Raw genomic sequence first — 278,136 nt, forward strand, 5'->3', positions numbered from 1 at the left:
AGTGGCGTTTCACTTCCATCCTGAGAGCCGCGCAACCCAGAATGGTCGATTATTTTGTTTTGCGTATTTACGACCGCCTCACTTACGCAACCGTTGAAGTTACTGCCCCGTTTGAACGCCAAGGGAAAAATATCAACAACGAAAAACAAAACGCCAACTAGAGCGACAAAAACTTCCACCCATTTGCCGGTTTCGCCGTCCCTGATCTCTCCCATTTCCGTTACGACCTTCAGAAACTCTAGCAAGGACACGCGTATGAGTGTTGGGAGGAGGTTGCTACTGCTGCTCTCTTCCACCAACATGTCCTTCCATCGGGGATGTTCCCGTGCCTGTGGTTCACACAGCTACCGTACTGTATCAATACCATCCCCATACCCTCGGTAGCTTCCGGTGTGTTTCTGCCGACCTCGACACAGTTGCGAAAAAAAGGGACACAGGATGAAGAAATTTCTTCAAGCCCACTACAAGAATTCAGTTTATTAAATTCTTGTTAAAAACGCTCCAAAACAAAACAACAGCAAACCGAAGAGAAAAAAAAGCGATGGAACCCCGTTCTCGTTCCATCGTTCGCGGGTTTTCCTGAGGTTCTCGTCGGCGAAACTGGCGAAATGAGGGCGAAACAACAAAACAAACCTGGGCAAGGAGACCGACACTGGAGGGTACCGGAGACCCACAGCAAGACGAGTGGAATGTTTGCGTTTTTAACTAGGGATCGTTGATCTTTCTGGCGAAAGAATTAAGAGCCGAGAGAGAGAGAGAGAAAACGAGAGCGAGAGATTACATCCACTACTGGCAACAAAATGGGAAAAGATAGACCCATCCCGTCAAGGATATAGCAGGCTGGTAATGGATGGTTAAACAAACGAGAAAAAAGAAGAAGAAGCGGCTTTCGTCGGGTGAAGAACATGGCAGCTAAACTACACATTCTTTGGTTGTGTTAGACGTGCTAACACATAAATGTACCCAGTGGGGTACGATTTTAGGTGATTAGCACCGGGGATTGCATCAGCGGTTCAAGCTCAGGGGAAATTTTCATTCGAATTGCAAGACACAAATTGTATTCTTTACGTTGCATTAGAAATTGCATACAAACCAGAAAGAAAGAGAGAAAAAAACAAATAAATGAGTAACAGTTTGTCTGATTTGCTTATGGATTGCATACCTTCAGGCGCTCATAAGCGCTTTTCCATGAACTAATTTTATTGCACAGTAGGCACAGTGTGAACATTTTTTTCGCTGATTTCTAGGCTTATTGTAACACTAATATACCATGATAAAATATTATCGGGATGACCGATTTTTAAACCAAATTATTCATGATGGAGGCGGCTGGTATATTATGATCAATCGTTAATACAGAAAAATTACCATTATTTTATTAATGATGCCTGATAATACCACCAAATAAAAACGCAAAATAGCGAGTTGATATATGTAATCAGTGTTTTACAGTGCGTAAAGGTAGAGAACGATGAGGGAACAATTCAGCCACCATAAAAAATTGTCCTGCTTAATTAAATCAACTGCCAAGGTACCACAATGTATGATTTTCTCCATACGAAAATTATTTTCCCATCAATTGTTTCCAATTTATTCGCATTATAATATGTGTATTATAAAGGCAAGTTTAATTCACATAAGAAATCCTCGATGGAGACGCCTGGTCTCTTACGCACCTTTTTTTATTATTCGGTTAGAACGGTATTCTTTATTTACGATATCGAGCCATAACATTCAAAAATAAATAGGAACAGCCCAGCCATATTCACATTGCTACCGTAAACCTGTAATTAAGCATCCTGATTCTCAAAATGGCCAAAAGAACATAAAATCGATCAAACAAAATTAGTTGTTTGTCCAGTCGTTTTTACTAGCTAGAGAGAAATGAGGAGAAATGAGAAAGAAACGAGAGAAAAATGAGCGAAAATCGAGAAAGAATCGCGAGAGAATCCATGGAGAAATGAGAGCGAAATAAGAAATTCTCTACCGAAATAAGAGATTCTCCCTCGTTTCTCTCTCGCTTCTCTCTCGATTTTCTCTCTCATTTCTCTCTCGATTCTCTCCCGATTCTCTCTCATATCACTCTGATTTCTCTCTTTATTTTCTGCCAATTCTTTCTCATTCCTCTCTCATGTATGTCTCGATTCTCTCTTGATTTTCCCTTAGTTTTCTCTTATTTCGATCTCGATTTTCTTTCTCGATTCTGTGTCATTTTCCTCTCGATAATCTTTGATTTTTTTAATTCTTTCTCATTTCTCTATAATTTCTCTATTATTTCTCTCTCAATTATCTCGATTATCTTACGATATTCTCTGGATTTGCTCTTATTTTTCTCTTGATTCTCCCTTGATTTTCTCTCATTTCTCTCTCATTTATTTCACGATTTACTCCCATTTCCCCTCATTTCTCTCTAGCTAGCAAAAATAACTGGCAAAAAAACTAATTTTGTTTGACCGATTCAATCTTCGTTAAGCCATTTTGATAATCAGGATGCCAAATTACACGTTTACGGTGGCGATGTGAAATATGGAGGAACCATGCTGGCGCCTTGAGATGACTGTTTGACAGTGTAAACCCTGGGTTACCATATCAAAACAAAGATAGAGAGATTCTACAAAATGTTCAACTCAAGATAGTTAGCAACGAATGAAATTAGCAAACGAAATTATTTTCCACGTTATAGCATGAAATGTATCGGTAGAGTTACTGCTGTTTTCTTTCCGAAACTATTTTATTAATTTATTCCAAAATTAATGAGGTTGAAAATTCTTTCCAGAACAATAACATATTGTTATAATATAAAATGTAAAAAAAGTTTTCTAGCAAGAAAACTAACTCTTAAAGCCACAAGCAATCTTCAGTAGTTGCGTTAGTTAGCATTTTCGCCCGACAATTGAATTCACCATCCCATAAGCGCCCTCTTCTATAGAATTCAGTTTTAAGCAAATTGACCGAACGAATATGTTATTTGCAATTTTTACTATTTACCTTTTGTCTGAATAAAATCTTTTAAATAAGCCCAAATTCAACGGGAATATTCTGACTTTTCTCCAGGCAAATGTCCACAGTGCATTTGAGGTATAACTTAAGGCACTCCTTCCAGATGTAATGAGGTTTACAAATACCCTAACCTACAACCTTTCTTAAAACTGTTTCCCTAAATGTATGTATGTATTTGTAGATTACCCAGCAAAGCACACCAGTTTTTAAACAAAGAACAGTTTAACTAACCTCTTTTCTTGTACTAGCGCACAAACCATCATTCATTCCAGATGCAAGCTCCAAATGCAGCACGCAATCGCACTGAATCGTAACGTCGCTTTAGCACTCAACCCCTCACGTTGCTGAGCTAGTAGAGCCAAAAATTTTCCGGATAGAAACCGGATTCTATGCACTTAATCCGTCGGAAATGTTTCAACTAGCGTCCGTTCGCGTGCCCGTCCGCTACAAATCGCACGTAAAAGTGCTTCCGATGGTAGGATCCCGTGAACCCGTGTTCACTTTTAACCTGCCTTGACCGGAAGCTTGGCTTAGAATCAGTGGCCCTTTTTTTTTGTTGTGCGATCCTGATTTACTTTGCCCGAGCTCGCAAGGAAACGGTGTCATTTAAAGACTAGCGCAAGCACGCGTAAATGTAGTGCAGAAACAATACATAAAAGCTCTCCATGCTAGTAGTAGTAAGCTAGGATGGAATGCTGGGTAATGGGCAGTAAAAACTACAATAGTAAAACCAACAAAAAAAACTTAAAAACGAAGAAGTTAATGACAGAAAATAAAATGGCGCTTCCATACACAGCTCGGCCGAGAAGTGGAGTATACTTTCAGGCGCAATAGCTGCGTCATGAAATGGTGAAAACAAGCGGCCAATTGTTCCCATCTGGACACGTGCCCATACATCCAATCACACACATGCTCACGCGCAAGGCAGTTTGGTCGCTTTTTTCTATCATAACGTGTCACATCAGAGCACACACGCGCTCACACGCCAGATACAATAAAGAAGATGAGGAAAAACAATTTTCACCCAGTGGAGATGAAAACATAAAAACCAATTCAAACGAACGAGGCCCCGAACGTGGGTGGTGTGTGCCCACTGCTAGTGTGTGTGTCGGTAAAAGGGGTAAAGGAACAATTTATCACCTCACACCTTAACCCCCTTGGCATCCTCGGCCCCCTTCCCATTCAAAAACTCATCGCCGAAATTAGTGTGCGTTTCGGGAAAGCAGCAACAAAAAAAACAACGACGAAGGGCGACAATAGTGGCCAACAGGCACCGGGTTTTTGCAGACATCCGGTCCGGAGGAAAATTCGGGGTAAACCACCACGGGACACACACACGCACGGTGAACCGGAAGCGGAATGGAATGCTGGCGAAACGTACACACCCACACACACAAAACAATACTATGTAACAATCGTGGCACACCAACGACGGCCGGCACAGCGGATGGACAGGCGCTTTTCATCGCATCGACACCCGCGTGAGGTTCGTAGGAAGCATAAATGGAAATTAATTACCGCTCAGCCGTGAAGCGCCGATATAAATGTGTGTTTGAAGGGACGGCAGGAGAGACAGAGAGAGAGAGAGAGAGAGAGAGAGAGAGAGAGATAGCAGGAGGCCTGAAGTCCATGAGGGAGTACAATCGGTTTTGATGGCTTTATTTGTTTTCGGGTGGCCTGTGTTTCTGTTTTTGCTGTCGAGGCTTTTGTGTCTTTCTCCCCTACGGGTTTGGCGTTGAAACAGTCAACCTAACACACTTCGGTTTAATGCTTGCCGATGCTACCAGGGAAAGGATGGCGTATGAACCCGGTATCACACTTGTGATGTGTTTCGAAAAATTTATTTTCCATACCTATTGAAGTTCAAGATATGATGTCCAACTGCGTTGGATGCTTCCCAACTTCAAGACACAGATCATCTGGCAACTACAAGTCAGGCAAAGTCTCTGGATCTCTACAACACAAAACCCAGGCCGTTGAGTTTATCCGGCACTGCATCACGGCAAGGGGCTTCAACCAGGACACCTAGAGAGGATCCTTCGCAACATAACAATAATCTCTTAATCCACCCATCCCATCCAAGACACACCAAAACCAAATACACACTCCGAACGTTCAACAAGCTACCACTCAGCACAGCGGCTCATGCAAAAGGCTTCGCAGAACTCTTGATCGTGGCTCTTGCACTCATTATTATTCCAATCTCCACCCCAAGGCTCACCACCGCTCCAAGACACCACCGGAGCGAATCGAGTGTCGGCTGGGCCGATGAGTGGCTGTTCACCGTTCACTAAACGAAGCACTTGAACGTTTGCCTCCGAGGGGTGACGTCCTCCGGAACAACACTGCACTCCAGCAAACGAGGAAAGCTGATAAGTAATGCCCCTTGACGCTACTTACCGGCGCGCGAGTGCAAAAGCTTCCATCTTCAATCCTTTAAAGCCTGTGCTCGAACGCCCCATCGTGACGATTGGGAACCGAGATCCTTCCTTACGGCAGGTAGTGGAAGATTATGAAATTTGCTCCAGCCCGGGTTGAAATCTTCCGTGGGTAGGTTTGAATTATACGTCTGCACCCCGGTAACTGTTGCGTTTCTTGGCAGGTTGTGTTTTTGTTTGTCCTCCCTAGCCGAACAGGTAGAGATAACGGTTGTCACGCTTCCACTCTTAGTGTGGGTGAAGATCAACCAACAACAACGCAGTATCTTCAAGTTGTTTAACATCTACCTACTGCTGTACAATTTACTTAGTGACACACTAAGACATTAAGAATATTGGGTTTGATATTGAAATGAGGATCTTACTAGGATTCTTTCCAAAGTTTTGGTGTTTAGTAGAATCGTAACGCCTGTATGTATGCAATTTATCTGAAGATGTTTTTTTTTTGACTCCACAAGCTCAAGAGGGCTCAGCCTGCCATTTTTGACTTATCTTTATTCGTAGCTGGATCGTCCAACCTGTGAAGACAGCAGCTACAATCGGACCACCTCCTTTTTGGACATTTATTCTTGCAGAAATTTTACATACTTTGACGCATTTAGTAGCCTATCAATACCGAATAAAGAAGGTTTTGCAATCATATAATGGAATTTTGCTTTCAGTCAGGGGAAATGTTTCAACTCAGCTATAAAACTTTGCTATCAGCTGTGTAAATTTCCTTAAAATGTTTGATCTAACCTTCTCAAGCGGTAAAATTTGCTAAATGTCATGTCAGATTACACCACACTCTATCGCAGCAACATTCGAAAATGTTTTTGTTGCATGGAAATTTGATGGAAATGTTGCTTTAAATACCACTTCCTTTATCCACTGTTCATTGCAAAGCTCCAAAATCTTTCCTCTGCCTGAATGCAACATTCCATTGTTTGATTGTAACTTTCCATTGTAAAAATGCCACTTTACCCTCACAATACAGCCATTACAGGGGTTTTCATATGATAGAATTGAGTTATTCTGTCATATGAAAAACCCTGTATTTACTATACAGCACAAACATTCCATCTGGTGTTTCAAAACTTCCATTATAAGATTAGAAAACCCTGTACGATACTGCTGTTCGTTAAACGCTTCCGGATGAGTTTATCTGCTTTCGCCGAACTGTATGATTGTTCAAAAGTTTAACCGTAGTGGTTTTATTTCCTTTTATTTTCTTCTTTTGAATTCCTAGAAAAATTCTTTTGAAAAGTCCTAGATAAAATTTGATAAACTAGCTTCATCGTGCCAATTCCTAAAATATTAAACACTTTAAAATCAATCGAAATGTGGTACGGAGGAATTCATGTAAAAGTTTGAATTACAGTTCGTATTTTTCTTAAACCAATTTGAGCATTTACTCAAATGGTAATAAATATGAACGCAAAAGTTTGGTCACTGATCCACCCACAAAGTAAAGCTATTTATTTGTATTGATAAATGGATTAATAAAAGTGGAACAAATGTTACATCTATAATGTCAAAATGAATTAAATTAAATGAAAAATATTGTAAAAAAAACTTATTTTTCTTCCCTCTCTCTCTCTCTCTCTCTTTCTTTCTCTCTCTCTCTTCTTGGTCTAACGACCAATCCTGGCTTACTAGACTTAACGGTAATCACGTAGTTGGATAGTAAGTCCACATTACGGGAACGCTTCGGATGAGATTTGAACCCCGGTCCTGCCATATATAGTCGCCTCCACCATCTGCCCCCTTGAACTATTTCACTTACTTTTTCTTACTTACTTACTTACTTATCAGGCGCTACAACCGCTTTGCGGTCTTGGCCTGCTGCAACAATCCTCGATACCGCTCACGGTTCAGCGCCGTCGTCTGCCAATCCGTTATCCCGGCCGTTCTGGCGGACGCATCAACGCCATCACTCCATCTCAATTTGGGCCTTCCACGCCTCCTCTGTCCTTGTGGACGGCCTAAAAGGACTTTACGGGCTGGGTCGTCCGGTGTCATTCTCATGACGTGACCAGCCCACCGGAGCCTGGCGAGTCTAATGCGCTGTACGATAGTGAGATCATCATACAGCTCGTAGAGCTCGTCGTTGTAGCGGCTCCTCCATTGTCCTTCCACACATACGGGGCCAAAAATCCTTCTGAGCATCTTCCTCTCGAACGCGGCTAAGAGGGCTTCGTCAGTTTTGGACAGAGTCCATGTCTCAGAGGCGTATGTGAGTACTGGGACTATAAAAGTTCTGTACAGTCCCAGCTTCGTCCGTCGCGACAGGTATTTAGAGTGGAGAAGTTTCCTCAGGCTGTAGTATGACCGGTTGGCAGCCAGCACCCTTGCGCGTAATTCAACATCAATCTTGTTGTCAGTGCTGACTTTTGACCCCAGATAGGTGAAGTTTTGGACGACTTCGAAGGTGCGGTCACCTATCTGTACATCACCCCTGCGTAAATCAGTGTTTGTTAGCAGGGCCGCTGGTGGTGCCACCATCATTTTGGTTTTCGACTCGTTAATCTCCAACCCGAGGTTCTGTGCCGCATGCTCGATCCTTTGATAAGCTTCTGCTACATAGGAGAGCCTCAAACCAATGATGTCTATGTCATCAGCGTATGCCAGGATCTGGATTGACTTATAGAAGATGGTCCCCGAAGTTTCCACCTCTGAGTCACGGATGGCTCTCTCTAGCGCCAGGTTGAAGAGGAGACAGGCGAGCCCATCTCCCTGGCGCAGGCCCTTGGTGGTAGCAAAGGGCCCTGAGAGTTTTCCATCCACTTTCACCTGGCATGTGATGTTGGCCATTGTCATTCGTACAAGCCTGGTAAGCTTGGCCGGGATTCCAAAAGAGCTCATTGCGTCGTACAGTTTTACCCTGGCTATGCTGTCATAGGCGGCTTTGAAATCAATGAAGAGATGGTAGGAGTGGAACTGTTGCTCCGCCATCTTCTCCAAGATTAGCCGCATCGTGAAGATCTGGTCAGTGGTTGATTTTCCGTTTCGGAATCCTCTCTGATAGTTTCCGACTATCTCTTCAACGAATGGGACAAGTCGATCTTGTAAGATTAGGGAGAAGATCTTGTAGGCGGTATTCAACACCGTAATACCCCTGTAGTTGCTGCACTCTAGCCTATCTCCCTTCTTGTATATAGGATAGATGATGCCAAGATTCCAATCACAAGGCATCGATTCGCTATCCCATACCTCAGTAATAATTTGATGAATTTCCTGTTCGAGTGCTGCACCACCGTTTTTGATCAGTTCGGCTACTATTCCGTCGGTGCCTGGTGCCTTGTTGTTCTTGAGCCGACGGATGGCCATTCGTGTTTCATCTATGCTAGGTGGCAGTAGCATGATATCATCTGCTAGTGGAGCAATTCATCAAAGTACTGAGCCCATCGCGAGAGGACCTCTGGCTGGTAACTGACCAGATCCCCATCCTTATTCCGACAGCAGGTCACCTTAGGTCTAAAGTTATTTCGGCGACCTGCTATCTCCTGGTAAAACTTTCTTCCTGGTCCGTAACGCACTCTGATTTCTTGAAGTTCCCGCACCCGCTGCTCTTCCCAAAGTTGTTTTTTGGTGCGGTGAACTCTTTTCTCTTCTCTCCTGAGCCGTGAGTATTCCTCTGCGCATGCCCGCGTTCTATGCCGCTGCTGCATTACTCGGTATGCGCAGTTTTTACGTTCTGTCACATGTCTACAATCTTCGTCGAACCAGCCAGATCTGGTGTTGCCCCGACGTGGTGGGAGTGTGGAATTGGCACAGCTTATTATTTTTGTTTTTAGAGCGTTCCACCGTTCGCTCGTAGTTTCATATTCATTTTCTGGTAGTAGAGCCTCACCTAAAGCGGATTTGAATGCCTGTTGGACGTGACTGTCCTTTAGGGAGTCCGTGTTGTGCCGAGCCTGCGTGTTAACTTCGCCCCCATTGACGCGGGGACGGGCGATTCTGCAGCGAATCACTAAGCCAACCAAATAGTGATCGGAATCGATGTTGGCCCCTCGATACGTTCTGACGTTCAACAAGCTCGACTGTCTTCGGCGGCTAATCAACACGTGGTCTATCTGATTGGAAGTGGCTCCATCCGGAGACATCCACGTAGCTTTGTGAATGTCTCGGCGCGCAAACTTGGTACTTCCCACAACCAGATTGTTTGCAGCTGCAAACTGGACCAATCTACTACCATTGTCGTTACTGTGCTCATGTAGACTGTGACTTCCAATGTATTGGCGGTACATTGGCTCCCTACCGACTTTTGCATTGAAGTCCCCCAGGATGATTTTAACATCGTGCCTGGGACACTGGTCAATGATTTTTGTGAGGCGGCCATAGAACAGGTCCTTCTCCTCTTCATCCTTGTCTTCGGTAGGGGCGTGAACGTTGATGAGGCTGATGTTGAAGAATCTGCCTCGCATGCGCAGGGTGCATAGCCTATCATTGATAGCCTTGAAGCCGATGATTTCGGATTTCAGCCGCGGACCGACGGCGAAACCCGTTCCGAGCATATGGTGGCGGTCGTGGCAGCTGAAGTATATATCGTAGCGGCTACTGCCACGCCTGTTATGCACACCATTCCCTAACCAACGGATCTCTTGTAGCGCTACGAGGTCCATGTTCAGTATGGCTAGGGCGTCATCAAGTTGCTTCAAGGCTCCGGCTCTGTAGAGAGTGCGTACGTTCCATGAGCCCATAAGAATATTGTTTTTTGGACGGTGCGGGGGTCTGATATCGTATAATCCGGGTATCGCATAATTATTTAAGCTTTCCGTAGTCGCAGTGTTACTTGGGGCAGGGGGACTGGCCCTGCGCCCAAGCCCCCAGGTACCTCTGGAGGGCCTCGTGGCAGTTTGGTTTAACGTCTGGTTACCCCCCCGACGTACAGACAGACCAGTTGCCTGGTCTGCCCACCCCCCTCCTGTTTAGCCTTTCTCCACCATCCGCCCAAGGGGTTGGGACAGGCCCGTGTACCCAAGCTTGGACTTGGGTACTTATAATTACTCTTATAATTACTTTTTCTAATTATAAGAATTCATAAAGATTAGTTTAAGATAAACCGGCATCAATCCATAATAATTAAACAAATAGTTTTAACCAACTGTGGGCACATAGTGCAATGCTGCGTTGCGCTAGTGTTCGTTGAGCGAGATGCGGCAGTCCAAAGATCGGGTTCGAGCGAGATCAGATCGGTGGTAGAACAAGTGCAGGTAGAAGACTCGAGAAGCCCACCCCCCTTTCCCCCTAGAATCTTTTGTGTGCAGCACTGTGGCATGTCATTTTTATTGCACAGTGGGATTTTTGTATGGTCATAACTCGTTTCATATAAACATTGTGCATTGTTCCTTAATACTGTTACTGGACAGCGAGTAGAGCATGATAATATACATTGTAAGAAGTGATTTAAAATGTTATTATTCTTATTTTTCCTCCTTTTCTGACTATGACGTTAACAAGTATCCATCGAACCAATGTTCCGTTACAGTCCGGGAACATCGTGTATGTTATAAGCCTGATTGGTCACTCCTAGCGTGACCAAAAGTGAGTTCGTAGCTCCTGTTAGCCAAAATAAATGGTCAGGATAGTGGGAGGGGGATTTAATCGAATAATAATCAATGTTTAATTCGACTTTATTCAACCATATTTGACCACACTGAAAGCACACTGTGAAGCTTTCGCAACGTGTACTGCGAATTGCATACATTTAGGCGTAAATTCTACAGTACATTACAAATTTTTTCAGGGGGGGGGGGCTTCAGGAGTCTTTTACCCTAGATTTTTTTTCAAGAATGCTCTTGCGATGGACAGTGTTACGATTTGAAGGTATTAAATAGTTATTTAGCAACTATGTCCCATAATGATTTCTTGTCAAGTATTTGAAATCTTCTATAAATCTCCAAAATGGGCCGAAAAACCCTGTACTTTATCTATGTTTTGGTTAGGAGACGATCCGAAGTCCAACAATGTATACTTCCAGGCGCTCAACTCGCGAGCATTTGAGCGATCGTACAAATTCAAAATTCATTTCTAGTCATTTATTTCAAAGAAAATTATTAAATACTACACTTTCGCGAAAGAATGACTAATAACCAAGTAAACCACTCAGTAGCCATTTTATTGGAAGAATCTTCAACCAACCGTGACACAACGTCAAACATGACAAATAGCTCAAAATTAATAACGATACTTTAATTGTTTGCCATTAAATGCCCGTGCCCCGACAGCGTCTCAAATGAAGCTCTTTGCTCCCTGGCGCGCTAACCCTCAACCACCGACCGACCGGTTTTTTTTCTTCAATTCATTAGGTGTTAACAACTTCATAGCCACTGCACAAACAATTATCCCGGTGTGCAAATTGAAAGCCAACCCTTTCCACACTCGCTACGTCCCTAAAACCCACGGAAGTAATTTATTAATGCCATCATCGCTGCCAATGCTCATTATGATCACATTTATATCATTAGATATTTGATTCTTTCCATCCATGCACGCACGCATCACGATCGTTAAACATCAGCGCTTTCAGCCCCGTCCGAACCTGGCGAGGAAAAATCCCACGTTGTGGGCAGTTTGCACGTACCCCCAACCGGCAGCAATGCAAACCCCAAACTCCACTGTCACACTTGGGGGAAAAGTAAAAACCAAACAACACAAAAAACAAATCCCTCCCCCCCCCCCCTCCCCACTGAACACCACCGCATACCCTCTACCGTTTTACTGTTACACCACCGGCGGCTAATGGGAGGGCTAAATATTTGCATACCGGCGCACAATACGAACAAAAAACCCCCTCCCTCATGCAATGGCGAGCAAAGAGAAATACAAAAAAAACCTCATAACCTCACAAAACCCCCCGGCGGGCAACGTAAGGTGGCAAATGGGCAAACCGAAACCCCAAACCACCGGTCACCCACTCCGGTGCCGTGCTGGTCCTCCTGCACGGGACCACCCGATCAGCACCAGGCCGGGCAGCACCGGTACGCAATTATTACTGAAGCATCCCGTGGAGGATTATATGGCGAGGTTTTAAAATTTGAATTTTTATGAAAATCTTTCAAATTAAATTTTATTTTATGCTCGCGAATCCGCGCCCGCGATTGTGTGGTGGTAAGTGCAGTGACGATTGGGTAAACCGGTGCACGATGTGTGTGATGTGGGAATGGACGCTGTTGTACGATGCCCGAACCATGCAGGGCTAATTTTTGACCATTGTTTTTCTCTTCTTGTTGCTCTTTTTCCTACTCGATTTTGTGTTTTTGCTTTTGCATTTGTAATTCTCTCTTATTGTACTGTTTTCGTTTAGGTAATGTTTATTGGATTACCTACATGATATTTGCTCTTCCTTTTCATTGTGATTTACTGCAGAGTTGTTAAGTGTTAGGTAGTCGTGATTTTAGCACATCATTTAAAGATAGCGCCTAAATGTAGGCAATATAGTTATCAAGTTTGATACAATTTATTTAACAGAGGAAAACATAAGCTCGGACACAACAACAACAATGAAGTCAAGGCAGGGGCCCGTATGTGGAAGCACAATGGGAAAAACAACTACTCCAATGACGAACTCTACTAGCTCTATGTGAGCGAATTAGACTTGTAAGATACATATGTCATGAAAACGAAACAAAGCCTTGAAGTCTTTTTAGAGCGGAAATAGTTTTGCCCCACTGTCCTTACTATGAAGCTATATCCTCACTGAAGAATCCATTTCCTCGATATAAAGCTTTGCCCTAAATTGATTGCTCTGACCTCACTGGGTATCGCTGCTGTTCTTAGTAATTCTGTCCTCAGTTGGAGAACTCTGCCCCTACTTGATGGCCCACACAAAAAAAATTAAATAGTGTGTTATAAGCCCACACAAAAAAATTAAAAGAAATAGAAGCAGGTTGAAAGAGAATCTAAAGAGAAATGGGAGAGAAATAAGAGAATAGTGAGAGAATCTTTATAGAAAATTCAGAGAATATTGAGTGAGAATCGAAAGAGAAATGAGGAAGCATCGAGAGAGAGAGGTGAGAGAAAAATGGAAAAGATATGAGAGAGAGTTGGAAAACAAATCAGAGAGAATTGAAAGAGAAATGAAGGATAATAAGGAGTATCGAAAGATAATTGAGAGAGCATCTAACAAGAAATGAGAAAGAATCGAGAGAAAATCGCGGGAGAAATGAGAAGGACACGTGAGAGAATCGAGAAATAATTGAGAGAAAAATAGAAGAGAATCGAGAGATAAATCCTAGAGAAATGAGAAAGAATCGAAAGAGAAATGAAACAAAATCGAGAGAGAAAAGAAAAACGAGAAAATCAGGAGAGAGAGAGAGAAAGAGAGAAAGAGAGAGAATTAATAGGTTCTGAGACGGATTTAAGAGAGAGAGGAGAGATAATCGAGAGAAAAAAGACAGAGAAATGAGACAGAAATAAGAGAAAATCAAGAGAGTTATGAGAGAGAATCGAAAGAGAATTGAGTAAGAAATGAGAGAGAAAATTGAGAGAGAATCAAGAGCGAAATGTGAGAGGAAATTCTCTCTCGATTCTCTCTCAATTTTAGCACTTCTCGCTCGGTTCTCTGTCATTCTTCTCGTCATTCTCGCTCATTTTTGAATCTTTTTTCTCTTGTTTCGCTTTCGATTTCTCTCGATGCTCTGTCTTTCGGTAAAAGACTCGAGAAGGCCCCCCCTAGAATCTTTTGTGTGCAGCACTGTAGCCTGTCATTTTTGTTGTACGGTGGGATTTCTGTATGGTCAAAACCCATTTGATGTAAACATTGTGCATTGTTCCTTAATGCTGTTAATAGACAGCGAATAGAACTTGATAAAATACATTGTAACAAGTGGTTTGAGATTATTATATTATTATGTTTCCTCCTTTGCTGAATATCAATGCAAGGTAACAAGTATTCATGGAATTACTGTTCCGTTACCGACCGAGAACGCCGTGCATGTTTTAGGCCCGATTGTTCACTCCTAGTGTGACCGAAAATTAGTACGAAGCCCCTGTAAGCTAAAATGAATGGTAGGGTTAGCGGAGAGGGGGTTTTAATCAAATAATAACAATATTTTTTTCGACTTTCTTCAACCAATTTTGACCACACTGAAAGCACACTGAAAGCTCACTGTGAAGCTCTCGCAACGTGTACTGCGGATTGCATATCTTTAGGCGTAAAACCTACAGCGCCTAACAAATTTTGTCAGGGGGGGGCCTTCTCGAGTCTTTTACCGAGAAATGAAATTGAGATGAGAGAGTATCGTGAGAAAATTGAGAGAAACCCGAGATAAGAAAGACAGGTAAAAGACTCGAGAAGGCCCCCCCCTGACAAAATTTGTTAGGCGCTGTAGGTTTTACGCCTAAAGATATGCAATCCGCAGTACACGTTGCGAGAGCTTCACAGTGAGCTTTCAGTGTGCTTTCAGTGTGGTCAAAATTGGTTGAAGAAAGTCGAAAAAAATATTGTTATTATTTGATTAAAACCCCCTCTCCGCTAACCCTACCATTCATTTTAGCTTACAGGGGCTTCGTACTAATTTTCGGTCACACTAGGAGTGAACAATCGGGCCTAAAACATGCACGGCGTTCTCGGTCGGTAACGGAACAGTAATTCCATGAATACTTGTTACCTTGCATTGATATTCAGCAAAGGAGGAAACATAATAATATAATAATCTCAAACCACTTGTTACAATGTATTTTATCAAGTTCTATTCGCTGTCTATTAACAGCATTAAGGAACAATGCACAATGTTTACATCAAATGGGTTTTGACCATACAGAAATCCCACCGTACAACAAAAATGACAGGCTACAGTGCTGCACACAAAAGATTCTAGGGGGGGCCTTCTCGAGTCTTTTACCCATTTCTCTCTTATATCTCTTCGAATCACTCTCATCTATCGGATGATTCTATTTTTTTTCTCTCTCATTTATCTCTCGATTCTTTCTCGATTGTCTATCGATTATCCCTATTTTTTCTCTCATTTTTTCTCTATTCTCTGTTATTATTGTCTTGATTCTCTCTCGTTTCTCGTTCGATCCTCTATCAATTATTTCTTAATTTTCTCCCTTTTATCTCTCATTTCTCTCCCAATGTTATTTCACTGCTCTCTCGGTACTCTCTCATTTTTCTCTCGATTCTTTCTTATTTCTCTCCCGGTTTTCTCTCGAATCCCTCTCATTTCTCTCACAGTTCTCTCTGATTTCTCTTTCAATTCTTTCTCGTTTCCCTATCACTGCTCTCTCATTGCTCTCTTGATTCTCTCTAGAACTTCTCTCCCATCTCTCTCTCGTTTTGCTCTTGCTTATCGCTAATTACTCCCTTATTTCTCTCTCAATTTACGGGGACAATGTAAAAGTTAATGAAAACATTCAGGCACTTTACAACAACTGACTGTATACTTTTAGGCATTTATATTGTTCCTGGAAAGCAACTAAGTATTACTGGCTTTACAATTTTGCTTTCTCAAAGCATTTTGGATATTGGAAATTTAGAAAAGAAAAGGTGTTTATATAACACTATTATTATTACAAAAAAGCTCCCAAAAAATGTAACTAACTCATCCAAAATAAAATAAAAACCTCGAATCCCTTTTCTTCGGAGGCTACAGATTTCGAACGTTCCCACGCTCGGTCTCAAGGATTGTTCAGTCCTTTCATCCCTTCCCACACCCTGTCTCGTTATCTTCCCCAGCCACCGAACAGGCAAGAAAAACCGCTGTCAAAATGTCACCAACCAGCGCTCCGGGAAGCAGAAAAGCGGGAATATTTGCCGAGTCGTCGAAGCAAAATTTATCAGCTTGACTGCACAGCGCACCGCACCAGGTACCGATTATGCCGATTGCTACTTACAGTAGAGCTGCCACCCACCAGCATTGGCCAGCATGAAATTGAAAATGATCCATCTTCGAATGGAGACAACAACAACCAACGAGAAAGGAATGGCCCCGCCAGCCAGTGAGCGCAACAGAGCGATGCCTGTGGGACATGTACGTATCATCAAAGAAGAAAGTGCCACCGTGACGTTTGTGTTTTTCTGTGCATTCTGTTCCCTCCCACCCCCCTCCTCCACCACTGTAGAATAACAAAAAAACGTCACCACCGACCTGGCAAATGTTCACTTTCCCATCCTGCCCGGAAAAGGTGAATCCTGCGGAGGTCCGCTAGCCGGCTGGTGGAAGTATGGGAATGTTTCGGTTTTTCGGCCATGGTTGCGATTTCAGTAAAGTGCAGAAAGCGTATAATTTATGATCATGGAATTACGACAGTTTTTCCCTTTGGCTTGGGTTTTTTGTGTGTGTAGTTAAGCTCGCTCTCACTCTCTCTCTCTCTCTCTCTTGCTTTCCCCCAGTGCCGTTTGTACTGTTGGTTGACTCACTCGCTACCACTATTCAATATAGCTTTCACCATTCGCCCAAAAGCTTCTTCGCCCTTTTTTTTTGCTTCATTTTACTTTGCTCTCTCGTCTTGTTTCATTCTTTTGGTCTGACTTTTTCCGGTGTCGGTGTTGTTAGGTGGCTCGTTAGCTTTTTTGGCAAAGATACTACAGCCACCGCTACCTACCGAGTTCATTTTGACTTGCCCGATGTCCCCCTCCCTTTCGCTGGACCACCGGAATGACATCGCTTTCGCAGCGTTATGCACCGTTCTTCCGTGGCCATACTCGTTACGGATCTTTTATTTGCGGTAAGTATCTCCCACCGTTCAGCCGGAACACCGGAAGCATTCAACAGCAGCCAGCAAACATGTGTACGGAGAGTTCGCCCCTGTCCTTTGCGGAGTCGCAATTTAAGTGCTTAGATTTTGCATCTAGGAACGGTGTAGCGGGGAGCAAGTGTGTGTAGGCGGGGCAAGTGGTAGAAGGGATTCGGGTGGAACATATGTACTTCGCCGAGGAGCTTACTTGATCATGAAAGCACCATTTACGTTTGCTCCGTATTAATGCGGGTGCATTACCTTTATGGTGATGGGTTTTGAAAAGTACATTTATCATACTTTAAACAAGCATTTACTGGTACTTCCTGTTTATATTTCATTGCTATGTTTTGTTTTTTGCTCTTCGACAGCGATCCAAACTACATCACAGTAACCTTACTGTTGATGGTGCACACTTAAGAAGATGATAAAACAGGGCGTGTATATAAAGCTAATACAGTGCTGCAGATTGCATAGCTTTGGGCGCTATGGATGAATCTTGTTTTCTATTTGTTTTTCGGCAATGTTCCTTTGGAGGACGTAATGGTAGTTAGGCCTGCAAAAAATCTTTGTGGGAAATTATTGTTTAAACCGATCTTCTGCAAACAAACCCTCGATCTGAGCAGGAGCAAGATCTCGCATGTTTGAAGTCGTACATAACATCACCTACATGGGGTCTTGAAGCGGCTCGGTGATGAATGCGAGTGCGGCACCGGTTTTCACACGGCAGGACCGGAGCTAAAAACCCATCTGGGCTGTTCCCCCATAGCGAGGACTGACTACCCAACTATGCGTTATCAATATGTCTAGTAAGCCAGAAATGGCAGGCATGACCTAAGAGAGGTCGTAAGGCCAAGAAAGAAGAAGAAGAAGATTTGAGGTCTATCGGGGTCAGCACTGACAACAAGATAGATGTTGATCTACCAAGGTATCTCGCAAGGATCATGCGGCTCCCAGCTAAGAGCTCCTCGAAGTTCCAATGGCATATTTTTAGCCCCAGCATTAACATACGCCTCTGAGACATAGATTCCTTGGACCAAAACATAATCAAAAGGATAATGGAGGCTCCTTGGCGCTACAATGACAAGCTCTACCAGATATCCATGGTAATCTCACCTTCGTGGAGCGAATTAGGCTAATGAATATGCTTTGAGAATAGCACCGGCAGACCCAGGCTACTAGAGTCTTTTAAGGAGGGTTCAGGTTGGTAGGCTCAACCTTAGATGAATTTATGGCATTATTGCGTTTGCCACCTAGGTCAGAATATTGGATTTCCAGACGAAGCTTAAAGAGGCAATCGAAGACCAGTTCATAGTGATCTCACTATTGATTCACCAACAGTTCTAGTGCTCTGTTCTGCAGCGAATTGGACTCATAAGAATGTCATGAGAATGGCACCAGACGACTCAAGTCATCTACAAAGATAGAAGAGGCGTTGACAGGTACAAAAATAAAAAGAAGTGATGGCGTTGATGTTGCCACCAGAAACGCCGACGATCAACGACGAGAGCAAACAATTGTACACTGTGATCTCACCATCCAGCAGCGAATTAAACTCACCAGAATGTCATGAGAATGGCACCGGACGAACCAGTCTGCTAGACTCGTTTTAGGTTGTTCTCTTGGAGAGAGAGGGCGTTGATAGGTCTATGTATTGGATTGGCGGACAGCGACGCTAGACTGTGAGCAGTATATAACATTTTTGGAATAAGCCAAGTCCGCGAAACCAAAGACTTCAATGGTGTCAACTGTCTCTAATGTTTTTATCATTGTCTGGAACATTCGCGTACTGTCAGGAACCACGTCTCCATATCCTGCATATCTAGATCCGAAGAAAATCAACGCTTCAGTTAAACGCAACACGCAATCAGATGTATTTAGGAGCATTCCAGAGTTACTCCTCCATGCTAGGTCGATCGATATCGCCGGATGAGGGCCAACTGCTCCAAAGATCGATGCCTTTGATACTGTGAGTTATGTCACTCGTCAAATAGGACCCAACGAAAAGTGAAGGAAAACATGAAGTATTCGCCCACAGATTTCTGAAGGCCCCCTGGAGCAGAGTGGACCTCAACCCGTTGAACTCTACAGTTTGAACGTCTGTTGAAGCAAAATTCGGCAATCCATTTTACCCTTAGGTGAAGACCCTTGTTGGGATAACTGCGCCTTCGAGTTGGCAATTAGGAAGCATGTATTGCCATGAATTAGAAACATCGTTTATAGCAGCTATTGAGTATAAATATTGGTGAATTAGTCGTAAAGTAAAACCCGATCTGAGTAGTCTACTTAAAGTATGAAGAGCGATTATCTGAGCTACGAAACAGCCCTATTAACACACCCTCTGAAGGCCCAGGGACTATTTAGACTATGTATAGTCCCAAAAATGATCCGGTGGTAGAGACAACAATGGTGCCGATCATCATACGGCAGAGCCTGGGTTCAAATCCCATTCGGAACGTTCCCTCCCAGTGGAGACTGACTATCCGACTAGGTGGTCATTATTAAGTCTAGTAAGCCAAAAATGGCAGGCATGACTCGAGAGGCGCTATCCTCTCGGCCACCGAGCCGCTCCCGAGCCCTATATTATCCTGCCTTTTGAACCTTTTCTTCATAATAAATTATCCCAATTAAAAAAAAGATTTAATCAATCCTATACAAAAAAAACTCCTAAAAGTATGCAATCCACACAACAAAATATTATTTTATACATTAAACAAAATCTTCAAAAGCTGCTTCTTTCGCCGTTTTTGCTCACCAGAATCGAACAACGCAACAACAGCCAATATCAACGACAGAAACTAGTTCCCTGTCGCTCACCTCAAACTTTGCACCCCCAACCCCCAGCGCCGACAAAAACAAAGCGAAACCATACCTATTGGCAATAAATTACTCAACGCTCGATTTCACCAGACCCGAGCTGTCAGAAGATTGTTTTACAAGCGACATCAACAACTTGAGCAATAAACATTTTACAGCACCACACCGTTAGTACGTAGTTCTGCCCAGCACACGTTTTGCAGTAGCCGAGTGTCCTGCCCAGAACCGAGCAAGGTTCGAGATGCAATGGGTGGGTATTTGGGTTTTCCTTCCTTTTTTTTCGCTATAATCTATTACCTTTTTTGATTTGGTTTTGGTTATATTTTTGTTTTATTGATCGAAAACCGCCGCTGTAGGAACTACGCTATCGTAAAACGTTTGTCAACGGTACAGAGAATTCTGGTGCGGTTTAGAGAAGCCGGGTTTTATGTTTCTAGCCATTGTTTGTCAACTGATCTATGACTGATGTTCAGATACTTAGCTTTTTTTCAGACAGCAGATTCGTTTTATTTTACCCAGAACAGCTTTCTGTTTTTTTTTTAATTTTAAAAGAAGGGCGCCTAAAAGTATGCAGAGGGTGTGTTTTTCGCTTGAAAATGGAGTAATGATCGTTTTTAAGCAAACAATTGCATACCTTCAGGCGTGAACTCTTAAGGCTCAATCAAACGACAAACAGTTGATCGTAATCTACTCTCCTGACTTCAACCAACACTAATCCACAGCTTTCACACAACTTTGCATCTTGTTTCATCAACCAAAAACTCCCAACACTGTTGCCGCTTCAGTGTCACAAATTTTCGTCCTTTTTTCCTTCCTTACTTTTTTTGTTCCATTCTCTTCGCGGAGATGCTACAGGTCACCGTTTGCCGATCGGTACCGGCATATTCCAGCGAGCGAGTTTGGACTGCTTCCTCCAACGACGCCATCGCAATAAAAAAGCGGCATCATTACGAAGTGATTTATCGGTCCCGAATGAGTTATTAATGAGGAAAATTGATTTATGGCTAGACTGTGTTACGAGACATCCGCGCGCGCAACCCGCGATATCAACTTTTTTGGGCTCGCACACACACACACACAACAAAAACACATCATTGCACTCCCAAAATGCCCGACAAAACGAGCTCACCCACAGCAGTAGTAGTCAGGGGAAGGAGATCACAAAGCGGGTGGATAGGAGTGGGGTGCAGTAAATTTATTGTCAATCACAAAGTGCCATCAAAAGCAGAACCGGCAAGCATGAATACAAAACTAATAATAAAAACAAAATAATCCCCCGTCTGATTTGATGGAATACCAGAAGAAAAAACCGTTCCCGAACGAAGCGAACGCCTAAATGTATGCAACCGTACAAGCGCTACTAACCGTTCGCACTGGGTTGGGCGGTTACCGGGCTCTGCTGGATGTGTTGACCAAAATAAGGTTAGGGTTAGGGAGGATGAGAATGGATTTAAATAATTCGCACCCATCCCAGATCCCGCTGGGGCATACCGAGCGGGCATCATGACGGGCGAACTTGCTATGCACGCCTTCCCCCACAGAAACTGTCAACAGCGCGAACTTATGGACAAATAATCACCCACTCGAGTTGTTGAGTGATACGGAGGGGTGTGGAGAGGCGAGGAGGCAGCGGTGGGAGAAGGAGTAGCTGAAAAAAAAAATCTGCTTACCGTTCAACACCATTCTCCTGTCATCAGAGCAGCGAGGCGGCCAATCCAATCGCCGATCGCTGCCAATAAAATATGGGACATCAGCACCCACATTAAAACGCCATCGGCCTGGCGTGTACAATCGATGCTGTCTTTGGACCGTGTTATCAGCACACACGGCTGACATACTTGCCCTCGCGGTAGGGCGTCATCCAACGATATCAGACACTTCGGTACAATCATCTTCATTTCACTCGCTGTCGCCACTTTTGACTGCCATTCATGACCCAAAATAAGTACGTGTTTACCTATTCATCTTCAGAAGATGACCAGACGAATTTATCTATCTTGAAGTAGTAGTACTCGTATTTGTAAGGTTATTATTAGCTGATAAGAGTTCCATCCATCAACCTGTTTATTGCGTGGTTTTTTTACTCTCAATTATTTGTTTACGGTTATCACAGCCAACTGATAACTGATCGAACCCCCAGCGAAGAACAACTGATCATTTCTTCAACTACTTCTCTGGATTTCTGGACATGTGACTAAACCGTTTCTTCATCAAACTTAATCCTATACTATACTTTCGGTTCTTGACTCACTTCATCGCCTTTGACTTTGACAACCGCTAGCGATGTTGATCTGGCATCGCTAACTTCCTTGACTCGATATTCTCGAAGCTGAATAGTAAGCCCTGCATACGAGTAAGTAGCCCAGATGGGACTAGATCATCCGGCTTTGGCTACCATCAGAATATCTGCATCAGATTATCACCGCCAAGTCCAGGACTGAAGTTCATTAGGAACTTCCGGACGTATCAGTATGCGATATCCAGCCTTGCTAGAGTCTTCTTGATCGTATGATTTTTTAAGCTTAAGTTCCCAGAACACTGCTTGTCCAGAAATCCTTCATCATCATCAAGTTGGCTTACTCTTTTAAAGAGTACGTCGTCGTGACATGGCCCGGTCAACAATAGATTCCCCCCCCCCCCCCCTCTCGATCAACGAACTCGCTGTGCTCCCCGACGCCTCGTGCCGAACTGAGGGTCGCTGACGAATACTTTCTTGGCGGGGCATGAGTCCGGCATCCTCATTACATGCCTCAGCCATCGTATCCTGCCGGTCTTCGTCACCGTCAGAATGTCCGGTTTGCCATGTATCTCAGCAAGCTCGTGGTTCATCCTTCTCCTCCCCACTCCATGCTCGAACACACCGCCAAAGATGGTCCGGAGGATGCGTAGCTCGAACAAGACTCGTGGCCATATAGGACCACCGGGCGAATCAGTGTGCGATAGATCTCACATTTCGTGCGGTCGCGAAGTCTTCTGGATCTCAGCAGACGGTGAAGGCCGTAGTAGGCACGATTCCTCAGCACAATGCGTCTCCGGATTTCGCTGCTGACATCGTCATCCGAAGTAACGACAGTTCCAAGATAGCAGAACTCCTCTACCACCTCGAGGTTGTCGCCGTCGACAACACGCTGCTTCCCGCTCGGGCTCTATCACGATCAGAACCTCCGGTAAGCAGGTATTCCGTTTTCGACGCATTGATCATCAGTCCAATTCTTGCTGCTTCACGTTTGCGTCGGGTGTACGCCTCACACACCTTCGCTGTCGTCTTGCCAATGTCGTCCGCGAAGCCAAGAAATTGGAGAGAATCGTGGCACGGATATCGTTGTCTAGCCCTGCGCCTCGTATGACACCTTCCAAGGCTATATTGAACCCAGAAATCCTTATCGATATTATTATCCGGAGCTTTGAAATTAGTGTTGGGTCCAGTAGCTCTTTTTAAAGCGGAGAGGGCAACTGCTCACTTACATGTGGATGGTGAGGCCTCCCGGTAGCTCCGCACTCACTGAAGAATGCGAAGAGCCCCCTTGTGAGGTCGAAGAGGGCGACCTTTTTGAAATCGAAGAGCGCGCTCACAATCATCATTTTATTGAGATGAGGCCTCCCGGTAGCTTGAGATCTTCATGCCAATAGAATCTCTACTTCCGAGTCAGACTCTATCACGGATAGGGTAATCCAATTCTTCAGGGCTTTCGCCTCTCGGTCGGCAAAGTCAAGCTATTGAAGAGATCGGGAACACGGACACCTTTCATAAGCAATATTTTAACATCAGATAGGAGAAACGGTCTCCATGATTCGAAAACTCATATGGTGCCCAACAGAAATGCCCTTTGTTTAATGCAAACACCTTCAATAAAAAATTTGACTTTGAAAAGCATCTAATTGTTTTATTCTCTTATTGTAGAAACATTTGAAAGAATAAGAAAAGTTTTAAAGTTTGGAAAGTGGTGGTTTTATTCAAAATTCTAAACCTTTAATTTCCATACAATGTGAGCCCCTTCTATCTCTCTTGGTCTCGCTCTTTTTCTCTCTGTTCCCATAGGGATACACCGTACGCGATAATTTTGATCACGCCCGAAAGGTAGTGGTGCGCTTCCACCAAACAACTTCTAGCTCCGGGAGGTTACTCCAAGTTACATCAACTGCTACTATTATTTTTTTAACGCTTAAGAGCTCTTGACCTGCCAATTTCTGCTTCTCTTGACTTCATTTTACCCAGTAGTCAATCCTACGTACGGGGAGACACGGTCCCCGGGATGGGTTCCGATGCCGTCGTGTAAAGACGGACACCACTATCACCTCACCTATCGGACCGGTCCCTTCTACTACAACTGCTACTACGTCTAATATATGTGTAATTCTTCGCCCCACAGTTACTTAAAAATCAAGCTTAATCGACCAAGCGTCAAGCATGGAGACGCCCGGTTTGCGCACAGTCACAACGTCTCCCGCCCGTTCCAGCTCCAACCGGCCGGTAGCTGCCCCGGATGCATCCGTGTAGAGGGTGGCCGCCGTTGGCGTCTTTCCCAGTCCGACGATAATCACACGCTCGAGCCACGTATCCGTTTGGTAGGTTGCAGTGGTGTCAATTTTCCTGCAATTAGATACAAAGCAATTAAAGCAATCTTGCTGGAAACGACCATTACGAGATGCGCTTCTTACCTGCTGCTCAGCACACCATCACGGAACTCAAACTCCAGATACAGATACTGACCCCGCCGGTACTCGTAGCTTTGTTCGTCGTCGATGTACAGCGTACCCTTCGCACGTCCCTCCCGATCCAGTGCCACCGTCAGCGTGTACGGATCGTGACGCATCAGCGTCGAGGCACGCCGGATCCGTTCCTTGGTCGGCAGAATCGTACCACCGCGCTGGAACACCGGCACCTTGTAGCTATCGACCGGGATCGCTTCCACGCCCGTACCGGTATGCTTCCGGTGCGTGTCCCAATCGTACCACCAGTCACCCTGCCCATCACCCCGCACCGGGAAGTAAACCTCACGGCTGCGTTGCTGCTTCTGATCCAAAACCGGCGCTACCAGCAGCTGATCGCCGAGCAGAAACTGATGGTCGATCGCAAACGCGTTCACATCCGTCGGGTAGTGTGCCAGCAGTGGGCGCATAATCGGCAACCCGCTGCGCTCATGCTCGTAGAACATCGTGTACCAGAACGGCAGCAACCGGTACCGCTTCCGGATCGCGTCCCGTATCACCAGCTTCACGTCCTCCGGGAACAGCCACGGTTCGCGTCGCTTCGTATCGATGTGGGCGTGCGAACGGAAGAACGGTTGGAACGCACCGGTTTGATACCAGCGCGAAAACAGCTCGCCATCCGGATTGCCGAAGAATCCGCCGACATCCGCACCGCAGAAGCTAATACCGGCGACCGACAGCGACAGGCACATCTTGATCGATGCTTGCAAATGTCCCCATTCCGCCATATTGTCGCCGGTCCAGACGGCCGCATACCGCTGGCTGCCGGCAAAGTGCGAACGGGTCAGGATGAACGGACGCAGCCGTCCCTGGCCACGCCGCAACAAACCATCGAACGTGGCAACCAGCTGCATGTGTCCGTAAAGGTTATGCACATCCCGATGTTCCAACCCACCGTGGTGCAGGTTGTCCTTCAGCATCGTCACTTCCGGCCCATTAAACACGGACGGTTCGTTCATATCGTTCCAGATGCCAACCGTTTCCGACTGCTCGCGGAAATTTTCCAGCAGATACTGGTCCGCGTAATGACGCCGTGCGTCCGGATTGAAGAAATCGACGTAGCTCGCTGCACCCGGCCAACACCAACCCTCGTAATCGCCACCATCTTTGTTCTTCACGTACAGTCCCCGGTCGGTACATTCGTTGTGGAAGAAGTAACCGCCGTCCCGCTTGATGTGCGGATCGATGATGATCGTTAGATGGCGGCCCAGGTCGGTTAGGTTGCGGATCATCTCGACCGGATGGGGGAACTTGTGATGGTCCCAGGTGAAGTAGCGTTTTCCGTCCGTGTACTCAATATCCAGCCACATCGTGTCCATCGGGATGTCGTGCTCGTCGAACTTGGCCGACACACTCTCCACGTCCCGCTCGTCGTTGTAGTTCCAGCGGCACTGGTGGTAAGCAATCGCGTACAGCTGTGGCAGCGGTGCTTTCCCGGTCAGGTCGGTAAACTGTCGGAATGCATCGGTCGGACCGGGTCCCAGCAGTACGAACACGTCCATAATGCCGCTCTCCGAGATGAAGTTCACGGCCGGTGGTTCCGTCTGGCTGTTCCACGAGACCAGATTCACCAGCGACGACACAACGTCCGTATCGCGGTTCGTGCTAAACACATCCACCCACGTTTCGGCCGCATTCAACCAAAACACACCGGTCGTGGACGTTTCTCCGTGGCCGTACACCACCGGCACCGAACCGTACAGTGCCATACCATTGTTTAGCTCGTACTCAAACACGTCCAGATTGTATAGCCGGTACGGGTCGGTCCCTTTCGTAGCGGTGTGGCGCAACGCGAACGTGTCCGCATGTTCCGGCACTCCGAACAGTACCTTCGCCTGCGGGAAGGTAAAGTCGAGTGCCAATCCTTCCGGACCCTTCGGTTTGGAGTCGTGGTGTGATTTGAAGTTCTCTTCCCACGCACCCGGATCATCGGCCGGTGGTTCATCGGCCTGGGCCGCTTCCTGCTCACCATCACCACCTTCCTTCTGTTCCGCGTTCGGATCCGGCTTCGGTTCCGGTTTGTGGCGCAGATGCTCGAACCGCATCATACCCTTGCCGTTCGCCGTCACCACCAGCTTGCCCTGCTGGAAGAAGTCCACCTTGAACGGAGCGACCTGGATGGCAGCCTTCACACCATCCCCTTCCCCGCACGCCACCATGATCAGTGTGCCGGATGTGCTTTCAACCTTCGTCGGTCCGTACTGTGGTTCCTGGACGAGTGCATCCTGCACGCGGTACCGCACACTCAACGGTTGCTTCTCGTCCACCTGCATGTGGAACGAACCGGCACCTTTGACGCATGCCAGCTTCAGCGTATACTCATGCTTGGTCCGTTGGTGAGCGAGCGTCAGCGTAATGTACTGCTTGAACTGCTGCAGCGACTGTGGCAACACCTCGAACTCGCTCGTTTGTGGTTCCAGCGAACGCAACCGGCTGAAACACAAAAGGAAAAATTAGGAACCGGTGGTCGATTGAAGCCGACGGCCGCAAAACTTTCTACTTACCGACAGAAGCTGCTCTGTTCGCACGTTTTGAAATTGTTCCGATCGACACTTGCTACCGTAGCGAGCAGGCAGCAAAGCGCAATCGGAAGCATCCACTTTCCGGCAGCCATCCTATCCGGCGCTGCTGAATCAAACTTTCTGCTGATGCGTCAAATTAATCTTCTCGTGTTTCGTTTCGGAGCCAACGAGCAAAAACAAGGCCCACCGCACGCCTCGATGCTGCTCCAGCAAATGGAGTCACGTAGCTTCGTCACGGTAGTTATGCCAGAAAGATACCTTTACCTTTTCCCCGTGGAATTACGACTCCATCCGTCCAGCTTCGGACTTTCGGGGGGACCAGCGATTGCGGTTTTGTGAAAAGCTCCCACCCCGTGCAACGCCGCTTCAATGTCGACTCGATTTTTTCCAACGATACGCGATACACGTCAGATTGGGCGAGCGTTGCGTCAAATTGACAGTTCGGGTACGGTTTTACACCAACGTTTACATCGACTCTTACAGGCTTATTTTCCTCCAAAACTCGGTCAATTATAGCTAGACAGCCCATTTTCCAGTTTAATTCTATTTTTATTACAAATGAGGCCATGATTTGGTGATATGATTAACAAAAGCACCAATCGATCCTATGTGCATAGCACACAACACGGTTCATCGACCCACCGCGGTCGACATTCGAGTGCTCTCTCGCTCACTCGATTACAATGGATGCTCGCTTGACGTTAAACAGCTGACGTGATGCTTTCTGGCACCGCCGTTGTGTTTGGTGGGGGTGTCAAACACAATAACAGCTGATGGAAGCTTTCTGTGGGGAAAATGCAGTTTTCTTTCATGAGAAACGGAATTACTTGAAAAAACTTAATGCTCAGTGGCAAACTCATAATCCTCTGCTTTGGGCACAGAAAGATTGGGAAAAGATTCCTCCAAATGAGGATTCGCCGCAATAGTTCATCGGTCACTCTTGAAAGATGTTACCTGAAGCTAGAACGATGACCAGCAGGGCGAAATATTAAACCGAATCACTAATGGCCAGTGGGGTCCAATCGTGGCAATCCGATGGGCGCAGCGATTACAGTGCCGGTCTTAACCCGGCAGGACGGGAATCAGCTCCGGAGCCGATACCGCTCAAGCGACTCCAGAGCCGGTACAGCTTCTACGGCTCCGGAACCAGCACCGCTCCCACGGCTATTTTTGTCTCATATTTTTCTACGGAATTTGTTGAAGATGGCATCAACTATCTGCAGCCAACTGTTCGAAGCTGGAGCGACTGTTGGTCGGTTCAGTACTGTAAATTCAACAATTCCGTTTGGCCTACAATATCAGAGTCTCATATATACAAAGATACAATGTTATTAGCATCATTTTTTTAATCAAGAAAACCTAAACTTTATGCTGTTTACTCTTTTCTTTAAAAAAATGTTAATTCTTCCTTTGCATACAGCCAGTCTTTTCCATAAACAAATTCCATGCTAACGAAGCTTTATGTCAAACGCGCGCTCCCGATTATCCGGGGCATGTTTGCATAATTCGGGCTGAAGTATTCTGCTGTATGTTGTTGGATGACGTTTTTGCCACATAAATAACCCGTATCACCCGTATCCGTCGTTGCCGCTGCTAGGAACACAAACGCCAGCAAAACACTTGTCCGCCCCTCAAAGGTGCCCGTGGACGCGTGAGAAAAACACAGTCAGCTTTGGCCAGGGTAAAGGATGAAAGAACCGGACGCGGATGGGAGTGGCCCAACGGAGCGGCCCCAGGAAGCGGCAATGGCAACACGGGAGGTGCAAACGCAGCAAACCGAGATAGCGGCTTCGATCGTAAGCGTCATCAGCGCTCGGTGGACCAGCCGAACGAACGAAGTAAAAAGAACCCCTTACCCTTACTTTATCGTTGTTTGTGTGTGTGTGTTTGTGTATGCTTTTAGGTTCGGTCCAGTCTGGCGGAGATTGAAACGCAAGCGTCCGCTTTGCTGAACCATCTCGAGTACGTACGGGGCGGACAGAAGCAACCACCATCCCAGCAACCGAGCCGAGATTCGTCCGAAGAATCACCGACCGCATCGTACGGGCTCGAACCGCTGAAGAAACCACACACGGAGGTGCTTGCATCGCTCGAACAGTTGCTCACGAGCCTGCTGGCCGAGGACGATGCAGGGCAGGACCAGCAAGAGTTTGTGCTGCCCCCGCTGGACGAAGCGTCGCATCTGGCGATTCTGCAACACTCGACCGCTGCGTATCTGAGTGCGCTGGAACGGCACCAGCTGGCCCGGGTGGTGTCGCGGCTCGCGACCGATACGGTCCGGTGGCTCGGTGGGTTGTTTAAGTTCACCGAAAGCAACGCAAACTACTGTCGGGATGATGCGGAATGTACGCTGCAAGCGATCCGGCTCGCGCTTGTCCACCAGCAGGGTGAAGCACGTGCCGAAGCACGCCCGCCACCGTCCTCCCATACGATTTATTTGGCCGAGCTGAGCCAACTGTTTACGGTGCAGCATGCCTGCCGATATTTGGGGCTGCCACTGTCTTGCATTCGTGTCGTTCCATGCCAGCGGCCGGAAGATGCACCGGATGGATGCGGTGGACGGATGGATCTGCAGCAGCTTAACAATATGCTCACGATGGACGAGGCGGCCGGACGGCAACCGTTGCTGCTGATTGCTACGATCGGCAGTCCGCTGACTGGCGTGTCGGATGATTTGCTGGTGCTCAGCTCAATCTGTACCTCACAGCGCATGTGGCTACACTGCCAGGGGCTTGGGTTGGCCGGGCTTGCCGTTGCTGTTACGTGGCTGGGCAAGGTTAGTCCCGTGATGGCCACTGCCTCCACGCTGTAAACACACCTAATTGTCTTTCAATTACTTATTTTTTAGTCGAAACGGGTGCCCAACTCAATGACGCTCAGCCTTAACAGCTGGCTCGGCCTGACCGGTGTTCCGTCCGTGCTGGTGCATAAAGCGAGAACGCCCACTGCCAAACCGAGCACCGTGTTCGACAGCGATCCGATCCTGTCGAACCGTGTGGCGTGCTTGAGCGTTTGGTCGGTGCTGCAGGCGCTCGGTGCAGACACTGTGATAGAACGCATCTTCACCGCATTCGACTCCTGCCAGGCGCTAGGCAAGATTCTGCTCCAGTTCGAAGGGATCAATGTACTGGTACGTGTGCAGTGATTCGGGATCCATATCAGAATACAACTATAACGTCCTTTTTCTCTATTTCCCCGCAGAGCAAGATAGCGGTTCACGATTCAAGCGAACATTACCGACAATATCTTGAAAGTTCTTCTAATTACGATGTAAGTCTTGCTTTTATCTATAGTATCTATGTCTAACCCGAACCTAATTAAAACACTTTCTATCTCTTGAAGGTACTTTTCGATCAAAGTATACCGGTGCTACTGTTCCAGTTTGATGGACACACGGACAAGCGAAACCGAACGGAACCGGATTCCGAACAGCACACTGCAACAGCAAAAGCAACCACAACGACATCAACGTCTCCAACACCACCACCAACCGACGCCGAACCGAAACCCGAAACGCAGAACGTGGAGAAAAACGCATCCAACGCGCAGTACTACGATCGCCTGAACAGCTGGCTCGGACAGATACTGTTGCGGGACTGTGGTCAGCTAAGTTTGGAAATGATCGAACACGAGCAGCACGGTATCTGCATCCGGTACTGCCCGTTCGTGCCCGGGTACGGTGAGCAGATGCCACGGCTAACGCCCGACATTCTGGCGGCGTTCGCCGGTTGCATCGAAACGCAGATCGAAATACTGCACTCGACCATCCGGCATCGGGCCCGGTTCCAGCAGCTGGTGTCGGAGAGCGGTGTGTTGCGGTTGATCGAGCTGCACGATTGGGCCGGTCTCGGCGGGGTGTACTATGTGCCGGAAGGGTGGGAAACGCTGCTGACCGATCAGGCGAAGGGGGAGCTGAACAAGCTTAATACGGCCCTGGTGGAAGCGCTGCAAGCGACCGATAGTGCATTTTCCCACGCCGAAAGCAGTGATGGGTTGATTTGTGTTAGGTAAGTTCTGTAGTTCATTTTATTCTTTACAATGATTGGTAAAATGGCAATGGTAAAATCAAGTCAAGGGAGGTAGAATTAGCAGGCCATGATCTCCTGATGTCTTAAGCGGGCCAGGGATCGAGGCAATAGCGGCGCCGGTTCTCGCACGGCAGGACCTAGGCTTAAACTCCTTTCGGGGTACTCTACACGGCAGAACCGGGGTCCAAATCCCATCGGGAAGGCCTCTTTGTAGTGAGGACTGATGATCCAACTACGTGGTATCAATAAGTCTAGTAAACCAGACATGGCCGGTCTTTACACGGCAGGACCGGGATTCAAATCCCATTGGGGCCATTCCCCCATAGTGAGGACTAACTATCCAACTACGTGGTATCATTGAGTCTAGTAAGCCAGAAATGGCAGCCATAACCTTGAAGGTCGTTAAGCCAAAGAAGAAGATTCTCTTGGCCCTTGAATTACAGTTCTATGTTGCTCCTGGAGCTGATTTAATGAAATTGATTCAGGTCGACTACACGGTTCCTCTACTATTCTTCAACATAAACGGACCTGACTCTTCTGAACATCTTCCTGGTGATAGCAGGAATGGATCATCTCCACCTGATGGAGAACCTTAAACCATTTACTTATAGAAAATCGAAGTGTCAACCTATAAATCTCGGTTAGTTTGCTCTAACGCTAAGATAAAAAGAATATCCTTCTCGCTGGTGATTTCTAACTTGCTTTTCCACGATTGAGACAGGTCGGACTTGCAGTATAAGAGAGAAGCCCTTGTGAACAATACCGCTGCACCTCCAGGACACTGTCTAGTCTCACCAATCTCTCTCTCTCAATCGCAGATAATCAAATGATTTCAATCTCAAGACATGATTTATACTTAGCTTGCTGTTTCACAAACTTTCAATTAACCTGTTTAAAGTTCACCTGCTTAACTGTTTCAACGTATCAAAGCATACTAAGATCTGTACGCTCGCTTGTTTCACATTCCCAACCAGATTCGGCATGGTAACGAGCGAAACGGACGTGGAGGAGCTACTCGATCTGGTGGTCCACACGGCACGCGTAGTGCAGGAAAATTCTAAAATCCTTGACACCATGTCCGAAATCCTGAAGAAAGGCATCGAGGCGGCCACGATCGATCTGCAACGCGAGGCGGAGGAAAAACTATGGCAGGAAGGCATACTGCGACAGGTGCCGCTCGTTGGCCGGGTGGTTAATTGGTGGTCACCACCGGCGAAGGAAACCGGCATGAAGGGTCGCAGCCTTAACCTTACGCAGGGTGTCGTCGAGAGTACGGAAAACATTTACAAGTAAGTTGTAGTAAATGGTAGCTCATGGCTGAATAGATACTAATCACATTCTATCTCCCCGCGCCACCCTCGAAAACAGGTACCACATGCAGATGACACCGAAAACGTCTCATCAGCTGCCGGGCAACAAGGGTCCACCGGCACCACTCGTACAGAAAGCAATCAATGCCGATCCGGACGAACGGTCGGTGCAGCATTCGCGCAACGCTAGCTCGAGCAGCGAACTGTCCGGTACCGGGTCGGCCGCTCGCACCACCATTCCCGTGCTGGCGAAAACACCCCACTCGCCAACGCAACCACCCGCATCGTCTCCCACTCCTTCTTCTGCTGCACCGACAGCAACGAAGCCTTCAACACCGCCGGCGAATGCTGCTAGCATTCAGCCGGTCGCTGAACCTCCGCTTACATCGACCCCAGACGGTAGTGGTGATGCTACAAACGAACCGTAAAACTGTCAAACACAGCACACACCCACACTTATGTAACCAAACGCGGATGAAACACTCCTACAATAACAGCATATTACCCGCCACCCTCGTGCAGCTAATCGAGTTCGCGTGTCTACCAAAGCTTTTCGTTGTTAGAAGATTTTTAATTTTTATTTTTCCGTCCCTCCTTTATCCCCTTGTTGGACCTCTCCCTCCCCCTCCCCGAATTGGAGCATCATTCCATTAGAAATTCTAATTCGGAATCAAGAAAAAAAAATTATAGGCCAGCTATGGCGTCGACAGGTCCAAGTTGCGCGACCGTAAGGAATCAAACAAAGCTCCCCGATCGTGCTCATCCGGGTCATTTGTTTTCCTTCCCCGTCTTATTTTCCCTTACGTTTTTGTTATCTTATTCTACACAATATTCATTGTGCTTACTAGTATTATTAATATTGTGAATGTGTGTGTGTGGTTTGTGGCACAGTCCACCACAGGACAGCATTTGTGGGCTGGATCGTCTCGCACACTTACGTGTACGTAGTATTGTTGAACTATTTGTTTAATTTGATTGCATTTTAGTTTTAATTTACAAAAAAGAAAAAAAAGCAGAGCATTGGCCGCACTTTATATGCTAAACCGTGTTAGCACACATACAAATACACATGAAACGCGGTATAGTAATAAGGCACCGGGTAGAATAGGACTACAGCGAAGGAGGACTAACACAATAGGAAAAGATAGCTCTAGGCAGCAGTCCACTGTAGGAAAAGATGTGTTGTTCCACCTTTTGTTAGCATTTCCCTACCATTTTCACCCGAGTTACACAATATGTTTTTTTTTCCCGCAGCGAACGAACCGCTATACCGCGGATACAAAAGCAGCAATCAAAATCAACCGCATTGCACTACAGTAGCAGAAGGTAGTGATGCGTCGACGCACACATACAAATAATACAATCCTGTAGCAATAATACACCTACACACCAGTAACATGGGCGCGAATACGATTGTGTTATCAAAAGAAGAAAAATAACAAGCAAAGCAATATACAATGATAAAGAACGTTACACACACACAGATATACGAATGCATTTAGAAGGTTCTTTTTTGTTAACTTTATGATGAAAAAAAAGTATCACTGAGTACGGCTCATTCATTTGGCATGATTAATTATTTTCGAAGTAGTAAGCGATTAAATAATTTGTTGTCTAGGACTTTCTTTTGAGCAGGCACAGAGACCTTAGGAGGCATGCCATCTTTGGATTCCTTCATAAGATTTGCTTCTTTGGTTCTATGATCTCAAACTTCTGGAGCTCCTTCACTTTGATGTTTGACACCGTTAGGGCTAACTAAGCCAACCACATGGTATCGATAAGTCTTCTTCTTCTTCTTCTTTGGCCTAACGACCTCGTAGGTCATGCTTGTGGTCTTAGATCATTTCTGGCTAGACTAGACTTAATGATAACACGTAGTTGGATAGTCAGTCCTCAATAAAGGGGAACAGTCGGGATGAGATTTGATCCCCCATTGGCGCCATTGTCGTATCTCTCCACCGGGCCCCTCCCTCTGTATCGATAACTTAGCAGGACCGGGGCTTAGCTGACTTTACAAGTCGTTAAGCCAATAAGCGAGAGAATCCTGGACTTGATTTATCATAAGCTGGATAGTTAGTCCAGCGTCCAGCTGCACACGAAGCTGACGTGTAATGGTCGATGTCATCTTCTCTACTGGACGCCATCTTCTTTTCGTATCCAAAAATCCGTACGGAATTTAATACTTTGGAAATAGTTAATGCTAAATTTAGCATCTTAAGGACTCGAGAGTCTAGTCTAGCCTGCAGCCGTTGGAGATTACTCCAACGTACGCAGGACCAACTATTTTCTTCTCATACTTTAGCTACACAACCTCAAAAGGTCTTGGGCAGCCATTACTGGCTTCTTTGGCTAGATCTTGATGTCAGTTGCACGACTGAATTGGCGGTAAACATCCCTGCTAGACTGTCTCATTATACGAAGGACTAAATACCTTCATTTGCTGCTTTGTTTCTAGAACCTCAAGAGGTTTTGGCATGCCATTAATGACTTCCTTGACTTGATCTTCTCGCCAGTTGCTGATTAAATAATCTTGTAGTAAAATCCCATCTACATAGCACCACCGTACGGTTAGAATCGACTACCTTCTTCTTTGGTTCTAGAATTTCAAGAGGTCTTTGCCTGATGTCGTTAGAATGTAGGATGAGCTATACCAGGTGAAGAGATACCAATACCAGGTGAATTAAGGCCAGGACTTCTCGAGTTTGTATTAACAAAGAAGGATATGAAGAAGATTTACATATTTCCAGTTTACTACAATCAGACCTTTAAACTTTTATTTCTCAAATATCTTCACTTTTAGCTGTGTGACAACATGAGTGACAAATAACCCACTTTCGTACTACAACAGGAACGTTTATAAGCCGTGCTCAGTGCCCCAAAAAGATAGTAGTTGTTACTAATGCCGGAACCGTTGGTTTTCTCCGTTCTCTCTATCACTCTCTCTCTCTATCTAGATCTCAAACGGGTTGTTTCTTTTCTTGCTCCTGCCAGAACACACCCGTGTGTGGTCTACTAGGCTCCGCATACCAGTAACTAATATAGAGCATCTAGTGCAAAACAGTTATCGACTACTACTATTTTCTCTCTCTCTCTTCCTCTCTCTCTTTTTCTCTCTTTTTCTCCTTTTCGCATATCCCAAGTTTTTCGTTTTCCAACAAGCAGTTGTTTGTTATGAAGTAATTTGTAAATAAGTGAATAAAAACACAGAAAAAAACAAAACGTGACAAATCTTTTGCGGCGAAAACTCAACTTTGATTTCATACTATGGGTTTGGGATGCAATTTGTTTCAGGCGATAAAAGAAATGTATTCATGATTTAAACAAGTTTGATGATTGTGACATATTAACAATAAGACGCAGATTATTGCGGCGGTCCGGTGGTCGAGGCGACAGCGGCGCCGGTCTTCACTCGATCAGGACTGGGGTACAAATCCTTTCAGAGACCGCCTCCCTGTACGCAGGGCTGACTACCTTGCTACGGGTAAAATCAAGTCACAGAGAGCCAGAAATGGCTGGCCGCGACCTCTCGAGGTTGTTGTAGCGCCAAGCAAGAAGAAGAAGCTGTTACCTAATAATGACCATATTACACTATCATGTAATATGTGAGTCTTCCGGGTTATTCCGCCTTTAGACCGAAGAGCTCCAATAATGTGTAGAGTTACCTAGCGAGCGCGAAGACCTCGACAAGCTCAGAGAGCTAAATTGTCAGACAGCGCAGACCTACTTCGTGATAGAGAAAAGTTCGAAGAGTGCGCAGAGTTTCCTCATGAGACCGAGGAGGAGTACGAGGATTGTGAAGAAATGCCTCGTAAGAGTCTCAAGAGACTTTTCGTGAGGGCGAAAAAAGCGACGAGAGCTCAGAGTTGCCTCTTGAGGGTGAACAGCTCAAAGAATCCGGAAAGCTATTTCGTCAGGGCATAGAGTTCGAAGAGTCTACCTGGTGAGGGCGAAGAGGTCGAAGAGTGTGCAGAACTACCTCGTGAGGGCGAAAAGCTCGAAGAATCTGAAGAGCTAGATCTCGTGAGGGTGAAGATCTCGAAAAACTCACCGAGCTCAGTCGCCAGATTGCGCAGACCTAGCTCGTGAGGCCGAAGAGTTCGCAGATTGTGAAGAGCTGCTTGTTAAGACCGAAGATTTCGAAGCGTCCCAAGAGCTATTTCGTGAGGGCAAAGAAATCGACGAGAGCACAGAGTTATCTCTTGAGGGTTAACAGCTCCAAGAATCCGAAAAGCTATTTTGTGAGGGTCAAGAGCCCGAAGAGTTCGAAGAGTTATATCCTAGGCGCGAAGAGTTCGAAGAATACGCAGAACAACTTCTTCTGGACGAGTCCTTCGTGAAGGCAAAATGCTGGAAACATATGCAGACCAGCCTTAAAAGACTGTGCAGAGCTAACTCACGCAGATGAAGTTCTCGCTATAAAAAACTACTCTGAGCCACTCTGGGATAATCTAGAGCTCGAAAAGTGTGAAAAGGGTCCGCAGAGTTACCTTCTGAAGGTGAAAAGTTCGACAAATGAGTTCGAAAAATGCGAAGATCTACCTCTTGGGTGAAAGACTCCAAGTGTACGATGAACTTCTTCCCGAAAGGAGCTCCCGAAGAGACCCCGAAAAGTGCACAGAGCTACCGCGTGAGGATAAAGAGTTCGAAGATTACGCAGAGCTAACTCACGGGGACGATGTTCTCGATAAAAACACAGATCTAATGTGCGAGTATGAAGAGCTCAAAGAGTGTGAAGAGCTACCTCCTGAGAGAAAAGAGCTAGCAAAATGAACTCAAAGATTCCGAGAAGCTACCTCGTGAGACCGAAGAGCTTGTAGGGCCTGAAGAGCTCCCTCATAAGGGCGAAGAAATCGACGGGAGTACAGAGGACGAACAGCTGGAAGACTCTGAAAGGCTATTTCGTCAGGGTGAAAAGTTCGAAGAGTCCGAAGAGATACTTCGTGAGAGCGAAGAGCTCGAAGAGTGTGCAGAACTACATCTCGCGGGCGAAACGCACGAAGAATCTGAAGGACTATCTCGTGAGGGCAAGTCCTCGACAAGCTCATAGAGCTAACTCGCCAGATTAAGCAGACCTAACTCGTGATGGTGAAGAGTCCGAAGATTGCGTAAAGTTTCCTCTTCAGGTCGAACAGTTCGAAGAAGAGCTGGAAGAGTCCCAAGAGCTATTTCGTGAGCCGGTCGAAGAATCCGAAAAGCTATTTCGTGAGGGCGAAGAGTTTGAAGAGTGCGCAAAATTACCTCGTGAGGGCGAAAAGCTCGAAGAGTGTACAGAAGTACTTCGCAATGGCGAAGAAATCGCCGAGAATTCCTCTTGATGGCGAACAACTCGAAGAATCCGAACAGCTATTTCGTCACGGCGAAGAGTTCGAAAAGTCCGACGAGCTATCTCGTAGGGGCGAAGAGCTCGAAGAATACGCAGAACCACCTCTTCTGGACAAAAATCTCGAAAATTCCTTCGTGAGGGCAAAAGGCTGGAAAAGTATGCAGACCAGCCTCGTGAAGATGAAGAGCTCGTAGAATGCGAGGAACTACCTCGTGTAAGGGCGACATCTCTTGATGGCGATGAGCTAGAGCTGTGAAGAGGTATTTCGTGACTTTGAAGTGCCTTCGAAGACTACTATGAACTTCATAACGAGGGTAAAGGTTCCCAGTGAGGAATTCCTCTATGTGTCTCTCTGTTTCTTTAACGTGAGTCTCTTCTTTGTCTCGCCCATGTTGAAAGAGTCGTAGAAGATGCCGAGAACGTTATGTTAGTGAAGTGTGCGTTGCGTTCGACAAGTCCTCGATTTATTGAGCTGAGACCTCCCGGTAACTCTCGGGAGTATACTATACGTGACAACGCCGCCTTCAAACAGTCATTAGTAGATACGGGTAGATTAGTTTTCGGGTTTTTTATTGAAATCATTATGTCCTTTTATTCCCCATCCATTGTTCAATCCCATTATGTTTGTGTGTGAGTGTGTTTTTTCCCCGCAACCATTCACATTTGCTGTTGTTTAGTTTTAGTTAGTGTGCTTGCCACTCCCTGTTCCCTCACTTTCTCCATTCTTCTCTCTCTCTCTATCTCTCTCTCTCTCTCTCTCTATCTCCTTCGCCTCGCGATCAGTTTGTTGGTATAATTAACTCTTTTTATTGACTTTGCCGGTAGAATGTGTTTTATGTTATTTCTTGAATGTTTGCCTGTGTTTGCTTGTATGTGTTAGTTATGCTCTTTCTTTTTCGATGTAGTGTTTTTCTATTTCGATTTTTGCTACTGTTTTGCAGTTATTTTTTGTTCTTCCTCTTTTACTTTAGCCCGTCTGTATTATGATACTGTTGCTGTTATGGGTTTTGTTGTCTTTTCTCTTCCTGTTTTCCTCTATTTTCACATTTTCTTCTTACTGATTGAACTTAATCCCTTTTTCCTTCCCTTTCTTTCTTTCTATCCAATCAATTGTTCTATTGTGCTACGCTGTTCATCTAAGAGAGAGAGAGAGAGACGTTTTTATTGTTATTTTCTTTCTTAGTTATCTTCTTTTACGCCCTTTTTTTTCTCTCGCTGTTGTTGACGAATACATTGTCCCCAGCAATACTAACTGGGTTTTTTTTGTTTTGTTTTAAACACCTACCAAAAAGGATTACGGTTTACTTTTTCATTCTGTTTAACATGCGTGGTTTTTTTTTTTGTTCTTGAAGGATTAGTAGTTTTCGCCCTTCCCGTTCGAGTTTGACGTTTAATTTATCCTAACCAGTTGTCAGGAAGAAAGATCACGTGTTCGTCGATCACGTGTAGGGATTTCTTCTTTTTTTTCTTTCTGGGTACACTGCTGCCAATTTCTAGCATGTTTTGATGTGTATATTTATATATATAGTATATATTTATATACGTTATTTTATATCTATGTATATTAAAGGATGAAAAATGCTGACTGTTTCTTTTTTTAACGTTTACTCCTGCACTGCCTTTTAACCACTTCTTCTTCTTCCTCTTCCTCCTACTTTTTCCTCCAGTTTTTTCCAGCAAAACTTTTTCCCGCACATTCATTATACGCTGCGCCATTTATTGTTTTGATGTGGTTTTAGAATGTCCGGAAACTTCCGATGACATGTGCGCACAATTCTTATTATACAAAGTTTGCATTTGCTCACAACTACAGACGACAAACAGACGATAACGCATTAAGGGAAAGTAGTTGTAGCAAAACGAAACACGGTTTACCAGTACCCCAGCTCAGAGAAGTGAATCCCAAAGGGTAGTTCCTTACGCACGTTTGTTTACTGATTACTTCAGGTTTTTTTTTGTAAGGTTTACCGAAACTTCAAGCTTTTGGTTTTCCGAATATTCTCATGGCATTATTTTCAAACATGGCCCGGAAGAAGATAGCATGACTAGACTGACTCATAGACATCAAAAGAGATATCTTGAGACGTAGAGCGACCTCCTCCGAGGTACCTGAGCGGTACCTGAGCAAAGAAAATTGGGAAACGACATAACGAAACTCTTAACATCGCATACATACACACATAGAAAACTAAGGATTCAGTCACAAATAGTATGCCAGTGACACGCAATACTCGGCAAAGTTGTAAAGCTGGGTAGCACGTTTGCTGTGATTAGTGATTGTATTTTTTATCGATCCGGCTACATGTCTTCGAGCGTGTTCGTCCGAGTACTGTCAAGATTTTGTCAAAACGCTGTTCCCTGCCATCTCGCTTAACTGCTCTGCAATACCCATCATCATCAACCTTATAGTGACGGAGCACGCTGCAGCCGCAGAATAATCCGCCATATTTGATTCCTTGCAGTGTCCGCCATCTTGAACGGTGGTGTGGATGAGAGTTTGGTGCGTGATTGGTAAAATATGCAACGTGTGTATGTGTGAGTGTATGTTGAGGGATCTGTATAAACACGTCCATGTATTACTCCTGCCGTTTACCGAGCCCAATGATGCACCCAACAGTGGTCGATATTGAGCAATTAAAGTTTCCATTACTTGTTCGTTAATCAGCCTTGTTTTGCCTATTGGTAGTTTCAGTAAAAAGTACACGTGTTTTCGTTTTTTTTTTGGCCAGCGTTTTTTCGTTGGTCGTGCTTCATACTTCCTTCTTTTTCTCCTGTTTCGTTAGTTACTTGTGTTACCGCCCGGTGTACCTTAGTAACAATATTACCGTTCGGAAAGTCCTTAAACATAAACTTGAGGAATAAACAATACACAAAAAAAACCCTCGAAAAAAAACAGGAGGTATAATGTGAGTCGCCTTGAAGGCCGTTGCGATGTGCCTCTCTTTGCCGAGTCCGAATGTACCAACATTCGGTTGTATACGGTTGTGTGCACACTGTAATGCACGGTGCTAGTTTAGTGTTAGTGTTTTCTGCTGTCGAAAACTCGAGGTAACCATCACCTGATTAGTAGTTTCCTTCCCATGTTTACAAGTGCGTCGATTGTTTCTTTTCGAGTTCGAGGTGTTGTTGGTAGTAGTAGTAGTGGTAGTGGTGGTAGTGGTAGTAGTACTAGTAATAGTATTAGTAGCAGCACACAATACGCAAGCAGTCATGCGTTTGTATAAAGTGAAATACTCGTGGGTATGTGTGGAGGGGTATCAGCACTGCTGTCACACTTTGGAGTGTTAGTAGACGCCTGTTTGCAATGAGGCTAGCAGATAGAGATAGCGCTATCGACCCACACCAATACTGACGTACATTCTGTCCCACTGATTGTAAAATAGATCTCTGACAGACATGGCGACTGGCCCCGGTAAACATCAGTGACTCGCATGTTAACTTAGAGCCTTAGTGTACAGCTCTTGCGACAGGTTCGAGTAGCTACCGTCACATCGCTTTAAAAACTACAGCAAACTAACCAAGAGAACCGTTTTTGGTTTGGGTTTAATAAACAAAACATAGCAGAACAGGAATAGGGAGTAAACTCCCCAACAAAACTCCTCTCGCAAAACCTCGAAAGCGACTACTACCTTATCCAGGGTTGCTCCTTTCTATATGTACTTCTAGTATGCTTGTATATCTCTATAAAACTATCCATTACCCCGGTCTCTTACGCCACGTTTTCCGCCGGAGTGTGTCTGTAGATTCCGCGGTCAGTAAAATGTGATGTAATGTTGTCTAGTGTCAGCTTGCTGCGTGCCTGCGGGCTAGTATATAATGGAGTTTAGTAAGTAAGTATGCACATGCGTTTTTATACCACCGGTTGGGTTTTTTTTTCGGTGCATAACGCCTACAAATCCGTACCGGTAACGTTTTGCATACAATTCCGTTAACGTGACGTATCCAATTCCATACACTTCACCACAAGTAGGACTGTAAGTGTCGGCCATTTCTTTTGTTTTTTGCTTTCTTTCTCCCTCAAACATCCTGAATGGTAAGTCGTTAGAAGTTTACGATAATTGTTACGTTTCGCGTTTCGCTACATGATTTTGACTATTTTTTTTTTGGTTTAGTTTTCTTTTTCTTTTCTTTTTGCTTCTATCTGCGCGTATCAGCAATGAAGGAGTACACATACTCTGGAGAAGAGGTTTCCTCTTCGCTCTTGGCAGCCATGTGCTGGAAAACTGAATTTTAAAAATTGTGCTTTTTTGCAGTATTTTGTATTGCTTGGTTGCATACTTACAGGGTGGAAAGGTTGCTCAGTCGTATACGACTAGCTGTACAAACTTTACCGGGAAAGCTTTGACGGATGAGATCGGATGACAGTTGAGGACTGCACGACCTCATCCATCAAATCCCGTACAAAGTTTGGGCAGGCTAGCACAGTGACTTTAGCCTTACTCTCAGAAATTCTTCCAAAAACAAATGGCAACTTATTTTCTAACGACTTGGTCACATAAAACTAGATAGGCCTGTCCAGGTATAAAGTAAACTAGTAATCAAAGGAGATCTACTAAAACGGACTATAACAACAGTACTCAAACCAACTCAAATTTAAAACATGGCCGCCTATCTTACGCCTGATTGTGCCGTTTACCCCTTTCTCGCGCTCTCTCACACACATACACATTCTCTCCTCTGTACAAAGATCCCTCGATCAATAAGCGATCCCGCCGGTTCTCGACACTTATACACCAAATCAAGCCGAATCATTTTCCGGGGATGCTGTCTTTCTATCGAGGGTTTCGGTCAAATGTTTTACATACGTTTTGCACTAGGGTTAGTTCCTAATTGTAAGAATTGTTTTAATCTTAGCATCTTAGCATTCCTTACCGCACTAATAACCTCACAATTTTACTACAGCGCTAGTTTTTAATATGTACGATTAATGTTGTGTTGTGTCCGTTTTTGGTCGGTGTCGGTGTCGGTGTGGGTCTTTATTGTGTTTTCGTTTCACGTTGCCTATCTGCCTGTAACAATAGTTGGTGTGTTGGTTTGTCGACTGTCGCTACCAACACGATCGCTCCGTATCCCGCAATATGGTGCGATCGTAACACGCTGTGGTAACAAGTCGTAAACAAACCAGCCCGAAATGTTCCATCCATTTTTCGGTGTTTTTTTTTTCTTCTAATTCTTCTGCTAATCGATCCCGTATCGATCTTTACAGCTCCGTCACCGCGTAGAAGCTGTTATCGTCGTGTCCGTGTGCCGCTTTATCCGGTAGCGTGGTGTCACCGTTCGGTACGCTATCACTCACACCGCCGTTCTGCTGACCGTCGACGCCATTGCTTGCCAGCGTCGACCGTAGCTCTTCGGTTGTCGGTGGCGGTGGCAACCGTAGGCCCTGATCGTCCGGATGTGTCTGCTGCTGTTGCTGCTGGAGCAGCTCGAGTGGTGGAGGAGGTAAGGGAAGGGATTGAATCTGGGAGGTGGTCAGACCGGCCGTACCGTACCCGGACGAGGAACCGCCCGACGAACCGGACGAGCTACCGGTGACCGGGAGCGGTGGTGGTGGTGGTGGTGGTGGCAACTGTGACGCCAAATCGGCCGGTGTAACACCCCCAACACCATTCGCACCATTGCTTATCGGATGCTGCTGGTGCTGATGCTTGCCGTTCAGATTGTTTGGTTCAATCTTCGGCGCCGGTATGGGTTTGAGCGTAGCGAACTTACTACCATTCGGATGATCTGAGAGAAGCTTTCGCTTGACGTAGATGTCATCCTTGCTGGTGGTGCTGTTGCTACCATTGCTCGCACTCTTCGGTATATCCGGCAGTGGACAGTTGATGATCGACGGCAGTGGTTTGCTGTTAAACCCGGGCGTCGAGCTAAAAGTGGTGGTGTTGGGATTCTTCGCACCGGCACCACCAACAGCCTTGTCCGGTCCCGCTTCTCCCGGAGGTTTCCCGGAGGCTGGATGTGACTGCTGCTGTTGAAGTTGCTGCTGCTGGTGCAGATGTGACTTACCGTTCGGATCGTACTTGCCGTACTTGGCAGTGGAGTAGATGTAGATCTGCTTGTCCGAACCGGCAGCATCGGTGGTGGTCGGATCGCTGCCTGCCACCGTTGACACCGGCTGTGGCAGTGCCTTCTGCGGATTGCGCAACGGTGGTAGTGGAGGCGGATTGTCATCGCCGTACACGGGCGGTAGTGGATGGCCACCGGGGACACCACCAGTACCGTGCAGCTTCCGGTTGATGGTCATCGTCTGGGCGGGATGAACGTGACCGGGTCCGCCAGCGGCATGCTGCTGCTGCTGGTGAAGGTGTAGATGATGGGCGGCTGCGGCTGCCGCCGTCGCGGGATCTAGCATCGCACGCTGTTGCTGCAGCTGCTGCATCTGCAGCTGCTGTTGCTGCACCTGCTGCGGTTGCTGTTGGTGGCTGTGCGTGTGATAGTGCGGTTGCTGATGTATGGCGGGTGGATGGAACTTTCTATCGTTACAGGCGGCGTAACTTCAGTAGAAGTCATTCGCGTCGAGCGTCTTGCAGTGCTTACTGAGGGTCGCGTACTTGCCGTTGTTCGGTCCGTGCAGATGCGTCGGGCTGCTGTGCGACGGTAGCCGACCGAGCGTATGCGTACCGCCGGCCCGCATCATCGCCTGATGGTGATGCATCATATGGGCCTGGGCCTGTGCCTGTGCCTGCTGTGCCTGGGCGTGGGCCTGCTGGTGATGCAGCTGCTGCTGGGCCTGCTGCACCTGGCTCATGTCGTGCTTGGCGTTGCGGCCCGGATGTGCAATCGTGTGCGAACCACTGATCACCGGCGGACTGCACACACACACACATGGAACGAGAAAGGAGAAGAATGGTAGAAAGGTTGAGGTGATGCGACCGCTTTTCGACACCACTTACCCCTTGGGATGATGTGGGAGTGTACGAGTGTTCATGTTTTGATGGCTCTGTGGATGCAATTGGTGTGATACATATGACTGCTCCTCGACCTGCGCATAATCATTCCTGAAAAATGACAACCGATCATGATGCGATGTGTGGGTTTTTTTGTTGTTGTTGTTGGAACGCAATGAGGTAGGGTTCGATCAACATGCACTTCCCCCCCGTTCCCCTCTCTTCCCCACCCGCCCGCGCTTTACATACCTCTTGCGAATGTAGATCCAGGTATGGGAATCGACCCAAACCATGATGGTGAGCAAGATGGCCGCCATGAAGCTGGCGATCAGCATCAACACCAACCCGAGCAGTCCACACTCGCAGAGTCCGCGGGTCGCTACGAGGTAGCTGTAGTGTACGGCACGGCAGTCAACCAGCGCTGTCAACCCAGTCAGTAGCCGCTCGCACAGCTTTATATCGGCATTTACCGAACCGAGCTTCGGCGCTAGTCCTGCGTTCTTGAACAGAACCGGCGAAATCCTGTGAAGATGTTTTAGAGCAATGAGTTTCCGGGGACGGACTTCTACCACCACCACCGACACCACTTACTTCGAGACGATGCTCATCGCGTTACGCGCATTATTGATCGCATTTTGCGACTCTCGCAGTCGCTGCGTGAACGGGTTCGAGCGGGAGATGTCACACTGGGTGTAGTACAGCAGTATGTCCGCTGGCAGTTCGTGCGGTGCTTGATGGACCAGGAAATCGGCCGGATCGTTGCACAGGTCACCGACGGCAACCGAGGTCGAAAGGTAGAGACCGGACATGAGCCAGGACCCGGTCACGGCCAGCAAACCACACACGCTAAACAGTATGAGGGCACAGCGAGAGTGACGGGCAACACCGACCAACAGTACCGCACACAGTACGAGTAACAGTGCCAATATGGCGACCGTTCCCGGCCAGCGGATCAACTCCCACTGATCTCCTTTCTGCAAAACGGGAAACACCACACCGCACCAGATACCAAAATAGTAGTAAACAAAATGGCGCACAGAGCGTGATGCACAACTTACCGTCAGGAAGTCTGTTATGGTCAAACCGACTAGTGGGCGTCGTATGTCGTTCGCTGCATTCTTCGCAATCGTAATGTTGCCCTTGGCCGTGAGTAGGGCCTGCTGTAGCTGTGCCAGTGCTGTTTGATTGTTCGTTTTCTGGTCAAAGATGTCTTCCAGCTCGGTAAGCTGCTGCTGAATCTTCATCGTCAGCGTATTCTCCAGGATGAATGTTTGGTTGCGTACGGAGGAGACGACACCGTCCACCTTCCGGCCAGCCTGCAGCACTTCGAGCAGTCCATTGTGCAGGTCATCGTTACCGTACAGGCCGAGCCCGATCGCCGCACAGCACAGCACAGTCACGATCGAGAGCGTTACCTTCAGACTGGTGATTGAGTGGGCAGGTCGTGGCTTTCTGTCGCAGCAGCGTGTCAAGAGATAGAGCAGCAAGCCAAACAACGACACAATCAGCAGGGCGGCCGGTATCGAACCCAAGATACCGAGACTCTGTACAGAAGTAAACAAAGATGTCCAGCAAGATGATAAAAGAGGTAGAGGATGTTCGAGGATTTATCAGAGCAGATTCTACCCTATTAGCCCTAAGGAATCAACTGACTACCATTATCGTCTTCTTTAACAAACAGAATGAGATAAAGAGAAGTAAAGGTGCAGGAAAAAATCCCCCTCAGGAAATGTTTATCAGTTTCTATCCGTCATGTTGGGCTCTGGTCCAACAAAGCGCCAAACAAACCAATCAATCACAATGACGCTACAGGGAAGTGTGCCCCGTTTTGTCATCACCGTAAAAGGGCTTTCTCATTGTCAGGAGTCGCACCAACGCCCAATTGCAACATGCAAAACTCCCTAGGGTCGCGGCGCGGATCGGGAAAAAAAGGGATGGGTTCGCATCCCAACGGTACCACAAATGAGATCATTAGCAGTAGCAGTGCGGAACCTGACATGTAACCTACATAATTCGCTATGAATAGTCGTTACCTCATCTCCACACACACGCACACAGACATTCCTATAAAGAAGGAAGGATGTAAAAGGCAGCGAACAAATCGCGATGTTGCCATACACGGGCATATGCTGTTTTGTTCCCCTCCCCCCCCCCCCCGCCCCTCAATTGAGGGAACTTCTTATGCTGCACGGGTTGCATAAATTCAGGAGCAAAGCATACCAAGAGAAAGACTGATAGGTAAGGAAGGAAGAAAAAAAATGCAAGAACGCATCAAGATAGATAGACTATTGTTGCATACTACTCTTCTGCTGCTACTGCTCTCTCTCTCTCTCTCTCTCTCTTGCTCTTTGTGTGTCTGTCTTTCTCTCTCTCTCTCTCGCTCTCTTTATCTCGAAAGAAAAAGGGATAAGTTCAATGAAAGTTTAATCACCTCCAGATAGACGTCATTTGATGGGCGAAATGTGTTGTTGATGCGATGGAAGGTGATGTTGTAGTGTGGCAGGGCGTGCAGCAACTTCGCTATCAGCGGCACCCGATATTGATCGTCGTCCTCGGTTGTCCCCGGATAGCCCATGGTTGCTTACCGTCGCGCGCCCGCCACCGCCGTACGATAAGGATGCTGCGGAAGGATGCGTAGTAACGCAGTGGTAACGCTTCGTGTCACGGTTGGCGAGAGCGCTGGCCCGTCAATGGCTGCCCGGTGAGCCGGTTGAAGGTGTCTCGTTTGAATGGTGCCTGATGGACTGATGGTTGGAGACCGCACAGGACTCACTCACTAGAACAGGATTGTTTGCTACACTTACAGACCAATCACCCACCAAGACACGGTGTGCGATGACTCACAGGGAAACGACACTGCCTCGCCAAGCTATCGCCGAGGACTTCTTCGCCCACCAGGCGCACCTATGTTCACTGTTGTCTGCTCGGCCACTTACACATCACTTTAAATTGCCGCCGAAGTTTTCGCCGAACTGGCAACGACTGATACGTTCGGCCTTTCGGCTTACACACACACACACACACCCTTCTCTTCCGGATAAGAAGTGGCAACCCCTCCCGCTGGTATGGGAGAAGAATCTCCGGATATCACTATCGCCGACGGTGGTCCGTTCTGCCGGGTCCTTTACCAACCCGCGTCCCGTAACACAACACGTTGCCTCCTCACCGTCGGAGGTCCTCCAGACTTCTTCCGTACGCTTTGTAGCCCACGTCGCAGGGCTTCTCGAGTGCGTCCTAGTTCGCACAGCACTAGCATTGCGTGTAATGCCACCCAACGTCACCAACACCCGTAGACTGCATCGTACACTGCCGTGTGGCCAATCACGCGCACACACACACACACCGTCTTTTTGGCACTAACCACTCGCACCCGTCATCGTTGACAGGGATGAATCAGCACATCCAGCACGGAGGTTGGGGGTTTGAGAGGAGCAGAAAAACGCTAAATCTGAATCAAACTCGGCACACGCACGTAAAACCACACATACAACGTAGCAACGAGTACGTACATACGCGCGCACACGCACCCAGGCTCTTTGTTGTGCGCACCCGTGCGCGTCTGTGTGACAGAAGACGTGCGAGTGCGTCCTTTTTTTTTGGTCTTTTGGGATTTCCCACACTCACCAACTCCCTGTTTTTCACGAAAAACACAATTTTCCGTACCGTTTTTGCACTTCACTTCGACACCGTTGTTTCGTGCCGCACTTCTTGTCGGTGAATGATGTTGTGCCGTTACAGGCCCGAAGAGTCGTCCACCAACTTGGTACGCACGCCTACGCAAGAAAAAAAAAACTTCACGGTACACACCACACCGATGCCCTAGTTTTCTTCTAGCTACAGGCTTTGGGACGAATCGGACCAACCCCTGGATTACTTTTGGCGAAACGTTCCAAAGTTCCTGTCAGGCGAGGCAAGCGCGTAGTACGATATCCTCGACTAGTTCCCGCAGTAATGCACCCTGGGCTAGGGAGTTTCACGAGAAAAAACGGTTCACCGTACGGCCCGTGTCGGGTCGGTTGCTCGCACGCTCGGTCACACCCTTGTTTTCTTTTTTCGTCATCCTCCGACGGTGGTGAACGCTGGCTTGGGCCTGGAAGTCTGGACTTGCTGCTGGTTGGTGCTGCCTGCCTGCCTTGCCAGGATAACTGTGTGCCGGAGAGCCGGAGAGTACGGCGTGTTGCCGCACGGCAGGGCGAAAGCGAGCGCTCCCATCCGGAGAGCGAGAGAGCGAGAGAGAGCGAGGGATAAAGAAGCAGAGAGCGTAAGACCGCTTCGATAAACAATACTGGGAGAGCCTGTGAAAAGCGGACAAGCAGAAACATGATAACATGATAGGGTGCCGTTATATTTGTTTGCACCAGGGTAAGGACCTTTTTATGCTCCTGCCACGCCATATCATCTCTCGCCTGCCCAGATGTGTCCTGATGCGTTCTCTCCCTCGGCTGGATTCTCGGCAAGGCATGAATGCATTTTCCCGAAAAACCTCTCTCACGGTCTCTCTCGCAAAGCAAACGAGTGGCTGTTGGGAAAATTGAACACTGCGCCAGAGCTTCTCAACTTGGTTCCTTCTTGAAGGGTTCCCGATTATCCGGGTCGCGTACGGTGTTGATGTTGTCCGTAAAGGGATACGATCTAGACCGAGCCACACCTCAACGGCCAACTATGCATCTTTGTTCACATTTGGACTAGGGTAGAGACTTGAAGTAGAGGACACATAGGCACACAACTTCACAACTTCAACTTCAAGAGATGAGGTTCTTTTTATTCGTTGCAAATTCTCATATCAAAGCGACCGCAATAGACCAGCTAGATCTCTTCCCAAAGGGGGGCAGTCAAACAAACACACACACACACATACACACACGAACACAGGAACTGATCCCGACTACCTACCACTTCTCTACTAAAGCAGTAAAAGCAAACCACCTGGAGCAGACCACCCGTGCCTCGTATTTTAAGTCCCTACAATTTATTTCCCTTATTCACCCTGCCGCCTCGCCCCCTTCCTTCTCTTCTACCATTGCCCCTGGTCGTTATCCTCAGCGGTGTAATGTTCCGACCGGCCCGGCACGAGCGACCGTCAGATCGAACACTGACAGGCGGCCGCTATCGTAACCGTCTTGAACCGCCAGTACTCCCGCAACGGTTCCGGCAGCAGCGTCGAATGATGGTCATGTTCGCCCGACTCGTTGTCGGTCCGCTTGGTCAGCACACGCACCTTGTACGGGATCTCCTTGCAGCTGGAACCACGCCAACACTTCCGACTGTTGGCACTCCGGTTCTGACAGATCGCGTTCACCACGTACCGTGGGAAGTGTGTGTAGCCAAGATCCAACAGCTCGTACTGGAATATACATTGAGATGGTGTTTACAGGAGGGATACGCTTGAAAGTCTGAAGAACAGAGACAATACCTTTGTCTGGCACGCACAGGACGATGGATACTGTGCGTACAGGTCGGCTGAGATTTCACGATTAAAGTCGGAACGCTTCCGTGCCACGAACTCCGCCCGGCTCGCACCGGTCTCCTTCCTACCAGCTTCGGCCGGATCCGGTGAAGCAGACCTTGCAGAACTGGCAGCCATATGCCGCAGATGGTACCGTGCCCAGTCGTACTTGTGTAACCGGTCGGCCAGTGGGAAGCAGTTGAGTGGTACCAGCTTAAGCGATGCATCATCCGACGCAGCATCCGAAGGATTCGGTGTCGGGTTTTCCTTACATTCCGCTCTATGTCTAGCCGCCGTTGCAGGGTCGTGGCCACTGGAAGTAAAGTGTTTGGTACGGCCCGGCCGCTCATCTACACCGAATGGAGTGTCCGAATCATCCCGATCACTACTACCCTCCAACGAGCTGCCCGGTTCCGAGAGGAGCAGATTCTGGAGCCCATCGCTTGGGAACACCTCCGCATACTTTAGTCTGCCATCGATTGGTGCTAGCCCTAAACCCAGCAGAAAACCGCACACAACTAGCTGCAGGAAGCAAACACAGCAAGACTGCATCAGTAAACACAAACTTCCAAGATGGCTACCGTGTGTCACTCACCGTAAGTCTCATGGTGTGCTGAGTGGAGTTCAAATATCTCAACACAGTGCAGTCGGCTCACCATACACTGCCATCAGTACATTTCATCACAATTTTTCAGATTCTTGAAAGACACACACACACACTAAAGATGCTCGGATGTTTATTAGACAACGTTTAGCACACCACTGACCAGCGTCCACGTATGCCGACTTTCCTTTTATAATCCTCCAACCAAAGATGATGATGCCAGTGCAGTAGTGTTACCCGTGGTTACTAATGGACGCTCAACCAACAAAAAAATAAAACCCCAAACAAAGGGTTACACGATATAAGATTACCGAGACGTCATCATCTTCACCTTCCATTTCCTGTTCTCGACCTTTACACGAGCCGGCGGCCATCTTGGCCTGCCAGGAGGATTTCCATTGTCTGTTTTGGAGAATGTACGGCACGGGTTATAGAAATAGGAACAATGCGCTGTTCCTATGTAGTTGAATGTGGTTCCGGCTTTTCGGCGCTCTTCATTTATGAAAATGGACGTCCCACAGATGGGTAATCTGATTCGCATCGTGCAAGGACACTGGTGGGTAGCTGAAGGATGTAACCTTTCGTTTCGATAGAATTGTTTGGTACAGCTCGACTCATTTTTTTCGATGAAGAGTTCCTTGGACAAGTCCCCTTGCATGATCGGTAAGGACTGGAAACTGGTCCTTGTCCCGTGTTTTTCATCTAACTTCAAGGTCATCTAGGTCTTTGAAAATCCTCCCGCCTCACGTGATGCGTAAATCAATTCACATCAACAGCTTGACCGATAATACCTGACCCATTCTATTGGGAATATGCAATTGGCAAATCTGCTCAGGGAACGCACACCAACTCTGATAGCGTGGTGTCACCATCAGGGGGGGGGGGGGGGAGGACTCAGAAGCGGAAGAGAAATGGATACTCACTTGCAACTTCTATGTCAGACTGAGACTTCAGCACAACAACAACAACAAAACGTCACACACGCATACACACACACACACAAGCAGTAGGATTGTTTCCCTTTTTCTTCCCTCACATGTTTGGAATGTTACTTTGAAGGTTTGTAAGTTATCGACAGGAAAATGGTGCTTAAATCTTGTGGCTCTCTTTACCGCGGGACGTTCAGCGGTACCCCATATATGTGCAAATGGTGCTGGGACGCAACATTCCTTCGTGGACGTCAGTACAAGCAGGATAGAAGCCGTGGCGGTTGTGCAGGCATGAAAAGGAGGGGGGGGGGAGGGTGACCGGGAACAGCACATAAGCCATCGGACGGCCATAATCGCGACTCCGGGTGAGGGTGAGCTACCAGGAACCGGGGGGGGATTGAGGCGGGACACACGATTTGCGTTCCAACCGTCGGCTTACGGACTGCTGGAACTGGAGCAGGCAACACGACACACTGCTGGGCGCTTATGTCTCGCGACCCACGACGCCCACGACGCTGAAACGTGCTGGGGACGGTACGCGCAGGTAAGCCCATCGCTGCCTGGGACAGAATGGAAGCCTTAGCAGTGTCTCCACTGACTGACTGACTGACACTATCGCGAGCGCACAACGCACGCACATACCCTTCACCGGGACCGGAGCACCAACTGAGCCACCCATACACACGCAGTACTGCCCGATACTTACTGGTGATCGAATCGATCGATTCCCGAGGTGCGAGGACTTCCTTCGCAGGGCGAGTCGTCGACACCGTTGCAGTGCAGCGTGAGGGACGTCGGGCTTGGAAGCGCAGTTTGGAAGCGCTCCAGTTCGGATCGGACCGCTACCGAGCGGACGGGCCAGAAACGGTCACTAGACATTGGACCAGCTGGACGCATGTGGAATTCCATCGATACCGGGGGTTCTTCTGGCCGCAGTGATGAAACGAAAGCAGCGCCGCTACAGGTACGATAGACACAAGTGGTCTGGCTGGTGGTGGTTGTGGTGATGTGCAGTGGTGGTGTGCGGACAGATATTAAAGGGTATTCGCTGTACGCGCTGTAATCCGAACGCTGCACCCCGTGGTACAATCAATGTTCAATCAGACTTTTGTGTCCAGATATTCAAGAGTTCACTGCTACGTGTCATCTTAGTGGAGCAGCGGTAGCTCGTAGTTCCCCCCTTGTGCCATGACGCAACTAATCACGTCTTCCACTCGCAACTTCCAGGACGACATTCAACTCGCTCCAGCTGCAGGAGCTCGAGCGTGCCTTCCAGCGAACCCACTACCCGGACGTGTTCTTCCGGGAGGAGCTCGCGGTGCGTATCGATCTTACCGAGGCACGCGTCCAGGTTTGGTTCCAGAACCGTCGGGCCAAGTGGCGCAAAAGCGAAAAGACAACCGTCGGCGGTGAGCCAGACTCGCAACAGGACCAGCAAGATCAGCAGCACCCACTCTCCACGTCATCCTCATCGTCGACAGGTACGGCCACCCTGTGCGGACCACGTGCTGACGGGACGGGTGAGAGTGTGCTCGGTGATGTGGGCATACTGGTGGATACGGGTGATGGAACCGGTGGTTCCAGAATGCTTGACGATGAGGAAGATGACGATGGGCTGGTGGGACTCCCGGACGAAGTACTGCACGGGATGGGTGGATCACTCAAAGCGCAGCATCATTCGCAAACGACGGGCGGTTTAGGCGGGCTAGCGAAGGGCGCAGGATTGAGCGATTCAATGTCGAGCGACCAACCGGTACACCATCATCACCATCATCATCTACAGCATCATCTGCAACATCAACATCAGCATGTGGGGCCGAGCTCGCGAGCGTCCCTGCTGGATGCGGTTGATGTAACGCTTCCGGGCAGTTCTAGCACATCGGGACTGACCTTCGACGGTGGTTCACTGCACAGTATGACGCTCGGTCTGCCAGACGATCCCACCGGTTCCGGTACGGTGAGCACGTCCGGGTACAGTGTGGTGGATGCGGAGCTACCACGCCTCACCATCGGATCGCTCTCATCGCCCGGTCGTCTATCGCCCAACCTGTTCCTTAACCTCAACTTTGACCATCTTAACTCGCTGGACGGTAGCCGGTCCAGCAGTTTGACGTTCGAGTGGAACAGCTTCACCGGAACGACGACCACGTCCGCTAACTCGACCAAGCTTACTCCCTCGGGTACATCGTACAGTAGCTCCGTGAATCCTTCAACCGATGGTCTAGGGACGGTGAATGTGTCTAGTGCTAGTCAGGATGGTGCTGGTGGTTGTTGCTCACTTCATCCAAACGATGGAACGGCGCAGCAGCAGCAGCAGCAACAGACGCTACAACACCATCAGCCGCACGAGCATCACCAGCACCATCAGCACCATCACCATCAGCAGCAACAGCATCCGTCCTCTGTGTACGACGACGAGATGAAGTTCCTGCACGTGGATCACTTCGGTGCGATGGAGAGTTTCAAGCACGAATCACTCTTCAACCTCGATCAAACCCTGCTCAGTGCGTCTGGGCCACCGTCCACCGATCAACCGCTCACGCTACTACAGCAGCACCATCAGCAACTACCATCACACCCACACCATCACCATCAACAGCAGGTGTTGTGTGGCAGCCAAAAGAACACTCTCCAACAGCAGCAGCAGCAGCAGCAACACCACCACCATCACCATCATCACCACCATCACCATCCGCACCATCAGACGACCGCTTCCCATCACCACACGCATCACGGTCACCCTCATCTCGGTGTGCTGGTGGATGAACTCTCTGGCTTCCCGTCGCTCGGTGACCATTCTGGGTCTGGTGCGGCCGGTGACGATGAGTCCGGCCAGCCGGCAGCCTCCGTCTGTGTGGACGATCCGCAACGGGCATCACCGTCCGAGTTGCTCGATCTCGAGCGACCGATCAACATACACATCAACGTGGAGGACGGTCTCGATACGCTGCACACGGACGACAAGTTCTGACGCCCAACAGCAGCACAACGTCACATTCAGGGGCCCAAGTGTGCTAGCTAATCCGTAGCCACTAAACAGTTTAGTGTTTTTGCTTTGAAACGTCACCTTACGAATCTAACCATCGCCATCCATGGCAAAAGGGCAGTGAGAAGGCGGTACGATACCAGCCAGTGGACTGTTTTTATTCAGTTACCAGCAAAACGGCTTTTTGTTATGTTTTGTTTCTTCTTCTTCTTCCTCTTCTTACCCATTCTATCTTCTTAAGCGCTAACGGTAGTAGGCAAGGAAGAACCAATGATCCAATGTTCTCTCACCAATGTCTGTTGGGCGCGTTGAAGTTTGGAGCTTAAATAAAACGATTTCGACCGTGTTATAGGCGAATGTTTTACAAGTGCCGTTTGCCGACTCTGTTTAGTATCATTCCACGTAAGTAAGGCATGAGTTACTGCTCAGACGGCTGGATCCCTACACTCTTCATATGGGATTTGATCCCAGGAGGATAACTATCAATCATTCAAAAGCCATTCAATGTTCGTATCATTTCGGGTAATAGGTGCCTACAAGACTTTCTCCCAAATATTGCAAGACGGACCTGTCCCATTCTGCGAAGTAGTTGTTGGAAAGTATTAGGGCAATCGACCACTCACCAGATCTTCACCAATCGGCAATTCTTGAAGAAGATGGCGGATTTTAAAGCCGCACAAGATAGCGTAGCCAGGGGTAAAACTGTACGGTCAAGCTTATCAGGCTTGTAAGAATGACAATGACCAACAGTACATGTCAGTTGAAAATGGAAGGAAAACGCTCAATGCCTCTTTACTACTTCCAAGGATCTACGCCAAGGACGATAGGTCTATTCTGTCTACTCATCGATATGACGCTAGAAACGAGCATCCAAGGCTAGGATGTGGATGTTCCAAGGACTATCTTCTTCTAGCTTTAATGCAAATCCAGACTCACTCTGAGAATAAACTTCACTCATTTTGGAACCTGAAGCCAGCATCGATGTTGAGATACGAGCTAGACAACCAGTCATACTATTCAGGACAATGGGACGTGGCACTATCTTATTGTTCTTCTTTTTTCCACAACTTCAAGTGCTCCTAGCCTGTTATTACTGAATACTTACTTAATTATCAGGCGCTACAACCGCTTTGCAGTCTTGGCCTGCTGCAACAATCCTCGATACCGTTCACGGTTTAGCGCCGTCGTCTGTCATTAAATTATCCCGACCGTTCTGGCGGACGCTTCAACGCCATCACTCCATCTCAATTTGGGCCTACCACGCCTCCTCTGTCCGTGTGGACGGCCTAAAAGGACTTTACGGGCTGGGTCGTCCGGTGTCATTCTCATGACGTGACCGGCCCACCGGAGCCTGGCGAGTCTAATTCGCTGCACGATGGTGAGATCATCGTACAGCTCGTAGAGCCCGTCATTGTAGCGGCTCCTCCATTGTCCTTCCACACATACGGGGCCAAAGATCGTTCTGAGCATCTTCCTCTCGAACGCGGCTAAGAGAGCTTGGCGTCAGTTTTGGACAGAGTCCATGTCTCAGAAGCGAATGTGAGTACTGGGACTATAACTAGGTTCTGTTCAGTCCCAGCTTCATCCGTCACGACAGGTATTTAGAGTGTAGAAGTTTCCTCAGGCTATTACTAATTATCAGGACATAATTTTATCCGTATAGTTGAATAGTCATCATCCAGTCCTGCCGTGTGAAGATCGGCAAAGCTAGCGTCTCGGCCACCTAACTGGGACATCACATGAGACTTCCTAGGATATTTATAATTCCTGTACTGTATAGGAAATGCGTCCCTGGTGCATCTGTCCAAAACTGCCGAAACCCTCTTAGCTGGTCACGTTATGCGAATAGCACCAGACGAACCAACCCGTAAAATCCTTTTGGAAAGCAGTCCACATGGACAGAAGAGGCGGTATAGGAGGCTGGCCTGATAACTATCATAAGTAAGTATCGTTTCGGATATTCTCGCAGATGTGTGCGCGTATACATATCTCTATACCAGCTATTCAGACTGAGCGAAGCCCTCACACCTTGATGTTGGTTTTGACTTGAGTTTTTTTATTGATTAATGATGATGTCTTAATGATTCCTGTGTTGCTAATCGCCGCCTACCGTACTTAAGTTAATCCTTTTTTTATGCGATAAATCCACTCACGCACACGCACATATGTATCTGCGATCCAGCTACACACACACTCGCGCCTGCGAAGATCCTTTCTGTCAGTTGTGTCCGTATTAGTGAAGATGTCTTTCATGGTACCCCATACCACCCGCGGGCGGTTTATTCAAACACTATTGCACTTCCTCCTCTGGTGTGAACGTGAGTTTTCGCGAACGGATGTGCGTGTGTTTTAGTGTACGCATAAATAAAGTTAATGATGCTTAAAGTTGACGGTTGGTATCGCGCGCGGTTGGTACATAGAAACACGTTTAGCACAAAAAAAGGTTTTATCACCGCTCTCGTTCATCACGTCGCACACCCCCCTTTTTCCCCTCCGGATCCACTTCCCTTTGCTTTCCTTCCCCCCCCCCACCCCACAAAGTAGTGTTACCTTCCTTCTGTATTGCTTTTCTTTTTCCCTCTCTCTCTCTCACTCCCTCGCGCACGCTCATTCTGTCCTTCATTCTCTGCGCCAAGATGCTTCTTAGCTAGCATTTTAACTTCTTTTTAACCTGATTTCAAGCATTTGGGATCGTTTACCATTTGCGGTTTTAGAGCTTGTTTAGCCCTTTCTAGTTTTCTTTTTCGATCACCTTGTCACAGAGAGAGAGAGAGAAATAAAAAACTCTCTCTCTCTTTCCGCCCTAGTACTGTCTCTGGACGACATTTTGCTGCTGCAATTTGGGTAGTAATTAAATATATTCGAGAATGGGTTTGTGTGTGTGTGGTTTTATGTTGGTGTAAGTATATATTATATGTATAGCAATAGGGATACAAAAAAATCTAAACTTTTCTTCCTTACCACACGACCTGAGGAGAGGATAACTTGCTCCTCCATTTTCTCTTGTGTGTTGTGAGTGTATGTGTGTTTATTTCTCGATCTTCGACTTCTGCTTCACAAATAAATACAAATGTTATACTTCTTTTCACTCGCAGTGCAACGACTTTCTCCGAAAAAAAAATATGGAGACACACAAATACATAAGCACACGCGCCGGGAAACTCTTCCAGAACGCAAAGCGATCCTTTGTGGAAATTCCTTTGCCGAAGCTCACGCATATGTATGCGTTTCCCTGACCTGTTGCCTTTTTTCGCCAATCAATCATACACGTATAATATACTACTAGGCTAAATGAGTGTATGTGTGTGTATTATTCGCTTCATACCTTCGAGGTTTCCATGTGTGTGTGTATAATTGTCAGTGTATATGCTTCACCATTCTATCGAGTATGTATATAAATATGTGTGTGCGTGTCTCTGTGTGTGTGTGTTGTATGTAGGTTACGATAAGAGAGAGAGATTGAATTGCATTTTCACATACTACACACACACACGCGCGCGCACCCACACACACACATAGATGCCTGAATAAATATCGTAAATAGTTCTGTCAAATAAATTGTTTGCGACCGATGACACAGCTTGTCCTAAAACGGATCCCTGCATCCCATCATCCAAGTCAGCACACACACACACACACATCATACACGCACTTTCTTCGTCGATTAAGGGACAAGAAGAAAACAAAAACCAAAAAGAAAGCAAAAATCGAAAGAAAACGAGACCGAGACGTAGTTTCCGATTTCCCGACGAACGACCGGGGTCTCCCTGATGTCCCTTGTTCTCTATGTGTGTGTGTGTGTGTCTACACTATAACTAACGATCCCCCTCCGTCTTACTGATTCTTGTTCGCTTAGTATTCCCACTGGGTGGCAGTATCGTAACCGGTGTCGACGAGCTTGAACGTACCATTCTTGGTAGCGCCCAGGTAGCGGCCATCGCTCGAACGCAGACAGATGCGCGTTGGTTCGCGCAGCTCGATGAAGAACCCGTCGCACGGTACATCCGAATCGGCCGCAATGCCTTCACCATCCACGCGCCAATACTTGCCATTTTGACCTGCGGATCGGAAAAGACGAAATTAAGAAGAGCGTCCCCTATGGACATCCCAGCAACAACATCCTCCACTTACCCTTGAAATGGACGATACCCTTCTGGGCACGCTCGACCAGGATCGTTTCGTAGATGGCTTTGTTGCATTCGAGCTTGTTGCTGCCCGGTGCACGATACCCAACGAACCCTTGCTCGCACTTCAGCACCAGAATCGGTCGGTTGATCAGATAGAAGTAGAACTTGGTCGTCTCCTCGATCGCTTCGGCGGTGGCGAACAGATGGCCGGACCGCTTCGTTGCCAGCAGCTTACCATTGTTGGCACGGAACGATACCGAACCATCGCCGTGCCATTCGAGCTCGAACAGTGCATCGGCCGACCGGCGGTTACCGGTCGCCTGAATGCCACCGCCGGTCGACAGACACCAGTAACGGTCCTGCGTCGTGCGCAGTGCCCACCGGTGTGCGGACCAGTCGAACTCCAGCTGGAACGTTTCGTTCTCGCCGATCTCGTCCTGGTTGGCGGTAACGTCGACGCCCTGCTTTACCGACACGTACTTGCTGTTCAGTGCGGCAATGAACGATGCCTGCGGCAGCGAGTCCTCGAGCGAGAACAGTTCGTCGCGCGTGACCGTCTGCGAGCGTGACTTCAGCACCGCCTTCGAACCGATCGGCGACAGGTAGAGTCCGTGCCGGTCGCGCAACGCCAGGTGGCCGCTGTGGTATTCGGCCGAGAACAGACAGTCATCGTTGCACTTGTTCTCCAGCTTACCGTTCGAGTTGAGATATCTGGTGAAGGAGGAAAGTAAAAAAAAAAAACAGCGTACATTAGCGACCTCTTCTTGGAAAGCGATTCCAACCAAGGGTTAGGAGGCTTACTTGTTGTTGCACGTATGCAGCGCGTAACGGCCGTCCTCATCGGCACGGAACTCCAGCGTGAACAGCGTGTCCTCACCCCACGGGATGTTCGCATCGACGTGGATTTCGTCCTGCGTGTCGGACAGATGGGCAAATCGCTTACGACCAACCGAGCGCAAGTTCACCTGTACACACACACACAAAAAGAAATAAAGATAGTGATCAAAGTCCTCAAATATGGATTCCGGATTCAAACTCCTCGAAAGTCCTCGAAGGTTTTTTCCGGATTCTTCCTACTTTACCTGTGGCCTAGCAGCCAGATGGACACTCCACAGCTCGCTCTTGCCCGGAGCCTTCGCCGTGCAGGTTAGCTTTTCCGGCGTACCACCGAGGAAGTAGCCGCGCTGCTCGTTCTTCAGCGCCCAGCGGCCCGAATTGTCGTCGGTGATGCTGATCTGGAAGCGGCTGCCCGCATCACGCTCCTCCGACTCGCACAGCACATTGCCGAACGTATCCACCGAGAGGTAGCGTCCCAGGTGAGACTTCAGATAGATGATACCTAGGAGGATGAAACAGACGCCATTAGCAGGTGTCCGATTGGAGGGAAGCAGAGATAAAGGAAGCAAACAAAAAAAAAGAAAGCCTCCTTTGCTCCAACAACTACCACTCTTCATCACCCGACCCAAGCTTCAAGCGCGTGAAGCGCGGCAAGATGATCACACGCAATCTGGTCCAGAGTTCCAGATCATCCAACCAAATCGTGATGGATATACTCTCCGGCGCGCAGACACAAAACGCGTGCCAATAAGAGAAAAAAGAAATGGAAAGAAAATGCCCGCCCGGCGGAGAGGCACGCACCGGTGCACGCGATCTCGTTCGTCCAAAATGGCTGCAAAAAGAAAACGCCCGGTAGTGGTGGCAGCGCGCACACACGATCTAGGACGTATAATACCCCTTCCCGATATAAAAATTCATCCGCAGCACATGGATGGAGTGAAAACGCACTGAAATAAAAATTAACCACCCGCTCGCCAGCGGGCCTCGCATCACCTCCCGGCAATTAGAGAAAATTCATGCACACGCGTGGCACTCAAAGTTAAAGAAACCTCAACCCACCACCACCATTCACCAGCACATAGCCAACGGTTTCTGGAGCCGTTCGTGGAATCGAAATGACAGTAATTTATGGGAAAATCTGAAATCTGGTAGTATCTCCGCCGTGCTCTCCGTGCTGCCTTTGGGCTTTAAGTAGGTGATGGACGACCCACACAAAATCAATCGACCATGAGGAACTACCTGCCACTTGCGGCCTCCTACTATCTCCAGTTGGAGTTATTAATTATGATACAATTACGAAGCTTCCAGATTGCCCAGGTTATGGATCAGAGTAGGTAGACGAGACACCGCCCCCCCTCCGTGTGGGGACCTCTCCGCGGGATATACTTACTATCGCCGGTGGTGGACGGTTCGAGCGTCCAGAGCTGCTTCTTCTTCAGGCTCGCCCCGTTCGCGTTCAGCTTGTAGCCGAACGTTTCGGCCGTCATGTATTTGTACTGGCCATTGATCAGCCCGATCGTCCACCAGCCCTTCTGCTGGTTCTGTAGCAGGATGTCACCGTTTGTATTTATCTCGTACCCGGAACCATTCATGGTGGCGACGGTCGGTTGGAGATACAGGGTGGCTGCCTTCGATGCTCAACAGAGCCGCGTCACACGCAAATAGTCCGTACGGGACCGCTGCTGGGTGTGTGGGAAGGACGACGAGATGCCGCCGAGGGATGGGAAGGTCTTGGCGATTGGTGGTTTATCTGTAAATGGAGTTGAAATAGCGAAATGGGATCATTAGCACAAGGTATTAATCACCGACAAGGGGGGCGCGGGGTGGTTCGGGGAAGTCAAGTAATGATTTCTCTATTAGCGAACATCAAGCATCTTCATTATCTGTGGATGACTTTGTGTACGTGGATTGGCCATTGGTCCCTCCGGTAGAATATTGGAAAACAATGGAACTCTTGTCTATTTCTGATTGCTTTTGGTTCCCTTTTTCGAAACCATCCCACAGCGACTCGGAAGACCGAGACGAATCATTGGTCATGCACTGCACGTCCATCAGAATGTCTTCCAGACATTCACACAGCAATCAATCACACGATAACCCACGAGCTGCACTTCAACCGTCCGCGAGCGATTAACGATTCCGTGATGTTCCACCGCGGATGTCTGTGTGACGGGACGCACGCAGGACATTCTGTGCGACAAATCACCGGAAGTTATTGCCATCGCACGCACGCACTCACACACAACACCCGCACACAACAAACAGCACCGGACAAAAGTTGAAGAAGAGTTCTCCCGTGCTCCGAATAATATTGAGCCACGCGTATTTTGTTGATTGCAGGAAGTTGAGTTGAAGTTGCAATAATCAAGTGTTCCTAAGGTATCGCTGATCTGATATTCACCTCTACTCTGCCACACGGGTACGGAGGTTGTACACCACACACACAACACTACACACAAGGTAACGTGGACGAACGGACTTCAGTCTCGTGCGGACTTCACCTGCAGACTGTGGCCGGTACACACCGTCCGACATGCCCGAGGCTCTCCGGTGCTTTCCGACTCAGTGTCCATCACGAACCCCCCACTCCCTTCCACACACACACCTCTATTTCTCTTTCTCTTGTGCTTCGTGCCTTTCTCGTTGCGCTTCGATTCGCGCGCACTGTGTGTGGTTCAGGGGAAAAGCTTTTTTTACCAACACTGCTCGCTTGCCCCTGACTCATACCTGGGAACCTGGACACGGGTGTGCGGTAAGTTTCGCACACCGAAGGTTTATTCTTAATCACCGCGTGTTTCGGCGAAGGAGAGATTCGATTAGACGCGGGAGAGTGTTGTACATGACTCATGCACACAGCCCATCTTCGCTGTCCCCGCGCTCTTAGCGTACGCTTTCTTTTGTGGTGCAGTTTCTCGCAGGACCTCGGCTCGGCAAGGCCACCCCCCCGATAGATAAGCGGCGAAGCAAATGGAAGAGAGAGCCAACTGAGCTAACATTGGCTTAGGGGGCGCAGAACTGATAAAGATGTCCAGATTCTGAGGCTTTAGTCTAGGACAGCTGATACCGGTTTGTTGACAGGGTACAACACTGACGCGTGCTAGAATCGGAATATTTTCTTGACGGAATTTCAAGAAGATAAACAACGGAAAACCGTTCCCTATCTACGGTAAATAGAGACCCAAAACATGTTAAGTATCAACTTTCATATCTCTGGATGTTATTTTTGAGAATTCTGGACGAGTGCCTAGAATCTCCTGGGTACATTGCTTTGTTGCAGTGAAACCAACACACAGGATGTGTCACGTCCCACCTCCCGAAGCATCGTGTCATCCATCATGAGCGCCCATCGTCCGGATAGTAAGGGTGCAACAACAAAAGGGTGGAATCTTTCCAATGTCGCTTCCGAAGCCCGTTGCCAGAATGTTAATATCATATGAGTCATTCAACACCCACCTCCCCACCTCTTGCCCTCTCTCCAGACAACTTCAACTTCACCCCCAACGGAAAAAAAACAATCGACGAATGCATCCGGTAGGACTTGCCCCGGGGGGTCGGCCGCGTGTGACCCGTTCTAGCCGGGGTGTAGAGTATGCGGGACACCGACACCTCCAGCATGCGGGACTTCAAAAAACAGCAAACGAATGACTCTTGAAAGTAAAACATGCATACGAAATGCGAAGAGCGGATACACACACACACACACACACGAAAAAAAAACCTCCCCGGTCGTGGCAACTCTCAAGGTCAAGAGCAGGGAAGAATGGAATATCGTTTCTTCATTTTTGTTGAGACCTCAGAAGAACAGTGAACAAGAGAGGAAAGAAACGCTTTATCACTCCCCCCCTCTCCCGCCGTGGTGGGTTGGCTAAATTTGAGTTTTCTGCTTTCTTCCTGCCTTCTTCGACCAACCGAACCCCAGGAACTTCCTTCCCATTCGTTGGCCTGCCCTGTGTACAGTCTATACCGGGGGCACACGCTTTTTGTTCCAATTTTCAATAAAACACTGCCGGAACACAAACGAAATGCAAAGAATGCACAAGAGCACTCAGAGCGGATCCGGAGGAAAAAAAAAAGCTAACGGGAAACCTTCCGCACCGACACCCCTACCCTCAAGAAACTCTCTCAGAAAAGAGAGAAGGGAAGAGGGAGGGAAGAGTCTTTGTCTTGGCTGACGCACACACAGTGAAAGCCGGGCGGCGGCGGGCGCGCTCTGGATGGAAAATGGTTGGAAAAGTCGCGATCACAACCCCCCTTCACCCCTTTCCATCCCCCCTCTTAACACGCACATACGCATAAAAGAAACACGCGAATCTCGTTCGCCCAATCATTTCTCCGCATCTGTTTTGTTTTCTTCCATTTTTTTTCTGCCCACCACCCCATTCCCACCCCCCTCCCCCTCGTTTGCTTTATTTTGTTGCGAATCGCTTTTCGCGATCTCGACGCACATGTGTGATCGTCTTCGTGTTGCTTCCCTTTCTTCACAGCTCTCCATTATCATATGTTCGATCTTTGTTGCTCTTTCTCCACTTCCCATCACAGTGCTGATCATTCTTCTTAACGACTTTCTTTTTTTCCCTTTCACCCTTTTCTTCTTTTTTTGTGTTTCTTTTGTTTTACTACACACTTCTTCTACTACTGCTGCTACTACTAACGGAGGTTGCACATTTTTATTTATAATGCTTTTCTCCACACTTTGGTTTCTTTTTCCCTTCTTTTTTCACCCATTTTCCAAACGGGGTAAGCCAAGATCAAGATGCATATGGCGCCGTTAAAAGCAGTGGCGAATATTAACACACATCCACGTTTGATGCATTTGCATCATCACCAGGCCCCGTGGGCGCACATGGAGGGTGAAGCAAAAAAAAAAGGCAACGAAAATTGAATTAAACATTGTGTTGCAAACAAACTCCGATTGGGGTACACAAAATTGAACAAAGAAAAATAAAATGATTTTCGCACATAGTATGTAGAAAGGGCGGCGCGCAATTACAATTCACGCAATTCCTCTGCCTGCGAGATCATAAAGTTTGTATGCGCGTGAGGAGAAAGGGCACATAAAAAGCATAAATAAATTCGGGCCAATGCAATGCTAAAAAAAAACTTCAAACTGAAAAATAACAACAACATTTGCAGCTAATTGACTCCGCACCATTGGTGGCTCTCCTCTACCCTTCACACCTCGGCCGCGAACTAATGAACAGCGAGGCTCATTACGGACGCAGCAACAGCAGATAATAAAACAAGCGAGCCTGTGAAGAGAAGCAACAACACTACGAAAACAACAACAAAAATCTCCAACCCAAAAAAAAAAAACGAGGAGCAATAATGTTCACACTACAGTACACGGCCCCGAGTCTGTTCTCGCCTTAATCACCTCCGCGGGTTCGCCCTCAATCTCTCGGTGGGTCGCTGGTGCAAAATATCTGTCCGATCAATATATTTGCACCGGCAGCACTGAGCATATACATTCATCATAAAATCTGCCTTGAAGAAGGAAAACTACGAACAAAAAAATTGCGGAAGAAAGTAAAAAAAAAATCTGATAGCATACATGCAGGGGCCCCGTGTGCCAATTAATCTTCGACCCTCACACCAAAACTTTACTGCCGATCGGAGAAAGGGGGGGTGTGTGAGGGGGAAGAGTGTAATATAGGAGGAAGGGGCAGTTAGAGAAGAAAAGATTGAAAAGAAGCGAAAAGAAAGGCATTAGTGTATCCTACTACCGTTACACCACCGTGAGCATTATTGGCTCAGGGGTCCAATGGGTTGGTTGGTTTGCTTCCTTTTCATTTTTTCTTTTTGTTTCTTGGATCGGGCATCAAAACTCGCGGAGAATATTTTATTTGCCAATTTTAGTAGAGGAAACTTGCATTGTGCATAGAGCAATATTTTAATGCGCGCCTAAATGTATGCAAAATCATTGTTTTTCTTGCCTAAAATAGCACAAATGGATTCAACGGATTTCTGTTAAAGCGTTATTTGATAATACTTTAAGTCTCAGTACAGACGAACTTCCCTTGTCTGCATTCGAGACTGAGCATCTAGTGGTCTCGAATATATGGAAGAGCAATGAAGGAGCTACTATAATGACGAGCATTACAAGGGTGTTTGAAGATCGTTAGGCTTGTATGTATGAAGGAACTAGGATGGTGTTGCTAGAGCTACGAGCTCCATACGGTGATCTCATTATCTTCAGCGAATGAGACTCGCCAGCTGTTCCCATACAGGACGACCCATACTGTAAAGTATTTTTCAGGTCGTAAGCTGAGATTAGGGTTTTTGACACTTGTATCAGGAACCCGAGACATTGGATTGGCAGAAGACGTTGAACGAGGTGATCGCAGAGCTACACACAGTATGCCTACCATCGTGCAGCGATTTAGAATCATGAGAATTTCATAAGAAATACACCGTACGATCCAGGCCGTAAAGTTTTCTCCAGGCCTGCTGCACATGCACAAAGAAGGGATTGGCAGACCTAAGCTGGAAAGGACTGAAGGCGTCACCAGAAAGGTCAGGATATTGGATTTACAGACGACTAGAACTTCAGTTGTTTTGAAGAAGGCTTTGGTAGGACGGCTTGGTATTGGGGGCGACAACCGCGCTGGTTTTCATATGGCAGGACCGGGGTTCAAATCCCACCCGGACCGTTCGCCCATAGTGAGGGCTGACTAACCAACCACGTGGTATCTTTAAGTCTAGTAAGCCAGAAATGGCAGGCATGACCTAAGAGGTCGTTAGGCTAAAGAAGAAGAGAGAGGCCCAGTTTGAGATTAAGCGAAGGAGTTACGGCACCAGAAAGGTCTGGATATTGAATTGGTGGGAGAGGATCAACAAGGCGATCAAAGAGCTGTTCACCATCATGCAGCGAATCATACTCCTGAGAATGACATGAGATTGAGTCGTTGGTAGGTGTCCACCAGGATGACCTGGATATTTGAATTACCAGACAGCGGCACTAGATCATGAGCATTTTCGATGACTCCTACAGAAGACTCTGCAAGACCACAAAGTCTGAAGCCTTTCATAAAAATAAATCACCCATATTTGTGTTCCAATTTTAACGGAGGTAAGACAAATTAAACCGATGAAAGAAATCCTCACACTAATTTTGGTCCATATCTTCATAAAAGATAGATGTTTCTCGTTTCGCGTCATCAATCATTAGAGCCCGGTTCATTCGTTTTAGTTTTATATCGGCCATTCGGGCGCGCAATGGCCTCTTTCTCAATTCAACCCTTCCTCTCTCTCTCCCCCCCCCCCTCCTTTCTCCCCCAACTCACCCTCGTGATCGCTGGAGGAGAGCAGTGGTTCGCTTTCTTCTTGTCGTACACGTTCGTTTTTCCTTTTTTTTTCGGTGCTGTGTGATTATTTATTTACACTTAATTTTCCACTCTTTGCCGGACCCAATATACACTTGTGTGTGTGTGTGTGTGTGTGTGTTCGGCCGGTACCCGTTGCCTAATTAGATGTAACTGTAACGACGGAAGAAGTGGACAAGAGAGCGAAAGAATAACCTGTGCGTCTTCCTCGGTCGGTTAGAGGCTGTTAAGAGGGGGGCACGCGTACAGGTAAGAAGAAAACATTTGGAAAATCCCTGCCAATTCGAACCCAGGCAAGAGAGAAAAAAAAACGGGATTTATTTTGCGAAAACGGTACAACACACCACACTCTTAAAATTTTACTCACAAACACAGATACACATCTATATTTGAATGTGCATTTTCCGTTCAGTATAATGGGGAAGCATCGACCGGCCGGTGAAAAAAGTATTCACATCACTTCCGCCATTTTGCTCTAATGGATCATATTCTTAATAAAGGTTTTGTTATGTACAAAAGTTTGCTCTCACTGCATTTTGCTTGCACCTTTCTTTCCTTAACCCTTGAAAGCCCAGAAGAGGGAAGGAGGGGGGAGGGGGCTGGTTGGAGGGAGGGAAAAGGGTCAAATTGGCCAATTTGTGCGAGTAACGGGAGTGGAAAATGGAGTAAGCAACAAAACCAAAACACATCGGAGCCACGCGCGTTCTCGCTCTCTACCTCCATCTCACTCTCTCTCTCTCTTTCGCTCTCGGTCTCTAACGCTTCTTCCATGCTTTTCGGGGCCTCTCCATGAGCGGGGAGAACGATGATTTCGATCGGAATCTGTAAAATTGCAGATTAAGCTTGAGGATGATGATTTGAAGCTGGTTGTTTGTGCTGGTCCATCATTCCCGTACCTCCCCAAAAAAACCGGGCCAAATGTAAGGCACTTAAATCCATTCGGACAACCACCACAACCACAAATTGCACTTCCAAGAAAATGGAGAAAGCGCGCTCTTATAGAGATAGGTTTAGCTTCTTTTTGGTTTGCGTGCCGGTTGCATAGCAAACGAATGAAGAGGTACGATAAATTGCTTACACAGCAAACCATTTTCCATTTGCGGGAGTAATGAAAGAAAGGCTACCATCGCACGGGAAACCTTAAAATAGAATTATTTCATTCATGTAATGCGAGCGAAAAACGCGGCTGTTGCTGAATTATAGCGGAAACATAAATGCAGCCGAGAGCTACATTTGAAACCGGGCACAGATGACTCACCGCTGCTGGAACGGAACTGCAAATATAGCACCGAAAACCGGGGAGAAGACAAAGGACAACACCGAACACATGTCGTCGCCCGTTGCTCAGGAGCTCAAGAGTGCACAACACGCCGTGTGTACATAAGGGGAACGATGCGGCGCGAGCGCGCGACCGTGAAAAACCCAAATCCATCTGCACAACACATGGTGAGAGGTTATTTACGGACGCGCAAGGAAAGCCATATTCCCCCGACAGATACGGAGACGTCGTCAAACGGTGCATCCGACTTTATTGGGCGAGAAAACGGGGCACACAAAATGGGAAAGGCAAGTAATGGATGTGGATTATTTCCACATCCTGCGGATTTTCCCCTTGGGCGAGACATTTATGATATTTAATATTTTCAACCTTCAAATTTTTTGCGCCATAAACATATGGAGAATAAATTTGCAATTTTAATTTCTAAAACAATTTTAGAATTCCTGTACTGGCGTTCCCGGTCTGTAAACTACTTGAAAAGTGAAGTGAATGACTCAGAATGACTCTTCGAATATTCTTGGTTCCATACTAACATTTTCGGTCATAGATTTTAATCTCTTTGGTTTACGTGTCTGACGAGTGTCGTCCACGGCGGTACTTCCATGGCGAATTATTCGAGGCATCCAAGTCTTTCGATCCTACAGAGAGCGCTCGTTAATACTAGATTTTAAAGCTAATTTTCGGGAAGCATGCTTGGCACTAACGTTGTTGCAAGGATGTATCACAACACATAGCTGAGGAAAACGACAAGACCAGGTGTCGAAACTCGTCCAGACAGTCTCCTAGTCCTCAGTATTGACTTTACAGCTAAGTCAATAATGGGAGGCCAAGAGCTCTAGAGGTGGTAGAGCCGACGATGTAGAAGAAGTGAATTCGCCATGAAGTCTATACTGAATCGCGCATTCAGACGAGAGCAGTAAGAAAGTTATGAAAATAGAGCTCTGAACGAGTCACTACCAGGGAAAGAATTTTAGATATACTTGACTGAAGGAATTCAAGAATTTGAACTCTCTTGGCCCCATCATTAAATTTTCAGTCGTAGAAATGGTGTTCTTCTACCGGCAGTACTTCCATTACTCAGTCCAAAATTGTTCAAGGTTTCTCAGATTTTCAATTCTACAGAGTGTTGAATCCTCTCATACAGCATAACATATAGCTGAAGAAAATCGGTACGGTCTGGTATCAAATCACGTCTGTATGCAGGACTGATTATCCATCGACGGGTAAACCAGTCATTTGTAGATCAAGAAATTGTGAGGTTTTAGTGCCGAGACAAAAAACTGCAGCAAACAGCCACCTAGACTTCACAATTAAGAGCCAAAAGCGGTTGTCGAATTTGGAGATGAGCAAAATGATAGACACTCCGGTCTTAGATGAAGAAGAACTTCGAGGTAGGTGCCTCGAATAGCTGGGGAGTCTCGGTCACCGGCCAGGTTGCTAGGATACCCGGCGTTGACATGGCAATCGGGAAGCGACTCTCTTTCTCTCAGCACGATTGCGCAGTAGCAGTTTCGTGTGATTAGCAATAGGGCAAGGATGTTTCTACGCCTTCGTTTACCTACTATCCAGGGTGCGGTCAACCATACCCACCTTCGGATATTACACCCCTCCGAGGGATTATTCCTTTGCACACACATACACACACGCAGGGCGTTGTCCTGTTCCCAAAGGTGTGTGTGTGTGTCGGGGATTTGACCAACTGAAGCAAACGGGCAATGCCCAGCCAAGGGTTTTGGAGAGTAAGATAGAGGAAAGCAATAACAAAACATCTCCAAAAACTTCACACACCCGGAAACGCCGGTCGGTCTAAAAATAAGACCATTTACTGATGGCGGCCCCGAGAGGCTTACCAGCTAGAGAGAGGGTTCAATAGCCGCGCACAGCCAAGCCAATCCTTTGCTGCCGTGAGGCTTTGCTCCCACGCATTTACGGCTGCTCGGTGGATGCATTTCGGGAGCACCCTCTTTCGCGTCGGTGGAGGTGTTGTTGGTTTTCTTGTTATTTATAAGCTCCACAGCTCACATCTCTAGATCTCGCTCTAGCGATGAGATGCGGTTTGCTCGGGGGTATAGGTCGATCGATTAATCGTTTCCATCGTTGCCTCAGTTGCTTCTCAGGGTCGTTTACCTTGTTTGCTTTGTTCCCGTTTCTTCCTCTCTCTCTCTCACTCTCTCTCGCTCTCTCACTATCACAACAATAACATCTACTTAGGCGAGTAACAAAGCACTGACAAGATCCTTTTTACCTGTCACTGGTAAACTGTCAATGAGATTAGTATTAGTAAACGTCAAACATTTGATTTACATTTGGTGGCTGGTAGGTTCGTGTGGTTCGGGAGTGTCTCTGAAGTCCAGCATCCAGAAATGGGTCGAGAACACCAGGCACACAACCAGAGCACAAGTACCGTTTTTTTTTTTTGCTGGATAGAGTGACGTTAGAGAGAAGGCCCCCAATAGTGGCAGATGACGGATCTCGCACCCGTGATTCACATTCGGAGTGTGTTGGAAGCGGTGCGAGCGATGGAAAAGAGGCAAAAGAAGAAATAGAGAAAAAAAGACCACGCGCAAACGCACTTATATACGCCCGGCCCCTGGCAGAAGGAATAACTGTACCGGAGAAGAGCGCAATTGCTTGAGGCTGTGTTTGTGTTACGCTTCTGCGATTACGCTTCACTGGTCCGTTCTTCCGTTCGAGTCAGCCAGCAGCACAACACACAGCAGCCTTTCTGTCGCTCCCTCGCACTTCCTCGTGCAGTGTGGCACTAGTCCGGATCCGCAGAGATGCCCGGGTACGTATACCCTCGCGCGCCCTCGACTCTTCCGCATCGACCATGACCATGTGGGCAAGGAGAGTTTGCGTCTGGCAGCGCGTTTCTCTCGAAAGTCCATTGTTATGCGTCCTACCGAAACACGTTGATTGTTATCGCACGCACGGACTCGATGGCGGTGCAGAACGCAGCTCTCGAGCCAAGCATCTAAACGTGCCCGGCGACGACTCCCGGAGACTCCGATAGTTGGAGACACAATGGAGTGTGCCCTCACATTCCCCATACGCGTACTAACGAGATGAGAGATCAAGAGAGATTAAAAATGCAACAGCACACCTCACGAAACCCCTTTCTTAGCTAATGGGAGGAATCCTGTGGTAGAAGATATTTGCTAGAGACAATGGAAGCAGCATGAAAACAAGGCCGGTGATGAGCAGAGATGTAACACCCCGTGAAGCAGGGCTTTCTCCTCCCTCTGTTGTTGGGGGGAAGGGGGGAGGGGAGGGGTATGTGATCGTACCAAAGTGGTAGACGCATCCGCCGTCTGGGTGCATTGGTGCATGGGTGGTGTTGCGTGTGTGTCTTTAATAATCACCCCAGCTAGTGGCGGAGTCAGAGAAGGGTACAAGAAGAAGGGTGGAGGATGAAATTGGTCTGCTTCCCAGCGAGGAGGTAGTTAAGCAGCCTCGTAGCTACTTAATCAGAAATCACCTAATATCCCCGACACGATGAGAGCGAAAGCAAGATGGCGGAACGTGGCGGACGTAGGGCGGAGAGGGAGGGAAAGAAAATTGAAAGAAAAACATGAATAAAGCACCCATCCATTTCCCCCCCCCCCCCTTGCTCGCGCACGGCGGGTGAAAATCTCATCCAAAAGCAGACTACTGGTACTCGCCTCCAGACAAGTCCACCGAACACCTCAACTTTAAAAATCCATCATCTTGCTATCCATCATCATATCAGCGCTAGGGAACGAGGTAACTTTCCAATCACAAAACAAACCCCCGAGCTCCGGTTTTCGGTTGCATGCAGAGGGAAGGGAAGAGCAAGTGGAGAGACAACAGGTGAGATCTACTCTTAGCTGGGAAGCGATGCAATCTATTGGGAGAAGTTGGGCTAGAGCTTCACCCTAAGTGAGGTTAGATTACACAACAACCATCAGATAATTGCGGCAAACTGGAGACCGCAGGAGGTTAGGATCAATCGCGTGCCATCCTTCAAGCCGTGTCTTGTGTCACACTGGGAGTTTCCGCGGAGGTCTCATCACTGTACTTCCCCCTGGAGATCTCTGGAATTCGTACGTTTCTTATCCTCCATCACGAGCTGTGACAGGTAGGGGGATCGCATGTCACACGTTACCTTGACAACTGCGGTGCATCAAAAAACAATCCTAACCTCTCCGACACTTGCTGTGGAGATTGCAATAATTCTTTCGCCGACGTTTGTGTGGTGTGACAGAGATGTACCGGTTGTGAATATATGGTGAATACTGGCCGAGAGTAAAACGGTACAAGGGTAATCTTTACGGCATGCCCTCCACTATTGCACCCTGTATGCTCCCCTCTAACTCTGAAACCGATTCCAGCCAACTTTTCAAAAGCTGGCGGATCAATCGACCTAAACCGGATATATGCCTCGAGTGAGTCCGCTGCTCCGGATTGGAAAATACATATTAATTTACGGCAAATGAACAACACAACACAACCAGAGCAGATATAGGGGGTTGGAGGGGGGGGGGGAGGGATGATGCAGGTGATTGGGGAAGGAAGGAGGAGGGCAATGTTTATGGCATCCTAGCGCAAACAAAACCACAAACCGGCACCGGGGTGATATTCTCTCCACTTGCACTCGTAATGGCGGATGTTACCAATAGCCCGAGAGGCCAAGCAAAACCTTGATAGCGGGCGAAGGAAAGTCGTTATTAACAATTCCACCGAAAAACAAAAAACACACACACATACACACACGAATGTCTTGGTCGGTTCAATAAATCCAGAAAGAAGAAAAAGGTAAAAACATTGCACGATTGCATGGAAAGAAAACCGGAACAACCGGAGTTCAGAAAAGCCAAACGCACAAGAAAACAAGAAAACTAGACATCGTATACCGAAAATATATATTGACAGCGGGGGAAAAAAACCCCTCCAGAAAGAAAAAAAACATATCCTCTCAAAGTCGAAGACATCGGGCACACTTTGTCAAATAAGCAATGGATTAAGCCGTAAAAAAAAACAACAACCCAAAAGGGAACGGTTTTTTGGAAAGTCTTGAATGTCTGGGAGGCACCCCCTGCCGAGAGGTCTCCCCAACTGTCATCCAGTTAATGGTCCGTGCAGAGACAACGGGGCTCCGTGGCGCCGCTCTCTTCGCATGGCCGTACAATATTGGTGCAATTGAAGAGTGGTGCGTTCTTGTGCTATGTTTTCTTCATTGCGCTCCACCAAAAACCCGAACTTGGGATAATCGCTTTTGAAGCGTTTCCTGTCGAAATTTCTGTGTACTTCGAGCAGGTGCGGGGAGCTCTAGAAATTTGAAACGCATTTTCAAAATTATTACTACGCTTCAAACAGCATGGCGAAAAAAGAAACGAAGCTCCCGAAAGTCCCGCGCGAGGAACGATTCCCGCAAAACCTCCTCACAGACAGAACCACCGACAAAGGTAATGCGGGCCTCCATCATCACCATCGCATTCTCTTTGGTCGATTGCACACCGAAAATAGAGAGAGAAAGAAAAAACCGTACCTTCTCCCAATCGGCCCGAAAGTGTGCAGACCGCAGCAAGTGCCTAACGAGTTGGGGTTCACATGCCTTGCTTTTTGGGGCCGTATAATTGGGCAGCGGCCAAAGGAAGAGGAGTAGGCACCACACCGATGATGATGATCAGCGGGTAGTGGCTTCTTAGTGGTGTTCTGCTCGCAGCAAACACTTTCCGATGTACCGGTGCAAGATTGAAAGACCAGGCATACACCCGTGCATAATTATCCTGTTTTTGCCAGGTGGCTAGCAAAAGAGGTAACAACTCCTGCAGCAACTCCGACCGGGAAGGTTCCATTAGGGTTCCTACCTTCAATGGCTAGCAACGGCTCTCTTCCAGAGAAGATGTGTTGGTAGATTACACAGACTAGACCCTTCTATAGGAAGAGATGTTTAGTTGCGGTGTACATCAAAACCAAAACTATCTGTTAGGATCTAGTACAATCTGACATATCGGACCTTCCATAGCTGTCACTATGAGGTGCTTGGTACGTCTTCTTTCAGTCACAACATACTCTCTGGGATATAGCAAAAGAAATCGGATCTCTACACGAAATCAATAAACATATCGATAAAATCTTAATACACCTGTCAATAACTAATAGCTGATTGGTTGCTGTCAGATGTGGGAAGAATCCATTAGCTGAGGCGGAACTGTTTCACAACTCCGAGATCAACCAATCTTCTTGCAGGGAGTTGGGAGGCCAAAATTATAGGAAGGAAATGGACATCAATCAACTTGCAACTGATACACACGCGACATTCTCTCCCTCCCAGCCAGCTGAAGTCGAGCTGTCAACTCAGAAACTCTGGATGTCTGATAGGTCGCCGGATGTGCGCAGTGATGCGCGGAATCAATGTGCGCTAATGGTTCGTGTAAATGTTTCCTTTTTCCTCAGCTCAGTTCCGGACATTACACCAACGGACGACGACGGAGGCTCCCTTCCGAGTCTTTTGACGTATCGTCTTTCTTTGCCAATATTTTCTTATCCTTCTGTTTTTGTTTTCTCTCTTCTTCTCTACACCTCTGTGTGTCTATAGACGTGTTTCCATCGCCCATATTGCTAACCAAAAAATCCAATTCGATGCAAATAATGCTGCACCACAATTGGCAGAAAATCTTCTCTTCCCGGGGGCAAAGCCTTATTACCCTCCTTTCTCTCTCTCTCCGGTGGGTCTTCTCCGATTGCTTCCTCCTTTCCCACTTAATGAGCAGCAGCCACACAAACAGCCGCGCTTTGCGGAACATAGAAAAACATGTTTCGCTTATCGCGCGCGGCTTTGTGGCGCGCATTTGTTTGCTGCTTCATTTTCTTTCTTCTGCTGCCTTCTGCGCGCGCGGCCAACTTTCTGCTCTCGTTTTGCACACCCCAACACATCCAGCGGCGCTTGTTGGGCTGAGCAGCGCTGGAATTGGAATGGGATGCGGATCCAAGACAGTAAAAGAGAAATGGAAACCAGCGACGAACGAGAAGAAACAACAACAAACACATGCACAAACACGAGGTAGTGAAGCAAGTTTTCAATACACTTTTCGGTGTCTGCTTTTTCTATTGCACACACCGAAAAAAAAACAGGATATGTGTCGGAGAAATCCCCGCAGACGGCATCGTGAATCCCCTCTCTCTGGGGACACGCAAATTCAAAACGTGCCACGTGTTTCTTGCGAGCACGTGGTGTTAATTAAGAAATTGGATTTAACATCAATGGGCTGACTGGGATACGTTTGAGCCCTCAAAAAACTTCACCGATAGTTGGGATATTGGAGAACCAGATCCGAGAGAGGTTCGAGACTCGAACACTAGACTAGAGCAAAAACTTGAAGAACGGCCCGACGGTCCTGACAAGCAGTCAGGAATGTTTCCTACCAGTTTTAGCCCAAAAAAGGAGCGACGTGGCCGAGAGAATGCGATAACGGATATGGCCGGCTGCAGTGTGCAGAAGAAGCATAGGAGCAACCGATGTTCATGGTTTTACACACGAGAAAGAATAATTAGCGAAACGTATCCGACACGAAGACGGCAAACCTCCGATGTTCCACGCCAGCTGGACGGTAAGCGCTAGTCCGAAACCGCGGGTTTCCGAGATGTACACTCCTAGTCAAAGGTTCAGCTATTTGCGGACATCTCTTATCTTGCAATTTATCGACCATCTAGTTAGAGATCAAGAGATCAAGCTACATAGATAGAATTGGACAATTTAGAAACTATTTCAAAGCAACAGCTTCAGGAATGGCAGGACATGGAATATTTCGGTCAAGAATCGAGTCCAGCTCTATCTGAAACTTCATCATGAGCAGAGTCCAGAAATCACACAAACTCGGCGAAAGATGAATTAACTCTGGAGAGTAACCAGGCTGAGAACCTGCAACCAAAAACAGGTGCAATGACAGCAGTAACGTCATCCCATCTTCTTCCCCTTTCGTAATCCCATCTCACACGGTCATAATTCAACTCATTTCCATCCAGAAGATGCGATGAATGTTTTGCGCTCACTCTAGAACCAATGCAGGAGAGTGCTCCGATCGCGTCCGATCGATCGTTGATTGAATCTCACGTTCGTCGAGAATCTCGTTCACTCTCGCACGGCAACAAAGCGAATGGGAGACGCATCGGCCGCATTGACTCTTTGCGTTTGCTCAAAAAATGCATACACCGATACACTCGCTCACAGCTCAGCCTTTCCGAGCCTAGAACGCTAATGTTGATGCTTGCTCGCTGCCCGGTAATGAACGATCCACCTACGAGCTGCGTGTGTGTTCGCCAAGCGCATTTCTACCCTTTGCATTATTAATAAAATACAACCAAAATTTACAAACGCAATGCCGATGATTGGTCCTACGCCTCAAAATGAAGTCGTTTCTCTTCCCTATTTTCTTCCACGAGTGTGGATTTTGTTGGTCTTCAATTTCCTACCGGGAGCGACTAGAGGAGGGTTTCCTTTACGCTCTGTGTTACGCTTTGTGTGCCGAATGGGGGGTTATCCACGGATGCGCAGACGTCGGCGACGGGTGAAAAAAAGGTTCGTTGCACGCGTTTACCTTTGCGCAGTCACGGTGTGCCATACCCACACTTCCACTTCCTTTTTGTTTTGCCCCTCTCTGTTCCCCACCCGGGTAGCTCCTCCCCGGGTTCTGGATTCGCTAGTCTGGCTGTGAGTGTTCTTCTTAGCCACCGATTCCCTCTTTGTTCGGTGTTAATCAAATAACAATCTAGCCACCGGGACCTCACCCCAAGGAAGAAGGTTGCCCTTGGAACGCAGAAGCACTATTCAAAAAAAAAACCAGCCGTCTCCGGACACAGTCAAAGACCTTTCCACGTATTCCTTTCTTTGGAACGTGCATAGGTTTTGTGACTAGTTCTCCCTTACGCGAAATGCCTCGATTCGGAGGATGGAGAGGTTAAACTGAGATGTAATAAAGAAAAAAACGGATAACACGGTTGTTGTTATGGCGATTATAGAGATTTACAGGATATCCTCTTCATCACCCCTATTAAAAAAAGGCTTGTATTATTATTCCTTTTCTTCGGGTCGATATCTAACGGAAAATCTGGGAATTGATAGATATCTCTACAGGATAAAGAAGACTAATCTCCTTGTTCGTTCGAGAATTTAGGATGCAGGTGGAAAGAACTTCGTCTTGTAGCACCCTTTTGAGGCAAACATGTAAAAGATTTTTGATCTTTTTCCTCACAAGCAAATGCTCCTGCTCGTGTGGAAGGGATGTTAGCAATCCCACCAGGATGACCAACACACATACAAACGCACTGACACCCTCTGCAGTCTGCATATGAGCGGTTTTACACTAACACAACCAAACCCAAAATCATACACACTTACTTTGGGTGGATTTTCCTGAAAACACACATGCGCACACAGTCCCTGAAGCCATTCCCCCGGTAGGGAAGCTGATGCAGAGACGAAGCAACAAAAAAAAAAGGACTCGCACTGACATGACACACCGGCCGGTATGGCCTTATTTGTTGGACGCAACATTTTGTTTTCCCGGCGTCCGGAAGTAAATGTCAATATAAGTACCAAAGTTTGGCAATATAAAGGTATATGAGGCCTACCGTTTTAAGGATGCGCTGCTCTGCGGATGCTGGAGTGTTGTGTTCGGCTGGATGCTATAGTTGTGTTGGTGGACGTAGTAGTAGTAGTAGTAACCGGTATAGGTCGAGGTAGTACAGTTAGTTGCTAGAAGTCTGACTGGCGGCAGTGACGATCCTTTACCGAATGGTTGAGATTACAACGCTTTTCTCACACAAAACTTTTCGTAACGCACACTCGGTTGTTTTCTTTCTGGTTTTCGCTTCCTCCTACTTGCTGATGCTTTAGCGAAGGTACGGGGATCGGACTGTGTGACACGATCTCTTTGGTTTTTTGCTTATTTTTTTTAAAAAAAAGGACACAACGCGGATTTTGACGCGGGCGCACAACAGTATTGACGGTGTTTGATTGAATTTAGGGGGGCACCACCAACACGGGACGACACACCACTACGAAACCGGTAAAAAAGCGTGAGAGGAACAAAGAGGGGGTAGAAACGCGCGGTACCACGGTCTGGAACACTGGGAGGACTCCGAGACTGGAGAGTTTCTTCACCTCGTTTGCGGGCGGCTCTGGCTGCTGGATATTCACGATCCGCAGATTTTTGAGAGCTTGGTTTGATTGATACCCGGGACAGGAAGGGTCCTCTTCTATGCCGTCGCAAGGACCTGTGCGTTTGCTGGCGCTGTACGACAAAAAGAGGCAAGTTGCGACTACCACACGAATATACGCTGAAGCTGACCGGAGTAGCGTTCGACTTGGCTGACGGAGCACAAATGAAGTTGGTCGGCGAGCCGCTTACACAGTTATTAGTAACGGAGCGCATCGACCGACACGCACAACACCACCACCACCATCATACCATCACACACCAACAACACCGTAAACACCACCCGCAACAAGCGCGTTAGAGAAAGAGAGAGGGAGAGATAACTAAGGCACCTTCCGATTATCGGAAAGAGCGAGAAGAGAGAGTGAGAGCGAGAGAGCGTGTGTGAAGGCAAAACACTCTCACAAACTTAACCTAACCGGCATTCAGACGATGCATCATCAACCGCTTGGGTGCAAGGAAGAAGCCCTGTGACGATGGATCACTGCGGAATCGGGAATCGTTTCAGTTGATTTTCTGTTATTTTTCGGTAAATCGGTTTGAAGAAAGGGCAGAAAGAAAGAGAGAAAGAGAGAGAGAAAAGCTATCGGTAGAAGAAAGAAAGGGTGAGAAGCTTTTCTGCAAAAGCTCCGACAGAAAGCGGGAGAGTGTGCTCTCATACGATGAGAATGATTCATTCGGGCAGGGTTCTCCTGTTCCATTACAAGCACTGCATTATTCTAAATTTTTTATTTAATTTTTTTTTTGCTTTTAGAAAATCGACAATTCAATGCTCCCTTAAAGTGAAAATTCTTCAAACAATTTTTTTGGATCTGATATTTGTTAAATAAATTATCCGTAAATAAATGCTTCAAAATCCCCTGTTGTAACACGCCATAGCATAGGCATCCACTCGAGCGCACTACACCCCGGGTGGCGAAGTTCGCCATTCATTGCACCGTGAAAATAGAGCTTACTCCCCCCTTTTTCGGATAAGGTCGATGAGCTTCGAAGGTGTGATAAAACATTACTATCAACCACCGGAAGACGGAAGTTGCTGGACGAGAACTCGATCGAGAATCGATACAAGGATTTCGCCACATTTGGCTCGCACGAAGGGCGCCAGTCACAAAGAAAACAAAACAACAGGCCGTTCATTGTGAGAGGAGCTTAGAGAGATTGTTTTATTGGTGGAAAATCGAGGGCTTAGCCGCGTGTCGAATGAAGCGATTCCACCAGCTTAAAATGCATCATGCATCATACTTTCCTCTCGGTGGGTGGAGAAAAAAAAGGATCGAGGAAAGGCACGGTGAAGAGAGAGAGAGAGAGAGAAAAAAGGGTTACCCGTATTGGAAGGTTGGAAAGCTCATGAAATTTTATGGCACCCGTGCGCCTCCGTTCAAACATAGCGCTAACTCCAATCCGTATGGGCACACACGTGAAAATTCGTGGAAAAAAGAGTATCGCGTTACTGGTGGCACACCTGCGGCACAGGTGATAAATCATTAGGCCCGAGCTTTTTCTTTGGACGCCAGTTTACCAACTCATTTGGCTCAGACAGTGTACCCGGCGTTGAGTATTGATCCGAACCGAAACGTCACACAATGCCGTGGTTCGGAGGAACCAAAACTCGCTTTCACGCCGGATTCACAAAAAAACGGGAAGGGTGAGGAGGGAAGATGAAACAGAAGCGCGTCAAAATCGCGATCTCGTCCGGCACGCCAAACCTGCCGACCGGCTCGTGAGGGTGATAAAACCTACTCGCCCGTTTAGCCGGCCCAGGCGACGGTAAAGCATCGGGCTAGAGATTGGCTTTGTGTCGGTTTTGTGGCCACACATTCCAAGGGGCATTGTTTTCCGGAGCGCAACGAAACGCCTTGATAAATCATCCTGCCGTTGCACCTGTTTGTGTGTGTGTGTGCGGGAGAAACGGGGTACGGTGGCAATGCTTTCGAACGGCCAACATCCGGCCGATCGGGAAGCGAAGCGAAGTAACCATCAATCGTTATTAAAATATACAACCAAACACAGGTGCAATATGAATAGCCGAGCGAGTTCGTGCAATGATGGCCACTTCGGAAAGCGGAAGTTCACACATCCATCCATTTGATTTTTTTTTTTTTTTGTTGTGTGTGCAATTTTTCCCTAAGATGCCTTTAATAACCCATCAGGTACCGTTAAAAAATCTGCTTCTTCCCGTGCTGCAAAATGCACCACACACCATTAGCATCTAACAAAACGGACGGCCATGTTTGCTTTCCCTATCTATGCATTGTTTTGATTGTTTGACAGGCACCTCAAAAACCCACCCCGTTTGCGCCACATTTGCGGCGAGTTGCTAATTTTGTATCGTTTCTTTTTTATTACCACGATTGCTTTACCACTACGCGCTCGCGAGTGTCGATTTGATTTAGGCTTCAAACAGGCTGCGTGATTATATATGTTAGTTTCTTTTATGTCTTTTACTGCACTTGACTGATACTTTTGATGTGTTTTCGGTTAATTATTATGCTTTTTCTTTACGTTTTCTAATCTTTCTAGCGATCCCCAGAGCCATCGTAATGACGCTATCTTTCACCTAATTTACCCTTCATTTATTACCAGCGATGGATTGTCCAGTCAGGTTTGTTTTTTTTTTTTTTGTTCGCACTAATATGTATTAGTGTGTATATTCTTGCTTCGTCTTCATACGTCTCAGATGACAGTTAAAACGCTTAATCTTCTAAACATTCTACCTTTTATGTTGCGGGAGAGTGATTAATTAGAAATGCAATTGAAACCCCTTTATCAGTCACTCAGTTTCGCTCACATTAGAATGATAAAGGCTAAGTACATCAATCATTCCAGCACACAGTGGGCAAATGACAGGATAAAACTACGGGTTTGTTTTCAACAAACTTATGAAATGTTATAATATTAATAAGTTATGTGTAATATTAATGATTTTTTATAGTTTCCATGATGAAACTCAGATTTTTCTTTTAAGATTGACGTACAAATTTGAAAAGATAGATAAAACTAATATCTTCTTCTTCTTTGGCCAAACGACTGCTTAGGTCATGCCTGCCATTTCTGGCTTTTTTTCCTTGGCACTACAACCTCGAGAGGTCTCGGCCTGCCATTTCTAGCTGACGGTCCGGATGGGATTTGAATCCCGGTCTTGTCGTATGAGCAAGTTAATTATATTTAAATCACACATCTGTTTATAAAGCCCTCACTAGTGAGGATTGACTATCCGACTACTTGATTATCGACGAATATAGTTAGCCATTAATTGGCAGGCTAAACCTAGCAAGTCATTAGGCCAAGAAGAAGAAGAATACTCAAATCTAGTTTTAAAGGTCCTTGGAGTGTGTTGGTTCAATTCAATGGCAATATGTCTCTACCTTGGGTATCTCATACAATTGCAATGTATTGTATCAATTTTATTATTAAAGTTGGTATTTTTTAACCAACCATATCGTTTTACATGAGTTAAATTTTGTTTTCTAAAATGCCTTTTAACATCAACATTGGTGAAAAAAATCAGAAGTTTCAGAGATCCGCTGTAGGAAACAATGAACTGATTTTTCATTAATCTTTAACACCTTATAAATTTTAAACACAAAAAAATTAAACCTTGTTCTTCTCTAAGTTTAAATCTCCAGTATTCAAAGCTAAGTTTGGTTTCGCCCTGTCTCAACTTTTATTTTATTTTTCGGATTTTATTCCACTATATGCCCAGTGTGCAGTAATATCGGAGATGTGTTCTGAAGGATTATTGTAAGCACCTGTTCAGAAACGTAGTCTAATGACCATTTAATTGCATTTGAGTCTTCAAAAACGTAGAAAAAAGGCACGATATATTGACGCCGGTACAGGGAATCACCAATCCAGCATGCATGTACTTCAAGACGATGAAAAATTACCGTGTAATAAGCGCTAGGTTAAAGCCGTAAAGATAGCAAGAGACGTATAAATTTCTGTCGTGGGGTTTTTGCTCGCTACGTCATTTATGTGAGGTGTAAGATATACTTTGACAAATGTTTGATGAACTGCTTACGAGCTCACTTCACGGGCAGCACAAAGGAAAAGGGTTCCCGCGTCCAATTTCACATCTTCATAGACTCATATGTACTGCCCAAGACTTGGACCGCACGTACCAGGCATCGTAATCCAACACGCTCGAACGGAAGCCGTTCCGAATCAATTTTGAAACCACCACGGCACTTCCTCGTACGCCACATTGCCCGAGAGCTTACCATGCGTAGGTGTCAAGCTGTCAAGTCTCGCCGGCACCGAGGTCACTTACATAAATCGCCCTCGTTAGACTGCATGTGTCACCGCATTCGGTTTTTTGCTCGCCGGTTCGCGTTCTTTCTCGATTTTCTTTACCCCATGTCCGGAAACGGGGTCCGGCTCCGTCAGAGTCCTCAGCTTGGCTAACCGACCCAGGCCCAGGCCAGGCCGACGTGCACGCTTCTCGCATCAATTAGCAATTTCCTCGGCAGTAACTGACACTTTCCAGCACAAACGATCCCGTGCTTCCCGAGCAGGAATAACTGCCGCCGCCATGGCCTTCATTTTTGACAGTGCGACACACGATGATCGCCTTGCTTGTTTTTGCTTTTATCGCGTCTTCTACACATGTGCATGGCGGTGTGCCACCGGATTGGTATAATTTGCATCTCGCAAAGACGTCTCGGCGAAGATTCGATTCGGTGGAGCGCGTTAAGCCGTGCGAAGAGGTGCGAAGTGAAGGTATGATGTGTCACCCGTCCGTACTGTGGTACTGTCTGTGGTCCAGAAAGGGTAGGGGGCGTTGAAAAATTGTGCCCATAATTATGTTTATATGTATTATTCCTCCTCGCCCGCACTGTGTGATTCTAACCTTCAAGCGTTCTCGAACCTCGTTGTTCTCGATCATACTCATACAGGGAGGTTCTACTAATGGTGAGCTCTACGATCGTCCATTTTGGAATTCTACATATGGTCCAGAATATATCTACTCCAAGTGACTTCCAAAATGAGTGGCCTGACTTTTGAGCTAATCCTGAAGAGCGCTTAACCTAACTCAAAAACCTAGTATATCTGAAGTTCACCATAAACATTGAAGCCAAGTAGAAGATCCCCTCGTCCGGACACCGCTCGCAAGCGAGGAGCGAGAACAGGCGCGAGAGTTCCGAATCATACACAACTAGACTCACCACCACGGTACACTCTAGACCGGCCCCGATTAGTTATCCCATCAACATCCCACCCGATAGCCCCTAACAGGCGCTATAAAGCGGCGTTAGATTACGGTGAGCAGATTTAGTACGCGTCGTCACGCTTCACCGGACACCTTGCACCTGTTGGTGTTGACGGTAGCCTCCAGTCCGATCTTGGCAAGGATCATTAGAATATCCCGGACTTTAACGTTGGTGCAAGTTACAATTAGTTCCCACAAGTTACAACTTTCGCATGCGTAATCGCATTGCGTTGGTCCTGTCGAAGCAAACAGAATGTACTACATGCTACTGGTCGGCTACATACTCTCTGCCGTCGCTTGGATAGCCCGTACCGAAGGAGAACCTGCCGAATCGTTCGACACGCTATCCTCACCGGCACCGGGCAGTAGTTTCCAGTGTCAGCGTCCGGGACGCTTTTCCAATCCGGATGATGCAAGCTGTCGGACGTACCTAACCTGCATACCGGACACGGATCCCGACCATGGTCCGTTCACGTTGCGGCAGGACGAATGCGGTGTGAACGCACTGTTCAGTGGACGGTATCAGCGATGCATCACCGGTACCGATTGTGCCACACTCGAGGACTTTTACGCGATCGAGTACGAGTGTTACGAGTGCGGGAAGTTTGTGCTACCGAGCTCTACCGACTGTCGACAGTTTGTGAACTGTCTGAAGACGAAGGACCCGGGTGTGTTTGTGCCGATCCGTCAAAGTTGTCCCGCGGGTAAACTGTTCTCCGGCGAGGCGCATGCTTGCGTGCCAGAGGAGGACTACGAGTGCGGGGCGGATAAACCAACAACGACGCCCAAGCTCGGCGTGTCGAACGTGTCGCCATCGGCACAGGTAGCAGATGCTACGTTCAGCGGTGGTCATCTGTCAGACTTTGTGTGCCTTAGTCCGGGAAGGTTTCCGGATGAGTCGGTACCGCACTGTCGGGGATATCGTTGGTGTACGAGCGAGCATACTGACGATCAACCTCAAAGTGGCCGTCTTGTGTCACGCAACTTCCTGTGCGAATCGGACCAAGTGTTTTCGGAGATTGAGAAACGTTGCGTACCGACGGGAAGTTACCAATGTCCGGATGATGATGTCAGTGCGGATCGGTTCCGGTGTGTGGCGGTTGGCCGATTCCCTGATCGTAGTGCAACGGGGTGTGACCGTTACTTCCACTGCCAGCAGACGGCTACCGGTACGCTCAAGGCAACGCTAGCCCAATGTCCGACCGGAACAGTGTTTTCCTGGCTGACGACGCGTTGTGTTCCGAGTGCGGAGTATGTGTGTCCTGTTGCGGCTATCGGGGTGGATCTAGCTATTCCGAGCGAAACTGTTGCGGTGGTACTACCGGCGCTGAAGCAACCAGATCCGAAGGGTGATACAGAGTTGGCAAACAATCGTACCCGTTCATCTCAGCGTAACCGTTGCTCTAGCTCGGGCCGGTTTGCAAACGATGCAGATGTACACTGTCGGACGTACTTCATCTGTACGCGTGATGCAAGAGGAGCTTGGGCGAGAGTACTGGTACGGTGTCCTGCTGGTACCTTATTTTCTCGCACGGCTTCACGGTGTGTGGGAAGCGAGACCTTACCGCAATCGTTTTGTACAGTGACTGTACCTTCAACGGTTCCACCGGTTCTGATCGATCTGGACGCTGACTCTCGGGATCGTTCTGACGCGGACAGTGAGGAAGAGCTGGAGTGTAGTGAACCTGAAAGATCGTTACCGAACCCGACAGATCGTACCTGCCGTACGTACTTCGGCTGTCGGTGGGATGAAGGAACGGAACAAACTACCGGACGCTTTCGGTTACACCTGCTAAAGTGTCCTCGGGGAATGGTGTTCTCTACTGTCGCAGCACGGTGTCTACTAGCTGGCTCTCGAGCATCTGAACCAGAGCATGAGGATACGTCCGATGAGGGATCATCCACAGATTACTCGCCATTTTGCAGTGAACCTGGTGAAGATGGGTCAGGAGACTCTGTCGATCATTCGGAGCAGCTCTGGCTGTCAACGTCAACCGTACCGGCAATCACTCGGGTGGAGTTATTCACAAAGGAGCAATCAACAACAACAACAACAACAACCATCACTACCAGCACCGACAAACTCACCTCACCAACCGTACCAGACATTACGGAACGGATAGCACCGCAGGATGGAGGTAGTTTCAGCTATTCCGGACCCGTCCCGGAGTATCCGTGTACGGCAACGGGCCGGTTCGCCGACATTAACTCGGTCGACTGCCGGTCGTACTTCCTGTGCAAGTTCCAGCAACCTTCCGGTTCGTTCGTGTCCGTGCATCTTACCTGCCCGGACGGGATGGTGTTTTCGCGCAATGTCAACAAGTGCATCGTGTCCAACCGGCACGTCTGCTAGCGTGCCAGAGAGGACGTGTGTGTGTGGGGGGGGGGGGGCTTGATTCCGCATGCTCAACCGTGTTTCGTGATGATTGGAATAAATTGTCTCGCAACCCTAACCTCGCGTCCTTATTTAGTTGGCGCTGGAATTGATGGAAGATGACTTCCTCGTGTGGGAGTACGAGTTGGAGGATTGGGAAAGGGAGGGCAGTGGGGGGCAATTGTATCACGTGGCTGTAGTTTAATGCGCAATCAGTTGGATGAGATAACTCTGATAGGGGAGAACGTTTTAGGGGTTCCGGCTATTCCTGGAGTGATGTTTGATACGTCAAAACAGGGGACCCATCTTCAGAACTTGTAGTCATCAAGAACACAGCCACACCATATGGCTTCTCCGCTCGAAGTGCGCATCGAACGGTAAGTCACGACGGCCATGTTTTTTTGCTATCTCCATGATGCGCCATGCGAAAACAGACGTTTAAAGCTAACAAGTCGGTGCGTGCTGCACCGGTGCTTTATCTAAATATTTATAAAGTGGCTTGATTAGAACCTAGCAAAAAAGAAATGGAAGGCACACACACAGCCAACGCCGCTAAAAGAAGGGAAGGAACAGAAAGCTGGAAAAGGTTAACGGCAGCTTGTGATGAGGTAAAGTGATCGAGTGCAGGCAAGCGCAACCGAAAGCAGCTACTGCGGCGGAAGAAGGCAGCGGGCAAAGACGCGACGCGTGTTTATTAGTGTAGCCATCTCTGTGGTGCAACTCTTCGTCTTTCACGCTAGCTACCGTAGCTGGTAGCCAGAGCAAACTGGTGTGGACGTTTCGTTTTGTGGTCGTAAAATTGAATTAGCTTCTCAATCGACCAACGGCCGCCATTGCCCGGTGATGACTGTTTCGGGGCGTGTAAGGGGGTGTTGGTCTTCTAGAACTCTAGCTTTTGTGGTATTTGCTCCAAAAACTAATGGGTTCTTCGAAAGGCGAAACCCCTCTAAGACTGGAGTCATAGGATTACTCGTGTACGAATTCTGCTATTTCTGTTCTTTGAAGTTTGACAGTCGCTTAATACAGCTACAGTACAGTGGACAGATGTGAGTAACGTACATGTCAGAGAAAAACTTTTCAGAGCTTTTGGAGTAGTGACTCCAGACACCTGTCAACTGTACTGCACGCTAAGGGCGAATCGCAGTTTAAGCAAATTAAGCAGATTCTTGAGGTTCCTAGGAGTATCTTCCTGTAAGCTAACTGTGAGGTCCTGGGAGCCTCAATAACTAAGAGGGTCTCGATCTTTATAAGAGACCTCATATAATATCTCCACCTGGACTTCGGCCCAATCAGCAGATTCAACTTGTTAGTGGTCTCTTAGGCCCACCAAGGGACTTGATGCACCACTGACTGCAGGTGCAGCAAACAACTGTCAAACTTCAAAGTAACGAAATTTAACGCCACGCGAAAATTGGAAAAGAAGTAGAAGCAGGAAAAAACAATGTCAGCCTCAATTTGTGAGCGTTTTCGATTTCCACATTTTCCCTTCATTAGCAAATATAGAAAGAGAGGGAGAGAGGTGAGCTTTATCAAACTCCGTTAGCAGCAAATGAACCGACGCAGTTTGCGCAGTGCTTTCCAGGCGATGCCCCGTTCGGTTCGATCGGTATCAGTGCCGCTAACCAAACCGATAAGCACGAGCAACCAGGCCGAGACCGGGCCGCCTCTATCGGTGCCAGGTGTAAGTATAAATTAATCATCTCGTTTTCTTCGCCATTTTACCCGCCCAAGCTGTTTACCGAAAATTTCACTTCCAATCACCAGCAACTAGCACCAGTTTGTGGAGAAATGTGTCCAAGGGTGGGGAGGTCGGCTGAGCCGAGAAGCTGATAAATATATATCACCCTCCACACCGTAAGCTAAGTCCCGCTTGTCAAAACCTTGAGCGAGACTTCACTCGGGACTCTTGGCCGAGTCGTTGGTAGGTGATGGAGGACGGTGGATTGCTTTACTCGGACTCTGCTCGATAATGGGTGCATGGTGCAGGTGGATTGAACACTGGCCGAAGAAAGCCGTCATGATTCGATGAGGCTGAATTAATAGAGATGACCGGCGTGTTTGCTGTCTGTCAGGGTACAAGTACTGGCCGGTCAACTCACCCCAAAAAACCAAGCCGTGAAGGTCTAGTCATTGGGGAGGTTGATTTTGTTTCTTTTCTTTATGGACATTAAAATAGACACTTTTAGAAAATCCATGTCGGCGAACCTCGGAGGGAAAAACTAAACTTGTTGGAGGATCTCCCCCTCTGTATCTCGTTCGCTCGCCGTGTTCCAGAAACCGGGTAGAAAATGCAAGATGTTAACCGATTAGAAAGAGCAGAGAGCAGAGGGAGAGCAACAAAATTCGGTAAAGAAAACCCGCACAACCCCTAACGTACCCGGGGCGCGATCGGTGCTCCAGAGCAATGGCGCCCAATAAAGTGAAACCTCATCAACCGAAAAGCCCGCGGATCCACCAGGTGTGTGCTAGAGCGGGGCTAGCCGTTGGTCGAGGCGAAGCGATTTATTAGGTCAATGGTAATTGCTGCACAATTGTGGGGCGTTGTGGCGATTGCCGATCAATCTCTTCATCAGTTATCCCTCGAAAAAACCCAACGAGCCAGTACGGGCGCGAAGAGGGTGAAGTTTGGAAGACAAGGAAAAACAAGCATTAAATCAAGCTCTTCCTACCTCCCGAAACCCTGACCCGGGTGAGGAGTTGGTGTGGCGTAGAGTGGCGCCATGCAAAAAAAAGAAGCCTTCCACAACGGGCAGGGTTTGCGCATAGTTTTATTTGGGGGAAAAAAAACTTCTTGAGCATGTTTTCTATTTGTCTTTTCGAATTTTGGAACCTCTTGGCGCTTGCGTTCTCGGAGCTGCTAACTTAGCTTGTACTAAATGGGCTTTCCACCGAGCGCTCTAGGTGTTTGGAGCCGAACGAAGGTAACGAACCCGAAGCACATACATTAAAGAAATACACAGGCGCGCAAAAAAAAAAAAAGAGAGAGAGAGAAGGGAAGCAAGAAAATGGAGCCGTACCGGCAATGGAAAGGCGTGAACGATCCCGATGAATCATAAAATGTAACGAGCAGCGAAACGGTCAGCCACAGTTAATAGCCCATCGGACGAGCCCATGACGATCGGGCATGTGCTGAAAGACTTTTCCTTAAATAAATTTATCATTCCAATAGGAACGCAACCAGAGAGAGAGAGAGAGAGAGAGAGAGAGAGAGCGAGAGATAATAAAGATAAGGATTTGTGATCTTCGTGATCGCAATGGGGGATACTTTGAGTATACTTAGTGTGACGCCAGCAGACATTTGTAGGGCTCCGTAGTTGCGCTGATGAGATCTGATAAGATCTGACGATAAAAGTGCAGTGTGAGGACAAAGTCTTGTTGGGATATCGGGTTGGACAAGCGCCACACGTACGATCCCCAAACTCATCCTCTTGTCAACTTCATTCTACCCAAGGTACCAGTTGCTTGCTTTCAAACTTTCCTTTCCGGTTCCGGTACACAGCACAGAAGCAGAGGCTCCTACTACTGCCACCAACTAATTTCACACTTGCAGAGCGCGCCGTCACCGGTAATGCACAGCGAAAACGATACGATCGGCCGGCGGATCGTGTGCGGAGTCGTCTGGCACGCCATTTGCGACGCTGTTCCTGCGCGCTTTACCGCGAATCATTCATTAATTGTGCATCGTTTGCATTTCGCTGGCCCGGCACGCAGCTCGTGCACGGACCCACACGCACGCACCATTGCAACGCATCGGGGCGCGCGCGTTACAATTTCAGAATAAATTTTGGAGTGCAGCGGAGATGAGCTTACCGGGAGCAGCATGCAATCGAATATGGCGCCCGTGGCATGAATTATGGTTTTGGGCAGGTAGTTATCTCTGGTAGGGGTTTGCTCTCCAACAGTGGCAATGGATTCGATTTCGGTTTTGCAGGTGTAACCGACGCGCGGTTAGTGCAGGGTTCTCTGCGTCTGCGTCGTTACGGCAGAGGATTTCTACTGTGTGTATTTGGGGAGATTTAAGTTGGCTTTTCTCCTTTCGCTCGGAAGGTGTTTGGTTACGGTTATCATAAATCTGGAGCGTGTTCGATGGTCGTTAACGGTTAAATAATTCGAAGGCGCAAAGAGAAGCAGTAAATCACATCACATTCAAACTATCCGCGTACAATATTGGTTTGTTGAACTCTTTCGGAAGAAAAAAGAGAAGGGTCGAAGAATATGCGTTGGGCGTATGACGCGTAAAGGTATTAAAGTCACCGATGTAGGGGTCTTCAAAGTTGGGCTGAGGTTGCACAATTCCTACCAGTGGCCTACCGGTCGATCAGCAGTTTTGAGTACCGATACCACTGACCTACAGAAGAAGGTATCGGTAGAATGGTGTCAGCACTTTTATGCAGCCGAACGGCATCAGACTTTTGATGGGCTTATCGAAGTTTGCAAGGCGAATTAACTCTTTTTCCAAACAGCTTGTTCAACAGGACATTGATTATCCTAACCTCCAACAAAAAAAAATCTTGGATCTCCGATGCTTCAATATCTTAGGTCCAATGCCAACAGCCAAATCTGGCCGAAGAGTAAATGATACAGGAGCTGCCCCTGATCGCCCTTTTGAAGTCATCCAGCACTGAACCTACCTGAGATAGAAAAACATAGCACCAACAGCATCATAGATGTTGAGATATACACTAGGGTTCTAGCCATCGATCAGTCATACTACAGGATGAGAAAAGTTCTCTGCTCAAAATATCTGGCGTGACAGACATTGCTGGGACTATACATAACTTATGTAGCGCAACAACTCTCAAACGCCTCTGATGAGTCGATTCTGTGTAAAACTGATGAATTACTCTTATGAATTATGAATTCGCAGAGAATAACCAAAACTGGACGACATCCAATTCGTGAAGTATTTTTTAGACTTTCGATGGACATAAACAGAGGAGGCTTGATAGGCCCAAACTCAAAGATAGCGTGGATGTATCTTCCAAAAAAACCTGGGATAATGGATTGGTAGACAGCGTTGCTCGACCGTGAGTGATATTCTGAACTTCTGTGTCTTGCACGTCAAGATCATGAAGCGTAGTCACTACCTGCTAGGTCATGCCGGTCAATTAATCGCTTACCAGACTCTTTGATACCACGTAGTTGAGGTAGTCAGTTCTCAGTACGGAAGGATCGGTACAGATGGGTTGAGCTCCTCGTTCCTGCCGTGTGAAGACGGACAGCGCTATCGCCCCGACTACCGGATCACCTCCAAAGCCAAAGGTTATTAGGAAGTAATCTACGTCAGAGGTGTTTCGGTTGCCGAGATCTTTCGGCAGCATCGATCTTTCCAACCTCAGAACCAGGTATCAAATTCTTCTCCCGTACACAGAAGTGATTGTCCAGCTACGGGTATGATGAATTATAGGAAGCCCGAAATGGTAGGCTACGAATTTTTTTGCACTACAACCTACAGTGGTAGATAACCAGTCCTGCGTATCGAGAGACGGTTCCGACCGGATACGATTATCGGTTATCCTTCAGATAGAGAACTATATTCAGCTATGGATTGATAACATCTTCTTATTCTTCTTCTTTTTTAGGTCCAACGATCTCTTAAGGTCATTCCTGCTATTTTTGGCTCACTAGACTTATTGATACCCCGTAGTTGAATAGTAAGTCTTCATAACGGGGGAACAGTCCGGATGGGATATGAACTCCATCCTGCCGTATGAAGACCGGCGCCGTTGTCGCATCTACCGGTGGCGGTGCGGTGCGCCAAAATAGACCAGAAGCCTTCCTTTTTTATCTATAAAGGACGGCCTGGCCATATTGCTAGGAGAAACCTACTTTTGAGGGTATCGACTTTCCCTATTCCCTTATGGATTATTTAAGCAAATGAAACCAGGAATGGTAAACCAAGCGCCAAGGAGACTAAGTAATATTTAAGTAGAAGAAACATTCTTCATAAAAAAATCCCTCAACCAGTTTGTTTAACCTCAATTATTTTTTTTTCAGAAATAAAAATATAATTAAACTCAAATAATGTTAAACGGTCAATTTGAATCCCAGCAATACCCGAATGTAACACGACTGTAAACAAACTGTCCTAACCGTGGTAAGAAATTTGACAGCACAACACACCAACACTACCGAACCGGCTAGCGCGTGTTTGCTTGCTGTGTGAACGTGTTATTCAATCGTGGGCATGTTTGCTGCGGTTCCGTAAACTTGTGCCCGGCTGATTATCGAAAAAACATCCACATTATTTCACATAATCTCGTATGAGTTTAGCTTAAAATAAGCATTTCCTGTGTGCAGCTGGTGCGCCTATTTCCGCTTGCACGGTGGGCTAGGGAAGCAAGTTTTCCGGCAAGTTTGTTTTGATTGAGCTGAGCGAGCGGCCTGGGACGGGAAAATGTTTGCATCCAGCACCGTGTCGGCATTGCTGCGCCAGTGTTCCATTTCGTGGTAAGGCAGCCGATTCCTTTCATAACGTTGCAAATTACTTACAGTTGTTGCTTTACATTCCAAACAGGAGCAGCACCATCGTACCGGTGCGCTCGAAAAACTATCTCAATCGACCCCGGCTCCGCAACCCGGTGTGGTTTGTAAAGAAGACGCGCACAGTAAGTAGTACCGCGGCTAACAACACCGATCAAGCGAAAGGCTCACATTCGATTCCCTATTCCAGCTCCACAATGAACAGTTCACCGAGGACAATAAGGCGTTCCTGAACGAGGTGAAGCGCGAAACGATTCTAACCGCAGCCCAGCGCAATCAGAATACATTGCTGAAACTGGCACAGGGCGAAGAAAACGGTTCGCTGGTACAGTGGAGCCCGGGCCTGAAGCGTACCGGCGTGATAGCGAAAAAGATCGGTCAATATCCGCTGTGGACAAAGGATGGACAGAAGATACGTACCACACTGCTGCAGATCATCGACAACGAGGTGGTGAAGTACATCCCGCCGGAAGAGTACCGACCGGCGCAGGAACCCCGTCAAAGCCGGAACTGGCGCAAACCGTACGGCTGTCTGCTGGTCGGTGCGGAACACGGTGATCCGTCGCTGTTCACCAAGGAGTATGCCGGCCTGTTCCAGGATTCGGGCGTCCTGCCGAAGAAACATCTCTGTCGGTTTATTGTGTCGCCCGAGGCACAGCTCCCGGCCGGTACCGCCCTTACCGTGAGCCATTTCCGTGTCGGCGACTATGTGGACGTGCGGGGAAAAACCGTGGACCGGGGCTTTCAGGGTGTGGTGAAACGGCACGGGTTTAAGGGTATGCCGAAATCGCACGGTGTCACGAAAACGCATCGCCGGCCGGGCAATATCGGTGCCGGTGGCAATAAGGCACGCGTGTGGCCCGGTACCCGGCTGCCCGGCCATATGGGCAACCGGTGGCGTGTGTTGCGCGGGTTGCGGATTTTGCGCATCAACCCACAGTACAACGTGATGTGGGTGATGGGTAGCAACGTTGCGGGCAGCACGAACGGGATCGTGTACGTGTACGACACGATACTGCCACTGCGGAAGCACGGTTCCAAGGGTGGACCGGCCGGATCGCCACCGTTCCCAACCGCGCTCGAACCGTTGCCGGCGAACAGTGGCGATGTTTGGCTGGAGGAGTTGCACGATTTCCGCAAGCTTTCGATAACGTACAGTGCCGGCAGTGAGTAGAATTAGCATTGGGCCTGTAGAGAATAATTATAAAGCCAAGGAAAGGTTAAATATAAAACCATCTGTATGTTAACAATACGCAATGGAAGAAATTATTGATTCAATTTAGAAAGACGTTCTGTACCCCTATAAGAAATGCCCAGGTTATCAATCCTTTTCTATGATACTCAGTCCAGGGATGCATTCGATCTCCGACAGGTCAGACTCCTGATTACGTGCCCCAGCCATCGTATTCTTCCGGCTTTGGCCACCATCAGGATGATCTCCTCCTCAATCTTCTTCTCCACGCCCTGCTTCCTCAAACCGCCAGAGATAATCCTTACCACCCATCTCTCAAAAATAGCGTCCTTTGTCAGCATAGTCCAACCCTCGCATACGCAGAGCACTACCCGACCCATAGTAGGCAAGATTCTCCTGAACCTTTCGCTACTTCCGTTATAATCCGAGGTTACGATTGTACCAAAAGTAGTAGAACTCCTCTACCACCTCGAGATCGTGTTCTTCAGCTGATACTCTACTTCCGTGGAGGCCTCTATCATGATCAGAAGCAGGTTCTTTTTATCTTCGTCCCATAGATCCTCCAATCCTCTCTTCAGCGTCGTTCTTTTCCGTTGACGTTCAAATCCCCATTTCCTTCCGTGTCCGGAGTTCCACAAGGCAGGCGTTGTTCATTAATAATGTCTGGTCTGTCTTACCAACTGATAGTTACACCGACGAGCTTAACATATTCTATCCCATCTCCTCTTCGGCTGACTGACTTACCCAATACATCCTCGATACCTGGTGTTCTCGTATATGTCCCCCATACTATGTCCAGATCAGTGTAACAACGTTTATTCCTTCGCGTGCCGCGATCCTTTATCCATATGCTCTTGTTGGGATCAAAGTAGACCGTGTTTTTACCGTCAAGGATCTAGGTATACTCAGTAGAGCATGGAGATCGCTCGGTCTCATCAAACGAGAATTCCATGGTTAAGATTCATATGCACCGCGGATAAGGTCTCAGAGATCCAAAGCCTCAATAAATTAAACGATCAGCTCCAGATTTGTTACATTGAACCGACTTGGCGTTTCAGCATTCCCTCCCTATGAGTCCAGATGTCGATTACTCAGCCTCGATATTCTTAAAGTTTGCCACTCCTTCGCCCAAACCTCTTTCTGAGTGACGCCAGACGCAACGCTGCTGGTCGTAATGATCTTCCAATTTGTGCCCTTTCGTCTTTCCACACTTTTGACATTCACCAGACCCCTTCATCCTTCTGTACTAGAGGTCATACGACTCCTTTCACAGATCGTCCCGGAGTCGAGTTCTTTCCTATAGGAATCGAGTTCGACCCGTGAGTGCAATGAGTTTGGGTCGATCCGTGGGAGGAACTAGGAATACGACCCGAACGATTCCGAGTCGCTTACGGATGGCTCCGATCCGATAGGTTCGGGTCGACTCGTCCATCACTATTCTGTAAACGTCTTAATCGTTTATACCCAATCCATATACTATTTTCCTATCGTTCTTCAATTAGATTAAGTAATCTTTTTATAGATTTGAATTTATGTTGACTAAAGGCCAACAGATACAATAATTACATAAATTTTTATACTTATAACATACTTCACTCTTTCCAAATTCCAAGGATCATCGACCAAATTTATCACTTTCTTTCAACGAATCGCAATGAAATTTTCCGCATGTTTTTCGATTTTCCACTTTCTAATTGCACTGTACAGTTGTCATTTACGCGCTGTTCTGCCACATCTCACCGACGGTTAGCAACCTTCAGCGACATCCGAAAGCTTCTCCTTTCCATTCGCCACCCGTACCGTATGTTCCGTTCCGTTCGTTTCGCTTGCACCATTCCGCTTATCGCCGTGCTCTACCGTGCATTCGTGCTGCTGCTCGACGGTATTACTTTTGGCCGTCGGCAACATAGCACCGTTCCGTATCAACTCGTCGCGCGATTCTACCCCCAGCTTTAGCAGACAGACAAGGGCGGCCGCCTGTTCCGCGTAACGCTTGTTTTTCTCCCAAAAGGAGCTAGTGTACCGTTGGCCATCGAACCGAATGAACGCCCGGAACAGTTTATCCTTCTGCTGTACGTCGTACTGTGCTCGCTCTAGCCCGTTGCGGACGGCGTGCAGATAAAGCTTGGATTTCGGCAGTGCGTTGTCTGCGGACAAGGAGAGAAATAGAAGAAAATCGTTATTTGAAGATTCAAGGAGAGCCAGGTACGTGCTGCGAGCGATCATCTTACCGTCAGTAAAGTTGGACCGTATGAAGCAAACGTTCTCCTCAAGTAGCGGTTCCCGGGAATCGGTTTCCTGTGATGCTGCTGTGTCCTCAAGGCACTGCTTTTTGCTCGCAGCCGGTTCACCCTCATTCGCACCCGTATTTTCGCCGTTCTCCGACAGTGTACGCGGTCGACACGCTCGTCTACCCTTGATGCCGGCAAAGTGGTAACGCAGCTGCGTTTCCCGACAGTAATCACCCAACTCCCAGATATCGCATATCTGTTGCATCGTTTGACTGTCGAGCAAACGTCTTCCCATCGGGCTTTCCTGCAGGCTGCGCAACATCATCTGCACGCAGTACTTCGTGTTGGAGGGTGAATTATCGTACCGTACGGATAGCTCCAGATACCGGCGGATAACATCGTCCAGCGGCAGTGGACCATCCGCCCGAAACACGGAACAGTTCCATTCGGCGGCCCGTGCCACCATCACGCTCGTGGTGGAACAACGCTGCGCAAACTTCACTATATCGTGGCGGCGTGTTATGCTCTGTGAACCACCGTTCGCTATGACGGGAATGTGCAGAGCGGTAGCGACACTTGCGATAGCATCTGTTGAAAAGCAACGTGTCAAAATGGAGTGGAAAAAGGGGGAAAAGTAATACTCTATTTACCTTCATTAACCGGATCACGCGGTCGTTCCGTTTTCGTACGCCCGTGCACCCCAATCGCACTGATACCGGTGGACTGAAGATCTTTCGCCAGCGCTATCGTTTCGTCCGGATCGGGCATTACTCGGATTTTGCACGTTACCGGTATGCTTACGCTTTGTACCAATCCCTCGAGGATGGCTTTTGCGCGGGGCCGATCGTACAGCAGCGCCACACCCATACCGCCCTTGATGGAGAAATCTTTCGGGCAGCCCATATTCACGTCGATCGCTGCTACATCGTTTTGCATCTAAAAACCGACCAACCGGAATGGGTAAGCTAAATAACGGGCAGGTTTCGAAGGGTGATACTCTACCATGAGTCCCACAGCAACAGCACGCTCGACGGACGCCGTACCGATCTGAAGGATCACCTTTTCCCGTTCGTCCGCACAGGTTCGGAACACAACCGTACCATCCGTCTTGTCGATGTAGTCAACCGTACCTAGCACCTCTGCGAGTAGAAGGAAAGCGAGAAAATCCATATTACAGCCAGTCTGATCGTCCATGGCCCAACACCAAACTTACCGTTCGTGTGCCGTTCTGCCCGGAGCAACTTCCAGTCAATGATTTCCTCGGTGTACACGAGATCGGCACCGTACTCGAGGGCCAGCAGCCGCATCGGCAACGTACCGACACGCACCATCGGCGCCAGGATAAACTTATTCCTATAATCTATAGCTGACTTCATGTTTGCTGCGTCTTAATGCGGTGATTATTTTGTCATCCTCCGGTAGAAGCTGGCGATAGTATTCGAGAAGACCGATCGGTTTATGCGGATCCCGATCGCACACTTTCCAACCAAAATAGACACCGAGGGGAAGAATTGTCAAAAGCACGCTTGATTTTGGCAAATGACAGCAGAATGAAACGAAAACAAAAGTTGTGCAGTAGCTACGCGAAATACGACACATATTGTGAAGATGAAATTAATGATAAATATTTATTTTCCCAGTAAAATGGCCTTTTTTGAGAATTTCCCATTTCTTTGCGACATCTCTCGAATCGGCCGGTATATTCAAGAAAGCCCTAGAATAGCGTATATCGAGACGTACCTGTACGCCATCGATACAAACAGCAGTTGGAAGAACCGCACTAACACCATCAAACAACTGCTCCGCGGTACAAGGCGCCCGTGCTGTTTCCATGCGCACCGGAGCTATGGTGAGATTGACGTTTGCAGCGAAGAGAGAAAAAAAAACAACAACAATTCCTGGTGGGTTGTCAAACTTCCGTTTGTTTACATTTTTCCTCGAACCGAATTCTCGGCGTGCAGAAGTGAAAACTCTGGTGAAAAACTGCTGATATTTTTCACACCAACTCGCTCGTGAGATAGTTTTCAGCGAAAAAGGCGCGCTTGCAGGCTAAAAGAATAAAAACAACCCTCCAAAAACAATTTTCCACGGTGATTATGAGCGCGCGGTCGGAAACAGTGTGCAGCAAGGAAAACGCACCGCGTAGCATGAGCCGCTAGGATGTGTTATGTCGTGATCGCGAAGTTCATCCGTCGGCGATTGGTTCTTGCGATTATTTTTCTACTCTCCCTGTCCTACTGTATGGTGCACCTGATACGAAGGGTAAGCGAACGGGGCAAAACAAAAAGCCCTACACATCCCAACCCAATCACGCTTACCGTGTTCACTTCACTGCTGCTCCCTCGTTACAGAACAACAATCTAGGTTTAAATGAAGATTATCTGCAGACGCAGCTGCTGCGTAAAAACATTATCTGGACCAAAGCAAGACACTATTCGGGACGTGCACAGGTACCGGCACCGGGTGCGGATCCGGCACTGATTGGGGCCGGCGGTGCCAACGAAACCGACGAGCAGCTGGAACCGCTCACCTGCCGGAACTCGATCCAGGGCAAATCGCTCATCGTGGACGATCGGGGGTACGTGTGTTCGCGGGCCGAGCTGCAAAAGAACGGATGCTGTAGCGAGACGGACTCGCGGGGGAATGCGATCGAGGGTGGGAAACTGTTTCCCTGCCGTACCTGTTTGCCGAACCGGTGCTGTGCCGTGTACGAGTACTGTGTATCATGCTGCTTGAACCCGGACAAGGTAAGCAACGATTTTATGAGCTTATTTTTTGTATTAATTTTTATTCTTTGCTTCCCCATACAGCGCCCAATCCTGGAGGAAGTGTTAGCCAAAGCAAACGGTAGACAGGTGGCACTGTACGCCGAAGTGACCGATCAGTTCGAGCTCTGCCTGACCAAGTGTCGCACCAACTCGCAATCGGTACAGAACGAAAACAAATACCGAAATCCGGAACAGAAGCACTGTTACGGCGAGATGAGCGAAGGACTGTGGCCATCCGGCAGCGGAAAGGACACCCAAAAGATGCTACCGGATGATGCGTGAAGGGTATCTCCGGAGGTTGTTGGTAAGATAGTTTAGAAAGGCTACAGTCCGCAGTCAGTCAGAAACGGAATTACGGCACACATACACGTATATGAAAGGTCAATTTTACATTACACCTGGCTGGCTCTTGATGTGGTCCCTTCCTTTTACCGGTATGGCGTAAAGCGCCAAGTGGAAGAAGAAAACGTAACTCTACTACCTATAATAAAGACAACACGTATTTGTTAGAAATAATAATAGGCAAAAAGAAACAGAAAAGTGTGGATCGTATGATTAAATTCCCAGACTCTCCCGCCCGCCCATTCCCGATCCCCCCACCAGCCTGCTCCGCTCAGAGAGAAAAAAGGTTGATTTTAGTTCGTAATTACCCGCCCTTAAAAGTTACTATCTAACCCGCCCCTGGAGCGAGGGGTGTAGTATAGTAGTATTACGTAAACGGCGAAGTGTTACAAAAAGGTTCGCCAAAAACCGACAACTCACAGTGAGAAAGTGAGAAAAACGATGCATCCCAGGACCAAAACCCCGGGATGGCGAATGGCGCACAGTTTTACGACCCATCGCCCCATCATGGTTGATAGTCTTTTTTTCTGCTGCTGATTAAACCCATATCCTACCGGCGTCCCGGTACTCTTGACTCTTGTCCGTCCGTCACGCAGCATCGACAGCACAATTCGATGATGGTAATTATTATGATGTTACCTGTTGCATTTATCGCCCGTTCAGTTCTGAACTGAACGTACGTCCTGTCCCGCATCCGACGCAATCCCGGTCCACCACGTTATCCTTAGCGGAGGTCAACTAAACGTCAGCAGAAAATGGTTCGTGCTCGTGCTCGGTACGGGCGGTTTTTCGGGTGGATCGCACGCGGTACACTGGGGCAGCAAACAAGCGCGCCAACGGACGCACGTGCGCATGCGTGACGCGCGAAGGCGGCACGCAGGATACCGAAACCAGGGACCGAGAACCGTTCGTTCGGCACACAGCCCTGGTGGTAGGGTAGGGACGTCGTTTACCCGCCGGGCTCCAGCAGCAGCATGTACGAGTTCCAGCGCTGGCTGTATCGCGCGCGGACGTCAGTCTTGGCGGTGAACTGTTGCGAACAACTGGCATCCTGTTCTACTGCTGCCCGCCAATCAATCTCTACAGCGCCCCGCAAAAACCCGGTCATGTGCTGTGCTTGACGTGCTGTTTTGGGGGGGTGGGTTTCCCGGTTTGCCCGGTTTGCACTAGGAGCCTGAACAACGGTTTGCCGATATACAGCCACCACGCATCTGGTTCACCTGCCGAGACGAAGCTCTATCCGTTACGCGTTCGCGAATGTTGTTTAAAGCTCGCGGTGTGTTGTTTTGTGTGTGTGTTTTTAAGCCGGTACGAAACGGAAACCAAAACAAGCAGGTTCGCGATACGCGTACACTAGGTTGCCGGCTTACCACGTGAGGTGCGTACACCTGTAGCAGCAGTTCACGCGTTGCCTTGCGTAGGAACTGGAGAGGGTTCCAGAGTTCCTCACTAGCTAGTGTCCGCTAACGTCCAGGTGCGATAAACCTCGAAAACCTCTCCTGCACACCCAACAACGTCCATCAACCCTAAGGTCACAAGAAGTTACCTCAGCTGATCCAGTGTCTTCAGTGGTAGCCAGCTCTCAAGACTCTTCTGGCCATCGGCTCTAAAAGTTTTCGTACACCTTGCGTTGCTGCGAAAGTGAAAGTTAAAAAGCGTACGATTTGTCCTTCCAATATCCCGTCTTCCCCGGTCAGATCAGAGCAGTACTCCGTGTACGTAGGTTGAGGTGCTCAGTTAGCGCCATACAAACCATGGCATCAGAATCCATTGGCGTGAAACCCTAGCCAACAGGGAGCTCAACAGATGGTGTAGACCAGCGTAGCAACAGCGTTTACTCCATATGCCATTTATTTTGTTGGAACGAGTTTCCCGAGCTTGTTTACTACGCATATCGCGAGTCCAAGTCACGTTTGGGACGGCCGCCCAAAACAAAGTTCGAACCTAATTAGACTACCGGGTACGGAGCATGTAGGGATGCGATGTGTGTGCCTGCAATGAGTTTGGATTAGGATGTAGCAGCTGAGCAGCTCGCTTGCACGTTTTAAGATACTGACAGTTTTACCATTGCCTTGGTGTGTGACGCACCAGCGTCATCAGGACGCGTTCCATAAGCCCCCGGTGTTTTGGAACACGGAGGCGAGATATATAGCACGCCTGTATGTGTAGAGTGAGAGGATAGACTAACATGTTTATAACGTCTCACCTGGTGGTGATAGGTGATCCAGGACCGACCGCCACGTCCAACCAACCTAACCTACCTAGCTATACCGGCACCCCACTCTATCACTGTGTGAGTACTCTTCTCCGTGAGGCTTAGGCCTAAGTGAGTGAGGGCTACCGGTCAGTCCGGACGTGCGTCTTCTCGGGCAAACCAAGTAAACGTGCGTGGAAAAGCCCACACCTAGGTACCGAAATATAACACCGAAAGCCACACATATACACCGCGACAAACCTTCCCCACACACACACAAACACACACATATCAGTTTTGGAAGATTTGGTGGTCCGTGTTTGTCTACCGGGTGTACGAACACCTACCCAAAGGAAGAAGAAATAGCCGATTATAGTATTTCGAAGCGACGCACACGCACGCGATACAACTTTGTGTAACCTGTAAAGTACCTCCAATCAAACGCATCCTTACCACCGATCACACCAGTCATCTGTTGTGGAAGCTGGAAGCCGGAAGGAGTGTTTTTGTTTGCGGACCCAGTATATGCAACCAGTTTGTGGAAGTGGTCCGAGTGTGCCGACGTGCAGATTTCATCAGCAATCATCAGCTAGAAGCAACCGGTAGCAATCTGTCAATCTAATCCACGGGAACGCGGCCTGCCATCACTAATCTGTCACCGCTAAAGGTTGAATAGGAGCGCGAAAGAGAGGGAGAGACAAGCAGCAGCAGCAAAAGCGGTAAGTGGTAAAAGGTGGAGGTGATGGTGCGGTTCGCACAACAATTCCGCACTAATTGGGAGAAGAAGTAATGCTTCCAAGGCTTGAGCTTCGTGCTTGGAAATGTCAATCTTGAGTAGTGCTAACGGATACTTTCTAAAGTCCTGTTAAGCTTGCGGAAGCGAATGGTTCTTGGTAGCTAAGAAACCAAAACAAAGACCACCGTACTTGGAGGTTTTGTCCGAATTGTGTAGAATTTTCTTGATAGTGTATCTATACATTAGTGCACGCCTGATGTACTGGTATCGGTAGAATTGTTCTAAAAGTTAAAGTACGCTGAAAGCGCTCATGAAATCAATAACTGCTTACCGGTCGTAGTATAGCTTTTGTTTTTATCTTGGCGTCAGGCCATCGATCTTGTGTAGATAGAATGGCATTAGTATAAACCTAAGATCTCTGTCTGTTGCAAATGCAACAGGCAACAATCCGCGAGAATAAATGAATTAGACGCCTTCTCTACATCCGTGAATAAGTGTATTCTTTTTGTAATTTTTAGTTACACTTTTGGCAGATTCATTCGCCCTTTCCCTTCGCTCTCTTTCTCCGGCTCTCTCTGGCTAGGTTTTTTCTCTTCGACTGCGCTCGTGGCTCATCCTCAAGTGGCTGCGTACTTCCGCGGTCGGCTGTCATCGCACTTGACGTTGACGTTGTATTTTGTCAACACTGTCCGCTCCAGTATTTACAGGATAGGTCACTAACCATGTGTACATAGAAGTGCATTTGTAACAAGGTGAGATCTCTATCCGTACCAGGATAGACAGGATAGGCCACTAACCATGTGTAGATAGTAGTGCATTAGTATAAAGGTGAGATCTCTATCCGCACCAGAATCTGGTTTGAAGTAAGAAATGGACTAGATCACAAGCATATACATTAAAGCTGATGCTCCTCTACACACACGTGATATCAGTACATCCTCAACAGGTAGTACGTATGCAGACAGTGCAGTTCACATCAGGATTTCTGCTAAAGAGCTAATACAGGATTCTAGGATTCAATTCAAACTCTCCCATCATATCACTATTGTGAAGCTTCACAGCTCCGACACATTAAACCCCAAGTACCAAGTACCAATTCTTTTGCAAGCTGCCTTACTTTGCTGATTGAAATTGGTGTGCAACCACCGCCACGCTGTTGCTTTTCTAGCTCCGCTTTTTTTTTCCTCTCTCTCGTACGGTGAAAAGCGCTGGGAAGCTCGGCAGGAGGGCACCAATCACCGGGATCACACCAGAAGGCTAGCGCGAACCATCGAAGCCCTGTCCCCGACCCCCTTCCCTTACCTGCCCCGACCGAAGCAAGAGATGAACAGTCGCGTCTACCGTCCAGCCCGGCTGCACCAGGACGACCGCCATCCGTATCATCAACATCCGCGTCATACCAGCAGCCAGAACTGTTCGCAATGGTACCGTTCCAGCTGGAAATACTTGCCGTCGTTGCCGTGCTAATCGGTATCGTCGTCAACTCCTACATTGTCGTTATCGTTATACTCACAAAACAGGTAAGTGGTGAGCTTTTTTTTTCTCTTGCTGTTGTTGTACGCATCGATCAGTGAAATCGATCGGCAAAACCCCCTTTTTTCCTGTGGAAGTGCATCGCCGACCCGGGGTCCACGCGGGAGAGATACCTTGCCGAGCAATATATTTTACAATCTTCACCGATTCCGGCGGGAGTTGGGGATGCAGCGAGCTGTTTTGAATTCTTGCCGGGTTGGAAAACTCTTTCATTCGCTGCGATGCGTGCGAGGTATTCAGATGAATCTAAATAGCTTGATTTTACCGGTTACGGTTACTGATCCTTAGGGAGAGAACGAAGGAGACTCATGGTGATTACTATTATGGAGATTCCAGGTTTTTTTTTTTTGCTAAACGTATCACGTCCCACGGATGTCTCGCACTAGAGGAAGCCGTAAACTAAAAGGGAGATTAACTTGGAACGGACCAGGTACGGTTTCAAGAAATCAACCTAGAAGAAGACAGAGTGATTCTACCTCGATTTTTTAATACCACTTTCGCAAACGGGACGGTGCTACGCTACCCATCATATCACGTCAAGAAGAGGTAGGCAGAGTATGTTAATACCTTCCTCGACGCCATCTCTCTCTCATGCCACATTGCCTTGGTGAGCTCCAGCTCAAGAACATCTTCCAAAAAAAAATCCTTCTTACCGAATAGCTGCTTTCGTTCAGAGCAAAACCCACTTCGACAGGCACACCGGGTGCTGCCCGTGCGACACACGAAAACTACTGCTGTTGAAGGTGTGGAAAACAAAGTTCTGTCGAAACGTAGCACAGGTACAACGGTTTCCCTATCTATCCGCGCACAATTCAAAAGTCATCAAGATGCCGGAGATCCTTCACCGGCGGTTGCATTGAAGTGCTCCAAACGCCGAGTCGAGTGCGGCAAAAGACCCGCCAACCTCACTGTCTCACGTTCGCGTGCCGGCTGATGATAAGCGGGAACAATGGTTCGTCGGTGCCAATGTAGTGTGTACCCGCCGCCGGTCTATCCATTGTTTGCGTTCGGGCTTGGTGGCGTGGCATCAGGCGTCCACTTGTATCTACGGGTGCTCCGGGACTTCACAGAGCGGGTCTTGTGTATGTGTTTTTTTTTTTCGGGGCGTGTAGTTCGCTGTGTAGTAGGTGCTTTTTTTCTCGAGCTGTTACTGTTCTGTCATCTAAATTTCATTTCCCACCGGCTCGGATGTACATACATCGACCGTGAAGCGTTTCTTTATAATCCTGTTACGGGGGCAAATGGGTCCTAGAGGGAGGTCCTCATGGTCTAACCTCCTCAATGCAGATTTTTGGGAAGGGCATACAGATATGCTTACCGTAGATAGAAAGAGAGACCGAATAAACGAGTACAAAATAGACTCCCCACCTGTCATGAAGCACCGTATCGTACACACACACACAGTCAGAAGCAGCAGTACGGATGGGGGCGAATGTTTTGTAATGAAGCGTGTGATGACAGGGACAGCGCTTCCATACGCTCTGGATGGAGACGCCTGGTGCCGCACGGGTATCAATTAAATATTTAAAAGTCAAAATTTTCAAGACTACTTATTTGAAATGCTTCAACGATTTAACGGTGGATCGGGGCAACGGGTTGGGAACGGGCGGGTGGCTTGAGAAAGGCTTCGTTATTTTCGTCCCTGCCAGCAGCCATCATTCTGCACGCGCGATCATTTTGGATTTAACGCGCTTTCATCGTACCCCTTCTGCTAGATTCCTCACCTCCGGAGGTCCCTCCCCCCCCCCCAGCCCTTCCATGTACAAAGCACAACGAAACCTGTGTGCCGTGGAACAGATGGTCCGCTTCACGGGAGTTTCGGTGAAAGTTCTCAAACGTCACACGTCTCCGTCTCCTAGCTGTTGCGTGGCAAACCACCGAACCAAGCCACTACTGATAGACACTCGGCAGAGCTTCGCCCGCACCGTTTTTGAAAAGGATGAAAGGAAGTGTACCTTTCCTGGCGTGCAAGGTAAGGGCCAAGCTAGCGCCGAACCAACCCCACGGACGGACGAAACGAAAATTTATCAATAACATTCCAAACCCCTCCTTCGATCCAACCGCCTTTCTTCGTCCGCTTGCGTTCGCTGACCCGCTGGGCGCTTCCACCCAAAAGCCCCAGCACCTTCTGGGGCCGTTCTAAAGCGTCAGCAAGTAAACGAAGGAAGAAAAATAAAGCACACTGGAAGTATTAAAGATCCGAACGCAAAAGAAAAAAAAACTAAGAAGCTGTAAAATGCATGAGCAAAAGTGAACAATCTTGCCCTTTTTCTTTACGGGAGGATGGCGTTGGATTCTAAACTTTTCTCCACCTGGTTTGATACTGATTTTGAATGCTAGCGTGGTGTTACGGTTAAAGGTAAGGCGCAGTAGATACCGGATGGAAATTGAAAGATCCTCAAGCATCCGTAGCGATACGGGATCCCCGTCCACCTTGTGCCTGATGCCTGGTGCTGCATACTGCCATCTTGATCCTTGTCGGTTGCTTTTATTTTGCTTTCCCCATTTCCGGGAATTCTTCAACCAAGCACAGCAGTTCGTTGAGAATTTCTAGCGATAGGACGCGCTAGATTTTGCCCTCTTGTGGTGATGTAAAAATACACACACACACACACAGACTAACACAATTTGTGATGCTAGATGACTCGACCGACACACCACGCTTCAAAGGTGTTGCATTTCAATAGCTATCCCTTCTCCAATTCTGGAACACCATTCATTTTTTTATTTTTTTACTGACCTATCGGTCCTGTTCACTTTAATCCGCCCTGAAGTGTTCGTGTTCTGATGATGTTTGGTGAAAATTGGTTAATTTTTCCCATCCATACCATCCCACCCGGTCGGGGGTAACGAATGGAAATTGTTATTATATTTTGATTATTGCTTCTATTGACCGGTTATCGTGTTTTCCGCCGTAACTTTTTCGTGTATCTATTTTAAGACCTTCCCGCCTTTAAAGTTCGATCCTTTTTTTTTGTTTGGGGAGCCCATGGGTTTTCTGCTGCTCTCTGCTATTTAGCTGCACATCACTTTTCGCTTCATTATTTTCATTTCGCGTCCCATTCGCGGGTTCGCCATCCGATACGCGGGCTTTTTTTTTTGTGCCACAAAGCTCACATTTGTACACCGACGCTTCATTTTTGCCGATTACAATACCCACCCCCAAACAACAGAGAAAATGTGGAGAAGAAGATGGAAATTTTGGGAGGTTGTTTGGGAAAAGCCACCCCACCAAACCATCAGGCGCAACCGATGGTGAAAATTTAATGATGCTCGGTGTCCCTGCGAATCTTCCGAGCGAGCGTTGTTTGCGTGTTGCGGTTTTCTTCCTGTCTTCTGATCTGACTCGTTTGCTTTTGGCCGTTCCTTTTTCACTTTCTTTACACCGTTCAAGAAAACGGAGCTTTCTGGCAAGCGGATCCATTCGATGTTCGCTTAGAAAATGGGGAAGAAAAAGAAAACCTCCGGAGTCCGGAAAATGCCTCCTCTTTTGTGTGTGCTTCTATCTGTTGGAAGAATGGTTCGGTATATCACACGAAAGGCATTGAGCCGTGGCGTGTGTGCCTTGTCTTGTGCCAAACTCTTGAGTGATTCGCAATTGCTATTTGTTTGTGTGGCACCCGGCCTGCTTTCCTTTTTTTTTCTCGATATTTTCTATACCCTCAAATTTTGAGGCACAAACACGTCGGATGCGCGTGTCTTCCTATTTTTAGCCATTAAAATGCTTCCCTTACCCAATCGTCATAACGATCGGGATTGTGCTTCGTGTTCTTCATCCCGTTTTTTTTATATTTTGTTTCACTCGATACGCACCCAATCAAGCGACTTTTCCACCGGCGGCGGTGGAGCATATGCGACGAAGGGTTTAAGGGGGTTAGGGGCACATGCAGGTGGAAAATCGCCGGTACGAGTTCGATTCCCAGTGGCACGATTTCAATCGACTTTCTTCTTAAGGAACCGACCGGCTGAAGGAAGTGGCAGAGGAAGCTGCGGGGGAAGGGACAGAGGAAACACAGCAACTTAGGAAAGAGGAACATGATGGGTACCGAAATGAGATAAAAGCGTACGGGGATGCGCATTAGTAGCCGAACGTGGAAAACAACTTCGGCTAAAACCACACCGAAACCACACGGGAATCCTTGTAAATTCATTCCGTGTGTTGCTGGTGTCTGCCGCTCTATCGCATCGCCGCAACAGCTTCCCTTCTCTCTTGCACTTTACCACAGGTGTAGAGCTTCTTTTTCCCGGGGTCGGTTGTTTTTCCACCCGGCCCGAAACAAGCCGTTGGTCAATTTGAAACCAAATATCACCAACACCCTAGCCATACATTCGCTGGCTGGGTTCACAAGCGTAAGGTGGAGGCAGTATGCCGAGGGCACCGAAACATAAGAGCTCTTCATCTAGGTACAAGTGTACCTGTTGCTGTCCCAGGTTTGTGGTTCTGTTTGGGGGAAAGCTGGGAAGAGAAGAGCCAGGAGAAGGGGAAAACGGCAAAACTAAAGCTCAGGATTTTATTTCCATCCGGCGGCCTAACATATCCACACCATTTACCGGACGGAACGGTGAACGGTTTTTGCCTGCGGTTTTGTTCGGCCGTCCTTGCCTACTGGTGCCTACTCCGTTCACAGGACTTTTTTGTTGTTGCTGTTGGTTGGTTTACTCCACCCAGCACCAGATGCTGTAACGAATGCCCGGCCGAAAATTAAATAAATCAATCAATGTCGGAATGTACTCACCCAAAAAAAAGTTCGTCTCGTTTTGCAACCCTCACTACCATGGCACCTCGGGACAGCGTCCTGAAAGCTCCAATGCTTTTCTTTTGCGGTTGGGATGGAAAGGCTCATCAAATCGCTCATAATGACCAATTTAGGTTTTTACGTGCAAGACCGACGAGCCAGGTACTTCTGGTTCTCGTCTCCTCCAGGCGGTAAACTCTTCCTGGCTAGTCCGGAACGCACGGAACAGGTAGGATAGGCTGTTCCCAAACAAAACTCACACCGACAACGCGCGTTCCGTAACTGCTGCGGGTGCTGCTACAAGTTGATTGAATTTGATATTTTGCAAGCATTCACGCAAGCACACGCATTGAACACACCATTCCCTGCGTGCACTGTACACTTACCTGGGTGTGTACCGGAAAGATGATTCCGAGCGCACGAAAGAACGAACAGCACACAAGAACTCGAAACTGGAGGGGGCGGAACAAAAAAAACTCTGTCGACTGTCGAAAGTACTCCTGTCAGCTTCAATTTCCATCAGCCCGCAGGACGTTCCATGGATTTGCGTTACCTCACACCACGGGCTAGCATGGAGCGCTCGCCGCCGTCAAAAGCTCGGCCCATAATCAAATTGTCAACGGCGCAAGTAAATAAGCGACAAAATCGGTACGCCGTCGAGCGTGACAATCGCACCGAGCGCTGTCGTTATGTGTTAGTGCGTGTTTGATTTTTTGACAAGCAAATCGATGCCGAACCGATTACACTGCCACTTGCCCACTCCGTACGGGCACCCGCACGCACGCACACAAACCTGGAATGACCGTCATAGAATCGAACAGAAGCAACACAAAACGAGAGATGAACTGAAGTGAGATCAATTTCAATTGGACGTTACCGATTTCACTGGCACCCGCACACACACCGTCGTTCCGTTCCTTTTCACGCATCCATGGTGCGGTGTTCGTGCTCGGAGGCCATACCGGCACAAACAGGCAAAACTTGAACAAACGAGAACAACAAAAATTGGGACTTTGACAAGTGGAAAAAGATGAATCTGTAAAGGCTATTGCGAGCAGGCTCGTCAAACAACGCACCAACGCACAAACTCATCACCGTCGTCGTGTATGGATCGCTGTGATTGACTTGCTTCTCCAGAGAACGCAACAAACGAAACGACGCGTTGTCGATGTTTTACAGGACCACACAACATACACACGTACGCACGCACTCCCAACTAACGCACAAAACGTGTCCTGCGGGCGACCGAAAAATGGATCTGCTCGATCATTATCTATGCAAAAAAAAACGGGCTGGCCGGAAACTTTGAAAGGCCCAGGTAGCGAGACTGATGAAATGAAAATGGTCGCCCTGAACCGGACACCCAACTACTATGGCGGTGTGTCCCATTGTATAGCTATTTTTCACCTTATTTTATTGCATTACTTGGGGCAGGGTCGTCGAGTGGACAGTGCTTGCCCGAAGCGCCGGCTGCCGAGCCAGCAGCCAATCATCTAAATGGAAAAATCAATCTAAATTGATTGAACGTAGGGCTTTATTATGAGTGTTTTGCATTGCATCCTGAGGGCACTGGTGGAGTGGAGGTGATTTTTTTGTTAGCAGGCAGAATGGGGACAGTCTGTCCATTTTGTCTGCTTAGTCGGGATGAGATTTATCGATGAGAAGGTCCAGTAGCCAACACATCGACAAAATCGGTCGATCGCATATCAGGAGTGGGTATCAAATATCATCCGGAGCTTCTCCCTGTACCCAGGATCGATCATCCAGCTACGTCCAGGACGTAGCAGTCAATCAAGTCCAGGACGTCAAAAATGACAGACCAACAGGCGCTGTATGACCTCCAGTTGCAGGTCCTAACAATTCTTAGAGAATTGCAGATCGTGTATCTACCATTACGGACATTTACCAGGGACCTGGACCAGGGACCTGGACCAGGGACCGTAGCATATTCTCACCAAGAGAAGAGAAAGACCCTCCGAAGATGTAAAGCCTCATAGCCGAGGCGATAAAGGAGCCGATCTTCACACGGCAGAACCGGGGTTCAAACCTCATCCAGAGTCCATCCCCCATAGGCAGGGCTTAGTACTTTGCTGCGGGAAGAATCAAGTAACAGAAAGTCAGAAACCAAAGGCCGTCCGAGACCTTTAGAGGTTGTAATGAAAAGGAAGAAGAAGAAATGGAGGACTCCAGGAACCTGGACTATAGTACCGAACCGTACCATATCCTCACCAAGAGTAGAATAAGACCCTCCGAGGAACTGCAACTGTGCACACTACTGCGTACAGAGCTATTATGAGTAGTCCCGGTCAATTTCCAATTTAAGTACTTTGGTGAAGTTAGAAAAAAATAGATGCAAAGCAAACTATAAAGATTAAGTAGGATGTGCGTTTCTGACCGGTTCCGCCGGGTATCTGTGGTTCTTGGTAACGCAAAGTACATTAGTGTTACACTAGCGGACCAGGAAATGTCGGCCCAGATTCGATGTGCTGCTACTTAATGCCTGGTACCTCGTACGTACCGGGGTCCCGGGGTAACTGACAGCAGCTCTCACCGTACGTAATTCCATCCATCCATCACGATGCTCAGGGTGTAATTACATTTGTCCTCGCTGTGTTCGACTTCCTCATCAACGTGTCTCCCGGACATTCCCGGCACGGGGCTACCGGCGGAACCCTCTGTCAGGCTCGGTGGCGGCGTACCATTTCGAAAGGATGCACCGGATCTCCTGTCACTACGGTTGATTGGCTTTTATCGTCGATCGCTTATGACTTTTCGCTTCCCGTGGCCTCGCGCCCATTGTCTCGTGGTTGGCAGCAGGTTTGTTGTTCTTTCCATTTTCGCCCACTCTTTCGTTCTCTCGCGCTTTCCTCTTACTCGTACATTTTCCATCAATTCCATCTTCACCACCATAATCTACCCTTGTAATGCGGTGAAGAAGAGGTGCACGTCAGGACTTTCTAGCCAGCATCATACTTCAATAAGCTTATTAGAGCGACAACTTGATTGGTTTGATCGCAAAACGAGCAGCTTTTCTGTTCACGCTCCAAGTGATGGAGTCTACCAGGTCAAGTTTTTGTTCAATTCGACCGCGTCTGGCACTATTTTCCAGCACAAAACGCATCCTTTTTTCTCTCTCTCTCTCTCTTCTGTTAGTCGTGCGTTCCAAGAACTCCTCATTGCATTAGCGTGGACTTCAGTTCCGAGAAGCTGGCGAAAAGCCAAACTGCTGCCAGGCACGGTTCGTATTTGATGGTTTCCAAACTCAACAAATTCTACGTATTGCAGCTGGACGAAACCACCACCATAGTGCATGATTAAAAATTCGGCGAATTCTGCTCATATCCAAACCACATCACAACCTTCTCGTTTTTCTACAGTAACGTTTCGCAATTTGACAACCCGACGACGACGACTCAACATGGTGGACAAACAGGCACATGTGTGGGTTTGTGGCTAATAACAGGACGGTTTTATGTGTCAACGGGTTGCGAGCTCTACGTGATCGTGTCACATGTTTTATTCGTGTGTAGATAGAGCGGTTTTGATGCAATAATTGCATACATTTCGGCGCTGTCAACGGAGCCGCAAACTTCAATTTGAAAATCCTAATTAGTCCGCATGTAGCTAATAGACCACCATGCGAGGAAATTCGAGCACAAGGATTACTAGAAACTCTCGGGTTGATTGCGAATCCTTGTTGGGTTTTTTTTTGTGCTAGAAACGCGTTCTTTGTGATGCGTATTGCATACCACGCGCTAACAATCGCAATGGGCTAATTAATTCTGCTCCGTTGCAGTTTAGAGCAGTTTATCAACTTCAATTAGCCACGGTTCTTTGTGCCTGCGTTGATGTTACGGTTACGAACGCAACCTATTTACAACCGATTTGCAGAACTGTACACTCGGCAACGCTTTGACATGATTGTTTGCAATCGATAGACGGTAGAGCAACAAATCGTGGCTAATTAATTATCGGTCGTATAGCTTTTTCAACACCGACGTGTAACAGTTTGCGACCCTGCCTCGCTCTCTCCCTCTCTCGTACTGCGTCCTGCTAATAGTGTTAAGGCGAGCGAGCCAAGGGCGCAAATCAGTATTAAGATGGGGCGAATGATTCGAGCTATAATTGCGAAACCACCACTAACAAACGAGCGTTAAGCAACGGAAGAAAAGGATTCGCCCGACACTCCGAATTGGGACGATTTGGCGGGACCGGGTCCGAGGAGCCGGAGGAGGAGGTATCAGGATCAGGGTTTTACCACTCCAGCACGTAACCTCCACCAGCCGGTCGAAGCAAATCATAATACCCGCCCGTCGGGTTGGGAGTCACTCCGGCAGTAGTTAGTGCGATTTTGTTTGCATTACGGATTACGCTCGCCTGGCAAACAACTGCATATCCATTGGTGCTGAAAATTGGTTCGCCTCGTGCTTCGGTCGCATCGGGTGGGATTTTCACAGCTCCTGCAGGTGGGGGGGGGGGGGGGGATGGGAAGAGAAGGAAGAAGAGCGAGCAGCGAAGGGTGTGAAGCTCCATCACAGCTTCCCGTTCGGGCGAACAAGAAACTGTAGCATTGGTCCACTGGTTGTCCGTCCTTTTTTTTTGTGGCGAAAGAAAAAACGCCCGATAAGGAACAGGTCGCATCGCATAAATTCGCTGGACGTACTGGATATTTTACGGGCCCGTAACTTAGCGTGGACTTTTCATTCTTTGTTTCATTGTAACGAAACGCCTTTGTTTCGCGTTTTTTTCGCGCGGACCTGATGCCCAAGCTATTCTGATAGAAAATGAAAATCGTACGCCTGAATCGCTACTATGCTGCTACTATTGGCAGCCATTTGTTGAGCGTCTTTTTTTCTTCTGTGCGCCTGCAAGTGCTGCAATTTCACAACACGCCCGTCGGGTTTGCTGCCCGAGTCCGATTATTTATCGCTATCTCTCGCCTATATTGGATTCCCCGATGTCTGCACCACTTGCCGGCTGTACTCTCCGGTACGGGCGTACCAGCATACCGGTCCGGGTGCCAATTATCGGCCTGGCCAACGATTGTGACCGATGCGATGATTGGCCAGTTAACGGTACCAGCTTCCAGGTACGATTTATTTGCTAACCTACTTTTTTGCTACTTCCACCCAGCTCCCAACTAGCCGTTGCACTGTTGTCGACCGTAGGTGCGTATACGTATGGACACATCTTCGGTGTGCGTTTTTTTTTATTCTCCCCTGTACGGCCATTACCGGTGCGCTCGGGCGATTAATTTGTACAAGTTTATTGCGCCCGGCACGGTGTTCCGCACCTCGGCAAAGCCCCGAGGGAACCGTTGCCACGTGAGTGGCGGAACCGGAGATGAACTCTAATGCTTACGACTTCCCGCCCGAAGAAAAACCACCATTTCCGATGCATCCGCGCACGCCGGCTGTCTTTGGGGTGTCTTTGCAGGGAGTTTGGCTGGTGGTGGATGGAAAAGAGCAGCATCCTATCACATTTCCTATTTTCTGCAACCGTCAGCCAACTTTTAATTGGTATGTCGGTTGCCGCAGGAACGCATCAGCCAGCCAGGAAGACCGTACCAGCAATGTGGGTTCCATTCGTTTGTTCGTTTGTCTTGTAGGACCGCGGGCTTTTGTCCGTGGCGAATGATCGGGCCAACCGGGCACTCTCTGAACGTTCGCTACCATTAGAAACTGACGCTATATCCTTAGAACGCTTTGTAAAGCCACTTGTTGCTAGTAGGATTGTTTCCTGGTGCAGCAAACAAAAAAAAAAACGAAAATGAAGCGTTAATTGAAGTAATCCTTTTAATGAGCTGCCATTTGGTGCCATTTACGTCGCACTTCAATCCGTCTGCTTTACCTTCACACAGATCACATTCGCCAGCAAAATTTTGCTGCTGCATCTTGGCGTCGTAAACGCGGTACTATGTCTGTTCTATCTGCTCTTCTACGCCGCGAGCCTGTTCCGGCTGCTGCCGGTCGCGCTGGACGCAATGGACGTCGCCTGTCTACTGTTCGGGCTCTGCTTCAACACGCTGCACTCGATCGCGCTCTGGACACTGTGTGCCCTCAACTTCGATCGATACTTTGCCATCGCGACACCGCTCCACTACGGCACATTCATCAACACCAAGAAGGTACGTCGCTTTGTGTGTTTAAAATTCATCCCCACCAAGAAAGCTGCTGTCGGAGGAAGCGATGCTACATTAGCTTTGCTTTGTCAGTTGGATTGCATGCATCTAGGAGCACTTAGCACAAATTGAAGTCTCAAGTGTCCGGCTTGATTAGCAACATTAACATAAACTGGAGCACATCAATCGTGTGTGGCACACTTGCCCGTCGTTGCACTTGCATCTTGCACCTCTACCGCATGTTACTTGATCTGCCTCTCTCTCTTTCTCTCTCTCTCTCTCTCTCTCTCTCTTATATCCTCATACTGTATACTCTGCACCCATCGCATATCGCATACTATCCTTACGGTACTCAAAAAAAAACAATTTCTGACACCCGGGCGACACACACACCGTTTCTTCACGCTCTGCCCACCACAGCAGGTCCTGATAACGCTCGGTGCTGGTTGGATCGTGTCAACACTGTTCAGCTTACCGCAAGCCGTACGCATCTCGGCCTATAAGTTCGACAGCGATTACGAGCTGTGCCTGCCAAACCTGCAGACGACGGAATCGCTCATCTACAGCATCAGCTTCGTCCTGTTCACCATCCTGTTACCGATCGTGCTGATACTGGGCTGTAACCTGAAGGTAAGTAAAGATGATCCACCCCCCCCCCCCTCCAAACTATCCGATCCAATCCAATGTCATCCTTACCTGGGGGAGGGTTGTACCGACTTGGCCCATCCTGCGCCAGCCGTAATTACACTGCTTCTTCAGTGCTCCTCCCACATCGTCCGAAATGTCAAACGGGCATTTTCGGCAAAACCCAGTGACAGCAATCAGTAAGTCAATCATCATCAGCGTCACCCATCCCGAACCACCCGAAAAACGCCAACATCGATCCACACCACGTGATTTTACGACACCGGGTAACCGGGTCCGGAAGATACACCGGTTGTGAGATTAGCTTCGACATAAAGAGAGCCCCCCCCCCCCCCCCCCCCCCCCCCTCATACCCAAAAGCCGCCACTGCCAGGGTGCTACTATATTTAGCGCCTTTTTTCCGAATAATATCGTATTTAATTATGTGCCTCCCACATGCCACCGAACCTACTTATAACTCGCACGATAGCCTCTAGAGAGCGCTGAGTGTGTACGAAGCGAAGAAGTGGCGAGGAGTTGGGAAACTGTTCCCAAACAAACTGTATCCTTCTTAATCAGCATCAAAAAAACAACAACAAATACACACCCCGACGTGATAAAAATGAGTGGCACACACACACACATACAGCAAAAAAGCTTTACCGTTAGCTCATGAATATGAATGTGCGATAAACTTCAAAAGCGCTACCGTTCGAGAGCTACAGGGAAAGATCAGCCTGCGATGTAATTGCGCCCGAATGGTAGGCAAACGGTAAAACACGTTACAAGCTCAATCGTGTGGGTGTGTAATGTATGGTGGTGGTGGAAGTTGGGGAAAGTGATTACGATGCGAGCGTGATCGGGCTAAAGCTCCAAACCTGGTCCTGCTTCACATCATCGAACTCGACTCCATTTGCATTGACCTGGTCGCGCGCGCCTGGATGCTTGCATGATTTTCCTTTTCTCCAAGCGCGGTTTTCCAATTTTGCGCTCACAGCAGTAAACACCGACCGGGGATCGGTTGGTGGATGAAAAACGGTGAGCAGGAGCCTGTGTAGGGGGACTATTTGTTCGGTTTGTCACGACTGTTAGAGCCTGGTAAACTGGTAAAGTGAGTAGTCGAAGCAGCCTGATGGTGTGATACCCTGTGAAGGGCCAAGGCGGAGTGAAAGGCGGAATCGATAAATCGATAGCGAACGATATATTTTAATCAACTTCCCAATCGTTGAGCAATCATTGGCATTGCAGCGGTTGCTTGCAACCGGGACCGAAATGTACTTTGGTCTCCTCCAAGACTTGCCGTCAAGTTAAAGGAGGTACAAGGAAGGATTATACCTGTGCACAAGAGGGTTAGAAGTCGTGAACCTTCCTCAAGGACAGTTCAGGGTTTTTTTTTAGGTCGATGTGCGAGTGGGTTTAAGGTAAAATGGTAGTAACCTTCACCTCTCCAAATGTCCTTGCCCATCCCGGAGAGTTCGTGCCTGAACTTTCGATTCCCTGGTCTCGTATCGCCGTATTTTAATATTCACGAGCTTAACATGTCCGACGGGAACTATTTCTTTTTCCGCGTATTTTCCCTTTCTTCTTCCATACCCAGGTCCTGATGATTGCACGCTATCAGCGCAATCGTATCGCGTCCGCCATCCTGGAGGTGACACTGTCCGCCCAGCTGACCATCACCCATCAGCGGAATCCGTTCTTTGTGCCGAATGCCGGTGCAGGTCCGGCCGGTTCCGGACCTGCCGCCGACTGCAAACCGTACACGCAAGCCTCGAACCAAAACAATCCGGCCGCGAACGTGATCCAACTCGTCGGGTCGGCCATACTGTTCCACTGTCCGTACTACTTCGTGATCCTGTGGAACAGTGTGCTACCGTTTGTAGCGAACGGTTGGCGCACACCGGCCCTGCTGCTCAATTTGGCCTCGTTTCTGCTGCTGCTGTCGCCCACCATTAACGCGATTCTGTACGGCGTGCGGAGCAAAATAGTGCGTCGCTCGTTCCGGAATATCTGGCGCAAGCAGAAGCAGAAGATTGAGATACACTACGAGATACAGGCGCGGACACCGTCGACTTGTGGGTCGCGCCGTCCTTCGCTCAGTGGTACCCAGTTTCAGCAGCAGCAACTACAGCAGCAACAACAACCACTGCTGCTAGCGTTCGCTGCTGAAGCTAGCAGGCCTAGTTCGGCTAGTGGTGCTACCGCTCCGGATACACGCTCGGAGATTGGACTAGACCCGGACGGATCGGCGCACGATGCGACGCTTCAGTCACCGTTAGGGCGGGTAAAGTTTGGTAGCTGTTCCGCGCTGAGCGGACCCCTGTTTGTATGCAATCCACCGCAGCACACGCTGCATCATCCTTCATCGCATCATCATCATCACGGTGCCGGACCGCGGCCCAAGATTACCATCACGAAGATACTCACCGACGACGATGACGATACGGTGGCGGCGTCCATCCGCTCACCACCACCACCACCATCACCAGCCTCCCCGCTTTCGCCATCCGTGTCCATGTACGAGCATCATGGGTTTGACTTCATAGCGGCCGCCGCCGTCGATGGTGGGCGGCTGCCGGCGGCACTCGTCGCCACGATACCACCGATCTGCACCACAGACAATCTCAGCGTCGCTGGACAATCAGGTGCCAAGCTGCACCCTGCTGCACCCCTGTCGGCCGGCCCCAGCTGCCTTGAGCCGAAGATATCGTTTAGAAAGTTTTCCTCGCTGCAGGAAATCTTAGGCAACGGGACTGACTAAAACCTTGGCCGCAAAAAGGATATACCTATACACCTAGACACATATACATATACATATATGAATATACATATATATATATATATATATTTAACGTACCATTAGATGTGCAAGCAAAGGTTTACACTGCTAAGCATACTCGTGTTTACTCTCTCTCTCTCTCTTTCTCGCTCTCGCTCCCCCGTTTCCGGTCCGGCCCTATCAACCCACAAACCCTTCCTGCATGTATCACGTATCCAGTGATGGGACGGACAGGGATTTTCTGTGGGGACAGGAGGAGGAGTGTGAGAGAGGGGCTTGAAGAGCGAGGATCGTTGTAAACCGGGTAAACGTGTAGCGAATTTAGTTGTGCGAAAGGTGATTTCGAATGCTTCTTCCCAGTAGCAGCAGCAGCAGCAGCAGCAGAAAAACGAAAACAGAAGCACAATCGTAAGAAGAAAAGAGAGAAGAAATGAAAAACAATATCTAAATCGTAAAAGAAGAAGCAAAAAGGGTGTAAAACACATTAGAGAAATTATTTAAGAGGTAAAACAAAGCGAGAGAAGAAGTGAAAAAAAAATCGCACGTCGACGTAGTAATCAGCAGCTCCTAAAGCCACTCCCCGAAGAGGACGAAGAAGCAAAAAAAAGACACCTGTAAGTGATGCAATCGAAGGAATTTAAACCAAAAAAAAATGAAAACCCACCACCACCCACCCACACGTGGTAACGAAACAAAAAAAAAATTAGGAATAAAAATGTATTACATTTTGCACGTACAAATCATGTTTGAGAGACTTAGTGCAAGCAAAACAAGCAACAAAAAAAAAATAAATTGAAAAAAAAAATGAAAAACACTGTAGAACAAAAAGTGCAAACACCTTTCCTGGAAACGAAAACGAAACCAAAAAATATATCAATATAGAGAAGAAAAAAACGAAAGCAAGAGAAGAAAAAAACAAGGTAAACTAGACAACTAAACAAGTAAATGACAGCACTAGCTAATGGATAGGTCACCCGAAGAAGAAATATGAAAATTCTAAGCCCAAACATTGAAGCTCAAACGCGACTCTTACAGTGTTCCCTTAGGTCATACAGCAAGTGTCCACGTGTTTATAGCAATGGGCAGTTCGAGATACAACACTGATCAGACGTTGATTGCTTTGTGTGTTTGAGTTATGTCTGCATCGTTTATTGTTTTAAACATATAGACACTTGTGTCATATGACCCTGACAAACACTGGTCACGGCAGGTAAAGCAGTAGGATCTCACCAGTCATGTCCCCAAATGCCACGTTACAGTAGTAGCTTTAGAAGGTGGTAAGAGAAGAAGAAACTGAAGAAGCAAGAGAAAACGAGTTGAACTAATGGGCTAACGGTGGGGTGACACGAACGGGGAAGATGGCCCGCCATGTCTGTCTGTCACTGATGCAACTTTTGCTCCATATGATGTAGCAGAAACGTCCGCCGTTACCACACTACGGAATAAACTAAAAGGAAATGTTTTTTGTGTTAGCTCAGGTTGGCTGTGGCTCGGTGTTATTAAGTTCGATTTTTGTTTGCCTTCCCAACATTCCCCCCCCCCCCCCCCTATGCCGATGACACATACATGCGAATGCTTTCACCAGGTCAGTGAGTTGCCGTGGCCTGGCAGCTTGCACTCATAAATCGCCGATCAGCATGGAGACTTGCGCCACCAGCAAACACACACACACAGAAGACCAGCAGAAACTTCGCCGCGGTGTGGATGAGTGAAGCCTTAGCAGCTTCGTGCCTCACATTAGCGTTCATTATTCATGGGGTTTCCACCCGCAAAACCTCTGGTCAAACCCGTAACGCAAACCCTGGTCAAACCCGTAACGCAAAAGGGCATTCCGGAAGCCCGCCGTATAATTGTTTTAAGTCCAAGTTTGCCATCCTTCCGCTCTCGTAGCACACGAGTGTGTAGGTGTGTGCCAACGTTCAGGTGATTCAGCATGTGTGTTTGTGTGTGTGTTGTGTTTGGGAAAATGGAAAACAAGCCGAAAGAAAGAAGGATACGGGACTGCAGCGGATATCAATTATTACTGAGTTGGTCCTTGCGAGCGTGTGTTTTTTTGGGGGCCACACAGAAAATGAACATCGGGAAGAAAGCACACACACACAGCACATGGGGTATCCACTTTTTCGTAGCAGATGAAGGTGGATAACGATGGTGCGTTGGGAAGAGACATCCATAAATTGTGTAACGAGAAAAAAAGGAATTTCTGATGGAGTCCTGGCAAGGTAGACTAGGACATTATACGAATGACAATGACCAGAATCACATGTCAGATGAAGGTAGATGGATAGTTATTATGGCTCTTTGCAATCACCAAGGCTCAGCGCCTGGGAGCTGAGCGGACCTATTTTCTTTTCGATCTGGCGGTAGAAGAAACTGGAGAACACCTTCTTGGAAATCTTGAAGTCTTGCAAATGGAAGCTTCGGTGACCATTTTCTATAAGTCAATCCAGAACGCGGCATAAGCTGATGACATAGGCTTCATTGCTTTTGACTCTCCAATATAGCAGAGCTCCACCAAAAGAGTGGGCAGATGGAACGAATCCACGGGATGGAGATTATGGAGACAAAAATCAATATGATGGTGGCACCAGCAGGGCCGATAGAAACAAACACTGATGTACAGATAGGTGACCACAACTTTGAAGTCATCCAAAACTTCGTATATCTTTTGTCAAAAGTCAGCACTAACAACAACATAGATGGGTACAAGGGTGCTTGCCAACTACTGATGCTTAATTACCAGAAGACACTTGGAAATAACCTGAATTACCAGAAGAAACGGACTGTACAGAATATTTTTAAATCCTGTCCTATTCATTCGCTTCTGAGATATGGGCTATGACCGAAACCCAAAAATTTCTCCTTGTCGGGTTTTAAAATTAAAATATTCAGTAGGATTTTTGGCTTGTATGTCCAAACCCAATGGAGTAGCCACTACAATGACGAGCTTTAGCTGCTCGCCTGTAGCACGAAGGACGAGACTGTCGAAAAAAATGATGTTCGAATTTTCCCAGCTTTTACTGAGCCCTCATGACCACAGACCGATAAAATAAAGTCTTGAAATCTGAGGTTGGCTTAAAAAATTTGGCAAAAGTCTGAATAGATGCCCCCCCCCCCCCACCCCCACCCCCATTCACGGACACTCATTTTTACAAGTGAGTTACGCAAAAGGGTATCTTTTTCATTATTTATTAAAACAATTTTTCACATTTTTGTTTTACTTTTACCTAAATTTAAGGTAACTCAGTAGCAAAAATGAGTGCCCGTGAGTGGGGGAGTGGGGCATCTATTCAGACTTTAGCCAGTTTTTGCTACGAAATTACCTCTATTACACCTTCCACTACTCCCTCGAGCGTTACGTAATTTATGGACGACTCCCAAGTAAAAATGCAAGTATCAAACGGATGCGTGAGGATACTCAATCGATCGAGCGAAAGGAAGAGTGTGTACGAGAGTGCGAGAAAGGAAAAGCGAGAAGAGGTGAAGAACAGAGGAAGGGAAGTTAACTATTACAAACCATCGGTTATAAATATGTAATGGTTCTCCTTCACTTTTTATACACAAATTCTCTCTCCCTTTCTCTCTCTCTCTCTCTCTCTCTCACCTGTTACGTCCCTATTCGCCGCTCTGCAAACATTCGTCCTTTCACACGGCGAAGGACTTTAAAGCTTTAGTCGATTATTTTAGTCCGCCGCGTCGCCCATACCGGCAAGTGTATATGTGTGTATGGTAGTAAACATTGTTTGGCAGTGCCTCTCTCTCTCTCTCCCGCTCACTCTCGCTCTCTTTCGCGCCACACCCGCAACAGGCTGAAGGTCACTGTTACGAGTAAAAAGCCCCCATACGGATGGGGCTTCTCCACTTGAACAAAATACCACTCGACACTGCATAATTATGCTCGGATTGTCTGCTCGGTCGCTTTATTAAACCTCATACCTTACTGTTCATGCAGTTTCGTTGCATTTAGCCATACCAGTGGAGGCATTTACAACTGGTTTACTATATTACAAACAAACCAACAAAAACAACAAAAAAAGAAAATGAACGTGTCGGTACAGTGGTGAGAATAAGTATGAGGGCACGATTCATCGTTCACGAGTCAACGTTCTCAACTTAGTTGATACATTATCATTGTTCTGATAATTCAAATAATTTTTAAAATATGTTTTCCAGTAGCCTCCAAATATTCTTTCTATTGCAGCTTATCAGTCTAGAAATAATGCGAATTAAGGAGTCAGAATCTTCCAGGCAGTCCAAAATAATTGATGGGTCAAACGACTGTGAGAAGTACCGCGTCATGCAACGTCCTCGGTGATAGTCAATACTGGTGAGTATGGGTCTGAACGTGTTAAAGTGTCTCTACAACAAAACAAGCCAGTAAATCTAATAGAGGCAATGGCTGTTCATCATATGGAGTACATTTCATCAAGGAGATAATTAATCACATTACTCAAGGGTTGCCCGGTAGTAGATGTGATAGCGGCGCCGGTCTTCACACAGCAGGATCCCATCTGGGCTGTCCTCCCAATACTGACTATCCAACTATGCGGTATCAATAAGTCTAGTAAGCCTTAGTGATCGTTAGGCCAAGAAAGAAGAATAAGAATTACTCACAATTACCTCTGAAACATGGATTCTGTCCAAAACTGAAGAATTCTTTTCAGTTGCCATCGAGAGAAAAATCCACAGAAGGATTGTCTACAGAGTGGAAGGTTAATAAAGGAGCTGCTACAATACCGAGCTCCATGAGCTGTACAATCACCGTCCCATCCAGCAGCAAGTGAGACTCGCTAGGATCCGGTGTACTGATCATGTCATTAAATTAATACCGGACGATCCATCCCTTAAAGTCTTTTTAGGCTATCCACATACGATATAGAATGGGCAGCAGGCGTTCGCGTCGACTGATAGACGACGGCATTAAACCTTCGGTAGCAGAATCGAGCATTCCTGACAGTAGGTCAAGACTGCGGAGAATTTCTATTCCTATTTAGCTCTACAACCTCTAGAGATTTTGCCATCCCATGACCTGCTGCCTTGACTTGATAATAACCGTAGAATAGTCAGTCTTCTGATAGTATATACCAGATGACCCGCAAGTGCCTTGGTGATCAGATCTTCCCAAGTAGGTAAGAACTCTAGTAAATATTCTTATGAAATAGGCATCGAATAGAACTCCACCTATACTCACTTCCACTAGTGTATAAGCATTGGACATTTAAAAAGATCATCAAGCAAACTCTTGAAACACTCGGAACGAGGGAGTAGGAAAAAAAGAACCCCGATGTCAACAGGTTCATTCCGCGCGCCACTCGGTGGGAGATTATTGTGTGCCTTTTTTCTGTCTGGGTGTGTGATGTGAACCATTGGGGAGATAAAAACAAATTCTCGCACTGGTTACGGCGAATAGAACTCCACGTCATTACATGGATGTGATTCATGCAGTCTGTACGTAGGGTACAGACAATGTTAACCACTGGTCTCTGATGAATATACGGTATATACGGGCACGAGAAAGTTGTAAAGTAATTTACTTCCTCCACAGCCATCCACAGCTTACACGTCTGTCCGCCAGCGAAAAAGCTTCAGAATGAAATAGAAATTTAATCGGAAGTGGTACGAGTCAGACTTTTCCGCGTCTGCCGTACACCACAACCGGCGCTTGTGTCAATCTCGCTCGTGGCTACGGGAAACGCCACACTACAACAGGAAGTTGTGTCTATTTTTAGTCCGCCGCACACTCATCGTCGCCGCCGGAAGTGTTCGCCGATGCAGTTCCTCCCGACAACGCTTTACTCCTTAAACAGATAAGGATAAAAGAGTGTGTGTGTGTGTGTGAGAGAGAGAGAAAAAGACCGCAGCACCGAGGTTTAATCAACTTTTGCACCACAGATGGACCTCCGCTAAATAGTGCTGGCGAATGCAATCAAACCGTAGTAGACCAACAATACTCCGTTATCCATCTTCTCGCAAAGGCCGTTTGATGTGGTACGAAACCACAACGGCGACGCATTCCTGGAAAGCGGAAGTGCAATAATGTGACAAATGGGTAACTGGGTTTGGTGTTCATTTTTAGAATTCCACATCCGAGAACGGAATGGTTGTGAGAAGCGTGGTGCGTCCACAGCCACCCGGATGCTCAATTATGCACGCGCCGGAAGCGTGCTGCGTCGTCGGGACCGGTCGGAGTTGGAGGTGAATAAAAATATCATCGTCAATAGCCGTGTAAGCAAAAACATGGACGAAACCTTGCATTTCTGGCGGCAGGCAGTAAACGGACAGAGGACCTGGGAAGATGGCGAAGTGGAGTTGTTCGATAAGTGCAAACGAAAACTTTGCAATGATCGAGAGAACGTTGGGTTTCTCACCTTGACCGTGTGGAGATCATATTTACCTGTTCAATATGGCGGTGTGATCGGTCCCATTGCGATGCTTCACAGTGATGTGTTAGGTCTGCAAACTGTGCGTGTGACTTAAAGTCACTCTCAACAACAACAAAATGTCTGAGTACTTCAAGAGAGCGTCATAAGAAGTTCACAACATCTCTGGAATTTGGCCGAATGTTGCATGGTTTCGAAAACATCCAGAATCTTCTAGATCACTGTTATCACTCGCGGCAGTCAAAAATAGTTCCATACTCTCTAGATTCCCGTTTCAAAACGTAGTAAGACAAACAAAAACCAGTAACACCCCAACAATAACAAAAAATCCCCCTCCAAAAACCTCAATGGGCGGCCTCTTATCACGGCATGAGGTTTGTTTCAGTTTGACTAATACCTTGAGCGGCCTCGACCGTAACCCAGCACACATAGACTTCTGGTATCTTCACGCTCGTGCTTCAGCAACCCCTCGCAGCGTTAGTAAGATCGTGTCCGACGATGTCTACCCGTTAGCAGGGTTTCCTCACCAACCGCCCGCCTGTAGATAAACCTCCAAATCGCGCAACGCGCACAAAAACAACCCCACAAAACCGTACGAATTAGGTCATGAAAATGACGGAAAACACCATGTGAGCGTGGTCCTCTAGGAAGGCCGCTGCCATGCAACAAAAAAAAAACAGAAATGACCTGGACATACGGTGCGCCGTGCGTTCACCGTGGATGCGACAACGCCGACGGTGCATTACACAACACCACCAACCGAAAATAAAATCGAAATCGAATAGCCGCGTAATAGCATGGCGTACCAGACGCACCCTGAAGAAGCTGGTAAGGCAGAGGGGAAACAAAAATATCGTTCCCACCCCAAAAAAAAAAAAAGGTCGACCGAACAGTGCGATAGAACGCGCCGTACCGGGAGTCTCTGCTAGACCGGAGTCCGCGGACTAGTTGCGGCAGAGCACGTGGATTGAAGAGAATGCGATAGAGCGGCGAGTGATCACTGATTAGCGATCGCAACACGGGGCAACCTTGCCAAAAAAGCGTAGAGAAGAGAGCATCCGATCCGGTAACGCTTGTCAGAGCCTAGCACGGAGCCTCAGCAAACGGTGCGACGGTGTGCTGAAAGTTCATTCATTCACCAGTACACTATCGGAAGTTCCTTTCAACGAGCGCGCGCGCGTTTGTCTTCCCAAAACCAAGTTCCGGCTTGTGAAGTTGGTGATCGGTGTTCCTGGTTCCTATGCAGGACTTGTAGTGTTGTGTCGACTCCAGAGCTCAACATATGCTTTAGTTGAAGTTGAAGTTATATTCATCCCTGCCCTACATCATGGTGCCCTTGTGCTAGTGTGCTTCATCTCCATCAAACACACACACACATATACCCCCGTCCAAACCGCCGAAAGTGTCCCGAAGAAATCCCGCCAGGAAAATCATGACGATCAACTGGTAAGGTATTAGCTTCATCGAGCTGTCTGTAACCGCAATCAAAGCGAAACCTCACCTCCATTCAACATTCATCACGTGTGCAATCAAAACCCGGGAACCAGCACCAGTTAGGCCAAAAAGCTCACCGCATCCGGTGATACGTTAAAGCAGTACGACGCCGCAGGGCATCATCATATCGTCAGCCAGGATCAATAAGCTTAGGGTCTGTTCCATCTTCCAGAACACACACCCGGCTTCCGGTGTTCTATGCACGGGGGACCATTCTATCGCTATCCCGCCTGCTTTTCTTCTTCTGTCGCTCTCTCTCTCTCTCTCTCTCTATCATTAACTTTTATGCTGGTGACATCTTGATATCTTTTTCGGAGTCCTGCGTTGTGTACCACCTGCCTCATGTAGTTCGTAGAATAGCTCTCACGTGTCGAGGCGATTGTGTTTACCCCGTGCGCCGGCTTGTGTGTGCGTTGTTTCGGTTCCTATAGTATCCAGGAAAATCGACCGCTTGGTGCAGTCGGGTGGGCAATGTATCAAATTTCGCGTTTGAACTCCAGCACGGCAAGAGCATGCGCACGACACATCGGCCGCGTTTCGTGCAGGTGGATTGAACCACGACGAACCGACCGACCGAGAGTTGCCGACTGTCGGCTCTGGAGGAGGTAGAGATGTGCTTGCCCTGTGTCAAGTGTGGTTCACACCGGACTGGTGGGTACCGATCCAACTGTGTACAGTGCCTTCCGTCGGGTAGTGCTGAAGATGTTCCGGTTCGATAAACGGTAGCGCACGATGCCGTATCTCCACATGGACAATCGATGGTGCATATGTTAATTGATACACAGTCACCGGCTGTGAATGTGTGACTGTGCGACTCCCGGAGGCTAACGTCGTCTGTATCTTCTTCTTCACAGCCGTACGCTAGTGCTTTACTTCCATGTACCGCTTGTGGCGGTTCTACTGTACTGGTTCCGACCGTACCTGTACGACATCGGTGTCAGTACGCAGCAGACGGCACCTCACCATGGAACATCCGACGCCCTTATACCGCCGGATCCGGGCCATACCGATCTCACGGTCAAGCTGTCCTACTCAACGCTTCACATGTACGAAACGGCGGCCATCTGCTCGGATTCGGACATTTGCAGTAAAATTGGTCGGTAAGGTCGTCACATGCAAACACATACACGGTCACGGTACACCATAACTCGCTGTTCTGTTTATAGGGATCTGCTGAAACGGAACGGATCGGCAGTTGATGCCACCATCGGTACGATGTTCTGTGCCGGGCTTACCAACCTCCAGTCGATGGGTTTAGGTGGTGGCTTCGTGATGAACATTTACCGGCGCGAGGAACGTCGAGCCTACACGATGGATGCACGCGAAATAGCAGCCGGCCAAGCAACGGAAGATATGCACCTGCACGATCCACGTACGACGAACGAAGGTCCCCTGTCGTTGGCGGTACCTGGTGAGCTAAAGGGCTACTGGGAAGCACATCAGCGTTTCGGGCAGCTCAGCTGGGCCGAAGTGTTACGTCCGACGCAGGAACTGTGCCGCCGTGGTATTCCGATCTCCAAGCACATGCAGGATTCCCTATCCTTCAACTCCAAAGCACTTGCTGATGAACAGATTAGGTAAGAGGGCGCGTAGGCTCAATGCTGGTGGTGTATTAACATTCGGTTTTCCCCACCAAACAGAGAGCTTTTCACCGATCCAGCAACCGGTCGGCGGAAGCTGCAGGGTGACATGATACGGCCAACGAAACTTTGTGACACACTCGATCGAATAGCGGTCGAGGGTGGTGACACACTGTACCAGGGCACGTTGGCGAACGAGTTTGCGGCGGATCTGCAGGACATGGGTAGCATCATTACGATGGATGATCTCCGGAGCTATAAGTAAGCCATCTATTCTCCTGCCGTAGTTTAATAGTAATAATTTCTTCCTCCTCCATAGCGTCCGCTGGAATGAATCCATACCGATTGATCTGGACGGGGACACGATGTACGTGGTACCGCCACCGGCAAGCGGTGTCCTGCTTGGGTTCATCATGAACATTCTCAAAGGGTATCACTTTCAGCCGGATGATGCACGCAGCATCGAGGATACCATCCGGACGGTGCACCGCATCGTGGAGGCATTCAAGTTTGCGTACGGCAAACGGACGGAAATTGGAGATCCTTCGTTCGTCGATGTAGCTGAGGTAGGCTGAGGTGACCCTTGGAATGAACTGAAGATGGACTAACGCGAATGCTCCTAACCTACAGCTTACAGCCAATCTCACCTCGGTTGAATACGCGGAAGCCATAAGAAAGCGTATCGAAGACGCACTCACACGGACGGAACCGACCGACTACGATGGTTACTTCTTCACGCCCAACAATGACGGCACGGCACACATTTCGGTGCTAGGTAAGCGACGGTTGTAGCTAACCTAAACGCTCACGCCTAACCTCTCCTATGCACACTCACAACAGCCCCATCCGGAGATGCAGTATCGGTGACCAGCTCGGTGAACTTTTAGTAAGCGTCTGCAACGTCTACACATAGTCCCGCGCTCTTAACAACTCTTCATTTTGTAGCTTCGGTGCAGGCCTGATGGGACATCGTACCGGCATCATCGTGAACAGTGGTATGGATGATTTTTCATCGCCCGGCCTACTCAACTACTTCGGACTGCCGGGCTCGAAAGCAAACTTCATTCGACCGCACAAGCGAGCACTGTCCTCGATGTCACCGACGATTGTGACGGATCCGGAGCACAACGTCAAGCTGGTAGTTGGTGCTGCCGGTGGAACGAAAATTACCACAGCCGTCGCACTGGTATGTTTGGGCGATTGTATATTCTCCTTCACGGGAAGTATTTATATCCCAATGTTTGTGTCCTCCCCTGTTCGTAGACGATAATGCGCGTACTATGGTTTGGGTACGACATCAAGGAAGCGATCGATGCGCCCCGATTTCACCATCAACTGATGCCGATGGCGGTACAGTACGAGTACGGCAATCTGGATGTAAGTGAATCATTACTGTCCTCGGACCTGTACTTATTTGGAATTGGCACTATTTTAGCTCATCGTGAAGGGACTGCAGCGCAAAGGACATCGAACGATGCGCTACCGGGAGCGTGGTTCCATCATCTGTGCCATCGCCCAGAATGCATCCGGCGTGTACGCCAACGCTGACTTCCGGAAGGGTGGTGATGTGGCCGGATTCTAGCCAGAGACAGAGAGTGAGAGAGAGAGAGAGAGAGAGAGAGAGAGAGAGAGAGAGAGAGGTTTTGCTGCCAAAGCCGTGCAGTATGAAAACGTGACCGCCACTACGTACGGCGGCCATAGGAAAGACATCGCCCAACACTCGCGATGCGAGAGGGCGAGCCTTAATATAGCTGTAATACTAGTACATAAACTCACGGGTTACAAAAGCATTCGTTTACATTGTAAAAAAAGAAAATAACCAAAGCATTTAAAGCCAACTTTAACTCGTAAACAAAAAACGGAAAGCGCTGTTCAGCGTCTATCTCCTGGTGCTAGCTAGATAGTGTAATATTTCGTGCAATATGATGTTGTGAACGGGCGACAGAAGACACAATCAATAAAAACAGTGTGTTTAAAATAGTTACTTTCAGTACAGATCTATCTATCGATATCGATCTAGAGCCCGACTGCCGCATACAAGACTGGTGCACAGCTCCGTCGTTCCAGAATCTGCTTTGCATTACGATTTATGGTCTTGGATTTGGATCTGGCCAGGTCTTCAATACTTTTCCAGAAAGCTTGGTCCAGAGCTGCACCCAGTCTCCGACAGATTCGAGTCCATTTGATCCAGCCGATCAAATCGCTTTGTTCTTCTAGACCTCTTGTCAAACGGGTCGCTGACGAGCACGAGCGGACGAGTGGTGAGTCTGGCGTCCTCTTTACGTCCATATTATGTCTCAACCTTTGTATCCTACCGGTATAGCCCACAGCCAGGATTTTTGATCCTACAACCTAAAGAGCTCCTTTGACCTGTTATAACTGAATTTCATTACCCTAATTGTATCCATAACTGGATTGTCAGTCCTACGTATCTGTCGACCAGGGTATGCTGTGTGCGTCCCTGACGGACGGCGAATGCCAAACGGACACCTCCATTAGCATAGTTAGCGCAAGACTCCGGTCCAGTATCTCCCTCCGTCCGGTGACGTATCAAGCACCTTTAAGCGGAATGAAAATAAGGAGCTCGATTTTCGAGATTGAAGATCTGCTAACCGAACTTGTGCGAGGCATGGGCCTCGTCGAAAGGGTCCCATAGAATGTAGCTTAGTAAATTAAATCTGATAGGACCTCGAACTTGACCCTGAACTTCTGAAAGCCCACCGCCGATCAACCGATTCGATTTGACAAGGGGACCCGCAGCATCCATGGCGCCTGCGGTCTCCAAAGGCCCTGATCTGCTCAATGTACTTGTCCCACAAGCGTCATTAGTAAAGAATTAATTGATGCAAAAAATGGTTTAAAGAAATCAGATCGAAAAACAGTTGAACTGTGGTAATGTTTACGTTCGACCTTTGGAGCACAAAATCGTTGTTCAAACTGCGCTTTCTTTGGGACACAAATTATCCATCAAGACCAAGGTTGATAAATACGAGCTAAGCACAACGCGGCGATTCCGCATGCGAACAACAAAACGAAACTATTCAGTAAAATTCAACTGCAACTCATTCGAAATAAATAAAAAAGCAGAGCAAAAATTATCGCGTTTGTTTTCCCACCATTCAAAAGCTTACAACCACTTTTTCCTTTTCTTACATTCATATTTACATTTACATGATCGCATCGATAAACCTTGACCGTCCATCGTGCTCCAAAATTGGCCCATAGAAAAACAAAACGTCAAACTGCCAATGACAGCGCTGTCATCGCCGGTTTCCCCGCTTAATTTTCATTCTAATTCTTGCTTTCGGTAGCGTCGGACGTGTTAGAACGCGTGTGCTCTCTTGTGCAGTCTCCTCTTTTGTTCCCAACGTATCACTGCGACTCCTTTCATCAACGCGCAGAAAAATGGCTGACGAGAAAAAGGTAAATTACCGGGTGGCAACAACCGGCGTGGGCAGGGATTTCGGGAAAGCAGCCCTTGTGTTTTAGTGGAAAATAGATATATTAATCGTGCGATACTGCGTAATTGCGTACTCGCCACCAATTTGATTCTCTCTTTTTATTGCGTTATTGCCATTTTCCCGGGCGTCATTGCGCGGCGTGTGTTCTTCTCACTATCCGTACCCCCTTCCCCACCTCCATCAACCTACCTTCCCACTCCCTACCAACACTTTGTTGAAACCCGCTCAAACCTTCCTCTACGAAAACCGCCCGCCATTGCTACAAAATGCCGGGCCTTTTGATCGCTCGCGCGGTAAGTCCGCTGTTTTTTACTTCTAGTGGATAATGTATAGCATACTATCATGACTAATAGCCATTTTAGTTTTATCAAGTTTGGTTTGCCGGTTTTGTAAATGTATCATTAGAATATAGTTTACGTTGTGAACGTTTATCTCGTTGTTTTGTCTTCAGTAACATCCTTCTCCACTACTTTTTTTCTACTCTACTCTCACACCCATCTTCATTTTGCTTGTGTTTCCCGGAAACGAAGGAATAGCAGCCTTTGCGCGGGGAGACACCACCATCGCAACAGTTTGTGCTTCTGTTCTGCGTCCTTTTTTTTTGTCTTGCGTCCTTTTTTTTGTCCTGCGTTTGTATGTAGCTTTTTCTCTAGCACCGCATCTTCTTGGAAACTAGAATACCTTCTCACCAATCTACTCTGCACGGTAAATGTAACATTTTGCTAAGAAAAGTAAGGTTAGCTTTTTGTTCGTTCGGAGTCGAACCAAACAGTAGCGGGAGTGGGGACTTATGTATCATTCGTGTGTTGTTTGAATACGAACATGAACGAGCATGTCCCCTCGCGTTTGTAACTGCTTGTGGGTGTAACAAAGTTTGTAGCACTGTACGCGTAAGTTAGTCATAAGATTGTATAGAACTAACAGCAAACATTACATTTGTCTCTTTTGTGGCGTCTCATTATTTGTTCATTGGTTACTTGGTTTTTATTACTTTTGTAAGTATTTTACTAATATACGAATGTGTTTTTCAATGCTACATCGCAACATCATCATCGGCTTCAACAACCATCTTCAAAAAAAAACCCGTATGTGCAGTCGGAAAATAAAAAACGCAAGGGTTCCGAAACCGAGCATATCAATCTGAAGGTCCTGGGACAGGACAATGCGGTGGTTCAGTTTAAAATTAAAAAACATACACCACTGCGCAAGCTGATGAACGCGTACTGCGATCGTGCGGTAAGTAGCGACTAAACCTTGGTTTTGCTATCTAACAATTTTTCTCTAATTCAAACCTCTCTCCATACCGTGCACACTCTCGGCTACTTTACAGGGTTTGTCGATGCAGGTGGTTCGCTTCCGGTTCGACGGTCAACCGATTAACGAGAACGATACGCCCACTACCCTCGAGATGGAGGAAGGCGACACCATCGAGGTATACCAGCAACAGACCGGCGGCGCTTAGGCGGGGGATCTCTCCATTATTTAAACAATGTATAGAAGAAGCGGCTGGAAGGAGGGGCCGCCCTCTTTCCGCGGGAGCGTGGGTGGACGTTATTAGGATTAAGTTTTTTTTTTCCTTATTATTACTTGAACCGGTGGCGGGGCTCACTGCGCCGGTAGTAGAGAAGAAGGAGCCTTTTTCTGATTTAAAATTCCATTCGTTGTTTATAAGGAAAAATGAGAGGAAAAACTTGTTTGCCCCTTTTTGCTTTTCTTTTGTTTCGTTTCGTTTGCGGCCGAGCGCGCGCGCGCTTGTTCAGTTGGCGGATTTTAGTACAAACGCGAGAGGGATAGGAGGATTAATTGACGCAAGCCTCACTGTTGGGCAGAAGTAGGGGAGTAGTAATGACTTATCTGTGCTCTTAGCAACGGATATATTTGCGTCTGTCGCTAGTGTACGACTCTGATCCCTGTTTCGGTATTAAGCAAAAAATCTAGGAGCGTTTTTGTACCACCACTTACGTTGTAACAAGCTAATACCAAATAGGAAGAGAAAGAAGAAGTTTAACGGTCAACAACACCATCACTGATCAATTTACCGAATAGTATGAACCGTGCAACAATTCACGCGAAGAGAGCGACAAAGAGAGAGTAGCCCAGCCACTCGAAGGATAGATGTAACATATTTGTGAAGATGAAAAGGGTATGGGTTAGAGAATGGTCAGGGTGCGGAATGCAGAATTCGAGGGAAGGGCACATCATGCATTTAAATCAATAGATCGAACCTTCACTGTATGGAAAATGTATGTGACAGAGAAATAATAAAAGGCGAAGTTAAAGGGCAAAAGCGAAAGGTGTTTCTTCTGTGCTGTGAGCGAGCAGAGCAGAGTGAGCTTATATCAATAAACAGAATATAGAGTTGAAATGGTTTAAGGATGCGTCGATTCGCTCCTAAGGCGGGTCATATCCACGGCAGTAAGAGCTCGTGAGTAGAGAGGAGAATGCTCAATTATTTGATTTAGAAAAGGAGTAAAGGAGGAGCGATCCGATGGTCGAGGCGATAATAGCGCCGGTCTTAATACGGCAGGACCGGGGCAAAAATGGTAAACCGAGACCTTTAGAGATGTAGTGCCAAGAAGGAAGAAAAGAGCGACCGTTAGGATTTGACTCACTCTTCCTGGTTTTATTCATTCATTCCATGTGTTGATGAAAAACACTATGCCGGATATATATGTAGCGTCATAGCATAATATAAGTCTCGGTCGTAGTGACTGGAACCCGTACATTTGCTTGCCGGATTCGATTCACTCGCTCACTCACTTTTCCAGCATACAAATCTAAACTCGAGAGATTTGAGCCCTCCAGAAAACTAGCTTCCCTGATGTCGTTCTGCTTTTGATAGGATGAACCGATCCGATTGTGTACGGTCCGAAACGGCCAGGAAAGTTAGAGGGTCTATCTTCCTCGGTGAAGGTTAGTAATATTATTCCTGGAAACTGTGTGTATTGTGTGTCCTAATTCTGGTCTCCCTAGCGGTTGTTCCAATAGATGGTGACAAGGAATTATCGCTTCTATCCCCAATGAGTGGAAGATCCGGTCCAGCTGGTTATCCCGGAACAGTGGGATTCAGTTAACTGTGGAAGATCCTTGTTAGCAAAACAAAGGGAGTATCAGTTTTGACCGGCATTTTCGGGCACCCTTTACTTTGTTTATTCCGCAGCAAGGAGGCAGCATCCGAGTGGGATGTGATGCCGGTTCATTCATTCCGGCAGCCGGCACCGCAACCAGCGATCACCGGTACATGGTAAGCAGCGGTATAAATAGAAGCTAAATTAATTCCCATCTGATTTCATTGAATTTTCAGTTAATTTTCCCCGACGTCATCCAGGAATAAGAAATAAAAGTTGATAAAATTGTTGATTGTTTTCCCACAATCCGCCCATACAAACATTCTCCCTGAAGCGTATGGCGTCATCTGACGGCAAACGGTCGAAGCTGTCAGCCTGCGCCTTGCCAGCTGTGACGTTCTGAAGTTTATGTTTTCTTCCTCTTCCCCATCACGCACGTCAAAACAGCTGTCAAAGCTTCATCTTTCCTGTGGTGAGCAAATTTTTGCAGGTTTTCGTGTGATTACAAAGGCAGTGTGGATTTGCCGTCAGCCCATAAGCGGAACCATTTCGTGAGCCGAAACTACCCCAATCCCAACAATCATGTCGCTGGTTTCGCACATTCTGCGCCGTTCCATCTCGCAATCAATCGCCCGCAATGCCCAGGTCGGTGGCCCGTCTGCTGTGGCCGGCCATGAAGGTAAGCTTTTCTCGCTGCTGCAGCTTGGCGCTACCACCATTGCTGCTTACATAATATCCGACCCCCGACCGACCGAGCTGGATTTTATCCTGATCCGCGAAACTTATCCTTTTCTTCCGGTTCCGTTCACTTCTTTTTTCAAGCCGGTGGCTATAAGGTGTGGAAGAAGCTGTCGTTCTTCGTGGCCATGCCAGCCGTCGGTCTGTGCATGCTGAACGCTTACCTGAAGCACCAGGAGGAGCACGGACACCCGCAGCCGGAGTTCATCAAGTACGAGCATCTGCGCATCCGTAACAAGCGTTTCCCGTGGGGCGAGGGCAACAAGAGCCTGTTCCACAACCCGCACACCAACGCGCTGCCGGACGGCTACGAGCACTAAGAGAGCAGCCGACACGGCACGGACGTTTCCATCTACGGGTGGTGTGCCCTACCGTCTTATTTCCAGCTGGCAAAATAGTGTTGTTTAAATAAATTCTGCGACCGAGTACGATTCGAACCTACAAGCGCGTTTGATGCGAGTGTTTTATTCGGATACGGATAAATTACATAATTGAAGGTTTCTCTGGATGGATGCAACAACAATCATCCGGACACAATCTGTTGTTACAATAGGGACCAGTTTCCGGTCCGAACTCTATCAACAGGATTGCAAAATTTGTATCAAAATCGCGTATTACTATTGCAGAGCCCAGGCTCTCCCTGGACATCCTTACCGAACCATGCATTATCGTCGCAAAGGAAGGGAGCTTATCAAGGTTCGTTGGAGAGTCGTTTTAACCTAATCCTTCAAGAGTCCTCCCTTTTTCTTTCGGGACTTTGAACCAACCAAATTTAACTCGTTTTATTGGGATTCTGCTTCATTTATTTAAAAAAAAAGTGATACGAATATGATATCAATTGATCAAAATCAGGTGACTTCCGGTCGTAGAAAGATGTATTTAATAGTCAAGTTATAATAGTAATTAACATAAATAAGACTTCACCCGCAATAATACAAAAAAAAAAAAACAATAAATAACATCTACCCACCGCAGTCGGATGCTCGGAATGCTTACAGTTTGGTAAAAATGATCAATATTATCATAAACATAATCGCAAACGCGAGCAGCATGATGCAGTGCATCTTCCGGTTTTTGCGCTGGTACGATTCGGACTTTTGCAGCTGGCGCAATCCATCGCTAACGCGCACCTGGGCCGACTCAATATTATAATCGATCCGGTCCAGTATCGTACCCTGCTCCTGTATCAACTTCGAAATGTCCTTAAAGATTACGTTCAGGTCGGTGATGGAGTTGGTCATCCGCAATACCTCATCCTCCCGGCTCTTCAGCATCTTCGTATTGTCCGCCTGGATCAGCATTATCTGCTTCTGGTTAATGGTGAGCCCGGTTGCGGGCAGCTGGAAGAAATCGTCCAACAGCTGCTGATCGTCACCATCATCGTCGAAGCTCGCAGGGCCAACCGTACCGGCGCCGGACGCCGAACGCCCATCCGATTCCAGCTGCAGAAAGTTATCGAACGTATCGACCGGATTGGCGGATGAGGGATTGCGAATGATTGTAGTGGTGCTGCTGGAGGTGCCGGTGCCACTGGTGCCGGCCACACCGGACAGTCCTCCGGTCGGATCGTTCGCTTTCAGGGAACGAGCCGTCCTGTGTGCTTGCATCTGCCGGTACTGCTCCGTTAAGCCCTGCAGCATTATAAGGCAGTGCCTTTGTATGTTTTTTAACAGAATTTCTTCCAGTCCTGTTGGAAATGGGAACGATAGTTGAGTGTTAGTTGCCAGCAGCGGGATGGGCTTGTGTGCGTGGTCGCTTACCATTATCCATACGGCGTAACGAGTTAATGTTATCGTGACACCGGCAAATTAGCTGCTTAATTTCCATCATATAGTTCTCAGTCTGTTGAAAGGAAAAACACCGAAAGAACGAGAAACAAGTGATTAAAGCAGGTTGAGCAAGTCGGCCAAACATTGCATACGTACCGTACTGCTGCTGGTAGTGTTTTCATCGCTCAGCACCGAACGTACTTCAGCCGTTTGAAGCTTTTTCACCTCGTTAATACGCTCCCTTATTCTGCCGTACGGAAACAAAAACGCACATTACCTACTGCTATCTACAGACATCGTTAAAGAAGGAACTTACTTGAACAGTAAATAGTTCGCTTCATCGTACTTTCCAATCCAGCGCGGTTGCTCGCTCGATTTTCCAGCCGGTTCAAGCAAATTTTCGTTGTCCGAGTGCTACGGTGGTAAAGGAGGAAAATCGCAAATTACCACCCACATATGCTTTCGTTCCGATCGCCCCACAAGGATGTATGCTTACATTTTCATACCCAACGTTCCGGTTGTGTACGGCATTGTTCCGCAGCATGTGAAACAGTTCGGTCAAATTGCGATGGGACATAATGATGCTGCTGGGCAGGAGAATTTTCCTTCCGCGCCGGAAATGGATTTTCCTGCCGATTGGGTTTGTTTCACAACAGTTTTCTAGCGCTCGCTACGTACGTATTTTAGCGTTTTTGTTTTGATTGCGATCGATAATATTGGCTGACGGCTGACAGCACGCCTACCGTCTGTCAGCGTTTGAGACCTTTTCTTACTAAAATAAATACCAATAATTTGCGTTCAATGATACCTAAACATTAATTTGTGCTCTGGAATGGTATGGAAATGGTGTGAAAAGTAAGGAAAAGGCGTTTATTACAGCCCCGTAGAAGCGTCTTTCCTTCCTAGAAGCTGCTCTGTTGTTGTTGATACATACAGACGTGCAAATGTCATCTTTGTATGAGATTTTATAAAACAACTTTTAAAGTCTATTCACCTATCAGTGTTACTGTTTCCTTAATTATAAGAGTTCTAAAAAGGCACAGACATAGTAATTAAACTTGCAAAAAAAAATCTTTTCCTTTTTTTGGCCAACTTTTCCAGATTCACATTCCAGCTGTCAAAACGCGAAACAACAACAAACCATACCGAAACGTCACTTCACCCATTTGACACTTACATAATTCGGTGCAACTTTGGAAAGCGGTAAGGAAAAATTGCCTTAACTTCATGCTAAAAAAAACAATCATAGCTATTGTGAAATTCCTTTCGGTTCATTCATTTGCCCGTCCATTGCTTTATCGTCCTATTCTACACTCGGAACACAAACGGACGCGCCATCGCGACCATCACCAGCCAGCCAATGATTCGCAGCTTCTGGAACCGCTACAAGGTCGTGATTATCTTTCCAGCGCTCGCGTTTGGCTCGATTGCGGCCGACTACAGCTACACCCGGCAGTGGAAGAAGGCACGGTTGGAGCACAGCCAGCAGCAGACTAATCACGCGTAACCGGACCCTACGCTATCAACCCCACTCCCCCTGCAACGCTATCAACACAACCGCAACATGTTCGGACTGACCCGCCAGTATCTGTGGAGTGTGGTGCCGATGTTCGGGTTCGGGCTCGGCTGGTTTCTGGACACCAAGGAAACGGAACGTATGACGATGTTCCGTGACCGGAGCGCACTGTACGGCCGCCAGCTGAAGGAGGGCGAGAAACCATCGTGGCCTTAGGCCAACCGGTACAGCAGCACACGTTTAGAAAGAGAGCGAAAATCGAAATACAATAATGATGTGAATCCGTAAAACTTAGATGGTTGTGTTGCTTTGTTCTGAGCTGTATAAAGTAGTGCTTAGGTTTAATGCATTGCAGATGCGTCACAATATGTGGAGCGATCAGGCTAGCGCGTGCTACATTCTAGGAAAAGAAATATGCCCTCCATCCCTGCAAAGCGCCGAACCAGTTCGACTGGCAGCATGGTATGTTCCTTCGAATCGAGACAGAATTACTTCAATCAGTTCTCTCCTTCCGTAGGTCGTCGAAAGGAAGTAGGTTGCATGAAGATATGCATAAGACCTAACTAGAGCATTGTACTAGCATGACCAAGCAGTAGCAATCCTCTTCGTGACTATATACTGGATAGTATAGACGGGAAGGGATGCCTCACCTGTGTAGGTGGCAGTGGATGTAAAACAACACCCACGATACCAGTACGCATGAGCGCCGGTGGTCAGTGGAGTCCTTGTTTATTTTTCTTCCATAATACTCTGGTGGAATGCGCTATAGTACGCGGAGATGAAAACTGCACACACGCGACATGTCCTTGTGTTGGCGAGTCCTGTTTTGGAGAGCAGTTTCAAACAGGATCTAGAGATGTAAGAGAGCTAGCGAGAGAGAGAGCGAGCGAGGGAAAGAACAAACATATCAAGCAACATCCCTTGACGTCCTTGTAAAATGGGCAAAATGCCACCTAAATGTAAAGAGTTTTTCAGAGAAAACATCTTCGGAAACACCGAGAGAGCGCGCACGAGAGAGAGTGTGAGAGAGAGGGTTCTGCAGGACACACATGTCGCTCGCAGGTTGTGGACACAACCCGCGAAAGGATCTCGGTGGGACAAATTCATTCATTCATTCATGCACACACCGTTCGTACGCGGGTCCGTGGTTCTTTGCTGTGTCCCTGTGTCCACTGCTGCACTACAGTTGCGGAACAGTTTGCGGAACGGCGGGAGGGGGAAGGGCTTTGGCAAACAGGAAGCAAGGGGGTGGAGTTTCGGGTGGTGTTGTGTTTAAGGGCAACCGCAGTATGTGCTCCGGTCGGTACGGTGGCCGCTGGAGTCTGCTGCTGCGCTTGGGGCTTGCCGTGTGCCAATACGCGTCTGCGTCCGTCAGTGTGCGAGAGTGTATGGGGATTTGAGCGCTTTCTGGTGTATGTTTGTGTGTGTGTGTGTGGTTCCTCTGCATGGGTGGCTGTTTTCTACGCGCTCGCTCTCCGTTGGCCGCTTCCCGTCACCCCATCCCAGACCAGCCCTGACCAGGGTCGTCTTGGTCTGCCACAGCACAGAAAAAGGGGTTTTGCGCTCGAAGTGTACGCTCGAAGGATGCAGGTAACAAGGAGCGATTGAAGTACACCGCCACACGGAGTACACCATTTTCCGATCGGAGGATCAGGAATCACTCGCCAGGCAGTGGGCCGATGTAAGTGGCGTGGAGCATCCTGCGGAGTACGTGCAGTTAACAAGGGGGAAGTAATAACAACGAGAAGAACACTCAACAAAAGAGGCTGCGTGTGTTTACGTGTGTCAGTGCGTGTGTGTGTAAAACAGCGCTTCCGCAGCGTGTGCCATCGCATCAATCAAACATCTTAAGGCAGGATAAGGAAAAAAGACTCGTGAAGGTACATCCAATCAAAGGCACCAGCCGTCGCCAAAAGCTGCCGCTGGGCCCGACGACCCCGCCAACCAACTAACGCTCGCTAGGGGTGTCCTTGGTGTGCGGGTGTTCGAGGAAACGTTCGAGGAAATAGCCGGAGTCATCAGCCAAGGACAACGAAGATGAACACCGTCCAGAGTACGGGCCATGCGACCGTTCGGAACAAGAAGGACTCGCAGTTCGAGGTGAAGTGCAACACAAAAACAAGATCCGTTCTCACTCTCGTTTAGTGCCCCCCCTCCTGCCCCCTGCTCCTGCCCACTCCTCGTATCCACCCTGTCTCTCTCTTTCTCTCAGAGACTTCCTGAGGTAGAGGTATCTGTGAATTGGAAGGATTGAATCCTAATCTTTTCCCAAAGCATATCCCGACTCTGTGCCAAACCTGATCCAATCAACTCTTCAAGTTTTCCTTCTTTCCGCTTTTACTGCACGCCTCCCCGTACAAGTTAGAAGGTAGGAACGAACCAGCATTTACTTGCTGCTCTACCAACTACTGCTGCTCCTGCTGCTACTAACACTACTTCTACTATCCCCGGTCCTGCTTTCTCCTGTGCTAACTCTCTAGTGTTCGCCTTAACGTCCTAGCCTAAAATCTCCCTCAGAAAGCCTCTCATCAAGCCTCCAGAAAGCGGATCCCTAACCCTACTGTCTCTCCCCTAGTGAGTAGCGTGGCTGCTATGCTAGTGGCTCGTTTAGAACGCGCTTCTTCTGTCGCCTGTCTTCCACACACAATAACAATCGAAACGATACCGATCCAAAAAGAAAAAAAAAACAATCCATTCACACATGTTCCTCCCAAAAACCAAAAGAGATGCCAAAGCAAAAAAAACACATAGAAGCAGCACATCCGACCTAACCTCAATCCTTACCATTAAACGGGTAAAACCGGTACACCAGCAGCATACCAATCAGTCGACGTTTGGTAATGAATGTCCCTGGTGCAGGAGGGATTAGGAGCTGTTCGTGGACCTCTGTTGGAGAAGGCACAAGCAGAAGAAAAACATTACGTACGGCACATTAACCTATAACCATTCGTGAAAAGCGCGCGCGCGTGTGTTGTGCTACTGGTGCTCTCCTAACCTCATTTCTCCAAATTTTCCAATTTCCCAATGCTGCCAATCCTTAGGCTGCTGTGCTGTGCTGGCATCCAAACATGACATACACACATACTTAAATAGTAACAATAGTAACATAACCCAAATACCAAAACAAACCAAAAACCCAACTAACAAAACACATTTTGCACAACCAAAAAGAAAAACAAAAAAAAAATCGGGAAGAAAAACATCAAACAAACAAACGAAGAAGTAAAAATCGCAGGAAAACTGATCGCTCTTTTCTCTCTCTCTCTCTCTCTCTCTCTCTTTCTCTCTCTATTTCTATTTGTATACTAACTTCTTCCTTCTTATTCTCTCTCAACCAAAAAACCTCCTCTCTCTCTCTCTCTCTCTCTCTCTCTCTCTATTTTCGCTTTTATTCTTCTGCATAGGAATTAACTGTCTCTTCCTCGGAAAAAAGAAATTGGAGAGGAATTTTTATTGCGCTTTTAGTGATTGCTGCCGTATTGGGGCTAATTGTGTTTTCCATTCTACTTCTATCACCAGGTGCATTTATTTGAACTTGTTTCATGTTTTCGTTTTCGTTCCACGGTTTTTGTTTGTTCTCCTGTAAACATGTCAAACAACTTTGTTACCACTACCACCTACTACTTATCACCAGTAAACAATCAAACAAACACCCCTATTCTCTCTCGCGCGCTCTCTCTCTCTCTCTGTCTCATTTTTCATCTCCCTTTTTGTTGTCTCTTTTTTGTGTATCTGTTTCACTGGTTTTTGGACACGTTTTATGGCAATTAATTTAGTACATTTTAACCCGCCCATCTCACACACGCACACTTACCCCGCCCCTAAACCCCATCACTGTCTTAATAATAATTAAGGTTGTAAGAATTTCGCCCAAGGACGAAAAGCTACACAACAGATACACAGAACTTTCGCATCACTTGCACGCACACTAGTACGGTGGGGGAATGCAATAGGGAGGAGACATATACAGTCCTCGCAATCGACACTGGTTGCACTAAAAACGCATGTCTGAGTGTGTGTGTGTGTGTACTTAAGCAGCTTCTTGTCTCGCATGCATCTTTTGCGTGGCAACTCCATCCCTTTTTTAAAGCTCGGCTCTTTTATCTTGTTGTCTTGTTGTCGCTCGGTGTGTTTCGCTTGTTTGCTTTACTGGTACAATCAACTGGTAATCAGGATTCTAAGCTCCGCTGCTCTAGTGCAAACTTTCAACGTGTATGTGTGTGTGTGTGTGTGTTTTTGGGGAGAAAATCCTATTAGTTGGGTGTTGCGTTTCCAATGCCCATATCAGACCGGTTGGAAATGTAAATTAAGTTGGGCTGGCATCGCACATTTACCATATATCCGGGGTGTGCCCGGGCTTCACAAATTAAATTCCACTTAACCACTGACGTCATTACAATTATCCACACGCGTTCCACCATTATGCTCAAATGTTGCTCGAGTGGCGCTAAAAATGGAACCAAACGCACACCTTCATATGGGGGAGAGCTCGACGGAAGGACCTGGTGGCTGTGGAGAGATGGGTGACCGAGTTGATCCCACGAGTACGGCTTTACTGTGTTAGAAATAGCAGTACAGGGAATTTCGTTACCGACCGGTCTCGTTTGTATTTGCAAAACTCACCCCTAGAAGCAACCCAATTTCTGGTCGATATTTTGTGCTGGTTTGACTGCGCGGATTATCCCTACATTCAATTTAAAGACGAGACACTTACCTGATTACAGTTAGTCCTAATAAAATTCGGGAGAACTTTTGATTGGATTATTCCATATGTAGTGTGCTCCATTAAAACTTCACTAGAACTGTTTTTTTTTTTTTCTTGAAGAACGTTCCTGATACGAAAGCTTAAAATCAAGTAAACTCAATTTCTTGCGGCGATTGTCCTGGTGATTTTTTTAAGATGCCAGAAAAGAATCTCCTGCACAGGAACGTTGAAGACATTGAAGCCTTATCTTGGTTAAGGGGTCCTATCGATGCTCATCGGCGGATCACGATGGCTTAATTGAATTTAGAATATCTGGAAGGGACATATCGCATAGTAGCCCGTTGGAGACTTTGAGAGAGTTGAGGTCTCCCTTTGAGTAGGGGCTTTGGGGCATTGCGCGAAGCTCTTGAAGAAAACTGGACAGTACAGACCATCCCACCGTAGCAGGAACTTACTATTTAGCTACGTGATATCAATAAGTTATTGTATGGCCGCCATACAATTTGCAGGTTGTTAAGCTAAACAGAAGAAGAAGCCAGTTGGAGATTTTGAGCCCTTATCTTTGAGTTGTTTTAAGTTTCAACCAAATCGATGTTGCCTGACAAAGATAGTTTTATTTATACCAATAGTATCAACAAGTTTTCCAAAGTTTCAGAGTCCTAGATTTAGGACCAACCATTGAAATGACTTTGTAAAGGTGTAAAGGTGTCTTTGCGAATTTTCTGATAATAATTAGATATAATTATAGTTAGAGTTTCATTATGATTTGAGGTTATATTCCTTTAGTACATGAATGCTAATACCTAGCAAAATAGTCTTATTTAACTAAATAATAAAAATCGAAGACCTTTGATTATGTAAAGATGGCTCTTCCAACAGATAAACGAGGATATACGTTCAACACCATTGTTGTTTGTTGTTGTTCAACACCATTGTTGAGTAGTGCCAAAAGAAGTGCTTGTTATGGAAGTTTTATCTCTTCTCGTAACAAGTGAGTGTTTGCTCTTGGTAGGGAATCCACAGCTGTCAACGATATTGAACGCTATAACTGGCAACACTACTAAGATGTCAGGTGTGACAGATGTGGCAGATACTTTTTTTGCCATCGATAACTGTTAATACTACTAAGCTGTCAAATGTGACAGTTGTGTCAGATATTAGTAATCCTGTGGTAGAGTGTTATCCTTATGACCCAGGTTTGGTAGCGATTTCCGCAACTCGCTAGTGTTAGTTAGTATTGCTCGTTCGCATCGTTCGCAATTGGTAGTGTTGGTAACCAGTGGGCTAGACGCTGAATGAAAACAAGCAAATCGGAAACTTAAAAAGTATCTCAAATCTAATCGCTAATGGTACATTAAAGTATGTGTGTGGATGTTCTATCTCTCTCGCTCTTTCCCTCACTATCACTCTCTTTCGCTCACTCACTGATCTTTACCTTCGCTATGCAGTACATATCCTTTGCTGTCTCTTAAACTCTCTCTCACACACGCACACACACATACATATACGTTCATGTTTTACTTTTGTTTTGTTGTTGTGTTGTATGATCGTGCCATCGATGTGCGTGTGTGTGTGTGTTTTTGTTTTCTTTCTTGTGGCTCATGTTTTTCTTTGTTCGTTCGTTCTTCTTTCATACGCTTATTGTTTTCTTTGACCTCCTCTACCATTCCGTTTCTCATCCTTTTGATCTAACCCCGAACCGCCATTTTCTGTAGAAATCGAAAGCTCGAAGCTGCACGGGCGTCGCATATCGCTGTACGATATCAAATCGGGCCGGTATGAGTGGAACACACAGAACGGTTCCTGGATCAATCGTAAGTGGCCGGTTTGTGCTGCCGCTCGACCCCAACCGTACTCACGTTTCTCCTGTTCCATTCCACTCGTTTCGTGCCAGGGTACGAGTATGTGTTCATCAACTCGGAAGGTGGGCTAACGGCGCTGCAAATCACCCACGACGGTGGTTTCCGGTTCGAGGTGCTCATGAACAATGCCACCTTCGTAAGTGACTCTCGATGGCTGTGAGACGACCACCACCGACACACTAACGTCCCGTTTTCCCCACCCTTTTTTTGCCCCCTTTAGCGGCAGCTCAACGTTGACAGCTACGATGTGTCACCGGACAGGAACTTTGTACTACTGTACGCCTCGAACGGTAACACGCAGCGGTACAACCGCAGGTAGGTAACTTACGCTACGAACCGGAACGAACGACTCTTGGTCGAAATTGTACTATGGTTGTGATTTAATGGGGGGGTTGGGTTTTGTTTTTACAGCTACTACGTGTACGACCTAACTTCGTCGAACGTGTTCTCGCTGTCGGCGAAGGAATTGGACACGACGGCACCGCAACTACAGCACGTCCTGTGGGCCCCGGTAGCCTCGAACGGATCCAGTTACGGGGGCGATAGGACGGCTTCGCATCAATCTTCCTCCTCTTCCTCGTCATCCGGTTCGCCCGGCACCGGCACAACCTCCCAGGGTATAGCGTACGTGCATCAGGGTGACATTTACTATAAGCCGCGCGTGCAATACGATCTTATCTGTCGCATCACCACTAGCGGTGAGTTGTCACTAGGATCGTGAAAAAAAAGCTCAATACTAGAGACTTGAAGAACGTGACCAATCTTTCTATCTCTCTCTCTCTCTTGCATTCCCTCCACAGGACGAGACGGTCCAGTATTGAACGGTGTGCCCGATTGGCTTTACTCGAACGTGCTCGAGCTAAAGGGCCCATCACTACTCTTCTCACCCGACGGCCAGTATCTATCCTTTCTGTCCTTTAACCTCTCCAGCGTACAGGAGTATCAGTAAGTATCGCTCTCCTTGCTGTTCTTGCTGTCCCAAAATTCTTAAACTACCTGCTGGCCCACAGATATCTCTGGTACGGTGATGGACAGCAGTATCCTAAGATACACAGCCTCCGCTACCCGAAGGTACATTCGGCGAACCCGAACGTAACGGTTTACGTGGTGCATCTGGGCGTGTTGAAGTACATCTTCCCGAAGCCGGTTAACGTGCCGGGTTACATTCGTGCGACCGACAGCTATGTCGGTGGGCTGAGCTGGCTCTCGTCGACGGAACTGTCGGTGACGTACGCTAGCCGGAATCAGAGCGTCTCGCACGTACTGCTCTGCCGGGCACCAACGTTTACCTGCGTTGAGGTAAGTGAGCGGGAGGTTGCAATTTTCGTTTCCTTATCTCTAGCTCCTGTTCATGGGAGGAAAAGCGAAAAGCAAACAAAAAAACATCAATTATTTAAAACTGTAATTTCGATCGAAAATCTTGATGGAGACGCCCAGTTCTTCGTAAAGTCTTGTTGCATGGACGTGTTGGAATGGGTCAAGCTCGGTAATCGCTTCTCTTATTGTTTTATTTTTTTCAATTTATATTATAGATTTATAGGGTATGCTAGAAAAAATGTAAAAAATTGAAGAGAAAGTAATCCACTAACATGATTGTATTGTATCGGTTAATCGCAAAATGACTCGGTAAACCCTGTAAGGCTCAATCCCAAGAGTAGAGCTGGTGACGTGACACGAGTTGCTAACACCAAGGGACCATTATCAAATTCTATCCTTGATAGGTAATCTAACTACGGATGACTATAAGTTCTGGAAGCCATAAATTGCAGGCCAAGACATCCTAAAGTTGCAGGGCTGTCGATTGTACAAAGAATTTAGAGATAAGACATTGAAAGAGGCTTATTCGGATCGCTGTTCATGAGGAGCGATTAGGGAACACTTGACTAAAGGGTTTCCAGGTTCAATAATTGATATCGAATATGGTAGGAGAGACTGTAGGACTGCAAACTGGAAGGAGCTCAGACTGAACTAGTATATTTCAGTGTGGAACATACTCAACTGCAATGAAACGATCTGAGCCATATCGAATCGGTAGAATAGGGCCAGATCCTGCGAATCAGACCAAGCGTCTTCGAGACCTTCATCTTCAGCATCATATGCAGACAACATGTAAATAGGAGATCAAAATAGTTCTCATTCACAGACTATAGACATACGTTCAAAGGACATACCCATATTGAGGGAGTAATCGAAACGAACAATCGGGAATCGGGTGTTCGATAGACCACAACATTCGTCGGGATATTGAATAAGGAAATTGAAATCACACCACGAGAAAAAAAAAAAACCGCTCGTTGTTTTCAAGAGGACAGTAGTCTAATGGATATGCGATAGGCAGGAATATGTTCAGACGATCGGCATATAGCAAAAGACCAACTTCAGGAAATACGGATGATACGACTCCCTCATCATCCGAGGGCTAAGATCAGTGTCCTGGGGAATACCCGACGAATCAGTCATGACGACTTGAGAGATATTGTAGCAAGCAAATCTTCTTATGAGCCCTCTGAATCTATGGTGAAACAATGGTTTGAGTAGAAAAAAAAATAGTTCGAAGGAGTCGTAAGCGGGTTTTTGTTTATTTGTTTGCTTGGAGAACTCCGTCCAGTCCAGTAGGTCCGTACGTATTGACTAGGTTAATCAGGCCAAATCTTCACGCTGCGGCAAATCTTGGAGAAGCTGTCAGCTCCACTCCTACCATCTCTTCATTGATTTTAAAGCCGCAGATGACAGCATAGCCAGGGTAAAACTGTACGACGCAATGAGCTCGTTTGGAATCTCGGCCACGCTTACCAGACTTGTAAGAATGACAATGGCCAACATTACATGCCAGGTGAAGGTGAATGGAAAACTCGCAGGGCCCTTTGCTACCACGAAGGGCCTGCGCCAGGGAGATGGGCTTGCCTGTCTCCGTTTCAATCTGGCGCTAGAGAGAGCCATGGGAGGTGGATACTTCGGGGACCATTTTCTATAAGACAATCCAGAGTCCTGGCATACGCTGATGACATAGACATCATTGGTTTGAGGCTCTCCTATGTAGCAGAAGCTTATCAAAGGATCAAGCGAGCGGCACAAGAACCTTGGGTTGGCGATTAACGAGGCTAGAACCAAAATTTAGGAGGCACCACCAGCGGTCCTGCTAACAAACACTGATCCACGCAGGGTTGATGTACAGATAGGTGATCGCACCTTCGAAGTCGTCCAAAACTTCAACTATCTGGGGTCAAAAGTCAGCACCGACAACAACATTGATGTTGAGTTACGCGCAAGGGTGCTGGCTGCCGACCGGTCATACTACAGCCTGAGGAAACTACTCCATTCTAAATACCTGTCGCGACGGACGAAGCTGGGACTGTACAGAACATTTATAGTCCCAGTACTCACATACGCCTCTGAGATATGGACTCTGTCCAAAACTAACGAAACCCTCTTAGCCGCATTCGAGAGGAAAATCCTCAGAAGGATTTTTGGCCCCGTATGTGCGTATGTCTCACTATCGTGCAACGAATTAGATTCGCCAGGCTCCGGTGGGATGGTCATGTCATGAGAATGACGCCGGACGACTCAGCCCGTAAAGTCCTATTAGGCCGTCCACACGGACAGAAGAGACGAGGAAGGCCCAAATTGAGATGGCGTGATGGCGTTGATTTATCCGCCAGAACGGCCGGGATTACAGTTTGGCAAACGACGACGCTAAACCATGCGCGGTATCGAGGATGGTTGCAACATGCCAAGACCTCAAAGCGGTTGTAGCGCCAGATAAGTAATTAAATAGTAATTAATTAAGTAATTAAATAAGTTATTAATGCCGACTTGGCCGTATTGCTACAGTGGTCGATTCGTGATCGTAGTGACGTTTGAATGAAGCCTTCGTCAGGTCTCGAGAGTCGTCTTCCATTTCTGAACCTCGCACTACTGCTTGATGTTGCTACCATATATGATTTATTCACCTGATCCTAGAGGTGTCCATGGGGGTCCTGTGTGTCTGCACGACTTCCGTGTGTGAACGTACGAATGGTCGCATGTGACGCCTGTATGTGTTTAATATCTATCCAGCGTCCGTATCTGTGGCGAACGTATAGTCCGCGTAATGTTAATGTCAGGAATCGTCATCACCTATCTATTAACTTAGAATTTCTCTCAAATATAGTACTATCCGATTAAAAAAAATCCATTATTAACTTACGCACTGTAGACAGCTATTTTAGAATCTTTTTTTTGCTCTTCCCTGCCAATTTACTCCCAAGATATTCCAAGAGAAAGCCGTCGCCAACTCGTGGGTATTGATCGGCGAAACACCACTCTTCATCCGACGTCCAACATCATCCCTGGACAATTTCGCCGCCGACGCACCACAACCGTCAGCGACACCTGTGACGACGTCAACCTCGACAACTCCACCACCACTCCCACCACCGCCAACCACACCACCAGCCCCCACGATGCCCCGCCATCTGTACATGCTGAAGCGGTTGAATGTGCGTGACGGGTCGCACGGCTACTATCGCCATCTGGTGCTGGTACTGCTCGGTACCAAGCGCACCATCACGCTCACGATGGGCCAGTTCGAGGTGACGGAAATCGTCGGGTACGATGAGCGCCGCGGACTCGTCTACTTTATGGCGGCACCGTACCACAAACCGGGCCAGCGCCATCTTTACAAAATACCGCTCGGGCTCGAGCAGATGGCATCGATGACGGGTGGCAGCGCGGCATCCTCCGCCGGTGGGTCTGGTGGCACATCGTTCGAATCGAACGCCGACCCTAGCCGTTCCGGGCATAATGCGAGCGATGTACTGCTGCTACGCCCATTCGGGTCCGCGGTGCCATACTGCGTGACGTGTGGCCGTGGCCCGTCCGACGGTAGCGACGGTTCGGACGGTGGTTCGGACACACCGTCCAAGCGGCCGAACAACTGTCTCTTTAATCGCGTATCGTTCAACGACGACTATACGTACTTCGTGCAGGAGTGTCTCGGACCGGAGTCACCGTCCACGTACCTGGTGGAGGCCGGTTCGGAACGGAAGGTGCGCGTGCTGAACGATGGCAACGAGCTGCGCGAACAGCTGGTCCAGCTCGCCAAACCGCAGATCATGACGTTCAGCGTGCAGATCAAGTACGACTTTAACGCGCAGGTTAAGCTGTTCCTGCCGCCCGGTGTGAAGGAGGACGACGACTTGCAGTTGCCGCTTATACTGCACATGTAAGTTAAGGGAGAGAGAGGGAGGCAGAGTCGCTTTGGAGGTGTTTGCTTATCTGTTTGATGCTTACAGTGAGGCCGGTCCGGAACGGCAGCTCGTGTCGGAGGAGTACAGTGTCGACTGGAACTGGTACCTCAGCAGCCACCAGTCGTACATTATCGCGCAGATCGATGCCAGGGGGTCCGGATTCCAGGGCGAATCGCTCAAGACGCAAATTCGGGGACGCGTTGGCATCGAGGTCGAAGATCAGCTGGCCGTGCTGATGTAAGTAGCGATGGTTTTGGTGGAAGCTTCCTTACTAATATGCCGACGGCACTCTGTCTGTTAACAGGTATTTGCGGGACAACTTGAAGTTGGTGGATCCTAATCGTATTTGTGTTTATGGTACGTAACTGTGGGTAGGAACTAACAATAAACCAGAGTGGGTTGTGTTCTACTATCTAGGTTTAAGATTTCCTGTATGTCGGGAGGTTTATAGCCAAAATGCCCATACAACGTATGTACAGTGTAGATCACTCGCCATGCTAGTTTCACTCGGCGTGATAAGAAGCAAGAACTTAACAGAAATAGGGGAAGAGACTGAGAGATTCATGAGCGAAAGAGAGATGAATATTGCAGAGTACTAGATCTCTAGACGTAGAGTAGTAGACACAAGAACATCGAATCGAGAATACATCAAGATAACATTGAAGAGTCTCCAAAATCACTGCTTAATGATCCGGCTGCTGAAGACTTTGTATAAGAGACTTGAGGAGAGTGTATGACGCGCTACAAGAACCGTATTTGGTAATGTCTCAGGATTTGCGTTTTTCGAAAATCTCCGGCGTTAAGAAGCCTAGAGTTGCTGGAGCGTTGATGGGGTAGAATGCAGAACACCTTCATTGCCAGACTAATCCTTGGTATAACTGATTTCTTTCCCGCGTCTTGCGTTTTCTTTCCCGATCTGCCGAGACGCCGGAATTTCCGATTTTGCTGAGGCACTCTCGTAACGTGAATAATCTTCTAGATGGGATAGATGAGATCTAAGACAAGTGAGACCAGATCTCCAAGACATTTTTTTTTAGAATTTACAGGAGTCAATCACTTGGATCAATTACAGGATTGCTGTAAGGCTTTCCATAGTTTGAAAAATCGTCCATAATTGAAGTCTAGGACAAGAGAGACTAGATTTCTAGATCCAAGTTTCCCAATATATTTGGGAGCCTTTTAAACGCTGTTTAGGGAGTCTACCTTACAACCTTTCGAGCTTCCTAGAAAATAAGACTGGACAGTCATCAGGGTCCTGCAGGCCACAATCAGGAGACCTCTGGACCTTACTAATTCACACTTGCCAACTACTCATTATTTTTCTATCCCCAACCAGGTAAGGGCTATGGTGGATATATTGCGATGCAAATGCTTGCTACCGACTCAAACCAGGTGCTGAAGTGTGTAGCTGCCATCTCGCCTATCGTATCGTTCCGCTACTATAGTAAGTACTCCGCCACAGCATTCAACATCCATATCGGAACCCAAACCTTCTCACACAATATTTCTCTCTCTCTCTGTAGATTCTTTCTTCACCGAGCGGTACGTGCTGCAGCAGGACGACACCGAACGGTCCCTGATCGAATCGGACCTGTCGACGAAGGTCGCCAGCCTCGCGTCCAAGAACTTCCTGCTCATCCACAGTACGGCCGACTGTGTGGTGCACGAGCAGCATGCCGCCTTGCTCACCCGTTCGCTCGTCAATCGGGGCATTATCTTCCGGCATCAGGTAAGTGACCGCACCGAAGCGAAACGACTTTCCCCTCATACCAATTTCACTCGGCGTTTTGCAGATGTACGTGGACGAAGATCACGAGTATCGGAGCGTGTCCGAGCATCTGTACCACACGATCGAAACGTACATTGAGGAGAACTTTGGCAACGATAACCAGGACTGGACGTCGGCATTCTTCCTGTCTAAAACGTAGTTCTTCCGAGGGTAAAACACAAACACATACACACCGACACGACAGCAAAACCCAAACATTCCCAACAACCCAAACACGTTTGATTAATGATAGAGTAATGATAAATAACAGATAAAAAAAAAGAGAAACAAAACAGAAAACAAACACGCAAGTAAATAAAAAGAATGCAAGAAATAAAACAGAGAGCGAGAGAGAGAGAGAGAAGGATAGAAGAAAAAAACTGGGCGCAGGAAGAACGTAAGTAAGCGTAAATGAGATACATATAAACAAGTGGGTGTACGAAACAAACTAAATGGCAAAACGAAACAAAAAAAAAAAACAAAAACAAATTTAAAACAGTAACAAACACGCACACTATACACACACACGCGCTCGTGCGCACATATTATACCCGGACGCACGCACCGCCAGCCACGTGTTTGAAAATTCAAATTTTCAAAAAAGGATATTTTGCATACCTTCAGGAGCGTTACAGCAGCAGTAGCGTTACGCGTTACGTTCGCAAAAGGAGCAAGAAGAACCGAGATTCTTGTAGAAAATGTTTGAACTAGGTGTGTGTGTGTGTGTGCGGGTGGATTTATGTGCATCCATGTGTGGGTGTGTGTGTGTGGTGTGAGTGTTTGTGAATGTGTGTTGATTGTGCGATAGATTTTAAAACAAAAACCAAACAAACAGAGAAATAAAAAAAAGATGCTAAAAGCGGAAGAATCGAAAATGTAAGTGTGTGTAAAAGCAGGGGAGATAAGCAAGCGAAAATATCCAACCAAATTTTTTTGACAAAATTTCCCATCGTTTTTCTCGGTTTGTTTGAAAAAGAACGAAAAAAAAACCATGCATTTCCATCGCCCGACATTGGAAAACGAATGAAAAGCGAAAGCGAGAAAATAGTGGGGCAAACGCGGGGCAGGCAAAAAACTAATAAAAATAATTTCAAAAAAATTAAATACCAAAAAAAATGCTTTTGTTTATGTGTGTGAAAAGGTGAGTTTTGAAAAGATTATGTTCGTTGCTTAAGGTTTTGTTTCCATTTTATTAAATAAGTCTTTAACTCTAAACCAACAAGTTCAAAATCACACCGAGCGGATACACGCAACATTTTTTGTTTGTTGGGGTGCTTTGTTGTTGTTTACAGCCGCTACTTCCACTTACAATAATCACTAGTAGTGTGTGAACTTTCCGGGGGTTTTCATATTAGTGATCCCAGTTTTTTTTCTTCATCAACCCCTTAAAAAAGTCCACCTTTGCCCTATACTAATAACCCACTTGCTCGCTCTATCACGCAACACGTGTCATCGGTCGTCGGTCTGACGCCAGGACGAGACTTCCCATGTGAGCGGTGTTAGGTGTGGGTGTTTTGTTTGATTTTTTTTTTCGTTCCATTAACACAGTAGTGCGCCCACCCTGGTTTTTGGGGCGTTTTGGGGGGGGGGTTTACACCGATGGGATTTTCGCTTCCTAAGCTCTGTTGCTCTTTTTCTTTTATTTTACATTCAACACCATTCGCACGCACGCGTTGGCAATCTTACTAAATTGCTTAAGAGAGAGAAAGAGAGAGAGAAAACAAATCGTAAGAGACTCGTCGACAATTTCATTTACAAAATAGAAACAGATTTGTTTTCTACATTAATATATAGTAGCATTTGTTATGTTTTTTTTTCTCTCTCTGTTCAACTCATCTCCTACAACACTTCTGCATCAAAGTGGGAGATGCATTTCCATCCACTGTTTGATGATGGTGAAAAATCCTACCTTCCTTTCTTGCTTAGAAATTATCTCTCTCTAAATGTGTTACAGGGTATGATTACACACACACACATAGAGGCTTCTTCAGCAGACTCCCAAAATCTTCCCATCGCTATCCGTCTGAACCGAACTGCGGTTCGCTTTTTTTTTCTTCGCTTCTAAAAAGAACGGCCCTTCTTTCTTAACGGACGGTAAAGGAGCAATATAGATTTTCTGTTCTGAACTCTACTCTAATTCCTTTCCTTTTTTTTGCTTCAAGGCTCCCGCTTTTTGATGCCGATGGTGTTTTACAAAGTAATTATAAAAGATACTCTACATCGCTCTCTTCATCTCTCTGACTGACGTAGAATAGCGATGGTAAGAACAGAAAAAAATAATGTATATATTTAATTAACACGCCCGACTAATAACACCATCATCGCGCGGATGAGAAGAAGCTCTGATGATGAAAAATTTGTCGTTTAAAAAGAAATCTTCCATCAATCACCGTTTAATTTTTACAATCAACGCCATTCCCCAAATCCGGCTCATGTATGGTGATTATTCTGAAGGACTTTTCTTGCATGAGTGTGTGTGTGTCGCGTAGTGTTTTATGGCGTCCGCAACGTTTTTGTTTTTCATTTCCCGGCTAACTAATATATATATATCGCGCCTAACTAATGCTAACTAATGCCCCTACAGAGAAAAGAAACCACGGACCGAACACATCCATTAGACTACAGCAGCGCGAGCGAAACCCAATGCAGCGAGCGGGTTGGTTCGTTCGGTTTCCGACACACAGGAGAACGAAAAAAAAAAACAACTAAACAAAAATACCCTTTTCTGCTGTGCTTTTCACCCTTGCTAGCTCAAGCGTATCGATCACCCTCTCCTGCTCGGCCGCACCCCGTTCTTTGTTTTATCTATCGCACGCGATCGGTTTCATTTTTACACGCACTGGAAGACAAAGGCTTAAATCGAACCTAGCTTTACACATACAAAATTCACACACCCCTCGTTGATGCAGATTCATTTCTTCCAGGTTTTTCTTCCCTCCCCCATACATTATGTATCTGGTTTTGAGCGCTGTATTTTCATTTCTAGTACATAATTCTATGATTTTTGTTTGGAGTTTTGTTTTTCGCATCAAAAAAAAAAAATTAGAGAAAGGAAACACAAATTATCCTTACACAATTAGGAGGAACATTAATGCCGTTTGGGGCTTTTTTTTTCACCCTCCCCGAACCACGCATATTACATAGACAAACACACACTTACACACTTACACATCCAACATCCTCTTAAGCTGTGTGCGTACAGTCTGTTCTGGAAGTGAGCAATTGGCAGAATCGATAGCTCTGCTAGACACACGATATTTAGTAGTGTGTGTGTGTTCATGTGTGTGTGTGTTTTTATCCTTCTTCTTATTCATTTTGTTCTTCGTATGCTATACAAATTGTGTAATCTACATTTCCCCTTAGATGTGGCGCCTATTAAGCTTCACGATTGCTGTGTGAGTGCCTCCTCCTCCCCGGTTGTAGTATTAGTGCGTTTGTAGTGGTTGTAATCGCGTTAAGCTTTCGAGCCTATGCTACCCTTCTGCCAGCGTGCCATTATCGGCAGCAGGGACAGTGGCATTGGGGCGCGCGGCTTACTACCCGGTTCCGGGCGTCGTGGATCGGTCGCCTTCACAATATCTGCGCTCGACACGTTTTCCATGTGTATATATGTGTGCGTGTGTTGGGTGTTTTAGTTAAGCGCGCGCGGATTATAGAAGAAGAAAAAAACACGGGGGAGTTTTGATTAAAAAAAATAAGAAAAAAAAAAGGAGAGAAATATAAAAATCGTAAAAATTGTCAAAAAAAGAAAGAGTGCATGTAAAGTGAGCGAAAAAACAAAACGGGGCGAAAAAAAAAAATACGACAGTCAAACAAACGGAGGTCTTACTTTAACACAAAAAACGAGTGATTTGAAAATTTTGTTAGCACCAAGTGTGTCGTCTGTGATTGTGTGTGAAAAGTTATGTGAAGAGGAAAGGGAAATCTCTTTAACCATACATCTACATCTAAACACATGTATGTTTGTTTTGGGCAGTAGTAGTGGTGGTAATGTCCCCCGTACGCAGGGCTGACTACTTTCTTCTTCTTCTTCCTTGGCACTACAACCTCGAAAGGTCCCGGCCTGCCATGTCTGGCTTTCTGTGACTTAATTTTACCCGCAGTAAAGTACTCAACCTTACACGTACAGGGAGGCGGTCTGGAGGGGGGTTTTGAGCCCCGGCCCTGCCGTGTGAAGACTGGCCCCGCTGTCGCCTCGGCCACCGAACCGCCTCAGCTGACTACTTTGCTAAGGGGTAAAATCAAAGTCACAGAAAGCAGCAAAATGGCAGGCCAAAACCTTCCTTCGGTTGAAGGGCCAAGGAAGGAAGAAGAAGTGGTGGTGGTAATAGTAGGTTGTTGTTGTTTGTTATCGTTTTAATTACATACATTTAGCCCTGTATTTTGCCATTTAATAATTTTGCACACTTCCACATGCTGTGTGTCCCTATTGTACCGGTGGTAATTTTGAAAGCTAATCCTAACCTTTTGAATTCTATCGATGTGGAAGTGTTTCGTAACGGACAAAAGAAATTTTGAATTTGAAAAAAAAAAAATGGTTGCTGTTCTTGTACAGCAAATAACGCCCAAACTACTAAGGAAGAATACGATTGTCGTGCCGAAAAAAGAAAAAAAAATGGGAGAGTGTCCCTGTCCTGCTGGCCGTGCAGAAGCATCGCGCGATCCTTATTTAGAACAGTCTAGTAATTTTGATCACCGTATCATACCCCGCACAAGATGTTTTGCGTGCGTTGGAGGTGTACGATCAAATGAAGATTTCGAGTGCTATCTACCAGACAAAAAAGTAAAACGAAAAAGATTCTCTCTCATCGAAAAGTCCCTTCCCACCCTAGGTATCGCGCGACCTTTCGAACGAAATTTTCAAACCTGCCTCAAACTGTCTAGCTCGCCGCACATAGTCTGCCCATAGCAACTAAAAGAGGGGGGGGTTTCTCCCTCCCCCACTAAAACCCTGTAATATCCTATCGGTTAGTAGATTAATGTAGGATGAGCTGTTGGATGTTGTCGATCGGATGAGCCGTTGTTCCCCGTGGTGCTCCCGGTGTTACAGGGGAGTGGGGGGGCGTCGGGATGGTGGTTTGCTATGCGGATGGATGTTTTTCATCGTGACAGATTATGCGAACGTTCCCGTTCCGCACTGTTGCTGGAACACGAAGCCGCATGCGGATGTGCATTACATTTCTCATGCAGCCGTTGATTTGCGGGCAGCTTGGCGAAGAACGGATGTCGCAGTGCTTTATCTAAAAGAAGGAGCAAAAAAGCGTGACAATCGGAAGTTTAGCGGAAACGACCCGGTAGCAATGTGTGCGCCGACTCTTACCCAATGTGATACGGTTGGCGGGATCGTACTCAAGCATCTTCCGTATCAGATCGAACAGCTGCAGATGGTCCGGTTTGTCCGAATGGACGTACCGGTGCAGTGGTTTGCAGTTGTGCGTGACATACCGCCCGGTGGACGTCTTCTCGTCCCAGTCCAGCTTGCCGAAGTGGAAGTAACGTGTTTTTGTTTTTCTGCAAACGAAAGACGCAAAACGGCGTGTGAGCGGCCATTTTCTATACAAATAAAACAGCAGATCCTTACCTTGCCAAACGGTATGGGATGGTGCCGAGGATGCGCTCCATCATGGCCAGATGTTCGCGATTGTCATGCGTCGGGAAGAGTGTTACGCCTTCGTACAGCTCAAACATGATGCAACTGGAATGGCAAAACCACACACAAGGGTTATACACACGCGCGCATACGAATGTTAAGCGCGAAACCTTACCCAATGGACCAAACGTCACACGGTTGTGACCAGCCGAGCTCGAGTATTACTTCCGGTGCGCGATAATGGCGGGTGGACACGATCGTACTGTGATGCTCATCGTCGAAGGTCGCACTGCCAAAATCGATCAGCCGTATATCGGTACAGTTGATGCGACGCACGTCCCGTGTCTGGCGGAAAAGCGGAAAAGCGAAGCTATGTTTTAAAAATTGTAGCTACTACTCTGTTATGAAGATTAATTAACTTCCAAATCTAGTCTCTTGGGATTCCAAACTCTATTACTCAAGCAAGATCAATGTTTCAGATATGTTGCTGGACCATGCCCTATCTAATATAAGCGTTAGTGCTGAGATACGGTGATAGCTCGGTAGTATTGGTGACTTCAAATGGCAAGGCCGGGGCTTTAAATGCTATTCGAACCGTTCACCCCGTAGTAGGGTATCATTAAGTCTAGTAGGTGGGCATGACCTAAGTGGCCGATATTGTCTCGATGTCAACAGCTTCAGCCTCTGCTGGACCATCTCCTATCCAATCTAAACGCTAGTCTTACGATGCAACGCAAAACCCTACCTTGCGTGGAACAGACGTGGTAGTATACTCCGAGTCGACGAACAGAATGTTTTCCGGCTTCAAGTCCGTGTGCGTGAGGCGGCTTTCGTGCAGGAATCGGACAGCGTAGCACAGCTGGTAGGCAATGTGCCGTACGTGCTCAATCGGGTACGGTTCGTAGTTGTTCTCTTTCTGCAGGATACAAAATGGCGCACATTACAAAACAGGAAACCAACAACCAAGGATTTAGTGAGGGCAAACCTACCAAGAAGTCGAAAACACTCAGTCCGAGCATCTCGAAACCGATGCACGTATGGCCATGATAGTCGAACCAGTCCAGCATTTTCACGCACAAGCTGTTGGAGATAAAAAAAGAATGTTTTCAGAATTTTGAGAACCATAACGACTTCAAGGAGAACTTACTGCTCGAAGTTGGGATCGAGTTGCGAGATTTTCTCCAGCGCTCCAATTTCCAGCTCGGCCGCATCACGATACTTGTCCACGTTCTTGATAATCTTTACCGCCATGACGTGGTTCCTGGAGGAATAGAAGAATAAGGACATCAGCTTTCCCATCCCCAGTACAAACTTGATTGATGTCCGGAGTCGATCGCAACTTACCTTTCCAAATCGCGCACCTTCACAACACGTCCAAACGTTCCTTCACCGAGGGTGGCAAGAATTTTGTCTATAAACGTGGGGGGAAAAAAAACAATGGTCCTCATGTAGTAGAGTCCGCAAGGCAATCGAGCTTAACAGGCATACTTACATCTCATGTGCAGTACATCTCCAATCTGGTAGATCAAATGGCCGTCAGCATCATCACGAATGAAGGGTGGTTTCTGCGGGACCAAAGTTACGAATTAACAGGAACGAGAAGAACAAGATGACACAATTAATAAACAGTAGAGATAAAAGTTTAAGATAAAAAAAAACACACGCACGTACACAAGTACACATTTATAAGTACACGCAAAACAAAAACCTCAAAATGATCATAACCAAAAAAAAAGTTGCAATAAACAAGGTATACAAAGAGTTTCAAAATGACAAACGCACATGCGTTAATGTCGCCATCTTAAGAGATCACACAGTTTGGTGTCTAGTCCTGTATAGGCGTTCGGGGTTAGTTGATGCACTGTTCATTCCGGCTGTAAGAAGAGATCTACAGAGGGTTAGCACATGATGAATCGATGAATGTGTGAGTAGATCCATCTCTGTGCGCATTGGAAATTTGCGTGATCACAGTGTATCACACAAAGGGCAAGCAACACAAAGCCATCATTAATGTAAGGGTTATGGAGATGGTTGATCGTATGTGTGTTGGTGAACGAGTGAGTGTGATTGATGAGTAATGGGGAAGATGGTGTTTAATCCTTACGAAGGTGGAGAGCGCTTTCGGGATGCGCGATCGTGGACCTCGCAGCTGATTCTGGACGCCTACTCCACCGGTGGTGCTGGACAGTGCCGCTGTCGTACGACTGTTGTACGCGTGGGATGTGGTGTTGATCGGCAGTATCGAACCACTGCTAGCCGGAGCACCGTGATGGTGCAGATGTCCGTACGGTAGTTGTTGCCCACCGTAGTGTTGTTGCAGTTGATGGTGTCCTCCACCGTTGAGCAGATGCGATGCAACATTTTGCACCGTGTAGGACTTCTGGAGACCACCACCGAGGGCTGTGCCGGTACTTGCCGTACCGTACAGCTGCTGCTGTTGCTGCTGCTGCTGCTGGTAGTACATGCGAACGTGGGACGAGGATGTACGCTGCCTTTGGTAGACAGCGCCACTAGCCGACTGCAGTAACAGGGACGTTACGCCTGTACCATCCTCCTCCAGCCGTGGCGACCGTTCGGATGTGCTCGGGTTAACCGTGGCATGCGAACGACGCTCGCGTCTGGGTTGGGGCGGTGGTTGCGCCTGTAGTAGCTGCTGCCGGGACGGATCATCCAGCGGCGCATACTTCTGCAGCAGACTCTCAATCTCCCGGCGTCTGTTGTGACGTTCACGTTGCCTCGGATCTTTACCCTCGCCGTCCGCTAACGAGGACCCACGATCATCATCGTCGCTCGACAGTGGCACCGTACAGATGCCGTCGGCATCAAAAAACCTCCCCATGCCCGACGTTGTTTGGCAGCTTTTTCGGCGCTCCTTCTTGGCCGCGGCCAGGCTGGACGTGGAGGCCGAAAATGAGCCACCGTCACATAGTGTCGTTCCACCGTCATCATCGTACAGCTGGTGATGATGATGGTGGTGATGGTGGTGATGCTGATGCGAGTGTAGCAGATGACCCATGTCGGTGGTGTCGCTACGCTTGTAAGGTTTAATGGTGCGTCGCGACTTACCACTGGACATGCTCGTCACCTCGGACAGCAGCTCGGTAGGATCGTACTTCGATTTGAAGATGTTCTCCTTGCCATCCTCACCTGCCTGCTGCTGTTGATAGCTACCCTCCTTTGTCCGTACCTTGCCGGAGCCACCAGCGAATGTTCGCAAACCGGAGCTACGATCGGTACCGTACGTACGACCATTACGATCGTACAGACTATCGACCATGGTCGACCCTGAGGAACCTGTAGTACTGGACAGCTTCGAGCTACGGTTACTTCCAAGCAGTAGCTGCAGCTTGTACGGAGTACGCTCTTTGGCACTTGAGTAGGACTTATCACGCACGATGCTACTCGTCGTGGAACTCTTCATGAGCGGATTCAGCAGACGCTGCTGCTGATGGTGATGCTGCTGCTGGTACTGACCTGCAGTACCAGACGTTGGCTCTAGGGTTTTCTCCTTATCCTCCTGCTCCTTGCGTCGATGTACCCGATCAAGTATGTCGGAATACTTTGACTCAAGTCGAGAGATAGTACTACCCCCACTAGCACCACCAGTGTTATTGTTACTACTATTACTACTACTACTACTACTGCTGCTGCTGCTGTTGCTGGTACCGTTGATACCTCCCGAGGACACACCGGACGACGATTTGCCCGGGATCACTAGCGGTGTCTTGTCCTTATCCTCGGTAGTGCTTTCGCGCTGCGAATTGGAATGGTTTTTCGACGTTAGGCAAATCACACGTACTCTTGCGTGTGGACCTCGCTGTACACAATGGAGAGAGACGGGGAGACGCTAGAGACGCAAGAGTTTCTATTTTCGCACACGCCTAACCTTAACCTTCACGTACTCACCAACGCCTTCCTTATCTTATCCCCGTCACCTTCACCCTACCTAACCTGTGCGCTGGTGGTCTTGGGATTCTTACACACATTCACTATATCAAAACCCGACATCTTGCACGTCTCTAGTTGTCTTCCCTTCCCCCCCCCTCCCCCGGGCCCGCCTCTTTCTCCATCTGGTACAGTTTCTCCACCTGGAAGCAAACTCGAAGTGGCGTGCACTTACTCTGCTGCGGGTAGTTGAAGCAGTTGAAGCAGTCAGCGCAGAGGAGGATGATGCTGCCGAACCGGAGGATGCCGTTGGTGAGTCGAACCGTTTGCCGAACGTGCGAAACAGTGGTTTGTAGTATGAGCTCATCGTACTGTTGAAGCTGCTCAAATATGGCGACCGGTGCACCGAGTCGGTGGACGAGCCGAGGCTGCCATAGTCGGAGGTGTTGGTCGCACTACCACTACCGTGCGAAAGGATCGAGCTGGTCGACGCCGACGTTGACAGCTCGTTGAACCCACTAATATAGTGCCGATGTGGTTGTGTTCGCGATCGAGAAGGATCAAGAGAGAGAGTATGTTACATTTAGCATCGATGCGGAAAAAGATAGCTTCTCCTAATAGTCCCTTATTGTGCCTGTGTCTGCGTTAGCACCGAATTTCGAACTCCGATCTCTGAAGAGCCTAAGAGCGTCCTCCAAACTATACCTGACCTGTATCAAACTTCAACATGGTCAACCGAAGAAACCGGGAAGTAATTTCCCGGTTTTCAGTTGTTGTGACCTAACCTAACTGCTCCGATGCAAAACCCAGCGCGAGAAAAAAAAAATCCCCCCTCAGCTGATGGCTGTAAATACACAACCCTCAAAAACGCAAAATCGTACGCAGCTTGCCAAGCCCGATCTGGGGTGTGACCCTCACCCGCCCACACCACCCCGTCGTCCCCGCCGAGAGTGTTTTGCGTATAAATTCGAGCTGGTGGTCCGAGAGTTCGCAATGAAAATACCAAAATTACACTTCCTTGGTGGCGCAAATTCTTGCGCGCGTGTGCGCACCCAACATGGTGCGCGACGACGACGACGTGTCTTTGCTTTTGTGTGTTTGCCTTCATTTTTTCACCGTGAGGATCCACTCCTGTGAAGTTCTCATTGCCGGGGCAGGAGAGCAATGGTGATTATACGGCAACCTCAGCAAAATGCACACGCTTCGATACACCGCATATGATGGTGCGTGCGCGATGTGACGTCGCAAAGCCGACGACCGAAAATTGGCCGATTTAAAACCCCGATTAGATAACGGCTGGCCGCCGCCATCAGCACAGAGAGAAGCGGGAAGCGTTGCTTCCGGTTGCGAGAGTTCGATGTGTCGGGGAAGGGGTAGAGTTTTGATATGTTTGGAAGGTTGTCCAATCCAATGGCGGTGGGGTCCGACAGATTAGCGCCAGCTCACAGAAGGGGAGCTGTTTGTCAGGAAGGACTCTTCCTGCTTACACTGGTGCGATAACTTCCGTACGTTTTTGGGGCTGTTTGTGCATGATGTAATGGCAGAATTCTGAATTGAATAGAAGGGGACATCTTTTCACACATCCACGCACACGCACGCACCACAGAAATCTCTCTTCAACAGTTCTGCTTGCTGGTCCTGATTTTTTTTTTTGGACTGTCACACCCGAGTTCCCAGGCCTCGCTTCCGCAATAATCTCTCTATCTCTCACGCACACAAACAATAATCCTGGACCTGGCGGTATCTAGAAACTCGCACGCCCTAAACACCCTAATAACGATATGTATATATCGCTCCCAATCATTACCGAAACTGCGATCGCTTCTGTTGCGGCTGTGGTTGCTGCTGCTGCTGCTGCTGCTCCAACTTCTCGCTCGGATTGCGGCGGAATCGCTGCAGTATGCTGCTGCAACTGTCCGACAGCAGCTGGGTAACGCTGGCGGTGTTGCTGCGGATGTAGCGACGCCGCACACCACTACCAGTGGACGACGTACCGGCCGACCCGAGCCCGACACCGGACAGCCGATCGGCTGACAGCCGGGAGGATGATGATGATGCGGTGGAGGACGACGACGCCGCCGAGGCAGTCACCGTTGTGCTGGCCGCCATGGCCGTCTGTGTACTGTTGTGATGCCGAGAACTAGCCGCTCTTTCGCGTTTACTCGCTAGCTATCTCACTCGCTCTCCCGTGGCTTCGATCACAAATTCTTCACACTTTCACCGATTCTTCCTGCTGCACACGCACAATCGTCGCAACACTATAATTCACACAACCACACGCGCACTCGACGCACTGGGGTTTTTTTTATTATTATCTCGCACAAAGAAGACTATCACACTCGATCACTGGTATCACAGACGAGCAGAGAATTGGCGATCGGCAACAATACCGGGACCACAACAATACACACTAAACACACTAGTTGGTTTCGTGAGACATCGCACCACTGTGCGGTTAGTGATCATTGAACCTCGTGTTTGTATGTACGTCAGTGTGTGTGTGTGTGTGTGTGTGTGTATGTTTCGTTTTCTATCTCGATAAAAGTAGTACCCTCGTACACCCTCGCACAATGACTAGGAAGTGAGTCTTCCTGGTGAAAAAGCTATTGATAATATGCTCCATTACTATCAGCAACGAGGTCGAGCCTATGGGGAGAACCTACAATAGCTAGACATCCAAAACAAAACAGAACACTTCCTTCTCGCTCGCTAGCTCCCTTTCTCACACATCCACACACACTCGCAGTGGAGCTATCTCGTAAGTTAAAAACACTTGCGCAGAGCCGCGCTTCCCCATATCAGCACTGTCTGTTATCCCGCCATTTCTCTTCTATGCCACACACCGGTTTGTGTGTGTGTTTTTGTTCTTCTTCTGTGTCACAGCTGTTCGAGCGGTTGCGACTGACGCACCCAACACGATCTTGCTGTGCAGCAGCTGGACGTAACTGCATCCAAGATCCGAGCACACACACCACAATCGCTGCCAATGGCGTATTGTTGTTGGTGGTGGTAGCTCGTTAATCGTAAGTTCGCAGATAATAAATCCGACCCGTGCCGTCCAAAACCGGCAGCAGGATACAGTAACGTCGACACCGACCGACTGTCAAACTGAACACTGGATCGGGCACTCGAACTGACAGTAGTGTGTGTGTTTGGTTACTCCTCACCACTCTCCCTATCCCTAGCTGCTTCTACTTGCATCGGAATGATCAACAAAACTGATTTGTTTGCTAACAAACTATCATTTGACATATTTACACCCACAACGAACAGCAACTGTCACTTTATCTACTAGAGACAAAACCATTCATTTTTATTTTTTGATGTTGCTTTTTATAATATGCAAGTTGCATGTTTCTGTGTGTGTGTGTGTGTTAGGCAATTCAAAATGGCCATTTACTAGCGATTGCAGCACCGTTTGACACACGACTCGCACAATTCCCGTTTGGTGATTTGCTACTTATCGAAACACAATAGAACGGTACAATGGGCGAATCATGCTCGATTCCCGTGTGATGCTGGTGTGATAATGGTGGCAGGTGTCAAATATCATAATAAAACAAAACTATCCCTTATTTTGAAATACCTGTACGAACTGTGGATGGATTTTTTTTTAAGATTTGCGAGCCATAACATGATAAAATGTTGTTTTTTTTATCTATTTATTATCCCTCTCTCTTTTTTTCTTTAATTTTTGTTTTTAAAGAGATAGAAAAAGGAGACAAAAACACAAGCACACTCTTGTTAACCGGCTTTAAAGTATGCAAAAACACGTCGCAAGACACTATGACACGGATTTGGGTGACCTCCGATAAAAGGGAGGGAAAATAAGCAGAAAGAGAGGAAGAGAGAGAGAAAGAGAGAGAGAGAGAAAAACGAGGAGAAAACAGATGAGAAAAAAAACACGGACAACCATTGTCGACGCGGAACGAAATTACTCGGAAGCACACAAAGCACCAGGCGACTCCATCGAAACACGTTCATTCGCTCTCGGAAGCAAAGGGGATGGATGCAAGGAGAAAAGAAAAAAAGGGAGGAAGGAAGGGGGGGAGGGGGGCAACGAAGAAGATACAAATCAACGGCACAAATAAGAGAACTGAACAGCGAAAAAAAAGCCGAAAAGAAAATTGCAATAACGTCAACTGGAGCATATGATGGTGATAACGACAGGTGTGATGAATAATGAACAATGAAAAACAATATTAATTTACAAACTATATTTTAATGCCTTTTATGTGTGTTTCTTCTTAAGATTAGATTTAAATTAGGTTTCTATTTCTTGTTTTTTTAGCAAACGTTTACACGAGATAAAAAAAAGGAAATTTTGATTCTAAATTATGATGGGACGCAAATAGATAAGGGCATTGGTCAAAAGTATTTCTGTTTAGAAAGCAGCAAATACTTATACCAATGTAGAACGAAACAATAAATGCTTATGAACGAAACGAACCAAAAACGGAAGAACATAAGTGGAATTTTGATCCTTACATACTCTAAAAAGAATGCTTTTTTTTCTTTTTTTTTCTCTTTTTTTCCTTTTTTTCTCTTTTTTCCTTTTTTCCTATTTTTTTCTTTTTTTTCTGAATATTTTTTAGCTATTTGCCTAAAATGTCAAAACTGCCTAGTTGTTTTTGCTTTGTGCGAATGCTTTTTCGTGTATAAAACTTATCTATTTTTGAAATATTGTTTTTATACTTAAAAAACTAAATTTCTAAAAAATATATATTTTTTAAAGGGTATAGAATATATTATGATAGTATGATATATTATTATTATGATAGGAGATGCATAGAATGGAATCGGAAATGTGCAGATCTTTAGTCGTAAAAGGTTTTTTTTTTCTGTAGAATTGACAGAGAGAGACATAAAGAGGGAAAGGCAGATAGACAGAGAGAGAGAGACATAAAGAGGGAAAGGCAGATAGACAGAGAGAGAGAGACAGAAAGAGGGAAAGGCAGATAGAGAGAGAGAGAGAGAGAGAGAGAGAGAGAGAGATAGAGAGAGAAAGAGAAAGAAGGGTAGCGAAAGACCCCAAAAAGAACTAGCACTAGGATAATGTTCCATTTAAAAAAACAAAATACTTGATTATACCCTAAAAAAGCCAACACTTTTGTGTAATTTGAATTACAAAGTGTTTTAAATGGACTTTTTGTTTTAGAAAAATTGCTAGCGCTTGGAATTTTGATTTTAAACCTATGAAACGTCCGTCAGTTGACAGCGTTTAGAGAACCTTAAATCATTAAATTTAACTCTATAAGCGCTAGCGTTGTGTAATACTGCTTCCGGTATAGATTGTGTTTTCGTTATGTACATGCCTTATAATTGTAACTTAAAACTACTATGTCGATACGTCAACATCGTGCCGTTCATATACTTCTTGTGGGTGGCAAAGATGTTTTCAGTTTTGCTTTCTGTTGTTTTGTATAAGTGCTTGGACACCTTGGAATACTTCAACTTGAACTTACTTACTCGATCGACGACCGAACAGTTTTAGCAAGCTTAGGATGGAGATAAATCATCTCACTATTCCCCATGCACTAACTTTAAAACCTTAGAAGACTATTTAAGCGAAAAATTTAAAAATGGAACCACTTGCCCTAGCAACCTTAACTCTGATCTGCATATACCGAAAGGCAAAGTAATACTCGATACTTCATTCACAGGTGTTCCTAATGTATCTAATGACGCTCCCCGCCACTGTCCGTAGAGCTGTGTTCCAGCTGTCCACCGAACCATATGTTTGCAGGTGCGCTCGCTTACGGCCGTCACACGTTTCCTCCTTTCTCAAAAAGGTTGGGAAAACAACCGGCCGGATCGTTCCTTCTAGAACAAACCACGCTTTAACGAGCTGCCCTCTTCTTCGGCTACATCGTCCGTGGGACCAGGGGAAAAAAAACATGTCACCAAGTGGGGCTGCTGTTTTTTTTTTCGCAATGTGCGCATCATCATATTGGCAAAAAAAAAGAAGATGTTTATATGTGAGTTTGGATCGTCTGTTTTTGCCTTGCTCTGGTTCTCCTATTTACGCAAACGTGTGCATCCATGCCTGGGAAAAGAGTGACACCGGGGCGGCTTTCTTCCTGCTCCTATTACTTTACTCCAAGGCAATGTGGCAATAGCCTTTAAACCGTTAACACCCATTTCCTAACCGGACTGTCTAACCTAACACAAACTGTCTAATGTCTAACACACACACATGTAAACCGTCTCGCACAAGACCAGCGGTAAGGTAGATGGAGGCGCCTGGTTTCTCTTTTTTCCCACAAACAAATTCCGAGCAAAAGATACGGTGATGCGTATGGGGTAATGTGTGTGGCAGAGAACAGTTTGGATTTACACAGTTCGAGTTGGATTTAATCACGCGCGATATAAAAATACATGCGCGCAAAAATGTTTTTTTTTTTTAAACTTAATTCATTAGATTGATTCTGGTCGCGCCATTAGGTGACGCGGAACACGGGCCAGTTGATGCTGCGACAGCTTCGTTCACAATCACAATTCACAATTTGTGTTTGTGCGTTTTCCCTCATCAAAAAATCTAACGAGGTCGCATTTGAGGGTGGCCCAATATATACGGTAGACGCATTATGTCACATACATATTATGTGCTAAAAGAGTCAGTAAGAGCGAGAGATAGAGCGCACAGTTGTGGCTATCAAGATACACTTTTATTTTTAATCCCAGCGAAGAAAATCGCAAAACGCGCGTTCGGGGGAAGGTGTCCCCGGTGTGTGTGTGTGTGTGCGCGCGTGGGAGAGATGATGTGCGCAAGGTGAGTGAGGCGTCCGAACGTGCGACAACGAAATGGTGTGTGAACCCGCAACCGGACGACCCTTCCGCGGAACACCATCATCCACCAAACACCTCACAGTCACAAAGTTGAGAAAGGTTCTCGAACGATTTTTTCTTCGTCGGTGTCTTCGGGCCCCAAAAAACTAAAAGACAAACACCGAGAGACACGCGCGAGTTGCGCACCGAAAATTCGCATCATCCCGATCAGTCCCGCTGCCGGGACTGATGACGTTCATCGTCACACACACACACACGAAGAGGAATGCTGTTTTGCCCTTTCTACCTTGCTCTTTTACTGGGTGTGTGGTATCTTTTTAAATTAAAAATTGGAAAAAAGTGGCTCGCAATGTGTCATACGTGACGACGTCATGGTACGAAAAATAGAAGGGTGAATAAGATAGAAATCGGTAATTCTATTTGCTCATTCACCTGTTTTCCTCCCGATCCCGGATTGTGTGGATCCTAACTCTCCTACAAAAATTAGAATTAGTTCCTCATAAGCTGTCACCAACTATAACCTAAAGTCCTTGAACGCATTATCCTTCAATCCACTCAGATCTCATTGCTGATAGTTGGATGCATCGCAACACACTGTCCGAAGAAGTTCTGTGTGTCCCCAATAAAGTATATCCTCTTCCGCGTTTGACCTATAATGAGGATGCGATGACATGTTGAAGGTTGAAGGTGTTGCGTGGTTGATAGGCAGGGCGCAGATCGGGTCAGGGTGAACGTTGAGAGATTTTAAGTCCTGATTGCTAGTTCTCGTCGAGCAAAAGATGGCGGAAGAGTTTCCAACATCCCAAGGACACTCTTTCACACACGCATGGTAAGCCTGTTAGCTAATGACCTTTTCGCGAAGATCACACATCTGGCTTGCTTTTCACACTAGACTTTCATGATAAGACACACACACACACACGCGTACTACGTCACATCTTCAATACAACGATGTAATAGTATAATTAAGCTAATCAGATCCACTCTTAACAAAAAAACTTCAACTAGAATTCGTAAGGACACCGAGCGCACTACTGGAAAAGATCCGTAACCTTATCAGCTGTGTGAGGTATATTGATACGCACACACACACACACACGCACATATACAAATCCACGATCAGAGCTGAAGAAGCCCTCGGTGAGGGTTCAAAGCCGCGAATTCGTAACACCAACAACTACCACAACAACAACAAAAACAAATATTTTGCCGAAGGCTCCTCCGAAACAAACACGGCGTGCCCGCTTACGCTGGCGCGGTAAGGAAGACTACGTGGCGTTAGTGTGCTCTTTGGGTCTCTACTGCCGCTTGCGTGTGCCGCGTTGGTAAGGTTTTTTGTTCTTCCTATGCTTCTTCTTCTGCTCCTTCGCTAACACAGGTGATCGCGGGAGGTGTCTCGGATGCTGGGAGAGCTGGCTAGCGGACGTAAGCAGCGACTTCGTGCAGAAGAGAGGAGCCCGAAATCTAGCATCTAGCTCCACCAGACACGCACACATATGCCACCGGGAGGACGTAAGGAGGAGCGATATTATTAATGTCGATCCGGCCTATCGGTAGCAAACCAGATGCGTCGGTTTTGTGGTCAGACGCGTACGGCGGTATCTATATCCCCGGAGAGCACCCTCGAAAGGTCTTCGGACACGGACACAAACACACGCACGCACACGGTGCCAGATAGACCATGGCACCGAAATAACATCTCGCCGAACGCCGCGCAGAAGCCACAGAATAACATTCAGTGCGATGACTCCCCAACGAGTCTCAGCAAGAAGCAACTCGTCAAGTCTCTCACTCGTTTCGCTCTCAATATATGTATATTCTTGTCAAGACAAGACGCCTCTATCCCTTTCTAACACACTAGGTAGGCACCGAAGGACCACCAGCAAAGGACCAGAAGCTGAAGATTTTCCCACAAGTAACCCTGTGTGTGTCCTAGCTGTGTCATCCCATCTATCTCTCTTTCTTTAAACACTCTCTCACTCTCTCTCTCTCTCTGTAGTTCTATCTCGCTTCCTCTCGTCTCAACTTAATTCCTAATCTCTTTCACCCTTAATGCTATCGCTCACAGTATTAAGCACGATTGAACTGTGTGCGCCTTAACGAGAAAAGACACCTATTTATAAATTTTTCCCCGTCTCCATCACACAGCCGGACCACGACACGATCGCGTTCCCCTGTTTTCCTCAATATGTACACACGCGAGCGAGCTATCCGCACGCACGCATCTCACCACCCTCCCATCAGGTCCTCAGTTGCTTGTTGAGAAAATCGGCTGATCTGTTGAGATCAAACCTGTCTGAGGAAAAACGAAAATCTCTCACTCTCTCTCTCTCTCTCTCTCTCCCACTCGTTCTTCCTAATTATGATACATTCACGAAATCGTCCTACCACTAGTATGTTTTTATGGCGCAACTCTAAGGGAGTGGAGGGGAAAAAAAAACTATCCTACACGCTGACCATCCCAAACCCAATCCATCCATCCCTACAACGTCCCCACACAAGACGTCTGCACCAACTGTCACAAACGGATCGGATCGAGGAAAAAGCAGTTCAAGGTTTTCCCTGCGCAACGATCTGTGGCGCAGGTGGGGGCCGCCTAACGTCACGTTGACATTTCACATTGCGCGCCGTGTGTATAGAAGGACGTGGTATCCGGACGCACTTTGCTCAAGGTCACATTAATGGTTTGTGTTGCCACAGTTGTCTTCTTTATGATCTTTGTCTTCGCCTTCTTCGATACGATTACTTCGTTTTGGCACCTTAGGTTATGGTCTTAGGCTTAGGTCTTAGGTTATGAGTGATATAGACACACGAAGTACACAGCAATCCTGGTGTGTCTTCACTGTTATCTAATTTCACCTCCAGTAAACCCATCCTATTCTATCAGGAACATTGACCGTACCTGTTTCCACTTCGCATTCAGCGGAAATAACTAAATATACTCATGAAGCCTAATCTCCAATATAATTGTAGTTGTTTGGCAATCGAATAGGATACCGATTCCGGTAGGATTCGATTGCAACTGTGTGCAGTTACGGCACTTCATGTAAGTGACGAACGGTGTTTATAAAAGATATACTAAACCTATAGCATAAGATTTGATTATGATCTAACACAAGTTCTGTACAAATATTTTCTTGACGCTATTATCGAGTACGTCGATTGTAGTGTAGAATACGGAATAAGCATCACACAAGTTTATGAGAGAATGATTATGCAAAAGTTAAACCCATGTTTGGGGATAAGACCTTTAACTTCAATTTTAACGAAAGCTTAGAATGATAATGGTAGGGGATGAGATTAAAGTCAACAGTAACTGGCATGCACTGCACACTCAAAAACCAGTCAATCAATTCACAACAAACATTTAACGGTGCTAGCACACAATCACACGTTAATCTAATCATACACACACACACATATATACAAAACAAAAAAGACTAATCCCTAGGGTTGTGTGTTATCCAAAAGGTATAGATGTGGGCACGCCATTTGCAGATACACAATACTGCGCTCATCGGTTAGAGCGTTGATATGATAAGCAACGGAACAAAATCTTAAGCCAAGAGTGCTCGTGCATGAGTGCATTTTCCTATGCCGCTTGTGTGCGAGTATCGAGCAAGAGATAGCATCCGTAGTGTCAGCGCCAAAGCTAGGCCATTATTGTTTGCGTTGGTTTTTCACAATGCTATAGGGAATGGCTACCTCCATGTCGTTCGGCGAACACTGCTCCTGTTCCTCCGTTGACCGGGGTTTGTCAACGTTTGGGCTGGCTTCGAAGCTATCGGAACTGCTGATATCTTCTGTAGCAACGGTGGACGGTACCTCATTAATGCGTGAAGGCGAGGGCTGCGATGATCCGGAGCCCATCTGCCTAATGCTGGAGTGTGACGTTGTCCGGTTCTGCGTTAGGCTCACCAGACTAGAGCTGGAGGATTGATTTGCCGGATTCTGTGTTGGCAAGGGAAGCACCTTAATAGTGAAGGCGGGTTGATTGCTCGGTGTCTGTGATGGGGCGCGTGCCAGTTGAGGTAAGCTTGCCGATTGCACTAGCTGTATTACACGTGAACTCTCCTGGGTAGTGATGGAGAGCGTGTGGCTGGACGAATTCGGTGGTGGGTCCGGGCGTACCAGACTGGTGCTGGAGCGTTGCGTCGTCGGTGTCTGCGGTATGCCACGCATCAACTGAGTGAAGCTTACGGATTGTAACATTGGTACCTGTAGTATGCGAGGCATCTGCACAGTAGTCGCCCGCGGTGGTGGCACTGGTTTCATCAACACATTTGATGTTTGGGCTGAAGCCACCTTAATAACGATGGTGTTTTGCTTAGCCGGTGTCTTCGATGCGTCGAGGCTCGCCTGACTATTGCTTGATGATGGCTGCGCTGCCGTTGATGTCTGCGATGGTCCAGCACTCACCGGAATGGTGATGGAGGTTTGCAAAGAAGGTACCGGGCCTAGCGCACTATTGTTGGCGGTTTGGTTGTACGTAGATGTCTGCGCTGGTTTGGGGCTCACCAGGTACAAATTTGTCAGTCTTGCCTTTGGTGTCTGCGATGGTCCAGCGCCTGACGAACTAGGTATCGGCGATGGTTTCCGTTCCACCTGACTTGTGTTTGTTGTGTTTGTATTTGATGTTTTGGGTATTCCAGAAACCACCCGAGTAGTGAAGGAAGATTGTCTCGTAGGTATGTAGGATGATTCGGGGCGTGCCTGACTCGCGCTCGTTGGTCTTGGCTTTGGTTTCTGCGGCACTACACATTTCGGAGGTATTCGGGATGGTTCGGAGACTACCGGCATAGTGCTTGCTGGTCTTGCAGCTGGTATCTGCGATGGTTCGGAGCCCACGGACCTGGTGCTTGATGATGTAATGATAGTTGGTGCCTGCGATGGTCTGGAGAACATCCGAGTAGTGATGAATTGTCTGTTCGCTGGACCGGAGCCCACCTGACTTGTGCTCGCTGTTCTTGCCGGTAATGTCTGCAACAGCAGTCCATGGCCCGCATCGCCTGTACCTGACGGCTGTGTCGAAGGTAACTGCGACAGTTTGGGGCCCACATTGCGACTGGCTGATGCTGATGTGTTTGGTGCCTGTGATGGTCCTGGGCTTACCTCACTACTACCAGATCGCGGTGTGTTTGGTGGAACAGGATTCGTTCGGTTCCTGCCGGATGATCGTTTCTTTTGTTTCTTTGCTACACGTTGATGGCCACGCTTTATGCCCGATGGCTGGTGCTCCGTCGATGGCTGTGTTGGTGGACGAGGACGCAACGTTTCTTCGCGATCCTTCTTCTTGCAGTCGTCATGCTCATCATCATCTGAGTCGATGTAAATAACCTCGCGCATAACTTCCACCGCGATTACATCGCTATCTTCGTCACTTGTTTCAAGGGACGCAGTAGGCTGCGCAGCACGTGTGTTCAGCCCACTGGGCCCAGGAATTGCATCCGGCACTCTGGACGCATGAGGTTGCTGCTTCGATAGTACCGAACGATCCTTCGTCGCTCGCTGCGATGCCTCCCGTTCATTCGCGTTGCTTGCCATTCCGCAGTTACACGCGGAATCGTGCGGGTATTTGTTTCTAGAGAATCGTTTCTGTGTACTGGTGGATGGTTGATTCGTTGGATTTTGCGCGGATCTCGATAGTACCCTGGTGGACACAATATGTGTTGCCGACGGAGTTAGCTGCAGGGTACGTGTTTTTGCCACAGAAGAACGTCGCGCATGACTTGGTAATGGTTTGCGAGTTGTTGACGTTTGAAGACTGCCGGATGTTTTGGTTTGTTGCTTTCGCTGGAGCTGCTTCCGGTGCCGCCGTCGTTGCTTTTTAGCTGCCCGACGCTCCACCGCTTCCGTTTCCATCACTACCTCCTCATCAGTAGACCTCTCGTTATTAGATTTGTCGCTGCTAGCGTCCGTCTCAACCTCTCTGTCAGTAACCGAATCCGAGGATAAGTATTCCGGTGATGATGATCGCCGGTTCGATCGCTGAGGCGCTCGTGCTCTACGCCAACGCTCTGCTTTGCAGGTCGGGGGGAGCCAAGGCAGGTTGGAGAAAAATTGATTTGGAGAGTTAAATAATTGATAAACTCTCATCTAGTATTGGTACGTAAGGTCCTACACGCGATGTGGTTACGAGCGTGCAATGCTTGGGTGTTAGTGCTGTAGGTGCGAAGTCTTCTTACCGTGTTCTGATGGCTCCAGTGACGTCGATGGCATCGATCGGTGTGGATCTTGTTCAGTCAATTCTGTCTGCCACTGGCGCATTATGTTTTGCAGTGACCGAGTTCCAGCTATAGCGCAGTCTGTGTGTTGGACGAATGTTTTGCAACGGTTGCATTATTCACCGATACTTACAGTACGGGAAGAACGAGTCACAAGGGTGTAAAAATTAGTGTGCACGCGAAAGCGCGAAGGAAGAACGAAAGTTTGGAGAACGATAGGAAAGGGCGGGGATAGAGTCTTGCGAAGGAGCACGACCTAGCCGTAGAATCGAAAAGAAAGTAGTGTAGTCTTACCTCTGGCTGCATCTGACTGTTCTGATTGTGGCATCGACACTATAAAAGCATCAATCTCCCTATCCAGTGCGGCAATCCGTGTAGGTGTCCAGGATGCGTTTGAAGGATACGGCAGAATAGGTGATAACACTTCATGTCGCGTAAGACTACCCATCGCATTGAGTGCGACCTGATGCTGAGGTGTGCTGCGCTGGTCTCGCGATTGTGCCCAGTCCGTCATGGTGGAGGTCGTGTTGGTGATGGCACTGGTGGAGGATATCGTGGTGATGCCGCTGGTAGAGAACGTTGTCGTGGTGGTGGTGGCGGTGGTTGTATTGGTGATGATAACGCGAGTGATGCACATATTGAGAGGGCTAGTGGACAATGTACTGGGCTCATCTTCGCCAGGCAATGGGATATTGGGCGTTGGAATTCGGCGAGTACTGATAAATGGTGTATATGGTCCTGGTATCGGACGGTTTCCCCTGGCCACGGGTGTTTCATTCTCGTGCGTAGCAATCCCGCTCCATCTGGGAGTAGCGTCGTTTGGAAGCATTTCAAAATTCGGTGTGACAGCACGCGTTTCGACAGGCAATGGGGTATCGCTTGGTTCGACAGTCGGTATGTCGGCGGGATCCGGTTGCACCTCACCAACCTCCGGGTTGGAATGCGATGGCGAAAGTCTGCCGATGCTCGTCGATAATGTTTGTGTGGAAGCATGTGGGTATGGTGACGTGACCCGTTGGGAAAATGTTCCGCTGGGCGAGTAGCTTGGTGCGATATGTGCGGGAGGTTCATTTGGCATCGTCGTAGGGTAGCCACCGGATGATGATGGTGCCATTATGCGTGAATAATCCCAAGAGCGATTCTTCGTGTCCATCATACGATTCGTCGTTACTTGGTGCCAGAACTGGCTCAAGTGTGAACTGTGCTGGTAGTTTTGCTGTTGGTTCCAGGTCACGGACTGTGGAATCGGCAGCACGGTCGTGCTCGTTTGCGGCAGTTGTCCTCCGTACGCATCCGATGTTCCTTGTCCCAACGATGGGCTGGACATGGACAGCGACAAACTAGCGGTACGGTAGTCCCAGTTGAAGAAGTTGGTAGCTGCCACACCACTATACGCTGGTTGTACACGCTCCGGCTCTGTTGCTGAGAAGATATTCTCCACTGTTGCGGGTGGAATTAGGGGCAGGCTACCGGATTGTGGAGGCTGCTGTTGCTGCTGCTGCAACGGTGCAGAAGGAAGTGGAGGCAAGTCGTAGAAATTTATAAACCTCCAGTCCGGGATGGCAGAGCTTGAAAAGGACGGCCTGACGGGTGTCAGACCATTGTATGCACTATTATCGGGAGGATTTATTATTTCCCACTGTGTTTGCGGCAAGGCTGGCTGACATTGTTGCGGTTGTTGCTGAGGAAGCTGAGGCAGCTGAGGTAGCTGAGGTAGCTGAGGCAGCTGAGGTACCTGAGGCAGCTGAGACAGCTGAGGTAGCTGAGGCAGCTGAGGCAGCTGAGGCAGCTGCAAGTTTTGTTGAAACAATTGAGGCTGGTGTTGTTGCACAAGCTGAAATTGCGGAACATACAACTGCTGCACAGGCACCTGCTGTTGCGTTTGTTGTTCTTGGTGTTGGACGGGTTGCTGTAGTTGCTGTAGGTGAAAATGCGGAGGAGGCTGTTGTGGTAAAACCTGCTGCACTTCTTGTGTAGGGTGTAGATCGGTTTCTTCATACTCCTGTTCCTCTTCATCGTCTGATATCTCCGGACTCCGGTTCTCAACGTTTATTGACGATCTTGTTGATGACGAATTGGATGACCCACAGTTAGTACCGCCAAGCGATGTTGTGCTCCCATAAATATTTCCCAACTGCCCGAGCACATTGGGATGTGGGGTATATAGGTACGGTCGCCCCATTGGCTGTTCGCGCATCCACTCAATCTGACGTAGCCGCGGGGCGGACTGCCGTTGTCCAGGGGTTGAATGTTCCACAGGATATTGTATCTGACCAGAGCGCTGCTGTTGTTGGTCCGGCCGTTCCATCTGCTGCTGCGCTGCAGACGGACGTCCAGTGTACTGTTGATAGTCTACCCGTAACGGCGGAACTGCTGCGGTAAGCCGAACATTTTCGTTCCGTGGTGGTGGTGGTGGCTGCCGTTTCGCTTGCTGTGGCGCTTGCTCCGGCTGACTATCTCGCTTATGCGTCTGATGATGTTGCTGCAACGCTTGCTGTTGACCCGGCAGTACTGATTCCATTGGATATCGCATGTCCTGTTCTGACGACTGCATTACTGTTGCATGCGGTTCATGGGAACGCTCGTTCTCCTCTGGCATCCGAACCAGCATATATTGTTCCCGTACCGAAGAACTCCGTCCCGACCGTCTATCGTGCTGCTGCGTAGTTGATTGCCGTTCTGCGGGACTAGCTTGTTGCTGCAACTGTTGTGGATACTCTTCCTGTTGAGGCGGGAGCGAATCTGTTGAAATGGGAGAGTATCCATCTTCGTCCTGCTGTGGCACTCGCACCACCTGAAAACGTGCATGCACGGATGGCGGCCGTTCTGGCCGTTTCTCGTAGCGTTGTTGGAGCTGCTGTTGATGAGGAAGAGAAGCGGTTGAAATGGTAGAGTTTCCACACTGGTCTGGTTGTGGTAGCCGAACTACCTGATGTTGTACCTGAACGGTTGGCACCGGATCTTGACGTCTGTAGTACTGTTCGTGCCATTCACGTGGATACTCAAACTGATACGACGTTCCCGTTACAATCGGATACTCTGTAATCCGATCCTGTTGTGACGACTCAGTTGCTGTTGTCAGCGGAGCATGTACCCGCTCGTCTTGTTGTGGCAACTGGTCCAACATATATTGTGCCTGCGCATCTTGACGGCTATCAGATGGTTGCGGCTGCTGATGTTGCTGAGACGGTTCCTGATAGTCAGGCTCTTGATGTGGAAGTGCTGTTGTATAGGGAGCATATACACGCTCGTCCTGCTGACCCGCCTGATGTTGTGACGACCCAGCCGTTAGCGGCTGATTCAGTTGCTGCAACGGCTCTGGATATTGTTGCGGTTGACGCGGAGCTACTGTTGCAAGTGGATCATATACGCGACCGTCCTGTTGTTCCAGCAGCTCCACCTGAGTTTGTGACGGTACAGCCGGCTGTGCAGGGAGCTGTTGCATCCCATACTGCTGCCAGCCTAGCTGCTGGGCCGTCCATTGTGGATCGGACAAATTGGGTTGATGTATCGTTTCCGACGCTCTACCCTCTATCGGGTGCATCGGATTCAACGCGGCAACATCGGGTTTATATTCATTGGTAGAAGTACTCGGTATAGCTGACATACTACGTTCTTCCGAAGATCTTAGGTTCGGTCCATATATGTCCAATTCCGGATCGTTCGTATGCTGCTGATTATCTCTATTCGGCTATGGGAAACGATTCCGAGCAAGGTTAAATAAAAGGGGACAGCAGGAATGATATGTTTGAACAAGAGATCAAAATCTGACGGATACCGTTTCCGTATCACAACGCGAGAGGTTTGACAGTACGAACATCAAATATCAAGTTGAATATAGATCTGAGTGTGGGGTCGAAAATCCCGAAACGATTCATTATGACTATTGCAGTGCAGTAAGACGAATATTGCGAAGACGTCACACATTCAATTACTTCTTCCCACCCGTATCACACATCTGTAGCAATGCAAACCCGATCTAAATCTAGCGTGCTGCTAACAACCAAAATCGAACCGAACAAAGTTTTTGCGAACGTTAAAACTCGCCCCCGTATGGCGTATTGCCAACCAAGTCCTATCGTGTACGCTGGGCAAGGCAGTCGAGCGTGAAGATATAACGAGCGAGTGCAGCAGCTCACAACTATTCCACCCCCTCCATTTAAAAGTACACGGCGAGGAAAGTCATTCTTCCTTTGCAGCTGGCACTGACTGAGGAGACGGAGAGATCATCACCTAGAGCGAAAGTTGTCAAGAGCACCGAAACTGTCAAACAAAACCAAAAAAATCATTCCCCATCAAGAAAACTGAGAGAACAACAAAGAGCTAACCGTGAATAGGTTATCGGTTAGCGAGTATGATTGCTATACTGGCAGACGCTCAAGGCCAAGGACAATGAATTTCTTCCTCATCATGGTATCGCCTTCGACCGTTTGGCAAGCTTCAACCACTAGGGGCTTTTGATCCGAACTTGAATCAATCAAGTTTCCCGAAATCCTGAGCGCTTTCACTCTGAAGCACTAGGGGGGGGGGGGGGGTTTAATATTGGACGGAGGTCTGAGCACGAAGACGCAGCACGGTCTCTCGCATGTGTTGGATGACTTTCGTTGGACGAACTCTAAGTGCGGATGATATTTTTGGTTGCCACTAGTGTAACTTAACATTGAACATTGCATACTGTACTGACAAAAGGCTGCCACGACACCAAACTTTTGTTGCCTTTTGAAGTGTGTCATACTCAACATAACCGTTGGGACATTAGCAAACTTAGCACGAAACAGAAAAAAAACATGGACAACACAGGAATCCTCGAAAACCGGTTAGAAGGACAACAACAAGAAAACCTAAGAAAACCCGTTCAAAATTGAGTAAAATTGACGTTGGAGGGCGCAAACAACATACAAAGGGTAGTAACGAAAATGGACGTGGAAAAACGTAGCAAAAACAAGGACTCTCCCCTAGCAAACGTTCAAACGTTAAAACATATCATTCCTGTTGATGCAGTGGACAGTTCAACCAAACAAAATCACTCCATCGACAACTAGTCACAGCATCCTTAGATATTGGTGACCGGGCAAACCTTGGTGACGATCACTTTCGCCGTCGGTTGACCCTTCCCCGATTTGGGCTTGTAGATGATGACCTGCGTGGTCGGCGGACCTTCGTGGTCCGGTTTAAAGATCTCCTGGAACGAGATGCCCGACACCGGCACATCCTTCAGCGTGAGCTCCCCGTTCGGTCCACTGCCCCGGATGGTGTTAGGGGTGGTGGTGGCGGTGGTGATGGTGCCACCCGCTCCTCCTCCTCCACCACCACCTCCATCCCCAGCACCACCGTTTAGCGACGCACCGCCGTTCGTCACCTCCGAGCCCTTTCCGGCGGAGCAGGAGCGGGGCGGTGACTTGGAGCGTTTGTTGCGCCGGGCGTCGGACGGCGCTATGGCATCGGACGGGACCCTGGAAGAATGTTGCGTGCCATTGCTGACTGTACCATTGATTTGAGGCGCTTGACCGTTGGCAGTATGCCCTCCCCCGTTGGAGTTTGCTTCCGCTTCATGGTGCGCTACTTTCGGCTGCACTGTGACGACGGTACTGTTGCTGTACTGTTTGTGGGGGGCAAACATGGTGGATCAGCGATATCAATACGGTAGGGTGAAATGTTTTTCCCAAGAAGCATACATGAGAAGTGTGAAGAAATATAGAAAAGAGGAGTAGAAGTAAAACAATACATTAGGATCCTCGGCCATCTTTTTTTTTCACCCATTGCCATCGTTAGTGAGAGAGGAGACGGAACAGGGGTTGGAGTTGGGATGACTTGAACTGGAAGTGATGTGATTGTTAGGGTGTGACTCGCAGCAATCAACCTACAAAAACCGATGGAAGCACATGGTTTATTCGTCGGCGTGAACAATTTGAACAGGGCGCTAGGAAGAGCGCCGTCGTCTACACTTGCTCGTTGTTGTACATTCGGATAGAATTTAAACAGGGTCTCTCGGATCTCATTCGCCCTCTCAATCGACTGACGGACAGTAGAACAAGCGTCTGTAGAATCGCTAGCTTCGATCAAGTCTATATGTTTGGTTATGGTCCCGATGTTCAACTTGGGATAGTTTCTTCTTTCAGTCATCAGTATAACTTAGATCTGAATCATGCAAAAATGACGGTATCATTGCAACTCTGATTCCATTATGAGGCAACGATAGTCAACGGAGGAGAGGAATGGTGGGCTATCGCAATAAAACGGATGTGAAGGTGATCTGTTGTGCGTCACGCTTCGCAAACGGAAGTTAATTATTAACTTAAAAAAAAGGGAGCTATAGTTCTGGTGACGTAACGCGTCAAATTATGTAAACCATACTCAGTAATTCGTTCCTGGAAGAACTGTTGGTGAATCGGGTAAGGTGAACACTGCTAAGTTACTTTACCTGCTAAAAGAAATTTAACAAGTACTGCGTAATACCTTCACGTTAGAAGTTCAAATAGTCGCAACTGCGTTAATGGGAGTTTCCCGTCAATGTCAAATGTGCCACAGTGGTCCAGATTAGCCCAGTGCCATAGTGGTCATCGGAAAACAAGTAGCCGAGGGAAAAATTATCTTTACATATTTTTATACTTGTTATGAAGTAATAACCGAGATTTCTTCTAAATATTACTAATAAATATAAATTCCAAACTTTCTCACTCGAAGGCTATTACCATTATTTTTATTGCAATCTTCATAGTGGTTTTGTTCGTGGTCATGTATACCAAGCATTTATTCAATGAAATATTGCAAGAGCTATCCGAAAACAAAACAAAATTTAACTCAAAACAGTAACTGTATTCATGTTTGATGAAAACTTCACCTAATCCAACGGGGATAGGCAAAGTTCAGCTCGGAAGCAAACATTGATATCACTCACTTCTCTTTCCTCAGACATCTGAGATTATTTTTCTCTTCTGCAAATCACCGTCAACAATGACTGTTTTTGTTTTTAAATAGTTTTATTTAAAAATTTAAAATGAAATCTGATACAGATGTGCGAAGCAAGCAGAACAAATAATTGAAAAATTACTGCCAGGAAGTTAATGCAGTAATAATTGTAGAAAGATCGATTAGTTTATGCTGGGGCTTTGGTAAACGCGAAAGACACACATTTACTAGTCGTTCACAGTTGCTCATACAATTTTGCCGTAAGCAAGTTAATAAATTAAAAAATATAAAAATTCAATCTTCTTCTCCATATCAAATCATCCAAATCATTTGTAAAATCGTGCTTTTATTAGTCCATTTACTTCTGGAGCGTCAATCAAAACTCAGGTCATCAGGTTTGGAATATCTGGCAGAGTTTCAGTCCTTATCAATTTTTTGTTTTGTTTTTAAAACAATTAAAATCGTGGTATTTTTCAAATCAGCCTTTCAAGCTGTAATATTTGATAACTGAGTATCTAAAAAATTTCAAAATATTTCTTTAGATTATAAATAAGCAAACTTATGCAAAATGAAAATAAAAAAATGCCGAAATGTCGAAATAGTAGTTTCTACCATTTTTATGTGACATTAGTTTCACTTATAAGCTTTGTAATGCTTTGAAGTATTATTGTTTTTTTAATTAATCTTTGATTTTAAATTCTCAAAATCTTAACAAAAAAGTGCTGCTATCGGTTCAAATATCTTACAAACTCAGAGAATGAGAGAATTATTTAAAAAAAACTAATTAAAATTGGCTTTTAATTACAATTCTGTTAATAGCGTTGACGTTAGTATATTCTTCACTGGAACTATACACCAACACAAGCGTTTAATAAAAAAAATGTCTAAGCTTTATGTAAAAATTACTTCATCAATCAAAATTCTATTTTACCACTTATTCGCACAGAAGATGCACACTGTGCTATCTGCACACCGTGGGCGCTCTAATTTTCTTTTCAACTCAGGTGAAAATGTTTGTAGCTTGCTGCGTAATGTAATCGGTACTGTGCGATTAAACCGCACAGTAATTTGCTAAACATCATCATGCAAAAATGTGCCACCTAGATGGCACAACATTGAACGGACATTTATCATGGCAAAAAGAACTATTTTTTTAAAAATACATTTTGTTATCCTGTTATAATATTTTCAATAACAAATTCAAATTCAAATTCAACATAGAAACGGTGCCTTTACGGTTGATTTTTAAATTTATTCTACACCTAAGGTCAGCTAGGACCAGCCAAAACATAAAATCACATAATACTGATGGTATCTTATTTCTTACACACGTATGTGCTGCCAACAGTGCAGCAAACCCCGCAGCAAAAAATAAACAAAAACATCGCAAAGCAATCTTAGATATTGTAAAGCTTACGAGTTTCTTTAAATGTATGGGAACCAAAAGTATAACATTTTGTAAAAATATATGTAAAATTGGAATGGTTTTTTTACAAATCGATTGAAATAATTTAAAAAATCGTTCCGAAAGTTGTGTAATCATCCTAGGAAGATTATGAGTTCAATAAACTAAAACTAAAACAAAGCCATGAATACTATGAAAAAAATAATTTAAAAAAATATTTTGGAAATAGTATGCATTAATATATTAATGCACTAGCTATACCAATGTATTCATTAAATAAATTTATAAAACTCATTTAAAAAAAACTCAACTCATGTCCGCCCTTGGACACAAATGGTGCGTTATGACACCATCGTTATCTGCTTTTTTTGCTTGTATAAAAACTCATCATCCGAGTGGCTGTCGGCCACATATGTCCGATGTTGAGTTTTAAGTTCCAATTTGTGATTCGTCATGAGCGGCATAAATATGTTGGGATAATCGTCAATAAAACTATAATGGTGCTATCGAACGTCGTCCCGTTGCAATAAACCGTCGCTACCCGTCAGTGTCCCCCGACCGGTGTATGACAGTTTTTATGGATTGTAATGCAAATATCCGAACACGCCCGTAAGCGTTCACCTATCTTTAAAATACTTTACTAAAGGTAGTATAAATTTACTGAACAAAATAGATTTAATATAAATCTACAGATTTTCTACCGACCGAGCTATTCTTGTGGAACATTAAATCTTCCCTGTAGAATTGTTTTGATAATATTCCTACAATACGTTGCGTTGAACGTAGCGCTGCCTAGTCTGCGACGGTTCAAACTAAGCCAAGGAAGCTTGCAATGGCAGACCTTGAGGCCTCTCGAGGCTATGGTGCCAACGAAGAAGACGAAGCATATGTTGCATTGATTAGAATCGACCCACACTGCACTTTCGCAAAACGTACACACCACCGCAAGTGTGTCCGCCGCTACACTTCAGCTTCTATGACTCATCTCACAAGTGTGTAAGACCAGCAGCCATCTTCTTCGCGTGCTCCGTTTTGAAACAAAAAAAAAAAAATGCAACGCTATTCCGTTTTGCGAAAATCGATAAGAAAATTAATACCGTTTTTTGGCGATTTTGTCTACTCGGCAAGCAAGTGAGCATCTACGGGCATCTTACAAGCCAGCAGGAACCAGTTTGTTGAAAAAAAAAAACAACTGCTGATACTCCGAAAACGAAAACCGAACATCAGTGGCATTAATAAATTATTTGAGCAATAAAATCTGCTCTTGATAATCGAACCAACAACACTCAAGTCACGCAAAATAATTATCAAGCTATAAAACTGGCCACAATCACTGCACCACTTCCTTCGGCAAGCAAGGAAAGTGTTAAGAAAAAGTGAAGGAAAAAATAAATTTCTATAAGTCACCAAACACTTATTTTTATAAACCTTTTTTCTTCTGCACGAAGCTATCAGTCAAACATAAAAAATGTACGAAGCTATCAATCAAATATAAAAAACTGATGCTTTTTTGCCGTTAGCAAATTGACCGTCGTAGCCTCTCCAAAAATCACTGTCGAACCTTTTTTCAGTAAGAGGTATTAAAAAATGGTTAAGGTTAAAATAAAGAAAAATAAAATCTAGTAAGGTACATCGCCACGTCGGTCCCATAAACCGGAACAACCCTTCTATGCCGCGACCATTTTGATAGCGTTACAGCACGTCTGCACAGCGCGTCGCCATCGGTGAATTGTGTGTCGCGCAACAAACAGCAAAATGTGTCTCTGCATGTGCAAAATACAGAGAGACTTCAACCTAAAAAGCTACCTAAATCTCTACCTAAACAACCTAAAATTTAAAGTAAAACAAAAAACTTTACACCGGGTTCGTCGCTTTAGAAGCGTAAAAAAGTGCACCGAAACGTGTGATGAAACACCGGCGTCCGACGCACCTCCGATACACATTGAAAGGTTGAACGGTTGCATTGATTTGACGCGAAGTTTAATTACTGGACGCTGCTGTGTCCAATCGCTTGAGGTTGATTGCGGAGTCGATTTTTGTCACTCAATAACAATTTTTTGGATGTATGTGGGTGTGATTAGGTACGTATTGCGAAGAAAATTTGTAACTCGATAAGGATGAGTAATGGTGGGCTATGGCGGCAATGAGGGCGAAAAGGTGGATGGTAGGAACATAATTACGGTTTTTGTATATGCTGATTTGCAGAGCTCGGCTGGCTGCGTTTGCATGCTACTCTTCACCGGCACACGCACACACACACACACGCGTTATTACTTAGCGTTGAGATTCGTATTCGTAGTACGGAGGAAAAATACTTGTTACGCAGATCGGGAAATCTATAGTTCGACCAAGTATCTTTCCGTATAAGGTATAAGGCACAGAGTGTTCGCAAAAGTATTTTCGAAATACGCGACACAAAACAATAACTATTCGCACACGGTTGGAATAATAACTTCCGAAATCAAAACCGCAAATGTTTGTTTGATTCAGAACACAAAGGAAAACGACTCGTTCGGCCAAGGCGCCTTATTTCTTCCACCACAAAACAACGCCCTAGCTAAACACTTCCCGCACACAACGATTAGAACTTCACGAGAGAACAACAAGAAAACAGATTTCACAAGAAAAAAGAAGAAAAATAATTTTTCCACAAGGAGACGAAAAAGCTGAAGGCGACTTGTTCGGACCAAGCTCAGACAAGAAGTGATCCGCAGTCGAACGATCCTGACACGATCAAGCCCACCGATGGTAGGCGAAGCTCGGGTGCCGAATGCACACTACCACACACACTCGCTCATCCACCCTCTCACCCCTCGGGGTGGTTTACAGCCCAACCGAACATAGCTCGGGGAGCTCCGGGGATGGGCCCCCATGCTCACACGACGACCGTCTCGTGCACGACGACACACTACCACAACCAAGCAGATATAGAACTCGCCAGCTTTTCCTATCCTGCCTCTCGCTCGTGTACATTTGTCCTACCGATGCGCTGCCTGTCGCTCCAACAAAACATCACCCGAGCTTCCTCGGCTACGATCATAAAATCTCCAAACACCCCTTTCCTTTGTTTGTATGCACGTCGGCGGTGAATGAATGGTTGAGGGTGTGCTCTACTAATGGCGATCGATGCAACGGGATTAAGGCATGGAAAAATTGCCATTTGTGATAAGGAAAATTATTTTTTTTAAGGAAATTTTATAAAAATACTTTGATTTCCCCCCTAGCGAGAATGGGACACAAAGAATATAATTTCCTATGAGCGGCAGACAGTTAAAATTGTTGCTAAAATTGATTAAAAGCTTTTTAGCCAATTTTATGAAGCATTGATCCTATCCACTAAACGCCACTCCACTAACCAAGGACATCATTTTTAAGGCTCTTGTTCATTATTTCCAACAACTAAAGCAAAAAAAACATTCATCTAAAATTATAAAAAATTATATATTTTTTGAGAAAATTTTACATTCAAATTTTTTATCCTTCGATAGGAGTTGGCGAGACCGGTAGGGTGATGGTGAGCAGAAGATAATTAAAATTGCTGCTATTTTTTTCCTTTATCAGATTTTTGAAAGAAAAAAAAATCTGTCCTTCTTTCATCCTTTCCATTACATCGAATTATGGAAGTTATGATTAATTTTTTGTTTATTTACAATTTCCAAAAACAGAAAACTAAACTCAAATCACATTTTTGTGATTGATATTTGCCTACTTTGGCTACTAAATATATGTATCACTGAATGACTGTTGCCCTTGCACCGTCTTCCATCGTCTATCTCGCTCACGCTTGCAATTTTCCATAACGAACATTACTTCGTGCCGGCGATCGAGTCATCCACAAGCGCAGGCAACCCGTGTCGCACGCCGGTTTGTAGGACAAGAAACAACATGGTTGTAGGGGTAAGATGCAGGGGAAACAAGGCCCGGGGAGGGCATCATAAAATTCGAGCAAGATGAACACCACCGGTCCCGCGACCGGTTCATTGGCGAACGATTTTGTGGAGATTCATCGAACAAAAACTGGGTAAGCAGATGAAACTCGATAAATTTTTAGCTAGCAATACACGCAAATTAATAATTTAGCAATAGAAAATTTTACCAACCAAATATGATAAGTGTTCAACCAATGTGTGCGTGTGTGTCTGCGAGAGGGTTTGAAAGATTTTCAATGCCAACAAAACGATGCACCAAGAATCTTGGTTTCGGTCATAAAAACCCGGTGCCAAGGTGCAACCATGGTATGAACCGAACCGATGCGAACAGGGCACATAAGGGATAGAGAGAGAGAGAGAGAGAGGGAAGAATCACTCAGCATCGAGACTGCCTGCGCACACACATGTCTACCGAAGGAGGGCTGTTGTGCTGAAGTTTCAGCATCATCCACGGGACTGCCGCGTGAGGGGGGGGGGGGGGGGAAGAGTTCTGGGATAGAAGGAGCAGATACTGGAAGAACGGGGAACAGAGAGGGAGACGGTCATAAAAGTATCCGATGCTGGCACCAGGATCAGCTATTGGGGTCGGGCTGGAAGAAGCCTTGAAGACGACCAAACCGTCCGTCTCCTGCGCGGGCACGCGCGCGGTTAGTGATGGAGAACCGCGGAGGGGTTTTGTGCATCTCGACACAAGTCGTAAAAATTTCCAGCCCGGGATGGACTTTGCGCTGCAAACCACAGAGCGCAAACTCTTGTCCGGACAGGGAAAGGAGATATTGAGGATTGGGGGTTGGGGGGTTTGTGATGCTCGCTGTACGGTGTTGTTGGTGATGATAATGGTTTGCGGACCAGCACCGTTGGTGCCGGGTGAGAGAGAGCGTTGGTCCGCAAAAAATGTTAAAAACTGCAAAGGCAACGCTGCACGAGGTTCCTTGTTCCTCCACCTGGCTCCCCCACCGAATAGCACCACCATCCACCACTTTGGTTGTTGGCTCGGTGGGAGCCTGAATGCCAATTAAATGAGCCAAGCGTAAGAAAATTAAACCGAACGGTAGAGGATCGTTTGCCTGATACTTTCATCTCAGCGACACAAGGCCAGCGTCGCTAGCTGAGATGTCTAAGCGAAAATCGGTGCGAGTTATCACAGCTCACTGCGTGGCACATACCTTCCGGCTGCTAATTGATAGAAATAATTGAAACTGTTCAATGTTTTTATTAAGTTAGGTGTGCCCTTTCATTGTTTCTGGCAGCTATCAGGAATAAGCGACTTTGGTAAACATAAAGTTCGCATCAACTTCACTAGAGATAGCGATACTCGAATGTCTTCACCACCGGAAGAAAGTCCTCGCATAACGCGAGTGTTGCTTCATCACCACCCAGCATCAAGCCGATCACAATATGGTCTAAATATTCAAACCGTCATTTCAGGCGGATGTGTCTCTGACAGGGGCATTGGGTCATCTCCAATAACATAGGCCTGCTCCGTCAACACCCAGTACCCAGGCTAACAAAATTTTGGAACCCTTCGTTTTTTTTACGGATGTCTCCCCGGTAGGGCATAAAAAAAACCTCTCCAATGACATGGGGGTGCTCCATCAACACACCCATAGACTATTAAAACATGATCCACAGTCCTTTGGATCGTCGTTTTTGGCGGAAATCTCTCCAACAGGATGGGAATAGGAGAGTGTACTCGAAAAAAAAAACAGGAAGCAACATCCTACGGAAGACACGTTTGCTGATGAGATATGATCAAGGGTGGACCACCGCCACCAAAACTAACTCACACTGTCCATCCAAACATTTCTCAGGGGTCAAAATAAAACCTCCAGCTTCTTCGATTAACTTGATTAACTATTTACCCTCGAAACACTCAATAGTCTCAATAGTCAATAGTGTGAAGGACGTTGATGCTCTGCTCATCTCATCTCGAAAGCTGCAAGCGTGCGGTACCGATCTTGCCAAACGAAAAAAAGGAAATCTTATCAGCAAGCTTACCCATGCAAGTTACCGATGGTGCACGGCGCAACACACTTCCAACTCATTTATGATGCTTGGTCGTCCACTCGCTTTGCATAAGCGTTCGCTGCCTGTGACGCAGTGCGCGGATGTAATAAAATCAACCGGGGCGTTGTGCTAGTGCAATAAAAACTGGACGCGTACGCTTTTTACACTTATTGTTGGGGGGGAAAAAAACCTGCATCTCGAGCTGGAACATCATTGCTGTCCGCTGTGCTAACCGCTGCAGACTTCAGGAATGCTAACCTTTGCCATTTTAAAGCATACCATGCGAACGTCCGAAGGACCTAGAGTGGCGGGACATGTCATACTATCCAGCTACGGTTAATTAAAATGAAAAAAATAACCCCGTCAATAATGATATCAAGCCGCTTTGGGCCGAGCTTGCAGTTCCCAATGAAGTGGTCAAGAGCAGAGCCAACCGGCGACGAAAGCGAACTTAATTGAATTAGGCGCCAGAATTTTAATGAGATATCGCACGGCTTTTTGTTTTGATTGCAGGACCGAAGCTCAAATCTCATCTGAGCCGTTCCCGTATAGTGAGGACTGACTATCCTAATTATGCGATAAAGTCAAAAATCTAGCAAGTCAAAAATGAGCGATCGTTTGGCCGAGGAAGAAGTAGAAACAGAAACAAAGACTTAGCAGCTACCTACTGTAAGGTTAAGCGGCCTAACGCTCAAAAGTTACAAAAGGGGAAGATTATTGTTGATCTAAACACATTCCAAAACAAATCGGCTCGGATGATGATGATGCCAACGGCTTGGCGTAATACAGCGCCGCGCCTCGCTCGCGAGAGAAGAAAATCTGAGATGCGTTGAGAGTGAATGGCGCTTGTTATCTGACTTCTTGAGGAAACGAGAGAGAGAGAGAGCGAGCGATCAATCGAGGGCGCACTGAGCAAGGGGGTTTGAGAATGAAGGGAAAAAAACCTTGAGCAATAGATGCTGATTTCGCTTAACGCTTGCCACTATCATGGTTTGAGGTTGAACCTAGCTGCTAGTATCGTGGGCGTTTGATTGTGAAGAACCCGCCGGGATATTGATCAGGAACATCCCCGTCCAAGATTGTCTGGATGTTGTTCGAATCTGGAACCAACTTTGAGAAGACACTACACGCGACTCACACACACAGGAGAACTCTGGGATATGATCAACGCAACTCTAAACTTCTCGTGATGCCCCAATATGTCCCTGATGCTTCTCACTGCAGCCGAAGCCCAATATTCGAACCACACAGTTGAACCGATCGCAATCACAATTGATAACTTACACGACCTATGCACGTAAACATATATGCACCGATACACTCTCACATTCACAAACAGACGACAAGTGCCCACATACACACACACACACACACACACACAGACAGATAAAACGATTCAACCGATCGGTTCACAAATCGCCACTTGTTGTGTTGAGCGCGTTGCTGGTGTTTTCCTTCTGGCGCGGCAAAATTTTCGGGCCACCGGTTTGCATAGCGATAGCGAGCAGGAAAAACCTGCCAATCTGCTGCTTCCTCAGATCCAACCTATGTGTCTGTGTGCGATCGAGATGTGAGGGGGGGGGGGAGGGGCGAGGGTGTTTTGCGCAACCGCCACTCGTGCACCGAAGCGAAGAAGCAAAAAAAAACCAACCGCGCAAAAAGGTCCTTGAGATGTTTATAACACAACGGCTAACGGCGACGACAACGGCGGGTGAATAGATAGAGTTGGAGGGGGAGGACCGGTTCAAACTAACAAACCTGAAATTGGGGAGCGAAGAAAACCTAGCCAACAGATAGGATGTTCTCGGTCGGTCGGTATGATCACACCCCAAATCGAGCAACCAATTGAGAGAATCTGCGTGCGAGCGAGCGTGTGAGCAAAGTTTCCTCCCAAACAACAAGGGGTAAAATTCGATCTGCTCTGATAATCGCTAAAGGGATGATGATCAGTAAAAAGGCGAGAAAAAGCGTAAGAGAGAGAGAGAGAGATTTTGAATTGGTTAGAATAAAAATAACGAATTTTCCGCCTGTTTTTTTCCGGCACCCCTTGAAAGCAGTTTTCCTCGGGGGGAAAAAAACACTCAATTATTCTTTTGTTTCTTTTGTTTGTGGGGTTTGTTTTCTTCTTCTCCGAAGATGAGGCGCACACACACAAACACACACGCTGACGTAGCGCAGGGTGCAACCCCTTGCACCTTTATTGCTTGCGTCATCGATGGGATGGGGGTTGAATGGAGAAGGAAATGGGGGATGTTTAAGAAGGAAAACGCCTACCTTTCCCAACTGACAATCGGTTTTTCTTACCAGCCGGGTGGTGGGTAGCGCTTGGAGTTTGTTAGGTTTCCCCCCTTGCCCCCTTCGTAGCTGAGAGCGTGGTTTAGGGTAAGGTTAGGGAAAATTGGGGCAAAAAATGGCGCCGGCATTCCAAGCCGGGAAAATTAACACCCCTCCCTTGGTGCCGGGATGTGGAGGGGCGGAGAGGCAGAGGTACACAACACATCGATTAAGTGATGAAGGTTGACAAAAGTGGGTGTGGAGAGGAACATCTTGAGAGGTGTTTGGGGAGGTTGGGGTTGCAAGGTGGCTGGGGGTTGTTTGATGCGAACGGGAAGCTAAAAATAATGATTTGCCGACGTGAATCCTTTCCCATAATAGATACACCCTTCTGGGCCACCCACCGAACCAGCCATCCCGCACCCCCTCCTCCCTAGCCCTTAGATTTTCACCCGAATTTTCCACGTTGTGATACATTTGTGCGCGTACCACACCACGGTCGGTGTGTTGGTGATCGGCATTCGTATCATCTGATGAGGTGGTTCGCTTCATTCGGCGGGAAGCAGAATCTGTGCAATTGGAACTCGCCGAACGCTACGACGGTACTTGCGAGAAGCATGCGGGACCACCAGCAACAACTAGCGCCGGGAAAAGATCCGGCAAACAAATTTCTTTCAACCCAATAGGCTACGATCGGCATCAGAAGCGCGCGTGTGTGTGTGTGAGTCACTCGGACACATAGCAAGAGAGATCTGTGTTGATGAGCGCGGTTGCGCAGCAGGGTGAATCGAAACCGCCGCAAGTGTTCGGTGGAAGTGATGCACGCGAGAAGGTTACCGAAGGGAAAATTTTAAGCGCTGTACGCTATCACATACAAGTGCATGCGCACGGCACAGCAAACCGATTAAAGTCCGGATCGGGAGACCTGAAAATCCTGATACACCGACGGGCAAGAACGGCGGCGCAACAACCATGCGGCCATGTGCTGATGAACTCGTCACACAATACGAACGCGACGACAAACAGCATAATTAGTAAAAAAAAAAACTAAAAGGCAAACAAAACGCGACGACGAAAGCGAATGAATGAAAGATATGCAAAGAAAAACGCTTGCCTTTGAATAACTGACCCAAACATTTGTCACCAGATGGCTGGAAAAAGGGGGAAAAGTGGTCCAACGATAAGCGAGAACAGGAGCATGGCAAGGCAAGTGAACACCCCCTCCCCCACACATCTTGAAGCAATAACTAGGGACAGTGAAAGGACCTCTGCAGCAGAACATTCTTCGACGAAGCAACACGGCTAAAATGTGTTTGTATGTGTGGGCGCAAGTGTTCTCACACGAAAGGTCTCACAGAGCAAGCAGCAAAAGATGTGACGAAAGCATTTTATAGCTTTTAAACACCAAACATACGGTGTTTTGGTGCACTGTTTCCGTTTAATTTCACACATTTTCGTAAGCGGAGTGTTGACGTACGTCCAACGGACTAGTTAATTACTTTGGGCAAAAAAAAAAAATGGTTTCCTCAATAACCGCAAGATATATTTTCAATGTTCTGAACGGCATGTAATCTTGAATTAATGTGACTCTACTCTGCTGCTACTGAGCTCTGTTTCGCAGAAAATATAGTTCAAGTTATCTCTTGCAAAAGCCGAGAGTAAAGATCTTTGAATTTCTCGTACCTTGATACATCAGCTCATGTCATTAGATATTCAATGTCTCGTAAACTTGTTGCCGTTGGAAGATTTTCATTGTCTCAATATCCTCAATTTCTACCAGAAAAAAAGTCAAGTAAGGCTGAAGTAATGTGGGTCTACTTTCATACTCTCCTGAACTCTGTTTTACAGGAAATCCATTTCTAGCTTAACACTGCGAAAAGTGTGCCGAGGGTCTAGGTCTAGGACACCAGAAACCATTCTGCATGCCAATAATGCTGCCTCAATAGCCTCAATTTCTAGAAACAAAAAATCTTCGATTTCCTGCCCCATATATGGCACCAGGACAAGTAATTCTTAATTAATTTTCGATCTACCTGGATGCTTTACAGTACTCCGCTTCATAGGAAATAAATGTCAAGTGATAGCTCGGGAAAGCTTGCCGAATGTGTACTTTCTAGCGGGTTTCCTATTACCAAGATGCTATGATGGTGTCAGAATTCCGCTTTCTCGTGAGACATTTCATAGCCAACTTCTCTTGGACCGTCAAGTCACTCCCTCGAGAGCATGACCCTCGGAGAGAGGTTTGAGAATATCCGCTACCTTGGTGATAGACTTTATCACCCTAAAACGGGAAAGAAGATCTCAGCGTCTATGTTGACCATCGCCTTTCAATTGATCCATCTGAGTATAGAGAGCTATGGCAGAGCGATACACGACGGACAGGGTAAGCGCTTGTAGCCAGAAATTGAACAGACAATTTTTTTTTCTCCAAATGCATTGAACGCTTTAACACCTGTCAAACACCTTTCACCACGAAAAAGACAATCGTCGGATGAATCATCTTACATGCAATAATAACCATCTCCCTTGCTTGCTCAATTGTTATCTCTCCTTCAAACGCATCTTTTCGATGAGGCATCTTCGGTGGGGTGCATTCAATCTTTGCATTTTTCCTGTCCCGAATGTGCATCAACACGGCAACTAATTGCACGCGAAACACCGTGGGAGAGACGGAACTCCCTCCCCCACGGAGCTCCATCAACAGTGCGAGCACACATTTTACGATTTCCATTCACTTCTCGCTTGCTTTCCCCGCGCCACCACTACTACTACTTGCCCTTCCTGATGGCATCCCTTGCTGTTTGCCATCGAACATCGTGATGGGAAATTATTTATCCTCAAACAATAAAAACCATAAAGAATTTTTGAAGAATTTGGACAAAAAGTGATGCCGGAATGGTCCTTCCCATATGCGATAGGGTTCCAGCGCGTGGAGAACGATACAACCTCTCGTCGCCGAGCATCCACCGCAGTGCCGTGCGTCGCTTGATGCAACGTCACGCGAATAGTTCGCTGTGTTGGTCGGTCGTATTGGCTATTCTTAGAAGCGTATACCACCACGCCCGCCATATACTCCGGTTGTTTGCCGATATCCGCAGCGGGGGAGGTAGAGAAAAGGGTGCAGATATCAAAAAAGGCGGCGGGAAAGAGCGAGACCCATTTCGCGGGACTGATGTTTGACGCGATGGGAACACATTGCTCCTTTGATCACATATGCACGGACACGGCGAAAGATCATGCCGAAAGCATAACCGTACTTTTAACAATATTGATTTTTTGGGGCAACAAAGCGGGACTAACGGACTAGCGTGTTAGGAAAACACGGCGAAGGCTAGACGGGAACAATCTGGCAAGTGCAAATAATAATAGAATTAGTGTTCATGCACCCGGACACATCCGGTGCTTGATGCGCTGTTGGAGGGCTTAAGCCGACTCTTGTCTAGACATTGTTTTCCATTTGTTTTTTGTACTCAAATAACATTTCTGTATAAATGTGAGTGGCAGATGATCGTTCAAAGTGTTGAAGTGGCTTTCTCCATGATCTGCGTTGTTGGAGGGCTTAACCACACTCTCGTCTAGACATTGTCTCCATTTATTTATTTTTTTTGGTACTCAAATGTGACATTTCTGTATTAAGGTGAGTGGCGGACTTTCTCAATGATATCTGGGCTAGCCTTTGCGCGCCGAGGATTAGGTTCAACATCGCCAACCTTTACCTTCCGATCGAAAAATAGGATGCTGTAAGGTTTGCAGATGCTTCCGAACAAAGGCACCGATGCTATAGCACCTTTGGCGAGTAGCTGACCATGTCCACTGCTTTGGCAGGTCACCCCTAAAAATTCGATGACTATGTGCGCAAGGGAGCACGGTTCGGCTACGCTAACGGATGCATCATCTGATCGCAGCGTACATCGCCATGGCGGTGCGTGCCATTGCGTGACGCGTGCGCAAAACACAGCAAAGAAGCTGGGGTACAGTGACACACGGACGCGCGTCTCAAAACTTGAACTTGGCAAGGGAAAGCGAAGCAATGGTAGCATACACGGACGCAAACGGAAGCTTTACGCCGGCATTGACCACGCGGCAGGCCTACCGGCAAAACGGTTGATATCCTCTACCGCCGAAGCAAGGCAAAACTTTTTGCGCCCGCCCGAAGGTGGAATGTGTCAAAGATGACGCGAGGCGGCGAGGCGCATTTTGCAACACGAACGAGGTGATGGATAAGCGCACCAATGGACGGACGGATGCTGCCGAAACGAAGAGACGAGACAAAAAACGGCATTATGTTCTCATCTCATTAAGTTGCCGGGGCCGCTGCAGTTCGGTTCGAGAGTCAAAATCCAACTCGCCGACCGACTTGGCGGCGCTAATAAATCATATTTGAGATTCGTATTTATTGCGGTTAATTTCACAAAAAAAGCCGAAGCGGAACCGCACGCACATAAACTCTTTTCACTTGAAGGTAGATGGGAGCGTTCAGGTTCAGGACCAGCAACAGCTACCTTCGCCTAAACACCACACAACAGAGAAGGCCGACAGAACCGCCGAGAAGGCCGGACGCCTGGAGGTGGAGGGGCCGCGGGTCGAGGAAAATGGTTCGATGTTCGAAATTTTTATGATCTTGCATTTTTAATTTGATATCCCAGTACCAGAAAATCGAAAAGCGAACGCGAGAGTTTTTGGTGCTGTGGTCCACACCGAACAGTGCCGGATGAAAAGCCGAAACGCCGGACAGAACAACAGAGCGCCTTGGCTAATTTGTGGGTCTCAAAAACTTGGGAGACGGGTGTTCAAAAGCGCAAAGCTGCTAAACTAACCACCCCATACTAAGGGGATGAAAACGGCAACACAGAGACAGATGAGTGAGGTTTTACGATTTTGCTGATGCTGTTGCTGGCAACGTTTCAAACCATCCGGTGGGATGAAGCTTAGCTAAACAATTTTAATTAGTTTTAAGGCTAACGGGAGGGACGCTGAACATCGCGGAGGGACAATGGAAGATGTATCGTAACCGGTCAGAATCAAAACTTCAGAAGCACGATCAGAATTCCGTAGTCCCTAGCGCCCTAAGACCTCACTACGATTTGTCAAGCATTTGGACTCTTAAACGTTGAAGAATTAGACGAGATGTTATGAAGATGTTATGATGTTGCTAGAAAATATCCCGAACTGTGGATGAAGATGGTTTGATGGTTGATTGTGATTGATTGATTGAGGTTTCGCTAGCTTGAATGCTCCAACGAATTGTCAAGCATTTGAAGAATGAGAGACGAGCTGTTAAGGGTACAGGAAATATAATTCGCGGAGTACGGATCGATTGATTGTCATCTTAGCGTACTGAAGACTCAATCTAGTTGCCGGAATACCTCCGAGCGGTGGATGAAGTAGATCATCCTACACGAATGATCTAGCATTGAATGTTTTGGCCATTTGAACTTTGAGTCTTAGAACTGAGAGCTTAGGGAAGAATTCGAGACAAGACATTAAAAGTAAAGAAATATGACAGTTAAAATCGCGAATTATGACAGTTATCCTACGAACTTTAACTTTAACTTCAACTTTAAAACACTTCATGTAACTAGAGTTCACTATATTGCGCCACTCACACACATACAAACTTGACAGATGCCGATGAACCGATAAACCGATTTACCGATGCACAGAGTTATCTAACTTCGGATGTATATTTTTGGGAAGCTTAAACAGCTACCTAAATATGATAAATGCATAAAGTAATAAAAATATTACTTGAAGCGATTCTTCACGTGTTTGCAACTCAGTTATGAGAGCTATGGAGATAGATTGCGATCTTAAAGTATAGGATCACGTCGAGGGTTCAAAAATCTAGAAGTTCTCAATTGTTACAATTGTTTTCTAACTCTCTTATCTATTTGTTATGTTTTCTATATAAATTAAAGCACATTTCTTCTGCACTTTTGTGTTCTAAGTTTAAGTACTAAATATATTTAATAAAAGAAATATAATTTTAATAAAATAAATCATATAACACCACACAATCGGGCTCGAGATTCAATGGTTCTCCAAACAAAAGCATCGACCAGCTCACCATGAAAACACCACGAAACAAATAAATATATAAGCACCCAGGTAACACCCCAGTACAATTCAATGTCACCACGCTTGGTTAACAGGAAACACGTATACTTTTACAAACGAAGTATACAAACTTTTAACACTCATTAGCCGGGGAATGAAACAGCGTAAACCACGGCGACAATTGACAGGCGCATCGCGTATAGACACAGATGGAACAGCATAAAAACGGGAAGACCAAATACCCAGGAAAACAAGGAGCGCGCGCGCGCACACGCTCGTCCAAGGATCGACTAACTCTTCCCGTTGCATTGTGTCAGTTTTTCTTCTTCCCTCCCCCCCCACATTCGTCTAGGCGAATTTATTTTTATCCGCTCATCTCTAGGTTCTAGAGCCTTCGAAAGGACATTACCAGCCGCTGGGATGGTACGGCCAAACCCCCGGGCAAAACCCGGAGCTGGCCACCATAGCGAGGCATCTAGGCCGAGTGAGGGAGTGGAAGAAGCAGCGGTAACATTGAAATGCATTCCCGGAAATGAGCAAACCGGATGCAACATAACTTAACCGAATTTAAAATCGCGCAAATATATGTACACCGAGGTATCGGGATATGCTATTAGTTAGGTGACTTTAATTGACTTTGACAGATGTTCGGTGCACAATGGAGGCACAACAGTGGGATATGATCATTTTGAGGTTAATTTCACACACACACGCGCTTGACAAATGGTCAAGCACTTGAACACTCATGGAGTGTGAAAGATATTGTCCTACGAACTTTGACTTCAACTACAAATCATTTTGAGGTTTGTTTTTTGCGTTTCATGTACTTATGCACGTGTACGATATATAGAGTTTAGATCAAAAAACAAATGGAATGCAAGAGGTACTTACCACGTACTGCTGCTGGTTCAACGCTCGACGACGTAGGCGCGATTGTCGCCGGGCAGGATTGAGCGGGAACTCACAGGCACCGGATGTTGTTGGTACCTGCGTGTCCGGGTTCCGATCACGATTTCTACGGCCAGCATTACGATTGCTGATGGGGGAGGAAAGCGAAAAATAGTAGAAAAAAGCCATTAGTATTAAAATTCACTTCAAAAAGCCGTTAAAAACATATCAGCAAACTTAATTTGTTTCCTGCTACAAAAAAAAAGAAAACTCCCAAGACTCTATCTGCTCTGGAAAAATACATCTTTTTAAGTTTAAAATTGTGACAGGGGCGGATCATAGTATAAGCAATATATTAGAGAGCCCCTAAACTCCATACAGAGAGACCTCGTATAATGTCTCCGCGCGGCTTTTATCTTCAAACAACAGAATTCATGTTTTTAGGGATCTAGGGAGGGGAGCATTCATTCTGCACAGCGCTTTCAAGAGACTTGATCCGCCACTGCACACACACACACACACACACAAACATCCCACAAGCACCTGCCAACACAGCACGGCCAGAACAGTTGAAGAATTCCTCCCTGCAAATTAGCGAGCGCTTGACGCATAAACGCTTTCCAATTGTAAGATCTTTCGTCGCTTCTTGCTTTCGCCATTTTTGTAAGCTCGCTTGACGTTTGCAAATATCTTCAAATATCTGCAAATCAAGGATTTGCACACTAATCACCGACGGCTGCCACACGCTGACTGACTGTTATCAGTTGGACACGATCTTGCCGGAGATGCTTGCCGCTTGATGCAATGATAGGCGATGGTGCGCAGATCCCGCTGATATGTGGTCGCAAGGTCAACCGCGAATTGCGCACACCAACACACAAATTAGGCACCACCGGAAACGGATACATCTCGACCCGGAGTATAATGATGCCCGCCATCGCCATTGTATGGCGCGAAGCGCCAGCAAACTCGGAACGGAGAGGATCACGCGAGAAACTCTCACCGAAAGGACACAATAGCTGGCCATACACCCACCCCCTTTGGCCGGGGATCCGGACAGCCAAAGCTCAGGCTCTCACGCAAGGCACAACAAGAAATTCACCTCGAGAGCAGGTAGAAACAATAAGCGCAATATGTATTATGCATACCCTTGCGGTTCTAAGGAAGGGGACCTGCTGCAAGTGTGTCCGGTCTCTTTGGGAGAAAGCCACACACTTGTTTCCTGTGGGCGCACTATGTGTATGTGTGTGGTTTCGCTTATGTGCTCCCCCGATCACCCACACCAGGTATGCTACCTTCCACAGTTAAGCCGAATTCTAGAAAAAAAAGCGAAGCCCGGATAGTTTAAAAATAATGCTCAGCTGTTTTCCGGGAACCAGGCCGCCCAGAAGGATACTCTGATCACCCACTGAAGATATATCGGCAGGTATGTGGGTGTGGGTGTTTTTTTAAATAATTTTTATTTACCAACAATAGTTCTGGCAAGCTGGTGGCCATTTCATTATACTTCCAACTTTTATAACTCCATGTTAATTTTTTGTTTGTACACGATGCACAACCTGGGGGCAACTTCAAGGCTAGCGACAACAACTACCGCTTCCAGAACAATTGCTATCGTGGTAAGCTGCCACGGCTAGTGTGTGTGTGTCTGTGTGTGTCCTTGTGCAGCACTATCATCTAATTCTTATTCCAATTTCGATGCCTCATTATATCCACGCGCTAGGAACGCTAAGCTCAAGTGAATGGCGCAGAGTTAATTAGCGTACTGCTGGACGGAGTCTTTTATTTGACTGCAGTGCGCTTTCTCCATGGAAAGCGCTCCTCGCCGACACCCTGCCGGTTAGGATATGGGTGTGAAAACTATGGAACCTTCACATTTGGCGACATGCAAACACCGGGATTGCCCGGGTAAGTTACCTCGTTAGTATATAAATCACATTCGGAGAATGTGACCGCGAGTTTCGCATCTTCCCATACCATCCCGCGCGAACCGGACACGTGTGGTACAATCAAACAGCTACGACGCATAAAAACAAACAAGCTCGTACCCCATCAAGGGCGTTCGACGTTTTAAATGTCAATCCAAGCTCGCATCCAAGGGTGGCATCGCAGACGAGCGCACCCACCTAATTAACCGATGCTTATTCCCTACACCGGGGACAATTATCGATTGCTGAGGGGTTTTATTATTGATTATGGAACGGACGGCAATTATTGGATTATAGTCCCAGTACCAACAAGGTGCTAACATTAATTGGCACTTCTCGGAGCGTTAAGTAAAGCTGTGAAGACTTGAGCTTGCACGAGATTATCCAAATGCTTTCGCATGTTTATAAGGACATATCCATCCTCAATCGGATTTTATTTATTTTTTTGTCTACAATTGTAGATTGCACACTGGTCACCATAAAACAAAAATCGGGATAACATAATTTTTTCCTTAGATTTGTTATAAGTTTGTTTAAATGAAAAATTGTAATATGTAATTGTAAATTGTAACTAAACGATTTAAAAAAAAATGAAACAGTTTTACCAATAGCTTCAAGAATTGAATGACACATACAAAAGACATATTCAATTAAAGTTTACTTTTTACGATAAACTTGCGTTGAAAACATTTGCATGAGCCTTTCAGCGTAACTGCTTTTACCTATTTTCGGCAGGTCTGCAAATATAGCAAAATTATGGATAAAATAGCAAAAGAAATGTATTTTCAACTATTTTTAAAGGAAAATATCATTGTTTATTCTTTAAATACGAAGTTTTCGCGCATTTCGATCGATATTTACCGAAATATTGAAATATTTGTGCCAAGCTTAAAACATTTCGTCCGATTTGCTATGTGCCGATAGTTTGGCAGTTTTGCGATTTAGCAAACTAGCGCATTTATCGCTTTAGAGATTTAAAAAATCCGATAAAAGATTGATTTTTCACGTTAACGGCTGCCGAAAACAGGTACAAGATAAATGTTGATTTTTGACTGGCGATTTTCGAGAGACGTCAAAATCTAGCAGTTTGAGATCCGAAAAGGGGTAACATAAAATTAATTATTTAACTACTTTCAATCATGAATTGTAGCAAAGTAAGAGTAGAAAATTGTTTTAAAATATTTTTCTTCAACTAATTACACCTTTTCGAGTGTTTCCAATCGTGTATTCGCGTTGCCGAAAATAGGAACACAGCCTGCCCAAAATAGGAGCAAAAGCAATGTTTGCATTTTTGCTAATATTTCTTAAAAACTGGATTTTAGCAATAAATTATATATGCTGAAACATTGCTTGATGGTTTTATAACCAAAATAATACCACCTTCAATCAAAATTATTGAGTTTAATAATTGTATTTGTATCTGCACTAACGTGCCAAAAACTGCTACAGTTACCCTATTATAAAATAATCTTGATAAAGCTTGCCATTACTTTAGGGCGAAATGCTCTCGGGAGGCAGGATTATGATGAATTACAGGTCAGGGATCAAAGGTAGAGATGACTGACTATCATCCTATGTGCTTTCATAAAGTCAAGTGAGCCTTTAAATGACCGGCATGACCACGCAGGTCGTTAATCCAGAAAGAAGAAGAAGAAGAAGAGTACAGCTTGTTTGTTTCTTCTAGAATTTGACTTGAAAAAAAAAACGAATATACGAAGCAGAAGAATTCCCGCAATTGATGCAAAACAGTTCGCAATCAAACAAGAGTCAATGTGGAATTCGACGGTTCCTAAAGCCAACTTTAAATGAAATGATCATTAGGCTAAAAATCATTAAAATGTACGATTTGTGATTGTTGCACAATAAATTAATAATTCAAAAAGCTACGCAAATCAGCACAATCTTTCTTAGCGCAATGTTCAATTAAATGTACAACTTTTTGTCCATGGACGTACGGTGATTTACGGTGAAAAAAATAGCATCATGTCAAAATATTTTTTTGCGTGATTTTTTATAGATTTTTTATACTGAGTATTACAACTTTTTACCTGTTAAAGTAAAATTTAAAAAAAAAACACCTTTAGTAACAAAAATTAATTTCCGCTCCAAAACGGTCAAAATATCAACAATATCTAAACAACGCAATAAGTAACGGCATTTCAAGGGTGAACTTAAAGTTATGCATTTTTAAAACCTCTTTAGATGTAGGAAATTAAGATTTTTTGTGTCTCTTAGTTTGAACCTATAGATTCAGCAAAAACAAAATCTAAATTGACGAACACTTAAAGTTATTTTTGCGACCTTTCTCCCGGCAAATGCCCACTGTGGAATGTGGCTTTGCTAAAGCGTCAAACCCAACTTTGCATCGTAATTGGCCTGCAACGAGAGATGCAATCGGATGCTTCTCCGTCAACAAATCTAATTGTTTGAAGTGCAGCATCAGCTGTGCCGTACGGTGGCTAACGCGATTTTTTATTGTTATTGCTTATTTTCTACCATCGATCGAAACCCGAGCTGCGTGTCCCGACGGGATATTGATTTTGTATGATAATTTGCTTTACGGCGATTCGTGAGAGCGGTATCGATGCAGCCGCCTTTAGGTTAGCCTTGAAATATGATTTCCTTGAAAATGGGATGATTTAATAGCGTTTGCAATGTTGGGCAGACAAGATTTAAATTTACGGATGAGTGCGGCTTGCGAGAATTGTCCACCAGAATGCTAGTTTCAACTTTTAGGGCACTTGAGACGGTTATTGGCGGTATTTCATGATGGTTTTTTGCTAGTAAGATAGGAGTACGAACGAAAAACTCTAGCACACACCTTTCTAATGCATTCTAGAACAGTTCAATGCTCTCGCGAGGGACCGTTCACTTAGAAAGCTTTCGAGTGGCAGGAACGCTCTCTGCGCATCCATGAAGCTAATTCAAATCGATTCCTCATGGTGTGCTGACGAAAGTTTGATGCTGCTTCAAGTTTTGCCGGGAGCTGCCATTTGCTGTCCGGAATAGCTCTCTCTAACCATCCCCACACACACAGAACGATTGTTGAATTGCGGTAGGCATTCCCTAGGGACCGGATCGCCGATTAGTCACATACCCAACCTGAATCTAATGTCTAATGACCGTGATGAAACCAGGGGTAGGCAGAGGGCAGAGCGCCATAATCCCTGGACTTCGGTGTTACCTTTGAAAATATGTTTTACTGCTTGCCCCACTCCCTTCCGCCGTCGGCTTACCCGCCGCCGCGGTGTCACGGGTTGCCCGATTGCAATCTCTTCGTTCTGTAGCATCGGGCAGAGAGCGATAAAAGAAACGCAAATGCCAAATGTGACTGGCCGTTGCATACCCTTCGAACGTTGAGTTCGGATGGAGTGATTGCACCACTCGAAGCTGCATCGCTGGACGATGATCGAGCGGTGGATAAATTGGTTGAGCATTCTATTCTTTCGTAGAAAACATGAACTGTTGGAGGCATTTTTTTGGAGGACTTCACATGAGATATCGATGTCAAGTTAACCCGGACAGTACGATCAACTCCGGTAGAAGAATCTGGAGGTTCAGAGATTGTCTTGATGTCTTAATGTCAGTTATACAGGAATATTGAGACTTTACAATAATCTCGGAACATCCGAACCAGAAATCACATCCGAGATTCAGCAATATTACACCAAGCCTTCCAGACGAAATTATAATATGCCTTCCCCGTATGGCCTTATCCGGGCGCGTTATGTCCATCGGTCACATAAAATAATAAAGCATAAAACCTTGAACACGCTTCTCTTCAGTCATACGGGTAAAGATTTATGACCGTTCCCGCAAAGAAATGGGGCTCGGTCAAAGTGAAGGTATTTTGTTTTGGTTTTAAAAAAAACATATCCACAGTAAATCTTGATGCACGGGTTTGCTACACGCAACGCGCCTCGGGCATTGGAAACTTATGCATAAGAAAAGAAGTTATTTTCAAGCCAAGCTTCATAAAACTTAAATTGCAACTACAACGCCATTATTCGCGATAGAATTATCGGCAAACGTAGCTTAATGATATGGGTGACTCATCGCTGGTTCGGGACACAGGGTCCATCCACACAAGCCGACTGAGCATCAATGGTAACGCATCGAACACAACGCAATAACATTGGAGATTTTTGACGAATGGAACCGAGTGGAGGCAGATTTTTTTCCTCATTTCTGCTGTTCTCTCATCTTCCCGTGAACTCCTGAACGTCGTAAGGGCGAAGGCCTTTCCGTACAGGAATTTATTGTGTCTGTCGCAAAGAAACGCAGAAAAGAAAAAAACAAATTGTGCAGCTGCAATGGCTGCGGGTCTGGAGATCTCATCAATATTTAACCTCCGAACATATACCATCGCGCATGTCGCTGTCACATGTTGCCTCCTCACGGGCAAATGTGCACAGATAAGGAAGGTTAAACGGGATGCGTATCGACAGACAAACGACACCAAAAAGGGGAGAAAGTGGATACAGCGATGTCTAGCCCGGTTACCGGTGAAGTACAAATAGCCTCCATGGTTGGGTTAAAGGGAAGCGGTTGGAGCGATTTCTTGTCTCCAAGCCGACTTCTAACGCGAACTTCTGCCAGCAATCGAAGCGCAATATCGCACAAGGGGCATTGTTGTGGGAAGGTGATATATTTAACTCGGCCTCGGTTGGTGACATATGTTCGGTTCGTGCTGCACATCAGAAGGGAATCAATCCTGCTTATGATTTCTCTAGTCTGGCTGCTAATTTTAATATTCCAAAAACACACAGCAAGGTTATTGACTGTCTACCAGTGAACGTTTTTTTTCTTTTGTTTTGAACATGTATGTACAGATATGGTAGAGGTGAGAAAGTAGAACGTCTGATGCTCTCGACAAGAAGAAGCGATTGCGCTCTAGCTGGTCCAGTGTTGCAGCTAACCCATTGATATTTTCATTCATTTCACCTTTTCCACCGAAGTCGCTATTCTATGATGACGATTCGAGCACTGCGTGTGATCATTTTTTGTATGAACCATTTTTTTCATCCGGATTAAACGCAATCATTGACCAGCAAACGCAAATCTCATACATAATTGGCTTATCGAAACGAGTGATTATAATGCTTCATTTGACAGCTAGAATTATTGAGAAACTTTTGGAAAGGCTATCACAGTTATTTCTTTAAACAAATTTCATTTTGATATTTGATTGGTGACATAGCCCAAACACACACCCAATTTAACCTAAGTTCGGGCGATCATTTCCTAGTAGCCGCACTCAGCGAATAATTTGCTGAAACATTCTCAAAACCATTGTTAAAAGTAATTTCTTTTATTACAAAAAAATAAATGTTAGACTGTTTGGCAGCAAATACCAACCCTGTCTCTTTGATTTTCTAAAACAAAACAAAAATTTGACGAACTGAATAACAATTTACCCATTTAAATAAAAATGTTTTGAGACGTAAAATTTTGTGTATACTGCCGCAAGTTGACTATTCCTAATTTAAAAAAGCAAAGAGAAGAAAAAATGTCGAACATTATGTGGCTCAAAATAAAAACTCAAATGTGGAGTTTCGAATATTGTGCATTCAGCATTTGGAGTTGTCGAATCTTAACATGGCAACACAGTAGGACATATCATCTAACTTAACAGCTCGCATTTTGGAACTCAGTCCAGCAGTGTGATGTGTATTTATGGTTTTCAATACCTAATGTCTTCTATTGCAACTGGAAGTCATCAAATAAGATAAAGTGAAGCTCTCTCGGGGCGCTCGAAATGATGCTGAAGGGTTATATCTTGTGATAGAATCAAGAATACTTGTCAGAAAAAAATTGTTGATAAATTTTTGAGATTTAATTGAGGTTTTGATTGAAACATTTCAATATTGCAAGGGGCGGCCTTTGCGACAGCTGCGCCGATCTTCATACGGCATGAACGGGGTTCAAATCCCATCTGGGACGTTCTCCCATACTGAAAACACTGACTATCTAACTATGCGGTATCAATAAGTCGCATAAGCCAGAAATAGCAGGCACAACCTAAAGGGGGCGTTAGGCCTAGAAAGATGCATTTAAACACGATTGTTCGCTTAGTTATGTTAAAAGAACTGAATGGACAATACGGCACCGTCTTCACACGGCAGGGCCGGGGTTCAGATCCCATCCAGAGACCGCCTTCCCGTACGGGCAAAGGCTGAATATTTTGCTACGGGTAAAATCAAATCACACATAAAGTCAGAAATAGCTGGCCGAGATCTCTCGAGGTTGTAGTGGCAAGGAAGAAAAAGAAAAAGAAGAAGTTAAAGCAGAAAATACTTCCTTACTATGTAAGTGATTTTATAATACTTTCGTTGCTTATTTAAAATTGAGGACCATCGAAATTCTAATCCCTCCACTGAGCACATCTCTCCGTGCTCTCGAGGGGGTGAAATTTGGCAAATACAATTATTAATACGATTAAGGAACGTCGCAGAGCACGCTTCAACTATTCCAAAAGTATGTGCCCATATTGCTTCGCCACCCAAATCGTATCTTTGTGCCACCGCACTGGATCATCATCAATTGCTTCCGGACTTTGTTATTGTTAGTCTACGCAGGTTTTATGGTCGCAAAAACCGAACGGGATTACGTTCACCGATACCGAACGGCAAATGTTGGTTTATGCAAACATTGTTTATGTAAAAACTTGGAGCGTTTATGGTACTTTTTTTTGTGTCTTTCGGAACATACAGCGGATCTTGTTTTAGCAAAGTGGTAACGGACGCAGCGGCCACCCGAGATTCTAAACGCCGACGAGATAGATGCTTTCGCCAAACACTCTCGCTTCCAAACGCGGATGCATGTACTTCAGCTGGAGCACATCCGCAATAATGTGCAATGCCACACGAACATGCCACACACACATACTTCCGTTGCCCGGTTGTCGGTAGGAACTGGCCACTTGTACCGAACCCCCGGAAGGTGGTCTCACACGGGAAGTTCTAAGTTTCGGGTGACGCCCTACATCACCAACAACTAGGGGGTGAGGGCAAGCAACAGCTCGACTTGTTTCTATGGGCGATGTAGGGTTGGAATTTTGGGAGACAAGAGGGCAAAACAGCATTTAGAATTTTAATTATCCGATGCGTACGTGATCGTGAAGAATTGGAGCAGTGTATCGCTTGGGCGTCGGTACAATGATTTTTCTTGTGATTGGTACCTAGGTTCGGGAACCCATAATCGGGGTTGCGGACGCGTTTCTTAAACATATGGTTGCCGAGAAGAAAGAAAAAAATACGACATTAGACTAGTGAGCACCACTTTCCCGTATGCTCTCTGACATCATTGACCAACATGTGATTGTTCAGATGGTTGCTGTTCTTGGTTTTAGTCACCCTTCGTACAGATTACCGAGACAGCTAAACGAAGCGACGAACTATTCGAGATTTGATTACCTCGGCTAGAAAATGGAGAAAAAAAAAGCGTAACGCTGTCAAAGCCGCACAACTCGTACGTTATTTTCAACGAGCTGATTGAAGCGCGGTCCATACAGGCACTTGCCACGCTTGGGAAGTGTCGGACATAAAAATATATTTTTTTTTCTATTTGATCCAAGGTTCTACGCGCGACAAACGGAGAATTGACGCCGTTTACACCAAGAGGGGTAACTAATGAAACGAAAGGCAGTAAAACGTAACAGGAGAAGTGTGATGCATTGCCTAAACAATTTGCTTGCCTCAAGTGGCTAGACATACGAGATCTGTTAGCTTTTTCTTTTTCTATTTTTCCACCAAGATTCTAGTGTATCTCTTGAAGGTCTGAGCGATATCCATTACTTTTGAGACGTTTAATATCATTTAGTTAGAGTACAGCTTACAAAATCGTTACCTTTGGCACGATGGGAATAATGAACCCAGTAACGTACGGTAGGATTGTTTTTGGGACAGTAACGCATTTTAAACTCCCGAACCAAACATCCCACACGGAAGGTTGCAGACGACCCTCAACCTGATCGAAAATCGCTTTCAACCGCGCAGTTGACCGGACAATAACCGGACCGTTAAGGTTATATTATAGGGGACGCTATCCTCTCTCGCTCAGGTTCCTTAAATGCAGGTGAAGTATGTCAGTAGCATTTGGTATGGTTACACCCACGCGAAGTAACCAGCATCGAGAGCACATCCCGGTCATGTGCGCAAGGTTTTCTTCCGAGGGGCAACACCTTCAACAAGGTCAGGCTGGACAGGTCAACCACTGGTACGACACAACTCAGGTGTTACGTACCACTGTCCCATATAGAGAAGAAAAAACCCCATTCGCAAAATATCGCCAATAGAGCACCAATAAGGTGGGTACTGACAAGGGTACACCGAAAAAAGGCCAGTTGAAGACACAAATATTAAACCACCTCCCCACAAAAAAAAGAGCTACTCCTACTGTTCAACTTCAAGCTGATGTCCGCCGCCAAGCACAACACAAAAAGCGAAAGTGATTGCATTGTTAGTTTAAGGTCTACCTTTTGCGGTGGGCGTTCTGTGATCATTGAATTGATGCGCGGACGATTAATCATTCATTAAATGGCTGCAGAGTTACCACCATCTTGTATTTCCTTTTTTTTCTAAAGTCTCTTATTGAACGCTTTGTCGGATGCAATTGCCCAAAGACGTCAACAGATGGCGCTCTCGGGGGCAAAAAAAAATCCGATCAGGTGTCTCACTCGTCCACAAGAGGATCGCAAACCACACACACGACAGAGACAAAAGATGAACCAGAATTCATGCTTAAAAAGCTTATTACACCAAATGAGCTTCACAAAATACTTTGCACCGGGCAAGCCCTGCATCAAAGCTCTCTCGCTCTCGGGTGATGATCGCCGCGACATTAGCGCCATCGAGATGCAGCACAGGGATAACCTTGAACTACAGCACCATCTCTCATCTCGCTCAGCATCGCGGTGAAGCGCGATCGCGCACAGCATCAGCAGCCTCCACTGTACATGGCAAACGCATTGCATACTTGCAAGGCGTTTAACCCCCAACGAAGGCGATCTTCTGCTTCCGCGTGTAAAGCGTGAGGACTAGGGGAGCGGAACAGCGACGTTTTGTGTGGTTCATTAGTTGACGTTTGATTGATTGACTCAATTGAGCTGTCATGGTCATATTTGTTTGCTCTGTTTTGGCGTGCTTTTTTGGTATGGAGGCGCCATCACACACAATGCGGAACAGATGATGATGATGACGCGGAAGCCAGACAGAAAGCGTTATCGACCGCCAGAGGGCGTTACGCGTTTGGTGAGAAGCTTCGCTAATTACTTCGCAAAATGTCCACCGGACTGATAAAGGGCGCTGATCTTTGGAAGTGTGACTAGAGAAGCTATTTAGATATCATAGACTACTATGCTATCAATTCTCCGTACTCCTACATCTAGAGCAACTTAAGCATGCATTACATCATGAAGGTGAGAGAGATCTTGGAATATCGGAAGAGAAAAGAACGCAGATAGACCGCAGAAGACAATCGCACCGATAATCATCTCGAAATGTGTAGGCAGGTCTCTTGATACCGTCTTGACGTCACACAGGTCCACGTACTTTCGGTTTCCCCCGGTGGAGGTGGTGCGTGGTTTGCTCACATTCGGCCGGTTCGCATTATTACTCAATCAAAGGCAAACAGCCGTGTTTGAATGCCATTTATGGCGGGAACCACTCGCCGGAGGAGCCAGTCTGTCTCAGGTTTTTTTGGCAATCTCCATACCGCCAATTGTTGCACAACGGGCGTGAGTCGCGCGTGCGCACCCGCATACGGCTCGCCGCTCGCCCTTGCACCATGAAACACAACTGTCCGGGAACGGACATACATGCTGTTGACAACTTCTTGCTCGCTCAGTGATCCAGATGGTCACGGACAGGTTAGCGCAAAGTTCGAAGCCCCGACCCCGAACTTCGGATCGCGCACTCTTCACTGTACCTTACCCCCCCCCTTTCCATTCCTTTCCCCTTTGCCGATTTAGCTACCACATATATGGTGTCGTCAAGTGAGGCGCTTTGACACTCGCTGTCACAAATGATGCGAGAGTTGGGGTGTTGTATTTTGTTTATTGACAGGAGACCCAGTCAGTCCAGTGATCCTTAGCGAACACCGTAAAAGGATCCTTGCACCAGCATGTGCGGAATAATCCGCGCTTCGCCGAACCACCGTGAACCTTTCACCTTGGGGCGCATTGGGAGACAACGCGGAAATTGTTTGCGCACTTGTCTGTATATCCGCACCGATTGGGTACGTTTGCACACCGGGTCCTTTTTTTCGCTCCATTAGCCGTGAGTTATGGATGCAATCGAGAGGACAGTGACGGACCACATGTATGCACCTGCTGTGCAACTACGGAGGGCTGGGGATTACACGTAGGCACTTTAGAGCGGTGTCATGTCACATAAGGCCATGGTAACATGGTTATTGGAGGTGATGATAAAGGTGATCTGCATGATATATGAACAGCGCGTATGCTGATTTGTCCACCTTTGCACACCACCGGGTGAAAGAATTTAAATTCCATTTTTATTTCATTCAATAACATGCTTTAATCCTCACATCATGCATTCACCCTCCTTCTGCTGTCTCCTGCAGCTGATGCGAACAATCATCGGTACATTGAGCGGACTATGCTTAGCGGTACGTTGTGCCGTTTGTTTTACAGCTGGTGCTGCTTAGCGAAGAATTAAATCCGATTAAATGTTGACGTGCGTGAAATGGTTACCTTTTTTTGCTAGCCGGTTTTTACCAGCACTTGAGTTACTGTCTCGTTGCTAAGAATGGTCATGATGACTAATTTATTTTAATATTCATTGCAGCCGACAGCAAGCAGTATAATGACTTGTGGAGCGATTTTATTGTTTTATCGCCCCAAGCCTAAACGTTTCTCTCTTTTACAGTCGTTGATGTCTTTCCTTCAGCAAAGCCCCATGCCAGCTAATCAGGGAGTCTAGTTACATTCCATTGGTTTACTTCACAATTTTTTAACATGAAGCACGCCCTTACCGTACTCTTCATGAGATTTTTCTATTCAATAGCAACGGCCTAGCCATCTTGATCATCATGATTTTTATTATAGTTAAAATTATTAAAAGGGGCAGTCCGGTGGTCGAGGCGTCAACGGGCTTCATACGGCAGAACCGGGATTCAAAACCCACTCTGACCGTTCCCCCGTAGTGACGAATGACTATCCAACTACGTGGTATCATTTAGTCTCGAAAGCCAGAAATGGCATACGTGACCTAAGATTAAGAGGTCGTTAGGCCAAAGAAGAATACTTCATTTTTATGGCTCATGGGCAATAACGCTTATGGCATGGATTATAGTACCTCAGATGTTCTCAAATAGCTGATTGAAGTATAAGACTTTAAAAGGGTTTTACAAGGAACTCTAATCAAGCTTTGAAATATCAGCCAGGAAATAATTTATACTTAATTTCTAATCCAAAGGTTCAATGAAATGAAACGCGTTCAAGCCCTGTCAACAATCTCACCCCTTGTTAGGCGCACCTTGATGTATATAGGTACATGTACCCGGGGGTGACACATTAGCAGCTGCACGATTGACACTCAATCATAAGCGCGTGCGCTCGCGTGGCAAAACTCCCAAAGGGTCTCCTCACCTCACCAAAAGAGAAAAGGGCCGTCCGTAGCACGCCAAACCCTAATATGGTATCGGGTGACCCCGTCCGGTTGGTTGAGTTTGTGTGTCCCCGGCACGGAAGCAACACCCCGGATGACTAATTACACGCTCGCGCACTAACTCGCTCTTTCTTCCTCGTACAGCAAAAGCCTCCAACAGCTTTGCTTCTACTGGCAAAGCACACCAGAAAAAGCGCAATCCCAAAGAGGCAATCAAAAGTAGCAGACTCAACAACAACAAAAAACACATTTGACGCATTGATTCCGCACAGATGATGGTGCCTCCTTCCCCGGACGATTCCTCTCACCCCACCACCGCGGGTGTGCTACCCGCCTTAACTGCTTTATTTGCACGTTCGCATTTGTTTCATTCAAAAAATTTCGTTTGCATTTTAATTGGCCCGCGACGAGCAAAGCGAACCGCAAACGGCATCAGAACCACAGAACACAGTGGAGAACGGCAAGAATTACAGTACGGCCATAGTTTCGGAAACGGAAGGCCTCCCCATTTATGGCGAATTCATTTCCAACCTGTTGCGATACGGGACGCACAGCACCGAACCAAACTAACCAACCCGACCGACGGCTGTGAGTGTTGGCCGAAATCTATCTGCGCTGCCGGGGCGCGGTAGTTAGTGCGCGGTGTAAGATATTTTCTACTGGCTGTTGGCGTCCACCCGTTGCGATCCCGAACCATTTGGTCAAAGAGAACTAATCGGGTTCCCTATCGGCGACTAGACAGACAACCGCGACCATCCTCCTACGCACAATCCCTGGAGGGTGTCTGGGCGAATTTCGTCTAGAGGGACCTGCCAAGACTTGCGCCCGCCACTTGCTCTTGGCAGCCGATTCGGAAGGGAGCGAAAGGAGCGCCCGCCTCAGGGCGATTTGTATCAGAGCGTACACGTAGATGGTAGCGTTGGACAGACAGCTGAGATATTCGGTAGGTCCACTATTTGCTCCACTCCTCCACTATCGCTGATGAGGGACATCCATCCCCGAACCGGTGCGGAGGAGCGTGAAGAATTCTTGCTCGATGATAAATTTCTACTCCTGTCACATCTCTGAAGGTAGCCAGCCGCCCGTCGGAACTCGTTTTCTAGCCAACTCCAAAGAGTTATGAGAGGTGAATGATTTATGCGCGCATAAGGGTAGAGACGAGAGACGTCTGGGACCGGCGGAGAGCCCGGTGCGGAGTGTTCCCACGCACCATCGGAGAATGCAAGACGCAGCAGCAGCCACCAGATATCTCTCCCTCTCTCTGGGTTTCCAACTTCTATCCAGCTTTGTTGGTAGTGGCGGCCCGAAAAAGGAATCGATATTTTACACCACACCTGGACAGGCTGAGGTGCAAGTTGAAGTAGCTTTACAGATATCTGTGAATCTTTTCCAACCAGCCACACATTATTTGGAGGGTAAAATGTCGCTCAACCCATACACTGTGTGTGTGTGTGTGTGTGCGCGCGAAGATGCAATGCGCTGGGGAGGGACAGAGAGACAGAGGGAGTGAGCAAGACGGCGGGAAAGGTAAGACGCCCGCCTTTTGGCAGTAGCCAGTAGTGTGGTGGCCCGAGCAGAGGTGATATCGTGTTTCTCTCAGAAGTCAATGCACGGACGCGGGCGAAATCGGGCATCGATCCGTTTTGGTGGCTCAGCCGGCGGCACACGCACAAGGCACAGACACACAAAGCACGGTTACAACAGGAGGCGAAATTAGTTGTAATACCGTGGCCTCACGAACGCAAGCACGGGGTGGGGTGCGAGAGAGAGAGAGAGCAAGCAACACTGCCATTTGATGCCCATCGATGGGGTTGTGGTGGACCGGTTTGGAACCAGTCGACCCAAGACCAACTACACCACACCAAGCGGACCATCATTTCGCAGACTCTCGACGCAACGATGGTGCATACACACACACACACACAGATGCGTGCAAGTAAGCGGTCAAAAGCATTTCACTTTGGAGCATGAGCTGGTGACTGGCCTCACCAGCCATCCCAAACTAGGGTTTTCCAACGTTTTTCCAATACGAGAAATCGCTCCCACCGGCCCTCAAACGGATATCCGAGACGAGACATTGACTTTGACGTTGAGCGAAGCTTGTGTAGCAGCACACCACCACGCTACGCTACCTTGACAGATCGATCGTATCGTCCATTACTGGTGGCCGGTTTGGAACTTCGCCCCGGAGACCTTGTGTTACGCGCGTACAGCGAGCGGGCAGGAGGGAACCCTTGCTGTGATGTGAGATTTGTTTGATTGCGATTGATACATCTGATAAGCTAGAAGAGAACGGTCAGTGGTTTATTACGGATATCCTAGCCTGGGAGATAACATCCCGTACTGAAGTCTGGGAGATAACGGAAAATCTGAACACATCCAACCCTCCAATGCCAAGATAACTCAAAAGCAAGGCTTTAAAGCATTTCAAAACACCCATCAGCTTCAGTCCGATAAGTTTGGCAATGTCTGGACAACACGTGGTACACAGTCATGGAGGAGTTTACTTACAGCTGTACATAGCTGGCCGGTGCTGGAACGGGTAGGCCCGTCCGGATGCCTGGTGCTGCTGCAGGTGCGGTGTTGGTGGCGGTGTTTGCTGCAACTGCAATCCTTGTAGGCTGCTGGTGCTGCTGTTGCTGATGTTGGTCAACGTTTTCGTTGTTAGTGGACAGCGTGAGATTGATCGTGTTGTTATTTTCGCTGCTCTCGTTCGGTAACCGGTTGCACTTCGGAACCCACGTAGCGACGGCCACGTACACCGTCGACCTCTCGCCCTCCTCTTCATCTTCCTCTCCATCCTCGCCTTCCTCCTCGTCCTCCTCATCCTCCTCCTCCTCATACTCCTCGAGCTGTTCCTCTGGATCACCACGGCGCTGTACCCGTTCCTCGTCGTCGTCGTAATATTCGCGCCCGGTATTACCATTCGCGTCGGGATTGGACCCACCCGCCCGGTCCAACCCGAGCCGTGAACGCTGGTAACGGCTGCGCATCATCACCTCCGGTCGCCCATCGCCGCTGCCACCAGCAGCATCGCCCGGCCGTCGCTGTAGCAACTTCCGACGCGCTTGCTCCTTCCGGTGGGTGCTGCTGCTGATGCTCTCGAATTTGTAGTAATAGCTGCTATGATTAATGTTACGATACTCCACCACGGATGTTTGCCCATCACCCGCCTCTTCGTCCTCGGCCGGTTCGCCCACCGACTGCGGGTCGTGGATCTTGGTGAAGTCTACGTACAGGGCTTCATCGTCGTCGTGTTCCCGCTCGACAGCCGACACAGATCGACGCTCTTCCGGCGGGGTGGAAGTGGTAGCGTGCGGTGTCGCATCATCCGAAGACGACACACTGCGGCTACGCTGCAAGTCCTGCTGCGTCATTGCAACGCGTCGCCCAGCCAACATCACACCGCCACCTTGTCCCCCCATCTGTCGGCGGGGTAGTAGTGCGTGCTTTTTCGCCTTCCGGTGCCGTTCGTACGCATCAACGATGCGGTGTTGTGCATCATCATCTTCCTCCTCTTCCACCTCCTCCAAACCCTTCTCGACATCTTGCTCAGCCTCGGGCAAAGGTTGGGCAGTGTCCGAGTCCTGGCCGGTGCGTCGATAGTAGAACTCCTGCTCGAATGGCAACCCGTTCGGGAACTTGCTGGAAAAACATTCGCCCAACAGTAACCGTCTGTTACGGTCGGTCGGTTGATCACGGTCCGCTAGTGGCAAGCGTTGCGGTATGGCAGATCCTTTCGCCTTCGGCCCGGACAGCTTCTGTCCTCCGTTCGAGGCCAGCAGCACCGCCGGTTGATGGTTTTCGTTGTTTTCCTTAATCACGCGCCCGTTGGTCGATCGATTCGTCTGCAGATGGTTGTTGTTGAGCAGATCGATCACACGCATATTGTGATGGTGCAGCACCTTGGCCACTTCACGCTCGGCAGCATCTTGAGATGCGTTCGAACCGGCGGTGGTGGCACCGGTTGCCTTCTTCGCCACTGTGCCCCCTACACGGCCGGTCGTATTCGTGAGGGTACGGCTGGACACTACACGCATCTGTGGCTTGTGCGCATTATACGTTCGCTTCTGAGCAGCAGTTGATTCGACGCCTCCAGCACCAACACCATTACCGCCGGTACCTCCACCATTCGCAGCACCGGACGATCGCGTATACTTCGGTACGATCGATTCGACGGATGTTCCGGAGCTGCCGGGTGACTTCCGGCAGGCGAGTGACGTCTGCAGTAACCGGTTGCCCGAATGCTGTGGCTGACTAGCTGCGGTACTCGCCATCGTGCAAAAGCTGGACGTCGTAAGCCTCCGGTTCCAAGCGTTTGGCTCCACGATGCGTGCCGAGCGAGCAATGATGCGGGGCGACTGTAACAGTGGCGAGTCCCCGATCGGTTCGCCCATCTTCTTTGCCGACGGTCCAGTGGCACGATGCACTGCGCAGGTTGCTGGTGGTTGCTGCTGTTTGCTAACCGCACTTACAGCAGGACGTCCCGCAGTATGCTCTTGATGCTGCTGTGCTGAGATCTTCTGTTGCCGAATAGCAGCAAACGTGGTGGTACTGTTGTTGCTATTACTGATCCAGTTATTGCTGGAATTGCGCGCCAGATTGCCAATACGGTAGCTAAGGGGCGCCATCTGTAAGCGAGCGGTGGACGCAACCTGTCCCCCGGTTTCGGTGCCGGAAGAATGGCGCGACGCTTGACTAATGCCACCGTGCGTCACCCGATGATGCGCGTTTCCGGCTCCGGGCGAACAATTGCCTGGAGCGGTGGTGGTACCGTTGCCGGGACCTGACATCCGGAACGAACCGTACTGCCGCGAGAACGGCATGGTCGACAAACTGCTGGACATGATTGGTGGATAGATGTGGATTCTGGCCGCTACCAGGTTAGCTCATGGAAGGAGAAGAAGTATCGCGTGAGGAGGACAGGCACGGAGTTCTTGTACGGTAAAGAATTGCTCGTAGAAGTGTTCTCTCCAGTCAATCGAAGTGGTTGATTGCGTACTGCTGTTGATTGTGCGTGTTGAGCTAATTAGGCTTTATCACAGGGGTGATTCGTTGCACAGAGACACAAGATCACAGACGCGATGTGACACGTAACTGGCGTGGCGCGACGGACGCCGTCTTAACTATACTACACGACAATTTGATGAGACCATGAGACAATATGACTAGACTGGCACTCATCTACACTGTACGGACACTATAACACAATGGGATACGCACACAGGACTACAACAAAAAACCGCACACAGTACACAACTCTTACCTATAAACACGTCGTTACGAGCGGAGTATAGCTACGTCCTCACTCGCACCGTATCACAGACACCACGCCTGTAAGGCACACGCAGGAGAAAAAAGAACGTTTTCCACTAACTTATTCACTAGCGGGTGTAATTCTCGCACTTCCACGTCCACCACACGAGGATTCGTTGCACGGTACACCGAACAATGGTGGTAGTAATCGATCGCATCGCATCTCCCGCACGAACAACGGCCGGTAATCGCGTATAGACCCGCGTATGGGGCAGCACCTAATAAAGAACGCAAAGATTGGCAAATGCATCGCTTACTATCGACTGATAGCGGTACGGCGTCGATGTCATTGGCCCTCCGCACGTTCCACCATTTTTCTCAGACAGCGAGACTCTTGGCCGCCATGCTTCTTTGCCTCTTCCACGGGATGTTTTTTTTTTGTTTGTGCTCTCCGCGACCGTTGATCCCAATAGGGGTTAGGGTAGAGAGAATGATTTGTTTCGTCCGAACGTACACCACGCCAGTGAGTGCGTACCAGCAGTGAGTCATTTTATGCCGCGAGATTAATTGGGTCCGTCCGTTCCGTTCCCATATTACCATGAGGAGGAGGGGAGACCGATTTCTACAAATATGGTGCAAAAGCCGACAAAGCAAGTACGTACACAGTGAGCGATGGGAAAAGATGGCGGACACAACAAGGACTCAATTAAGACTAATAAAGTGCGGCGAGATAGACTCATATTACTATACGCGGCGACTGCGCTACTTGTCAGTTCCCCGTCGCATTGCATCTTCCTTTCGTTGTTCTTTGGAACCTTCCCCCCGCTTTCTTGATGGATTCTTCAAGAGATATGGAAAAAAGACAACTTAAACTATCGCTTTCTAGCAGAGGCTTCCAATTTCACTACCGCTCGCTCTCTCTGTCGCTCGGAAGACTTTGGTCAGAGTTTGAGTTGGAAGTTAGAAAACAAAACACACGCTTTGGGCGGCAAAAACCTCAACCACATGTTCCGCGATCTAAGTACGGCTCGAATCGGAGGAAATAAAAATACACCAACCAACAATCTGTTGCTCCCCAAAAACACACACACACCTCCTTCCATCCCAGCATGTGTTTAGCTCGTTCCATATGCCAGTTCGGGTTTTTTTAACCAAACTTTCAATGCCACACGTGTTTTCTTCCACAGTCCACAGTGTCTGGTTTTGCTTACTCCTTCGAAAACAAACAGAGATACATAAACGACGACGCTGCAGCTAGAATGCTCGCGGACGTTTCACGGTCGGCCGGCTTGGAGGAATGTGCCCAACGAGAGAAAAGGGGTGGAGAATGTGCGTTTAATTTAAATCACGCACACACGAACGATTTTGGCCAACGTTGACCAGGGTAGACGAGGCGTCACAGTGCACTTAGAATCGAATCTCATTCGTTCGAGTTCTAGCTGTTAACTTTGGGTGATACTGCTGGTACGAATACTCGGAACTCCGATTGACCTAAACGCCCGGTGTTGATTGACATTTGGGCCTTGGGGGGGCATATGACCGTCCGCCCGATAAGCACACACACCCAGTGTGCATCCGCTCTTATCGGACACCATCTGATCGGCCATCTTGGTCCAGCGAACGGAGGCGAAGACTCAGCGTGGATACTCTCGCAAACCAAGCTCGCGTGTTGGAGACGTCGTTATCAATTTGTCGCTCTCCCACACAAACAAAGAACAAGCAGGGCCATAAAAACGGGTTCGGTTTATGCAAGACAAGCAGTTTCTGGCGTGATCTTAAGGGGCCTTTATATGACAGCAACCAGCAACTACTGCCAGTGGGCTAATGTTTCAGTCGCCAGTTTTTTGCCGACTAGGTGAGGCCTTAAAAAAGCAAAAAAAAACACAAATGGTTAAAGCAATATGACGTTATTGGTTGCATAGGTTCAATTATAAATTCTAGAGTCGTGAAACCGGGCGGCGACAACAGCGCTGGTCTTCAAACGGCAGGACCGGGGTTCAAATCCCATCCGGACCGTTCCCCCTTAATGGGGGTCTGACTATACCCAACTACGTGGTATCTTTAAGTCTAGTACGCCAGAAATGGCACTCATGACCTAAGAGATCGTTAGGCCAAAGAAGAAGAAGAAGAGTCTTGAAATCACTAGAATTCCACACCAAAAGTTCAGTATAACCAAGAAATCTAAATTCGTTACGGAGCCAAAATTCTAGATTCTAGCTAGAATATAAGCTTCGGTATACGATTTGATCTGACAGCTGCCACACAGCAATGTTTTCCCTATAGAGATCCTCGTCCAAAATATGGTCCTCGTCTTCAAACGATATGGTAAATTGATACTGTACGCGTTGGAATGTGCCATGCCTAGCTCTTACATTATTATGACGCCTCACAAAAGTTCTTCATCTGTTCCCATTCCCTTTTTCCACGATGCGGTGACACATCATCATCGCACTCATATTGCACAACAGTACCATATCGGCTATCTGACACATCTGGCACACCGGCCTACTACTACTGTAAAGCGACCGAAACGCTTATTGACCATTACGCATGCAGGAGACGATTTCGCTACTGATAATGTGCACAGCCAAAGTAGGCACACGGGCAAGAGCGAGAGCAACTCCAAGCGTACCATGCGTCCGAAAGGGATCGACACAGCTTGACAAACAAATGGACCACACTGTTCAGCCGGAAGAAGCCACTCGACTCGGCCAACCTGCCAGACGGTGAGGGGCGAAAAAATAAAACAAAGCACTATCAAACGCTCTACTAAACGAGCGCATCTCATTTACATCGATCGTCCATGACGGTGTGGCAGAAACAAACAGGAAAGAAGATCGTGCGCAACATTATTGGAGAGCGCAACAACGGTGAGGCTCTCTTTATCGGTCGATTAAAAGCAGCATTGATTTTCTTGGCTCACTTTCCTGCAACGACACGGCTGACTGACTTACACCACCACCACCACCAACCAGTGTGCCAAAACGCACACTAAACTGAGCCGGCGCGTGTGACCCGTCATCCGGACCGGTGGTAATAATCCTAGCAATTATTTATCGCACTACTGTCGAGTGCTCTCCAGTGGGGCACCACAGGCCAGTGTAGCACACGCAACCCAAATTAAAGACCATAGGGTATAATCCCGAAATATGTATCAATTTTATTGTCGGCTACTGGTGTGGCGCGTGGAGGATTGCCCAGTAGTTTTATCATTCCTACAGCTACTCTAAACAATGATCAGGGTGCTCTCTCGGAGTAGTTGTGTACTTTCCATACTCCAGACTCTCTAGCTTCTTATATACCAAATCAAGGAAGTCAAGGAAGTCAAGGAAATGACAGATCCCTAACTCCTAAGACCTCTTTAGACTACTTCCAACTACCTTTAGACGTGCATCACCTTCATCCTCGGGTAGTTCTTCAATACTAAAAATTAAAACACATATCCACGGAGCACTCCAGCAGCTCTTTCATATTCACGATTCGAAAAAATTAATGGTGCAACAATAACCAACCAGTGGTATGGGTCGGGAATGAGTCATGCAGTAGGCTGTTTGCCAGACATTCATCGAGTGGGTCCTTGGAAGAAGAAGACGCAGACCGGAGTCTCTTCTGCCCTGGTGTGATGACTACTGTGTGTGTGTGTGTGGTACAAGAAAAACACCAAACAAGAACATGAAACACTGCCAGACGAAACACTGCGATGAGGAAGGGAACGAGAGGATGGGTAGATATATAAATTACAAAATGGCACTGTTTGTCGATCGTACACCGATCCGATGCGGTGTGCGCAACCCTAAGAGGACCATATGTGTGCAAGATGGTGCCGTGACGGTGTTGGCAACAAAGTACCATCAGCTCTCCTACTCTCACCAGTCCCTCTGTATAAACCCAACCACCGAGCAACACGAATGCTGTTGCAAGATGAAAGTAACATGTTCTCAATGTCACGCAGGGTTTTGGTAGAGGCCGGCGCGTAAATTGGTGATAGCATCGCTGCATTTAGACGCGGCAAATTAAACAGACACTGGGTCGGAAGATGGAGAGTTCAGGGATGTAGATAGTACTTGATTGGGGGGCGATTATAAAGGCGGTGTGAGGGCGAGAGAGAGAGAGTTAGAGAGGAATAGTGATGAAACAATTCTTCCTGATGCTGACTAACGCGCATATGGGCAGCGTAGTACAAAGAAACTGGAATATGTTTGCCTTAGATTCGTTCATGTTGATAGCGAACATTCGCCAGTCCATGTGACTAGAACTAGTATGGCTGGTCTAGACACAAAGCACACAGCCGTACCCTACATCTCGCATATACTGGAAGTTTTGCTGATGCAGACTCATTTTTGTAAACAGCAAATGTGACACACATTTTTAATCAAGAATCAATTCATCCAGCTACCATAATACTGCTGCTTGTGCTCCGCAGTGTATGTCGGACCAACAACAACTATATACCGATATCTTAATTTCTTCATGCCACAGAGCAAAAAGCAGCTCCAATTTGATTGGCTTTCAAGTTGCCTAATAAATTTCGTTCCACTTCCAGCCATCCGTTTTCTCGTCCACTTGCCGTGCTTGTCGGATGTCGCTCTTTAGCTCGTTGACCTAATGACCCTCTGACCCTGCAGAAGGTGTTCGCCGTCGTCAGGTGTAAACCGGGGTGGTCTAGGAATAAATAAGGACCTGCCCCTCGCCGGCTCATTAAGTGGTATGATTGGCACGCGACTACCGTACACAGCCCTGATTGTGGCCCCGGTGGTCCTGGTGAGAGCTTGCCCTCAAACAAAGCGAATGTGGGCGGCATAATTGGAAGCAATTTCTTGGTAGCCGGGTTAGGGGGCTTTTTTTGTAGCACGAAGCCGTCTATGTCTTACAACGGCAAGCTTGAATGTGAAGCATTCCATTACAATCTGCATAATGCTTTTTCTTCGAGGACTACATTGTTGGAAGGGTAAGTTAGCAGGTTTTTGGCCCACTTGTGTTCTAGAACTGGAGCATGGCATAAATAGGGTTGCTTATGGAAGGATAACACAATCTGTATGAATATTATTAATACACAATACGCAACGCGTAATCGAGAGGTTGCCCTTATGGTAGCGCCAAAAACGTTAAACACCCCAACGTTAATCTCAACGTTCTGTTGGAACCGGATTCCGGGCCGAGGCGCTTCCCAGTGTCTTACGATGTCGCTTCCACGCACAACCTGTGCCCTTGTGCCTACTCTCTTTAGCTTTTCAGCCTCCATATCACCACCAGAACATGTACACAACCGCACATACGTCGCTTGGTACACAAGCCCAGCAGCAGCAGCAGCAGCAGCAGCAATGCGCCATTTGCTGCCGTTCGCGTCCAAAAAAGGTAATGTGGTGGCGCGATCACTGTGGCTTCGAAAGCCCGCGAAAACGGCTCATTACGAGGGTGCGAGCGAGAGGGAGACCAGCTCCTAGCGAGCAGATGCCGGGAGCCTTTCCGAGCGGACCTAAAATGGTAGATGATTCGGTGTTGCGAAGGGGGATTTTTGCAAGGATGACTACTACACTCCGGACATCCCTGAAGCGTTACTAATAGGCTAGGTCTTGCTGTTTGGTCTTCTGATTTTAGGCAGCGGTGATTTCTTTTCGCGGGGGGGCGAACGGCACAACTGATTGCCTCACACCGTAAGCGTTTACAGCAGCGGAGCCACTACTACTACTGCTAGGCCGGCGCGACCCTTCTGTGGGGTGTGTGTAGGTGGCAATGAACCAATTTTGCTGGGTTTGAGAACAAAAAAAACCCTTAGAGGAGCTATCCTGGACTATTGCTTTTCTCATCAGCTTCATCAGAAGAGTTAGGGAAGGTTCACAAGGATTCTTAAATTTGAAGTTTTCTAACCAAGTTTGAGTACAGTATTGGTAGCATCGATTAGCCCATACGCATCATGTTTCTAATACTACGCTAAATTTAGAGTATGCAATCCTACCATTTTCTAGACCTATATCTTGTCTAGACCAGTCTAATTGTGAAATGAAATTTAAGACATCTTAAACGGAATCGTTACACGAAAGACTTGGTTCCTAAACCGACCCTAGAGTTGCATCAAAATACGAGTTTTCGTTAACTTTGACCAGTCACAGCAAACCCATCAAGACATTGTCAAACTAGCAAACCCAACTCTAATCAATATCTAAACACTGACAACTCAACACACTCCACTTCCACTGCAAGGGTTTAAGCAAGTTGCACATAGCGCAGCATACTGCAGCATGTGCAGACGTGCAGCAGAGCCAAACCAAACCCACCACTCCCCTTCTCACATACACACCTCCTATATCCACCTCCTCCACCACTAACCAGAACCCACTTTCGCGCCCACTTGACGCTGGTTTGGTGATCATAATCCGGCACCAGGAAAAAAAAACGAGACAGAACCCTTTAAACCTCGGCCGGTAGGGACCCTCGGGGCGGACCAGTGTTCCAGTGGCGAATTGGGATGGCGGGTGGGTGTCGTCGCGATCGCGTGATACAGACCAAGGGAGAGTGAGAGAGATACATACGAAGCTAGGAGGTGCATTCGGATCTCTGGCATGGGACTTGCCGCGAAGATTGATTTACGCCAATTGTTTCTTGCGGCCCTGTTTCAATATATGTGCATATTGAATGGAAGCATTAAAAGCTCTAAAGCTTGAGGCCAGACACTCCAGCTGGCCTCCCCAGTGCCTCTTTCGCTCATCACACACACACACACACACACACACCTTGAGCCCTGCATCTCGTGCAGCTTTTACTCTTCGTTTTTTTCTGCTTTCCTGCAGATTGCATAGGCGAAGGGAAGTGAAAAATCTTTTACAACCAAACGCCTACCATTTTCCTGTGCTCTCTTTCTCCTCCCATCCGTACTCCTTTCCTTCATGCTCTCTAATGATTTGGTTTCCTTTTCCGTTTTCTTACACATTTTTTCTCTCGCAGTTTTCTCTGTTTGATGTTGAAGATATTGATATTGAGCGTTGTTTCTTTTTTTTTTTTTTGTTGCTACGTCTGACACAGAAAGCATACCCAGCGAATCAACCCACACCGTTCAACGGACGGGAGACTCTGCTGCACTTTATCCCTCTCTTCTTTTCTCTTCTATCTCGGACATCCAACAGGCGCAACCGAAATCAAATTACTTATTATAGATACCGAAGTACGTTTGATTGATTTTTCACCCTTTTGCAGGAGACGCACGCGGTGTGTGCCACAAAGTATTCATGATTGAACTTAGGGTACAACAAAAAATGCCTCCCAACTGTCTGCATCACCTTCTCGGAGGCACACAATATCGGAGGAACCAAGACACAAAGTAACGCTACTTCCCCAGGTAATTGCCACCTCGAACGCAGAGCGAGCATAATTTATGCTACGCCGGTGTCTGCCCAGACACACACACACACACAGAAGGGTAATTTAAAACATTACAAACAACACAAAAAGGCTAAAGACAACAACAAAATGGCGCAATGAAGACCAATACTAATAACCAGACAGTGGTAGCAACCATTTTTACAACATGGCGGAAGTGAGAAATGATCCGAGAGAAGCCCCTCCAAAAAAAAAAACAATTAGCCAACATCCGATTCCGATTCCGTCGATCGCGACGCGAGAAGTGGTTTTACGCCGTTTTACCCTGTTGCAAACACCTTCCCCTCCCGATCCCGTCCAAGTTTCTCTGATCTCGCAATATTGGCTGTAGCGCCAATCAACGCAAATGGTTCCGAAACGTGTGTACCGAAACACAACAAAAAAAGTATCTAGCAAGACAAGGTTTTCTTCCTCCTTTTCTTCAAGGCATCGAAAAATCGCCATACAAGGATGTTCTACAAACTTCCAAATGTGCACCTGTAAATGGAGTACCGGAATGGATTGTAGACCACACCGTACAAAACACGCGGTGGTAAGCGATCGACACTATGGGCCTATCTTGGCTGTGTGAGGAGAAATTGATAACCAATATGGGAGTTTAAAAAATGGTGAGAGAGCAAGAGGAGAGGAGGCGTGGAGTGGAGGTGGAGACGATATGGTTTGTTTATGAAACAAGCATGAAATGTAAATGCTGTAACGTGCGATGCAATTCACGGTCAATTGCACGACTGCCCTGCGGAAGGCAACTTAAAGTGGAACAACTTTAACACGCGCTGCTTAGTAAGCCGGAGCAGCAGTATGATGTAAAGAAGCCAAAAGCAAAACAAAGAAGAAAACAGGAGGCAGTGGTAACAGTAAGGCGAACGGGTGGTACATTAAAGCACTAAACAACACAGCCCGATAAAAAAATAGACCATAAATAATGTGCAGATATGCACAGAAAGCACAGAGGTGTTAAGGGAGAAGAACAACGGATGAAACAAGTAGGAAGAAATTTATTTTGTTATCGTAAAGCGTGTTCTGTCAGGAGCGAGCTGTGAGCGAAACAACGAACTTTGAAATACCCAACATCGCCAATAAGTTACTAGCAAGTAGACGTAGAATAATTATATAAATACGATCGCTACAAACGTCAATGTATGCTCTTAACGTCAAATCGTCAAGAAAAAGAGAAATGGAGAAAGCCTCAAAATCCATTAGCATACCAAGAATTGAATGTAAGGGATTATCTGAAATCAATTTCAATTTGAATAACCTCTTAGAATCCATTTGCATTTAGGGATTTCTGAATAAAAAAGTTCTTAGTATACCTCAAAATATGTTACTAGCAAAGAGGCAGCTAATCATCAACTTGACAGATAAGATTTGCAAACATCAACAAACATAGTTCCCGCTAGGTCTTGTTTGATCATCGCTTCTGGATATATGATCATCTTCAAATATTTGTTGCTAATCAAAGAAATCCGTTAATGAACGCTTCAGGAGGTTACTAATGATTGAATGTCAGGGATTATCAGACATCAAACTAACTTTAATAAATTTCAAAGAGTCTGTTCCAATTAAGATCGCATAACTAAAATTAATGCGCTTTGCTTCTTAGTTCTATCAGGATGAGCTGTGTTCTAGGAGGAAAAACTATATTTGGAATTCAAACAACACATGGCATCCAATTTGAATCATTTGACAGCTAAGGATTGCAAACGTCAACAAACATATCTTCCCGCAAGTCAACTTCAAATATTTATTGCTAATCAAAGAAAGCCGTTAATAAACGCTTCAGGAGGTTACTAACAATTGAATGTCTGGGATTATCAGACATCAAACTAACTTTAATGAATTTCATAGTAATGTTCCAATTAGGATCGCATAACTAAAATTAATGAGCTTTGCTTCTTAGTTCTATCAGGATGAGCTGTGTTCTAGGAGGAAAAACTATATTTGGAATTCAAACAACACATGGCATCCACTTTGACTAATTTGACAGATAAGGATTGCAAACGTCAACAAACATATCTTCCCGCAAGTCAACTTCAAATATTTATTACTAATCAAAGAAAGCCGTTAATAAACGCTTCAGGAGGTTACTAACAATTGAATGTCTGGGATTATCAGACATCAAACTAACTTTAATGAATTTCATAGAGTCTGTTGCAATTAGGATCTCATAACAAATAAATAATGAGCTTTGCTTCTTAGTTCTATCAGGATGAGCTGTGTTCTGGGAGGAAAAACTATCTTTGGAATTCAAACAACACATGGCATCCAATTTGACTAATTTGACAGATAAGGATTGCAAACGTCAACAAACATATCTTCCCGCAAGTCAACTTCAAATATTTATTGCTAATCAAAGAAAGCCGTTAATGAACGCTTTCAGGAGGTTACTAACAATTGAATGTCTGGGATTATCAGACATCAAACTAACTTTAATGAATTTCATAGAGTCTGTTCCAATTAGGATCGCATAACTAAAATTAATGAGCTTTGCTTCTTAGTTCTATCAGGATGAGCTGTGTTCTAGGAGGAAAAACTATCTTTGGAATTCAAACAACGCATGGCATCCAATTTGAATCATTTGACAGCTAAGGATTGCAAACGTCAACAAACATATCTTCCCGCAAGTCAACTTCAAATATTTATTGCTAATCAAAGAAAGCCGTTAATGAACGCTTCAGGAGGTTACTAACAATTGAATGTCTGGGATTATCAGACATCAAACTAACTTTAATGAATTTCATAGAGTCTGTTGCAATTAGGATCTCATAACAAATAAATAATGAGCTTTGCTTCTTAGTTCTATCAGGATGAGCTGTGTTCTGGGAGGAAAAACTATCTTTGGAATTCAAACAACACATGGCATCCAATTTGACTAATTTGACAGATAAGGATTGCAAACGTCAACAAACATATCTTCCCGCAAGTCAACTTCAAATATTTATTGCTAATCAAAGAAAGCCGTTAATGAACGCTTCAGGAGGTTACTAACAATTGAATGTCTGGGATTATCAGACATCAAACTAACTTTAATGAATTTCATAGAGTCTGTTCCAATTAGGATCGCATAACTAAAATTAATGAGCTTTGCTTCTTAGTTCTATCAGGATGAGCTGTGTTCTAGGAGGAAAAACTATCTTTGGAATTCAAACAACACATGGCATCCAATTTGAATCATTTGACAGCTAAGGATTGCAAACGTCAACAAACATATCTTCCCGCAAGTCAACTTCAAATATTTATTGCTAATCAAAGAAAGCCGTTAATGAACGCTTCAGGAGGTTACTAACAATTGAATGTCTGGGATTATCAGACATCAAACTAACTTTAATGAATTTCATAGAGTCTGTTCCAATTAGGATCGCATAACTAAAATTAATGAGCTTTGCTTCTTAGTTCTATCAGGATGAGCTGTGTTCTAGGAGGAAAAACTATATTTGGAATTCAAACAACACATGGCATCCAATTTGAATAATTTGACAGATAAGGATTGCAAACGTCAACCAACATATCTTCCCGCAAGTCAACTTCAAATATTTATTGCTAATCAAAGAAAGCCGTTAATAAACGCTTCAGGAGGTTACTAACAATTGAATGTCTGGGATTATCAGACATCAAACTAACTTTAATGAATTTCATAGTAATGTTCCAATTAGGATCGCATAACTAAAATTAATGAGCTTTGCTTCTTAGTTCTATCAGGATGAGCTGTGTTCTGGGAGGAAAAACTATCTTTGGAAAAACACATGGCATCCAATTTGACTAATTTGACAGATAAGGATTGTAAACGTCGACAAATACATATTTCCCGCTAGGTCTTGCGTGATCATCACAGGACTGGGTGTACGCCTCAAGAGGCGTTTCTCAACTTCAAATCGTTATCATTCATCAAAGCAAACCGTTAGTGAACGCTACAGATTTCTTGGAATTGAATCTTAGGAATTATCGCGAAATCAATCTAACCTTAATCAACAGTCGAGAGCCCGTTGCAATTAGGTGATCCTTCGGAATGCCAGAGCTGTGTGTACTAAACAAACATCGAAAATAAGCTTGACAGTGGAGATGAAACCTGACCGCGTGCATCTAATGAGGAAGAACACACATTCCACAATATACTATCAGCTGACCAATAAACAAAAAACCGCACCTCAACTCCGGTTACGAGAGAGTGTTGATCATCAGATCTTGAGGTCTCGCGCCCTCCCAGCCCCAGTGATTTATTTCCTGATAACTGTCGAGTGGCGCACAAACCGCTGACCAAGAGTCGTGCAACAGAGGAGTAGAGGCGAACACTGCGAAACATCGTCTCGGACCGTCGACGAATTGATAAGATAAAAAGCGTGCTCTGGAGGGGGGGACACACACACACAACAAACCCAAAACCTCGCTTGGTAATTGCATATACGCTCGTTACAGCATATGGTTGATGGGTTTTGATTTGTTGGCCGGGGAGTTTGTTCCTGAGGGAGAGAGAGAGAGAGAGAGCAGGCATATTTAGCCGACGAGGATGAAAAACGATTTCTCCTCTCGTTTGATTGATGCTAGGATGCTGGATGTACTTGTGAACTGCACTTCCGAAAACCAGGTTCAAAGATTTTCCTGTTCGTGGAAGAGGCAAAGAAAGCGACGCGACTTCGAATGCTGGAACGTGCACAGGGCCAGGATGATGGCGCTTTATCTAAACTACACTATCGCGTGCACATGCACACACAGACAGACACCACGCACTGATGATCCTCGATGGCGATCACGCAGGACACTTACACAGCCAAACTTCGCCGCACAGAGCGTAGCAGGATATACGCCACACCGTTATCAAGCGTTACGCGTTACAGGACGCACGAGGTATGCGCGAATTGATAACGCACAAGACGAAACGACACAAAAAAAAACGGGCGATGAACGAAGACGGCGCCCCGAATGACACTAACTAAAACGACTGGGCAATAATAAACGGAGATAAATGCCCGCGGCGACGGCGGCGGCAACGACCGCGACGGCACAACGACGGTTCGACAAAGTAACGATTGCTATTGCTCTGCTGCTGGTCCGTGTCCGAGTCGAGCGAATGCGTGCGACCGTGAGTGAACATAGCAAGCGACTGAACTTGCACGGAAACGCTTGGACTCGCGCGACCATGGAGAGCCTTCTTCTGCCGGTATGTGTGCGTGTGTGTGTGTGAATATACATCCACACGCATTCAAGTGTCGGGGCACTAGGGCAAGGAATTGTGTACACAGAACGGGCAGTGATCCGCGTTCACGGCACAGGCACCGTGCACCAAAGAAAAAAAAGAAGTCTTCATATGTCAAACCTCCAACTTCAAACAGTCTCTTCAGACTCTTCAGAGCAAAGGTAACATAAGCGTAATATATTTTACAAGCGTACAAATCGAATTTTGACACACAACGAAACACGGCAACACCCATAGTGCCGGGGGGTCTTTATTAATCCCCGCAACAGATCTCCGTCCCTCTTCCCTAAAACCAGACCAGGCACCAGTGTAACAGCGTGGTTGTGTGTAACACCATACCTACGGTGCTCGTCCCTCGCACCCGGCATGTCGGAGAGGGGGAGGGGGTTTGTTTACAGCAAATGCACGCAACCGTACCACTTTGGTCAGAGATTTTGGGAGGGAAGCAAAAAACAAAGAAGAAAAGCTCAAGAAATGTGCAAAGAGATTGATAGGGCCGAGCGAACAAAACTAGGAGAGAACGCGATTCAACGGTGAGATTGAACCGGTTCGAGGGGTTCCATCGAACAACACTGGCACAGTGGAATAACTATCTGCAATCGGCCATTTTTTTTTTTTTCGACCAAAATGTTGGGGTCCCTCTCAACTTTTAGTTCGTAGATTTTAGAGTAAATCTCTATTCTATTTAACTTTCACAACATGCCTGACAACATGGTGACAAATTTACGGATATATTAAATTTAGAGTTGATGTATTTATAAAACACATAAATACACCACTTCAAACAGTAATCATGCTGACAAGTAACGCTTTGATGAAATCTTGAATGATGCTACTTTTCGCAGCGCACTGTAACTGGGCCGGGTCTGGCCTTTCGCTCTCTCCTAACAAGACACGCGTCTTCGTTCGCTCCCAAAAAACGCTTAATTTATGCCATATTCGGGTACAGTCTGTAGACCTCAAACCTACAGACAGACACGTCGCGCTTCCATACCGCTTGCTCTCCAATAGTAGTTAGCTGAAAATGTTCATCTCGATCATTGATAGCTGATCATTCGGTTGGAGATCTGCGCACGAATTTGAACGACTGGCAATGGCAAGCGATGAACGTATTGTTTCGATATTCACTTCAGCGTGCTTTTCGAACATAGCATGATGGATGGGGTGGTCCGGTGGCAGAGGCGATAACGGCGCCGGTCTTCACATGGCAGGACCAGGGTTCAAATCCCATCCAGACAGCCTACGCCCGTACGCACATGGCTGCTACGGGTAAAATCAAGTCACCGAAAGCCAGAAATTGGCAGGCCGGGATACCTCTTGAGGTTGTAGTGCCAATAAGAAGATGATGGACGAAATATCTGAACGATTCTTGCTAATCAAGAGCGTGTCGATCGTAGATGGCGGTTGAAGCCCTTGGGAGGCGAGGCCTCTGCACAGAATGGAAGTTATTGGCCGCTCATACAAGGAAATCTGAGGATTGTCAACTGACGAATCTGGGGACTGTGAGGACTGAAATAGTCAGTCTGTTAGACGATCGCAAGGAAGGTGCTCAGGTTATACGAGGTCCCCTTGACAGAATCTCGCACGAAACCGTTAGAACCTCCGAGTTCTAATGGACGAGACCCTCAGGATCACACAACTCGCATACAGGGCAAATACTCCTCTACCGATTCTCGGCGTATTTGCTGAGTTTGCTTATCAGCATCATCAGACACTGACACTGGACGGACAGTTGACCTGTCAACAATTTAAATTCTATCTGTATCAAACGTACCATAGAAGCCACCGCTAGGGTGTTTGTACACTGTCAGTTTTAAGCCCTTGTAACATACAAACTCAATAACACGCCAACCACATCAAAAACAACAACATGCACCATCATCACCCCAGTCCTAAAAGGGGGGGTACACAAAAACGAAATGCGTGTGCTGCGAACGAAAATTCTTCGCTATCAGCCCGAAGAACCGAATGTGTGAGGGCGTTTCAGCGTCTCTGCCGGTGGGTTTGCGAAAATTATCACCCTCTTCAAGGTCTGCGCTAAAATGGGGGCGACCGCCGGGTGTCGTATGCGCGAGGTGAACCTGTGTTGTTCACCGGTGCGAATTGCAAAGGAAAAATAGGGCAAGGTTGCAACGTCACTGGGTGACGTTTCGGGCCGCGCCATATATACATATGACACATCCTTACGCTCCTTGAACCTGTCTGTTGTGTGTGCCTCGATGTGCCTCGACTGCGGTCCGTGTTTTTAGTATCTTGCTCGAGAGGTAGCCTTTTTTCGCTCTTCCTCTTTCGTTGTTTTGCTTCTTTCTTTTTCTCGCTGTCATTTTAGATGTATCTAAAGAGCGGACATAAACGAAGCTTATAGACCTGGTCGACAACGAATCAAAGTCACCCCCTGCTCTCGTGGAAGGAGGAGAACCAGTGCGCCGATAAAGCTATATCGCTTTATGGTGAAGCAATATAGATCGGGAACGTGATAGGCAGCAGAACAGAAGGAGGAGACACCTCCACAGCGTCCTCCATTGAAAAGCTTCCTCCGAAGGTAGGATTATTAATATTACTTAATGGAAAGCATAGAACAGGTGGCAGGGTACATCCTAAACACACACGGGATATTCAAACCTACTCCTACTTGAACGTTGAAAGAACTATCGGGTCCTATTACGAGTCGCTTCCCGCGGAAAGCGAACAAGGAAGCTAACGTCGCTCAGCATGATGTTGCAGCTAATAGAAAACAAAGCCACCAGCGTCAGCAAAACGAGTAAGAAAAAAAAGAGGCAAAAACAGACGCACAGGAAGATACACACAAACGTGCGAGAGCGACGGTACAACAAACCTTCTCAAGGTGGATCACAACAACAAGCCCCAGCACAAGAGCCCGGCAAGAAGCGCTCAAGCCGAATGGCGGGAAGGTTACACTGGCTCCCCGAAAGGTGACATAGGGAGTGAAACGATCAGCGAAATTGAATACACACGCACACGCACGCACTGGATGGGCGCCCAACAACACACAACGGCAACAACCGAATGGCAAGAGGTGAAAAGTGCAGAGATGGAGCCACAAGGCACCACACGGGAGGTCATTCTTGTGCAAAAATACTCGCACCGAACCTCGTGTATGTGTGTGGTGCATACGCACAACTATTGATCAGTCCTAGTCGTGTGGATTGAACAGTTACCGGAATGGTGTAGGGAGAATTATGTTACCAAGTGAGAGTTTCAGTATCATTTATTGTTATATTTGGGAAGTTTGTAAGATTTACCTTGACTATTGTTATACGTTTTAAAAAAAATACGGAAGCAGTGGTGGCTTTGTCCAGGACCAGATATTAAATCCCACCCTCATACACGGGATTTAAAGACCCTCCTGGTACGCAGGGCTCTAGTTTCAAAAAGTCAAAAACTCTTGAGACCTTAGAACCCTTAGAGGTTAAGATCCCTTAAGGTTGTAGAGCCTCAAGGCAAGAAAGTAAATTTTTTTTTTTGGACAGCTGGCGAAGTACAGCTCGCATAACTTCAATCTAAGTCTTTATGTTATGACCTCTATACTAGGCATCATTTTTTTAGTCTAGTTTTTGACATTTTTACAAATTTTACAACCAACTAAACTTCTAATTCCATCCCGAACCGTTCTTCCGTCGTGAGGGCTGACTATCCAACTACCAATAATATCAGCAGCAAAAGATCATGAAAACTTCACTGAAGTTCTAGGAATCACATTACCAACAGCGATACGCCACAAGCTTGAAGAACAGAAAACTTGCCTTGAGCTTAGCTCTGCCTACTAACAAGATCACTACTCCTGTTAGTTAATACTTCATGCTTCTATCTCTATCATATAAAGACATTGACTTAAATGTGCATTTGTGCCTTTAAACTCATTCAAACCTTCGACGATAATTGATATCCTTAATAATCCCCTGTATTTAAAACAATGTGACAAAACGGCATCATCATTAAATAATAAATAAACAATAAAATGTTTAAAACCGTATCGTTTTGCCCACATTTGTTTTAAAACTTACAATTTATAGCCTTGCCACTTGCTGTAAGCAGCACCGTTTTCTATGCAGCGTTCACACGTACCGAGAGGCGTGTGAATGATAGCTTGTTTATACGACTGCGAGATTGGATGGATTAAATTGAATCGTTTAATGGTCTCTAACGCTCCTGCGGGGAGAAGCGAGCATTACCAGCGATCAACGCGCGGTCATTTCAGTAGTTCGCAATTCCATGCTTAGAAAATTGTTTATCCTACATGTTAATGATCGCTGCAGAGCTGCAGAAAACAGCACCATGCCGATGTACGCGCATCGGCATGCACGTCCACATGTGTTCCACATCTGACAGCAGGATAACCATTAGCAAACTAATGCAGCTACTACTACCATACACGTTGGCAAGCACAACTTACTTAGAGCGGATGATTTATGAAGCTGTTGCAGTATAGATCGACGCTGCCGGTCGTACGATAGCCATCTTAAGCGGCGTTTAATCTATAATGCGAAGAACTTGTCAATCCATCGATCGGCGAGATACACGTTCGGCGCTAAATTCCACCAGGAAACCGATAATTTATGGTCAATACAAGGCCAACGCACACGCTCAAGGGGTGTCTCCCGGGTGCCCTTCTCTGCTTCAGCCCGACCGGAGATACACCATCGTCTAGGGTCGTGTCTCGGCGCTAGCGCCACACGACGACCCTTTTTTTTGCCTTGCTTGCTTTGCACCGTCGAGTGCAATAAACAAACTTGCCGTCCCCGTTCGTCGCCATCCTGCCTGTGCCGCGCTGCGTTCTCGACGGTTGTACGGTTTGTTAAATTGTGAAAGGGAAATGTCATTTGAATTTCATCGATATCACGCATCATGGATTTCTTATCCTTTTTTGGGAAGTTAGTACTATCCGTCGCCTTCGCCTGGGTGAATGCAACTACCACACTGGCGGGAAGTTCTTCCAGTCGCTCCATATCAAATGTCAGCGGTAAAGTGCAATAAACGTCTAAGCTATTGAGGAACGGTCAAAGCGCCTGGCGATGTCCTTGCCAGTCAAGCCACCTCCCAGGAACATCCCTCTAAAATTGTGGTCCGCAGGTACAAGAGCCGGCTCGATCGATTACACAGCCATGACAGTGACATAAGGAGGCATGATTGTCTCACCGGTTCCGAGAACCCTCCTAGGCTACTACCCCAGAAGCCTTCAATATTTTGATTCCAGATGTACAACGAATACGCTTCAACCACATCCAAAACGGTACCAAGGCATAAGTTACCCTATGTCGATGTCGAATTTCCTGTATTTTACTGCACACAAATTTGCAACACGCGCTGGGATCGCGACCTGCCGGAAACGAAGTTGTGTCTTTTTTTTCGTCTTCTTCTTCCTCCGACGTGGAGGAATGAAGCAGGCAGCAGTAAAAATAAATCCCATCCGCCTTGCAGGTGTGCAGGCAACGTATGGTTGGCCTTCGACGATGACGACGACGACGATGTTCCCACTCTGCCCACTAAAAACAATCAATTTCGCAATGCAGTACTTGCGAGAGAGCTGCCAGTTTATCTACTTCCTCTGCCCTTCTGGAGCTCTAGGGAATAAAGACCCCGCTTATCTAATCGCACCAAACGCTGCTAGAAATGCTTCCACAGGACGCAAGGTCTCTCTCTCTCTCTCTGTGGCGGGAAACCCCAATCCGAGTTCCCGATGAAGATGGGTGACCATCTTCGAGGTTCTACCTATACGACAATAATCGCTGAGGACATTGAATCGCAATACGCTTAGTGGGACGCGAGCGAGCAAAAAAAAAAGAAAAGCTCACAGCCCCCACATGATTCCTTCAAACATTGCCGTTCACACGTCAGGCAGACACTTTCCCTCTTCACTCGGATGCGGGTGAAGTGAGCGACTTTCTTCGTACGCGTTTGTACGCTAGCTGTAAGATGAAAATCTACCCGCCAACACGGATTGGTGAGCACCAATGCGTGGAGAAGGTCGCGTCGTGGGTGCACGTGATTTTTTTTTTCCGGCTCGCCGAATCACTCGCCAAAGAAGCTGCTTGGAACCGAACTTCAAGGTGTATTGCAACCCCCGAAAAAATCACTTTCCGTTGCGTGTTAATATCGTGCCAATTAATGTGGGGTGAATCCGTTCAACCTCAACCGGAATGGCGACGCAAAATAAAACTGAATAGAAAGAAAAAGGAAAATCTATATGCAACAGGCCCAACCCCTCCCCACAAAAGGTGCAGAAGGTGCTCCCATTTTCACTCCGCAAACCATAGGGGGCGCGCGCATGAGGTTTCATTTCATTTCCTTTGCGTTGGATCGTGTTTTTGTTGTTGCCTCTTCCGTTGAAGCTTCTGTATGGTACGGAAGTGAAATCATACGTCACCACAGTATACCTGAGGCTATCTACTTTCCACTCTGTTTCACGGCGGCTACTGTTGATAGGGGTGGATTATGTGGGAATATTGGAGCAATGCCTTGGGTTTCATCATATCCGCTTGAGCCTTTAAACGTTCTAACATCCAACAGAAGACTTGTATGAAGATCTCTAGGTTCTCCCGATCTCTGGAACAATTTTTTAATTAACCTGCTTTACCGTTTACTATACTGAGTTAGTTTAGATGAAACAGAGGTCATCATCTTAAATTGCCTACCTTTAATATCCAGAACACTAACTTCAAACCGTCTCTAAAGTTGGCTTTCTGTGACTTAATTTTACCCGTAGTAAAGTAGTCAGCCTTACGTACGGGAAGGCGGTCCCTCGGCCACCGGACCGCCCCAACCACATCCAGAAGAACCACGTACCTCAAAACATTCATAGGTAAGACATAAGAACGTCAACAACAATTCATCAACCGGTGGGATAAATTCAAACGTACTGATATCCAACCAAAGACCTTGTATGAATATCTTAACGGTTCTCCCGAAATCTCAAAGTTTAAAATAATCTCTGGATCAAATTGTTAATAAATCTGCGATCGGGAATGGCTTGGAAGCAACGGATATCATCATCTTACAATTTTCTACATAAACAACTTGAATATCAAAAAGGAATCACATACTTCAACATATTCAAGCCATTCAATTATATGAAGTTTTCAAGATGCTTCCGAAATCTCAACATGTGAGAGGGTATCGCGGGATGTGTGTTTTGGATTAATCTGCCTTCCACTATTCGAACACAGTTTAGAAGGAATAAAGATCATCATCTTACATTGTCTGCATAGCCAACTTCAATATCCAGAAGGATGTCATACCACACAGACATTCAACACAAGGTACACGAATGTCAGTAAGAATTATAGCAACAGGTGGGTTAAAAAAAAGCGCAAACCAAATACCTCATCACCGTCTACACATTCCAAGTAATCTTATAGCCAACGTTGAAACAAACGCGAACACGGGGAGGGATCGAAAAATAATAAAAATAAACACTTCTCTAAATATCAACCCCCTTTTACCAGGCGCCCATATAAAGGAAGAAGATAATAAGCTATCCGAAACCGACATCTACCGGCTGATTGGATTAATGTCAAATCGATCGGCAAGTTGTACCGGTCGACAAAACCCCCACCTTCCCAAAAAAAAAAAACAAAACAAGTTCACAGCATTTTTAAGGTTTTGGAATCAATGCACAGATAAAACCAGGCAAACGGTGCCTAGCACGACCGACCCGACGACAGCATGCACCGAACATAAACAAGATTCTAAACGACACACCATTTGGCCGGGCCGTGATTATCGCTACTATTAAGATTATGAACAATGACTCACTAGCGATCGGTAACGCTGCACCTACGAGGATAGGTAATGCAGACGGTTCGTAGCGCGAAACGTAACTTAACAAACTGTTTCGGAGGTTTGGAATTCAATCCACCATTTTTGTTTTTCTTCTTGGTAGCTCAGTTCATGCAAATATTGGCCGTCAGCCAGTACAACGGGAGGGTCCCAAAGAGATTGGAAAGGGGCTAGGCTGGATCGAGCGGGTGTTTTTTTTATTGAGACCAGCTTGTTTATGTATATCATTAAATTCTGTGGCATGTGTGTGTGTGTGTGCGCCAAAACCTTAACCTCGCCATAACGCTCCACCACGAGACAAAACTTTAACGAGCAATCCGACGACCGGGAGGTAAGTAAGAGTAAAGCAAATCACTGGCAGATTATTTGCTCCGAGTATGCAGAGAACTCGTGCAGCTAAACGGCTAAGGGCTAACGGGTAGTAACTGTCAAAACAAGGATATTAAAATGACCATTTCTCGCACAGAAACATCAGGTGGACGTAAACTGTCCCCGCTAATTTTATTATCCAACGCGGTGCCATTAAACGTGCACCGAGTGTGTGTGTGTGTGTTGTGTGGTGTTATAAACGCGAGAACAGGCCAAGCGCATGGAAGTTCTTGTTGCAGTTTTTGATGTGTACGGAAGACGCATACCGAACTGCATTCGAACAGTTTATGGCCGTGTGGCCTTGACTTCGAGAATGCATTCGCCGATCTTGATCACCATATCCCATAAAGCTATAAATGTATTTATTGAAGCCATCAAAGCTGTTGGCCTGCCTGCCCGGTCAGTGTATGCAACATCCCTGCGGTGATACGGTTGGAGACCTATGCCTTGGAGCCCCTTGGAACTCTACGCTCAGGTGTCGGGCACGATGCATAACGATAAAATCTAAAGTAGGTGGATATCCCACGATGGAATCGTTGTCATGCGAGGGAGGATTTTATGCATCCCGATTTTTACGACTTAACCGGTGTTATGACCCAATACCTCCTCCAACAGTTGTCAATCGCAGCGCAACGTCTTTTATGGCATTTCCGCGCAGTAAAGCCCTATCCTCCACCGCGATCAAACAGCGAAATAAGAAAGCAATTTCTAAGCAGCTAAAGCGCATTTGGTATCTCAAGAGATCCAATGGTGGTTAATGACCAGGAAGCGTTACACGAACCCTAGACCTTCACCAAACGGTTATATCTGCGATGGGGGTCTTGCTATTGTTGTAAACTCCTACACGCGCACCGAACGGTGTCTTCGTACGCGGACCACTCGAAACGATCACCGAAGGTTGTGGTCATTGTCTGCCCTGCCGGTCGGGCCGTCAACCAACAAACCATCAAGGAACGTACCCAAAATCGGACGGCAACAACCATTATGCTACGCACTGCTTAAAATAGTCCTGTACCGAATGGTTATTAGTTGTGATGTGAGATGTGGTGTCCACCACTAACCCACATAGCGTGCCGAGATCGGCTTTGCACAGGAGTGATCTGTCAGCTGTTGACCTTAACCTCGCACGCCACCTGATGGAAGAGGTGTTTTGAATAACGAGCAAGAGGTTGTTGACAGGAGCAAATTAAGGAAATACTTTTGCTTTCGTTCACCTGTCGTATTGTGCTACCTTCCATCATTAAAGCTTCAACAATGATTACTGTCATAGTGGTGTCTATGGCGTTCTTGGTTTAATCTTACAATATTTTCTTTATAGAAGACGCATATACATATCGTTTTATGGAATGGGAAAAACGGGAATATGATCAGGATGTGGATAATAAAATATTCAATACGTAAAGGATTACTTTAACTCCAATTGTTTTACATCCTGTTCCATACTTCAATCCAACTTCCATCCTCATGGAAGCCTTAGGTCCACATGGAATTCCTTACTAGAGTCTGTAATCCCAGCAGCAACTCATAGAGCACAATCATCAATCAATCAACGAAGGAAAAAAGTGCTTTCTAGGAAGAGAATTGTTTCGATGGATTAAATTGTCAGTGATGCCACCTCGAAGCGCCAATAATAGAATAAAATGCCACCGGAGGATAGTACATCCTCCGCTTCAGCTTAAGCTTCTTATTTGAACACTTGAGGTCATGCCTGCCCTCCTGGTCCTGCCATATTAAAACTGGCTTCGTTATCGGCTCTACCACCGTGCCGCTCGCTTCACCTTAAGCTTACCTAATCCATTTTCTTGGAATATTCCAGCAAACGATCTTGATGGTTCAAACAAAATATTCAGATAAAGATACAATCGACTTATAACTCAGTAGACCGCTGCACAATTACAGCTCAGTTTAAAGGACACAAAATTGGTAAATATATCGTGAATAAGATTCGTCACTCCAACTCAAAGGGAAATTATGCTACCACAGCTATTACCCGTACTTAAACGAGTTCCGTTTGTTTCAGGTTCATCGCGAAGCTGCCAGAGAAGATACTCTTTACCATACTATGTGTAGATAGTAAAGCATGCAACAACCATGTTTATGATAAAGAATATGGTCATACCGTTGAATGCTGTCGCAATCGATCTTCAACATCTAAGCAACCTAACCATCTGAAGGTTCATGGTACAGGTTCGGTTGTACCTTAGCATCCCTCACGAACATGGCCCTGTGGCCAGGTACCCTGTACTTGGAATGATACCATTCCTATGCATAACTCTCATGTAAGGTACTCTAGTACCTATCTTAACGATACTTAAATCAAAGGCATATTAATCGTCAAGCTCTTACCTTGACTCGTCGAGCCGTGGCTGTTTGCTCGGCAGGTGTTCCTCGCTAGGAGACAGTGTCCGTTTGCGACGATTCGGAACCTAAAACGAGGGAAAACAGGTGACCATTAGGTAGTTGATTGCAGAATCCGAGCGTTTGCCCGAGCAGCACCGGATAACATCTTGCCGCCAAGGGAAATCCTATCTCCCTGCCATTTCCAATCGGTACACCGATCCGGATCTGGAAGCTTTGACGGGGAACCATGCTGGGCATGTGCTTCCCCATGGGCATCCATCCTGGTTGTACCGGGTACCGGTCGCGTCCCGCATTCCGAGGTGTATCCAGTACCCGGATCAACCAAACGGCTGGAAGATGCTGTCCGTGAAGCGAAGGCTGCTTGGATTTGATTGAAGTACGTGCCGGATTTTTGTTCTTACCCGGGACGCTGTAGCTGGAACCATCGCTCGAATTGCGTAAAGCAACAAATAAGCAAACGGGTTTGTGAGAACGTTAAACAAATGTGTTAACATTGAAGCTAGTGTTTGGTTTGGGATCCGCAAACCAACAACCGATACGGAAGATTCTGTTTTCCCTTCACACAATCCACACACACACACTCACACAGAGGCAGAAAGCCACTGAAATACGGACGGCGTTCGCACGCACACCACCGCCTAACAGCTGCTGTTACTGTTGCTGTACTTGGTGCAGGTTTTCAGACCGATCTCCGGGTCCGAGGGTGAGGTGTTCCCGGTGTTTGGTTGGGGAACTGCGGTGAGACGCTGTTGTTTTGAAGCGAAACGGCACGGGCACCAATACTACCACTCGTGAAATGTCGGCAGCGGCAATAAAATCAACACAACAGTGCAAACGGAAAACCGAACGGCGGCGGCGATAAAACAACCAAATCTAAAAGCAAAAACATGAAATTAGTTTCCTTCAGGGAGAACCGGCAGCCGCCATTGCTGCTAGCGAGCTGCAAAATTGAATGCCGGTTTCAGCCCAGACTCGAGATTTCTTGGAAACTGTAAAGCCGCACGGCGGCCACAGTTTCGGAGGGCAAGCGCTACCGTCCCGCTTGGCCATGGTTGTTTTGGCCGGGTTTTGCCAGTAGTTAAAAGTGCTGGAAGTTCATGCTTACCTAATAAAATATATCAGTTTTCTAGTACAGCAAACGTACCGTGCAGCAGGTCAGGCAGAAAATTCGGAAATAAAAGAACAGAGGAAATCAAAGGCTGCTCAGTTGAATCGCGAAAAACCGTTTCCGTAGCCTGAACCGGGAGCTTTTGACAGCTCACGGTTGACAGCTGTCAAAGATGCGCTTCACCCGGTTCGAATGACACACGCACACAACCATCCGTTATTTTTCATATTTTATTGCCTATTCTTTTTGTTCCCCCAAACATTTGGTGGTTTTTGCTGCAGAAGGTGATCTTCGGATAAATAATATGCTACTATTTTATGACATTAATTTTTTTTAAAGTATTTACCATCCACAACGGAAAAAACATCTGATTTTTCATCATGTGATACCATACCAGCCACTTTCACATATGTATGTGACCGCACACATACACAGCCGGGGAAAATAGGGCAAAAATTGCATTGCACTGGTACGAATAGCACAACGCATCAATACTGGCTACCGGAATACGGTCTTCCGCCATGCGCCGTCCCGTCCAAGAATCAAAACATCAATCGGAAGATGTGAAAAATGGTTCCCAAACACAAATTCTCCCCTTTTTTCTTCCAAAGGAGTGAAAGAGATTTGATTTCTTATTGAGCCGATAAATGAATTATCATTATGAGATTATTGAATCGTTCTTATAGCTTAATTTTGTACATAAAAACATCGCATTACCACCAGAACATGTGCGTTTCAATAAATAATGCTCAGAGCGTTTCTTTAATTAAATTAAAACGTTCCGAAGAAAGGTTGTTTCCGTTGAAACCTGGTACCGGTGGTATGGTGTGTTCGTTAAATTCTACCAAAAACACACTCATTCTCTAGAATTCTTTAAGCTTTACGTTTGTCACACTCAATTTGCATTGTTTTACATGTACCTAAGCAACTTTCTTCAAGAGTTTGTTGAAAAAATAAATAAATATTACTGGTTCCATTTGAACGTGACGTAACCGAAACGGTTCATGTGTTTCGGTTTTTGGCGAGCGCTACCTATGTGTCAAATTTGGAAGCTACGTCCGGAGATGGTAGATTCAAAAAGAGACGGTTTGTACACAGATTCGCACGACACAATAATTTTAAATTATTATCTTTGAAGTTTATTTTCTGCAATCTTTCCAATTTAAGAGGGATGTTGGGGCACTGTTTAAGATAAAAAAAATATTTTTTTTACTATTTCCTTTATTATTCCTGCTACCCGAAGTAAGTACACGGACGCAAAGACACCATTCTACGCGAAAGGATACGCTCTAAATTAGTTTTGAGTTCATGTTTTTCACACCAGTTTTTCACCATCACGGGGGGACAAAAAACTGCTCTGTTGCTCTCTGCTGCATCTCGAAAACGGGTTTCCTCTCTCTCTCTCTCTCTCTCTCTCTCTCTCTCGAGCAGCATGCGCGGTACGGTTCGCATGCTGTTTTTCTTGCCTCCGTAGAAATTATCGTTTTGCGCTCATTTCTACGGAAAAACTCAAAATTTCGCTTACCATGCCCTCAGTACACCAGCCGGGATTGGGGCGACCGCTCTATGCGTTTGAGTGTGTGTGTGTGTGTGTTGGAGGAAGCATTGCAGTTCAACGAAGTCGGAAAAACCAACACACCAACGGTTACGGTGTGGAACCGGTACGGTGTTTGAAGCGTTGCGGTTCACATGCTCATGCGCACACAGAGGCTGGCAAAAGATTCGGTGAGCTTGGAATTTCCCAAAAAACCGGCAGGAACACATGGGGCCTACCAGTGCAAATGCCACCGGGATGGATGTAGGTGGAGGTAGAGAGGGCGGGGGGGGAGATGTGGGGAGGAGAGGTTAGACGAGATGCAGGAAAATATTGGGATGGCAAGAGAAAGCACACGGTCACGAGAACGCGCTTCGCGATAAAAGAGAGTTTCTGCTTGCATTCGTTCGCATTCGATATTGATTCTTGGGTGGAAATTTCACCGGGAAACGGGGGATATGGGGGGCAAACCAACAAAAGCAAAAAAAAAATCGGCTCACATAGGCACGGTAATAAACCGCCTTCGGCACTAGGATTGACAGAGCGAGCGAGCGAGCGAGCTAATGCGTTGGTGTGAAAAAAATGGGAAATGAAAGCGAATTTCCACTGAGAGCGCACGAGCCGAACACGAGGGATGTAGGCGCCGGCCCTACAGAAAGCAGTGGGGGGTGCAGAGGAGTCCGGTCGGAGCGCACTAGATCCTGCCGGGTGTAGGAAAGCAGGGAAAAATTGGATACGGCGGCGAATCGGGATCCAGTGTTCTCCCGTCCGTCGCTCGATCTAGATCCTGTCCGCGGATGTGTGCGTGTGTGTATGTGTGTGTTCGTGTATGTGTTGTGTGTGTGTACGCTAAGGATATACTGTAGCTTGGTGTTGGGCTTTGCTGGGCAGCATCAGTATTCACAACAATTCTTCCACCGTTCAACGTAACCCTTCACTGTACAAAGCCTAAGAATGTCCCCAAAATATCCGGTAGGTCCGCGCGAAACGATTGGCGGACAGGAGCGTGAACGGCAGCAGTAGAGGCTCGGCCCAGACCCAGACCGCATGTCACATGCGGTGTACATCGTCCAGCGACCCAACTACCCGTCGGTTGTTGTGTGTTAAGGACTGCCCGAAACGGTTCCCCAAAATCCGGACAACCTCCATACCAGCCAAAGAGAGCTAGCTAGCCAAAGAGAGCGTGTGCCAGAGAGAGAAAGAGAGAGAGAGAGCGCGTGTGAAAGAGCGACCGACCAGGTAATCATGTATGGGTGCAATCGTTGGAAAGCACCTGCAGCAACCGCAGCACGTGTACCGTGTTTAAATCAATTCAAAATCCGCACCTTCAGCAGCAATCGCTTCGTGCAGTAAAGGTTAGGTCCCAAGTTGTTGGGGACTGGGGCTTGAGACCTCGTGTCTGGTGATAGTTCTTGTGATAACTAGGCATTGCTAGGCCTCAAACGTAGAGCTGTGTGTTCTCCAACCACACGAGGGGGGACTAGTCCATCGGGAGGACCATCCTTCCGTTTTCATCTGATCTGAGGCAGGAAGATGTATGTGAGTATTGTGTGTACGTGCGCTGTGTCCTATTGTTGCGAACTCTCCCCGATCAAAGAAATCAAATAGAAATGGACGCGGGGATGCAAAAAACAAACATTCAAACTGTGCTGATGCCTTGGCGATAAAGTCGAACTACCTTCCTCCAGACAGAATCAAACAAGCAGAAAAAAAGCTTCAATCATCATCATCATCATCCCTCCGCAGATACCAGCGTCGTTGGGTTTTTTTTTTTTTTGCTGCAGTGCCGGGGATTGACTCATGTGGTGTAATTAAGACACCGAACCCGGACCTCACGCTCTCACCAAAATAGCTTTTTTTCGTGGTAGAATTGGCGGACAAGGTTCGATTCTCCATAGAGAAGGTTCGCTCGGTAACTGGCACAGAAGATACCGTGCACAGGAGGCAAACAAACATACATACACACAGAAAAAGGTTAGGCCAAATCTTGCGCGCCAGCTCGTTCGACCGACCGGAAGTAACGTTCAAAAGTTCAGCGCTAGGGAACACGCGTGTGTTTATTTGTCTGCCCACTATACCAAACAATCCCAACCCTTGCCCCAGGCGCGTCGTCGTGATTTCGGTGCGTGTTATGTAAAGAATTAGGGGAGGGGGGGGGGCGAGTGGGGGTGGCGTCATTTTACAAACAACCCGGGCAGGTGACACGGAGACACGACAGCAAAAAAAATCTCGCCAAACGCCGAGGGACGGGATTAGATCGTTTGAGTGATTTTTGAGGGAATTTCTGAATGATTTGCCATTTTTTTGTTTGTTGAGGATATTGGTAGGGGTTGGTAGAATATTGGAGGCATTTGAGAAGCGCGTACGTTGAGCTGAGCATATATCGGTAGTGCAAACCGAAGGAAAAACAATTCCCTCCACGTAATGGGGACTTCTCCTTCTTCCTTGGCACTACAACCTCGAGAGGTCTGCCATTTCTGGCTTTCTGTGGTTTAATTTTACACGTAGTAAAGTAGTCAGCCCTACGTACGGGGAGGTGTGGTCTGGATTTGAACCCCGGTCCTGCCGTGTGAAGACCGGCGCCGGTATCGCATCGGCCACCGGACCACCCCATGGGTAACGGGGACTACTTTCCAAAAAAAACTAGTAAATGTCCAAAGTTATCCTTTTGTCGGCTTCGCCCAGGTGAGGCCTCAAACAGCAACAACAAAAACTTCAAAGCGTACACACAATCAGCACACATCATAGCCAAAGGTGGTCGTTTTTGTTGTTTGAGTTGTTGCCAACACCGATCAGGCTGACTCACACAAGGTGCAGGCCACTGTTCAGACTCCAAAATGTCACGCGTACCGTCGACCGTTCTTCAGTGTCCCGGTCGTTCAAGTCACGCGAGAGCACACGAACGGTGTGTTTGCGGCTTGCTGAAACGATCACAAGCACGTGAGCGCGAATTATACTTATGCCTGCTTCCCACCTGGCGAAGTCTGGCGGGTAAGGCACCGGACGGCGAGCGGTGGGGAAGAAAGGTAATTTTTTTTTTGGCCCACTAGCTCCTCCTAATCGAAACAACTGCCCGCAATACCCCCTACCGTCCCATACCCCGCCCTGCTCCATTACGCCTGGGGTGACCACGGTTTCAGTACAGTTTTGATCTATTTTAAACCGTCAAACTGACAGTCCTCCGCCCAAACACTCACTCACTGCCACATTCCCAGCCGCGAACGAGCGGACATGCGAGCAGTAAAGGGCACATCGGTTCCCCGTTTTGGAACTCGCGTTACAACGTTTGTTTTTTTTTTTTTGTTGCGAAACGTGCGATCATCTGGCGAGCCGAGGCAGCTGAACAGGGTATGCGATAGGGTTGCTCAGGACCGCCATGCCATGGGTGCGTGAAATTTACGAGTACGTGAACGGTGTGCGAAATGATGCTAATTAGGCGGACGGGGTGCCAGCGGGTTTTGCCTGGGATAAAACGTTTAACGTGCTAATATCAACAATATGCGCTGCCCCGGTAGTAGCGAACGAACAGCGAACGTCCAACCGGCGCAGGGAAGTAGTGGCGGGCGATGTCGGGTTGCGTACCTAAGCGTGATGTACTAACTGCAGCACAGAGTCTCAGTTCGGTTCGCAAACTACTGTTTGCTTTGGAACTGCACCAATTGCCCCGAAAGCTGTTCGTATCCAGCCGTTCGACTGGTTGGCCGGGCAAAGGTTGGCCCCGCGGGTGGGGTTTCTGCGAGTTGATGATTTACACGAGCGATACCGCACGATGAAACGGTTTGTTTTGCCAAACCTCGAACTTTACCAAAACCAAACCGTTTTTGCCGCTTTATTTGCTTCACGTACCGCACGTTCGCAGGCATAATCTCACGATTACATAAATAAACATGTAGGTGGCGGTGTACAGTCGCGGTACCGGAGACGGGCTACAATTCGTACACGGACGTAACCATGCTCTCGTTGAAGGTTGAGCTGAATCTTTGAGGAAATCATCACACGACCAAGCGAGAGAGAGAGAGAGATTGAACGACAGAGAGACCGAGAGTGATAAGAAGAGTATATCGAGCAGGTGCGATATCTGGATGCAAGTACCCATCTGTACCGCGTGAGCATCAAACCGGCCAGCGAGAGTCTGGTCGCTCTCAGCGTGCCATTATCCCGACGCTTGGTGGTAGCCGTAGCTGTGCCCCCGTTGGAGCGTGAGCGGTGACTGCACCATTATCATCACCATCAGCGTCGTCCGGCTTGATGACCAGCAGCGCACTGGAGGCGGACGCATTCTAGAACGCTCAGACAGGACACTGCCGGTTAGCGTGCCATCAGTCAGTCACGCGTCGGCAAGCAGAGATAAGCGAAGTCGATAACCACTAGCCACTCGGACACGGCTGTAACGCTGGTCCTGGGTGTTCGGTACCGCAACTACCTAGAACGATCTGCCCGGAGCACGTAGTTATAGTGCGAGTGCGGTGTTAGATAATACACACCACGGTCTGCGGCAGGTAGACCAAAAGCCAAAGGTCGTTCAGGTGGGCGACGCACACACACACACGCACCTCACCGTGGAGTCTACGCCAACGGTCGAGCCGGTGGCGATGGCCCCGGAACCGGTTCCGACGACCAACGGTTCGTCTGACACCACGGCCGGGACCACGTCCAGCGGATCGACGACACTGCTCAAGCAGGTGCACCGTATGCTGACGCCACCAGCCGACCTGCTCGAATGGAAGGATATGCCACAGCATCTGCAGTTTAACCCGTACGTGCTCACCGGGTACCGGCCGCTGCAGGGTGTGAAGGGTTGCCTGAGCAGCCTGTTCTACGTACACAATGAAACCATCAATATTCTTACACACGGTAAGTGATTTCTCTAACGTTTCTTAGATACCAACCGGCACCTAGCCTTAGCACCAGGACTAGTATCTGTGATATAGCGATGTAACGCTTCATCGGTCCTATGTAGTGTTACGGTTCGTGCCATGCTCAACTATCAAACTGTAAATATCCTAAGTCATCCGATCAACCTAACAATCAACATTCAAACTCAACCTTGACGTAGATGTCCAACCTTGACGTAGATTTAGCTTCTGCATATTGAGGTGCGGTGGTAGAGGCGACAACGTTCCGCTGGTAGTGAGGACTGACTATCCAACTACGAGGTATCATACTAGTCTAGTAAGCCACAAGTACTAGCCATAACCTAAGATGTTGTTAGAGCAAGAAGAGATAGACATATTGTGCCTCACCAACAGTATCCGTAGACGATAAGTGTGACTAGGTGCTTCTTTACACACAACACCTGCCGCCTTCTACAGCTGAACATCGCGATTAAATGTGATCTACTCTGTTTCTCTTTCTCTCTCCCTCTCTCTCCCTCTCTTTCCCGCTCCCATTCCCTCGTATTCCCCCCTTCCTTGGACCCGGCTGCAGGCATTCCAATTGTCTACATCCTGGCAACAGTGCCGGCAATGATGCCATGGGAGAAAGACTATCGCTTTCTGTCGTGGTGTCATCTGGTCGGTTCCGTTGCACCGTGGTGCGGCAGCTTCGTCTACCATCTGTTTATGAACCTGGAGAACGGCGAGGGCATCTACTACCGGTTGCTGCAGCTCGACATGCTCGGCATATGGATCAGTCAGAGTTTCGGTAAGCCGTCGATCGTCTGCGTTCGATCTAGGGTGGAAGATGCTGTGACAGGAAGTCCCGTATACTTCCTGCACTTCGTCCACCGTCCGCATCGCGACGATTGACCACCATGTGTGATGTGTGACATTACTTTTAACACGTGTGAGATTATGCCCTCCCTTCTGGAGAGTGGAGGAAGTCATAACTTCTCAAACAAAAACAACACAGATGTACATTTCTTGGACCGTTTCGCGTGTTTTATCGCACGTTCTCCGTCTTCGGGATGGTGATGTTTGAGGTAGGCTAACTATGGCACGGACAAGAGCTGGACCATTTTCCCACCTGTGCCATGGTACTCCGCACACTCAAACAGTCCCTAAACCCACGCGGGGAAAAAGTCAAACGGTGCAAGCAATATACGGAACGAGTGAATATCGTCAAGGTCGCCTGTGTGTACAGATCCGCGGCGTATCAGTTACATCGCGTGATCTTACACACTTTAACCAGGGATGTTAAACGTTCATCTGGCACTGGGGCATCAAGCGGAGGTGGACCCGGTCACGCCGGCCAGCAATAGATCCTGTACCCGAGATATCTGTCTGACAACCGATGTCCATGAAAATCCCCGTAGAGTACTACCATCCACTTTACGGTGGCAGTACATGTGGCGTGACCGTGGTCATTCTTTCTCCCATATCGAATCGACTGCTGCCCTTGCCCCAAAATCCCTGGTGATATACGATAATCTGACAGATGCGTTTAACATCCCTGCCTGTTACTGGGTATTGGCGATCACGTGTCACGAAATGCGTTCTGCCCATAGTTCCGTTAACGTTTTCCCCTACCGCCCATTCAACAGGAGCGCTACCGATGGTAACGGCAACGGTGTACTGTTTAAACTTTCCATTAAAATGGCTGCTCATCATTTCCTACTCGCTGCTGTGTATCTGGGGGCTCTTCAAGGTACGGTATGCAAGCTTCCGCCCCATCTCGGACGATTGCTATTTCTGGCGATGCAGAAGCCAAAAAGCCCAGTGTCCAACTGCGTGTAATTGAATTTCAGTACATTTATTCCAAACTGCTTTTTTCCCCTTTTCCTTTTTCGTTTCGTCCTGACTATCCTGACATGCAGGCAATGACGGCTTCATCACCTTGGCAGCGACGGTTATGCTTTCTGCTGCCGTTCAGCATGCGAATCATGCTCACGTTGCTGCGAATCTCGAAGCTCGGTGGCGGCAATCCTACCTCACTCACCCACGTCTTTCTACAGGTAAGTACCGGACGGCAGTAGGACCCTGCCGAACGTTTACCAAACCGTGGCCGTTCACGTGGCATCACCTTGGTTTGGTTTGGACCGCGTGAACCGTAAACACAATTAACTGCCTTGGGTGGTGTGCAGTGCGAATGCACCTATTGCCCTGTTACGCTATTTTTGAACAACATTCTATTTTTTTCCTTCCGTTGTGGTCTTTGGCTGTGATCGCCTCCACCCGATGGTTTTCATTATTGATGGTCGTGTTGGTGGGTTTTGAAATTGAAATTAAGTTTTTCCCCAACAACACCAATCAAACACAACGCTGCGACCGATGCAAGTCGCGGGAATTAATTTTTAACGAGCTGCACCTAACTTTCCTACACCAACAATCCGATACCCAAGCTGCATTCAGAGAATTCCGAGCTCTTTACCCACTTTCGAGGGGCAGCGTATGAACGAGGAAAACGTGATGAGAGGGCGCAAAAAAAAAGCGGATGGTGATAAATAATGTATACTAATGATAGTTTCACCGGTAATGCCCACTCCCTCGTCACACCAATGGACGGGCGGTTCGACCCCTTCAATGAACCACGAGAGAGTACTGGCTCGGAGGGACCGAAAGCCGTGTACACCCATGCGCCCTCATCAACCGGCCCGGATATGGCAGCTTCTAATCAAAGCAAAAGACCAACCCCCGGCTCGAACACTCAGGAAAGAGTAGTACGTCGCGAGCCAGTGGATAGAAAGTCCATAAATTACTAACGACCTTAATCGGTGTTTGAAATGTTATGGCTACCATGATCACTGGGTCCGCCCGCGCACGCCGAGGGAAAAGCCAGGGACCCTTGGCCCTGGGGTGTCGTCCCTGGAGGGTGCTGGCGAGCTGTAATCGATATGAAGTGCTCGTGTGTACGCTCGCGCAACCCAACCTGGTAATCAACCTGCAATCATCCGTTATGATATCCTTCCAGACCGGGTAACGGCACGCGCGCATCAAGGAATCACGCGTCATGGCGGGGGCGATTGCTTTGCGCGTCCATGAAATGTATCTCTGTCTGTTGTCTTTTGCTTCCGGGTGCGGGGTTTTTTTTCCGTTGCGAGGATTACTCATTGGCATTGGGAGGTTTCGAGCTGTCAGGACAACGATGGACAACGTGCATCGGTGATGGTGTCCATCATGGCAACCAGCTCTCGAACAACGGTGATTTCTATGGATGTTTGCCATGGTAGCAATGTTGCGTTGGCGATGTATAATTTCATTGTTTCACTTTGTATCATTATCGTTATCGCTTCTATCCCTTCTGCCAATACCCTTGCGCTGGTGGCCAATATGGCGTCCATTTTTCAATAGAGGGGGGGAATGAAGCAACCCGTGGAACACCTGACACACGCAGATACACAAACGACCAACAACAACACCAAGCACTATAATAGCATTTCCCAATCCCAACAGGATGCCGTGTCTGCCGTGGGTGGAGTAATTGGAGCGATGCATATCCCCGAGAAATGGTTTCCCGGAAGTGTTGACATCTATTTGAACTCGCATAACATCATGCACGTCCTGGTGGTTGTTGCCGTTTACTCGATGCACCAGGTAAGTCAGGGATAGTTGCACGGTCACGTGGGTTTGCAACGATGCACCTCGCCCCTAACCTCCCCACACCTATTCCCTCCCTCCCCTTATTGGACACGGTCCCGGGTATGTATGTAGGTTTCTGCAGTGTTCACCCGGGATGTGCACTGGCAAAAAAAAAAGTGATGGAAATTCGATCAATACGCTAGCAATTTAGCTTGGCATATGAGATTTTCAAGGTTTCCATGGTACCGTAACCAGACCAGCGAACTCTCGTCGCGTTGATTACGAATTCTAGCGAAACTGCCACCACTGGCAAAACAAAGGCATACATGCAGTCGGCTGAGCGCGGATGGTAGAAGTTGCTAGTCTAACTTTTGCCTACTAACTACTGCTGTGCTCGTCGCGTTGTTTCCAAGCGTACTGGCATTAGCGTGCAAGGCCATTCGTCGGAAAGCATGTGTGAGATATAGCTATACGGCTGCGTTCATTATGATTGGCTATGTATATATGTACCGAGAATTTTCATTACGCAACCGGGGAAAGTTAAACGTGTTTGTTAAGAACTATTTTTGAAAGGATTTCCATGCAGCAGAAATCCCACTGTAGGCTTTGTGGAAATTTTGCCGATAATGTAAATATCGCTGGAGGCGCCCAGTACTTTACTAAAGCAGCCAATAATAGGCAGGCGATTTTGACTATAAGGGACCTGATTTTGTAATGTATTATATTGAATTTGGAATATTGGGTCCTCTTTTAGGCTAAATTATTTTTTTTTTTGCTTGAGATTCAACCGTTGGTATAGAGGCATCGTACAGCATTCTTGACGCAGGACTCTGGTAAACGAAGTCACAAGAAGCCTAGGTATGCTACGACCAGACCTCTTTAAGTTGTAGAGCAAAAAACGAAGTAGAAGAATAGTTTAGTATGGCAGGAACCAATATCGAATTCCATCTGGATTGTCATCCCGTACGTAGAACTAAGACTTTCCAGGTATAGGTAAAGCGTCCGGCCAATGAACGTAGCGCCGGCCAGAAATAGTGATCCAAGACCTCTCGAAGTCCCCGGGGGCAGCCCGGTGGTACATGCGACATCAACGTCGGTCTTCACATGGCAGGACCGGGGTTCAAGTTTCTTCTGGGCAGTTCCCTAAAAGGTCTTTAGGCCAAGAAAGAAGAAAGTGAAGTTTTAGAGGTGAAGAGGTAGTCAAGAGTTAATAATTATCATAGATTTTGTCGATCAAACGTACGAGGCAAGAGACTTCGTCTAAGCGATCTCGTCCTTTTTAAGCGAGCTTGGTCGCACCTCAATTAATCCTCAATCTCCGCACTCTTAACAAAGTCAACGCATACTTCACGAGCAGAACGCATTCGTCATCTTCACCGGCCATTACAACGTGGGCTTCTCGCCCCAAGGGAAAGTTCTCATTATAAAACTATTCCCTCGCTATGAAGTTCTGCCCTCAGCAAATAGCTCTACGTACACTTCGAGCACTTCACAGGAGCTAGGTTTTCGCCCTTATCGAAACAGTTCTCTGGTGGCCTCACCTTCCTCACATCTCCTCTTACACTACGCCTGATGCCAAACATAGATTTTTCTAGAACAGCCTAAATAGAGAGGTTGAGCTCCTGTACACAGGCGGATTATGAATAGTCTTCTACAGGATCTTGTCGCTTAAAAGGACTTCAGTGTCCAAGAGTCCCATAGATTAAATTTCTCTTCTTCTCAGGACCTTCTGAAGTCTTCCCACTACTCCCACCCTGTAAGCTAAGATATTCTAATAATGGCTCTCATGGATGTGGTCTTTCTCGCAATCCGACCTTCTAGCATTTCTAAAAGACTTCCAATAACCATAAAAATTCTACCTTTCATACAGGCCACCATACGGGACATCGAGTGGATGCAGCGAGCAGAGTGTAATGGACTCAACTATACCTCAACGCTAAACATAGACTCGTTAAACGGGTCACATCTAGAGCTATGACTTGCACCGACAGCAACCACAGCAGCAGCAGCAGCAGCAGCATCATCAGCTCAACAGTGTGCTCCAGCCATTCCGGTGCTGAACGCAGAGCGGGCAGCACTATCAGCAAACGCTGACCATCACGTACAGCCCGTGGTCCGTCAATTCGAGTCAATATTCGAGTCGATCAAACCGTTCGAAACGGTTGCGATTTGTAGCGTGTTTGAAGTGCGCCTTTCGATAAACTAATTTAGACCAGTCGTCCAAAGCAAACACGAAGCGATGAGTAGCGTACGTAGTAGGGCAGCCATACTCGCTGCTAGGTAATTGGTAATTAATTGTGCAAAAACCGCAAGCCACCAGTAGGCCAGCCAGCAACAACATCCAGACACCCGTTTAGGCTTCCTCAACATACATACACAAACACATACAGTTCTTACCACACCATTTACGTCAGCCAGCTAGAAGCAAGAACTAGACAAAAACGGCAAGACAAGAGAGCAACTACACCAACTTTACTCCAAGCACCTTGAGTACGCTTGCCGATGCCATATATTTATAGGAGGCTACCACAAACCAGGAACTGCGCTTCCCTTTCGCATTGCTCTAGTAAGAAAGCCGACTATTCCGAGGACCGTTCACGGGTCTCGTCTCTTCCGTTTTGCCCACCTATTGCACAGAACACACAGAACTTTCGACACGTGAGTGATCGAGTGAGGTGCCTGAACGTGAAGTTTATTTTTTTTTTTAAGAAGAACTACAGTGAACCTTACAACAGAGATACAATACAACATGAAACCCCGAGAATTTTGTAACCGGTGGACTGAGACCGGTGAAACGATTTCAGCCACCTGTAGTTTGCTGCTTGCTGAGCACTGGATCTATTCTCTCTTAGCTCCAGTAGACCCTGGCTGCTGATAGTAAGGGGGTGGCCGAGCGGAGATAACAATACGTCACAGGTAGAGTTACTGAGCCTAGCGGCTGTCAAAACTTCCGCGCGGTATACTAACGCTATTTTCGCTCTCTTTCTCTCTCTGTCTCTCTCTCTCTCTCTGCTTCTTTCCACAGATGCACCTGAACCAGATGGTACGCGGTGACACTAGAAGGCTCCGTAATAATACAATACTATAGGCATACAGTATATGTTGCAGCCTAGCGATGCACGGACGGTGGAGTAGAATACCTTGATTGCGACTTATTACCAGTAGATAGAACAAAATTGAACACAATTCCTTGTTGGATGATGCGCATCTGTATCGCCGTCAACGCACCGTACATCTAGAAGCATCACACTTAGAGCGTAGCTTTCCTGCGACTGTTGTTCCGCATGCGTTACACTGACCGTGTTACACTGAAGGTGTCGGATGTCCGAACGGTTAGGTCTTGCGGTTCAACAGGCTGGGAAGACTCTTTCCCTTTCCCCCCCTGCTCCCAGGGGTTTTTGGCTATCTTTGACCAGTTTGACGAGGTGTTTGTGCGGGCACCGCTAGCCCCTCTCTAACCAGTCACCGGATATTCTTGCCGAGTACCTGTGGCCTGCCGGGTGCTCGTCGCTTTCGTCCAGGTGTACACTCCTTCGTTCATCGTACCTTTTTAAAACCCCGTAGGATACTCTAGCTAAGAAAACAAAGAAGAAGAAGAAGAAACACTGTTACGAAAGGCTGTTTAAGTATTAATTTCCTCCCCCCCCCTACAACAGCAACAACAACAACAAAATGCTCTTTAGCGTTAAGAATAGACGTACTACACTACCTGGTAGCGGGCAAACACACATGACGCGTTGCGGCGTTTAGCGATGAACTGTATTACACGCAAGAAAAACTAAAACTAAAAATAGCTAACAAAGAAGTAGATGTTTGATGACCAGGGCCCAACACACTATCGTACTGGTTTCCTTCCCAAGCCGCTGGACCCGTTCGGTTTTCACGCTTCAGAATCGGCCGTGCTTCTCGGGTTGGCCTAGTTTCTTCTGTTCCTGTGACCCTCGTGTTACGGGGAACTGGATATCTGTGATCACTACGTTTGACATTAACTTGATAGCACGCTGATCTTTCCGATCTTTCCAGCATGTGTCTGTGTGTGTGAGTGTTTGTGTGATTCGTCGAATCAGCGAACTTCACTTTTACACACACACACACACACACACAGACATACCAAATGTATGGCTTTCGTTTTGGGGTAACAGCTCAGTGCCGAGAGCATCAAGACTGGAGCCACTTGCTTACTCGTATACGACTAACCATACGGACATTGTATCGGATTTGATAGATAAGGTCTAACCTTACCCGTCAAATTCCGTACAAAGTGTATAAGACTAGTCGTATACGAGCAGTGACTCCAGCCCACATGGGCACGAACTGTAGGTGTAGTTACGAAGAGTAAGTTGGATTGACGTGTAAAAAAAATTTGGCTGATGCCATCCTTCCCATTCTGCTCCTGAGATACCTCCGACTGCTTGTCAGGATATCCTTTCCGTACCAGTGGCGGATCTAGCCAGACAACCTACTTCGGCTACCGCTTATAAGTAGCCTCCATAGTAGAGGCCTCGAGTTGGGGGTCTAGTATACATGGCCTCATATAAGGAGCTCCGTATGAAGGACCGCGCCGAAAGTTGTCCAAAAATTGTTCTCGCACACACAACTCGGCCAGCAGATCTCTAGCAGCAAGCAGAAAGCAAGCTTCAAGGTACCAGATCCGCCACCGGTCAGAACACAACAAGAAACCGAAAAAGCTTTATTAGCTATTAGCTGTATTAGGTGACATGTTAGTCACAAAACCGAGCGTCACATCACCGATAGCACCCAGTGACATTGGTGACAGAGTTTTTGCACTTCTGCAGCGGTAAAATAGGGCACGCACTGTAGGGCTTCTGGCTGGCCTTCTAGTTGCTCTGAACTAGTTTGCTTGACACGTGCAATTCTTACTCAACCATAGCTATTTAAGTTTTACTAGCTCCCAACAGCTCCACTTTCCTTCCCTCCCCCCCTTCCTCCCCCCTCTCCACACCACTAGCGTCTCGTTAAACCCTCAGAACTCACCCCTCAGGCATATCCACCCCAAAAACTAAACAAAAGAAAACACTACTGTGCAATGTGATATTATATTTTTCGCGCTTTAAAGTGTTTTTGGTAGGGTTTTTCAGTTACGTTTTGGTTTTTTCCGTTCTTCCCCTTTTTTTTTGAAGTCGCTGCTGCAGAGGAGAGCGAATGGAAGGATGGCCGAAAGGCTGCAACGCATCCGAATGCGGATGTGACCAATTATGGAAGGACAAATTTAGGCAACAAAAAGATAAAAAAAAATTTGGGAAATTTTGGGAAAATTTAAACTAAACGAAACCCGGATGATGAAGCGTGTTTTGGAATGCGTCATTTCCCAACCCGGGATAGTAAAAGCGAACTTTAACACAAAAATTCAATTAAGCTGTAAAATGAGCTTTTTTGGCGGAGGGGTGGGTGAGGGGGGGCCGGTCAACCAGTAACAAACCAACTCCCCCCCCCTCCCCCCCCCCGGAAACCGATCCCGGTTTGTTAGAGAATTTTCCGAAACAAAGGCAAAGAACGATGTCGTCACTCACACGACGTCACAATTCCACGGTGAGCTTTCCCGTACTGGCTCGACCTGCACAGCGTAACTCTCGTAACTAGTTAAACGTTTATCACCGATCCAAAAAAAAAAAGGTACCGATACTGTTTGCTTCCTTCAGCGTTATTTGTAGCGAGAAAAAGAGAGAGAGAGAGAGAGAGAGAGAGAAAGAGCTATAGAACGAGAGAGAGAGCGAGTAGAAAGAAAGAAAAAAACACAAGCAGAATAACATATTAATTATAACCAAATTAATAGAAATTTATACATATGTAAAACTCACACACAGACACACACAATTACTTCAATATTAACACAAAGATACATGAGTGCGTAATGCGAATCGTAAATGCTAGAAGAAAAAAAACAGATTCAAAAAAATGTGCGTTGACCAACCAACAGGAGAACTCCAAAATACTAAATCACACACATACAGACACAGACACAAAGAGATACTTTAATCAAGTTTTTGGATTTTTCGATCTAAAACTTGAGCATCGTACATCATATAATCTAAAGGGACTTGTTTAAGTGAGTTTAGGCAAAAAGAATATGAAAGAAATAAAGAAAAAAAAGAAGCCCAAAACAAACTGTAGGAAACCTTCCATTGAAATAAAGCAATAATATATACAAAGTACACATAAACAAGCCCTCCACCCCCTTCGACGGTCCATATGGGCTAGTGGCCAATCGCATCTTCTTATCTGTAGCGCGATTAGACAAGCTACGAAACATTGTAGAGTGTGAAACTACGGATGGGTAAGTATCGCTATTGCTGTAGCTGTCTATCAGCTGCTCGAGATGATGCTGATGTCAGCTGATGGGATGGGAGCAACAAAGTAACATTGTTATGAAAATATAAGTACGATCGTATTCTATTTTCTTCCATATTTAGGTCAGGTCAGCTTGGTTAATCGGCAAGATGTTTAATATATATTACCGAACATCTCCTGTTAGAAAACGAGACATCTTCATGATTTGTGGTTTATGTCTAGACGGGCTACCCTGTCAGACTTAGTGACATTGATGCTCGACCTGTTCCTGTACTTTATTGCTGACAGGCAGGAGCTATGCCATATACAGAGACTTTAAGGCTGGTTTTGGACAAGTGGACGGTCACATGGGTTTCAGTGGACTTCTTTTCTGGTTCTTTGCTTCCCTGAAGAACAGGAGCAGAGGATCTCTCCGATCCGTCATATTTAGAGCTCTTCAGGGTTGCTTAAAACTTGAGCCCTCCATTGTTCTCGCTTTTCATCACGGATTGCTGCACATCTCTCCCACCTAAAGGATTTCTGCTGTTTGCTATGAAGATTTTACTTGCTGTGTCCTTGACTTATGACTTTCACTCCCTCCAAAGCTACTTTGATGCAGTTTGAGGCGTTAAGGGCTCCGACGGGCGTATCATCCCCCATTCACGGGCACTCATTTGGACAAGTGAGTTACGCAAAAGTGTATCTTTTTCAGACTTTTTCCTACAATAATTTATTATTATAGGAATAATTATTATAAATTATTATCACATCATTTTTTAAAAATTTTTGCTTAGCTTTTACCTAAATTTAAGGTAACTCAGTAGCGAAAAGTGAGTGCCGTGAGTTGGGGAGGGGAGGGGGGACATCTATTCAGACTTGAGCCTCATCCTTTGCGTCAGAATTGCATCCGAACTATCCTCCACCGTTTGCGCACAACAAAAAATTGTTTAAGATTTTCCTGAGGACATGCGCAACGAGCCTACCGCATATTTTTAGTTCATGTGCACCTTTGCTGAATCCCTTTATCCTCATGGAGTACCAGGCGCCTCCATCGAGTTTGGTTTGTTTGTTCGCAAAGCTATGTTTGTTCGCAAAAGCGCCACCACATTTAAAATACAAGAATTCAAACAGCGACAGTCGAACAATCTCAAAATAAGGTTCACGGTTGCGAATCTTGCTATAAACAGAATTTTCCAGATGTTTTTGAGCGAAACTTCGCTTAACCAGCTGTCCAAGCACACATGGGAAAAGGTGACCTTACATGATTTAATTTTTTTCATTTAATGTTTATTATAAGCTTTTTGTATTTCATTGTCCTAGACTGTGACAGTAATAGCATTTAGTAAGTATAAGAATACTTTTAATATTTTAAGGGACGGCCTTCTGCTATTAAAAAAATAGTTAATAAAAACTAATTTTGTCCATCAATTTGCTCTTTAGTTCCTATTGTGCATTAGCAAAATGCTTTGTGAAGCATGTGAGGGCCCCTGTATTTACTAAAAATGAATATTTTTTCACATTTTACCACAATATTCATGCTAAAGGTACTTTATGCATTGAATAACACCAAAACTATGCTAGAGGAGTAAGTCAAGTTAAGAAATAATCGCTAAAATACGATAAAATGTTACTTTTTACTGCTTTGAAACACTGAACCCATCACAATAAACACCGCTGCACCTGTCAACTTGCCGATCAGCCGTGCAAGAGCAGACATATTTATTTATTTTCTTTGTAGCAAAATAGGGGGAGAGAAAAAACACACACACAAGACACAGGAGTTGCTCAACAAGCCGGGACCCACATTCCTGGCAACGAGATTCACGAAAACTTCCCGCCCGGTGTGTGTGTGTGGTGCGTGTGTCCTAAATTCCGAACTCCGGTCTGCATCGGAACACTGTCGTCCACGCTGCACGGATCCGGATCACGGACCATCCGACGGTAGCCCGTGATATGGTTTGTGCTACGCTGTTCGGTTTGCCGTCAGCCGTCCATCAAAATTTTCACCGGTGCGCCCGGTACCATCACAATCAGCCGTGTTCCGTCTGAATCGAGCCAAGCAATCAACGTACTGCCGAGCGCATGTATTCCGCCTTCGTGTTCAATCCGCCTGTTGCTGGAACGTGAAAAAGATATACGTATCGCAAGATGTTACTAACACTCGGCACACACTGCACACTGCTAGCAGCTTCCGGCCGTTCGGTGCTGCCGGAATTGCTGTTACGTGCTGCTTACCATCGTTCGGCATACTCGCTATCCGGCAGCTGGATCGGTCGTGGTGGTCGAAGTCTACCGGGAAACAATGAACGGCGTGTGGGCACATCCCAGGTCTGCTCGTACGATGCTTCGGTCCGGTTCGGTGGACGGAGCAATACCTCCGGCCGCCTTTTCCCAGCTGCAGCCAGCATCGGTAGCTACCAGCGGCGCTACTCATCCGACCTCAAGAAGAAGCAACCGCGTGTAGTCGCGGTGAAATCGGTCGAAGGATCGGAACTGTTGCAGAACGTGCTGCAAAAGAACAAACAGCTGCTGCAGGAAAAGCGCGATGTGCTGGTACGGGATATCCGCGAGCGGAAGGACAAGGTGAAGGAACGGGTCGAGGAGGTAATCGAGCGGGAAAACGTTGCCACCGTACCGAACCTGCTGTGCATTGGGCGTATCGTCGCATCGCCCTACCTTGGGTACGTCATCGTGCAGGGTGAATTCCGGCTCGCGATGGGCATGCTAATTGTGGCCGGACTTACCGATCTGGCCGACGGATTGATTGCGCGCCACTGGCCGAGCCAGGCTAGCCGGCTCGGTTCCTTCCTCGATCCGATGGCGGACAAGGTGCTGGTCGGGTCGCTCGTTATCGCGATGAGCTACATCGATCTGCTGCCGCTCTGGCTCACCGCCATGATACTCTTCCGCGATGTGTTTTTAATCGGGGCCGGATTCGTCATACGCTACATCAGCCTACCACAACCGGTAAGCTGCCATTCCCTTTCCGGTTTGGAGCTCCGTTCCGATTTGCTTTAATTTAATGCGCCTCTCCCTCCCATTACTCTCCTTTCAGCGCACCCTTTCCCGGTACTTTGACGTGACGCACGCTACCGCCCAGCTGGCGCCCACGTTTGTCAGCAAGCTCAATACTGCCGTACAGCTGGTCGCTGTCGCCGCCACGCTCGGTGCACCGATCTTCAACTACGTGGACCATGCGTACCTGCACGGGCTGTGGTATCTGACTGGGTTTACCACGGTGGCGGCCGCCGTTAGCTACCTCACCAACAAGGACACGTACAAAATATTGCGCAAAAAGTCGTAGTCGCGTGTGATTTTATTTTTATTTTTATTTTTTTTTCGTTGTTGTTTGAGTCATTCTTTCCAAGCAAAGAAGAAACAAAAAAAAAAAGAAAACCCCGTATTCGCTACGGGCCCACCCAGGGGTAGGCACAGGTTTTGGTCCCAAAAATATGTAAATAAATAAAACTAGATCCTCCTTATTAGACAACACTTTCGGTTTTGCTTTTGATTTGAAATTAATTTTTCTAAACAAAATTTCTTTCCAAAATTAAGCAAACGTAAGGCTGTAAAACTGGGAAGCAGAATATCTTGTCACGAAAGATCAATAAAATTGATCCGGAATACGAAGACACGTGTAATAGAAGAATCGAACTTACCTTAAAAAGACCATATGAACAATTCATTAGCATGAGATAAGCGTATCTATTTCATCCAACTTTCCTAAACAAAGCAGCTCAACTTCAAGGATTTTGTTCTCTACGTCCCTACAATATACTTCGGCTGACGGTACATTTCGTACGCAAACTCTTCCTGATGCGACGGATCAAACTCCAGCCCGATAAAATCAAATTCTAGGCGAAAGCTACCCTCGTGGCCACCCCGAGACCCAACGGAGAAACCCACATTCGTGATCCGGTTCAGCGGCACCGGTCCCTGCTGATCCTGCACGCGACCCTTCGACGCTAGGAAGAACTTCGAGAAGGGAATTTTCGCAATCTGCCAGTGTGGACCACCGCGAGTGTACAGCACATAGTGGTAGATATCGTTCCACAGGATATCGTAATAACCTTCCGCGGTTAGATTAATCAGGTACGAGCGTCCATCGCCGCGTACTTTCAGCACTAGCGTATTGTACTGGCTCCAGTCGTAGAATGCATCCCGCTTAAAAGACTTCTAGAGAGAGAGAGAGAGAGAGAGAGAGAAACAAAACCAGGTTAGTAAAGTTTCTTCCCCATGCTAGATTTTGAGGACGGATCTTACCCTTACGCGTAGACTCTTGATATTAGCATAACCGGCCCGCTTGATACGCCCATCCTTCGGTACCCGTGATTCTAGCGTCCCGTGAAACAACCCATACCCAGCCGGGCTTAGTTCAAGCGTTGCCTGCGAGTATCCTTCACCGTGATCCTTGTCCGTGGTAACGACCCACCGGTCTAGTTCCTCTTGCTTTTCAAACCCGAACGCTACATCGATCTCACCCGGCCGGAACACAACGAGCGGATCGCTCTCGAGCTTCTCCTTCCATTCCTGCTGAAACAGAGCAAACTCCGTCCTCAGCTCCTTCAGTCCGTTGATGATCGATTCCTTGGTGAGAACGCGATGCTCCTTCTCGTAGCCACCCTTCCGATGACGCTCCCAAAACAGTCCGCTTGAGAGGACACCCGGTCGGATGAGGTTAGGTTCTAGTTGGCGTACTAGCAGCCGGCAGTTTTCATTGCCGTACTGCTGTCTGGTGGATGCAATGGTACTGGCCTTTTTCGGTAGAGCATGATACTCTCGCTCACAGCTTCTACCGAGTGCCACAAATCGATGGCGAAGTGTATACATTCCCAATAGCTCTATCTGTATCTGTGTATGTTGCGGTACGGTATAGGGATGCTTTGTTAGCTAATCGAACTGGATGGCCACCTCACATCGTTCCCGGACCTAAATTCCGGCACAAAATCCTACGCCGTTTGGTTAAGTGACAGCAAAATATTATGGTGCAATCGGCACCACGACGAACAACAACAAACAGCTGTCAGGGAGCAGCTTAAGATGGCTGTACACGGCTGCAATGCAGTTGTAATTTGATTGATACGTTTTTTGGTTAAAGTCTGAAGGCTAAAGGGCTAAAGTCTGATAAGATGCCCCCCACTCACGGCACTCACTTTTTGCTACTGAGTTACCTTAAATTCAGGTAAAAGTTAAGCTAAAGTGTTAAAAATCGTTGTAATAATGATTTATGATTATTAAAAATAATAAATAAATAATAAATAAACAAATACTTACAGTAATAAGTCTGAAAAATATATCCTTTTAGGTAACTCAGTAGCGAAAAGTGAGTACCGTGAGTGGAAGGGGGGGGGCATCTATTCAGACTTTAGCCGTTTTTTTGTTTGGCTAAAGTCTGAATAGATGCGGCTAAGGTCTGAATAGAAAGAATTCACTCGCCTCGTCACAGAAATTATTGTTGGATTTTATTTGTTTTTTCCCGATTCATTTTTCACACAATTATACAACGATGACTAGTGCACAAATATGTATGGTTAGTACCCTTTGTTTGTTCTCTGGCTGTTCTGTTCTGCAAAAAAAAAAACAAGTACATACTCCTTATATAACTACTATAAAATATGTTTCCTTTCTGTATTTTTGTATCGTTTGCCATGTAGATACCGTAATTCTTTTTCGCAGGTTCAAAGATTATAATGTTTACTACTATACCACCTTGCGCTGCTGTTTTTCTGCTCATTCCCGAATGAAGGATACACCTGTACCGGGTAAGGTACGTCTAAGTCTTTAAGAGATCTGGTACGCAGGTGTGTGTCGTGACCGTGTTTAATAGAGGATGTAACGAAAAAACGATTGTTACGGATTACGGGTTGTATTGTTTACTAGGTATGCAAAGGTATTCATTTGTTCGGTTTGTCAGCCGTTCGTACCTAATGTAGCCTAAGGTCGATCTACTTGTTCCCATTCAATATTCTCGTTGATTTGCTTGATCGCAACAGGAATTCGTCAAATATTCAAGGTTTACACTCGTTGATTTTACACGCTGTTTTCTCTTTCTCACAAGTTTTTCATAAAATAATTAAAAGACTGCATATAAGGTATACAATTCTGCATGTATAAGAGTAGTGAAAGAAAGAGCAAAATGCGAAATAGCACACCAATCTACACTCAGTACAATAGTGATGGATATAACCACTCAGTTAACGTAAATTACATCAGAGTGAGTGAGTTAAATCTTATAATCATTCTTTAAGAGTTCCGTACCGACTAAACACTTACTCACTGTGTTTTAATTCTCTCGTGAGTTAAATAACTCATTGGTGATTTAACTCTCGGTGCCGACTCGTCACGTGTTTAAACTCACTCACTACGTTTTAACTCACTCATTATACTTTAACTCACTCACTATATTTTATCTCATTCACTTTGTTTTACTCACTCGTGAGAGATGATTTCGGTCAAACCAATTTGTTTTATTTATTTATTTATTAGCCGCCGTGTTGTGCAAAACAATTTGTGTTTGAAATAAAAAAAAAGTAAAGCGATGTTAAACCCACGAGTGAGTTAAAACGTACTCAGTGAGTTAAAACATATTGAGTGAGCTAAAACGAAGTGAGTGAGTAAAAACGTAATGAGAGTGCAGGGATAAAGACCGCCACTCACGGGAACTCACTTTTCGCAATAGAGATACCTACAGTTAAGTTATAGGTTTTGCTAAAATGTGTAAAATTAGTGTAATAATAAATAATAATAATTATTATAATAATAATAATATTATTAATAAATAAATTTATTAATAAGAATTGTAAAATGTCGCTTAAAATTGTAAAATGTTAATTGTAAACAAATTACCTTTGGGTAATTTAGTAGCGAAAAGTGAGTGCCCGTGAGTGGTAGGGTCTTTATTCAGACTTTAGTCGTGAGTGGTTATTCGGCACGGAGAGTTAAATCACCAATGTGTTATTTGACTCATGGGCGAGTTTAAACGAAGTGAGTGAGTGATTTTTTGGCAGGGAGAGTTAAATCATAAGTGAGTTGAAATTACTCTTAGTGATGATTTAAATCATCTCAGTCATTGCTAAGAATTAATTCATTCACTCATTCTGACCCATCACTGCACATCACCATAGTACAAGTTGCTGGCGAAAGTTAACGTAATGCTAGCATGCGCGCACACACACACGAAGGAAACACGCTGATTGGACGGGGAATGTAGGAAGCGGAAACGCATCTTAAATTTTAATTTTTTTCTACTTCAAAAACAGATCTCCTAAAAGCGCTAAAACTCGTATATAAGGCCAAATAAATACTAAAAATCTAATAAACTATTCCTAGGTGCCGCATATCCATACATATATATAGTCAGTGTATCAGAGTTTTTTTCTTTTCTTGATGTTTTTGTACGAGAATCATATTTAGCGTTAGTGTTGTACTTACTAGATAGCACACGAAACGATGTAGGCATACCAAACCAGGTAGTGAGATCCGTTATAAACTAAAATGCGATACCGGGATGATCTGTGTCTCTGCTTTAATCTCCTGCCGCCTTGGACGGTATTACCTTAGCTCGCAGCATGGCCACAATACGCGACGCAAACACCGTGGCAGATGCGAGATTCGTCGTAGGGACGGGCGGCTTCACCACCGGCGGTGCACTTACATCGAGCGGAGTGTAACTGTTTTCCAGCGAGCCGCCACAATCTAGAAAAAAATAATTACGGAACAAATTAGTGTTTAGCAAGTCAAAAAATCAAAAAAAATCCCACTAGTTCTCCTACCGTTCGATGTTTCATCCTCCTCGATGTTCAGGTTCGAAATGTCCGATAGGGTAAGATCCTTTTCCTCATCCTCCAGCAACAGGCTCGAGTACGACTGGGAAGTGTTGGCGTCACTGAGCGAACGGGATCCACCCGTGGCAGGAATCGCACCGACCGCCGTTACCACCTGCCGCTCACCTACGGGCTCTGACCTTGGCTCACCCTTCGCCTCATCGCCAACCGAGTCCGGTAGCGAGCAGCATGCTTCGGACGATTCGTCACTATCGCTACTGCACACCATAATCACCTCATCGATATTGTCACACCCGGACGAGGAGGACGAGGAGGAACCGGAACGGGACGAGCGGGACGAACCGGGCGATGACGAGACGGAACAGGACGAGGGTGACGAGGCGGACGACGCTAGCGGGGAGCTACAGTTAAAGTTGTAGTTTTCATCGCTTTCGCCCGATAGCTCATTATTCTGCATTTCGCTTATTTTCGATAGAATGTGTGGATAAAAGTCGCGCGCAGTAGTGTTGTTCGGTTCGTACTGGAGTACTGCAAGTGAGGGAAATGTTTAATTAGTTTAATAACTAGCTTAGAGTGAGAAACAAAAGAAAACGACGGGTAAACTTACTCTGCTTGCAGTACTTGAGCGCATTCACATAGTCACGAATCATAATAGCTGACAAAAACTGTAAAACGAGAAAAAAGTTTTAAGAATGGTGGCCCGCTAAAATGGGAAATCGGGGCCTCTGTTCGCTTACCTCTGCCAGCAGCTCGGTTGGGGCTGATATGCTTTCATCGGCGTCCGTGTACTCGGACAAACTTTGGCTCAGATCGTCGTTTGAGGGTGAGTGGAGCATTGTGACCGAATCGCCGGTTGCTGGTGCCATCCCACCACCGCCGCCGTCCCCCGGTCCCGCTTCCCCGCTCGGTTGGTTGTTTATGTTGACCGTGTTGCCGTTAGTATCGTCCAGTAGAGCCTACCGAAAGCAGGAGCGGCAATTAATTAGTGACTCTCGAGTGCCAACAATTTGGACACCAATTATTAATTATGTGTTGCCTGTTGGCGGTCCTTCATAATCGTAAGGTTAAATTGCAATTCTGTTGCGTTTTACACCCACCAACATCTAACATCCCGGAACCCCGTGTAAGCCCGTTTACCTAAGCATAACACAAACGCAATACGCAGCAACGCAAAAACCCCCCTCGAAAACATATTGCTGTGGAAACCGTCCGCTATCGTTACTTACCATTTTCGTACAATAGTCGGACATTGGCGCGCAGCACATCCGGACACACTGGGGCGGTGGAAATCTTCTCTAAACCATGGCACACCAACGAATCCTTTGCACCAAAATAGCGTAGCCTTAGGCCCCTAGTACGTACGTTTTGTGTATGGTTCAGGTCTTTTCTTAAGGCTAATTTTGTTGTTGCTGCTGCTGCTAGTGGGGGAAGATTTGTTTGAAAAACGAAAACAAAACAGAACACGCTCTGTCCTGCTCTGTCGCGCAACGCAATTGACAGACAGAACATTTTACTTTATGGCAACTGTTTATGGCCCGCACGATTGAGATAAATTTGGTTCAAGGTTGATGGGGACAGGGTGTGACCGCTGATTTTGCACAGTGTGTCAAAGGCAGCCAGAGAAAAACTAACTTTAAAAACTAATTCTGAAACGATGAACAATTTGCAGAGAGCAATACGGCCAGGCCGTTCTTTATGAATAAAAAAAAACCATTTGCAGAGAGATGTCTCCGTAATCCCTCTTTACTCACGCATAATATTTTTCTTGCTCCCAAGTTTCAAGTCCATGGAATTCTTTATTGCGTGAAAAAAGCGGTGCGGGAATCAACTTGGTTACCCGTGGAGACGGTTGCTTAGAAGAGGGTTAATAATAAAAAATAAAATCATTTTTTAACACATTACGCAAGTTCATAAAAAATAATTTCATGTTATAAAAAACCTAATTCGGAAGAACGGAAGACGTAGAAACACACGAATTAAAATCAATGTTCTCAAGTGTGCTAAAATTGGTAAAAAATACAATAAAATTACAATAAAAAAATTAATAAAACATTACAATAAAATTAAAAGTCGCAGTAGGCTGTTTTTAGGCCATCTTAATTGAATTAATGTATTTCAAAGCTTTGATCGCAGTAGCCTGTTTTTTTTTAATTCCACCAGACTCCTTTTTTTTTATTTGGTTTGAATAAAAATTGTACAAAGATTTTGATCACAGTAGGCCGTCACAATCTTTGGTTAAATTTTGAACAAAGATACAGGACAACATACGCAGTGAAGGAGTATGAACATTTTCGATCGTAGTAGGAGGTGTTTTTAAACATTCCGATTTGGTTTGCTCTACTTTGATAGTTGCACAAAGACTTCTCTCTCAATAGGCCATGTTTTAAACCAACTACGATGATTCAGACTTCGATGAACGTATACAAAAATATTAATCACAGTAGGCCGTGAAGGTGTATGTGTTTTTCCTCTACAGAAGCCGTGTTTTTAATCTACTAGACTCATGCAATCCTTTCAGAACTGTTGTTTTAAGGTTAATTGCTTCTAAAATTAAGTTCTCCATTTTTTAATCTACAAATTAGAAAAAAAGATGTCTCTCTCAGCATGTTTTAAACCAACTATTTTAGATGAATTTTTAACGACGTGGATCGAAGTAGGCCATTTAACATCAGATTTGATGAACAGATGAATGTATACAAATATATTAATCACAGTAGGCTGTGCTCAAAAACAAAAAATTGCGATCACAAAACAAATATGTTTACTTCACTTGCAATACAATTCAATGCATGTTGATTTCGGGGATGGTGTTTTATTTACAATTATTTAATTATTTGTGAGTTCTTCAACACCCTAAGCATGGACTTAAAAACTCAATAGAAACACACCTTCCCTTAAAAACCACGACTGTATCGATTAAAAACTAATGGCCAAATCAATTCCATCATCATGCTACACGGAGTTTTGAATCGAAGCAGGCGTGATTTGACTTCGTGTCACGGGGAACGAAGTTCGTGCTGAGGGTGAGTGAGACTTTCTTTTCAAAATCACACCTGCTGCGATACAAAATCTTACGCAAATTGAATATAAAACCATAAGCAAAATATATGCTGCTCTTAGTATCGCACTAAGCTCCAGGAACACCGGCACCATCTGTTGGCCGTTCCCGGTAACCTACCACACAAACGTCATCTCAGCGCACCTTCCGCTCTATACACCTTGACGCAACCAAAGATGACGGTTGACACATTTTTATGGCAAACCAGGTGGCGCTAGTGTCGCTACGTTTTTGCAGTGCCGTATAACCGTCAACGCCAGCCTGTCGATAAAAAAGGTTCGCCGACATTTCACATCATCCCGGGGCAAAGCCTTTTTTTCCTGAGCCGCAGAGCAAAAGCGTTTCCAATTTTCCCGTTTCCCGTCGGTTTTGGTCCTGGTGCAGTGCACGCGCGCGCGCGTCCGTGTTTGTGATTGTGTGTGTGTGTATGTGCATTTCGTACGTAAACGGTGTTATCGGTGCATTACGGTAGAAAAGAAGGTGTTCGGGGAGACAAAAGAAAAGACAACGCGTCTCGCTTTTCGGTCGGTGGTAGCTCTAGCCAAAAACCGCAGGAAGCCGCACCGTGTGCCGAAACCGTGGTTGTGCGTGTTGTGACCTCGGACGGAGAATCAACGCGAAAGCACAGGCGAGCCGAGGAATAACGCAGCAGCAGCAACGCGGCCTCTCAGACCGCCACACGACAATTCCGGCACACGCAGCCACGCAACCGCACACTGTTTGCCCGCAAGGGTTTTCCGGAGGGTTGGAACCAACCAACCAATATTTGTGGGGAGAAAAACGGATCCCCGAGTGGTAGCTGAAAGGCAGAAAAAATCCACATTCATACGCAATTTATAAAAACTTACCAGCAGTCCCCCCCCCCCCCCCCCATTGTAAGGACGATCCACGCAATAAGCCGTGTGTGAGCGAGCGAGCGAGCGAGAAGGCGATACACTGCTGCTGCTTGAAGCAAGCGGGAAAGAAAAAGACAAGGAGAACGAGCACCGTCCGGTGATAGAACGAGTGCGAACGACCAGGAGGCAGAAGCAGAAGAAAAAATCGAACATTTACTGCGTGCGTACGAGCGCGTCGCCGTGTGTAGTGTGTGGCCTTTTGCAAACCTGGTTCAAATATGGCGAAGCCTGCCCAGTTATTAAATATTGATCCGGCGAACGAGCTCAAATTTATGGGTAAGATACTAAGATACGCTGGTTCCGCGCGACCGTCGGACAGCGGAAAGTTGTGTCCCGCCTGGCAACCCTTTTGCTACCACTAGCCCCCTCCCCTCCATGCCCTCCTCTCTGACCCTACCCTACCATTCGTCCGTCCCCGGACTGATTCGTCGTTCATGGTGCGAGCGAGCGAACGGGGAGCATCTCGTTGGGGATGGTTGGAATGAGGGGGGGATGACGGGAAGAGATAGGCACCGATTGCGTGGTCAGCACACAGGAGCGCACAGGTGGAGGTGGTGGTGGTGGTTTCGCTATTTAAATCCTTGCCCCGAAAGAGCAAAACCCATCATCATCATCCCAGGTTTCGTGACGATTGAAAAGTGTGGTTGTGGTGTGTATGTGTATGTGTATGTGTATGTGTGCTTTTTCTAGCCTACTTTCCACACGGATAGGGTGCGGTGATAAGCGCCTTTCCTTTCCATTTGTCTCTCCCCAAATCGTTTGCCGCACCATTCGGCCGCGCTCGTCTTCCGCGTCAATCCACCCATCGTGACGAAGCACCTTTAGCTTCTGGATGTCGGCCATAATGCATCTTTGCCCTCCACCCTTCTCTCTTCCAAAGCACCCCAAAACCCTCACCCCCTGTACTGGTCTAATGCATGACGACATCGGCAGGCGCGCACAGTAGTGCACACACTGTGGCCACCCAAAAAAAAAAAATCGAGTATCAATCCCTAAGCTATCCGACTGACAAATGCGCGGCGGCACTCAGTGTATTGGTGTGCTTAGAACAATGTGCGTGCGGGAGGGGGTGGTACATGTGGGCGCCAAAGCGGGCGGTTGAGGTTAGAACTATGTTGCGCATATTTATATATATACATAAAGCGCCCCTTGGCTATCGTGCAATGCAATTAGCTAATTCTCCCTCAACTAATACCGGTCGAAGCTCGAGAAAAAAAAACAGCTGCTAGAATGAAATTGGACAAAAGGATAGTTTCCAATTGCGTTTTGTTTTTCTTAAAACCGGAGCTCCAATCAAGTTTATATAGTTACACGCGCGCGCCTTTGAGTGTGTGTGTGTGTGTGTACGTGCGCGGTTTTGCTGTCATCCTGAGACTACCAACACCGATCAAGATATGCAGCCCATCAAAATCAGCAGGATGTAATGGGGATGAGCTAAATGAAGCACACCAAAAAGGAACCCCATTAATCCTAAATTCTCCTACTACAATCAACCGGAAGTGCGACAAAATGACCACCGGCCAGCAATCAATCGAAGCAAAAGGACTTTTGAAAAACACAAAAATCCCGCACGCACACACTCACACTCACAGGGGCACGTGTGTAAAGTAGAAGGACATCTGGACTGGTTTGTAAGCTAGCTTCGTACGGGTTGAAAATAAGGTCCAGGACTAGGAAGACCTCTTGAAATTTGTAGTAGCCGAAATGGGAAAGAACCAATCCGAGTAGGTTAGCGAAAAAAAGGAAATGTATGGAATGTAAAGAAACACAGGAAAACTCTTTCCACACACACACCCACCACTACCCACTGTTACATTGTACTTGTGATTCTTTCTCATTGTAATCTTTCCTTTACTGTCGTCGTGGTTGTCGCTAATATTCTTTTCAACACTCCATTATCCTTCCCTCCAATCGGCATGTAAAATTGCTCGCTCCAGGCCCGTTCCGGACTGCCGTTGCGTCGTATATGCGGCTCACCAACCCAACCGACCATGATATATTCTTCAAAATCAAAACAACCGCCCCGAAGAAGTACTGTGTGCGACCGAACTGTGGCTTATTGGAACCCCGCGAATCACAGGAGATAGCCAGTAAGTGGTCCCCTTCTGCGCTTTTGCCCTAGCGTGAGAGAGGTGAACGTTTTTATCATCTTTTTTGCTTTTTGCAGTCGTCCTACAACCGTTCATATTTGATTCCAACGAGAAGAACAAGCACAAGTTTATGGTGCAATCGATGGTGAAGCCGGACGATGAGGAAATCAACCTGGAGGACCTCTGGAAGAAGTACCCGGAGAAGCTGATGGACTCGAAGCTAAGATGCGTGTTCGAGTGCCCGCTGGACAGCAACCAGCCGGCCCCGGCAGCCGAATTATCTACCGGCGCAGCAACAGCGGCAGCAACAACGGCAGCAGCATCAGCAGCAGCAGCACCGGCAGCAGCAACCAGCAGTAAACAATCGTCCTGTATGCCATAGTGCGCGACCTATCCTTTCCCCGGTGTGCTAACTGAAATCGTTGTGTGTTTTTCTCTTTTTCTTCCCTCTTTTTTTTTGCTTTGCCTTTTTGTAATCGTAGCTGCGATAAGCAGCGATAGTGGCGCACAGTTCGCAAGCACACAGTTTAGCGCGATGAGCAACGAGGACGAGCAGAAGTCCGAGGCGGCACTGTTGAAGGAGATGAAGAAACTGCGGGACAACGAAACCGTTTTGCGGCAGGAAAATTTGCACCTACGGGTAAGTGTGGAACGATTGCAACCATGGTTTGCGCCTTTTTATGCTGGCATAACCGTATCCATGCAAAGGAATTAAAACTGGGATTGGATTTGCTCTTTTCGCAACGATTTTCAAATGATTTAGATCGCAGTAGACCGTTTATCTTCAACCTCCTGATTTGGCATGTATCAACATGCGTTACTTTCATTGCTGATGTTGTCGTAGTGTCTTTGAAGTCGTTCAGAACTTTGCCTATCTAGGGTCAAAAGTCATCACCGATAAAAACAATATGTTGAGTTAAGGGTGCAAGGGTGTTGACTGCGAACCGGTTATACTACTTCTTCTTCTTATTCATTGGCACTATGACCTCGAGAGGTTTCTGCCTGCCATTTCTGGCTTTCTGTGACTTGATTTTACCCATAGCAAATTAATCAGCAGCTGTCAATACGGCGTCAAGCCGTCTAACTCGAAATATAAATAAATAAATTATTCAGCCCTCCGTACAGGGGGCGGATTGGATGGGATTTGAACCCCAGTCCTACCGTGTGAATACCGTTATGGCCTCGACCACCGGCCCACCTCCCGGTTATACTACAGCCTAAGCAAACTTCTCCACCATAGATTCCATGTCTCATGTGTAGCGCATTTATTGTCCCAGTACTCACCCGTATGTGTAGACGTACAATGGAGGAGTCATTACAATGACGGTGATCTCAGAATCGTGCAATGAATTAGACTCGTCATTCCGTAAAGTTATTTTACGCCATCCACATGGACAGAGGAGGTGTAGTACCAAGTTGAGATGGTATGATGGCTTCGATTTGTCCGCCAGTCATGGGAAGGTCCGTCGTTGAAATGGGAATTTATGTTGGATGTTCCCAAACGGTCTTGATACGGCTGGGCCGATATTCAAATCCCATCCGGACCGTTGCTCCGTAATGATAGTCAGTCATCCAGCTACGTGGGTATCATTAAGAAGGGTGAAAATTGTCATCCCCATTTCATACGGGCAGTAACTTGCCTGTCCCATGGGCCCGACAGTTGCTTTCGGGGCCGTCGGGCCAAACGACCTGACGATGCCGTTTTGATAGGGATGCGTTATGAGACCGACAGCGAATATAGTCAGTATTAGGTAATCGTAGATCCGGCGCAAAACAAACCTTTGTTCTCCAGCTCTAAATTGATTCGTAACACAACGAACGAATCAAAAACGATAAAAATAATTTGATTCGTAGAAATAGGTCCATTTCTAAGTAACAACATGTTCGAACGAATGCTTGTACAGCATGCAGTTGACATGCCGCGACGTGTTGTGTCCAGCACCGAAAGCTGGTGTGATTGCTTAACGTGTTAAAGGGATGAATCATAATTTATAAATAGGAAACAAGTCGATTCGTTGCAACAGCGTCACACCTCACGTAACATCCTAACAAAGCTATGGACGATTAGATTGCTTTTTGCTCAACATTTGGATTTGCAAATCTTTAGAGAAATTAGAAAATATCAGCAATGCAATTTCAATGTAAACCAATCACGGTAAAAGCTCCTGGTAGATGGTACTAAACTGTCAGGAAAGCATTATTTATTATTCATTTCAACTTCTTGGAAATTAAGCTTATGCTAGAATGAGCATGAAAAACAAATCAATATTGTGCCGTGTGTGTGTGTGTATGTTTTTTTTTATCAAGCACATACACACACACACACCTCCATACAGCCCCATTAGCTCATGTAACAACATGTGCAAGCCCGAAATCAACTATAGATGAACAAAGGTGCGCCGCACCATTTATGTAACAAAGGCGGTGGTTGCTTCTTTCCTTCTTTCCCGTGGGAATTACGTGTGCTGGAAACATTCTTCTTCTTTAGTAAAACGTTACCATTAGATTATTCTTTACTCCAGACGCGTTCACTGAAGGTTCAGGATTAACGTTTAAAACAACTTCCAGCACTAACAAACTTGTACTATTTGCTTTTAATCAAACGGTCATACAAACTATTTAAATCCTCGTTCCCTTTAATTGTAGGAAAAAATATTACAACTACACATGCAGGTGGACGGACGGGCTAAGGAGGAATCGTCGGTGGCCGCCGCCACCAAATCACCCCCGATCCAGTCGGTGCCCGCTAACTATCAAAATCCGTACTCGCCACCGAACCAGCTGGCACGCAATCAATCCTCGATGGAGCTCATCTACAGCGTGGTTGCTGCGGTCGTGGCGGGCCTGATCGGCATACTGCTCGGCAAGATGTTTTACTGCGACGGCAACAAATAAAGTTTAATTTAGCGACGTACGGGGCGGGTAACAGCGGTTCTCGGGTAAGGCGCGCGGTATGTCATGAGACCGCCGCAGCAGAACGGAACGGTGGTGGGGTTGGCGGTGGTGGTGTTGGGATGAGGGACAGCTAGGCAACAGCCCCACGAGCAACACGGAGGTAGTGCGTTAGGCAGGCAAAAACACGGCCCGGCAAAAACGGTAGCCACATTTCGATGCATTGAAACACACACAAACACAAACACATACACACATTACATCAAAACAATTAGAGAGAGAGAGAAAGAGAGAGAGAGCGAGAGGGAAAACAGAAAAATAATGCAACTAAAATGCAAACAGCAAATGATTATGTACAGACAGGCAGAGGTAAACTAAACAAAAAACCAAGCGAAAAAGCAAACACAAAGATAATACAGTAAACGCAAAATGTTGTATAACCCGGACGACAAGCATAAAGACACCCGGGACCGGACAGGGCCGGACTTATTGGGAAAGGATCGGTGTGTGTTTGTGTGTGTGTGCGTGTGTGTACTCCCGCTTCGCTGTTGATTCATTGTTTGGTTTGTTTTCTATTATGTTTTTTCTTGTTTCATGGAAAAAAAAAAACCGTAGCGTTACTAAAAAGCAACCCCTTTTGCGCCAATATGAATATCCTTAACGGCAAAAAAAACAGGTGCATCGGACCGAGTGCGAGAGCCGTCCGATGTCCCTTTGAACACACTAACAAATCATGTTAATCGGATGTAGTGTAGAATCAAGTGCGAAAAGAGGGGGGGGGGAGGAATAAATAAAACAAAAAAATACTACCACACACACACGCGCGCACAGCCACATCGAACATGGGAAATACGGGAAACACCTGGATTCGCAGCAGGTGTGTGTGTGTGTGAGAGAGAAAACAGATTAAAACTGCCGCGAAAGCAAAACGATAACTGTGTAAATGTGCGTATGTGTGTGGGGGGAGACGGGAACCGTCACTCAAGCCCCCCACACACACACACACACTCCTTCCTGGGGAGGGGGCAAAAAGTATAGATTATAACGCAAAAAAACACACACACACTCATGCATAGAAAGGCAAGCAACAAGGGTAAAGTAAAGAAGTAACGAAACAAACAAATGAACCTTTAAAAGAAAAGCAGAGAACGGTAAAAAGCAATGTGAGAAGTGAGAAGAAGAAGAGCAGCAAAAGCAAAACAGAAAGAACCTATAAGAGAAACAAGAGAAAGAAAAGCAAACAAACATGCACCTATAGCAGAGATGAACGTAAAACAAACAAAACAAAAATTCAACACACAAAACATAAACACACACACACACATACAAACATAGTGTCACACACACACTCATATATTTCGTCTTTGGGAAGGAATTATGGAATTTGGTAGCAAACGAAAAAAAAAAAACAAACAACCATGGTACACCCAGCTTAAATGCAGCTTATATAATATTAAAAAAAAAAACAAAATGCCTAACATTAACGAAGTGTAGAAACAAAAGAAAAACAAAACAAAAAACACATGGGAGGATAAGCGAGGAGTCCAAAAAAAAAAAACTAAACTTCAACAACTCCCGCATAAAGAACGCAAACGGCCGACCGACAAAACAAGGATCAGATTGAAGAAACACACACACACACACATTCACTCTATGGACTATCACAACCACAAAGAGGGAAAAGCAACATTATTGCCTGGCAAATAAAAAAGGAAGAAAACAAAACACACACACACACACACACATAAGGGGAAAAGGTGTGATTCGATTAGGGAGGTGATGTTAGAATTGGAGGAAAGCGAAAACCACCAGGCGCACGCATTACTAAAGGGAAAATGGTAGCAAGGTACATGGGGTGGGGTGGGTGTGTGTATGTGTGTGCTTTTCACGGTGACACAGAACACTGGATGACGGCGATGATTGATTGATTGATTGATGATGATGATATAAACGCAAATAAACGTAGGTGTTGAAGCATCCTAGAAATGCAAAAAAAAAAAACAAAACAAAACAATGAGCAAAATTAAACAAAAAACCAATCAAGCAGCAGCAGTGGCACTAGCGGATTGCGAAATTAAACGTTGACAATTTTTGTTTTTTTTTTTCTATAGCGTTTAAGCTTTTTTGTTTGTTACTAATCGACCCCCACCCTCTCCCCCTCCCCTTTCCTCCTCATCCGTTGCCAGTCTTCGCTTGCGTAAATGTTACACCGTGTCTATTTTTTTTTTTTCAAACAATTATTTTCCACCAACTATTGTACGCGCGTTTGTACGCGGAGGAGGAAACGGGAAGAAGAGCAAACAAAAAAAAAAAAGGACGGCGGCAAATTACGGGCCAGCTAACGATTTTTTTGTTGTTGTTTGGTTTCTTCGTTTCGCATGCGGATGTAATGTACAAACTTTAACTACCAAATAAATTGCATTATTGATCAATAAACGTTAAATTACCTAAACCATCGTCTGGCCTCGAATCTCCCATTTCTGGGCTGCCTGCCTGTTTCTGGTGTTGGTATATGATAATGAGGTCTGCTGAACGGAAGCAGCACTGATCGTTAGCACCGTGCAGTCGTAGAACTGCGAACACCGCATATGGATGGGACCAGAGTTCCAGGTGGTGACCCCCGGTACAGGTAGTTGCACAACTCTAGCTAGCGGCTGTCCTCACTTTACGTGAGTCAGGGTAGTTCTCGAACGGCTACGGTAGCTAATAGTGTGTAAAAAAAACGGATCGTCAGTCTTGGCATGAAATACAATCAACAGCTAGCACATAAGTCTTGATTCAATTTCGCTTAAGTAGTAGTGCAGTGGTGCAATAGAGTCCAGTTCAAGTTGTTCCGTTTTCCGGTAGAGAATAGTCACCCGCAGCCTAGATGAGATGACTATCAGAAGCTTTACCCGCAGCAAGGAACAACTATCAGTTATGGACCCCAAATGAATGGGAAGCGACAGACGGTCCTGAAACCTCCTAACCCGAAACCTACTTCTGATCTAAAGTGAACCGAACTGTTTGCAGACGTCTTCTTCTTCTTCTTCTTCTAAAGACCTCTTAGGTCATTACTTACTAGACTTAATGATACCATGTAGTTGGATAGTCAAGACCTCACAACAGGGGGAACAGTCCGGATGGGTTTTGAACCTCGGTCCTGCCGTATGAAGACCGGCACCGTTGTCGCCTACAGACCGACCCAGACGGCAAGACCACACATAGAACTTGATATAGATGTAGACCAGTTTCAAGACGTCAAGATCAGATATCGTATTCCTTCCGGAGAGTCCGTAGGAAGTACTTTGCAGCTAGCTACGGGTACGGGATCAAGTCAATGAAATGATCGGCTGAAAACCCTCTCGAAGTTGTAGTACCAAAGATGAAGAAGATGTTCTGGTGTTCTACGAAGTTGTAGTGCCAAAGATGAAGTCATGGCTCTGAACTTGTCATCCCCGACTCGAAACGAGGTGTTCTGGTACCCTTGTTAAAATAATCTCATACTACTCTTGAGGTAAGGGCCCGGTGGTAGAAGCGACAACGGTGCCGTCCTTCATACGGCGCTTCAAATCCCATCCAGACCGTTCTTCTGTAGTGAAGATTGACTATCCAACTACGTGGTATCATGCTAGTCTTGTAAGCGAGATATAGCAGATATGGCCTAAGAGGTCGTTAGGGAGAGAGAGAGACTACTCTTGAGGTACCCTGAAAGGTACTCTTCACCTTTTGATTAGAATCTTGAAGAATAAGTATATACTTGCAAGGCTACAGTCGGCAAGAACGATTGATCTCATGCGTGAAGAAGAGAAAGAGAGAGAGAGAGAGGGAGAGAGAGAGAAAGAGAGAGCGAGAGAAACTAGTCGGAGCTACAGATCACGTTTCAGATGTTAGTGGCAATCACTGAAAAAGTTGACACTAGCTTCACTAATATCGAATGTAATCCTAATACTCGCAAACGCCTCTGAGGCATAGACCCTATCGGAAACTGACGGAAAGTCCCATAGCTACGAAAAGAGTTCATGTATGAGTTCAGGAGGATTATTTGACATTCGATGTGTTACTGGACCTCTAGCAACTGGGCTAGAGTGTGCCTAAATATTGTGGATGGATTGCATGACGGCAGATGAAGCGTGGTAGGTGATGGGACAGGAATGGCGTAGGAAGACTGTGAATTCTTGGTACAGAATAAGTAAGTAAGGCAGCAAGTGCTACTTGTACAGGTGACTGAGGGTTTAGTATAAGATTTGGGTAAGAAAGACATCCCAATAACGACGACCCCCCCCCCCCCCCCCCCCCCCGCGATCCAACACTCCACAAAGTCCAAACCCGTGTAAAAGGATCATTAAGCAAGCATTTATTGTTGCGCTAATCAAATCGATTTAAATCTGATCAATCCGGGTTCACGTAACGCTGTTGGTCGAGGAACACTCGAAGCAAACAAACACTAGTGCTAAACACAAAAAAAAAGAACACAAATTCGAATTCGAGTCTAAAGTGGGCCTTCTACGATTCTTAATCCTTCATTTCCTGTTACCCCGACAATGTAGACTGCAAAACATATATCAAAACCCGTATGTACCTCCCCATGTATCCCGTATCCCTCCTATGTGTGAGTATTGCTGGTGCTTTAACGGAAACGGAATGTAGTGGCTGATTGGTGTCCTGTGGTTATAATACTATGGAATATTTGGTTTCCGGTCTAACTACTTAGGTAGATAAATTGCTAACAAAATAATATCTTTTCGTTTATTCCGTTTTTCAGTAACTTGCATGCATATTGGTCACTGTTGTGGTGGGGTGTATTGGGAAGAGAAAAAAAAAATAGTGAGTGAGCTATTGGGAAGTGTTACGGAGTTGTGTATCTACGCATTATTGTCTCGCTTATCCTTA

The 278,136-nt window shown here is 46.7% G+C and overlaps 25 protein-coding genes across 52 annotated transcripts; 14 read left to right on the forward strand and 11 right to left on the reverse strand.

The window, feature by feature from the left end:
* Positions 1–23,841: 23,841 nt before the first annotated feature.
* On the reverse strand, positions 23,842–27,537 carry LOC118508312 (neutral alpha-glucosidase AB). Its single transcript, XM_036047984.1, has 4 exons — positions 27,327–27,537; positions 27,131–27,292; positions 24,576–27,059; positions 23,842–24,507 (listed from the first exon to the last, which is right to left on the reverse strand). The coding sequence occupies exons 2-4, from the start codon at positions 27,238–27,240 to the stop codon at positions 24,291–24,293; spliced, it is 2,811 nt and encodes a 936-aa protein (XP_035903877.1). The 5' UTR covers positions 27,241–27,292; positions 27,327–27,537; the 3' UTR covers positions 23,842–24,290.
* Positions 27,538–28,671: 1,134 nt separating this feature from the next.
* LOC118508322 (pyridoxal-dependent decarboxylase domain-containing protein 1) lies at positions 28,672–35,705 on the forward strand. The gene is made up of 7 exons (XM_036047995.1): positions 28,672–28,944; positions 29,052–29,924; positions 29,997–30,278; positions 30,350–30,418; positions 30,491–31,155; positions 32,151–32,465; positions 32,545–35,705. The coding sequence occupies exons 1-7, from the start codon at positions 28,837–28,839 to the stop codon at positions 32,912–32,914; spliced, it is 2,682 nt and encodes an 893-aa protein (XP_035903888.1). The 5' UTR covers positions 28,672–28,836; the 3' UTR covers positions 32,915–35,705.
* Positions 35,706–43,009: 7,304 nt separating this feature from the next.
* On the reverse strand, positions 43,010–44,188 carry LOC118517470 (protein tweety-like). Its single transcript, XM_036063682.1, has one exon. It carries the CDS (start codon positions 44,186–44,188, stop codon positions 43,010–43,012), a length of 1,179 nt encoding a protein of 392 aa, XP_035919575.1.
* On the reverse strand, positions 43,610–48,853 carry LOC118508332 (protein tweety-like). Of its 2 annotated transcripts, XM_036048005.1 has the most exons (6): positions 47,128–48,852; positions 45,755–46,240; positions 45,288–45,670; positions 44,946–45,218; positions 44,703–44,807; positions 44,158–44,618 (listed from the first exon to the last, which is right to left on the reverse strand). In XM_036048005.1, the coding sequence occupies exons 1-6, from the start codon at positions 47,269–47,271 to the stop codon at positions 44,306–44,308; spliced, it is 1,704 nt and encodes a 567-aa protein (XP_035903898.1). In that variant the 5' UTR covers positions 47,272–48,852; the 3' UTR covers positions 44,158–44,305. The 2 variants fall into 2 exon arrangements, with proteins under 2 accessions (XP_035903908.1, XP_035903898.1); XM_036048015.1 differs by lacking the exon at positions 44,703–44,807 and having other exon boundaries at positions 43,610–44,618; positions 47,128–48,853.
* A 578-nt stretch (positions 48,854–49,431) lies between these two features.
* LOC118508342 lies at positions 49,432–51,939 on the reverse strand. Its single transcript, XM_036048027.1, has 3 exons — positions 50,738–51,939; positions 50,110–50,664; positions 49,432–50,040 (listed from the first exon to the last, which is right to left on the reverse strand). The coding sequence occupies exons 1-3, from the start codon at positions 50,747–50,749 to the stop codon at positions 49,777–49,779; spliced, it is 831 nt and encodes a 276-aa protein (XP_035903920.1). The 5' UTR covers positions 50,750–51,939; the 3' UTR covers positions 49,432–49,776.
* An 85-nt stretch (positions 51,940–52,024) lies between these two features.
* Positions 52,025–55,028, forward strand: LOC118508348 (transcriptional regulator ovo-like). Its single transcript, XM_036048041.1, has 2 exons — positions 52,025–52,639; positions 52,903–55,028. Exons 1-2 carry the CDS (start codon positions 52,614–52,616, stop codon positions 54,644–54,646), a joined length of 1,770 nt encoding a protein of 589 aa, XP_035903934.1. The 5' UTR covers positions 52,025–52,613; the 3' UTR covers positions 54,647–55,028.
* A 1,668-nt stretch (positions 55,029–56,696) lies between these two features.
* On the reverse strand, positions 56,697–78,592 carry LOC118508353 (protein singed). 2 transcript variants are annotated; one of them, XM_036048056.1, is made up of 6 exons: positions 77,821–78,592; positions 61,016–61,375; positions 59,871–60,127; positions 59,590–59,753; positions 58,793–59,499; positions 56,697–58,719 (listed from the first exon to the last, which is right to left on the reverse strand). In XM_036048056.1, the coding sequence occupies exons 2-6, from the start codon at positions 61,215–61,217 to the stop codon at positions 58,514–58,516; spliced, it is 1,536 nt and encodes a 511-aa protein (XP_035903949.1). In that variant the 5' UTR covers positions 61,218–61,375; positions 77,821–78,592; the 3' UTR covers positions 56,697–58,513. The 2 variants fall into 2 exon arrangements, with proteins under 2 accessions (XP_035903949.1, XP_035903958.1); XM_036048065.1 differs by lacking the exon at positions 77,821–78,592 and adding an exon at positions 62,027–62,182.
* Positions 78,593–92,111: 13,519 nt separating this feature from the next.
* On the forward strand, positions 92,112–93,725 carry LOC118508411 (39S ribosomal protein L3, mitochondrial). Its single transcript, XM_036048179.1, has 3 exons — positions 92,112–92,440; positions 92,508–92,598; positions 92,664–93,725. The coding sequence occupies exons 1-3, from the start codon at positions 92,388–92,390 to the stop codon at positions 93,645–93,647; spliced, it is 1,128 nt and encodes a 375-aa protein (XP_035904072.1). The 5' UTR covers positions 92,112–92,387; the 3' UTR covers positions 93,648–93,725.
* Positions 93,726–95,221: 1,496 nt separating this feature from the next.
* Positions 95,222–97,421, reverse strand: LOC118508401 (tRNA-dihydrouridine(20) synthase [NAD(P)+]-like). The gene is made up of 5 exons (XM_036048166.1): positions 97,110–97,421; positions 96,899–97,035; positions 96,547–96,832; positions 95,897–96,484; positions 95,222–95,812 (listed from the first exon to the last, which is right to left on the reverse strand). The coding sequence occupies exons 1-5, from the start codon at positions 97,270–97,272 to the stop codon at positions 95,412–95,414; spliced, it is 1,575 nt and encodes a 524-aa protein (XP_035904059.1). The 5' UTR covers positions 97,273–97,421; the 3' UTR covers positions 95,222–95,411.
* A 368-nt stretch (positions 97,422–97,789) lies between these two features.
* Positions 97,790–99,204, forward strand: LOC118508415 (SREBP regulating gene protein). Its single transcript, XM_036048189.1, has 3 exons — positions 97,790–98,158; positions 98,248–98,643; positions 98,707–99,204. The coding sequence occupies exons 1-3, from the start codon at positions 98,057–98,059 to the stop codon at positions 98,944–98,946; spliced, it is 738 nt and encodes a 245-aa protein (XP_035904082.1). The 5' UTR covers positions 97,790–98,056; the 3' UTR covers positions 98,947–99,204.
* A 132-nt stretch (positions 99,205–99,336) lies between these two features.
* On the forward strand, positions 99,337–119,206 carry LOC118508378 (alpha-1B adrenergic receptor-like). Of its 5 annotated transcripts, none has more exons than XM_036048118.1 (5): positions 99,337–101,919; positions 103,143–103,456; positions 114,066–114,332; positions 114,747–114,956; positions 116,548–119,206. In XM_036048118.1, the coding sequence occupies exons 2-5, from the start codon at positions 103,358–103,360 to the stop codon at positions 117,709–117,711; spliced, it is 1,740 nt and encodes a 579-aa protein (XP_035904011.1). In that variant the 5' UTR covers positions 99,337–101,919; positions 103,143–103,357; the 3' UTR covers positions 117,712–119,206. The 5 variants fall into 5 exon arrangements, with proteins under 5 accessions (XP_035904011.1, XP_035904020.1, XP_035904046.1 ...); XM_036048127.1 differs by having other exon boundaries at positions 101,084–101,919; positions 103,105–103,456; XM_036048153.1 differs by having other exon boundaries at positions 101,084–101,919; positions 114,750–114,956.
* Positions 119,207–123,598: 4,392 nt separating this feature from the next.
* Positions 123,599–129,163, forward strand: LOC118508359 (glutathione hydrolase 1 proenzyme-like). Of its 4 annotated transcripts, none has more exons than XM_036048081.1 (10): positions 123,599–123,924; positions 126,458–126,703; positions 126,770–127,180; positions 127,244–127,444; positions 127,503–127,749; positions 127,814–127,958; positions 128,024–128,069; positions 128,129–128,369; positions 128,447–128,560; positions 128,619–129,163. In XM_036048081.1, exons 1-10 carry the CDS (start codon positions 123,827–123,829, stop codon positions 128,763–128,765), a joined length of 1,896 nt encoding a protein of 631 aa, XP_035903974.1. In that variant the 5' UTR covers positions 123,599–123,826; the 3' UTR covers positions 128,766–129,163. The 4 variants fall into 4 exon arrangements, with proteins under 4 accessions (XP_035903974.1, XP_035903990.1, XP_035903981.1 ...); XM_036048097.1 differs by lacking the exon at positions 123,599–123,924 and adding an exon at positions 123,942–125,555; XM_036048088.1 differs by lacking the exon at positions 123,599–123,924 and adding an exon at positions 125,567–126,364.
* A 1,284-nt stretch (positions 129,164–130,447) lies between these two features.
* On the forward strand, positions 130,448–132,931 carry LOC118508483 (small ubiquitin-related modifier 2-like). Of its 3 annotated transcripts, none has more exons than XM_036048324.1 (3): positions 130,448–130,606; positions 131,761–131,880; positions 131,975–132,931. In XM_036048324.1, the coding sequence occupies exons 1-3, from the start codon at positions 130,589–130,591 to the stop codon at positions 132,104–132,106; spliced, it is 270 nt and encodes an 89-aa protein (XP_035904217.1). In that variant the 5' UTR covers positions 130,448–130,588; the 3' UTR covers positions 132,107–132,931. The 3 variants fall into 3 exon arrangements, with proteins under 3 accessions (XP_035904217.1, XP_035904197.1, XP_035904206.1); XM_036048304.1 differs by having other exon boundaries at positions 130,466–130,937; positions 131,740–131,880; XM_036048313.1 differs by having other exon boundaries at positions 130,466–130,606; positions 131,740–131,880.
* Positions 132,932–133,788: 857 nt separating this feature from the next.
* Positions 133,789–134,894, forward strand: LOC118508472 (cytochrome c oxidase subunit 6A, mitochondrial). 2 transcript variants are annotated; one of them, XM_036048284.1, is made up of 3 exons: positions 133,789–133,888; positions 133,949–134,391; positions 134,535–134,894. In XM_036048284.1, exons 2-3 carry the CDS (start codon positions 134,295–134,297, stop codon positions 134,768–134,770), a joined length of 333 nt encoding a protein of 110 aa, XP_035904177.1. In that variant the 5' UTR covers positions 133,789–133,888; positions 133,949–134,294; the 3' UTR covers positions 134,771–134,894. The 2 variants fall into 2 exon arrangements, with proteins under 2 accessions (XP_035904177.1, XP_035904186.1); XM_036048293.1 differs by having other exon boundaries at positions 133,792–133,881.
* Positions 134,895–135,307: 413 nt separating this feature from the next.
* On the reverse strand, positions 135,308–137,256 carry LOC118508463 (syntaxin-16). Its single transcript, XM_036048271.1, has 5 exons — positions 136,716–137,256; positions 136,536–136,633; positions 136,376–136,466; positions 136,211–136,292; positions 135,308–136,137 (listed from the first exon to the last, which is right to left on the reverse strand). Exons 1-5 carry the CDS (start codon positions 136,794–136,796, stop codon positions 135,443–135,445), a joined length of 1,047 nt encoding a protein of 348 aa, XP_035904164.1. The 5' UTR covers positions 136,797–137,256; the 3' UTR covers positions 135,308–135,442.
* LOC118508499 lies at positions 137,037–138,029 on the forward strand. The gene is made up of 3 exons (XM_036048336.1): positions 137,037–137,074; positions 137,321–137,422; positions 137,573–138,029. Exons 1-3 carry the CDS (start codon positions 137,052–137,054, stop codon positions 137,724–137,726), a joined length of 279 nt encoding a protein of 92 aa, XP_035904229.1. The 5' UTR covers positions 137,037–137,051; the 3' UTR covers positions 137,727–138,029.
* Positions 137,694–138,029, forward strand: LOC118508506 (NADH dehydrogenase [ubiquinone] 1 beta subcomplex subunit 1). The gene has a single exon (XM_036048348.1). It carries the CDS (start codon positions 137,784–137,786, stop codon positions 137,949–137,951), a length of 168 nt encoding a protein of 55 aa, XP_035904241.1. The 5' UTR covers positions 137,694–137,783; the 3' UTR covers positions 137,952–138,029.
* Positions 138,030–138,756: 727 nt separating this feature from the next.
* On the forward strand, positions 138,757–152,128 carry LOC118508449 (inactive dipeptidyl peptidase 10). 2 transcript variants are annotated; one of them, XM_036048252.1, is made up of 14 exons: positions 138,757–139,835; positions 141,140–141,254; positions 144,156–144,254; positions 144,335–144,438; positions 144,523–144,617; positions 144,714–145,000; positions 145,103–145,247; positions 145,313–145,601; positions 148,550–149,505; positions 149,576–149,767; positions 149,835–149,887; positions 150,867–150,974; positions 151,054–151,259; positions 151,324–152,128. In XM_036048252.1, the coding sequence occupies exons 1-14, from the start codon at positions 139,773–139,775 to the stop codon at positions 151,456–151,458; spliced, it is 2,847 nt and encodes a 948-aa protein (XP_035904145.1). In that variant the 5' UTR covers positions 138,757–139,772; the 3' UTR covers positions 151,459–152,128. The 2 variants fall into 2 exon arrangements, with proteins under 2 accessions (XP_035904145.1, XP_035904153.1); XM_036048260.1 differs by lacking the exon at positions 141,140–141,254 and having other exon boundaries at positions 138,769–139,835.
* A 332-nt stretch (positions 152,129–152,460) lies between these two features.
* Positions 152,461–228,546, reverse strand: LOC118508431 (AF4/FMR2 family member lilli-like). Of its 4 annotated transcripts, none has more exons than XM_036048212.1 (13): positions 228,202–228,546; positions 213,325–216,347; positions 197,259–197,403; positions 158,381–158,453; positions 158,233–158,299; positions 158,036–158,149; positions 157,878–157,968; positions 157,634–157,804; positions 157,064–157,233; positions 156,880–156,993; positions 156,619–156,809; positions 156,476–156,538; positions 152,461–154,877 (listed from the first exon to the last, which is right to left on the reverse strand). In XM_036048212.1, the coding sequence occupies exons 2-13, from the start codon at positions 215,658–215,660 to the stop codon at positions 154,753–154,755; spliced, it is 3,660 nt and encodes a 1,219-aa protein (XP_035904105.1). In that variant the 5' UTR covers positions 215,661–216,347; positions 228,202–228,546; the 3' UTR covers positions 152,461–154,752. The 4 variants fall into 4 exon arrangements, with proteins under 4 accessions (XP_035904105.1, XP_035904123.1, XP_035904113.1 ...); XM_036048230.1 differs by lacking the exon at positions 228,202–228,546 and having other exon boundaries at positions 213,325–215,817; positions 216,080–216,347; XM_036048220.1 differs by lacking the exon at positions 228,202–228,546 and having other exon boundaries at positions 213,325–215,944; positions 216,080–216,347.
* LOC118508425 (mucin-5AC-like) lies at positions 163,274–189,437 on the reverse strand. The gene is made up of 5 exons (XM_036048201.1): positions 189,321–189,437; positions 174,081–177,477; positions 173,748–173,867; positions 171,268–173,579; positions 163,274–164,557 (listed from the first exon to the last, which is right to left on the reverse strand). Exons 1-5 carry the CDS (start codon positions 189,339–189,341, stop codon positions 164,528–164,530), a joined length of 5,880 nt encoding a protein of 1,959 aa, XP_035904094.1. The 5' UTR covers positions 189,342–189,437; the 3' UTR covers positions 163,274–164,527.
* A 13,314-nt stretch (positions 228,547–241,860) lies between the features above and the next one.
* On the forward strand, positions 241,861–256,437 carry LOC118508512 (progestin and adipoQ receptor family member 4). Of its 11 annotated transcripts, none has more exons than XM_036048408.1 (8): positions 241,861–241,991; positions 245,694–246,654; positions 247,228–247,443; positions 248,282–248,385; positions 248,555–248,692; positions 250,131–250,271; positions 252,127–253,172; positions 253,282–256,340. In XM_036048408.1, exons 2-7 carry the CDS (start codon positions 246,393–246,395, stop codon positions 252,232–252,234), a joined length of 969 nt encoding a protein of 322 aa, XP_035904301.1. In that variant the 5' UTR covers positions 241,861–241,991; positions 245,694–246,392; the 3' UTR covers positions 252,235–253,172; positions 253,282–256,340. The 11 variants fall into 11 exon arrangements, with proteins under 11 accessions (XP_035904301.1, XP_035904316.1, XP_035904255.1 ...); XM_036048423.1 differs by having other exon boundaries at positions 241,903–241,927; XM_036048362.1 differs by lacking the exon at positions 241,861–241,991 and adding an exon at positions 242,352–243,039.
* A 1,768-nt stretch (positions 256,438–258,205) lies between these two features.
* LOC118508560 (probable cardiolipin synthase (CMP-forming)) lies at positions 258,206–260,174 on the forward strand. Its single transcript, XM_036048461.1, has 2 exons — positions 258,206–259,511; positions 259,600–260,174. The coding sequence occupies exons 1-2, from the start codon at positions 258,693–258,695 to the stop codon at positions 259,846–259,848; spliced, it is 1,068 nt and encodes a 355-aa protein (XP_035904354.1). The 5' UTR covers positions 258,206–258,692; the 3' UTR covers positions 259,849–260,174.
* Positions 260,175–260,225: 51 nt separating this feature from the next.
* Positions 260,226–261,550, reverse strand: LOC118508570 (complex I intermediate-associated protein 30, mitochondrial). The gene is made up of 2 exons (XM_036048472.1): positions 260,808–261,550; positions 260,226–260,720 (listed from the first exon to the last, which is right to left on the reverse strand). Exons 1-2 carry the CDS (start codon positions 261,372–261,374, stop codon positions 260,304–260,306), a joined length of 984 nt encoding a protein of 327 aa, XP_035904365.1. The 5' UTR covers positions 261,375–261,550; the 3' UTR covers positions 260,226–260,303.
* A 434-nt stretch (positions 261,551–261,984) lies between these two features.
* Positions 261,985–265,822, reverse strand: LOC118508577 (putative protein TPRXL). The gene is made up of 5 exons (XM_036048485.1): positions 265,555–265,822; positions 265,066–265,284; positions 264,936–264,993; positions 264,317–264,856; positions 261,985–264,239 (listed from the first exon to the last, which is right to left on the reverse strand). The coding sequence occupies exons 1-5, from the start codon at positions 265,591–265,593 to the stop codon at positions 264,070–264,072; spliced, it is 1,026 nt and encodes a 341-aa protein (XP_035904378.1). The 5' UTR covers positions 265,594–265,822; the 3' UTR covers positions 261,985–264,069.
* A 1,750-nt stretch (positions 265,823–267,572) lies between these two features.
* LOC118508612 (vesicle-associated membrane protein/synaptobrevin-binding protein) lies at positions 267,573–275,270 on the forward strand. 2 transcript variants are annotated; one of them, XM_036048498.1, is made up of 5 exons: positions 267,573–268,558; positions 270,220–270,372; positions 270,450–270,728; positions 270,855–271,012; positions 273,019–275,270. In XM_036048498.1, exons 1-5 carry the CDS (start codon positions 268,501–268,503, stop codon positions 273,265–273,267), a joined length of 897 nt encoding a protein of 298 aa, XP_035904391.1. In that variant the 5' UTR covers positions 267,573–268,500; the 3' UTR covers positions 273,268–275,270. The 2 variants fall into 2 exon arrangements, with proteins under 2 accessions (XP_035904391.1, XP_035904390.1); XM_036048497.1 differs by having other exon boundaries at positions 267,610–268,558; positions 270,450–270,743.
* Positions 275,271–278,136: the final 2,866 nt, after the last annotated feature.

This window comes from Anopheles stephensi, chromosome X (assembly GCF_013141755.1).
Source record: "Anopheles stephensi strain Indian chromosome X, UCI_ANSTEP_V1.0, whole genome shotgun sequence".
In the NCBI taxonomy this organism is placed as follows: Eukaryota; Metazoa; Arthropoda; class Insecta; order Diptera; family Culicidae; genus Anopheles; species Anopheles stephensi.

What these genes read in the sequence shown, in the direction of transcription:
- LOC118508560 (XM_036048461.1), top strand. Translation starts at nt 258,693, where the DNA reads ATGTTACTAACACTCGGCACACACTGCACACTGCTAGCAGCTTCCGGC. An exon ending in ACATCAGCCTACCACAACCG is followed by an intron (nt 259,512 to 259,599) that starts GTAAGCTGCCAT and finishes CTCTCCTTTCAG; the next exon opens with CGCACCCTTTCCCGGTACTT.
- LOC118508353 (XM_036048056.1), bottom strand. Translation starts at nt 61,217, where the DNA reads ATGAATGGTTCCGGGTACGAGATAAATACAAACGGTGACATCCTGCTA. An exon ending in ATCTGGCTGCTAGGCCACAG is followed by an intron (nt 59,754 to 59,870) that starts GTAAAGTAGGAA and finishes GTGTGTGTACAG; the next exon opens with GTGAACTTGCGCTCGGTTGG. An exon ending in GGGTATCGTCCATTTCAAGG is followed by an intron (nt 58,720 to 58,792) that starts GTAAGTGGAGGA and finishes TCCGATCCGCAG; the next exon opens with GTCAAAATGGCAAGTATTGG.
- LOC118508415 (XM_036048189.1), top strand. Translation starts at nt 98,057, where the DNA reads ATGTGTTATGTCGTGATCGCGAAGTTCATCCGTCGGCGATTGGTTCTT. An exon ending in TGGTGCACCTGATACGAAGG is followed by an intron (nt 98,159 to 98,247) that starts GTAAGCGAACGG and finishes CCCTCGTTACAG; the next exon opens with AACAACAATCTAGGTTTAAA. An exon ending in GCTGCTTGAACCCGGACAAG is followed by an intron (nt 98,644 to 98,706) that starts GTAAGCAACGAT and finishes TTCCCCATACAG; the next exon opens with CGCCCAATCCTGGAGGAAGT.
- LOC118508463 (XM_036048271.1), bottom strand. Translation starts at nt 136,796, where the DNA reads ATGTCCCATCGCAATTTGACCGAACTGTTTCACATGCTGCGGAACAAT. An exon ending in GGAACGTTGGGTATGAAAAT is followed by an intron (nt 136,634 to 136,715) that starts GTAAGCATACAT and finishes TTACCACCGTAG; the next exon opens with CACTCGGACAACGAAAATTT. An exon ending in GCGAACTATTTACTGTTCAA is followed by an intron (nt 136,467 to 136,535) that starts GTAAGTTCCTTC and finishes TCCGTACGGCAG; the next exon opens with AATAAGGGAGCGTATTAACG.
- LOC118508506 (XM_036048348.1), top strand. Translation starts at nt 137,784, where the DNA reads ATGTTCGGACTGACCCGCCAGTATCTGTGGAGTGTGGTGCCGATGTTC.
- LOC118508483 (XM_036048304.1), top strand. Translation starts at nt 130,911, where the DNA reads ATGCCGGGCCTTTTGATCGCTCGCGCG. An exon ending in GCCTTTTGATCGCTCGCGCG is followed by an intron (nt 130,938 to 131,739) that starts GTAAGTCCGCTG and finishes CCGTATGTGCAG; the next exon opens with TCGGAAAATAAAAAACGCAA. An exon ending in ACGCGTACTGCGATCGTGCG is followed by an intron (nt 131,881 to 131,974) that starts GTAAGTAGCGAC and finishes GCTACTTTACAG; the next exon opens with GGTTTGTCGATGCAGGTGGT.
- LOC118508342 (XM_036048027.1), bottom strand. An exon ending in CCTGTGCGTGCCAGACAAAG is followed by an intron (nt 50,041 to 50,109) that starts GTATTGTCTCTG and finishes TGTATATTCCAG; the next exon opens with TACGAGCTGTTGGATCTTGG.
- LOC118508322 (XM_036047995.1), top strand. Translation starts at nt 28,837, where the DNA reads ATGAAAGAACCGGACGCGGATGGGAGTGGCCCAACGGAGCGGCCCCAG. An exon ending in CCGAGATAGCGGCTTCGATC is followed by an intron (nt 28,945 to 29,051) that starts GTAAGCGTCATC and finishes GTATGCTTTTAG; the next exon opens with GTTCGGTCCAGTCTGGCGGA. An exon ending in GATGGGTTGATTTGTGTTAG is followed by an intron (nt 31,156 to 32,150) that starts GTAAGTTCTGTA and finishes ATTCCCAACCAG; the next exon opens with ATTCGGCATGGTAACGAGCG.
- LOC118508570 (XM_036048472.1), bottom strand. Translation starts at nt 261,374, where the DNA reads ATGTATACACTTCGCCATCGATTTGTGGCACTCGGTAGAAGCTGTGAG. An exon ending in TCAAGAGTCTACGCGTAAGG is followed by an intron (nt 260,721 to 260,807) that starts GTAAGATCCGTC and finishes CTCTCTCTCTAG; the next exon opens with AAGTCTTTTAAGCGGGATGC.
- LOC118508401 (XM_036048166.1), bottom strand. Translation starts at nt 97,272, where the DNA reads ATGAAGTCAGCTATAGATTATAGGAATAAGTTTATCCTGGCGCCGATG. An exon ending in GGCAGAACGGCACACGAACG is followed by an intron (nt 97,036 to 97,109) that starts GTAAGTTTGGTG and finishes TTCTACTCGCAG; the next exon opens with AGGTGCTAGGTACGGTTGAC. An exon ending in ACGGTCCAACTTTACTGACG is followed by an intron (nt 95,813 to 95,896) that starts GTAAGATGATCG and finishes CCTTGTCCGCAG; the next exon opens with ACAACGCACTGCCGAAATCC.
- LOC118508612 (XM_036048497.1), top strand. Translation starts at nt 268,501, where the DNA reads ATGGCGAAGCCTGCCCAGTTATTAAATATTGATCCGGCGAACGAGCTC. An exon ending in CGAATCACAGGAGATAGCCA is followed by an intron (nt 270,373 to 270,449) that starts GTAAGTGGTCCC and finishes TGCTTTTTGCAG; the next exon opens with TCGTCCTACAACCGTTCATA. An exon ending in AGGAAAATTTGCACCTACGG is followed by an intron (nt 271,013 to 273,018) that starts GTAAGTGTGGAA and finishes CTTTAATTGTAG; the next exon opens with GAAAAAATATTACAACTACA.
- LOC118508348 (XM_036048041.1), top strand. Translation starts at nt 52,614, where the DNA reads ATGAAACGAAAGCAGCGCCGCTACAG. An exon ending in CGAAAGCAGCGCCGCTACAG is followed by an intron (nt 52,640 to 52,902) that starts GTACGATAGACA and finishes CGCAACTTCCAG; the next exon opens with GACGACATTCAACTCGCTCC.
- LOC118508512 (XM_036048408.1), top strand. Translation starts at nt 246,393, where the DNA reads ATGGCCCCGGAACCGGTTCCGACGACCAACGGTTCGTCTGACACCACG. An exon ending in CATCAATATTCTTACACACG is followed by an intron (nt 246,655 to 247,227) that starts GTAAGTGATTTC and finishes ACCCGGCTGCAG; the next exon opens with GCATTCCAATTGTCTACATC. An exon ending in GTATCTGGGGGCTCTTCAAG is followed by an intron (nt 248,386 to 248,554) that starts GTACGGTATGCA and finishes CCTGACATGCAG; the next exon opens with GCAATGACGGCTTCATCACC.
- LOC118508449 (XM_036048252.1), top strand. Translation starts at nt 139,773, where the DNA reads ATGAACACCGTCCAGAGTACGGGCCATGCGACCGTTCGGAACAAGAAG. An exon ending in TCATGAACAATGCCACCTTC is followed by an intron (nt 144,439 to 144,522) that starts GTAAGTGACTCT and finishes TGCCCCCTTTAG; the next exon opens with CGGCAGCTCAACGTTGACAG. An exon ending in CAACGTTTACCTGCGTTGAG is followed by an intron (nt 145,602 to 148,549) that starts GTAAGTGAGCGG and finishes TTTACTCCCAAG; the next exon opens with ATATTCCAAGAGAAAGCCGT.
- LOC118508425 (XM_036048201.1), bottom strand. Translation starts at nt 189,341, where the DNA reads ATGTTTACGTGCATAGGTCGT. An exon ending in TGTTTACGTGCATAGGTCGT is followed by an intron (nt 177,478 to 189,320) that starts GTAAGTTATCAA and finishes CGTTTCCCATAG; the next exon opens with CCGAATAGAGATAATCAGCA. An exon ending in GTTCGCCGAACGACATGGAG is followed by an intron (nt 164,558 to 171,267) that starts GTAGCCATTCCC and finishes TCCGTGTCATAG; the next exon opens with TGTCTTGCGACGTGTTTTTG.
- LOC118508411 (XM_036048179.1), top strand. Translation starts at nt 92,388, where the DNA reads ATGTTTGCATCCAGCACCGTGTCGGCATTGCTGCGCCAGTGTTCCATT. An exon ending in CGCCAGTGTTCCATTTCGTG is followed by an intron (nt 92,441 to 92,507) that starts GTAAGGCAGCCG and finishes CATTCCAAACAG; the next exon opens with GAGCAGCACCATCGTACCGG. An exon ending in TTGTAAAGAAGACGCGCACA is followed by an intron (nt 92,599 to 92,663) that starts GTAAGTAGTACC and finishes TCCCTATTCCAG; the next exon opens with CTCCACAATGAACAGTTCAC.
- LOC118508431 (XM_036048212.1), bottom strand. Translation starts at nt 215,660, where the DNA reads ATGTCCAGCAGTTTGTCGACCATGCCGTTCTCGCGGCAGTACGGTTCG. An exon ending in TGAACCAGCAGCAGTACGTG is followed by an intron (nt 158,454 to 197,258) that starts GTAAGTACCTCT and finishes TTGGTCCCGCAG; the next exon opens with AAACCACCCTTCATTCGTGA. An exon ending in CTCGATCCCAACTTCGAGCA is followed by an intron (nt 157,969 to 158,035) that starts GTAAGTTCTCCT and finishes TATCTCCAACAG; the next exon opens with CTTGTGCGTGAAAATGCTGG.
- LOC118508332 (XM_036048005.1), bottom strand. Translation starts at nt 47,271, where the DNA reads ATGGGCTATCCGGGGACAACCGAGGACGACGATCAATATCGGGTGCCG. An exon ending in GCGATGAGCATCGTCTCGAA is followed by an intron (nt 45,219 to 45,287) that starts GTAAGTGGTGTC and finishes ACATCTTCACAG; the next exon opens with GATTTCGCCGGTTCTGTTCA. An exon ending in TGGATCTACATTCGCAAGAG is followed by an intron (nt 44,808 to 44,945) that starts GTATGTAAAGCG and finishes GTCATTTTTCAG; the next exon opens with GAATGATTATGCGCAGGTCG.
- LOC118517470 (XM_036063682.1), bottom strand. Translation starts at nt 44,188, where the DNA reads ATGCAGCAGCTGCAGCAACAGCGTGCGATGCTAGATCCCGCGACGGCG.
- LOC118508577 (XM_036048485.1), bottom strand. Translation starts at nt 265,593, where the DNA reads ATGTGCTGCGCGCCAATGTCCGACTATTGTACGAAAATG. An exon ending in GCTCAAGTACTGCAAGCAGA is followed by an intron (nt 264,857 to 264,935) that starts GTAAGTTTACCC and finishes CCTCACTTGCAG; the next exon opens with TACTCCAGTACGAACCGAAC. An exon ending in GGAGGATGAAACATCGAACG is followed by an intron (nt 264,240 to 264,316) that starts GTAGGAGAACTA and finishes ATTTTTTTCTAG; the next exon opens with ATTGTGGCGGCTCGCTGGAA.
- LOC118508499 (XM_036048336.1), top strand. Translation starts at nt 137,052, where the DNA reads ATGGTATGGAAATGGTGTGAAAA. An exon ending in GTATGGAAATGGTGTGAAAA is followed by an intron (nt 137,075 to 137,320) that starts GTAAGGAAAAGG and finishes CAACTTTTCCAG; the next exon opens with ATTCACATTCCAGCTGTCAA. An exon ending in CGGTGCAACTTTGGAAAGCG is followed by an intron (nt 137,423 to 137,572) that starts GTAAGGAAAAAT and finishes GACCATCACCAG; the next exon opens with CCAGCCAATGATTCGCAGCT.
- LOC118508312 (XM_036047984.1), bottom strand. Translation starts at nt 27,240, where the DNA reads ATGGCTGCCGGAAAGTGGATGCTTCCGATTGCGCTTTGCTGCCTGCTC. An exon ending in GAACAGAGCAGCTTCTGTCG is followed by an intron (nt 27,060 to 27,130) that starts GTAAGTAGAAAG and finishes TTTGTGTTTCAG; the next exon opens with CCGGTTGCGTTCGCTGGAAC. An exon ending in GATGGTGTGCTGAGCAGCAG is followed by an intron (nt 24,508 to 24,575) that starts GTAAGAAGCGCA and finishes ATCTAATTGCAG; the next exon opens with GAAAATTGACACCACTGCAA.
- LOC118508378 (XM_036048118.1), top strand. Translation starts at nt 103,358, where the DNA reads ATGGTACCGTTCCAGCTGGAAATACTTGCCGTCGTTGCCGTGCTAATC. An exon ending in TCGTTATACTCACAAAACAG is followed by an intron (nt 103,457 to 114,065) that starts GTAAGTGGTGAG and finishes ACCTTCACACAG; the next exon opens with ATCACATTCGCCAGCAAAAT. An exon ending in CATTCATCAACACCAAGAAG is followed by an intron (nt 114,333 to 114,746) that starts GTACGTCGCTTT and finishes TGCCCACCACAG; the next exon opens with CAGGTCCTGATAACGCTCGG.
- LOC118508359 (XM_036048081.1), top strand. Translation starts at nt 123,827, where the DNA reads ATGGTTGTGAGAAGCGTGGTGCGTCCACAGCCACCCGGATGCTCAATT. An exon ending in ATTTGCAGTAAAATTGGTCG is followed by an intron (nt 126,704 to 126,769) that starts GTAAGGTCGTCA and finishes TTCTGTTTATAG; the next exon opens with GGATCTGCTGAAACGGAACG. An exon ending in GGCACACATTTCGGTGCTAG is followed by an intron (nt 127,959 to 128,023) that starts GTAAGCGACGGT and finishes CACTCACAACAG; the next exon opens with CCCCATCCGGAGATGCAGTA.
- LOC118508472 (XM_036048284.1), top strand. Translation starts at nt 134,295, where the DNA reads ATGTCGCTGGTTTCGCACATTCTGCGCCGTTCCATCTCGCAATCAATC. An exon ending in TGCTGTGGCCGGCCATGAAG is followed by an intron (nt 134,392 to 134,534) that starts GTAAGCTTTTCT and finishes TCTTTTTTCAAG; the next exon opens with CCGGTGGCTATAAGGTGTGG.